Source organism: Scyliorhinus torazame, chromosome 10, assembly GCF_047496885.1.
Source record: "Scyliorhinus torazame isolate Kashiwa2021f chromosome 10, sScyTor2.1, whole genome shotgun sequence".
In the NCBI taxonomy this organism is placed as follows: Eukaryota; Metazoa; Chordata; class Chondrichthyes; order Carcharhiniformes; family Scyliorhinidae; genus Scyliorhinus; species Scyliorhinus torazame.
In genome coordinates, this window is record NC_092716.1 from 147,735,627 (window position 1) to 148,023,984 (window position 288,358).

The following is a 288,358-nucleotide window of genomic DNA, read 5'->3' on the forward strand; positions in this document are numbered from 1 at the left end:
AAATCGGAGAATCCAGCCCAAGGAGTCTCCCACTTATGATGGAGGTGAGGAAGGATTTCTCCTCTCACAGGATTATCAGTCTTTGGCATTCTCTCCTCTTGACAACAATGGAGGATGGATCACTGAATAGATTCAAGGCTGAGTTAGACAGGGCTTTGATTCACAAGGTCAAGGCTTATGGGGGACAGGCAGAAAGTAGAGATTAGGTCACACTCCAATCAGCCATCATCTTATCAGATAACAGAACAGGCCCGATGGACCAAATGGCCCACTCCTATTTCTTGAGATTTATGATTCTCTTAGTGAAAGTTCCCACGTACCAGAGGCTGAGCTGAAAAGACTGTGAGATTGTCACATTTGTGCAGGAAGTGACGTGAGTGCTTTTTCACAGAGATTCACAGAATCCTTACAGTGCAGAAAGAGGCCATTCTGCCCATCAAGTCTGCACCGACCCTCTGAAAGTGCACCCTACCTAGGCCCACTCCTCCCTCCCCACCTGTCCTGAAAATGTTTGGATACTAAGGGGCAAATTAGCATAGCCAATCCGTCTAACCTGCACAGTTTAGCACACTGGGCTAAATCGCTGGCTTTTAAAGCAGACCGAGGCAGGCCAGCAGCACGGTTCGATTCCCTTATCAGCCTCACCGAGCAGGCGCTGGCATGTGGCGACTAGGGGCTTTCCACAGGAACTTCATTTGAAGCCTACTTGTGACAAGAAGCAATTTTCATTTAATTTCATATTTGGACTGTGGGAGGAAACCTGGAGGAAACTGACGCAGACACAGGGAGAAAGTGCAAATTTCACACAGTGACCCAAACCGGGAATCAAACCCAGGTCCTGGCGCTGTGAGGCAGCAATGCCAACCACTGCGCCGCCACACCATGCTTGTAACTACATGAGGCCTATCTTTGTTGTATGGACCATTTAAAGTGAAATTTTCTGTTTTATTTGAAATATCCTTTGCTGTGAATTAATGTTTGAATAATGTTGATTTTAGTTGTTTTTTACAGTAATAGTTTTAAAAAGTGAAATCTTGTTCATCAGCTTTCTGGTGCCTTAGAGATTCCCTTCTTTGTCAGTAGTTGTCAGTCTCGATGGGGGTGGTGACGACACCCACACTAACTGCTTTGCTGACTGCAGCTTCGATGGTCAATCATTTCACACCAGAGGGCACATCACAAATTTATTGGTTATTCTTGAGGTAAGGAATCCAACATTGTCAAACTGCTGCTGCACATTCAGGGACAGGGATACAAAGAACGTCCCCTCAACACAACAGGTCTGGAAAGGCTCAAGTCCGACTGAGAGATACAGGACGTTAGAAGGTGGATTACAAAAAAAACACATTTCCAGAGGAGTCAGCCACCTTCCAATCTGAGATCTCCAGTGTGCAGTCCACTCCCAACAAAGAGACACCGCCTCTTCCACCAGCCCCTCAAAGCTTCTTCGGCTTCCTGCCAACTTGGTAATAGAAATAGACACTGATGAGGATGAACAGCCCCCTGCTCAGTTGCAGTAGCGTCGCCCCCTGCGGTAATGCTCCCTTTTCAAACAGCGGCATGGTTGTAACTAGAAGAAGATGGAAGATTTCATTGTGAGGCTTAGATCCTAGGAATTGCTGGGATCTTTAGGGAAGATTCAATTCATTAACCATGTTGCAGTGCAGAAGGAGAGCCTCTGACAATGAAAAGTGCAAGTAACTATGTCACTGACAATAGTTCAGTGTGAAACACGAGAGAATAGAATGACACTTTAAAAAATGATAGTTTGGGGCAGCACGGTGGAGCAATGGATAGCACTGCTGCCTCACAGCGCCGAGGTCCCAGGTTCGATCCCGGCTCTGGGTCACTGTCCGTGTGGAGTTTGCACATTCTCCCCGTGTCAGTGTGGGTTTCGCCCCCACAACCCAAAATATGTGCAGGCTAGGTGGATTGGCCACGCTAAATTGCCCCTTAATTGGAAAAAATTAATTGAGTACTCTAGATTTTTTTTTTTAAATGATCGTTTGTGTAATTGTGAGAGAGCAAGTGGGATTTTCTAAGCTGGTCACACAGTCATTAGCCCGAGGGGTCTCACACTGACAGTGATGAGGATGTTGTCACTGGGGTTGTGTTGTTTGGGAGGAGGGAAGGTGAGGCTGGGGGCGGGGGGTATGAAACAATGGTTTTCAATTTGAAAATAGTGTTTCCCGAACAAGGTATGGGATCGCATCATCTCCTGGACCAGACAAAGGGAGAAAGTACAAACTCCACACAGACAGTGACCTGTGGTTGGAATTGAACCTGGGTTCCTGGAACTCTGAGGCAGCAGTGCTAATCACCATGCCACCCTCCCAGAGAAAATGAAAATGAAATGAAAATCGCTTATTGTCACAAGTAGGCTTCATATGAAGTTACTGTGAAAAGCCCCTAGTCGCCACATTCTGGCGCCTGTTCGGGGAGGCTGGTACGGGAATTGAACCGTGCTGCTGGCCTGCCTTGGTCTGCTTTCAAAGCCAGCGATTTAGCAGGGCAGGAAGGTGTCATCTGAGACATCAGAGTTCCAGTACTGTGGGAGATGCTGTCTGCTCAGACAGCTAGTCTTGGACATTTGTGCTCGGGTCCAAAATGACCTTCATCGATGCTTCAGAGAGGAATGGGAAAACTATAGCACACCCTGTGGATGCTAATTATCACCTTTCTGCAACAGCACAGGGCCAATGAACACCACAATTAACCATGCCATAGCTGCTACAAAGGGCCCTCGCTGTCTATGTTCTGTCTTCAGTCCACTCCGAGCACCATGAACTGGGCCAGGTTTGTGCTTTGAATATGAAAATAGGGCTGGGTGCAGGGGGAGGGGGTGCAGAGGGAGGGGGGCTGGGTGCAGAGGGAGGGGGGTGGGTGCAGGGGGAGGGCAAGGGGGAGGGGGGTTGCAGGGGAGGGGGATTGCAGAGGGAGGGGGGTGCAGGGGGATGGGGGGTGCAGGGGGAGGGGGTGCAGGGGGAGGGGGTGCAGGGGGAGGGGGGCTGGGTGTAGGGGGAGGGGGGCTGGGTGCAGGGGGAGAGGGGCTGGGTGCAGGGGGAGGGGGGCTGGGTACAGGGGGAGGTGGGCTGGGTGCAGGGGGAGGGGGGCTGGGTGCAGGGGGAGGGGGTGTCTGGGTGCAGGGGGAGGGGGGGCTGGGTGCAGGGGGAGAGAGGCTGGGTGCAGGGGGAGGGGGGCTGGGTGCAGGGGGAGGGGGGCTGGGTACAGGGGGAGGGGGGCTGGGTGCAGGGGAGGGGGGCTGGGTGCAGGGGAAGGGGGTGTCTGGGTGCAGGGGGCTGGGTGCAGGGGGAGGGCGTGTCTAGGTGCAGGGGGAGGGGGGCTGGGCACAGGGGGAGGGGGGCTGGGTGCAGGGGGAGGGGGTGTCTGGGTGCAGGGGGCTGGGTGCAGGGGGAGGGGTTGTCTGGGCGCAGGGGAGGGGGGCTGGGTGCAGGGGGAGGGATGGCTGGGTGCAGGGGAGGGGGGCTGGGTGCAGGGGGAGGGAGGGCTGGGTGCAGGGGAGGGGGGCTGGGTGCAGGGGGAGGGAGGGATGGGTGCAGGGGAGGGAGGGATGGGTGCAGGGGAGGGGGTGTCTGGGAACAGGGGGAGGGGGGCTGGGTGCAGGGGGATGGGTGCTGGGGGAGGGGGGTCTGAGTGCAGGGGAGGGGGGGCTGGGTGCAGGGGGAGGGCGGGCTGGGTGCAGGGGGAGGGGTGAGGGGGTGGGGGTCTGGGTGCAGGGGAGGGGTGCTGGGTGCAGGGGGGCTGGGTGCAGGGGGAGGGGGGCTGGGTGCAGGGGGAGGGGGGCTGGGTGCAGGGGGAGGGGTGGCTGGGTGCAGGGGGAGGGGGGGCTGGGTGCAGGGGGAGAGAGGGCTGGGTGCAGGGGAGGGGAGGGGTGGAGGGGGGCTGCAGGGGTGGGGGTGGGGAGGGGCTTGGGCGCTGCAGGGGGAGGGGGGAGGGGGTGGGGGGTGCAGGGAGCCGATGAGCATGGCCTGAGAGATCCTGAGAAGCAGGGTCTGGGGGGAGCCGACCAGTGAGGCCTGAGAGGAGCCAATGAGCGAGGCCTGGGGGGACCCGAGGAGCGGGGCCAGCGGAGCAATACTTGGGGAGGGGCAGGGAGGGTCCGAGGAACATGGCCTTGGGGGAACCTAGGAGGATCGCTGGTTGAGGGGGGCTTGGGGGGGGGGGGAAGAGTTAAAGAGTGGGGCCTGAGGAGGGGAAGAGTGGGGCCTGGGGAACGATGCCTGGGGGATGAGGGAGGGGGAGCCTGGGAGGAGACTTGACGAGCGAGGCCTGAGAGGAGAGCAGAGGTGCGGGGCCTGGTGAGTAGGGCCTGGGGAGGATGGAGTTGAGGAGCGTGGCTTGGGGAGCGGCGCCTGGGGTGAGTGGGGAGAGAGTTGAAGAGCAGGCCTGTGGGGAGCTGAGGAGCAGTGCTTGGGGAGTGGGATCAGCAGGGGGGCTCAAGAGCAGAGCCTAGGGGAAGAGCAGAGGGGTGCGGCTTGGTAAGTGGGGCCTGGGAGGGGGGAGTTGAGCGGGGCCTGGTGTGCGGCGTCATGGGGTGGTGGGGGGGGGGGGAGTTGAGGTGCGGGGCACGGGGGAGCAGAGGAGCGGGGTCTGCGGGGGAGCTCAGAGCAGGGCCTGGGGAGAGCGGGGCCTGGGGGAGTGGAGCCTGCAAGGGAGCTCAGCACTGGGCCTGAGGGAGTTCAGGAGCAAGGCCTGGTGGGGAGCGGGACATAGGCGAGCCGAGGAGCAGAACCCAGAAAGCTGAGCGCAGGGAACAAGTCAGGGGCTGGTTTAGCTCAGTGGGCTAACCAGCTGGCTTGTAATGCAGAACAAGGCCAGCAGCGCGGGTTTAATTCCCGTACCGGCCTCCCCGAACAGGCACCGGAATGTGGTGACTCGGGGCTTTTCACTGAAGCCTACTTGTGACAATAAGCGATTATTATTATTAATTATTATGTCCCATGCAGCTGAGGTGTCAATGACTGGAGTCCAGGGAGCTGAGGTGTCAGCGACTGGAGTCCAGGGAGCAGAGGTGTCACTGACTGGGGTCCAGGGAGCAGAGGTGTCACTGACTGGGGTCCAGGGAGCAGAGGTGTCAATGACTGGAGTCCAGGGAGCAGAGGTGTCAATGACTGGGGTCCAGGGAGCAGAGGTGTCAATGACTGGGGTCCAGGGAGCAGAGGTGTCAATGACTGGAGTCCAGGGAGCAGAGGTGTCAATGACTGGAGTCCAGGGAGCAGAGGTGTCAATGACTGGAGTCCAGGGAGCAGAGGTGTCAATGACTGGGGTCCAGGGAGCAGAGGTGTCAATGACTGGAGTCCAGGGAGCAGAGGTGTCAATGACTGGGGTCCAGGGAGCAGAGGTGTCAATGACTGGAGTCCAGGGAGCAGAGGTGTCAATGACTGGGGTCCAGGGAGCAGAGGTGTCAATGACTGGAGTCCAGGGAGCAGAGGTGTCAATGACTGGGGTCCAGGGAGCAGAGGTGTCAATGACTGGAGTCCAGGGAGCAGAGGTGTCAATGACTGGGGTCCAGGGAGCAGAGGTGTCAATGACTGGGGTCCAGGGAGCAGAGGTGTCAATGACTGGAGTCCAGGGAGCAGAGGTGTCAATGACTGGAGTCCAGGGAGCAGAGGTGTCAATGACTGGGGTCCAGGGAGCAGAGGTGTCAATGACTGGGGTCCAGGGAGCAGAGGTGTCAATGACTGGGGTCCAGGGAGCAGAGGTGTCAATGACTGGAGTCCAGGGAGCAGAGGTGTCAATGACTGGGGTCCAGGGAGCAGAGGTGTCAATGACTGGGGTCCAGGGAGCAGAGGTGTCAATGACTGGGGTCCAGGGAGCAGAGGTGTCAATGACTGGAGTCCAGGGAGCAGAGGTGTCAATGACTGGAGTCCAGGGAGCAGAGGTGTCAATGACTGGGGTCCAGGGAGCAGAGGTGTCAATGACTGGGGTCCAGGAAGCAGAGGTGTCAATGACTGGAGTCCAGGGAGCAGAGGTGTCAATGACTGGGGTCCAGGGAGCAGAGGTGTCAATGACTGGGGTCCAGGGAGCAGAGGTGTCAATGACTGGGGTCCAGGGAGCAGAGGTGTCAATGACTGGGGTCCAGGGAGCAGAGGTGTCAATGACTGGGGTCCAGGGAGCAGAGGTGTCAATGACTGGGGTCCAGGGAGCAGAGGTGTCAATGACTGGGGTCCAGGGAGCAGAGATGTTGGGCAGCACAGGTTATAGGGAGCAGGACCCAGGTGCCACGTCGGGACCCAGGCATCCAGAGTGGGACTCAGACACAGAAGAGCCGAGCACGTGACTGGAGAGAGTGCGAGGAGGAGAAAGGAGGAGTGTGAGTGAGGGATAGTGTGAGGGGGTTGCATGAGTGAGGGGAATGCTTGTAAGAGACGGTGAGTGTGCGAGGTGGTGAGTGTGTGAGGGGGCAACGCCATGAGGAGAGTGAGTGTGTGAGGGTGTGTGTGAGGGTGTGAGTCTGTGAGGAAGTGCGTGTGCTAAGGGTTGTGTGTGAGGGAGTGAGTGTTGAATGAGTGAGTATCTGAGGGAGTGCATGTGTGGGAGGCTTGGATTTGTGGGAGGGTTGGATGTGTGTGAGAGCGTGAGTGTGTGATGGGAAGAGTGCGTGAGGGGGAAGAGTGCGTGAGGGGGTGAGTGTGTGATGGGGAAGAGTGTGAGGGGAAGAGTGTGTGAGGGGAAGAGTGTGTGAGGGGCTGAGAAGGATAAAGAGTGCACGCAGGAGTAGGATATTTCCATAAGTCTGGCTCAGTCTGAGTATCAAGGTTCTCATTCACCCCCCGCCCCCACACGCTAACATTGACACTTCCAGTGAGAGTGTGAGCTCCTGGTGAGTGAGAGTGTGAGCTCCCCGTGAGTGAGAGTGTGAGCGTCCAGTGAGTGAGAGTGGGAGCTCCCGGTGAGTGAGAGTGGGAGCTCCCAGTGAGAGTGGGAGCTCCCGGTGAGTGAGAGTGTGAGCTCCCAGTGAGGGTGTGAGCTCCCAGTGAGTGAGAGTGTGAGCTCCCAGTGAGGATGTGAGCTCCCAGTGAGTGAGAGTGTGAGATCCAAGTGAGTGAGAGTGTGAGATCCAAGTGAGTGAGAGTGTGAGCTCCCAGTGAGAGTGTGACCTCCCAGTGAGTGAGAGTGTGAGATCCAAGTGAGTGAGAGTGTGAGCTCCCAGTGAGAGTGTGAGCTCCCAGTGAGTGAGAGTGTGAGCTCCCAGTGAGTGAGAGTGTGAGCTCCCAGTGAGTGAGAGTGTGAGCTCCCGGTGAGTGAGAGTGTGAGCTCCCAGTGAGGGTGTGAGCTCCCAGTGAGAGTGTGAGCTCCCAGTGAGTGAGAGTGTGAGCTCCCGGTGAGTGAGAGTGTGAGCTCCCAGTGAGAGTGTGAGCTCCCAGTGAGTGAGAGTGTGAGCTCCCGGTGAGTGAGAGTGTGAGCTCCCAGTGAGAGTGTGAGCTCCCAGTGAGTGAGAGTGTGAGCTCCCGGTGAGTGAGAGTGTGAGCTCCCGGTGAGTGAGAGTGTGAGCTCCCAGTGAGAGTGTGAGCTCCCAGTGAGTGTGAGCTCCCAGTGAGTGAGAGTGTGAGCTCCCAGTGAGTGAAGGTGCGAGCTCCTAGTGAGAGTGTGAGCACCCAGTGAGAGTGTGAGCTCCCAGTGAGTGAGAGTGTGAGCTCCCAGTGAGTGAGAGTGTGAGCTTCCAGTAAGTGAGAGTGTGCGCTCCCAGTGGGTGAGAGTGTGAGCTCCCGGTGAGTGAGAGTGTGAGCTTCCAGTGGGTGAGAGTGTGAGCTCCCAGTGAGTGAGAGTGTGAGCTCCCAGTGGGTGAGAGTGTGAGCTCCCGGTGAGTGAGAGAGTGAGCTCCCAGTGAGAATGTGAGCTCCCAGTGAGTGTGAGCTCCCAGTGAGCGAGGGTGTGAGCTCCCAGTGAGAGTGTGACCTCCCAGTGAGTGAGAGTGTGAGATCCAAGTGAGTGAGAGTGTGAGCTCCCAGTGAGAGTGTGAGCTCCCAGTGAGTGAGAGTGTGAGCTCCCAGTGAGTGAGAGTGTGAGCTTCCAGTGAGTGAGAGTGTGAGCTCCCGGTGAGTGAGTGTGAGCTCCCAGTGAGGGTGTGAGCTCCCAGTGAGAGTGTGAGCTCCCAGTGAGTGAGAGTGTGAGCTCCCAGTGAGTGAGAGTGTGAGCTCCCAGTGAGAGTGTGAGCTCCCAGTGAGAGTGTGAGCTCCCGGTGAGTGAGAGTGTGAGCTCCCAGTGAGTGAGAGTGTGAGCTCCCAGTGAGTGTGAGCTCCCAGTGAGTGAGGGTGTGAGCTCCCGGTGAGTGAGAGTGTGAGCTCCCGGTGAGTGAGAGTGTGAGCTCCCAGTGAGAGTGTGAGCTCCCAGTGAGAGTGTGAGCTCCCAGTGAGTGTGAGCTCCCAGTGAGTGAGAGTGTGAGATCCAAGTGAGTGAGAGTGTGAGATCCAAGTGAGTGAGAGTGTGAGCTCCCAGTGAGAGTGTGAGCTCCCAGTGAGTGAGAGTGTGAGCTCCCAGTGAGGGTGTGAGCTCCCAGTGAGTGAGAGTGTGAGATCCAAGTGAGTGAGAGTGTGAGATCCAAGTGAGTGAGAGTGTGAGCTCCCAGTGAGAGTGTGAGCTCCCAGTGAGTGAGTGTGAGCTCCCAGTGAGTGAGAATGTGAGCTCCCAGTGAGTGAGAGTGTGAGCTCCCGGTGAGTGAGTGTGTGAGCTCCCGGTGAGTGAGTGTGAGAGCTCTCAGTGAGGGTGTGAGCTCCCAGTGAGAGTGTGAGCTCCTGGTGAGTGAGAGTGTGAGCTCCCAGTGAGGGTGTGAGCTCCCAGTGAGTGAGAGTGTGAGCTCCCAGTGAGGGTGTGAGCTCCCAGTGAGTGAGAGTGTGAGATCCAAGTGAGTGAGAGTGTGAGATCCAAGTGAGTGAGAGTGTGAGCTCCCAGTGAGAGTGTGAGCTCCCAGTGAGTGAGAGTGTGAGCTCCCAGTGAGTGAGAATGTGAGCTCCCAGTGAGTGAGAGTGTGAGCTCCCGGTGAGTGAGTGTGTGAGCTCCCGGTGAGTGAGAGTGTGAGCTCCCAGTGAGGGTGTGAGCTCCCAGTGAGTGAAAGTGTGAACTCCCAGTGAGGGTGTGAGCTCCCAGTGAGTGAGAGTGTGAGGTCCAAGTGAGTGAGAGTGTGAGATCCAAATGTAGTGAGAGTGTGAGCTCCCAGTGAGAGTGTGACCTCCCAGTGAGTGAGAGTGTGAGATCCAAGTGAGTGAGAGTGTGAGCTCCCAGTGAGTGAGAGTGTGAGCTCCCAGTGAGTGAGAGTGTGAGCTCCCAGTGAGTGAGGGTGTGGGCTCCCGGTGAGTGAGAGTGTGAGCTCCCGGTGAGTGAGAGTGTGAGCTCCCAGTGAGAGTGTGAGCTCCCAGTGAGAGTGTGAGCTCCCAGTGAGTGTGAGCTCCCAGTGAGTGAGAGTGTGAGATCCAAGTGAGTGAGAGTGTGAGATCCAAGTGAGTGAGAGTGTGAGCTCCCAGTGAGAGTGTGAGCTCCCAGTGAGTGAGAGTGTGAGCTCCCAGTGAGGGTGTGAGCTCCCAGTGAGTGAGAGTGTGAGATCCAAGTGAGTGAGAGTGTGAGATCCAAGTGAGTGAGAGTGTGAGCTCCCAGTGAGAGTGTGAGCTCCCAGTGAGTGAGTGTGAGCTCCCAGTGAGTGAGAATGTGAGCTCCCAGTGAGTGAGAGTGTGAGCTCCCGGTGAGTGAGTGTGTGAGCTCCCGGTGAGTGAGTGTGAGAGCTCTCAGTGAGGGTGTGAGCTCCCAGTGAGAGTGTGAGCTCCCGGTGAGTGAGAGTGTGAGCTCCCAGTGAGGGTGTGAGCTCCCAGTGAGTGAGAGTGTGAGCTCCCAGTGAGGGTGTGAGCTCCCAGTGAGTGAGAGTGTGAGATCCAAGTGAGTGAGAGTGTGAGATCCAAGTGAGTGAGAGTGTGAGCTCCCAGTGAGAGTGTGAGCTCCCAGTGAGTGAGAGTGTGAGCTCCCAGTGAGTGAGAATGTGAGCTCCCAGTGAGTGAGAGTGTGAGCTCCCGGTGAGTGAGTGTGTGAGCTCCCGGTGAGTGAGAGTGTGAGCTCCCAGTGAGGGTGTGAGCTCCCAGTGAGTGAAAGTGTGAACTCCCAGTGAGGGTGTGAGCTCCCAGTGAGTGAGAGTGTGAGATCCAAGTGAGTGAGAGTGTGAGATCCAAATGTAGTGAGAGTGTGAGCTCCCAGTGAGAGTGTGACCTCCCAGTGAGTGAGAGTGTGAGATCCAAGTGAGTGAGAGTGTGAGCTCCCAGTGAGTGAGAGTGTGAGCTCCCAGTGAGTGAGAGTGTGAGCTCCCAGTGAGTGAGAGTGTGAGCTCCCGGTGAGTGAGAGTGTGAGCTCCCAGTGAGGGTGTGAGCTCCCAGTGAGAGTGTGAGCTCCCAGTGAGTGAGAGTGTGAGCTCCCGGTGAGTGAGAGTGTGAGCTCCCAGTGAGGGTGTGAGCTCCCAGTGAGAGTGTGAGCTCCCAGTGAGAGTGTGAGCTCCCAGTGAGTGAGAGTGTGAGCTCCCAGTGAGTGAGAGTGTGAGCTTCCAGTGAGTGAGAGTGTGAGCTCCCGGTGAGTGAGTGTGAGCTCCCAGTGAGGGTGTGAGCTCCCAGTGAGTGTGAGCTCCCAGTGAGTGAGAGTGTGAGCTCCCAGTGAGTGAGAGTGTGAGCTCCCAGTGAGAGTGTGAGCTCCCAGTGAGAGTGTGAGCTCCCGGTGAGTGAGAGTGTGAGCTCCCAGTGAGTGAGAGTGTGAGCTCCCAGTGAGTGAGAGTGTGAGCTCCCAGAGAGTGTGAGCTCCAAGTGAGTGAGGGTGTGAGCTCCCGGTGAGTGAGAGTGTGAGCTCCCGGTGAGTGAGAGTGTGAGCTCCCAGTGAGAGTGTGAGCTCCCAGTGAGAGTGTGAGCTCCCAGTGAGTGTGAGCTCCCAGTGAGTGAGAGTGTGAGATCCAAGTGAGTGAGAGTGTGAGCTCCCAGTGAGAGTGTGAGCTCCCGGTGAGTGAGTGTGAGAGCTTCCAGTGAGGGTGTGAGCTCCCAGTGAGAGTGTGAGCTCCCGGTGAGTGAGAGTGTGAGCTCCCAGTGAGGGTGTGAGTTCCCAGTGAGTGAGAGTGTGAGCTCCCAGTGAGTGAGAGTGTGAGCTCCCAGTGAGTGAGAATGTGAGCTCCCAGTGAGTGAGAGTGTGAGCTCCCGGTGAGTGAGAGTGTGAGCTCCCGGTGAGTGAGAGTGTGAGCTCCCAGTCAGGGTGTGAGCTCCCAGTGAGTGAGAGTGTGAGCTCCCAGTGAGGGTGTGAGCTCCCAGTGAGTGAGAGTGTGAGATCCAAGTGAGTGAGAGTGTGAGATCCAAGTCAGTGAGAGTGTGAGCTCCCAGTGAGTGAGAGTGTGAGATCCAAGTGAGTGTGAGTGTGAGCTCCCAGTGAGAGTGTGAGCTCCCAGTGAGTGAGAGTGTGAGCTCCCAGTGAGTGAGAGTGTGAGCTCCCGGTGAGTGAGAGTGTGAGCTCCCAGTGAGGGTGTGAGCTCCCAGTGAGAGTGTGAGCTCCCAGTGAGTGAGAGTGTGAGCTCCCGGTGAGTGAGAGTGTGAGCTCCCAGTGAGGGTGTGAGCTCCCAGTGACAGTGTGAGCTCCCAGTGAGAGTGTGAGCTCCCAGTGAGTGAGAGTGTGAGCTCCCAGTGAGTGAGAGTGTGAGCTTCCAGTGAGTGAGAGTGTGAGCTCCCGGTGAGTGAGTGTGAGCTCCCAGTGAGGGTGTGAGCTCCCAGTGAGTGTGAGCTCCCAGTGAGTGAGAGTGTGAGCTCCCAGTGAGTGAGAGTGTGAGCTCCCAGTGAGAGTGTGAGCTCCCAGTGAGAGTGTGAGCTCCCGGTGAGTGAGAGTGTGAGCTCCCAGTGAGTGAGAGTGTGAGCTCCCAGTGAGTGAGAGTGTGAGCTCCCAGAGAGTGTGAGCTCCAAGTGAGTGAGGGTGTGAGCTCCCGGTGAGTGAGAGTGTGAGCTCCCGGTGAGTGAGAGTGTGAGCTCCCAGTGAGAGTGTGAGCTCCCAGTGAGAGTGTGAGCTCCCAGTGAGTGTGAGCTCCCAGTGAGTGAGAGTGTGAGCTCCCAGTGAGAGTGTGAGCTCCCGGTGAGTGAGTGTGAGAGCTTCCAGTGAGGGTGTGAGCTCCCAGTGAGAGTGTGAGCTCCCGGTGAGTGAGAGTGTGAGCTCCCAGTGAGGGTGTGAGCTCCCAGTGAGTGAGAGTGTGAGCTCCCAGTGAGTGAGAGTGTGAGCTCCCAGTGAGTGAGAATGTGAGCTCCCAGTGAGTGAGAGTGTGAGCTCCCGGTGAGTGAGAGTGTGAGCTCCCGGTGAGTGAGAGTGTGAGCTCCCAGTCAGGGTGTGAGCTCCCAGTGAGTGAGAGTGTGAGCTCCCAGTGAGGGTGTGAGCTCCCAGTGAGTGAGAGTGTGAGATCCAAGTGAGTGAGAGTGTGAGATCCAAGTCAGTGAGAGTGTGAGCTCCCAGTGAGTGAGAGTGTGAGATCCAAGTGAGTGTGAGTGTGAGCTCCCAGTGAGAGTGTGAGCTCCCAGTGAGTGAGAGTGTGAGCTCCCAGTGAGTGAGAGTGTGAGCTCCCGGTGAGTGAGAGTGTGAGCTCCCAGTGAGGGTGTGAGCTCCCAGTGAGAGTGTGAGCTCCCAGTGAGTGAGAGTGTGAGCTCCCGGTGAGTGAGAGTGTGAGCTCCCAGTGAGGGTGTGAGCTCCCAGTGAGAGTGTGAGCTCCCAGTGAGAGTGTGAGCTCCCAGTGAGTGAGAGTGTGAGCTCCCAGTGAGTGAGAGTGTGAGCTTCCAGTGAGTGAGAGTGTGAGCTCCCGGTGAGTGAGTGTGAGCTCCCAGTGAGGGTGTGAGCTCCCAGTGAGAGTGTGAGCTCCCAGTGAGGGTGTGAGCTCCCAGTGAGAGTGTGAGCTCCCGGTGAGTGAGAGTGTGAGCTCCCAGTGAGTGAGAGTGTGAGCTCCCAGTGAGTGAGAGTGTGAGCTCCCAGAGAGTGAGCTCCAAGTGAGTGAGGGTGTGAGCTCCCGGTGAGTGAGAGTGTGAGCTCCCGGTGAGTGAGAGTGTGAGCTCCCAGTGAGAGTGTGAGCTCCCAGTGAGAGTGTGAGCTCCCAGTGAGTGTGAGCTCCCAGTGAGTGAGAGTGTGAGATCCAAGTGAGTGAGAGTGTGAGCTCCCAGTGAGAGTGTGAGCTCCCGGTGAGTGAGTGTGAGAGCTCCCCGTGAGGGTGTGAGCTCCCAGTGAGAGTGTGAGCTCCCGGTGAGTGAGAGTGTGAGCTCCCAGTGAGGGTGTGAGCTCCCAGTGAGTGAGAGTGTGAGCTCCCAGTGAGTGAGAGTGTGAGCTCCCAGTGAGAGTGTGAGATCCCAGTGAGTGAGAGTGTGAGCTCCCAGTGAGTGAGAATGTGAGCTCCCAGTGAGTGAGAGTGTGAGCTCCCGGTGAGTGAGAGTGTGAGCTCCCGGTGAGTGAGAGTGTGAGCTCCCAGTGAGGGTGTGAGCTCCCAGTGAGTGAGAGTGTGAGCTCCCAGTGAGGGTGTGAGCTCCCAGTGAGTGAGAGTGTGAGATCCAAGTGAGTGAGAGTGTGAGATCCAAGTCAGTGAGAGTGTGAGCTCCCAGTGAGAGTGTGACCTCCCAGTGAGTGAGAGTGTGAGATCCAAGTGAGTGAGAGTGTGAGCTCCCAGTGAGAGTGTGAGCTCCCAGTGAGTGAGAGTGTGAGCTCCCAGTGAGTGAGAGTGTGAGCTCCCAGTGAGTGAGAGTGTGAGCTCCCGGTGAGTGAGAGTGTGAGCTCCCAGTGAGAGTGTGAGCTCCCAGTGAGTGAGAGTGTGTGCTCCCAGTGAGTGAGAGTGTGAGCTCCCGGTGAGTGAGAGTGTGAGCTCCCGGTGAGTGAGAGTGTAAGCTCCCAGTGAGAGTGTGAGCTCCCAGTGAGTGTGAGCTCCCAGTGAGTGAGGGTGTGAGCTCCCAGTGAGTGAAGGTGTGAGCTCCTAGTGAGAGTGTGAGCACCCAGTGAGAGTGTGAGCTCCCAGTGAGTGAGAGTGTGAGCTCCCAGTGAGTGACAGTGTGAGCATCCAGTAAGTGAGAGTGTGCGCTCCCAGTGGGTGAGAGTGTGAGCTCCCGGTGAGTGAGAGTGTGAGCTTCCAGTGGGTGAGCGTGTGAGCTCCCAGTGAGTGAGAGTGTGAGCTCCCAGTGGGTGAGAGTGTGAGCTCCCGGTGAGTGAGAGAGTGAGCTCCCAGTGAGAGTGTGAGCTCCCAGTGAGTGTGAGCTCCCAGTGAGTGAGGATGTGAGCTCCCAGTGAGTGAAGGTGTGAGCTCCCAGTGAGAGTGTGAGCTCCCAGTGAGTGAAGGTGTGAGCTCCCAGTGAGAGTGTGAGCTCCCAGTGAGTGAGAGTGTGAGCTCCCAGTGAGGGTGTGAGCTCCCAGTGAGTGAGCGTGTGAGCTCCCGGTGAGGGTGTGAGCTCCCAGTGAGTGAGAGTGTGAGCTCCTGACGAATGTGATATAAAATAGTTACTTTCGAGATACTAGTTAATGTAATGTAGAAATAAGCCACTTTGATTCTGGCAGTTAGGGACAAAGGGATTTGAGACCGCATGGAAAAAGCAGGAAGAGGTGTGTCTATGAGAGTGATGCTGCATTGATAGGGGCCAGAGAAAGGGATTGGAAGTGAGCCAATCAGAATAGATCAAACAGGTCAGGAGGGACATAGGCTGACCTATGTCCGTCGAGTATGTGAAACTTGATACCATTTGAATTGATTTTGCAGAGATCCCTTTGTCTTTTAGTTCAGTCGTTTTTCTGAAGCTTAAGAGGCTGGATGTCTCTTATGTTTCTGTAAGATGATTTAAGCTTGCAAGCTAAATAAATAACTTCTTTTTACGTGCAAATCCATCTCAACTTTTATTGAGGCCAGACTGACAGAGAAAGAAATTTGGGGATCTACACTCCCAGTGGGTGAGAGTGTGAGCTCCCGGTGAGTGAGAGTGTGAGCTCCCAGTGAGGGTGTGAGCTCCCAGTGAGTGAGAGTGTGAGCTCCCAGTGAGTGAGAGTGTGAGCTCCCAGTGAGTGAGAGTGTGAGCTCCCGGTGAGTGAGACTGTGAGCTCCCAGTGAGGGTGTGAGCTCCCAGTGAATGAGGGTGTGAGCTCCCGGTGAGTGAGTGTGTGCTCCCGGTGAGTGAGTGTGAGCTCCCAGTGAGTGAGTGTGAGCTCCCAGTAAGAGTGCGAGTGTGCCAGACATTCTCACACTGTCTCACTTTAATACTCTGTTTTGTTTCTTGCCCATTTTCCTCTGCTCAACACATTGTTACCTTTCATTCATTGTTTTTTGTCTGAAATTCATATTTCATGCACAACCTTTCTGGAAGGTGCTCATAATAATAATAATCACTTATTGTCACGAGTAGGCTTCAATGAAGTTACTGTGAAAAGCCCCTAGTCGCCACATTCCGGCACCTGTTCGGGGAGGCCGGTACAGGAATTGAACCTGTGTGGCCCCTCTGCACACACATGGACAGTTTGGACAATACTATATTGAATGGGAAAGGGAGTTTTTCCTGCTGAGTGGGTCTTAGGGCCGGGGAGGCGAGTGTCTAACTGAGCTGTACTGGCATATTTTAACATTCTCCTGAAGAGGAGAGAGTTCAAATCTTGAGGTCAAGATCCAGGAGTACTATATTCAATAAAAATCACAATAAATTCTATTTATATTTATAAAAGTACCTGATCAAACTGAACCACCTGAGGCTAGTCATATAATGAATTCCATCTGTAGTGTTGCCAATGACTTTTTTGTTATCACACATGGACACCAGGCAACACAGCCGCTGCCCAGGTTTTGTTGACAGCAGGCTGCCTGCTTAGGTGATAATACTGGACAGCACTGCCACCCTGTGGCCATCTCTCACTACTGCGACAACAGAATCTGTACCTCACTGAGGATGGATGCAGAGCACCTGGCTCACCCTCTGCCAGAACCAATGGTTCCGTCCATCACAACATCTTGTGAAATTCTTCAGAGCTTGTGTCTCCAGTATATAACTCCGAATTTCCTTCCAGGAATCAATCGCATTGACTCACACTCTGATCTTCGATCCCATATTTGCTCCCTCCCTATCGCACAAGATTCTCCTGTTTTATTCCTCTTGATAGCTCATTTCCCACAAACGGCTTTCTCCTTACTCCTCCCCTCACCACTGATTTCCCTCTACTGTCCTCATGGTCTTAACCCATTTTCAATGTTAGCTCCTGGGCACGGATGATTCCCTATTGCCGCAGGAGTGCGCAGTGAAGGTGTGTACCGGCTGCAGTGTGGCCTTGTTTTCACATTGACCCGTTCACTGAGTCGATATTTAGCCCGGTGCCCTGTAGACAACTGTTACTCTGTAATGCCAATCACTCTCCAAACCTGCTCAGCCTCTCCCCTCAACCCCAATACCTGGTCAAAGCTTTATTCTCAGTGATCAATATGTTAGTGAATGCTGCTCAGGACTGAGAACCAGCAATACCATCCTCCGCTCAGCTGGAGGAACAGGTCGGGTGACCAAGTGGCTGGCAGGAGGGCAGGATGCCCATGGCAGAATCAACTCTTGCCCCGGTTATGAAACCCTGACAAGAGAGTGAAGCTCACTCCTGCACTGCGATTCTTGAACACATCATCGACTTACTCAAGCAAAGATTCCAAAAGATCACAATGGCCCAACTTACTCTCACTGACAACATCTCCAATAACTGTATCTCCAGGGGAGGTACAGATGGGGCAGCAGGACCGGGGGAGGTACCGGTGGGCCAGCAGGACCCAGGGAACAGGAGGGGCAGCAGGATCTTGGACAGGAACGGGAGGGGCAGCAGAACCCTGGATAGGAACAGGAGGGGCAGCAGGACCTTAGATAGGAACGGGAGGGGCAGCAGGACCTTGGATAGGAACGGGAGGGGCAGCAGGACCCTGGGAACGGGAGGGGCAACAGGACCTTGGATAGGAACGGGAGGGGCAGCAGGACCTTGGATAGGAACGGGAGGGGCAGCAGGACCTTGGATAGGAATGGGAGGGGCAGCAGGACCCTGGGAATGGGAGGCGCAGCAGGATCTTGGATAGGAATGGGAGGAGCAGCAGAACCCTGGATAGGAACGGGAGAGGCAGCAGGACCCTGGATAGGAACGGGAGGGGCAGCAGGACCCTGGGAACAGGAGGGGCAGCAGGACCTTGGATAGGAATGGGAGGGGCAGCAGGACCTTGGATAGGAATGGGAGGGGCAGCAGAACCCTGGATAGGAACGGGAGAGGCAGCAGGACCCTGGATAGGAATGGGAGGGGCAGCAGGACCTTGATTGGAACGGGAGGGGCAGCAGGACCTTGGATAGGAACGGGAGGGGCAGCAGGACCTTGGATAGGAACGGGAGGGGCAGCAGGACCTTGGATAGGAACGGGAGGGGCAGCAGGACCCTGGGAACGGGAGGGGCAGCAGGATCTTGGATAGGAACGGGAGGGGCAGCAGGACCCTGGGAACGGGAGGGGCAGCAGGACCTTGGATAGGAACGGGAGGGGCAGCAGGACCTTGGATAGGAACGGGAGGGGCAGCAGAACCCTGGGAACGGGAGGGGCAGCAGGATCTTGGATAGGAACGGGAGGGGCAGCAGGACCCTGGGAACGGGAGGGGCAGCAGGATCTTGGATAGGAACGGGAGGGGCAGCAGGACCCTGGATAGGAACGGGAGGGGCAGCAGGACCCTGGATGGGAACGGGAGGGGCAGCAGGATCTTGGATAGGAACGGGAGGGGCAGCAGGACCCTGGATGGGAACGGGAGGGGCAGCAGGATCTTGGATAGGAACGGGAGGGGCAGCAGGACCTTGGATAGGAACGGGAGGGGCAGCAGGACCTTGAATAGGAACGGGAGGGGCAGCTGGATCTTGGATAGGAACGGGAGGGGCAGCAGGATCTTGGATAGGAACGGGAGGGGCAGCAGGACCCTGGGAACGGGAGGGGCAGCAGGACCTTGGATAGGAACGGGAGGGGCAGCAGGACCTTGGATAGGAACGGGAGGGGCAGCAGGACCTTGGATAGGAACGGGAGGGGCAGCAGGATCTTGGATAGGAACGGGAGGGGCAGCAGGACCTTGGATAGGAACGGGAGGGGCAGCAGGACCTTGAATAGGAACGGGAGGGGCAGCTGGATCTTGGATAGGAACGGGAGGGGCAGCAGGATCTTGGATAGGAACGGGAGGGGCAGCAGGACCCTGGGAACGGGAGGGGCAGCAGGACCTTGGATAGGAACGGGAGGGGCAGCAGGACCTTGGATAGGAACGGGAGAGGCAGCAGGACCTTGGATAGGAACGGGAGGGGCAGCAGGACCTTGGATAGGAACGGGACGGGCAGCAGGATCTTGGATAGGAATGGGAGGGGCAGCAGGACCCTGGGAACGGGAGGGGCAGCAGGACCTTGGACAGGAACGGGAGGGGCAGCAGGACCCTGGATAGGAACGGGAGGGGCAGCAGAACCTTGGATAGGAACGGGAGGGGCAGCAGGACCTTGGATAGGAACGGGAGGGGCAGCAGGACCTTGGATAGGAATGGGAGGGGCAGCAGGACCTTGGATAGGAACGGGACGGGCAGCAGAACCTTGGATAGGAACGGGAGGGGCAGCAGGACCCTGGATGGGAACGGGAGGGGCAGCAGGACCTTGGATAGGAACGGGAGGGGCAGCAGGACCTTGGATAGGAACGGGAGGGGCAGCTGGATCTTGGATAGGAATGGGAGGGGCAGCAGGACCCTGGGAACAGGAGGGGCAGCAGGACCCTGGGAACAGGAGGGGCAGCAGGACCCTGGGGAGTTATCAATGGAGGTGGGCACAGGCTCCAATTAATTGCTAACCCACCTAAAAATTGCACTGTGAAATAGCAGGCTTCTGTGAGGAGTGTCCATTGAATGATACTCTTTTCCGCTGTGTATAAAGCGTGCCACATTATCAGCGAAATACCTGGAGCAGAAAGGAGAACAGAGTCAAACATCAGAGTATTTCCCGGAGACAATGTGTTGTCCTGGCAGAGCAGTCAGACACTTCACACAATCTCTTCTCTCCCTGTACTCACCGACACAGGGAGCCCCGTGCGCGGGGCCTGCCCAGGGATGAGGGGGTTTAATCCAAAATCAGACAAAGGAAAGATGAATCCTATCGATGGAAAGAGAAATGTTGAGGCAGAGGTTCAGGACAAGGTCACTAATGGAGGACTGTCGGGAGCAGTGACTCACAGAAGGTTCAGCAGCAACTGAGTTGAGGAGGGTGTCATAATATACACCGGTACATCATGGTGCAGACACACACACACACACACACACTGATGGACATGCAGTGGGACCAATCAGCATACACAACACCGCAGCCAATCACCAGTGAGAGCACACGCACTATAAAGACAGGGGACAGGAGAGTTCCCGCTCATTCTAGTAGCAGCCAGCTTGGAGCACAGAGCTCACAGCCTGCAACACAGACATTCACCATGTGCTGAGTGCATCACCTAGTTAGGACTAGGCAAGTGTCAACAGTTAAAGCTGGTATTGCATTTACCCACAGTTCAAGTATGTTAATATAGTTAACCTTATAATAAAATAGAGTTGCACCACTTCAAGTGTTGGTGACCTGTTTGTGATCCAGAACACCCAACACATCATGGTACCAGGATTGGTTGCATACTCGCACTTCTGAGACCCACCTGCAACTAATCAGCATTCCGGCATCCTGCAGTATGGAGAACGTCAACCCGCCGCCACCGCTCCGCATCACCGGCACCTCAGTGTACAGTGACAATCAGCAACGATACCCAGGCAAGATGTTCAAGATCTGGGTTCCGCAGCAGATCCAGTGCCACGGCGATCGCCGCGAAAACTGGAGGGCATTCCGGAAAAAGTTTGAAATCTTCCTGCTGGCAGCCGAACTAGAAGACCTGACCGATACTGAAAAAACAGAGCTTCTCCTCACCATCGCCGGTGCCAGAGCAGAAGAAATCTTTTAAAAATTCAAGTTCTCCAAGGGACAAAACAGGAGCGACTTCCAGGCAGTCCTGGACAAATTCGGCAAATACTGTGAGGAAAACACACTCCAACCAGCAAGGGAAGGTAAGAGAAGCGGCAGTACTCACCACGAGGCCGAAATCCCGGAGCACAGAACAATTGTGGTCGGCGGCCATCTTTGTAAAGGAACTGCAGTTGCGAGACGCCGCGCATGCACAATCACGAAAACGGCCATCGGTAAAGGAACCGCGATCTGCGCATGTGAAAACGCCTCCTACGTGCTACGTCACGCGTGTCATGACGTCAGAGGCCCAGGACCACACCCATTTAAAGGGGAAACGTCCCAAATCAAAGAAAAAATCTTTTAAAGCTCTAAAACAACCTTCCTTCACCTGGAATGACAGCACAATGCCTTAAATTGAACCAGGAAATGAAACAAACCTCCAAAGAACCCTGCAACAAGCAGTTACCTACCCCCAAACCGAGTCCGATTCCGACTTCCCGCAGACCAGTGACACTGAGGACCCGAGGGAGCCTTTTCCAGTCGGTGTTATAACAAAGGACAGGCTGTCCCTGAATCAAAACCACCAGCCGCTGTCGGTGCACAGCATTGATCCAGACGACGAGTGGTGTGCCACCCTGACGGTCAACCGATCCCAGATACGATTCTGCCTGGACACTGGTGCTTCTGCTAATCTCCTAGCATGGTCAGCCTTTCAGACCCTTGGGGTTAAACCAACCACTCTTCCGTCGAACTGCCAACTAGTGGACTACAATGGCAACGTCATTCCTGCTACCGGTTCATGCCAACTCGAAGTGACGCACAACTCGCGAAAAGCCATCCTTCCCTTCGAGATCGTGGGCCCCTCGAAGGACTCTCTGCTAGGCGCACAGGCGTGCAAACTCCTAAACCTCGTTCAACGAGTACACTCTCTCTCTCCAGAGGACACGTCTGCCTTCCAGGATGCGGACTTCAGGGCGCAACTCAATGCCATCTATCGACCAGCACTGTGACGTTTTCGAAGGCATAGGCACGCTTCCATACACTTACAAAATCCTGCTCAAACAAGATGCCCCCGCCTGTGATTCATGCACCTCGCAGAGTCCCAGCACCCCTCAAGGACCGCCTCAAGCAGCAGCTGCAGGACCTCCAGGACAAAGGAGTGCTCTCCAGAGTGACGGAACCAACCGACTGGGTCAGTTCCATGGTGTGCGTAAAGAAACCCTCTGGCGAGCTCCGGATCTGCATTGACCCAAAGGATCTGAATCGCAACATAATGAGGGAGCATTACCCTAGGGGCAGCACGGTAGCACACGTGATTAGCACTGTGGCTTCACAGCGCCAGGGTCCCAGGTTCGATTCCCCGCTGGGTCACTGTCTGTGCGGAGTTTGCACGTTCTCCCCGTGTCCGCGTGGGTTTCCTCCGGGTGCTCCGGTTTCCTCCCACAGTCCAAAGACGTGCAGGTTAGGTGGATTGGCCATGCTAAATTACCCGTAGTGTCCATAAGGGTTGGGAGGGGTTATTGGGTTGCGGGGATAAGGTGGAAGTGAGGGATTAATGTGGGTCGGTGCAGACTCGATGGGCCGAATGGCCTCCTTCTGCACTGTATGTTCTATGTAATCCCCAAGCGCGAGGAGATCACGTGCGAGATGGCTCGGGCCAACATCTTCACCAAACTTGATGCCTCGAAAGGATTCTGGCAAATTCAACTAGACAGGTCCAGCAGAAAGCTGTGTACCTTTAATACCCCGTTTGGCAGATACTGCTACAACAGGATGCCGTTTGGGATTATATCGGCATCAGAAGTATTCCACCGGATCATGGAGCAAATGATGGAGGGCATTGAGGGTGTGCGCGTCTATGTTGACGACATTTGGTCCACCATCAGGAGCACATCAGTCGCCTCCAGCGCGTTTTCAAACGAATACGGGACCAAGGCCTTCGCCTCAACAGAGCCAAATGTTCCTTCGGCCAGACGGAACTCAAGTTCCGAGGGGACAACATCTCCCGGTTGGGTGTGAGGCCGGATGCGGACAAGGTGGTAGCCATCACGGCCATGCAGAAGCCAGCAGATAAGAAGGCGGTCCTCCAATTTTTGGGCATGGTCAACTTCCTGGGGAAGTTCATCCCCAACCTCGCCTCCCATACCACAGCTCTCCGGAACCTGGTTCGGAAGACGACAGACTTCCAATGGCTTCCCGCCCACGAGCGCGAATGGGAGGAGCTTAAGACCAAGCTTACCACGGCCCCGGTATTGGCATTTTTTGACCCCACGAAGGAAACAAAAATTTCAACGGATGCCAGCCAATCCGGCATTGGGGCGGTGCTCCTGCAATGCGATGAGGCCTCATCATGGGCCCCCGTTGCATATGCATCACGTGCCATGACCCCCACGGAACAGCGCTACGCGCAGATCAAAAAGGAGTGCCTGGGCCTGTTGACTGGCGTTGACAAATTTCATGATTACGTGTACGGCCTCCCCCAATTCACCGTCGAGACCGACCATCGCCCGTTGGTCAACATTATACAAAAAGACCTGAATGAGATGACCCCTCGCCTCCAGCGCATTCTGCTTAAACTCCGGCGGTACGATTTCCAGCTCCTATACACCCCGGGCAAGGACCTGATCATAGCCGACGCTCTGTCCAGGGCAGTCAACCCCCCGTGTGACCCAGAGGGGTTCGTCTGCCAGGTTGACACCCATGTGGCCTTCACGGCCTCCAATCTGCTGGCCACGGATGAACGTCTTATCCACATTCGCCGCGAGACTGCGGCTGACCCCCTACTACAACGTGTCATGCGCCACATGACGGACGGGTGGCTCAAGGGCCAATGCTCGCAGTTCTACAATATCAGAGACGATCTGGCAGGTCGATGGTGTCCTCCTGAAGCTGGACCGCATCGTGATCCCGCACAGCATGCGCCAGCTCGTTTTGGATCAGCTACACGAGGGCCATCTTGGCGTGGAGAAGTGCCGACGGAGGGCCCGAGAGGCTGTGTACTGGCAATGAGGACATCGCTAACACAGTGCTCAACTGTCCCACTTGTCAGCGGTTCCAGCCGGCCCAACCATGTGAGACCCTACAGCCTCATGAGTTGGTCACGTCCCCTTGGTCTAAGGTAGGCGTTGACCTGTTCCATGCGCTCGGCAGGGATTATGTTCTGATTGTAGACTATTTTTCGAACTACCCGGAAGTCGTACGCCTGCACGACATCACATCATCGGCGGTCATCCGTGCCTGCAAGGAGACCTTTGCTCGTCACAGCATCCCACTCACTGTGATGTTGGCTCCTGCTTCGCGAGCCAGGAATGGTCCAACTTTGCCAGGAGGTACAACTTTATGCATGTGACATCCAGTCCCCTGCACCTCCAATCCAATGGCAAAGAGGAAAAGGGCGTCCACATCGTCAAACGGCTCCTCTGCAAGGCTGCCGATGCAGGATCCGACTTCTACCTCGCCTTGCTGGCCTATCGTTCGGCCCCACTCTCCACGGGCCTGTCGCCAGCCCAGCTGCTCATGGGTCGCACCCTCAGGGCCACGGTGCCGTCCATTCACGTCCCAGACCTCAACCACGTTCCGGTCCTTCAGCGGATGCAACAGTCTCGTGCACAACACAAGGCGGCTCATGACGCTCGGGCGACTGATCTTCCTGCTCTGGCGCCGGATGACAACATCCGCATCCATCTTCTGGAGGGTGGCTGGTCTGCAACTGCTGTGGTTCTTCGGCAGGTGTCTCCCCGCTCGTTCCTGGTTCGTCTGCCAGATGGTTCCATTCGCCGCCGCAATCGGCGTGCCCTTCGTCTCTTTCCACGCTCGCTACGTGATCCCCCACCGGTGCCACGCCCTCCTGTTGTCCCCAACCTGGACTATGTGAAGATTCCGAATACTCTGCATCCTCCTCACTCTGCCATGGTCCAGCCCATTCCTCAGCCGGTGGCTCCTGACCCACCCTTGAGGCGGTCAACCAGAATTCATCGCCCACCTCAGAGACTTGACTTATGAGTTTTACAATGTTGGACTCTTTGATCTGTTCTGTTATCCTGTTTCATCGTTCCAGTAGTTTGTATATAATGTTCATTTCATTGCTGGTGTGACACCCTATTTCTCGGCACCAGGCACCTTCCCGTGTAAATAGATTAGCCTCATGTACATAGTCATGTAAATATCACGCACACACATAGTCAGGTACATTCACTACACGATATTTATTGTCACGCAGGCACATATTCTTTATATAAAAGGGGGGATGTCATAATATACACCAGTATATTATGGTGCAGACACACACACACTGATGGACATGCAGTGGGACCAATCAGCATACACAACACCGCAGCCAATCACCAGTGAGAGCACACGCACTATAAAGACAGGGGACAGGAGAGTTCCCACTCATTCTAGTAGCAGCCAGCTCGGAGCACAGAGCTCACAGCCTGCAACACAGACATTCACCATGTGCTGAGTGCATCACCTGGCTAGGACTAGGCAAGGGTCAACAGTTAAAGCTGGTATTGCATTTACCCACAGTTCAAGTATGTTAATATAGTTAACCTTATAATAAAATAGAGTTGCACCACTTCCAGTGTTGGTGACCTGTTTGTGATCCAGAACACCCAACACATCAGAGGGAGCAGACATGGGAGATGTTACAGAGACAGAGTTAGGGAGTCTTGCTGATAATAATATGGAGGTTCAGAAAGTCAGTGTGGCTGTGCCAACATCACTGTCTTTAACCTGTGTGCCTGGGGGAAGGGGACTGGGCCAGAAACAATAGCTGTGGACATTGGGAACAATGTTTAACTGGAGGACAGCAGCACTCATCCTCAGGACTGCACTCTGAACACAGAGCTGGGAGGGGTAAAGAAAGCTGGCACAGACGTGGAACTGTCTGTGTACATCAGAATGTATATAGTCCATCTGTGTATACCGGGGCAAGGTGGGTCGATCCTTGTAGAGTGGATAGCTCCCTGTACAGAGAGTGTGTAATGGTTTATTTAAAAATAACTTTAAAGCACCCATTTCTTTTTTTTCCAATTAAGGGGCAATTTACGTGTCCAATTCACCGACCCTGCACATCTTTGGGTTGTGGGGGTGAGACCCACACAAACATGGGAAGAATGTGCAAACTCCACACGGTCAGTGACCCAGAGCCAGGATCGAACCCGGGTCCTCAACGCTGTGAGGCAGCAGTGCTAACCACTGCGCCACGGGGTTGCCCGTGTGATGGGCTTAAGGAGGACTGATTCCGGTAGAAAGTGTGTGCAGCGAGTTTACGGTGGACTGCTCCCTGTAGAATGTGTGTAATGGGTTTAAGATGGAGTGATTCTTGGAAAGAGTATGTAATGGGTTTAAGGTAGACTGCTGCCTGTAGAAAGTGTGTGTAATGGATTTGAGGGGGACTGCTCCCTGTAGAAAATCTGTAATGGGTTTAAGGTGGACTGCACCCTGTAGAAAATGTGTGTAATGGGTTTGAAGGGGAAAGTGTGTGTAATGGATTTGAGGGGGACTGCTCCCTGTAGAAAGTGTGTGTAATGGATTTGAGGGGGACTGCTCCCTGTAGAAAATCTGTAATGGGTTTAAGGTGGACTGCACCCTGTAGAAAATGTGTGTAATGGGTTTGAAGGGGACTGCACCCTGTAGAAAATGTGTGTAATGGGTTTGAAGGGGACTGCTCCCTGTAGAAAGTAGGTAATGGGTTTAAGGTGGACTGCACCCTGTGGGAAGTGTGTGTAATGGGATAAAGGCAGACTGATCCCTGGAGAGTGTAATGGGTTTAAGGTGAACTGATCCCTTCAGAGAGTGTGTGCAATGGGTTTAAGGTGGATTGCTCCCTGCAGAGAGTGTGTAATGCTTTTAAGTTGGACTCATACTTATAGAGTGTGCTAGTGCGTGTAAGGTGAACTGATCCCTTTAATGAGTGTTTTTTAAAAATGAATTTACAGGATGCAGGTGTTGCTGGTTAAGCCAGCGTTGATTGCCCATCCCTAGTTGTCCTTCAGAAGGTGGTCATGAGTTACCTTCTTGAACCGCTGCAGCCCCTGAGGTGTAGATACGGGCAGCACGGTAGCACAGTGGTTAGCACAGTTGCTTCACAGCTCCAGGGTCCCAGGTTCAATTCCCGGCTGGGTCACTGTCTGTGTGGAGTCTGCACGTTCTCCCCGTGTCTGCGTGGTTTTCCTCCGGGTGCTCCGGTTTCCTCCCACAGTCCAAAGATGTCAGATTAGGTGGATTGGCCGTGCTAAATTGCCCTTAGTGTCCAAAAAGGTTAGGTGGGGTTACTGGGATATGGGGATAGGGTGGAGGTGTGGGCTTAGGTAGGGTGATCTTTCCAAGGACCGGTGCAGACTCGATGGGCTCAATGGCCTCCTTCCAGCACATCCATTGTGCTGTTAGGGAAGGAGTTCCAGAATTTTGGAGATTAATCATCTCAGCTCCAGGACATCACTGCAGGAGTTCCTCAGGGTAGTGTCCTAGGCCCACCATCTTCAGCTACTTCATCAATCTCCCTCCAGAATTTTGCCCCAGCGACAATGAAGGAATGGCTATATATTTACAAGTCAGGGTGGTGAGTGACTTGGAGGGGAACCTCCAGGTGGTGGGGTTCCCAGGTATCTACTGCTCTTGTCCTTCTAGATGGCAGTGGTCGTGGGTTTGTAAGGTGTTGTCTAAGGAACCTTGGCGCGTTCCTGCAGCGCATCGTGTAGATGGTACACACGGCTGACATTGTTCGTTAGTGGTGGAGCTACTTTTTCCTGGATGGTATCGATCTTGAGTGTTGGAGCTGCACTCATCCAGGCAAGTGGAGAGTATTCCATCACACTCCTGACTTATGCCTTGTAGATGGTGGACAGGCTTTGGGGGGTCAGGAGGGGAGTTACTCGCTGTAGGATTATAGTATTTGACCTGCCCTGGTAGCCACAGTATTAATGTGGGTAGTCCAGTGCAGTTTCTGATCAATGGTAACCCCCAGGATGTTGATTGTGGGGGATTCAGTGATGGTAATGTCATTGAAGGGGCGATGGTTAGATTCTCTCTTGTCGGAGATGATCATTGCCTGGCACTTGTATGGCATGAATGTAACTTGCCACTCGTCAGCCCAAGCCTGGATATTGTCCAGGTCTTGCTGCATTTGGACACGGACTGCTTCATTATCTGAGGAGTCGCGAATGGTGCTGAACATTGTGCAGTCATCAGCAAACATCCCACTTCTGATCTTATGATGGAAGGGAGGAGATTGATGAAGCAGCTGAAGATGGTTGGGCCTCGAACACTACCCTGAGGTACACCTGCAGTGATGTCCTGGAGTTGAGATGATTGATCTCTAAACACCACAACCATCTTCCTTTGTGCCAGGTATGACTCCAATCAGCGGAGAGTTTCCCCCCTGATTCCCATTGACTCTAGTTTAGCTAGGGCTCCTTGATGCCACACTGGGTTAAATGCTGCCTTGATGTCAAAGGCGGTCACTCTCACCTCTGGCATTAAGTTCTTTTGTCCATGTTTGAACCAAGGCTGTAATGAGGTCAGGAGCTGAGTGACCCTGGTGGAACCCAAACTGAGTGTCCGTGAACAGCTTATTGCTCAGCAAGTGTTGCTTGATAGCACTGTGATGACTCCTTCCATCATTTTGCTGATGATGGAGAGAAGATTGATAGGGCAGTAATTGGCTGGGTTGGATTTGTCCTGTTTCTTGAGTACAGCACACACCTGGGCAATTTTCCACATTGCCGGGTAGGTGCCAGTGTTATAGCTGAACTTGGAGAGCTTGGTTAGGGGTGCGGCAAGTTCTGGAGTACAAGTCTTCAGTACTATTGCCAGGATATTGTCAGGGTCCAAAGCCTTTGCAGTATCCTCATTCTTCCAACGAAGCGGGCAGAGAGGGGAGCGATTTTTGGAGGGGAGAGCTGGAAGATAAGCTGAGTTTTTGATTTTTAACTTACTTTTTTGGAGCAGTGTGGTAGTACCAGGTATTGCGGTACCTAAGAGGCTGATGACCATTGGTTAGACCCAGGAGTCTACCATTGGCTGTTACGTAGCTCCGCCCTGACAGGCGGAGTATAAGAGATGGTGCCGTCCCAGCAGCCTTCACTTTCTGTATCGAAGCTGCTGGGGAAAGAGTTCTAGTAGATTAAAGCCTTCAGTTATGAAATCACTTCGGCTTGAGTGTAATTGATCGCGCATCAAGCAGGAAACCGGAAGTCGGCCGTGGGGAGACTTGGGAAGGTTGTATTACCCAATAAATTTGAACGGTGAGGAAACCTGAGACACTACACGTGTAGTGTCTCCCCCCCCCTCCCTCCTCCTCTAACCTTAAAAAAAAGACTCAGTGCTGTGAGCAGGTAAGCTATTTACTTTTTTTTTTTCTTTTTTACTAGGAAACTAAGTAGAGGTGATGGCAGCTCGGGCAGTGGAATGTTCCTCCTGCAGAATGTTCGAGGTAAGGGAGACCACCGGTGTCCTTGCTGACTTCACCTGCGGGAAGTACAGCCATCTCCAGCTCCTCACAGACCGTGTTAGGGAACTGGAGCTGTAGCTGGATGAACTGAGGATCATTCGGGAAGCTGAGGGGGTGATAGATAGAAGCTACAGGGACAAAGTTACACCTGAGAACAAAGGTAGCTGGGTAACAGTTAGAGGTGGGAAGAGGAGGAAGTAGTCAGTGCAGGGATCCCCTGTGGTCGTTCCTGTCAACAATAAGTATACTGTTTTGGATACTGTTGGGGGGATTACCTAGCAGGGGTAGGCTGCAGTGACCGGGTCTCTGGCACGAGGTCCGGCTCTGGGGCTCAGAAGGGAAGGGGGGAGATTAGGAGAGCACTAGTTATAAGAGACTCAATAGTTCGAGGTACAGACAGGCGGTTCTGAGGGCACGGGTGAGACTCTCGGATGGTTTGTTGCCTCCCGGGTGCCAGGGTCCATGACGTCTCGGATCGTGTCTTCAGGATCCTAAAGGGGGAGGGGGAGCAGCCAGAAGTCGTGGTGCACATTGGTACCAACGACGTAGGTAGGAAAAGGGGTGTGGATGTAATAAACAAGTTCAGGGAGTTAGGCTGGAAATTAAAAGCCAGGACAGACAGAGTTATCATCTCTGGTTGTTGCCGGTGCCACGTGATAGCGAGGCTAGGAATAGGGAGAGAGTGCAGTTGAACACGTGGCTGCAGGAATGGTGTAGGAGGGAGGGCTTCAGATATTTGGATAATTGGATCACATTCTGGGGAAGGTGGGACCTGTACAAGCAGGGTGGGTTGCATCTGAGAGGGGCACCAATATCCTGGGAGGGAGGTTTTCTAGTACTCTTCGGGAGGGTTTAAACTAATTTGGCAGGAGAATGGGGGAGTGTTTAAACTAATTTGGCAGGAGAATGGGAACCAGATTTGTAGTCCAGCAACTAAGGTAGCCGATGTTCAGGACGCCAAAGCATGTAGTGAGGCAGTGGGAAAGGTAACACTCACAAAGGAGAGTACTTGCAGGCACGGAGATGGGTTGAAGTGTGTATACTTCAATGCAAGAAGCATCATGAATAAGGTGGGTGAACTTAAGGCATGGATCGGTACTTGGGACTACGATGTGGTGGCCATCACAGAAACTTGGATAGAAGAGGGGCAGAAATGGTTGTTGGAGGTCCCTGGTTATAGATGTTTCAAAAAGATTAGGGAGGGTGGTAAAAGAGGTGGGGGGGGGGGGGAGGGGTGGCATTGTTAATTTGGTATAACAGCTGCAGAAAGGCAGTTCGAGGAGGATCTGCCTGCTGAGGTAGTATGAGTTGAAGTCAGAAATAGGAAAGGAGCAGTCACCTTGTTGGGAGTTTTCTATAGGCCCCCCAATAGCAGCAGAGATGTGGAGGAACAGATTGGGAAACAGATTTGGGAAAGGTGCAGAAGTCACAGGGTAGTAGTCATGGGTGACTTCAACTTCCCAAATATTGAGTGGAAAGTCTTTAGATCAAATTGTTTGAATGGGGTGGTATTTGTGCACTGTGTCCAGGAAGCTTTTCTAACACAATATGTAGATTGTCTGACCAGAGGGGAGGCCATATTGGATTTGGTACTTGGTAATGAACCAGGGCAAGTGATAGATTTGTTAGTGGGGGAGCATTTTGGAGATAGTGACCACAATTCTGTGACTTTCACTTTAGTAATGGAGAGGGATAGGTATGTGCAACAGGGCAAGGTTTACAATTGGGGAAAGGGTAAATACGATGTTGTCCGACAAGAACTGAAGTGCATAACTTGGGAACATAGGCTGTCAGGGAAGGACACAAGTGAAATGTGGAACTTGTTCAAGGAACAGGTACTATGTGTCCTTGATATGTATGTCCCTGTCAGGCAGGGAAGAGATGGTCGAGTGAGGGAACCATGGTTGACAAGAGAGGTTGAATGTCTTGTTAAGAGAAAGAAGGATACTTATGTAAGGCTGAGGAAACAAGGTTCAGACAGGGCGCTGGAGAGATACAAGATAACCAGGAGCGAACTGAAGAATGGGATAAGGAGAGCTAAGAGAGGGCATGAAAAATCTTTGGCGGGTTTGATCAAGGAAAACCCCAAGGCCTTTTACACATATGTGAGAAATATGAGAATGAATAGAGCGAGGGTAGGTCCGATCAAGGACAGTAGCGGGAGATTGTGTATTGAGTCTGAAGAGATAGGAGAGGTCTTTAACGAGTACTTTTCTTCAGCATTTACAAATGAGAGGGGCCATATTGTTGGTGTGAAACAGACTGGTAGGCTCGAGGAGATACTTTTTAGGAAGGAAGATGTATTGGGCATTTTGAAAAACCTGAGGATAGACAAGTCCCCCGGGCCTGACGGGAATGTGGTAGTATGTATTGGGGGTCATGTGGGACTGGAAGCCCTAATGTCATTGGCTGACAGATCCCGGGTCCTGGTTGGCCGTTGACCTCTAGCTCCGCCCTGAAGGCGGAGTATAAGAAGCCGGAGTCTTCCCCCGCAGGCCAGTTTACTATCGAGCTGCGGGGGAACAGACACGCTTAATAAAGCCTCATCGACTTCACTCTATTCGTCTCACGGAGTCTTTGTGCGCTACAATTTATTAAGCGTGCCTAAAAAGGACTATGGAGCTCAGGATCATTCCGGAATGCCTGAGGATCAGCCCCCACGCAGTGAACGCGGCAGCAGCCTTCAAGCACTGGCAGACTTGCTTCGAGGCCTACCTCAGAACGACCACCGGCCGGGTCACAGAAGACCAAAAACTGCAGGTCCTGCACTCGAGGGTGAGCACGGAGATTTTCTCCCTCATCGAAGACTCGGAGGATTTCCAGACGGCGTTCGCAGCACTGAAAAGTCTCTATGTCCGCCCAGTTAACCAAATCTACGCTCGCTACCAGCTCGCGACGAGACGGCAAGCTCCCGGAGAATCGATGGACGAATTCTACGCCGCGCTGCTGATTTTGGGACGAGCCTGCAGCTGCCCGTCGGTGAATGCAAACGAACATACGGACATGTTAATGCGCGACGCTTTTGTGGCAGGTATGCAATCCTCCCAAATCCGCCAAAGACTTCTAGAAAAAGAGTCGCTAGGACTCTCAGAGGCACGGGCCCTAGCAGCCTCCCTAGACGTGGCCACGCGTAATACCCGCGCCTACGGCCCCGACCGCGCGGCATCCCATTGGGCCCCGTACGTACCCGTCGCGGCAAACCCCCTACCCACCCCCCCGGACACCCCACAGGCTTGCGCGGTCCAAACGCCGAGTCGCACCGGGGGCGCCCGCTGTTATTTCTGCGGCCAGGCGAAACACCCCCGACAGCGCTGCCCGGCCCGCGCAGCTATCTGCAAAAGCTGCGGGAAAAAGGGCCATTATGCGGTTGTGTGCCGGTCCCGTGAGGTCGCCGCTGTCCCGGGAGAACAGGGAGCCCTGCAAGCCGTTTACGCGCCCCAACCCCCCCAGCACGCCATGTACGACCCGCAGGCGCAGCCGCTCTGGGTCCCGACCACCGCGGTCCCGGGAGAACAGGGAGCCCTGCACGCCGCTTACGCTCTCCAACCCCCCTTCCCGCAGCCCATGTATGACCCGCCGCCGGCGCTACCGCTTTGGGTCCCGGCCAACACTCTCCACGGAGAGGAGGGAGTTTTGCGCGTCCCTAACGCCTCCCTAACCCCCACCCCGCACCCCACGCCTGACCCGCCGGCGCCACCTACTTGGGCCCCGACCACCGCTGTCCCCGGTGAGGGAGCTCCGCGCGGTCCTAGCGCGCGCGGTCCTAGCGCTCGCGGTCCTAGCGCTCGCGGTCCTAGCACCATGTGCGACCCACAGACGCCCCCATTTTGGGTCCCGGCCACCACGAGGGGAGGAGGGGCGCCGCCATCTTGGACCGCCCCAGACCTGTACAACGCGTGGCGGTGGCCATTTTGTCCACCCCCGCCGCCATCTTGTGACCCCCCAGCCACGTGCGATGTATGGGGGTGGCCATTTTGTCCATCCCCGACGCCATCTTGGACGGCAACAACGGACCCCACTCCACTACTACAACCACGTCTCGCTTCAATTACGCTCGATCAAGCTCGGCCCCGGACACTCCAGACGACGACGACAACGGTGCTAATAAACGGCCACGAGACGCCATGCCTAGTCGACTCCGGGAGCACGGAGAGCTTTATACACCCCGACACGGTAAGACGCAGTTTCTTGACCACCTATCCCAGCGCACAAAAGATTTCCCTAGCTGCAGGATCCCACTCCGTACAGATCCAGGGATTCTGCATAGTTACCCTAACGGTGCAGGGGAGGGAGTTCAAAAACTACAAACTGAACGTCCTTCCCCAACTCTGTGCCCCCACCTTGCTGGGATTAGATTTCCAATGCAATCTACAGAGCCTTACGTTCAAATTCGGCGGCCCAATACCCCCACTCACTATCTGCGGCCTCGCAACCCTCAAGGTGCAACCCCCGTCCTTGTTTGCAAACCTCACCCCGGATTGCAAACCCGTCGCCACTAGGAGCAGATGGTACAGCGCCCAGGACCGGACCTTCATTCGGTCCGAAGTCCAGCGGCTACTAAAGGAGGGCATAATCCAGGCCAGCAATAGTCCCTGGAGAGCGCAGGTGGTAGTAGTGAAGACAGGGGAGAATCAAAGGATGGTCATTGACTATAGCCAGACCATCAACAGGTACACACAACTAGACGCGTACCCTCTCCCCCGCATATCCGACATGGTCAACCGGATTGCCCAATATAAAGTCTTCTCCACCGTGGACCTCAAGTCCGCCTACCATCAGCTCCCCATCCGCCCAAGTGACCGCAAGTACACAGCCTTCGAGGCAGACGGGCGATTATACCATTTCCTACGGGTCCCTTTTGGCGTCACAAACGGGGTCTCGGTCTTCCAACGGGAGATGGACCGAATGGTTGATCAACATGGGTTGCGGGCCACGTTCCCGTATCTCGACAATGTAACCATCTGCGGCCACGATCAGCAGGACCACGACGCCAACCTCCAAAAATTCCTCCAGACCGCCAAAGCCTTGAACCTCACGTACAACGAGGACAAGTGCGTTTTTAGCACCGATCGGCTAGCCATTCTGGGCTACGTAGTGCGCAATGGGATAATAGGCCCCGACCGCGAACGTATGCGCGCACTCATGGAATTTCCCCTCCCGCACTGCCCAAAAGCCCTGAAACGCTGCCTGGGGTTCTTTTCGTACTACGCCCAGTGGGTCCCCCAGTACGCAGACAAGGCCCGCCCCCTAATACAGACCACGACCTTCCCTCTGTCGACAGAGGCTTGCCAGGCCTTCAGACGCATCAAAGCGGATATCGCAAAGGCCACGATACGCGCCATCGACGAGTCCCTCCCCTTCCAGGTCGAGAGCGACGCCTCCGACGTAGCTCTCGCGGCCACCCTTAACCAAGCGGGCAGACCCGTGGCCTTTTTCTCCCGGACCCTCCACGCCTCAGAAATCCGCCACTCTTCAGTAGGAAAGGAAGCCCAAGCCATAGTGGAAGCTGTGCGACATTGGAGGCATTACCTGGCCGGCAGGAGATTCACTCTCCTCACTGACCAACGCTCGGTAGCCTTCATGTTCGATAATGCACAGCGGGGCAAAATCAAAAACGACAAGATCTTAAGGTGGAGGATCGAGCTCTCCACCTTCAACTATGAGATTTTGTATCGTCCCGGAAAGCTGAATGAGCTGTCCGATGCCCTATCCCGCGGCACATGTGCCAACACACAAATTAACCGCCTCCAAACCCTCCACGAGGACCTCTGCCACCCGGGGGTCACTCGGTTTTACCACTTCATTAAGTCCCGCAATCTCCCATACTCTTTAGAGGAGGTCCGTACAGTCACAAGGGACTGCCACATCTGCGCGGAATGCAAGCCGCATTTTTTCAGGCCGGATGGAGCGCACCTGATTAAGGCTTCCCGCCCCTTTGAACGACTCAGTCTCGATTTCAAAGGGCCCCTCCCCTCCACCGACCGCAACGCATATTTTCTTAATGTGGTGGACGAATACTCCCGCTTCCCTTTTGCCATTCCCTGTTCTGACATGACCGCGGCCACAGTCATTAAAGCCCTGAACAGCATCTTCACACTGTTCGGTTACCCCGCATACGTCCACAGCGACAGGGGGTCCTCTTTCATGAGTGACGAGCTGCGCCAGTTCCTGCTCAGCAAGGGCATAGCCTCAAGCAGGACGACCAGCTACAACCCCCGGGGGAACGGGCAAGTAGAGAGGGAGAACGGCACGGTCTGGAAGGCCGTCCTACTGGCCCTACGGTCCAGGGACCTCCCAGTTTCACGGTGGGAGGAGGTCCTCCCGGACGCTCTCCACTCCATCCGGTCGTTATTATGTACGAGCACTAATCAAACGCCTCATGAGCGTCTCCTTGTTTTCCCTAGGAAGTCCTCCTCTGGGACGTCGCTGCCGACCTGGCTGGCGGCCCCAGGACCCATCCTGCTCCGAAAGCATGTGCGGGCACATAAGGCGGACCCGTTGGTCGAAAGGGTTCACCTCCTCCACGCGAACCCCCAGTACGCCTACGTGGAGTACCCCGATGGCCGACAGGACACGGTCTCCCTGCGGGATCTGGCGCCCGCCGGAAACACGCACACCCCCCCCGACACCATCAACCCAACCCCCCCCCTTCCTGCCACCGCCGCACCCCGCGACCGCCCCCTTCCCAGGAGGATCGGTTCCCCTCCCCTCAGCACCGACCAAGAATAAAGCCCAAGCTGAAACCGTAAGGCTCCTGGAGGCGACAACACCGGTACAAGCACCACCACCACCGGGGCCGAGGCGATCGACACGGACGACCAGACCACCCGATCGACTCGTGGCGTCGATCTAAAACTAAATATGGACTTTCACAAGAACATTTTGCTTTCTTCCTATACCCTCTGTAAATAGTTGCAACAGGACAAAATTGTACAATACTGTATTGCCATCTGAATGTTTTTTTTCCTCCCAGGACCAGCCCTGTAAACCCTTACCACCATACGAAGCATCACCCCGCCGGGTTCATTTTTGACAAGGGGTGAATGTGGTAGTATGTATTGGGGGTCATGTGGGACTGGAAGCCCTAATGTCATTGGCTGACAGATCCCGGGTCCTGGTTGGCCGTTGACCTCTAGCTCCGCCCTGAAGGCGGAGTATAAGAAGCCGGAGTCTTCCCCCGCAGGCCAGTTTACTATCGAGCTGCGGGGGAACAGACACGCTTAATAAAGCCTCATCGACTTCACTCTATTCGTCTCACGGAGTCTTTGTGCGCTACAGGGATATATCCAAGGATTCTATGGGAAGCAAGAGATGAAATTGCAGAGCCGTTGGCAATGATCTTTTCGTCCTCACTGTCAACAGGGGTGGTACCAGGGGATTGGAGAGTGACGGATGTTGTGCCCCTGTTCAAAAAAGGGAATAGGGATAACCCTGGGAATTACAGGCCAGTTAGTCTTACTTCGGTGGTACGCAAAGTAATGGAAAGTGTACTTAGGGATAGGATTTCTGAGCATCTGGAAAGACACTGCTTGATTAGGGATAGTCAGCACGGATTTGTGAGGGGTAGTTCTTGCCTCACAAGTCTGATTGAATTCTTTGAGGAGGTGACCAAGCACGTGGATGAAGGTAAAGCAGTGGATGCAGTGTACATGGATTTTAGTAAGGCATTGATAAGGTTCCCCATGGTAGGCTTATGCAGAAAGTAAGGAGGTATGGGATAGTGGGGAATTTGGCAGTTGGATAACAATCTGGCCAACCGATAGAAGTCAAGAGAGTGGTGGTGGATGGCAAATATTCAGCCTGGAGCCCAGTTACCAGTGGTGTACTGCAGGGATCAGTTCTGGGTCCTCTGCTGTTTGTGATTTTCATTAATGACTTGGATGAGGGAGTTGAAGGGTGGGTCAGTAAATTTGCAGACGATACGAAGATTGGTGGAGTTGCGGATATTGAGGAGGGTTGTTGTCGGCTGCAAAGAGACATAGATAGGATGCAGAGCTGGGCTGAGAAGTGGCAGATGGAGTTTAACCCTGAAAAGTGTGAGGCTGTCCATTTTGTAAGGACAAATATGAATCTGGATCATTGGGTTAATGGTAGGGTTCTTGGCAATGTGGAGGAGCAGAGAGATCTTGGGGTCTATGTTCATACATCTTTGAAAGTTGTCACTCAGGTGGATAGAGCTGTGCAGAAGGCCTATGGTGTGCTAGCGTTCATTAGCAGAGGGATTGAATTTAAGAGCCGTGAGGTGATGATGCAGCTGTACAAAACCTTGGTAAGGCCACATTTGGAGTACTGTGTACAGTTCTGGTCGCCTCATTTTAGGAAGGATGTGGAAGCTTTGGAAAAGGTGCAAAGGAGATTTACCAGAATGTTGCCTGGAATGGAGAGTAGGTCTTATAAGGAAAGGTTGAGGGTGCTAGGCCTTTTCTCATTAGAATGGAGAAGGATGAGGGGCGACTTGATCGAGGTTTATAAGATGATCAGGGGAATAGATAGAGTAGACAGTCAGAGACTTTTTCCTCGGGTGGAACAAACCATTACAAGGGGACATAAATTTAAGGTGAATGGTGGAAGATATAGGGAGGATGTCAGAGGTAGGTGCTTTACCCAGAGAGTAGTGGGGGCATGGAATGCACTGCCTGTGGAAGTAGTTGAGTCGGAAACATTAGGGACCTTCAAGCGGCTATTGGATAGGTACATGGATTACGGTAGAATGTAGATTGATTTGTTCTTAATCTCGGACAAAATTTCGTCACAACATCATGGGCCGAAAGGCCTGTTCTGTGCTGTATTTTCTGTGTTCTATGTTCTATCCAGTGCCTTCAGCCATTTCTCGATATCCTGTGGAATGAATCGTATTGGCTGAATACAGCCATCTGTGATGCTGGGGACCTCCGGAGGAGACCGAGATGGATTATCCACTCGGCACTTCTGGCTGAAGATTGTTACGAATGCCTCAGTCTTATCTTTGCAAATATGTGCTGAACTCCTCCATCATTGAGGATGGGGATATTTATGGAGCCTCCTCCTCCAGTGAGTTGTTTATTTGTCCACCACCATTCACGGCTGGATGTGGCAGGACTGCAGAGCTTAGATCTGATGCTTTTGCTGTGGAAACGCTTAGCTCTGTCTATTACTTGCTGCTTATGCTGTTTGGCTCACAAGCGGTCCTGTCCCATTTTTAGGTCTGCCTGATGTTGCTCCCGGCATGCTCACCTGCGCCCTTCATTGAACCAGGGTTGATCCCCTGGCTTGGTGGTAATGGTAGAGTGGGGGTTATGCCGGGCCATGGGATTGTGGTTGAATACAATTCTGCTGCTGCTGATGAACATTGAAGTCGCCCACCCAGAGCATATTCTGCACCCTTGCCACCCTCAGTGCTTCCTCCAAATGATTCAACATGAAGGAGTACTGATTCATCGGCTGATGGTGGCTGGTACGTGGTAATCAGCAGGAGGTTTCCTGGCCCATGTTTAACCTGAAGCCATGAGACTTCACGGGGTCCAGAGTCGATGTTGAGGACTCCCAGGCAACTCCCCCCTGACTGTATACCACTGTGCCACCACCTCTGCTGGGTCTGTCCCGCCGGTGAGTCAGGAATGGTGATAGTGGAGTCTGGGATATTGCCTGTAAGGTATGATTTGTGCGGACCAGTACCAAACAGCGCTCGTCTGAGGTTCCCGAGGTGGTGGGACTGAAGCCCAAAGCCTCAGGTACCTTGGAATCTGTACATTAGAGTACGGTTTACTGCCTCTGATATGCAGATTTGCCAAAAAGTGATTCCACCCATTGTGGGCAGGATTCCCCTTGAAACACGCGAGGCGTTGCGAGCCAGGTGAATCCCGGGAGCGGGGTCTCCCGGCTTTCACTGGCCACGCTCTGCCTCAGCGAACTGCTTTTCGGTGCATTGTGGCCGGAAGATCGCGCCCTCTGACTCTATCACTATCTCCCAGGATTTAATACTTACTGAGGAGGGCCCCTCCATACAGTCTGACAGACATTTTGCTGCTGGATCCATCTTCATCAAAGATAGCTTCATACAGGAGCTCAGGAAACGTGAGAGCCTGGAGACACACACAGACATATTTTCCATTAACATTTGGCACAATGCACCCTTTTCTGTACAATCTTCTCTGCAACATCAACTGTAAAATGGAAAGATCACAAAACTGAAGGAACCCATCTTGTCCCTACACACAGACTGGATCATTAGAAATGTGGAATCCCTGTTTCTCTTAAGAAACCATCTCCAATGGGCAGCACGATTCCAGCATAATCAGCTGTCGGACAAGTCTCAATTCTCAAATTAACCTATAAATGGAAAGTGGGAGGCAGCTGAATGGGTGAGGGAGGGACAATGGGAGTGAAATTGGAGAGTATGTGAGACACTGAGTACTAGATATGCCTGGATAAGGCAATTGAAATAGCCCAAGTAACCAAATGGCTGAGAAGGGCATCATCAGAGTTTTAATGCGCAAGAGGGTAAGGTAAATCACTGTGAAGTGTCACAGCGGCAAAGTGCACACCCAGGTCAGCAGTCCCAGTCCCAGGAGTAGGGCCGTAGTCAGAGGTCAGGACAAAGAATGGGCCGTCATCCCAGGAATTCTGATGAATGCTATAGACACGGAGGAGATCAGCTTCAAGAAGTGTCACTGCAGAAAATTAATCCATTTTGGTACAACAACCATGTGGGCCAGTGGTGTAATGGATAACTCGCCTGACTCCGGATCAGGAGATTCCAGGTCCGACTCCTGGCTGACTCGTGGTAAAACGTTTCGACATTTTGGTACAACAGAAAGGACCACATTCAGACACATTGCCACGCCAAGCAGCATGCGCCAAGTTTAAAAAAAACAACTCCAGTAAATAAAGTGGAGAAGAACACAGATGAAGAATTAGAAATTTAGACTGAATATGGTGAAAATGAGAAAAACAGCTCCAGTAGAAATAGTTCTCATGGTCAACGATGACATTAAGCATGGACGTCAACACGGGGGGGGGGTCGATCACGGTGGTTGTCGAGCAAACTTCCAAATACCTTTGAGGAGGAGCTCAACCTTTGGGCCTCAGCTGGTTTAGCACACTGGGGCAAATCGCTGGCTTTTAAAGCAGACCAAGGCAGGCCAGCAGCACAGTTCAATTCCTGTACCAGCCTCCCCGAACAGGCGGCGGAATGTGGCGACTAGGGGCTTTTCTCAGTAACTTCATTTGAAGCCTACTTGTGACAATAAGCGATTTCATTTTCATTTTCAGCAGCACGGCCACCGGCTTGGCTGCATATACAGGGGAGACCCTGAAGGTTTTGGGGAAAATGGTGACACCAGTGTCGTATCAACAATATATTGCCTAGTTACCTATCGTCCTAGAAGGTCAAAGGCCGAGTTTCATGGGGTGAAAATGGCTGCGCCAAATCAAGCTAAACTGGTTGGGGATTTTCAAGATACCAGATGGCATTTTCCAGGAAGTCTTATGCAATTATAAAGATGTGTTTCAGAATGAGCTACGCCAAATTCAAGGGTTAAAGACCAAGATTTATGTTTACCCTGAAACCACGCCTAAGTTCTTCAGGACGAGGCCTGTCCCTGGTGCCTTGCCCCAAAAAGTTGAGGCCTAGTTAAAATGCTTGGAAGAATTGTAGATCATAACACCCATGCAATTTTCTGAGTGGCTAGTCCCATTGTCCATGTTTTAAAACCAGACCACTCAGTTAGAATCTTTGGGGATTACAAGCTTATGATTAACCAAGCAGCTGAACTTGACAAATATCGATTCTCCGGATAGAAGATCTTTATGTATAGGTAGGGGGCCGCACGTACACAAAACGTGACTTAAGTACATTTCTTTAGTTGGAATTGGACAAGGACTCCTGGAGTATGTGACAATTAGTACGCACAAAGGCCTTTTTCAATACACCAGGTTACATTTTGGTGTCTCTCCTGCCTGTGCAATATTCCAACGCACAAGGGAAAATCTGCTCCAAGGCATCCCAAAGGTTGTGGTTTACCTTGATGACATTTTAGTGACAGGAATGTCAAATGAAGAGCAGCGAGCCAGTTTAGAAGCAATTCTAAAAGGTTTCAGAGAGGCTGGCATCAGATTGAAGTGAGAATGCACATTCCAGGCCAGCGAGATCACATACTTAGGATTTAAAGTAGACTCAAAAGGCCTGCACCCTCTTGAGGACAAGGTGAGGGCCATATCAGAAGTGCCTGTGCTGAAAAATATCACAGAACAAAAATTATTTTCAGAGATGGTAAACTACTGTGGTCGGTTCATCCCCAATTGGCATCTACATTGGCACCACTGCACCTCCTTTCAAAGAAACACCAGCACTGACATTGGAAAGAACCACAAGAACAGCCTTCCCCCATATTAAACAGACCCTACAGTTATCCAGCTTGTTGGCCCATTTCAATCCAAGCAAACAAATCATCTTGACCTGCAACACTTTGCCTTATCGGATGGAGGACGGCCCAGAGAGGCCCATTGCCTTCGCCTCCCAAATCTCACCAATGCAGAATGGAAGTATACACAGATTTAAAAAGAAGGCCTTGCTGTAATTTACAGGGACAAGAAGTTCCACCAGTACCTTTGCGGGCCACAGGCCACAAGCCCCGACTGGGACTGCTCCGTGAAGACAAACCAATCCTTCCGGTTGCTTCCACCAGGGTACAGTGTTGGCTTTGTTGTTGGCCGCCTATATCTACATTTTCCAGCATTGACCGGGGACACAGATCTCAAACACTGAAGCTGCGTTGTCTGCCGCCTCCTGAGAATCTGACACTGCCACCTGTCTCACAAGGGATTGTTCTGGCAACAGATGTTATAGAGGCCCTGCCAGACTCATCAGCCCACATCAAGAACTGGACTCAACTTAATCCAGTCTTTTTGAAGATGAAGCAAATTATTCTGACCGGGTAGCACCATGACCAGCTTGAGCCCTATCAGGGCGGCACGGTAGCACAGTGGGTAGCACTGTTACTTCACAGCTCCAGGGTCCCAGGTTCGATTCCCGGTTTGGGTCACTGTCTGTGTGGAGTCTGCACGTTCTCCCTGTCTGCGTAGATTTCCTCCGGGTGCTCCAGTTTCCTCCCACAAGTCCCGAAAGATGTGCTTGTTCGGTGAATTGGACATTCTGAAGTCTCCCTCCGTGTACCCGAACAGGCGCTGGAATGTGGCGACGAGGGGCTTTTCACAGTGACTTCATTGCAGTGTTAATGTAGGCCTACTTGTGACAATAATAAAGACTATTATTATTACATTATTATTACCTCATAAGAAAAGATGAACTCAGTTGGGAGGACAGGGTTTTGCTCTGGGGGTCCCGGGTGGTGGTACCACCCCCAGCAAGATCCACTACTGTAGGAGTTGTACAGTGCAGACCCTGGTCAGACAAAGGTTAAAATGTTGGCCAGGAGCTACATATGGTGGCCCGGCATTGATAACAATATTGAGCACCTAGTGCTGCAGCAGTGTGATTTCTGTCAGGCACAGCAAACATGGCCACCCACGGCCCATTTGCATCAATGGGAATAACCCGATCATCCGTGGAAGAAGTTACATATTGATTTTGCAGGCCTTTTCCTGGGAAAAATGTTCCTGATACTCTTGGATGCCCACACCAAGTTGTTGGATGTTCAAGAGACAGGGACACCAACCTCAGAGTCACCACTGGCATCCTGTGTCGCCCCTTCGCTGTGCACAACCTCTCCGAATAATTGGTGTTTGACAATGGTATTGCATTTACCGGAGAGGAATTTCAGCACTTTGTCAAAACAAACGGCATCCACCACATTCAAACAGCCCCTTACTCCCCAGCTTCAAACGGATTAGCAGAGAGAACAGTTCAAACGTTCAAGTTTGCAATGAGGAAACAACCTAACAAACCGTTATGCCTCAACTTGGCCAACTTCCTTCTTGCATATAACACTAACCCCTATACCACTACTGGGGTCACGCCAGCAGAGCCACTAATGGGCTGTCACCTCCAGGCTCATTTAGACCTCGTTTTCCCCAATTTTGCAGGGAGAGTGGAAAGCGTGGCAGGCCTCCCAAAAGAAGCAGCTTGAGCCATAAAAGGAAACAGGTCATTTAAAATTAGTGACCTGGTCTACATAAGATGCATCTGGCCCACTGTGACTACCGAAGAGAATTGTGGCGAAATCTCCACGGTCTCAAACACGGTGGACTTGCAAGGTCGACAAGTGCAGCAGCACGTAGACGTAAGGAGCACGTAAGGAGCCGAGAGGCCACAACCCCAAAGGCAGAACAGGTGGAACCAGCAGGCAGCTCCAGCGGCCCTCGGCGCAGCCCGAAAGGGAGGAATCGGGGAGTTCCATAGAGGCTCCACCAACCGACCCCTGAGGGAGCTGAAGAGGGGGGCACCCCAGAAGTACTGGTTGAGTCCTTGAGGCAGCCTCCTGCTGTTGGCAACAACACTAACTCACTGGTGGAGGAGTTGGCTGGGGACTTGAAGTGGTCCACCAGGCCCAAGAAGTCCCTTAACGCTATTAATGCTATTAAGGACTGTTATGGACTTCTTCTTTTTATTGCCTCAACCTTTCCTTGTACATAGTTTTTTTTAATATAACTTCAGAGTGCCCAATTATTTTTTTTCCAATTAAGGGGCAATTTAGCGTGGCCAATCCACTTAACCAGCACATCTTTGGGTTGTGGGGGTGAAACCCACGCGGACACGGGGAGAATCTGCCAACTCCACAGGGACAGTGACGTAGGGCCGGGATTCGAACCAGGGTCCCCAGTGCTAACCACTGTACCACCGTATTGCCCTCCTTGTACATAGTTGACTGTAAGTGACCCATGGTGTATATATGTTAATGAGCGACTTAAGGAGGGAGGGATGTGGTAGAGTGGCCCCTTTAAGGAGCGATCCTTCGCAGTCCACATGACCGGCTTGAGACCTATCATGTGTGAGCGCATGAAACCTGATCAATGGGGAGAAAGCGCAAGCCCCTGGGGGCAGGGACCCAGGCAGCATTGACCCAAAGTCGTAGGTGAAGACCTGTTTCAGTGACCACTATGCCTGTGTATACTTAACCTTCCTCTTGTTCTTAATAAACCCCTTTTGGTTATATGAGAAACTTCTGCAGTACTGTCTCAAGCTACCACAATCTTGTACACAAGAAACTGGACAAATCCAACCCGGCCAATTACTACCCTATCAGTCTACTCTCGACCATCAGCAAAGTGATGGAAGGAGTCATCAACAGGCTATCAAACGGTACCTACTCAACAATAACCTGCTCATGGATACTCAGTTTGGGTTCCTCCCGGGTCACTCAGCTCCTGACCTCATTACAGCCTTGGTTCAAACATGGACAAAAGAGCTGAATGCCAGAGGTGAGGTGAGAGCGACTGCCCTTGACATCACAACAGCAATTGACCGAGTATGGCATCAAGGAGCCTGAGCTAAACTGGAGTCAATGGGAATCGGGGGAAAACTCTCTGCTGGTTGGAGCCATACCTTGCACAAAGGAAGATGGTTGTGGTGGTTGGAGGTCAATCATCTCAGCTCCAGGACATCACAGCTGGAGTTCCTCAGGATAGTTTTCCAGGCCCAACCATCTTCAGCTGCTTCATCAATGACCTCCCTTCCATCATAAGGTCAGAAGTGGGGATATTCGCTGATGGCAGCATAATGTTCAAGATCAAAGGCAGCAAGACCTAGACCATATCCATGCTTGGGCTGATAAATGGCAAGTAACATTCGTGCCTGGGGGTCGGTTAGCTCAGTTGGCTGGATGGCTGATTCGTGAGCGACATCAGCAGAAAGGGTTCAATTCCTGTACTGGTTGAGGTTATCAATGAAGGCCCCATCTTCTCAATCTGGCCCCTTACCTGAAGTGTGGTAATACACCACTAGTCAGCCCTCAAAGGGGAGATCAGCCTATGGTCCTCTGGGACTATGGTGCCTTTCACTTTCACAACATTTGCGCCACACATGTGTCAGCTAATGCCCAACTCCTACAAGAGAAGACCAAACTGTCACCTCTTGACACTCAATGGCATTGCCATCGCTGAACCCCCACAATCAACATCCTGGGGGTTAATACTGTGGCTACCAGGGCAGGTCAAAGGCTAGGAATACTGCAGTGAGAAACTCACCTTCTGACCCACAAAGCCTGTCCAACATCTGCAAGGCAGAAGTCAGGACTGTAATAGAATACTCTACATGCCTGGATGAGTGCAACTCCATCAACATTCAAGAAGCTCAACACCATCAAGGACATAGCAGACCGCTTGATTGGCACCCCTTCCACAAACATTCCCCCCCCTGCACCACCAACACAACTGTGTGTACCATCTATAAGATGCAGGCTTCTGGATTGCTAGTGCAGTAACAATATCACTTTGCCACCGTCTCCCTCATAACCCCTTCAGTCACTCACTCCTGTGTCTTCATTTCACGTAGTAAATAATGTAAAACAAGTGTAAACTCACCATTATACCAACAACACTGAACATAATGGCTGACATCAGTTGCCATATCCTAGAGAGAGTTAAACAGAGTGATTAGTGCATTCAGAGATACAGATACAGGTGCAGTTCCACACATAGATGTGAAAAGTACATACACTCCATGGACATATACACAGGTAGTGACACATACAGTGATATACACAGACACGCAGTGACACACACACAGGTAGTGACACATACAGTGACATACACAGACAAGCAGTGACACACACACAGGTAGTGACATAGTGAGATACACAGACAGGCGTGACACACTGTTATGGGAGAGGCATTTTCAGAACCCCAAAATGTATCATGGAGTTCAACCAACCTCCCCCTTTAATATATTTGTTGCTTTTCCAGCACACGGCTTGTTCTCCACGGGTGGGATTACAATTATGGACACATGGGTTTTTAAACACAAAACAATGTTTATTCCATGAACTCAACTTAACCTTTTAAATAAACATTGGTTCACTTAACGCCCCTTCCTTCAAAGATAACCCCGAAAATATTACAACACTAAATAATCCTTCAGTTATTCCTTTCAACATCCAAGAGACTTAACACATTTAAACAGAAATACATCAGGTCAAAGGCATTGCTATTATGAGTTTAAATCACCCAAATGATCCAGAGATAGTCTTTCATGGCAGAGGTCACAGCAGATCCAGCTCACTGCAAACACAGACACCCCCAAGCTCTTTGAAACTGAAACTAAAAACTGCAAAATGGCTGATCTAAAGCCCAGCTCCACCCACACTCTGACATCACTGCATTTCTTAAAGGTACATTCCTTCAACATCCATTTCTTAAAGGCACTCTCACATGACACACGCACACAGGTAGTGACACATAGAGTGATATACACAGACAAGCAGTAACACACACACAGGTAGTGACACATACAGTGAGATACACAGACAAGCAGTCACACACACACAGGTAGTGATACATACAGTGAGATACACAGACAAGCAGTGACACACACACAGGTAGTGAGACATACAGTGAGATACACAGACAAGCAGTAACACACACACAGGTAGTGATACATACAGTGATATGCACAGACAAGCAGTGACGCACACAGAGGTAGTGACACATACAGTAATATACACAAACAAGCAGTGACACACACACAGGTAGTGACACCAACAGTGATATAAACAGACAAGCAGTGACACACACAGAGGTAGTGACACATACAGTGATATACACAGACAAGCAGTGACACACACACAGGTAGTGACACCAACAGTGATATAAACAGACAAGCAGTGACAGAAACACAGGTAGTGGCACATACAGTGATATACACAGACAAGCAGTGACACTCACAGAGGTAGTGACACATACAGTGATATACACAGACAAGCAGTGACACACACACAGGTAGTGACACCAACAGTGATATAAACAGACAAGCAGTGACACACACACAGGTAGTGATACATACAGTGAGATACACAGACAAGCAGTGACACACACAGGTAGTGACACATACAGTGAGATACACAGACAAGCAGTCACACACACACAGGTAGTGATACATACAGTGATATACACAGACAAGCAGTGACACACACATGTAGGGATATAAACAGACAAGCAGTGACACACACACAGGTAGTGACACATACAGTGAGATACACAGACAAGCAGTGATACACACACAGGTAGTGATACATACAGTGAGATACACAGACAAGCAGTGACACACACACAGGTAGTGATACATACAGTGAGATACACAGACAAGCAGTCACACACACAGGTAGTGACACATACAGTGAGATACACAGGCAAGCAGTGACACACACAGGTAGTGATACATACAGTGAGATACACAGACAAGCAGTAACACACACACAGGTAGTGACACATACAGTGATTATACACAGACAAGCAGTGACACACACATGTAGGGATATAAACAGACAAGCAGTGACACACACACAGGTAGTGACACATACAGTGAGATACACAGACAAGCAGTAGCACACACACAGGTAGTGACACATACAGTGATATACACAGACAAGCAGTGACACACACACAGGTAGTGACACATACAGTGATATACACAGACAAGCAGTGACACACACATGTAGGGATATAAACAGACAAGCAGTGACACACACACAGGTAGTGACACATACAGTGAGATACACAGACAAGCAGTGACACACACACAGGTAGTGATACATACAGTGAGATACACAGACAAGCAGTGACACACACACAGGTAGTGACACATACAGTGAGATACACAGACAAGCAGTGACACACACACAGGTAGTGATACATACAGTGAGATACACAGACAAGCAGTAACACACACACAGGTAGTGACACATACAGTGATATACACAGACAAGCAGTGACACACACATGTAGGGATATAAACAGACAAGCAGTGACACACACACAGGTAGTGACACATACAGTGAGATACACAGACAAGCAGTAGCACACACACAGGTAGTGACACATACAGTGATATACACAGACAAGCAGTGACACACACACAGGTAGTGACACATACAGTGATATACACAGACAAGCAGTGACACACACATGTAGGGATATAAACAGACAAGCAGTGACACACACACAGGTAGAGACACACCGTGAGATACACAGACAAGCAGTAACACACACACAGGTAGTGACACATACAGTGATATACACAGACAAGCAGGTATGACACATACCGTAATATACACAGTCGTTGGATATTTAACTCCCAGTCGTGACCAACCTTTAACCATGTTTCAATAATGGCCACTAAATCATATTCATTCACGATGATTTGCGCCATCAACTCATTTAACATATTGCGAATACTACGAGCATTCAGGTAAAGTACCCTTATGTTGGCTTTTATACCTCCGTTTTTAATCTTATTACCTCTATCAGGAACCTCTCCAAAGTTATTTTTCCGTTTACATTTTCTCCCGAACAGGCGCCGAGTGTGGCGACTAGGGGCTTTTCACAGTAACTTCATTGCAGTGTTAATGTAAGCCTACTTGTGACAATAAAGATTATTGTTATTGTTAAAAGTTGTACCTGAGACCCAGAGGTTCTCGCATAGCGAATTTCATTTCATTTCCCAAAACCTGACTGATCTGAAAAAGAAATGAGAATTAGACATTTCAGGGGTGTCCAAATCACACAATTGTTATGGTGCAGAAGGAGGCTGTTCAACCCACGGTGTCTGTACCGGCCCTCCAAATGAGTATTATGAATTAGTGCCATTCTCCTGCCTTTTCCCCATACCCCTGCACAAACAAAGTAATCATCTAATACCCTCGTGAATGCCTCGATCGAACCGGTCACCACCACACTTCCAGCCAACGCATTCCAGACTCAAATGACTCGCTGTGTGAAAACGCTTTTTTTCCCACTGATGCACTATCAATTACGACGAGACGAGAGTAGAGAGCAATCGAGGCTTTATTACACAGAGAAGTGTGGCCTCCTACAGCTGCTGCTGAAATGACTGCTGTTCGGAGAGCACACTCATTTATACTCCGCCCACTGGGCAGAGCCAGCAGGCAGGGATCTACCCCCGTACCTGTAGTACAGGGACCTTACCGTAATACCCTCGTATGCAGTGCAGTATATACAATATAATACAACAGTGGTGACTACCACATTCACCCCCTGTTAAAAATGAGTCCAGCGAGGGTGGTGGAAAACTATTTACATACAGGTTGTCATTACAATTTCCGAGAAGGTTACAAATTTAGACGGTCGGGCGCCTTGATCCGTTGTTAAGAGCGCCGCGGTGCTGGTGGCGAGTCAGGCGTCGGCTCGGTCGTCGGTGACTCCGGGAGCGTGTCGACAACTTCCTCATCCCCGGGTGGGACTAAGGGGAGGACGGATTGTCTGGAGCGGGGGCTGTGGTGGGGTGCGCTGGAGGAAGGGAGGGAGGCGCCGGGGCATTGGGGGTGTGTGGGGGGGGGTGTGGGGGGGGGAACCCAGCTGGTGGCAGATCCCAGAGGGAGACTGTGTCTTGGCGGCCGTTGGGGTACGCTCCGTAGGCATACTGCGGATATGCGTGGAGTAGCTGCACCCTCTCAACCAACGGGTCCGCCTTGTGGAGGAGAACGCGTCCTGGAGCTGCCAGTCACATTGGGAGCGAAACCCCGGAGGTGGACATCCGGGGGAATGCAAAGAGACGTTCATGGGGGGTTCCGTTAGTCGCCGTGCACAGGAGCGACCGAATGGAGTGAAGTGCGTCGGGGAGAGCCTCCTGCCAGAGGGAGGCCGGGAGATTTCTGGACCCTAGGGCCAGCTGGACGGCCCTCCAGACCGTCCCATTCTCCCGCTCCACCTGCCCATTTCCCCGGGAGGTTATAGCTGGTCATCCTGCTCAAGGCAATGCCCCTGTTGAGCAGGTACTGGCACAGCTCATCGCTCATAAATAAGGATCCCCGGTCGCTGTGGACGTAGGCGGGGAAACCGAACAGAGCAAAGATGGTGTTGAGGGCTTTGATGATGGTGGCAGACGTCATATCGGGGCATGGGATGGTGAAGGGGAATCTGGAATATTCGTCGACCACATTGAGAAAATACGTGTTGTGGTCGGTGGAGGGGAGGGGCCCTTTGAAGTCCACGCTGAGGCAGTCTCTGGTGACAGCCCTGACTTCCTCGATGGAGTAGGGCAGATTGCGGGCCGTAATGAAGTGATAAAAGCGGGTGACCCCTGGGTGACAGAGATCATCGTGCAGGGTCCGGAGTCGGTCCACTTGTGCGCCGGCACATGTACCTCGGGACAGGGCATCGGGGGGCTCATTGAGCTTACCGGGGCGATACAAAATCTCGTAATTAAAGGTGGAGAGCTCGAATCTCCACCGCAAGATCTTATCATTTTTGATCTTACCCCGCTGTGTGTTGTTAAACATGAAGACAACCGTCTGTGAGGAGAGTAAATCTCCTGCCGGCCAGGTAATACTTCCAGTGCCGCACAGCTTCAACGATAGCTTGGGCCTCCTTTTCGACGGAGGAGTGCCGAACATCAGAGGCATGGAGGGTGCAGGAAAATAATTCCACGGGCCTGCCTGCCTGGTTGAGGGTGGCGGCCAGAGCGACATCTGATGCATCGCTCTCGACTTGGAAGGGGAGCGTTTCGTCAACTGCGTGCATCGCGGCCTTGGTGATGTTAGCCTTGATACGGTTGAAGGCCTGGTGAGCCTCGGCCGTCAGTGAGAAACTGGTGGAGTGGATGAGTGGGCGGGCCTTGTCCGCATAGTTAGGGACCCACTGGGCATAGCACGAAAAGAACCCCAGACATCGTTTGAGGGCCTTGGGGATGTGGGGAAGGGGGAGATCCATGAGGGGGCGTATGCGATTGGGGTCAGGCCCTAGAACTCCGTTCTGAACTACATAGCCGAGGATGGCTAATCGGTCCATACTGAACACACACTTCTCCTTGTTGTAGGTGAGGTTGAGGAGATTGGCGGTGTGGAGAAATTTGGAACGGTTAGCGTCGTGGTCCTGCTGGTCTTGACCGCAGATGGTGACGTTATCCAGGTACGGGAAAGTAGCCCACGGGCCACAATGTTTCTGAGGCAGGCAAGATGGCAGCGTGCTTGGGCCGCATGTGTCCTGGGGCAGGCAAGATGACTCCGCCCATTGGTTGTGAGGCAAGCAAGATGGCGGCACCCACGGGCCGCATGTGGTCTGAGGCGAGGAAGATGGCGGCGCCCACTGGCCGCACGCGGGGGGTGCAGGGACAATTGCGGCGATTGAGCGGGCCTGGCACACTGCAGCGAAATGCCCTTTCTTGCCGCAGGCCTTGCAGAGCGCGCTCCGCGCCGGGCAGTGCTACCGGGGGTGTTTTGTCTGTCCGCAGAAGTAGCACTTGGGTCCCCCGGGGTTGGTTGGCCTGCCGAGCGGCGCAGGCGTGGGTTTGGCTGGGGGTGGTCACTGATGGGGTCCATGATGGGGTGGCCACTGACTGGATCCACGATGCCCAGGAGGGGTGGGCCGTGCAGTCGGGGGCATATGCCTGTACGTTGCACTGGAGGTTGCACTGGAAGTCAAGGCCGAGTAGCAAGGCGACTGTGAGCGAGAGCGCTAGTTTCTTGGTTGCTGCGAGGTCAAGCGTAGCCCCTTCTAAGAAGCACTGGTGGATGTAGGCCGACCCTATGCCCGTAATGAACACGTCTCTCATTAGCAGGTTAGAATGTTCAGCGGCCGTAATGGCCTGGCAATCACAGTCTCCCCCCAGGGCGAGCAGGGCATGCCAGAAATCTTCCACAGACTCACCGGGAAGTTGGTGCCGCATGGACAGGAGGTGCCTGGTGTAGATCTTGTCAGTCTGCTGAGTGTAGTTCTCCTTCAGTAGCGCCATGGCCTCTGTGTAGATAGGCGCGTCCTGGTTGAGGGGAAAGACATCGGAGCTCAGCCACGTGTACAGAATCTGGAACTTCTGTGCTCCTGGGATTGGGTCTGTCGCAGATCCGATGTATGCTTCAAAGCAAGCTAGCCAATGTGCAAAGTCCTTTTTGGCGGTGTCTGCTTGAGGATGCAGCTGCAGGCGATCCGGCTTGATGCGGAGATCCATCTTTGTAAAATCTCTGTGTAATAAATTGATGCACTATCAATTACGACGAGACGAGAGTAGAGAGTAATCGAGGCTTTATTACACAGAGAAGTGTGGCCTCCTACAGCTGCTGCCGAAATGGCTGCAGTTCGGAGAGCACACACATTTATACTCCGCCCACTGGGCGGAGCCAGCAGGCAGGGATCTACCCCAGTACCTGTCATACAGGGGTCTTACCGTAATACCCTCGTATGCAGTGCAGTATATACAATATAATACAACAGTGGTGACTACCACACCCATCACATTTGCTTCTTTGCCCTATGTGCCCTCTCATTCTCTCAAAACTTTTATGAGTGGGAACAATTTTCTCCCTCTCTACCCTGCCCAGAGCCCTCATGATTTTGAACATCTCTATCAAACCTCCTTTTAGCCTTCTTCTGTCCAAGGAGAACAATCCTAACCTACCCAATCTATCCTCATAACTGAAGTTTCTCATCCCTGGGACTATTCTTGTCAACCTCTTCTGTATGCTCTCCAATGTATTCACCTCCTTCCCATAGTGTGGTACCCAGAGCTATACACAATATTTCAGCTGAGGTCTAACTAGTGTCCTTAATACATTCAGCACATTCTTGCTCTTGTACTTTATGCCCCTGTTAATAAAGCCCAGGATACCATCTGTTTTATTCACTGCTCTCTCCACCTGTCCTGTCACCTTCAATGATCTACGCACATATGCACCCAGTCCCTCCGCTCCTGCACCCCTTTTACAATTTTATCCCCTATTTTATATTTTCTCTCCACATTCCCCTACCAAAATCCATCACCTTACACTTTTCCACGTTGAACTTTGTCTGCCACCTGTCTGCCCACTCCACCAATTTGTCTATGTCCTTTTGAAGTGTTACATTGAACTCTTCACAGTTTACAAGACTTCCAAGTTTGGTATCATCTGTAAATGATGGAACTGTCCCCTGCACACCAATATCTAGATCATGAATATATACCAGGAAAAGCAAGGGTCCCAATACTAACCCCTGGGAAACACTAGTACAAACCTTCCTCCAGCCCAAAGATTATCCATTGACCATTACTCTCTGCTTCCAATAACTCAGCCAATTTGTATCTATGTTGCAACTGCCTCTTTTATCCTTCCTATAATGTTTCCCACAAGTCTGTTGTGTGGCACTGTATCGAATGCCTTCTGAAAGTCCATGTACACCACATCAATAGCATTACCATCATCGACCCATTTCTGTTACCTCCTCAAAAAACTCCATTAAGTTAGTTAAACACAATTTCCCCTTTAGAAATCCACGCTGGCTCTTCCTAATCAACCCACATTTTTCCATGTGACTACTACTTCTATCCCAAATAATTGTTTCCCCACCACTGAAGTGAAACTGACAGGGCTGCAATTGCTGTAATTGTAATTCCTTACAATCTTTATTGAAGAATGGAATTTGCAATTCTCCAGTCCTCTGTGACCTCCCCCTAGAGTCTAGGGAAGACTGAAAGATTATGGCCAATGCCCCCGCAATTTCCATTCTCACTTCTTTCAATATCCTTTGATGCATCTCATCCGGTCCCAGCCCCTTGTCAACGTTCAGTACCGCTAGCGTATCCAACACTCCCTCCTTAACAATTGTCAACCTTTCTAGCGACTGAGTTTCCTCCTTTGTCACCATGTTGTGTTAGCACCAGCTCCTTGGTAAAGACAGATGCAATATATTTATTTAATACCTCAGCCATGCCCCCCCTCCATGTGTAGATTTCCTTCCAGGTCTTTTTACCACCCTTTATCTATTCACACACCTATAGAAGACTTTGGGATTCCTCTTTATGTCGGCTGCCAGTCTTTTCTCACAGTCCGTCTTTGCTTATTTAATATACTTTTTCACCTCCCCTCTGAACCTTCTGTATTCCTCTTGGTTCTCACTTGTATTTTCTGACACCTGTCACAATCACTGTTTTTCTTTTTTATCATAATTTCTCTCTCCTTTTTCATCCAGAGAGCTTGGATTTGTTTGTCCTGCCTTTCCCTTTTCAGGGAATATACCTTGCCCGTGCCTGAACCTTTTCTTTTTTGAAGGGAGCCCATTGTTCAAATACAGTTTTTCCCACCATCCTTTTGTTCCAGTCTAACTTGCCCTGCCCCATTTAAGTCGACTCTCTCTCAGTTAATTATTCCTGCTCTATCATCATCCTAAACCTTATGATACAATGATCCCGGTGTCCTAAATATTCCCCCATTGACACTTTATCTACTTGGCCCAACTCATTTCCCAAAGCCAGTTCCAACAGTGTATCCTTTCTTGGACTGGACATATACTGCTGTGGAAAATAATACTGAGCAAAATCTAGGAATGTTTGCCCTCTCCATCCTTTACACGATCTCTCTCCCAGTTTACATTCAGGTAAGTAAAGGTTCATTATAATTGTTCTATAATGTTTGCATCTCCCTGTAATTTCCCTGTAGATTTTTTCCCCCTCATCCTTTCCACTAGTTGGCAGTCTATAGACAACACCGAACAATGTAATTGCACCTTTTTTGTTCCTTCCCTCTAACCAAAATGATTCTGTCCTTGAACCCTCTGGGACATCCTCTTTCTCCACTACTTGCAATGCTGTCCAATACCTTTCCTTCCTATCTTTTATGAATAATTTGTACTCAGGAATATTTAACACCCAGCCTTGCCCTTCCTTTAACCATGTCTCTGTTATCACCACAGTATCATATTTTCACATGGCAATCTGTAACTGTATCTTCCCAATCTTATTCACTATCATCTGCGCATTCACATACATGCACAGTAACCCTGATTTAGGCTTTGTTGCCTTCTCCATTACTCCAACCTCACATGTTAAATTACTATTCTCTATACCCATGCTATCTGTCCCTCCCAGTGTTTTGTGCACTGGTAATCCTCTCTATTATTCACTCTTCATCCCCACATCCCTGCCAAGTCAGTTTAAACAAAACTAGCAAAAAGCCCAAGTAACTCAGTCCCAATTCTGCTCAGGTGCAATCCGCCCAGTTTGTACAGACATTATCTTCCCTACAGCCAGTCACAGTGCCCTAGGAATCTAAAGCCCTCTCTCCTGCACCATGTTTCCAGCCACACGTTAATCTGCCTTATCCTCCTATTTCTGGGGCGGGATTCTCCATTTCCCAGCCGCGTGTTTCTTGGTGGCGCGTTATTTCACTTGCGACGGGATTCTATCTTCCCGCCGCTTGTCAATGTGATTTCCCATTGAGACCACTCCATGCTGCTGGGAAACCTGCGGGTGGGGATACACTGCCAACGAGAATAGAGAATCCCAATGGCTGGAGAATTCCAGCCCTGTACTCGCATGCATGAGGAGTAATTTGGAGATGGCTTTATTTGAGGTGCAGCTTGATTTTCTACCAAGTTCATTAAATTCTGATTGCAGGACCATCTCCCCCTTTCTAACTAAATCACTGGCACCAATGTTGACCATGGCCTCTGGCTGTTCACTGTCCGCCAGAAGAACGTCCTGCAGTCGCTCAATGACATACTTGGCCCTGCCACCAGGGAAGCACAACAGTCCTGGAGTCATACCTGGATCAGTAATTAACTATTCCCAGTCCAGTTGTCATCTATTTTGATTTGGAAACTTTTTCCTCTTATTTCGAGCGATTTTCCCAAATAAAAGAACGGACAGCACACAGCTTCAGAATGGCAAATGCTTTTCAAATGCCTATTCAAGTGATGTTTGTACATTTTGACTGACTTCTGGTAGTTTCAACAACTTCTGAGTTTTCTTATAGGGCTTGTGAGTTCCATTTATAAAGTAGATGCTCGGTGACTGGGTGTGGGGATGAGGGGTAGCAGTGAGGGTGGATGGGGGTAATGCAGGAACATTGGGCTGGATTCTCCGGTTGGCGACGTCGAAATCGCATTCAGCGAACGACCGGAGACTCACATTTCCCGACTGAATCAGGGGCAGCGCCGCTTTCACGATGCTCCGTCACCTCCAAAGCGGCGTACTCTGCGTGTACATCGCACCACGTATTGACGGCCTCAGGCAATGCACCCAATGCTCCGCCCCCGACCGGCCGAGTTCCCAATGGCGCGGGACACGTGTGGCCTCATCCATCGGGAACTCAGCGTGGCAGCCGCCACAGTCGAGGGAGGGCCGATCCGCAAGCAGGGGGGGCATTATTCTGGACTGGGGGCACTGTGGTGGGGCAGTCCGGGGCGGGGGAGCTGGCCGAATGGGGGGGACTATGTTGCAGGCCGGGTCCGCGAGCGGCCTCCGCCATGAAGCACGGCACGACCGCTGCAGGCTGCCGCCGTGCGCATGCGCGGCCACGGACCCAGGACTTCCACAGGGCGTATCGGCAGCTAGAGCCGGGTGCTGTATGCTGCTGTCCTGCTAGCCCCCAGCAAAATGGGGAATCGGTGGCCGTTTTGCGCCGGTCTTTCTGGTGTAAAACCCCACTGTTCCCATGCCGCCTTGGGAGGGTAAGGAGCAAGGGACTGAAGGGTGCTTCCATTAATCTAGATATTTAAATTTATGTTGATGGGCTGTTGATTCCATTGAAGAACATAACCAATGTTTTTGGAAGCAAAGGCAGGCATTTCAATTGTTAGGATATTGTCTGTCTGTCCTGTGTTTCCTTTTAATCCCGTCCTGTTGCCTGTTTTGAGATACATTTCTGTACTTGTAGTCTTTAGCACTGGAAACCACGCCCCCCCCTTTTTAGATGGGCTGGTCCGAAACATCACCTTTAGGTTCTGTGGCAGAATCCGTGATGTCCTTTGATAGACTTGGCAAGCAGCGAATCAGTGCATAGAAGATTTCCAACTTTCTCCTATTGCGGCCTGTGGTTGGTGAAGCCAGTTAGTAACTTTCAGGGAAGAAGGCGAGTGCCATCTTTTGATCAGTTCTGTAAAGCAGTCAGCGAAGTAAGGACCCAGAAGTCTCCCTCTCTCCATGCTGAATGATTTTAAGAGCATTGTAACCAAATCTGTGAAGACTTTCCTGTGTTAAAGGAATACAGACACCAACAGATCTGGGAAAGAAATCTTGAGTGTGGAAGTACAAGTTTTCCCAAAGGTCAGTAGCCTTCAAACTGTTTGTGTCAGGGGCTGGCAGGAGCTGAAGAATTAAGGCTTAAAGTGGGAGCATTTGTGATAAAGCTGCCAGAGTCTTGCTGAATAATCAGGCAAGAAAAACAGTTGAATTCCAGGATCAGAGTTGTATTGTTCTCACAGGGAGGTGAAATCTCCATCTGATAGCATATAATAAAGAAAGCAAATGGAATATTGGCATTTATAGCAAAAGGAATTGAGTATAAAGGTAAGGAAGTGTTGTTCCAACTATACAAGGCATTGGGAAGAGCGACCTGGAGAATTGTGCACGGTTTTGGTCTCCTTATTTGAGGAAAGATGTAGCGGCATTGGAGGCAGTTCAGAGGAGGTTCACTAGAGTGATTCCAGAGATGAGGGGTTTGTCGTATGAGGAGTGATTGAGCAATTTAGGTGTGGTAAACCACTGTTGCACCTGTATTAGGTGATGCAAGGTAGGACCTGTACTAAAGGTTCGTTGGTAGTCCCTGCCTGCTGGCTCCGCCCAGTAAGCGGAGTATAAATATGCGTGTCCTCCATTCAGCAGCCATTTCGCCAGCTGCTGTGGGAGGCCACGCATCTTAGAGCAATAAAGCCTCAGTTGTATCCAACTCTAGTCTTTGTTCAATTGATCGTGCCTCAATTTATTGCTCTAAGATTTTCTAAAACATGGACCTCCGAATCAAACCAGATCGCCTGCAGCTGGATCCGCAATCAAGCGAACCAAAAAGGACTTTAATCACTGGCTAGCTTGCTTCGCGGCGTACATCAACTTAGCGACCATCCCTGTTCCGGAGGCTCAGAAGATACAGATCCTATACTCAAGGTAGAGCGCCAACGTGTTTCCGCTGATCCAGGATGCCCTGAACTACGCCGACGCCATGGCGCTTCTCAAAGAAAACTACGCAGAAAACGAACACGCTCTTCGCCACACACGTACTCGCCACTCGCTCTCAACTCCCTGCTGAGTCCATAGAAGACTTCTAGCGGGCCCTAATCCCACTCGTCCGGGACTGTGACTGTCAGGCCGTTATGGCCACCGAACATTCCAACCTTCTTATGCGGGACGCGTTCGTAACGGGGATTGGGTCAGACCTCATACGCCAAAGACTGTTAGAAGGGGCCACACTCGACCTAGCTGAAACAAAGAAGCTAGCGCTCTCCATGACGGTTGTCTCACGTAACATTCAGGCCTACGCCACCAGCCGTGCGGCCCACCCCTCCTACCCCTCGTGGGCCAGTACGCCTGAGACACACATTAGCCCACCTACCCCGGGGGTTCCCGATGTTACTTCTGCGGCCAGCAGAAGCACCCTCGCCAACGTTGCCCGGCCCGTGCTGCCCTTTCCAGGCTTGCGGCAAAAAGGGGCACTTCGCAGGCCTGCGCAGTCGCCGCTATCGTCCCCACCCCCCTAGCCTACACACAATGGGTGCCGCCATCTTCATCTCCCCGGACTACGCGCGGCCAGTCACCGAAGATCAGGCCAGCATCGACATCGCCACCACTGCTACATCGCTCCCAGCGGAACCATCAAGGCACCAGACCGGTTAAATCTCTAACTGGCCCCAGACTTCAAAAGACATTTTTTTCTGATCAAATACTGTAAATATAAATTCATTGCTGTCTTTAGTTCTCCACCACCACCCTCGCCAGACTCAATTTTAACAGGGGGTGAATGTGGTAAACCACTGGTGTACCTGTATTAGGTGATGTAAGGTAGGACCTGTACTACAGGTTCGCCGGTAGTCCCTGCCTGCTGGCTCCGCCCAGTAGGCGGAGTATAAATATGCGTCTCCTCCATTCAGCAGCCATTTTGCCAGCTGCTGTGGGAGGCCACACATCTTAGAGCAATAAAGCCTCAGTTGTATCCAACTCTAGTCTTTGTTCAATTGATCGTGCCTCAATAGGCCTATACTCCCTATAGTTGAGAAGAAGGAGGGAGATCTAATTGAGGTATCCAAGATGCGAAAAAGGCATGGATAAAGTAGACGTGGAGCTGATGCTTCCTCTTGTGGGGCATTCTAAATCGAGGGGTCATATTCTTAGAATACGAGGTAGCAAATTTAAAACAGCTTTGAGGAAAAACTACTTCTCCCAAAGGGTTGTGAATCTGTGGAATTCGCTACCCCAGATTGCGGTGGATGCAGGGACAGTGAGTAAATTGAAGGAGGGGTTAGACAGATTTTTAATTGGTAATGGGTTGAAGGGTTATGGAGAACGGGCAGGACGGTGAAGTTGAGGTCAAGATGGGATCAGCTATGATCACATTGAGGCTGTCAGCCTCAGAAGGCTAAATTGCCGACTCCTGCTCCCAGGTCATGTGTTGTAGGGAGGAGATGACCTGGCTGATTTTGCAATACAGCTCTTGGCGTGTAATATTGTTGGTAGCAGATGAGGAACATAGCAGCCATGATAGAATGGCAGAGCAGACTCGATGGGCCGAATGACCTACTTCTGCTCCTATATCTTATGGTGGGTGAAATGCAGAAGTGCACCGACCGGAGCATCCTGTGCACAACACTATCTGGTGGCCGGCGACGAGAACGTCACTGACCTAGAATTCTTAGGTGAAACACCATCTGGTGGTCAAAGAAATTACGTCAATCTGAATCTTTCTATTTCCCAGAAACTGTAACCACAGAGTGAAGACTCATCTCGGACCTACTCCTTTAATCCCTGTTTTATCTTATTCCCCACCGACCCTTACCTGGTGTCTGTCTTGTGTGTGTCTGCGCAGAGGGTGGGGCGGGATTGTGGGATTGGGTAGTCTGGTAAGACGGTTATCCTGTTATTTCCGTATGTCCATCTTCTCTCCTTTTTATTAACAAATAATTTGTTAATTTTTACTTATATATCTGGGGTGGGATTCTCCGATTCCCCCGGCGGGGGGTCTGGCGTGAATCCCACCCCCGCTGGTTGCCGAATTCTCCGGCACCGGATATTCGGCGGGGGCCTGGCTCGCGATCGGGGCCCACCGATCCGTGGGCGGGCCTGTGCCGTGGGGGCACTCTTTTCCTTCCGCCTTCGCCATGTTCTCCACCATGGCGGAGGCGGAAGAGACCCCCTCCACTGTGCATGCGCGGGGATGCCGTGAGCGGCAGCTAGCGCTCCCGTGCATGCGCCGCACGGCAAAGTCAGTTTCGCGCCAGCTGGCGGGGCACCAAAGGCCTTTCCAGCTGGCGGGGCGGAAATCAGTCCGGCGCGGGCCTAGCTCCTCAAGGTTAGGGCTCGGCCGCTCAAGATGCGGAGGATTCCGCACCTTTGGGGCGGCGCGATGCCGGACTGATTTGCGCCGTTTTTGGCGCCGGTTGGCGGACATCGCGCCGACTGCGGAGAATTCTGCCCCTGGTGTCTGTAACTCATTGGAGCAGTCAAGGTTTAAAGGTCTTCGGAAAATCCAAATTATTGGTTAATTGGCTTATGTCGGCACTCCGGGGTCTGTGGGGCTGGAATTGACCGCCCACCCGTCCAGGGTGTTGTAACATAATTGAGAAACGTGACAACGGCCTGTTCCCACTTGGGCCAATCGTTCCACAGTAAGCCTGTCCCAAAGCAGTCTCACTCTCCAGAACATGAAGATGCTACCTGACTGCACTGTGAGCATTCAGATGGGATTGGGATTCAATTATAATCCAAACACCTTGGCCGGGATTCTCGGTCAGAGAATCCCCGGGGGGGGGGGGGGGGGGAGGTGCAAATCCCGTCCCATCGCCCCGACGCCGGCTGCCGTATTCTCCGGCGTCGTTTTTCGGGCGGCGGTGGTATTTCCAGCAGGCCGGTCGGGGGCCGTTGACAGCGCCGCCCTCCAGCGATTCTCTGGGCCCCGATGGGCCGAGCTGCCGTCCGTTTTTGGCCAGTCCCGCCGGCGTGAATTACTCACCTCACGCACGGCGGGACCTGGCCGGTGAGTATGCGGGGGCGGTCCTCGGGGGGGGGGGGGGGCAGGGGGATCCAACCCCGGGGGGGGGGAGCAACCCCGGGGGGGGGTGGGAGGATCTGCCCCGGAGGGGTGCTCCCATGGTGGCCTGGCCCGCGATCGGGGCCCAGCGATCTGTGGGCGGGCTTGTTCCGTGGGAGCACTTCTTTCTTCTGCGCCGGGCCCCTGTAGGGCTCCACCATGTTGCCCCGGGGGCCGGCAGTGAGAAGAGAACCCACCACGCATGTGCGGAAATACGGTTGGTCTGCACATATGCGGAATCACAGCAGCCGTTCCGTGCGTGCGCGACATCACACCGGCTGTTCCACACATGCGCAAACTCGCGCCGGCCTTCGCCGCCAGCTGGAGCGGCACCAACCCCTCCGGTGTCCACCTAGCCCCCTTAAAAGGTGAGAACTCCTCACCTTGGGGAGGCGTTGGCGCCGGTTTTCCCGCCAGCGTGGGGTCTTAGTCCTCAGAAGAGAGATTCCCGGCCCTTGGGCGAGATTCTCCGACCCCCCCGCTGGGTCGGAGAATCGCCGGGGGCTGGCATGAATCCCGCCCCCGCCGGTTGGCGAAGTCTCCGGCACCAGAGATTCGGCGGGGGCGGGAATCGCGCCGCGCCGGTTGGCGGGCCCCCCCGCTCGATTCTCCGGCCCGGATGGGCCGAAGTCCAGCCGCTAAAATGCCTGTCCCGCCGGCGTAAATTAAACCACCTACCTTACCGGCAGGACAAGGCGGCGCGGGCGGGCTCCGGGGTCCTGGGGGGGGGGCGATCTGGCCCCGGGGGGTGTCCCCACGATGGCCTGGCCCGCGATAGGGGCCCACCGATCCGCGGGCGGGCCTGTGCCGCGGGGGCACTCTTTCCCTTCCGCCTCCACCACGGTCTCCACCATGGCGGAGGTGGAAGAGACTCCCTCCACTGTGCATGCGTGGGAAGCTGTCAGCGGCCGCTGACGCTCGCGCGCATGCGCCGCCCCGAGATGTCATTTCCACGCCAGCTGGCGGGGCACCAAAGGCCTTTTCCGCCAGCTGGCGGGGCAGAAATTCGTCCGGCGCCGACCTAGCCCCTCAAGGTTGGGGCTCGGCCCCCAAAGATGTAGAGCATTCCGAACCTTTGGGGCGGCGCGATGCCCATCTGATTTGCGCCGTTTTGGGTGCCAGCCGGCGGACATTTCGCCCAGTCGGAGAATTTTGCCCCTTATCTCTACTCCAATGAGAAATTCAGGCCACAGAGTTAACTAAATGTGTGTGTATGAAGTGCGTGTGAAGCAGTGTTAATTTTAATCTTTGTGTGTGACGGAGTCACAATGTTGGCTGAATGTGTGTGATGGTGTGTTAATGTTTACTGAGTGTGTGTGTGACGGAGTCACAGTGCTCACTGAATGTGTGTGACGGAGTGTCAGTGTTTACTGAATGTGTGCGTGACGGAGTGTCAATATTTACTGAATGTGTGTGTGACGGAGTGTCAATATTTACTGAATGAGTGTGTGACGGAGTGTCAGTGTTTACTGAATGTGTGTGTGATGGAGTGTCAGTGTTTACTGAATGTGTGTGTGACGGCGTGTCAGTGTTTACTGAATGTGTGTGTGACGTAGTGTCAGTGTTTACTGAATGTGTGTGTGATGGAGTGTCAGTGTTTACTGAATGTGTGTGTGACGGAGTGTCAGTGTTTACTGAATGTATGTGTGACGGAGTGTTAGTGTTTACTGAGTGCGTGTGTGTGTGATGGAGTGTCAGTGTTTACTGAGCGCGTGTGTGTGACGGAGTGTCAGTGCTTACTGAGCGCGTGTGTGTGACGGAGTGTCAGTGTTTACTGAGTGTGTGTGTGTGACGGAGTGTCAGTGTTTACTGAGTGTGTGTGTGTGTGTGTGACGGAGTGTCAGTATTTACTGAGTGTGTGTGACGGAGTGTCAGTGTTTACTGAGTGTGTGTGTGTGTGACAGTGTCTCAGTGTTTACTGAGTGTGTGTGTGTGACGGACTGTCAGTGTTTACTGAGTGTGTGTGTGTGACAGTGTCTCAGTGTTTACTGAGTGTGACGGAGTGACAGTGTTTACTGAGTGTGTGTGTGTGTGACAGTCTCAGTGTTTACTGAGTGTGTGACGGAGTGTCAGTGTTTACTGAGTGTGTGTGTGACAGAGTCTCAGTGTTTACTGAGTGTGTGACGGAGTGTCAGTGTTTCCTGAATGTTTGTGTGACGGAATGTCAGTGTTTACTGTGTGTGTGATGGAGGTCAGTGTTTCCTGTGTGTGTGTGACGGACTGTTAGTGTTTACTGAGAGTGTGTGTGACAGAGTGTCAGTGTTTACTGAGTGCGTGTGTGTGACGGAGTGTCAGTGTTTACTGAGTGCGTGTGTGTGACGGAGTGTCAGTGTTTACTGAGTGTGTGTGACGGACTGTTAGTGTTTACTGAGTGCGTGTGTGTGTGACGGAGTGTCAGTGTTTACTGAGCGCGTGTGTGTGACGGAGTGTCAGTGTTTACTGAGTGTGTGTGACAGTGTCTCAGTGTTTACTGAGTGTGACGGAGTGTCAGTGTTTACTGAGCGTGTGTGTGTGTGACAGTGTCTCAGTGTTTACTGAGTGTGACAGAGTGTCAGTGTTTACTGAGTGTGTGTGTGACAGTCTCAGTGTTTACTGAGTGTGTGACGGAGTGTCAGTGTTTACTGAGTGTGTGTGTGACAGAGTCTCAGTGTTTACTGAGTGTGTGACGGTGTGTCAGTGTTTACTGTGTATGTGTGTGTGTGACAGAGTCTCAGTGTTTACTGAGTGTGACGGAGTGTCAGTGTTTACTGAGTGTGACGGAGTCTCAGTGTTTAGTGAGATGATTTTTGCCATTCGTTTTAGTATATTCAATCATCTTTTTGACTTCCTATCACTGATTGAGTGAATGCAGTTGTTTTGAGAATGTGCTATTAGGGCTTATTTTTATTTAAATTCTGGGGCAAAATTCTCCGTAATTGGCGCGATGTTCGACCGCGAATCAGTCCGGCATCGCGCCGTCCCAAAGGTGCATCTTGAGTGGCCGAGCCCGGACCTTGAGGGGCTAGGCCCATGCCGGATTTATTTCTGCCCCGCCAGCTGGTGGGAAAGGCCTTTGTTGCCCCGCCAGCTGGCGCGGAAATGACATTGCCGGGCGGCGCATGCGCGGGAGCGGCATCCCCGTGCATGTGCAGTGGAAGGTGTCTCTTCCGCCTCCGCCATGGTGGAGACCGTGGCGAAGGCGGAAGGAAAAGAGTGCCCCCACGGCACAGGCCCGCCCGCGGATCGGTGGGGGGCCCCGATCGCGGGCCAGGCCACCTTGGGGGCACCCCGTAGGGCCAGATCGCCCCGTGCCCCCCCCAGGACCCTGGTCCTGCCCGCGCCGTCTTGTCCCGCCGGTGAGAGAGGTGGTTTAATCCACGCCGGCGGGACAAGCATTCTAGCAGCGGGACCTCGGCCCAACCGGGCCGGAGAATCGCCGGGAGGGGGCCCGCCAACTGGCGCGGCGCGATTCCCGCCCCCGCCGAATCTCCGGTGCCGGAGAATTCGGCAACCGGCGGGGGCGGGATTCACGCCAGCCCCCGGTGATTCTCCGACCCGGTGGGGGGTCGGAGAATCTCGCCCCTGTTCTATATTGTAGTTTATCATTTTGATTTGAGCAGGTGAAATTTATTTCTCTTGTAAGAATAATGCAATTGTTCTTTAGGAAGGGGGAATATGATTGTAATCACTCCATGTCCCTGCTGTGTGTAAAGTGCTTCTGTGTACATTCACTCTGTGAGCTATGCAGCATGATTCACCCTTTAATACGTGAAGTGTAACGCCTGCCGTCACTCAGTCCCAGAGTCCTGTAGGATTACCAGTCCTGAAAACCTATGGTTCAATTAAACTGTCAAGACTGGTGTTTAATTCCCAGCAATCCAAAAAGGAAAGCGTTGTGTTAAATTGCTGGTCAATACAAGTTATGTTCCACACTCAGTCTGCAGGAGAATGGGACCATTATATGAACATACTGAGCTTCATTCATTTACTGGCCTCTCTCTGCTGATTACAGTTGTTGGATAGTGAAGCGCTATTTTCACATTGCTGAAGTCAATTTTCATTTCATGGTATTAATTAGTTTATAATTGGTAGGGCATTAACAAAGATGGATTTCGAACAGGCAGTAATAGCCACAGGCTTTGTGGTGAATCAGATCAGGGATGATTCTCTTCAGGATGTAGGGATGTATACATGCGATCAGAACCACAATTCTGAAAAAGCTGTTTTCCTGACTTTGCGATGGGTGATTGGGTGGGCGGAGGCCTGTTACCTGGGAGCTGGGACTAATCTTTTCCCCCCTGAAGATAAACAGGAGCGGGATGTTAAAGGTCTCTGCAGATCAGATTGAGAATAGTCCAATTATTTTGAAGAGGGTTTTCAATTGTAGCTGCTTGCGTCATGGTTTTTCCAATTGCTCTCTAGGTTTGAGGGTTGTCTGGTTTCAGCTGACACCCTGTTATTTGAGGAGGGAGTGACCTGTTAGTTGCGTGGAAGTTATTAGAATCAGAATTTGAATTCCACGACATGCTGCGACTGGGAGAACGCTTGTTGCTCGTGGAAAATCCAGAACTAAGTGGCTTGTTAACCCCGCCATTGCTTTTGGGCAGGATTCCCAACCAATAAGTATGATGACAACCCACAGGAATCGATTTCAGCTTCAGTATTTAAAGTGACATTGCAAGCACAAACTATAATCGATTGTGGAGGTGGGAGTAGGAATGAGCAGGTTCGAGTCCATGCAGATATCCATCAATGGCTGTGCCCCATTTAACTGGGAGCACAAACTGGAGGATACCATTCCTAATGACAGAAGGTGGAAACCTCCCAGTGAAACCTAGAAGGTGTGGCTGGAGTTTCCCCCCTGAGATCAGCAGCAGGTGTGTGGCACTAGAGCCATAGATTCAATGTCAAAAGTTGTTGAATGGCCTACGCAGGGAAGGAAAGGTGAGTACAGTGGCACATCCACCTGTATCACAACACTCTGCCTTCTCAAACCTACTCCAGCACATCACTCCTCACACCAATCCATTACTCTCTGCTTCTACACTTCCTCACAAATCCGCCTGTCCATCCGCCACTGGCCCTCAACCACATCTTTTTGTAACATCATGGGATGATTCTTCGCTGCTGGTAGCGGAGTTCCCAATGTGGTGGAGAATCCAGCGTCAGCCAAAAAACAGGATAGGCACTGAACCCGTTCTGTTGCTCCAGACATTTTAAGAGCACTTGTCTTTGATGTAGTCCAAGAGCTGTCAATCATAGCTAGATGTTCATTAACATGTGGTTAGTTTTACAGCTGGCTGCTTGAAATCCACTCAAGCATGTAGGAAAATTAGAGTAAACAATCCAGAAAGCGGAGTATGTATGTAAACTGTCAATCACAGTGTAGTAAAAATTTCACAGTTATGTGAATGAAAGCCTTGCAGGTCAAAGATCTGAAGGGGTTTAAACCCAGCTGATGTGGTTTTCTTTTCTAGGAATTGACAGGTGCTGCTTCCTCTGCCTGATCCAGCCGTGAATTGCACAGGTGAGTTTTAAAGCAGTGATTTTTTTTTCACTGTCTCTATCTGGACTTCTCTCTAGTTTCCAGGCAGGGGTCTTTGTAATGGGGGGGTTACCAGACAAGAATTTCTGTAATGGGAGGTTTCCAGGCAGGGGTCTGTGTAATGGGCGAGGGGCGATTCTAGTAGGGGGCTCTTTTTTGGAGGGGTCTCTGGTGGGGAGGTCTCTGGTGGGTGGTCAATGGTGGAAGTCAGGTCACCCTTATACTGAGGGAGGGGTGACCCAGAAAATCCTGGGGGTGGGGGGGGGGGCAGAATTGCATTGTGGGGGGGGAAGAGGGGTGGAGGGGGCCCTGCGGGCAGACCTATCTGGTCGCCTGCTCATAGTAATGGCCTGATTGTAGGATTGACGAGATAACCGTTCACAATCCCCGCAATACAGAAATTTGCATCGCAAGGGATAGAATCACCTCTCAATTTATGTTCCCAGCATGACTGCAAATAAGTGGCGATTCATAGTTTCCCAAACGGAGAATTCCGGCACATATCACTCCCTCAGAGCCACTCTCAACTAATGAACGCATCCTATCCATTCAACAGATGTCATTGCTCTCACTCACAGGCCTCTTCATTTCTTCAATGCAGAGGAGATCACAGAACCCGAGAGAGAGGCAGAGTGACAGCTGTTCAGTCATCTTGCAACCTACAGATGCAAAGGAGGTGGCGGACTGGACAATGGCAGAGCCTCCGTGTGCTTGGCCACCGAAGATGAGGAGTTCAGGGCCTCACAGTCAGAAGGTGACAAATTAAAGAGGAGTGGGCGTAGGTCGAGTGCTCTTTTGGAGGGTCAGGGCAGACTCAATGGGCCAATTGGCCTCCTTCTACACTGCAGGGATTCTATGGATATGTGTGGTTGCAAATATTAGACAATGTCAGACTGTTCATTTTCAGTTTTACTCTTGAGCCACAAAATTATTATTTCTTTTCACCACTTTCTCCTGTTGCTGGTTGCTGCCTGCTCTCTACTCGAATGGTAAGACATGAACTGACACCGAGTAACAGCAGGGCTGTGAATCCGAGGCCTGGTTGTTTGCAGGACTGAAAGACTTCTCATTGTCATGGGGTGTATAATAACTTCTCACAATAACTCACCTTAATGAAGTAACAAAAAGGGCCATTGCCACATGTTGCACTTGCCTCCCAGCCCGAGGACCTACGGAGACACTGGCAGGGGTCGGAACTGCGGGTTTAAGCTCCCGCCACGCATCTCCTATCAGGCGAGCCTCTACCCTCTCAACAGGAGAATTTGTATTGCATGAAGCCCATGGGGACTATTGACGATCTCCCTTTGTCCTTCGTGGCCTTCCTTAAATCTATTTCCCCCTCGGTATTCGCGTGGCGAGCAGATCTCTTAGAAGCAAGTACCACTACAATGTAGAAGAAGGCCATTCAGCCCATTGAGTCTGCACAGACCTGTGAAAGAGTACCCTACCCAGGCCAATGAAAATGAAATGAAAATCGCTTATTGTCACAAGTAGGCTTCAAATGAAGTTACTGTGAAAAGCCCCTAGTCGTCACATTCCATGCCAATTCCTGCCCTTTCCCGTCACCCCATCTAACCTGCACACCTTTGGACTGTGGGAGGAAACCGGAAGGAACCATAGGAAACCCACACAGTCACGGGGAGAAAGTGCAAAGTCCACACAGGCAGTCACCCAAAATCAGAATTGAACCGGGTCCCTGGCGCTGTGAAACTGCAGTGCAAACCGCTGTGCTGCTGTGCCGTCTCTTTACGATCGGCCTGAGGCCTGTCAAGGGGGGAAACAGTGTCTGGAGGTGTGAACCGCACTGGCGATCTTTGTTTCCAGAGGGAACACCGAAGAGGCACCGATACCAATTCCTCCTCCTTGTCTGCTACAGTCGGAACACCTGATTCCTGTGATTCCATCTCCGAACCCGAGTCCTCATTATCAGTGGAAACAGATTCTGTAGGGTTCTCTACAGGCTGTAACCCAGCACCTGCGGGGAATGACTCCCTACTTCTGAGGTGGCCTTATCCTGGATCTTCACTGTGTATGGGCCCTGTTTTCTCCAATATGAATCCGAGGACCTAACTGGAGACGCCTCCGAAGTTCCTTACATGGACTAGGTCGCCTGTCTTGAATATTCTTTCAGATCTCACAAAATCAGAATTCCTGAGTCTCTTGTCACCCTCCCCTGGGAATAGTCGGCTTAATCTTATACAAAGCCGCTGCCCCATTAATAGATCCGCTGGGACGATCCTGTCTTAGTCTCAGTTGCCCTATAATCAAAATAAAAACCATGCCAACTTGAATGCTGTTAGTTGCTTTCTCATGCCAATTTTGAAGGGCTGCACAGCCCGTTTTGCCAGCTCATTGGATGATGGTGATGAGGTGCTGTTCTAATGTGTCGGATGTCATTTGATTTCATGGCGTCCTGGAACTCCCCACCAGTTAAGACCATGCCATTGTTAGAAACCAGGAATTCTGCTCTGCCATGTGTGCACAAACCCTGTCATAGTTTCTCGATTGCAGCGTGGGAGGTTGTGGAGCCCATGCAATGCATCTCTAGCCATTTTGACTGTGCATCCACCAGGATCAGGGACATAGAACCTAGAACAGGCCTGGGAAAGTCTATGTGCGCTCGCACCCATGGCCTGCCTGGCCACCCCCATGGGTGTAGGGAGGCTGAAGGAGGGAATTTCTGGTTTTCCTGGAATGAATTGCACTGCTTCACCCATGATGTCTGAATCGAGACCGGGACACCAGATTTAGCTCCTGGTGAGCATTTTCATTTTAGACACCTTAGGGTGGCTATGATGTAGCGCCAGTAGGATTGACCGCTGCCTAGAGTGGGGGATGACTACCCAGGACCCCCAAAGAGTGACACCGTCTACAACACTAAGTTCATCTTTATTGATCAGATAAGATGTGAAGATGCCGGCGTTGAACTGGGATGGGCGCAGTAAGAAGTCTTACAACACTGTGACAATGGATGAACGGATATCGCGCGGCAATCGCCAGGCAGGAATGTTCCCTTTCAGTCGAGGAACACTTCAGCAGTCAAGGGCATTTAGCCTCTGATCTTTGGTTAAGCGTTCTCCAAGGCGGCCTTTAGGATGCACGACAACGCAGAATCGCCGAGCAGAAACTGAAAGCCAAATTCCGCACGCATGAGTACGGCCTCAGATTCATGTCTCACTATATTCAATCCCCCACCATCTGGCCTGGGTTTGAGAAATCCTACCAACTCTCCTGGCTTGAGACAATTCACACCTCTCTCCAGTCGCTTGGCCTGGACCTGTAAAGACTTAATTACCTGCAAAGTCTTTCATTCAAAGTATTATCTTGCATCATTGGTTTTGTTTTTATATGCTGTGTTTGTGTAGCCTAACTCTTCACTCACCTGATGCAAGAGCTACGCTCCGAAAGCTAGTGATTCTCAATAAACCTGTTGGACTATAACCTGGTGTTGTAAGACTCCTTGATCAGATAAGGTTTCATGTCATCGGAGAATTGATCTCGGACTTCACTGTTCAGATCATGTGCTTCAATATTGACGGTTTTGGATCCTTTTGTGACCATGGGCGAAATTCTCCTACCCGCCCCGCCACATTTCTGCCCCGACCGGCCGGCGGGAGTCTCCGTAACACCGGCCGGTCAATGGGGTTTCCCATTGTGGGGCAGCCCCACGCCGTCGGGAAACCCCCGGGCGCTGGCAAAACGGAGACTCCCGCCGGCGGAGAATGATGCCCCATGTTTTGATTTGCTTTGCGGACACGAGTTATGTCTCCAAAATATTTAGGGTCATTGTGACTTCTACCAACGCTGCAAGGGAGCTGGACTGGTGGGCAGCAACTCGAGGCACCAGCGTTAGCTGTTCACGTTCCAGATCGTTGCTTTAAGAGATATTCATAAGCTGCAAGTAACAGGGTCCAACCCTGTATCCAGGCAGAGGCAATGGAGAGGTTGACTTATCTGTTTTAAAAGGTCCCAATGAGGGCTTGTGGTCAGTCACTATCACAAAATGCTTGCCTTAGGTGTACTGGTGAAATCTTTTACCAAACACAACCAACAAACCGTCCTCCTCTATTTGAGAGTACCTCCACTCAGCATCCGAGAGAGTCCTCCGTGCATAGGTGATGGGATTTTCTGCCCTGTTTTTCCAGCAGTGTGAAAGTACCGCCCAACCCCATATGGAGAGGCATTGCACTTCGAGATTAGTTCCTTTTTGATGTTGATGTGGGCCAATAAATTGGACGACAGCAGCTGCTGTTTTACTTTTTTGAAGGCCTCTAGCTGTGGTACCTCCCAAGACCATTTTTGCTACTTTCACAGTAGAGTGGGGAGCAGAGTCAGCAAGGAGGCCAAATTCTGGATAAACCTACCAGAATAATTGACTAATTCCAAGAAAGCTTTCAATTCCGTGGTGTTTCTTGGAGCTGGTGCTTCCTTAATAATTCTGACTTTATCCTTCACTGGGTGTAGCCCTTTTTTGTCCACCCAATTGCCCGTATAGGTCACTTTGCTCACTTGGAAAATGCATTTCTCCTTTTAAGATAAGAACATAAGAACTAGGAGCAGGAGTAGGCCATCTGGCCCCTCGAGCCTGCTCCGCCATTCAATGAGATAATGGCTGATCTTTTGTGAACTCAGCTCCACTTTCCGGCCCGAACACCATTTATTCCATTTATTCTTCAAAAAACTATCTATCTTTATCTTAAAAAAGATGTATCACTGTTATCAAAAATCACCGCAAGACCTCATCCAGGTTTGCCAGGTGCTCTTGTTCTGAAACCCCTTTGATCAGAATGTCATCCAAGTACACCGCCAATTTGGGTAATTCTCCATGATCCTTTGGAATATGGCACACGCTGATGAGACACTAAAGGGCAAGCGAGTACACCCATATGGGTCCTTATGTGTGTTAATCGTGACGTATTTGCGGGAACACTCAACTAATTCAAGTTGAAGATAGGCATGGCTCATTTGTAATTTAGTGAATCACCTGGCCACCTGCTTGTTTGATATATAGGCCTCCTATTCACAGCATGGGGTACCTATCCAATTTGGAAATCTGATTGGCTGGAAGCTTCTAATGGCTGCAAAGGCAGAACGATCTGTCCGGTTTAAGGACGGTGACGACAGGCGTCACCCACTCTGCGAATTGCATGGGTCTTTTATTCATGAACTTTCTGGGTGCCCAAACCCGGTCTCTACCTTCTGCAACAGGGAATATGCAACTGGTCTTGCTCTGAAGTATTTAAGCATAGCATCGGTGTCAACATAGATTTTGGCTCTGGCTCCTCCAGTTTTTCCTAGGTCCTCTTGGAAGACTTCAGGGTATTTGCTGATAACTTTGTACAGTCCACCAATGGCCAGTCTGAAACTTTCTAGCCAATCTGGCCTGATCCACTGGACCAATTACACCCCATTGGTCCCTGTCCTTGCACAATGATGAGTGGAAGCCAGACTGCTTGCTGCCTCGAGGTCAGTTGGGTTGTTGCAGTACCCATAATCTGCCAAGGTTCCCCCGTGTAGGTGGCTAATCTGAATCTAGTATCCTCCAAACTCAAGGATTGGATACCGAGGCAATTAAATATCTGTTCCCCAATGATGGAGACAGCAGTCTCCATATTCACCTCCATTTCCAATGGATGACTATTTACTTGCACCTTTATCATTTTTGAGGTGACCTTGGTCGTGGTGATACAATTTAATTGCATTGTCCTTCATCTGGAAGTGGGTCTACCTGCATGGTATGAGCCTGTGCTGACCTTGGCTTCTTTCCTGAGTCGCACACGTAATGCCGAATCCAAAGCTTTGCCTTGGTTGCATTTTTTTAGGTGCTTCCAATGGTCCCTCGTCAGACATCTGCATTCTTCCGAAGCGGGTTCCTTGGCATCCTTAGGATTGTCATGAAATTTCCGAGACTGTCTGTGGATACCAGCTGAGCTCCGATTTGGTGATGGGCGATTCACACCAACACCTTAAACTCTTACACAAGACCCCATTCCCCAACCAGAGGACATTACTGTCAGGTGCCCCTTATAACTCCTGAACCCCTTTTCCTGCGTTCTCCAGGGATTGGGCTCTCTCAATGGCTTCTTTTGGATCCAAATTGGCCTCTGCTAGTAACCTTTTTTGAGTTGTAACATTGTTTATGCCGCAACATCTCCGAGATGGGATGAATTCACCATGTACTACCAGTTACCGCAACCTGGCTAAAAATTCAGTCTCAGCTCCATAAGTTAAATCTGGGCAGGGTGGTCGAGCAAATGAAAGGAGGCTTCCGTAGGTGGACATGCTCCCGCTGTCATTGGCGGGGAGGGCACAGACTGTGAAGATGACAGTCCTCCCAAGGTTGCTGTTTGTTTTTCAATGTCTTTCAATTTTTAACCCCGAGGCTTTTTTCAGGAAGATGAACGCGGCGATCTCGGGTTTTGTATGGGCTGGTAAGACCCCGAGGGTGAAGAAGGTACTTTTGGAGCAGGGGAGGGAGGCTGGATCCTTCCAAATTTTATTAACTATTACTGGGCCGCCAACATATCGATGGTTAGGAAGTGGGCAGTGGGGGAGGGGTCAGTGTGGGAGCGAGTGGAGGCGGCATCTTGCAAGGGTACGAGTTTGGAGGCTTTACTAATGGCACCTCTGCCGTTCTCGCCGGCTCAGTACTCCACAAGCCCGGTGGTGGTGGCAGCCCTGAGGGTATGGGGACAATGGAGACAGCACATGGGATTGGAGGGGGGCGTCAGTGTGGTCACCGATCTGTGACAATCAACGTTTTGTTCCAGGGGGACTGGACGGGGGCTTTAGGAGGTGGCAGCGGGCAGGGATTGAGAGATTTGGGGATCCCTTCATTGAGGAGGGCTTCCCGAGCCTGGAGGCATTAGAGGAGGAGTTTGAGTTGCCGGGTGGGAACGGGTTTCAGTACCTGCAGATACGGGACTTTGTCCGGAGGCAGGTTCCAAGCTTTCCTTGCCTAAGGGGACTACAGGATAAGGTGATGTCATAAACAGGCGTTGGGGAGGGGAGGGTCTCAGAGATATACAAGGAGTTGATGGAGTGGGAAGGGGTCCCTACCGGGGAGGGGAAGAGGAAGTGGGAGGAGGAGTTGGTAGGGGAGTTGGAAGTCGGACTATGGGAAAAGGCCTTGCAGAGAGTCAATTCATCCTCGTGTGCCAGGCTTAGCCTGATCCAGTTCAAGGTGGTTCATAGGGTTCATATGACTGTGGCCCGATGAGTAGGTTTTTTGAGGAAGTGGAGGATAGGTGTGGGCGTCGTGGGGGTTCTGCTGTTCTGCTGGCTGGCCAGGCGGCCAGACGCCAGAGAAGGTGGTGGCAGCTGCGTCGACTGAGACCTGAGGTAGCAGCCCGTCCCACACCATGAGAACCTAGCCGCCCATCAGGCCAGGGAGGAACCTAGAGTGATCCAAGGTATACAGGCGTCGCTGGTCTTTGGAACTGATGATGAGGTGTCGCTGGTCTTTCGAACTGATGATGGACAGCGTGTGCTGCAGGAGGCTAGGAGATGGGGTGGCACCTGCGCCATGTCCTTACGGATTGGCACCATGTGGAGGAGGAGGATACCCGCTCCTGGTGGCCACCAAGGTCATCGCAGCCCTGAGCTTCTCTGCCTCGGGATCATTCTAGTGTTCGAGCGGGGATTTGTATGGCATATCCCAGCCAACGGCCACAAGTGCATCCATGAGGTCACGGATGACCTGTTAGTTCGGGAAACCGGCGACATGAACTTTGACCTCGAACAAGCCCAGCAATATGGGGCTTATAAGCAAAAACTGAAGCAGGACAATCCGTCACAGAAAGTCGTGCAATGTCGGTCTGGGGAATTCGGATGATCTCCTATGGGACTGCTTAGAGTCAGTTGACTTGTCAGTATTTAAAAACTCTGCGACCAGCCTGAATGAGCACGCCACTACAGTAACTGACTTTATTAGTAAGCGTGTAGAAGACCGTGTGCCAAAGAAGCAAATCCGCGTGTTTCCCAACCGGAAACCCGGGATGAACAGGGATATCCACTGCTTGCTGAAGTCTAGGTCTGAGGCGTTCAAGTCAGGCGACCCTGACCTTTACAAGAAAGCCAGATATGATCTAAGGAGATCCATCAAAGATGCCAAAAGACAGTACCGGACCAAGCTCGAGTCCCAGGCTAGCCACACGGATCCCCACCAACTATGGCAAGGTCTGCAAGACATAACGGGCTACAAGATGAAGGCATGTAAAATCGTCGGCTCCAACGCACCCCTCCCTGATGAGCTCAATGCATTCTATGCCCACTTTGAGCAAGAGGTCAGCGAGAGCGAGCCGTCCACTCCAGAAGCCGCGGATGAACTTGTATCTGAGGTCACCGCTGCAGACGTCAGAGCAGCCTTCTCGAAGGTCAATCTACGGAAAGGCACTGGCCCGGATGGGGTACCCGGACGAGCACTCAGGTCTTGCACGGATCAGCTGGCGGGGGTATTCGCAGACATTTTCAACCCCTCTTTACAACAATCTGAGGTCCCTATCTGCTTCAAGAAGACGACCACCATCACTGTACCAAAAAAAAGTCACGCAGCGTGCCTTAATGACTTTCGTCCAGTGGCTCTGACATAAATCATTATAAAGTGCTTCGAAAGGTTAGTCATGGCACAAATCAACTCCAGCCTCCCGGATTGCCTTGATCCACGACAGTTCGCCTACCGCTGCAACAGATCCACAGTAGACGCCATCTCCATGGTCCTGCACTCTACCCTGGAACACCTAGATAACAAAGACACCTATGTCAGACTCCTAGTTATCGACTACAGCTCAGCCTTCAACACCATCATTCCTACAAAACTTATCTCCAAACTCCATGGCCTTGGTCTCAGCTCCTCCCTCTGTGACTGGATCCTGAACTTTCTAACCCACAGGCCACAATCAGTAAAGATAGGCAACAACACCTCCTCCACGATCATTCTCAACACCGGTGCCCTACAAGGCTGTGTCCTCAGCCCCCCACTATACTTTTTATACACCTATGACTGTGTGGCCAAATTCCCCTCCAACTTGATTTTCAAATTTGCTGATGACATCACCGTAGTGGGTCAGATTTCAGACTATGACGAGACAGAATATAGGAATGAGATAGAGAATCTGGTGAACTGGTGCGATGACAATAATCTCTCCCTCAATGTCAACAAAACGAAGGAGATTGTCATCGACTTCAGGAAGCGTAGTGGAGAACATGCCCCGTTTACATCAATGGGAATGAAGTAGAAAGGGTCGAGAGCTTCAAGGTTTTAGGTGTACAGATCACCAACAGCCTGTCCTGGTCCCCCCATGCCGACACTATAGTTAAGAAAGCCCACCAACAACTCTACTTTCTCAGAAGACTAAGGAAATTTGGCATGTTAGCTACGACCCTCACCAACCTCTATAGATGCACCATAGAAAGCATTCTTTCTGGTTGTGTCACAGCTTGGTATGGATCCTGCTCTGCCCAAGACCGCAGGAAACTACAAAAGGTCGTGAATGTAGCCCAGTCCATCACGCAAACCAGCCTCCCATCCATTGACTCTATCTATAATTCCCACTGCCTCAGAAATGCAGCCAGAATAATTAAGGACCCCACGCACCCCGGACATACTCCCTTCCACCTTCTTCCATCAGGAAAAAGATACCAAAGTTTAAGGCCAAGTACCAACCGCCTCAAGAACAGCTTCTTCCCTACTGCCATCAGACTTTTGAATGGACCTACCTCGTAGTAAGTTGATCTTTTCTCTACACCTTGCTGTAACTGTAACATTATATTCTGCAGTCTCTCCTTCCTTCCCTATGTACGGTATGCGTCGTCTGTATAGCATGCAAGAAACAATACTTTTCACTGTATACTAGTACGTGTGACAATAATAAATCAAATCAAAGCAAGATGCCCGGGCAGCAGGATTCACCACCAACACTGGGGATAAATGATGGCATGTGTGTCACCTTTCGCACTCGAGTGGTCCAGGAGCACCTTTCATTAGCAGGAAGGAGTTCCACTCCCTGGAAAGTCCAGCTTGCGTCCAGCATGAAGGTCATGCACGCGTGTGCCCGCTTCCCCAGGCAGTGTTCATGACAGTTACATCCTGGGGCAGTCGGAGATCTCCGGCATCTTCGAAGGACAACTCAGGGTGGCCGGATGACTCTTGGGGGATAAGGAATACCTGCTTAGATCCTGGCTATGATGCGAGTACGGAGGCCGGTGACTGATGTGGAGACCCGATACAACGAGGCCCATGTGGCCACCTGGTCTGTCACTGATCACTGCATCGGACTGCTGAAAATGTTGTTCCAATGCCTTGAGGGCTCTGGTGGTGCATTGCAGTACACCCCCAGAGGGTTACTCTCTTTGTGGTGGGCTGCTGTGTCCTCCAAAAGCTGGCACAGCACTGGGGCGATGTGCCGGAGGTGGAGGGGGAGGAACGCGCGACCACCTCCGAGGAGGAGCGAGACCAAGAAGGGCTGGGGGACGAGCTCAGGGAGGACCCACGGGAGCAGTCAGAGGATGGAGGACAGGTGGCGGCAGTGAGGTTCTGACATGCCCAGCGGACCAGTGAGGCATCAGGGGTATGTCCTCAAGGACCTCGGATATGCTGACTAGGCATTCAGTCATTGCCATCACTGACTGAGCTACTCCTTGGACACCACCATTCATGGTGCTGACATCGTGCTCCAGGCTCTCCACTGTGGTCGCCACCCTAGCAGTGTTGGCTTCGGTGCCATGCATTGTGGCGCAATCTCCTGTGCCCTTAGCTGTTGGGACTCCTCCAATCGGCTATGAACCTCCTGGAGTGTCGCTGACATTTCCTTCTGAATCTCGATGCGGCACCCGATCAAGTGCATTAGCTCCGGTATAGCCTGGTCCAGCATCTGGCTGGGTCTCAGCTGGGTCCTGCGATCCAGCAGACCTCAGACTGCTGTCTCCACTTGATGTTCCTCACCTCTATGGCTTAGGCCAAGCTGGACGTTGGTGACTAATCTGTCCTCAGCCACTCCCGTGGCCTCTGGGGCCCATTCCTGGAATGGGGAGACGACTCTTGAGGCCTTCCAACCCGTCGCTGGTTTTGACCCTTTCCCACCGATTGTTTGTCAACTTCTCCTGTGATGGTCACAGAGGAGGGGAATTGTGTGCTGAAGGCTTCATGCGTTGTGGGTGGGGGGCAGGTGGGTACAGGTGTGAGCACCACTGCCAGGCATCGGAGGTGTGGCCTGGTGGGTGCCATGGGCCTTGGTGTGATGGGGCACGTTACAGTGTTGTGTGCTGGGGATGGGTGGTGCCCGGCGCAGGGTTGTCGGGGGTGTGGTGGGGTGTGTGTCCAGTGATGGCAGGTAGGACCCGTGCCAGGGGGCCGATGCCAACTCACACGTGTGGCCTGGTGGAGGTCGTTGAGCCTTTTGCGGCACTCGGTTGAAATCCTCCTGGTCACACTCCCCGCGCTGACGACTGCTGCTACTGCTTCCCATTGGCCGACCTGTGGCTGACTCTCCAAGCCCCTTGGGGAAACAGGGTATCCCGTCTGGCCAGCTCAGCATCCCCAAATCGTGGAGCTGGTCTGCATGGTGGCATGGTTGTGTGCTCTCTGGGGTTTGCTCTGCGGGATCGGTTTATGTGCTGTTTGTTACCCCTCATTCCCCCAAAAGGCGTGCTTGTTAGGTGAATTGGAAATTATGAATTCTCCCTCAGTGTACCCGAACAGGCGCCGGAGTGTGGCGACTAGGGGATGTAAGCCTACTTGTGACACTAATAAAGATTATTATTAACATTTGCAGGGAGCTGCCGAGCGCGGACCCGGTGATTCAGCTGGCGGACAGTCACTTGTGATGTGAAGTCCATGACGTGATGTCCGTGGGGTATCATTAAGTGCCCTAATTAACGTTAGATACTGGTGATGGCCTCGCCGGGTCAGCTGTCGGGGAAACATCCGGCATATCCCGCTTAGTGACACTATTAGAAACTTGTCCGTTAGATCACGCCCTCTATCATATTACAAATTATATTGTCAGCCGTTGAGAAGTCAATTGGAAGTCTTATTGCTTATCTTTCTTGATAATTTTTGGACCATAAGAACTCCAGTTTAAACTATTTAGAGGTGAATTACTGCACAGCAGCATAATTAAACAAGTTTTTGTCTTCTGTCCAGTGCTGAGTTTTTACCATGTCTGGTTTCCTGTCCACTGAAGATCGCAGATCGATCGCTCAATCTCAGACTCATTTTCTCACTCGCTGTCCTGGTTTCTTGGATTGCAATGAAAAATATTGGCAACATTTCTCCCAAGTCAATAGAAAATAAAAACTGATGTGAAGAAAAATATGCTACCAATTTGCTATCAGATCGTTTCACACCCCTGGTGTCTGCCAATTACACTCCTTCAACTCTGGTCTGATTCAATCTTTTGTGTTTTCTACACATCTCACAGCTTGTTTCTCTTTATTTTCAAATATCTCACCTGAAAATAAGGAGGTCAGTGGTTTTAGTCTGAAATAACAGCATTATTACATGACAGTGACCACCTTCTGTGTCCACTCGGCACCTCCAACACACTCAAGAGTTCTTACCAATTTAAAGTTTGAGAGCAGGTTAAGTTGAGCCCCAAGACTTCTAATTATTGGTTTTACTGGATACAACTGCAAGTGGACAATTATTCTGGGACAACTTCAGGGGGAATCAGATACTAGATGGTTTGATCAGTATTTCATCAACTGTAGGCAGGTTGGAGACCAAATTACACAGCAAGACTGCTATGAACCTCTACCAGATTTTACCCTGGCTTCGACCTGCCTGGATATTCATCATCATAATCTCTGGTGGTTATGACAACGCGGTGGAGGTTCCACATGGTCACCAGTGTGCACTGACATAGTCCTCAAAGGGTAACAGTGAACCCGTGGCTTCCTATCACACTCATAGCATGCAGACAAATGTAACTTTCATTTTATATCGGCCTCAGTCTCCTTGTAAAAACAGTCTTAGTGAGTGAATGTATGATAATAAAGTCCCAGCTGTAAGGCTGATATTGGATATACCTCAGTGTGCATTAGCATTAGCTGGTTACCACAACATTGTTGTTTGTGGGAACTTGCTGTGCAAAAATCGTCTTTCTTACATTATAACAGTATCAAGACTTCAAAAAAATACTGTAAAATCATGAAGTTGAGAAAGGTGCAATAAAAATATACGTTCTTGCTCTCTTTCACTGGGATCTTTGTTTGACAGATTAATGAAGTCCTGTATAATTTATGTATTAAAGAGATACAGGGAGCGATTCTCCGATATGGAGCCCAAGTTTTCGCGCCGTTGTAAACGCCGTCGCGTTTCACGACGGTGCGAACCGGGCCCTGGTACAACCGATTCTGGCCCCCGCTGGGGGCCAGCACAGCGCTGGAGCAGTTCACGCTTCTCCAGCCTCCTTTCCAACCCGTGTATGTGCAGTTGGGCCGCGCCAATCTGCGCATGCGCGGGGGACTTCTTTAGCGCGCCAGCCCCAACTCAACATGGAGTCAGTGTTCAGGGGCCGGCGTGCCAGAAAGTAGGCCCGGGGGGGGGAAGAGAGGCCGGCCTGCCGATCGGTGGGCCCCGATTGCGGGCCAGACCCCATCAGAGGCCCCCCCGGTGAAGGAGCCCCCCTCCCCACCCGCCCCCCCCCCCCCCCCGCCCCCACAGGCCGCCTCCCGACCTTTCCCGCAGAGTTCCCGCCGGCAGCGACCAGGGGTGAACGGCGCCGGCAGGACTTGTCATATCGGGCCGGAGAATCAGCAGCCTTGCCGATTCCAGCGGCCCGTGGCTGGCGCCGCGCTAAATGCGCCGGCGCAAATGGCGCCGATTCTCCACACTCGGAGAATCGCGCGCCAGCGTCGGGGCGTCATGGCGCGGTTGCGGCGAGTCTCCGGCCCGGCGCGGGGCTCGGAGAATCACCCCCACAGTCTCTGTATGAAGATCTTTGCTTATATTAAGGAGAGCCACTCAGTCTCTCTGTAAAACAGCACGTAACAAAGATGCGTTGTACAGCCATGTGGGCTTTGACATCGTCTCAATCTTGGCGTGTGCAAAAGGGCATTGTATAGACCTAAGACTGTGTGAAAAGGGCTTTGTGTGGATGCCGCTGTAATTTAAAATAGGCATTGTACAGACCCGTGCAGCATTAAAAAAGAGTTGTGTGAGTCTGGGCATATAATGAAGGGACACTTTACAGACTTGTGTATACATTCAATGTACAATACATGGACCTCAACCAACATTAAAAGGAACAGCGTCATACTGCAAACTCCAGGAAAAACCTGCTTCTGTAGCTCTGTGCCAGCATTGGTTGATTGTACATCAGCTGATGAATGATTAACTCTAGTCTGATGTTTGACTTTATTCTGCCCTTGAATTGAAATTAGTAGAAATGTGATCATAGACACCAATTAAGCCAGAAACAGGATCAATCTACTGCCTGGTTGAAAGGTTCACCAGTTTGGTCACCAGGCCAACAAGGTTCCTTTAATGGTGTGTAGTACCCTGAATAACGACATGAGGGTGTAGAATGGTAAATGAAGGCTTTAATAAGCAGAGAACTAGTCAGTGACCGAGACGTGTGCTTACTTAGTGCCACCTACAGGGCAACACCTTATATACGGCTCCCTGGTGGGCGGAGCCGGAGGCAGAGTCCCCCAGGGTTCCAAACCCGGTCTTAAAGGGGCATCACCTACATGGTGTTAAGGGTACAGTAACCATTCATCACATTCACCCCCTGTTTAAAACAAAAACACAAAGTCCGTTGGGGGTGAAGTGGAATCACATGTCTAGTCTTTTCGGCGGCCGGATCGTCCTCGTCGACCTTCTCAGCTCAGGCGGTGGTGTGGCGGACACAGACGTCTTTGGTGAGAGTACATCCGGGAGCACGGTGGTCGGAGCTTTGGTCGGGGTCGGGGGCAGGGGGAATAGCTGAGGCTGGGGGTAGCGATGCCGGCGCCGGTGAGGGGGAGGGGGGGGCAGCGCTGGGGGGGGGGGGGGGCGCGGTCGGTGTCTACTAACAGGGCAGGGGTCCCGGGGAGTGGGCATCAGTGGGGGAACCAGCGGGTGCCAGATCCCATGCGAAGGGGGGGGGTCAGTAGTGGGGAAACCAGCGGGTGCCAGATCCCGCAGGGAAACCGTGTCTTGCCTGCCGTCGGGGTGCTCGACGTAGGCGTATCGGGGGTTCGCATGTAGCAGTCGAACCCTCTCGACCAGGGGGTCCGTTTTATGGCTCATCGCGTGCCTCCGGAGAAGAACAGGTCCCGGAGTTGTCAGCCAAGGTAGAAGCGAAACCCCGGAGGTGGACTTCCTGGGGAAGACAAACAAGTGGTTGTGAGGGGTCTCATTCGTGGCCGTGCAGAGGAGCGGCTTAATGGAGTGGAGGGCATCGGGTAGAACCTCCTGCCAGCGGGTGGTTGGAAGACTTCTCGACCATAGGGCCAGAAGGTAGCCTTCCAAACGGTCGTGTTCTCCCTCTCCACCTGCCCATTTCCCCGCGGGTTATAACTGGTCTTTCTGCTCGAGGCGATGCCCTTGCTCAGCAGATACTGACGCAGTTCATCGCTTATGAACGATGTACCCCGGTCGCTGTGGGTATAAGTGGGGAAACCAAACAGGGTGAAGATGCTGTGCAGTGCCTTTATCATGGTGGCCAAGGTCATGTCGGGGCAGGGAACGGCGAATGGGAAGCAGGAGAACCCGTCGATGACTGTTAGGAAGTAGATATTGCGGTTGGTGGACGGGAGGGGGCCTTTGAAGTCCACGCTTAGTCACTCAAAGGGCCCCGAGGCCTTTACAAGGCGAGCCTTGTCCTTCGTCCGGTAGAAGTGCGGTTTGCACTCCGCACAGATCTGGCAAGCCCTGGTCATGGCCTTGACCTCCTTGGTGGAGTAAGGTAGGTTGCGGGACTTGATAAAGTGGACGAGCCGGATAACCCCCGGGTGACAGAGGTCATTGTGGATAGCCCGCAGGCGATCCTCCTGCGCGTTGGCGCACGTGCCGCGGGACAGGGCATCTGGGGGCTCATTGAGCTCCCCAGGACGATACTTGATATCGTACGTGTAGGTGGAGAGTTCGATCCTCCACCTCAAGATTTTATCATTTTTACTTTTGTCCCGTTGTGCGTTATCAAACATGAAGGCTACCGACCGTTGGTCGGTAACTAGGGTGAACCTCCTACCGGCTAGGTAGTGCCTCCAGTGCCGCACGGCCTCCACAATGGCTTGTGCCTCCTTTTCGACTGCAGAGTGCCGAATCTCGGAGGCGGTGAGTGTCCGGGAGAAGAATGCTACTGGCCTGCCTGCCTGGTTGAGGGTAGCAGCCAGGGCGATGTCTGACGCATCGCTCTCTACCTGGAAAGGGATGGTTTCGACCACCGCGTGCATAGCGGTCTTGATGATGTTGGCCTTGATGCGACTGAAGGCCGACCAGGCCTCAGCCGGCAGGGGAAATGTCGTGGTCTTTATGAGTGGGCGGGCTTTGTCCGCATATCTGGGGACCCACTGGGCGTAATAGGAGAAAAGCCCCAAGCACCGTTTGAGGGCCTTGAGGCTACGGGGAAGGGGAAGTTCCTTAAGGGGGCGCATGCGGTCGGGGTCGGGACCTAGGACCCCGTTTTCCACGACGTAGCCGAGGATGGCTAGTCGGGTTGTGTGGAAAACACATTTTTCCTCGTTGTAGGTCAGGTTGAGGGCCCGGGCGGTCTGGAGGAGCTTTTCAAGGTTCACGTCGTGGTCCTGCTGATCATGGCCGCAGATGGCGCAATTGTCCAAGTACGGGTAAGTAGCCCGAGGCCGTACTGGTCCACCATTTGGTCCATCGCCCTCTGGAAGACGGAGACCCCATTTGTGACGCCAAAGGGTACCCTGAGGAAGTGGAAGAGCCGGCCGGCTGCTTCGGAAGCAGTATAGGGGCGGTCTTTCGGTCGGATAGGGAGCTGGTGGTAGGCGGATTTGAGGTCAACAGTGGAGAATACATGATACTGAGCGATCTGATTGACCATCTCTGCTATGTGGGGAAAGAGGTACGCATCGAGCTGCGTGAAGCGGTTTATGGTCTGGCTGTAGTCCACGACCATCCGTTTCTTTTCCCCGGACCGTACTACCACCATTAGTGCTCTCCAGGGGCTGTTGCTAGCCTCGATGACCCCCACTGCCAGTAAACGCTGGACCTCTGACTTGATAAAATTCATATCTTGGGCACTGTACCGCCGGCTCTTGGTGGCGACGGGCTTATAGACGGGGGTGAGGTTCGTGAATAGTGAGGGGGGTGCAACTTTCAGTGTTGCAAGGCTGCATTCCGTGAGGGGGGCAAGGGTCCTCCGAACTTCAGGGTCAGGCTTCGGTGACTGCATTGGAAATCCAGACCAAGCAGCAGGGGGCGCAGAGGTAACGGAGGATATAGAGCTTGAAGCGAGCGTATTCGGCGTCCTGGATCGCGAGATCTGCAATACAATACCCCTTGATTTGGACCGAGTGGGACCCGGAGGCGAGGGCTATGGTTTGGGAGGCGGGATAGGTGCGCAAGGAGCAGCGCCTTACCGTTTCTGGGTGGATAAAGCTCTCCGTGCTCCCGGAGTCGAAGAGGCAGGGAGTGTTGTGCCCGTTGATCTAGACCTGCATTATGGAATTCTGCAGGTGCTTTGGCCGCGATTGGTCGAGGGTGATTACGGGTAGTCCGAGTTCTCAGCCGAGTCGGATTCACAAAATGGCGGCCGCCGTCGGTCACACGTGCCGGGCCTAGAAGATGGGCACCGCCAAGATGGCCGCTCCCATGACTTGCACGAGGCCGATGACGCGTCAGAAAGGGGCGTGTCTGGCCGGTGCGCAGCCGCGTTGCGGGGCCTGCGGGCCTGTGATTTTGATTTTCGGGCCTGGTGATTTTTTTTGTTTCTGGAACTTGGGCCTGGCCAGGCAGACCCTCGCGAAATGCCCCTTCTTCCCGCAGTCGCTGCAGATGGCGGAGCAGGCTGGGCAGCGTGGACGTGGGTGCTGGCCCTGCCCACAGAAATAGCACGGTGTGCCCCTGGTCTTGGCAGGTCGCCGCACGGTGCAGGCCTGTAGCGTGGCCAAATCTGGTGAAGTCCGAGGGGAGCTCGCAGGGTCTGCGGGGTACGTGCCTAGGTTGTGGCGGGCCACTTCCAGTGAGGTGGCGTTACCGTGTCCTGAAGGTCTTTTGCTCAGTTTTTGAGTCGTCGCTGGCTGATATAGGTGGAACGGATGCCGGACACGAACGCGTCTCGGATGTGCAGGGTCATGTGGACGTCCGCCGTCACGTCCTGATGATTACAGTTCCTGGTGAGTGCGGTAAGCTTTTCCACGTACTCGTCTAGCATTTCCCCTGAGCGCTGCCGGCAGGTAGAGAGCAGGTGCCTTGCATGTGCCTCGTTTATGGGTTTGACGAAACGCTTTCGCAGAATCTCAATTGCCTCGTCGTAAGTGGATGCTTTCTCGATCATGGCGGAGATCCTATGGCTCACCCGGGCGTGGAGTAGGCGCAGCTTGCGAGGCCCTAGGACGGGAGTTTCCGAGGATTCCAGGTAGGCCTCGAAGCAGCGGAGCCCGTACTTAAAAATGTCTTTGGCCTCCGGTGTCCGTGCTTCAGGTTGAGCTTTGCAGGCTTGAGACCATCCTAACGTAATATGCTTATTAAATTGTTGTACCCTCAATAACGACACAAGAGTGTAGAATGGTAAATGAAGGCTTTAATAAGCAGAGAACTAGTCAGTGACCGAGACGTGTGCTTACTGAGTGCCACCTACAGGGCGTCACCTTATATACCGCTCCCTGGTGGGCGGAGCCAGAGGCGGAGTCCCCCAGGGTTCCAAACCCGGTCTTAAAGGGGCATCACCTACATGGTGTTAAGGGTACAGTAATCATTCATCACTCCATATTTTTGTCTTTTACTTTGGAACAATCTAGAAAAAAGTTTGAATTATTTTCGCCATGTAGATCAGGGGAAACGTGTTGTCATTATATTGGTCCTTGAAGTTGCTGTTATGGAGAGTTAATTGAACGTGACATTAACGTACAAGGGATGTGAAGTTAACGGAATTTGAAGTTCCACAGAGGTAAAGGTATAAATACATTTTGGATTGTGATGAATATAAGTAATTGTCATATTTTATAGTTTGTATTTGTGCAGTAATGTGATTAAAACCTGGGTTAAAATGCATGCAAACAGTGAGGTATTGTATTTGGTCCTGGCTAAAGAAGTCAAGATACCACCTGTAACAGGAGGCAAAAGAATGCTGTGTGCTTTTGAGTGTTGCAAATTAGCTAATGGGAGGGGCCAAGTCTGTCTGAAAAGGCATTGCCTGCAGGGCTCAAAGCTGGCAGAAGTGTTTTCAGTTTGGTCCTAAAGTGCTTCTTTCTCCAAGGTCTCTGCACCAAGATGAGCAAGTAAAACCTAGTGGTTAAATTTAAACATAAGTTGTATTTGAAATATATGAGTTAACGTAATTGGAATGTAGAGGCAGGTTTCAGTCAGCAAGTTAAAATGTTGTACCTGTTAACTGTAAAGCTAATTATTTGTTGCTAATGTGCATAATTCTGTGTTAAAATTAACGTTTGTTAACATAAAAACAGTTTTTTTGGTCAGTGCTATCAGTCCTACGGTGCAGTAAACATTTCCTCATAGCCAGCCAATGGGGTTTCCCATTGTGACCACCTCATGCCGGCTGGAAACCCGCGGGCGTGGGTATGCTGCCGGAGGACTATCCTGCCGATGAGGAATTCTACTGAGCATCTTTAACAAAATGAAATATTCCAAAGTACTTAAAATTGTGTTCAGCAGAATTTGACACTGAGCCACATCAGGAGATATTAGGGAAGGTGATCAAAAGCTGAACGAAAGCAGTAAGTTTTAAGGAGTTCTTAATGCAGGAATGGGAAGTAGAAACACAGAGTGGTCTAAAGAGGGAATTCTCACCTTTAGCACCTTGGTAGCCGAAGGCTAATGGTGCAATTAAAATCAGCCAAAATTATAGGAGCACATTAATCTGGGGGTGGAGGAGATTACAGAGATCGGGATGTGCGAGGCTATAGAAGGCTTTGAAAACCAGAATGAGAATTTTAAAATTGAGCTGTTTCTCATTTGGGAGCCAATGTAACTCAACGAGCACGAGGGTCATAGATGAATGGGACTGGGCATGAGTAAAGACATAGGAGCAAAGTTTTAGATGACCTTAGCTTTCGGGATGTTAGAAGGGGGAGAGTGTTAGCTGGCCCAGAGTATTGAAAGAGCCAAACGATGAGATAACCAAGACAGGGGTGTGGGTTTCCACAGATGCGCAGAAGGAGAGGCGGAGTGCAGAGATGTTACAGAGGTGAGAACGGCAGTCTTAGTGATGCTAGGGGTGTGTGGTTGGAAGCTCATCTCGAGATCAGAGATGACACCAAGGTTGTAAACAGACTAATTCAGCGTCAGACAATTTCCAGGGAGAGCGAGGGAGCCTGCTAATGGTCGCATTCCAAGCATTGTCTGGCATCTTTGAATTTATCTATATATATGTTTCTGGAACAGACCTCTTCATTCAAAGCTTGTAACAGGAATTAGGATTCAGTTTCCCCAGTATTTAATTGAAGAACATTTCTGCTCCACCAATGCTGGATATTGGATAAGCAGTTTGATAAGTTACCAACAGTGGAGGAGTCAAGAGAGGCGGTGGGAAGGAGCAGCTGGGGCACTGAAGCTCTGTTTCACATTGTATTGCCAAAAGGCAGAAAGTGGATGAGAAAAAGGCGAGAACCAGGAATGGATCTGTGAGTGACACCAGAAATATAGGAGTGGGAGCAGGAAGTGAAGGCAGTATAGCCTGGCTATGATTAGACAGGATGTGGAGATGCCGGCGTTGGACTGGGGTGAGCACAGTACAAAGTCTTACAACACCAGGTTAAAGTCCAACAGGTTTGTTTCGATGTCACTAGCTTTCGGAGCGCTGCTCCTTCCTCAGGTGAATGAAGAGGTATGTGACCTGGGATTCATGTCGCATTATATTCATCCCCCACCATCTGGCCTGCAAAATCCTACCAACTGTCCTGGCTTGATACAATTAACGCCTCTTTAACCTGGGGTTACCCCATCTCTGGATCTGTAAAGATTTAATCAGTTTCCCGGCGCACGCGCGGGAGCGTCAGCGGCCGCCGACAGTTTCCCGCGCATGCGCAGTGGGGAGAGTCTCTTCCGCCTCCGCCATGGTGGAGACCGTGGCGGAGGCGGAAGGGAAAGAGTGCCCCCACGGCACAGGCCCGCCCGCGGATCGGTGGGCCCCGATCGCGGGCCAGGCCACCGTGGGGGCACCCCCCGGGGTCAGATCGCCCCGTGCCCCCCCCAGGACCCCGGAGCCCGCCCACGCCGCCTGGTCCCGCCGGTAAATACCAGCTTTGATTTACGCCGGCGGGACAGGCAATTTCTGGGCGGGACTTCGGCCCATCCGGGCCGGAGAATTGAACGGGTGGTCCCGCCAACCGGCGCGGCCCGATTCCCGCCCCCGCCCAATCTCCGGTACTGAAGACTTCGGCGGGGTCGGGGGCGGGATTCACGGCGGCCAACGGCCATTCTCCGACCCGGCGGGGGGTCGGAGAATGACGCCCAAGAAGTACAGTGTCACTCAGCAGGTGTGGTCAGTCTCGTTAACGGCTGCAGACAGATTGAGAAGAAAAGGAATAGAAAGTTTATCTTTGCCAGAGTCACAGAGGATGTCATTTTGTGACTTTGGTACTGAGATGTGGGAGAAATCTGATTAGAGGGATTCAAGCATGGTGAATATGGGTTGTGAAGTTTACATGGAGGGTGAGATGAAGGGAGAATAGCTGGTCGGTGAACTCCGAGGAGAGAGAATGATGAGTAAAGGCGGAGGTTGAAATCACTTGGGATGAAAAGCTGTTTGGTACAGAGGCTGAGGGGGGAAAGCAATGAAGATATCTCGGAGGAGAAGATATCTCGGAGCAGAAGGTGGGCGCAATTAATGGAAAGGCTTTTAAGTGTAGTAACGAGCAGGAATTGCCGCGAGCTTCCCGATGCTTGGCCGCTAGGCCGTCACCGCGAGCCCGAAGGGCTTCTCGCCACATATCATGGTCCCGCCGGCTGATTCACCAGGACCTCATTAACCAGCCCCCTGCGAGCCAGGCAGAGCAGCATTTAAACCGATCCTGCACAGCCAACCCCACTCAGCTCGCAGCCATGCCGCAGAGACGACCAGCACCACAAATTGGTGATGCTGACCTGGACAGACTACTGGCAGCGGTAGAGGCCAGACCGGATGCCCTGTTCCACCGAGTGTCTCGGGCGGTGAGCCACAAGGCATCCAGTGCTGCCTGGGAAAAGGGCAGTCAGGTCAGGGAGCATGACGAGGAGGACTAGCACCGAGTGCCGCAAGAAGGTCAACGACCTCCAGCGGGTCGCTCGGGTGAGTTTGTGCCCGACCCCCGACGCTCCCCCCCCCCCCCCCATACTCCCCATCCGCTCTCCCTCCCCTTATGGCCCATCTCCCCAAGTCTCCCTCCCCCAACCCCCAAGCACCACCCTCCCCGCCCTGCGATGAACCAACTGTGTGGCTAATGATGCCTTCTCTGTATCTTTACAGGGAAAGTTGACCCCCAAGCAGCGGGAAAGGGCCCAGAAGGGCGGCGGGCAGAGTCCTCACCCCCTATGAAGATCGGGCCATGGAGCACCATACAGCTGCTGATCAGGTGGAGGCAGGAACGCCCAGACGAGACAGCAATCGGAGGCCTGCTGGATCCCAGGACTCAGCTGGGTCCCAGTCTGATGCTCAGCCTCTGGAACGCGTTTACCTGGAGCTGATGGAGATGATAGGATACGGCTGTGAGTTTCAGAGGGGGATGTCAGCGACACTCCAGCAGGTTCGCAGCCAATTGGAGGAGTCCCAGAGACTACCTGTGCAGTAGATGGCACCGACAATGCATAGCACCGAGGTCAACACTCCCAGGGTGGCGACCGCAGTGGAGAGCCTGGTTGGTATCATGAGTGGAGGTGTCCAAGGCATCGCTCAGTCGGTGACGGCCATGGCATAGCGTCACGGCAGCATGTTCCAGCCGCTGGGGGATGTCACCCAATACTAGGCGGACCTTGATGAAGCATTGCAGAGCACGTCCCAGTCCCAGGTGGGCATAACCGAGGCGCTGCGGCATGCCCCAGTCTTGGGTGGGCATAGCCGAGATGCTGCAGAGCATGTCCCGGTTGCCAGGGGGCGCTTTATTTTCCGGGGCACTCCAGAGCATGTCCCAGTCACTGAGGACATGGGTATGGGAGTCAACACAATGCTGCAGACATTGGGGAGCCACCATGGCTGGCAGAGCCAGATAATGCAGAGGAATCCAGGGCTTGATCCAGCTGCCCCTCCTTCTCGTGATAAACCCCAGGGCCCTATAGGCACTGATTGGGAGGAAGGGGCACTGGGTGTGAACCTGGACCCGTTCCTTGGAGTGATGATGGTGGCCACCAGCTCCCCCGAGTTCTACCCCCCTAGCAATGACATGCCTCGCAGTCAGCACCCGGAACAGGGAAGGCATGGTGGGCATATGCCGCCGGCAAGTGTGCTGGGGCCCTTCGGCTTCAGATCTCCGGAGGCCACGGGATGCGGTAAACAGCAGGCTTCCTCCACCTCTGATATGAATCCTGGGGACACTTCCAACATTGTGATTTCACCCTTCTTACTCCTGGCCTCCACCCACAATGCCTCACTACAAGATCCCTCAACACAGCTGTGATCTGCTCCCTAATCAGCAATGCAACTCCCCCACTTCTTTTGTTTCCCTTTCTATCCCGTCTTAAACAACGATATCCCGGAATGTTAAGGTGCCAGTCCTGACCCTCCTTTAACCATGTCTCCATAATTGCAATTAATTATAGTTCATGCAGTATAATTCATGCCGCAATCCAGGCTATCAGTTCATCTGTTTTGCCTGTTACACTTCTTGCGTTGAAGTAAACGCAGTCCCGCTGTTTATCTCAGTCTCACCTTTTTTCCCCAGTCTCTACACTTACTGGCCTGCTGTTCCAGTTCCCATGCGCTTGCCACACGAGTTTAAACCCTCCCAAACATCACTAGCAAACCTCCCGCCCAGGATATTGGTGCCCCTCCAGTTCAGGTGCAACCCAACCTCCTTGTACAGGTCCTTGCTTCCCCAGAAGACATCCCAGTGATCCATATATATAAAGCCCTCCCTCCTGCATTAGCTTGTTCGTCACGTGTTCAACTGTTCTGAGCCTCACCACATGGCACGGGAAGTAATCCTGAGATTTGGCACGAGGAGTAATTCTGAGGTTACACAAACGTTGGGGGGGGGGGGGGGGGGGATTGGGGGAGTGGGTGGTGAAGCAAGGGGGAGGGGAAGGCAGAGGGATGGGGGAAGGGGCAGGAACGGGCGGTTGGGGAGAGTGAGAAATGACAGATGAGGCCATGTTGATATATGAAGCATGCGGGATGAGAGCCTCCATGATATTCGGAGCATGCCAGACCCTCACCACTCCCACTTGTATGCACCCTCCGGCTAGTGCTGTGGGTCCTCCCCGCGCTCGTCCTCCAGCCCCTCCTGGTCCGGCGCCTCCTCATCCTCCTCCTCGGATGTTGCCCTACTGCTGTACTAGGTTGTGGAGGATACAGCAGACCACCACAAAGCAGGCGGTCCTCTGGGGGTGTATTGTAGTGCAGCACCAGAGTGATTGAGGCATTGGAACCGCATTTTGAGCAGTCTGATGCACTGCATAATGTCAGCCCGGGTGGCCGCATGGGCCCCATTGATCAGGTCTCCGCATAGGTTAGCAGTCTCCATAATGGCATCATTATCCAGGTCCTCAATGGGTACCCCTTATCCCCCAAGATCCAAGGATCGTCCTTGAAGGGTCCGGGGATGTCTCCCTGCCCTAGGATGTTGCTGTCGTGCACACTCCAGGGAAGCGTCCGCACACGTGCATGATCTTCATGTTGTGGTCACACACGAGCTGTATGACGTAGGGCACTCTCAGACAACCCGGTGAGCGCAAGGTGACATGCCTTCTATTAGGCCCTGGACCTGTGGCATCCCGTCGATGGCGGAGAATCCTGCTGTCCAGGCATCTTGTTGGGGTTGGTCCATGTTAAACAGGGCATCCGGGACTTCATGGATGGACTTGTGGTTTGTAACTTGTGTGATGCCGCACAAGTCCCAACTCGAGCCCTGGAATAATCCTCAGGCAAAGCGATTCAGGGCAGCGGTGAACTTCATGGCCACTAGGAGTGGACATCCTCCTCTCCTCCACGTGGTGCCAAGTCCGTGAGAACATGGCATTGGTGCTGCACCATCTCCTTGTTCAGGCAGAGCCTTTTGCGGCACATTCTGTCCATCATCTGCTCGAAGGGCCGACACACCTGTACATCTTGAACTTCTCCTCGGTTCACTCCCTGGCCACATGGATGGGCGGGTCCTCAGGGTGTGGAGCTGGGCCCTCCACATGGGCTGCCTTCTTGAGCCTCTGGTGACACTGCTGCCGCTGCCTCCTCTGGCACCTGGCCTGCCAGCATCACCACTAAGGCAAATCCACGGAGTCCAATATACCATCCATCCCATGCAATATCTGTAAGGAATTGGTGAGGATGTCAGACTAACAACCAGTGGTGTCTTCCGCCTCGGGACCCTCCAATCTCCCCATTGCCCCACTTACCCCCCCCCTCCCCCCCCCACCATCCGACATGGCCTGCCCATGCACCCCCGGTCCCAGCAGGGACCTCTGCTCACCAGACCCCAGATCCCGTACCCCAGACACCTGCACCTTATGTTACCTGGATCCGGCGCTGCTTCCCTCCCCGGTGCGCACACCCACCCTCTGGTCGCAGATAGGTCCCTGGTGCTGAGGCCCAGTCCCTAGCTGTTCAGATGTTGGCCGCTGCATCCTAGGTATTGCCTTCCTTAGTGTTCAGGCATAGTATCCAGGTATCACGGTATGATTGGGATGCGAGGCAATAACTCCCACATGCTGCATGGCACGCCTATCCATGGGAATCCACTTGGGTTGTGTGAAGTGCTCACTTAACTATGATTGCCAATTCCCAATTAGCGAAAGCCTTCAGCCGCGCGACCAGAGGCGTCTGTGATCACTGGGAATTATGGGTGGTCGGTGGGGCAGACAGGCAGGGGCTGGGATTGCCCCCCGGATTGGGACCACCCACACGGTCCAAGGGTTGGTATGGTGGACCCCCGAGCGCTGAGACACCTTTCCCGGGTCTCGGCAATTGCCCTTCCACCAGCTTCACGTTTTAAAAAAGGAGTACTAATCGGCACCTGCTGGGGAGAGGGTTAGATCATGGAGGCCATTTGATAGGGAGTCACCCCTGTTATTTGTATGGAGGTTTGGATTTTCGTCATGCTCCAGTGGGATCCTGACTTCGCCAATGGGAGCGGCCAGTTAGATCACAAACAGATCGGCGGCGGCGCGGTTCTCGAGTTTGACCTCTCCCGCGACGGCCTCGTCGTGCTCTTGCTTAAGCACAACGCGACTATTAAATCACGCCTGGGAGAAGATTTCTATTGTATTCGGGTGGGAAGTAGAAAACAAATATCGTAAACGTGGGGGGCGTAGAAATGTGAGATGTTCAAAGGAGGAGAAAGTGCACTTGAAGCAGGAGGGTGTGCTGAGGTGTGATTTGGTGCGAAGAGTTGCAATCACTGTGATGGTGGTGAAGGTACAGAGAGGTAGGGAGGCTTCATTTCATGTCGTCCGCCCTCGGCCAGTGCTCTGTTGTAGCCATTTGTTGATGCAATCATCCACAATATGTTCATGGATGGCAAGGACCTTGTTGAAGAGTGGACATTCTGGAGAGATGGTGAGAGGTGAGTCTCCTGGCAGGGTCCAAAGGGTCAGCAAGGGATGGATGAGTTGGGCAGGAAAGAGATTGGTAAGATTAATTCAACCTCATAGAGGAAATTTGGTGAGAGAGCTGGAGGGGGCAAATGGAGTTGCTTCTCTGAATGAGCCAGCGTTTAGTCTTTCAATGAGCCCTTTGTGGAATGCAAAGACAGTTACAGAGGGAAGCTGTAGGTTTATCTAAGAGGGATCAAGGCTTATGTGAGAGGGGATCTCATAGAAACGTTAAAAATTCTAAGAGGATTAGACAGGGTAGATTCAGAAAGAATGTTCCTGATGGTGGGGGATTCTAGAACTAAGGGTCATTGTTTGAGGGTAAGGGGTAAATCTTTTTAGGACTAAGGTGAGGAGAAATTTCTTCACCCAGAGAGTGGTGAATCTGTGGAATTCAATACCACAGAAAGTAGTTGAGGCCAAAACGTTCAAGAAGGAATTTGATATAGCTCTTGGGGCCAAAAGAATCAAAGGATATGGGAGGAACGCGGGATCAGGGTATTGAACTCTATGATTAGCCATGATCATAATGAATAGCAGAGCAGGCGCAAAGGGCCGAATGGCCTCCTGCTGCTTCTATATTCAATGTATGTTCCCATGTAAGTCAAACCTGGAATAGCAAAAAGAGAGCAGGAAAGGTGAGGTAAGCGGTTAGTACATAGAACATACAGTGCAGAAGGAGGCCATTCGGCCCATTGAGTCTGCACCGACCCACTTAAGCCCTCACTTCCACCCTATCCCGGTAACCCAATAACCCCTCCTCACCATTTTTGGTCACTAAGGGCAATTTATCATGGCCAATCCACCTAACCTGCACGTCTTTGGACTGTGGGAGGAAACCGGAGCACCTGGAGGAAACCCACGCAGACACGGGGAGAATGTGTAGACTCCGCACAGACAGTGATCCAAGCCGGGAATCAAACCTGGAGCCCTGGCGCTGTGAAGCCACAGTGCTAATCACTTGGTGTAGCACGGTGAGTGGTGTCCCTGTCTCTCAACTGTAAACTCCGGTTTGGAGTGCCACTCCAGGATTTGAGCCAAGGAGAGCACTTTCATAACACAACAAAAACAGGTTGAGCATCGACATGCAAAATCCTTCCCATACTCGCCATCAGCAATCGGTAAGAGTGGGAAAGTACTAATCAGCCAAGTGATGAAAAGAAAGTTGGATCCTCCACCATCACTATCCATAGCTCTGGTTACAATCTCACTGTAAAAATACCTGTTCTACAGCAGCCTGGACTCCCTGGGGAGTCGATTGGCTCAGTTAGCCAGCGTGTGGATCAGATTGGTGCCAACAGCACATGGTTCGATCCCCTTTCCTATTGGGGTGGATGCAGGATTGGCCTCCCTGCCCTCGCAACATGGTGACCCTGCAGTTCGGACCTGCCTTCAGGCAGAGAACTGAAGAAGATAGATAAGGAATTGGGAGGATAAATGGTGAAGTCAATAAAATACTTGACTTGCACAAGTTTACCTCTCAGCAGACCAGTGCTGCCATCATTCTCACATTATATACACATTAGATGCGGATGTAGCAATCCTAGAGTACACAGAGAATGATACATCTTTGCTCAACTAGCTTCCGTGACAGGCACAGTAGTTTGATTTTATCTCCTCCCCTTCCTCTGGAAACCAGGCTGACACAGGGAAGGCAGTTAAAATAGAACGGGATATTTATCCATCCTTCCCCAGTCCCAATCTAGCCATTTGCACCCAAGATATGTGATAGGCCTCTTTCGCAAATGGAAGAATGTCTTAAAAGACATCTTTATCATTGTACAGTGCACAGCACAGAAGAAAGTCCTAATGCATCAAAGCGAATCCCTTTCCACCCTTTCCCACCCAAATAATTAATGCAGCAGTGACAAATTCCCGAGTAGCGTCATATAAATAATTCCAATCAAACATATTTCAAATGAATATAGCAAAGTAACTGCAACCAACGTCAAACACAACTACATCACAAATACAGTGACACCATTTGCGTAAATGTTCCTGCCTTACATGTCTGAAATGTTCCCTAACACAAATCTGGCTGGAAATAGTAATTTTATGTTTCTGCAATGACGTTTATTCAAATGAAGACCAGTTATAGAACGTACCAGATTTTACTAAGCAATGCACAGAGGAGTCTTGATGAGGGTGAAATAAAACTTGTTAAATGAAGGGTTTTTATCCCATTTTTTGTCGAAGTATTCCATCTCTTTATAGGATCAGTGTGGTCCCTTTGCTCAATAACTGTTATGTTGTGTGGGTGGATGGAATGGTTTAAATAACTACAGAGAACAGTGTGATCTGAAGTAATTCCCAACTCCGCATTTTAATCCAGTGTCGAAATGGCCATTCTGGAGGACGAGTTTAATCTTCTCTGACTCTCCTGAACTCAAACCTGGGTCCTAGAGATGACATGATAATGTCCAAACATGTTATTGCAAAGAGAGTTATGTCCACTCATACAAACCCAATCTACACTCCTGTCCTCAATAAATACAAAAGGATTAGCCTTGAAAAAGCTGGTGTTCAAGTTGTTAAAAATTGTGCCAGTATTACAGCAATAATAGTCTAAAAACTGAGCATCAAACAAATAGCAGCTGTGCTTCCGGACAAAGCGCTGAAATGAAAATCATGCCAATTAATCAGCAATCCAGCATGATTTGGGATCACTCAGTGGACAACGCAAGCCTATTATACTATCAGTCCAGCACTTAAACCAACATGAATGGTTTCAGCGAGTGTTTAAAGCATTGCTTGTGGCCAATATCTTGAAATGAATAGGCAGGAAAATAACTCAACCGCAAAAACTGTACAGTCTGTTATCTCACAGCCGAGAGTTAACAAAAAACATGTAGTATGAGAGGTTGAGAGGGAACATGGCTGGTTTTCCCTCAGACTGGTGGGTGAGTGGTCGGATCTTCTCTTACCCATGAGGCTCTGTCATTAAGCCACCCTGTGGTGGCTCCGTTGCGGTTGCAACCCAGTAAAACAATTGGTCATTGGATGACTCCCTATCTTGGAAGGGAGTGAAATGAAGTTGCTCTGAAGCATCTAAAGCTAATCTGCCTGAATGAACATTAGGTAAACCTGTTGGGTTTTACAATAAACCAGCACGCTTGATAAACATTTCACAGGAGCTGACCCAACAGTGGACTCATTTCTTTTATTCAGTTCCACAAATTGTCACGTTGTAATTTGAACCCATAAATTCTGGATAATTAGTTTAGGACCCTAACCACTACACACAACAAACGTCTGCTAAGGTATGACACAACTTATGCTTTATTATAATGATGACATAATGCAAGTAATGATGTGATGGAAGCAGTAACGTGTTGGATCTAACAGTGACAGACACTTTTCTGTGACTGACTCTAGTGACTGATACCAAGACATGATTGATACTATGGTATAATTGCTGTGATGACATGACTGATGCGCATGTGATTTTCTTGTCCCCGTCACATAACTGTAACCTCCTCCAATGAATTCTCCCTTTTCACAATCAGGCATCATCTCTATCTTAACCTCATTATAAAAGGCTGTGCCTTCAAGCGCTTTAAGCGTCACACCCTGTAATTCACTCCGCTGCTCCTTAAGGTCCACCTCTTCAACCAGACTTGGGCATCATTTCCTTATTTTGTTCCCTTTCAAGATTCCTTGGAATAATTTCCTGTGTTAAAAGCTGTATGGTAAATTTAAGTTGTTGGCATCACAAATTATGAAATTGTCTTTTGTAACAGATAGCTGACGTGAGTTGAGAGAGCTTCCTATCACGTTTGTGCACCCTGAACCGGCACGGTGGCACAGCTCCAGGGACAAAGGTTCAATTCCGGCCTTGGGAGACTGTCTGTGTGGAGTTTGCATTTTCTCCCCGTGTCTGCGTGAGTTTCCTCCGAGTGCTCCGGTTTCCTCCCACAGTCTAAAGATGTGCAGATTAGGTGGATTGGCCGTGCTAAATTGTCCAGTGTCCAAAGGTTAGATGGGGTGAGGGGGAGAAGGTGGAGGAGTGGACCTAGGTCAGGTGCTCTTTCAGAGGGTCGGTGTAGGCTCGATGGGCTGAATGGCCTCCTCTGCACTGTAGAGATTCTGTGATTCTATGAGCCTGTACAGCTAATGGATACTCCCAAAGTGCAGTCTCTGCATCAAAGCAAGAGACTTAAATGCTGCTTTCCCTCAATTTACAAGGATGAGATTTGATTTGTTTCCAATAACCCTGTAGAGATACTGGAGATTAGAGTCTGGAAGCTAGCTGATTAAACAATGAACTCTATCATTTTTAAATGGATCCTTTTCTAAAGATGGCATAAATCAGTCAAATTTCTAATATTTGGTGCACAGATTGCCTGGAATAAAAACAAAATACTGCAGTTGCTGGAGACCTGAAGTAAAAACAAAACAATCTGAAACAACCCAGCAGGTCTGGCAGTATCTGTGGAGAACAGGGGCGAAATTCTCCGGTATCGGCGCGATGTCCACTGACCGGTGCCCAAAACGGCGCAAATCAGTCGGGCATCGCGCCGCCCCAAAGGTGCAGAATCCTCCGCATCTTGGGGGGCCGAGCCCCAACCTTAAGGAGCTAGGCCCGCGCCGGACTAATTTCCGCCCCGCCAGCTGGCGGAAAAGGCCTTTGGTGCCCCGCCAGCTGGCGCGGAAATGACATCTCTGGGCGGCACATGTGCGGGAGCGTTAGCGGCCGCTCACGGCATCCCCGCGCATGCACTGTGGAGGAAGTCTCTTCCGCCTCCGCCATGGTGGAGACCGTGGCGAAGGCGGAAGGAAAAGAGTGCCCCCACGGCACAGGCCCACCCACGGATCGGTGGGCCCCGATCGCGGGCCAGGCCACCGTGGGGGCACCCCCAGGGGCCAGATCGCCCCGCGCCCCCCCCAAGACACCAGAGCCCGCCCGCGCCGCCTTGTCCTGCCGGTAAGGTAGGTGGTTTAATCTACGCCGGCGGGACAGGCATTCTAGCAGCGGGACTTCGGCCCATTCGGGCCGGAGAATCGCGGGGAGGGGGGGGGGGCCGCCAACCGGCGCGGCACGATTCCCGTCCCCGCCAAATATCCGGTGCCGGAGAATTCGGCAACCGGCGGGGGCGGGATTCACACCAGCCCCCGGTGATTCTCCGAACCGGCGGGGGGTCGGAGAATCTCGCCCCAGATCAGAGTTAATAGTCATGATTTAGTGACCCCGTTGATTGCAGGCGCAAATTCCGTAATGGCCGCTAAATCTTGTGAGCAGGAAAACACTGGGTTAGCACCAGTTTGAGATCTTCCCCGCCCCCTCACCACTGACGTAATCAGGTTCACGCCCAGAAAAGATGCAAACCAGATTTCCATACATTTTAATAAATGAACATCTACATACCGGCCATGACGCCGTAATGTCCACCTGTGCCTTATCCTCCCACCCAGTCGGCAAAACGTCACACACGCAGTGCAAACCACTACTAGGTTTCAAAAACAAAAGTCGCGATGATCACGCCGGGGACATGGAGGTTAATATATTGTTACGGAGGAGGTGTTTTCAGAACCCCAAAATGTATCATGGAGTTCAACCAACCCTTTAATGGATTGTTGCTTTTGAAGCACACGGCTTGTTCTCCAGGTGTGGGATTGCAATTATGGACACGTGGTTTTTAAAACAAAAGAATGTTTATTTCATGAACTCAACTTAACCTTTTAAATAAACATTGGATCTCTTAACACCCCTTACTTCGAAGATAACCCCGAAAATAATACACAACTAAATAATCCTTCAGTTATTCCTTTCAACATCCAAGAGACTTAACACCTTTAAACAGAAACACATCAGGTCAAAGACATTGCTATTATGAGTTTAAATCACCCAAATGATCCAGAGATAGTCTTTCATGGCAGAGATCACAGCAGATCCAGCTCACTGCAAACACAGACACACCCCAAGCTCTTTTCCTCAAAACTGAAACTAAAAACTGCAAAATGGCTGATCTAAAGCCCAGCTCCACCCACACTCCGACATCACTGCATCTCTTAAAGGTACATTGCTTAAACATCCATTTCTTAAAGGCACTCTCACATGACAATATCCCTCGGGTGATGAGGGGCATGGCTGAGCAGTGCCCTCACACTGCCCCTGGCAGTAGAGTGGCAGTGCCAAGTGCAGACCCTCCAGCGAGCCCCATAGGGTGGTTCTCTTTATGTGTGAGATGGGGAGGGGCCAAAGCTGGCTGGAGGGAGGGGGGGGTGCTTGTGTCTGCATTGGTGTGTGTGTGTGTGGAGGGGGGCGATGCCTGGGTATGGGCGGAGCCTGTGAGGGGAGGTGGGGTAGTGCCAGTGATGAAGAGGAAGGGCCGCCCCACTGCCTATGAGGTGGGGGGGGGGGGGGGGGGGGGAGGACACAATTCTTTAGAGTTCAGGTGAAGGATGCCAGGAGGGGAAAGCGGGGTCAGGTCACTCCAATGTTTGCATTGTCAGGGGGCGGGGTGTTCCCCTTCTGCAGGTGGAGATTGGAAACTGTTTCCCTTGCCCACCAGGGGTCTCAGTCTTCGTGGGGAAGTCCCAATGTCTGTGGGTGATATTACTTTGATACCCCAGAAGCGGCCGAGGGCTTCGTCAAGGAGCATAAATTGGGGGAGAACTGAGTTGAACAATGCTGGGGTTCTGGTGTTCTGGCACTTTGTAAGGGTTGGGAATATGGTTGAAGGGGGGTAGGGATTGGGGTTTTTTGTTCGCTCCGGTTTGGAGGGGGTTCCATTCTTAGTTTGTGTGGTGAATGTATTACTGCTACCATTCACCATTGCAATGGCATTACATTGTATTGTATTCTGTTGATGCCCTTGTGGGCTCCGCCTGTGGCTCCCCCGCCGCGGGGGAGGTATATAGAGCTGCAGCCTGTCGGCGGCACTCAGTACAGGGCTGTCGGAGGCAGGCACAGTTCTAGCTGATTAAAACCACTGTTCACTTCAACTCTTCGTCTCGTGTGAATTGATGGTCGCATCAATTTAATCAGCTACAATATCGCTATGGAAGCAGCCCTCAAACCTGATCGACTGGTTTGATCAGGCAGATGAAGCCAAAGGAATTTTTTCGCATTGGCTCCGCTGTTTTGAGGCCTACCTCGCCGCCTCCTCCTCGCACACCGTCACTGAGGAACAGAAACTGAGTCTCCTCCACGCCCGGGTGAGCCACAGTATCTCTGTGCAGATCGAGGAAGCGACCACATACGCAGACGCGGTCGCGATCCTGAAAAGGCAGTACGTGACGCCGGTGAACGAAGTGATCGCGCCGCATCTCCTCACCACCCATCGTCAACGCCCCGAGGAATCGCTGGAAGAATACCTACGCGATCTGAAGGTACTCGCACAAAACTGCAACTACAAGGAGCTCACGGCCTCGCAGCATATGGAACTTGCCATCCGGTACACCTATGTGGCTGGAGTCCGGTCCAACTATGTCAGACAGCGCTTGCGCAAAAACGGTGTCCTCGACCTAGAAAAATCGGTAAAACTATCCACCTCCTTAGAAGTAGCGTTTCAGAGCTTCAATGCTTTCCCCTCCGACCACGCGATCCCCTCGTGGACACCCGGCCAGAGGGTGTCCCAGACTTGTGCCGCGCGGCGGCCCGCCCAACCCGGGGGGCTGCCCTGCTATTTCTGCGGTCAGAACCAGCACCTCAGGCACGTTGACCGGCTCGGAACTCGACCTGTAACAACTGCAGCAAGAAAGGACACTTTGCCAAAGTCTGCCTGGCCAGATCCAAAGCTCCTAAATCACAGGCCCGACTTTCAGACTCACAAGCCCGCACACCCCGCAGTGTGGCTGCATGCCTGCCAGTACCGCCCCCTTCGCACGCGTCTTCAGCCTCGTGCTGTCCGTGGGGGCAGCCATCTTTAACCCTACCCAACACGTGCGACTCATGGGGGCCGCCATCCTGGCCGCCATCTCCAACGCCGCCCGACACGTGCGACCGATGGGGGCTGCCATCTTGGGACCACCCGCCCACCTCCGACCAGGCCGGCTACCCGCAGCTCAGCGCTGTCACCCTCGACCAGTCACGGCCCAAGCACCTCAGGAACTCGATGATGACCGTCTGGGTCAATGGGCACAAAACGCCCTGCCTGTTTGACTCTGGGAGCACGGACAGCTTCATACATCCAGACATGGTGAGGCGCTGTTCTCTCCAAATTTCCTCCGCATTCCAAACAATCTCCCTCTCTTCCGGATCACATTCAGTGCAGATCTGGGGGTGCTGTGCTGCGAGCCTCGCGATACAGGTCGCCGAGTACACCAATTTCAAACTATATGTCCTCCCCGACCTCTGCGCTCCTCTCCTGTTAGGACTGGACTTCCAGTGCAACCTCAGGAGCCTGACCCTGAAGTTCGGTGGGCCCCTACCCCCTCTCACTGTATGTAGCCTCGCGACCCTTAAGGTCGCCCCTCCCCCGCTCTTCGCGAACCTCACCGCCGACTGTAAACCCGTCGCCACCAGGAGCAGACGGTGCAGTGCCCAGACAGGACTTTTATCAAGTCAGAGGTCCAGCGGCTCTTGAAGGAGGGGATCATCGAGGCCAGTAATACCCCGTGGAGAGCCTAAGTGGTGGCCGTCAGGACTGGGGAAAAGAACCGAATGGTTGTAGACTACAGCCAAACCATAAACCGGTACACGCAACTCGATGCGTACCCCCTTCCCCGGATAGCGGACATGGTGAATCAGATCGCACACTCCCGTGTGTTCTCCACGGTGGATCTGAAGTCCACATACCACAAGCTCCCAATCCGCCCGGAAGATCGCCATGACACGGCCTTTGAGGCAGATGGCCGCCTCTTCCACTTCCTCCAGGTCCCCTTCGGCGTCACCAACAGGGTCTCGGTCTTCCAAAGAATGATGGGCCGAATGGTGGACCAGTACGGGCTGCGGGCCACATTTCCATACTTGGACAACTTCACCATCTGCGGCCATGATCAGCAGGACCATGACGCCAACCTTCAGAAGTTTCTCCAACCCGCCCAAGCCCTCAATCTCACCTATAACAAGGAGAAATGCGTTTTCCGCACAACCTCGGCTATGTCGTGGAAAACGGAGTCCTCAGGCCCGACCCCGACCGCATGCGCCCCCTCCTGCAACTCCCCCTCCCCCACTGCCCCAAGACCCTGAAAAGATGCCTCGGGTTCTTTTCATATTATGCCCAGTGGGTCCCCAACTATGCGGACAAAGCCAGCCCACTTATCAAAGCCACCATCTTCCCCTGACGACTGAGGCCTGGCCTTCAGCCGCATCAAGGCAGTTATTACCAAAGCCGCGATGCACGCGGTGGACGTGTCCAACCCCTTCGAGGTGGAGAGCGACGCATCAGATGTCGCCCTGGCCGCTACCCTTAACCAGGCAGGCAGGCCCGTTGCCTTTTTCTCCCGTACCCTCTGATGTGTTAGGCAGGTAGGTTCGATGTGGACTGCACTCGATGGAGGAAAGCTAGAAACAGACGTCTAACACTGGAGAAGATCCAACACTGTTTTATTCAACGATAGAACTGATATACATATTCAGCTGTGGGTCGGCACTATACTGAACTGACTGGAGACCTTGTAGTAGCCTGACCAGACTTACTAGCTACCGCATGGTGTTTGCACTTACTATCTCGTGGATTCTGACTGTCTCAGTGGCTGGGTCCCGAGAGAGCGGGAAACCTAGTGCCTTCTGGCTTTATAGTGGTAGTGTCCTGGCTGGTGATTGGCTGCACTGTGTTGTGTGCTTACTGGTCATCCTGTGTGTCAATCACTGCCTGTCTGCATCTCATTATATACATGAGTGGATATTATGACACCCTCAATGCCTCCGAGATTCAACACTCCTTAGTCGAAAAAGAAGCTCAAGCCATTGTGGAAGCTGTGCGGCATTGGAGGGACTACCTGGCTGGTGGGAGGTTCACCCTCGTCACCGACCAACGGTAGCCTTTATGTTCAACAATACACAGCGGGGCAAGATCAAGATTTGGATCGAACTGTCCACCTCTAATTCTGATATTGTGTATCGTCCCGGGAAGCTCAATGAGCCCCCAGATGCCCTGTCCCGCGGCACATGCACCAGCGCGCAAGATGACCGACTCCGGGCCATCCACAATGACCTCTATCACCCGGGGGGTCACCCGGCTTCTCCACTTCATCAAGGCCTGCAACCTGCCCTACTCCACCGAGGAGGTCAGGGCCATGACCAGGGACTGCCAAGTCTGCGCGGAGTGTAAGCTGCACTTCTATCGTCCAGGCAAGGCCCACCTGGTGAAGGCATCCCGGCCCTTTGAGCGCCTCCGCATCGATTTCAAAGGGCCTCTCCCTCCACTGACCGCAACGCGTATTTTCTGAATGTTGTTGACGAGTATTCCCGCTTCCCCTTTGCAATCCCATGCCCCGATATGACCTCGGCCACTGTCATTAAGGCCCTGCATAGTATCTTCACTCTGTTCGGTTTCCCCACTTACGTCCACAGTGGCCGGGGCTCCTAGTTTATGAGCGATGAGCTGCGTCAGTACCTGCTCGGTAAGGGCATTGCCTCGAGCAGGACTACCAGCTACAACCCCCGGGGAAACGGACAGGTGGAGAGGGAGAACGCGACGATATGGAAGGCCGTCCTTCTGGCCCTACGGTTTAGGAGTCTCCCAGTTTCCCACTGGCAGGAGGTCCTTCCCGACGCGCTCTACACCATTAGGTCCCTCCTTTGCACAGCCACGAACGAGATCCCTCATGGCCGCCGATTTGTTATCCCCAGAAAATCCACCTCCGGGGTCTCGCTTCCGTCCTGCCTGACAACACCGGGGCCTGTCCTCCTCCGAAAGCACGTGAGGAGCCATAAGTCCGATCCCTGGTCGAGAGGGTCCAGCTCCTTCACGCCAACCCCCAGTATGCCTACTTGGCGCACCACGACGGCCGACAAAATAAAGTATCCCTCCGGGATCTGGCACCCGCCGGACCCCCTGCGACCATCACCTACCCCCCCACCCTACACCGAACACCGCCCCAGCCCCTACATGGCCTATACCCCCCCTCACCCCATTGCCATCCTACAGTGATGAAGCTCCAGAAGAGACGCTCCCGGAGTCAACGAGCCCAACACCCGTGCCCGCAACGACGAGTTCAACACCCATGCCCGCAGCGAAACAAGAGCTCAGGCGATCACAGTGAACAATCAAGGCGTCAGACAGACTCGATCTGTGAGCCCACTTCACCCCCGCTGGGCTTCAATTTTTAACAGGGGGTGAATGTGGTGAATGTATTACTGCTACCATTCACCATTGAAATTGCATTACATTCTATTGTTTTATGTCGGCACTCAGTACAGAGCTGTCACAGGCAGGAACAGTTCTAGCTGATTAAAACCACTGTTCACTTCAACTTTTATCTCGTGTGAATTGATGGTCGCATTAGTTTGTTGTTCACTGTTGGATTCCCCACCTCTTGTTTCATGGGACTGTTTGTATTTATCGTTTGTTTATTTGCTCTCGGGGGAGTTGACCTGGAGTTCAGGCTGATTCTTTGTTTGTGTGGGGGAGGTAAGGTCAGCAGGGAATCTTCTTCTCTGAGCAGAGGAATGGGGGGAGGGGGAGGGAAGTTCATTCGGGGGTTGGCGGAGTGGCGGGGGATTATGAGGGGACAGAGGGAGCATCGAGTATCGTTCTATGCCGACAATCTACTGTTGTATGTTTCGGACCCACTGGGGAGTATGGGAAGGATCATGGGCCTGCTGGGGCGGTTTGGGGAGTTCTTGGGGTGTAGGTTGAACATAGGGAAAAGCAAAGTGTTTCCGGTTAATGGGTTGGGACGGCGAGCCAATTGAGGAGGGATGCCATTTAAGGTGAGATAGATTCACGTATTTGGGGATTCAAGTGGCGAGGTAATGGACGATGCTCCATAAGTAGAACTTAACAAAGCTGGTGGAAGAGGCCAGGGAAGACCTTAAGAGGTGGGAAACACTGCAATTGATTTGGAAGGGAGGGTTAAAGTGGTAAAGATGAATATTCTCTGAGGTTCCTGTTTATTTTTCAGACGCTTCCAATCTTTATACCAAAGGCTTTTTTTCGGACTTTGTATGTGCGGGAAAGGTGCCAAGGGTGAGGAGGACCCTGCTACAGAGGCAGAGGCAGCCGGGGGGGGGGGGGGTTGCCAAACCGGCTTCATTATTATTGGGCGGCGAATGTGGAAAAGGTGTGGCAATGGTGGGAAGGAGAGGGTGTAGAAGGGTTAGGATGGGGGAGGAATCTTGTAGGGGGTCCAGCTTAAGGGCTATGGTGACGGCAGCTTTGCCAGTGGCGCCGAGTAGTTATTCTGGGAGCCCGGTGGTGCAGTCAATGGTGAAGATTTGGAACCAGTTGAAGAGGCATTTTAGGATGGAGGGGATGTCGGTGTTAACGCCGCTGTGTGAGAATCACAGGTTTGACCTGGGGGAGGATGGATAGCATGTATCGGTGGAGGGAAGTGGGCTGGTCAAGTTGAAGGCTTTGTACCCGGTGGAAAGGTTTGCCTGTCTGGAGGAGCTGAAGGAGAGGGTGTGGTGATACACCGCTGTACTTCCCTAGCATTGTACATAGACGCTTAGTGCATCAGATGGTAGAGTTCCCGAGAGGTGAAGGACCTTGCGCGGAAAGTTTGGAAGGAGTTCCCTCGGTTGCGGGATACACCCTGCTGGAGCGACGGCTGCTTCCGGATTTGGAATGGGAGGGTAGAATTGGGGATATATACAGGTGGCTGGGAGAGCAGCAAGGTGAGCGTGTGGTGGAGATCCAGGAAAATTAGGGGGGGGAGATCAACTGGAGAGTATGGAGTGAGGCACTGCGCAGAGTAAACACGACCTCCTTATGTGCAAGGATGAGCCTGATGCAATTCAAGGTCGTACACATGGTACATATGACTCGGGCGAGAGTGAGTGGGTTCTTCCAGGGCCTGGCAGATGAGAGTGTGAGCAGCGGGTGTGGGCCACCGAATAATGCGCATATGTTTTGGGGCTGTGAAAAGTTGGAGAGATTCTGGGCGGGAGTGTTCGCAGCCCTAGCAAGGATAGTGGGAGAAGAGGTGGAGGGGAATAAAGTTGTACCAACTGTATAGTTGATTGTTGGCAAGCATGGTTCCCGGGATGTTTGTGTTGTAATTTTTTTGAGACTCGTTTGCAATAAAATACATTTTAAAAGAAATGTGCCGCTCACTGTGATCAATGCTGTGGAAATCTCTTAGTGAGTTAATTGGCTACAAACATCTTCTAACAGAAAACCAATAGGAGAGTACAAAGAAAGCTCACAAATGACAAAAGAGTTTCTGCTAATGCAAGTTCAGACTAAGGTGGCATTTATTTATTTATTAATATTTCCTACATTACAATGCCTGGAGAGGTAGTGGTGTTATGGTAAAGTCACTGGACGAGTAATGCAGAGACGCAGGTTAATGGGACACGTGTTCAAATCTGCATAGCAGCTGGTGGAATTTAAATTCAATCAATAAAACCTGGAATTGAAAACTAGTCTGTCATGGGCGAGGCTTTTCAAAACCCCAAAATGTATCATGGAGTTGAACCAACCCTTTAATGGATTTGTTGCTTTTCCGAGCACACGGCTTTTTCCCTAGGTGTGGGATTAAATAAACATTGGATCTCTTAACACCCCTTACTTCAAAGATAACTCAGAAAATATTGCAACAGTAAATAATTCCTTAAAATGTTCCTTCAAACTTCCAAGAGACTTAACACCTTTAAACAGTATCACATCAGGTTAAAGGATATATATATTTTCTGTAGAATAGCAGAGACTGTCGCAAAGTGGCTTTCTACTTTTAAACTGCTCTCAGCAAAACCAGCCAGGCACTTTGTAGTTGCTCTCAGCAAAACCAAACTGCAAACTTGCAGCTCTCTGGAAACAGACAGACACAGCTTTTAAAACTGAAACTAAAAACCTGCAAAATGGCTGACCTAAATCTGAGCTCCACCCACTCTATGACATCACTGTTTTCTTAAAGGTACATTGCTTAAACATCCAGTTCTTAAAGGCACTCTCGCATGATAAGTCTGAGGAAATGGTGACCTTGGTACTGTAATTGATTGTTGTAAAAACCCATCTGGTTCAATCATGGCCTTGAGGGAAGGAAATCTACTGTCTTTATCTGGTCTGACCTATTTGTAACTCCACACACACAGCAATGTGGTTGACTCCTAACTGCTTTCTGGAATGGCTGAGCAAGCCACTCAGTTCTAGGGCAATTAGGGACAGTCAATAAATGCCTGATTCACCAGCAACACCCACATCATATGAAAGAATAAATAATAAAAAAGAAACCGTAACTACACCTCAAAAATTAATTTGTTGGTTGCAATGTTCTCAGATGTCTGGCGGCCAAAAAAAGAGCTCTATAAATATTTCTTTTCATCTTTGTTGAGTGAATGAGAGGTGGCAGTGGAAATGGCCAATTAAAGTCTGCTTTCCGGTCACAGACTGCTCTACAGGGTTTCTGCAGGAAACCTCACAGCTGATTCCTTTACAGGAAGTCTGCTGTCAATGAGGGGAAATTGCATCATCAGCACCTCCAACTTGAGGAAGGTGGCAGCTGGGATAGCTTCATTAAATTCGAAAGTAGCCCAGTTTCTGGAGAAAGCTTAACTCCGACCCTTCCAGTTTTTCTGATGTCCTGTAAGAATTGTGTCCTCTTTAGTTAAACAGGAACGCTTTCAGATGAAACTGACAAATGTTATAGAAACAAAGGAAATATATTAAATGGAACAGCAGAATCTAGCTGGGGGTATGGAAGATAGGAGATTGGTTTGCTTTTAGACTTTGCATTTCTCATTCAGTTGGAAGTACAAAAATCACTCAACGCCATGGCATGGATACATCAAACTATCAAAAAAGGGCAGTCTCATGAGGACTGGAATATAAAGGACGGAAGCTCTGCTTCTGTTATGCAGAGTCTTGACCGTGCCCTCTCTGGCTACCACACCTCAGGCAGGATATTGTGGCTTTGGAAGGGGACGCAATACAGATTTACCAAAATTATACTGGGACTGGGACTGAAACGTTAAATTGAGAGGACAGGTTTTTTTTAGCAAGCGGTTTATTTCCTTGAGTTTAGAAGATTGCAGAGTTAGATAATAGAAGATAATAGAGATATTTTAAATGATTAATAGATGCAATAGGGCAAAGAGAAATAAACAATTTCCGGTGGTGGGCGAATACAGAATGAGGGGATAGAATAACAATTTATATTGCACCTTTACCATGGCGGAATGAGTGTGGGTGCTTTACAGAAGCATTATAAAGCAAAGGATGGCAACGAGCAGGCCAGATGACCAAAGGCTTGGTCAATGGAGAGGTTTGAAGGAGGTAGAGAGGTATAATAATCGCTTATTGTCACACGTAGGCTTCAATGAAGTTGCTGTGAAAAGCCCCTAGTCGCCACATTCCGCCGCCTGTTCGGGGAAGCTGGTACGGGAATTGAACCCACGCTGCTGGCATTGTTCTGCATTACAAGTCAGCTGTTTAGCCCACTGTGCTAAACCAGCCCCTTTGGAGAGTGTAGAGAGATGGTGAGGTAGAGAGATAGCGTGATGTAAGGAGGGTGTTCCAGAGCTCGGGGCCTTGATAACTGATGACACGGCCACCAATGGTGGAGCGATTAAAATTGGGGAAATATAAAAGACCAGAATGAAAGGAGCTCAGTTACCTCAAAGGGTTACCAGGCTGGAGGAGATTGGATATTGAGGGGCCAGGGCATGGAAGGATGTAATGATAAGCTTGAGAATTCAAATCCAAGATATTGTTTGACCAGGAGCCAATGCAGGTCAGAGAGTACAGGTAGGATAAGGGAACGGATCTTTATGCGACTTAAGGCATAGGCATTTAGGTTTGGATGATCTCTGGTTTACATAATAGGAAATAATAGTAATAATAGGAAACAAAGAAGTAGCAGACAAACTGAATAGTTACTTTGAATCAGTCTTCACGGTGGAAAACACCAGTGGGATGCCAGAGCTCCAGGAGAACCAGGGGGCAGAGGTGAGTGCGGTGACCATTACTAAGGAGAAGGCTCTGGGGAATCTGAAAGGTCTGAAGGCGGATAAGTCACCTGGACCGGATGGACTACACCCCAGGGTCCTAAACGAGATAGCTGAGGAAATTGTGGAGGCATTGGTGATGATCTTTGAGGAATCACTGGAGGCAGGAAGGGTCCGAGAGGACTGGAAAGTGGCTAATGTAACAACCCTGTTTAATAAGGGAGGGAGGCAGAAGATGGGAAATTATAGGCCGGTTAGCCTGACGTCTGTCATTGGTAAGATTTTAGAGTCTGTTATTAAAGATGAGATTGCAAAGTACTTGGAAGTGCATGGTAAAATAGGACTGAGTCAGCATGGCTTTGTCAAAGGGATGTCGTGTCTGACAAATCTGTTCGAGTCTTTGAGGAAGTTAGACAAAGCAGAACCAGTGAACGTGATTTATTTAGATTCACAGAAGGCCTTTGACAAGGTGCAGCATAGGAGACTGTTAAATAAGTTAAAAGCCTCAGGAGTCTGTGCTGGGACCACAACTTTTCACAATATACATAAATGATCTGGAAGAAGGAATTGAAAGCACTGTTGCTAAGTTTGCGGATGATACAAAGATCTGTAGAGGGACAGATAGTATTGAGGAAGCAGGTGGGCTGCAGAAGGACTTGGACAGGCTAGGAGAGTGAGCAATGAAGTGGCAAATGAAATACAATGGGGAAAAGTATGAGGTTATGCACTTTGGAAGGAGGAATTTAGGCATAGACTATTTTCTAAATGGGGAAATGCTTAGGAAATCAGAAGCACAAAGGGACTTGGGAGTCCTTGTTCACGGTTCCCTTAAGGTTAACGTGCAGGTTCAGTCGGCAGTTAAGAAGGCAAATGCAATGTTAGCATTCATGTCAAGAGGGCTAGAATACAAGACCAGGGATCTACTTCTGAGGCTGTATAAGGCTCTGGTCAGACCCCATTTGAAGGAATGAGAGCAGTTTTGGGCACCACATCTAAGGAAGGATGTGTTGGCCTTGGAAAGGGTCAGAGGAGGTTCCCAAGAATGATCCCGGGAATAGAGAGCTTGTCGTATGAGGAACGGTTGAGGACTCTGGGTCTGTACTCGTTGGAGTTTAGAAGAATGAGGGGGGATCTTATTGAAACTTACAGAATACTGAGAGGCCTGGATAGAGTGGACGTGGAGAGGATGTTTCCACTTGTAGGAAAAAACTAGAACCAGAGGACACCATCTCAGACTAAAGGGACATTTTTCCTTTGAAATTGAGATGAGGAGGAATTTCTTCAGCCAGAGGGTGGTGAATCTGTGGAACTCTTTGCAGCAGAATGTTGTGGAGGCCAAATCACTGAGTGTCTTTAAGAATGAGTTAGATAGGTTCTTGATTAATAAGCGGATTAGGGGTTATGGGGAGAAGGCAGGAGAATGGGGATGAGAAAATATCAGCCTTGATTGAATGGCGGAGCAGACTCGATGGCCTAATTCTGCTACTATGTCTTATGGTCTATGGAAAATAGAATGTGGGAGAGAGGCCAAGTGTGTATCGAATAGTCGAGTCGACAGGCAATGAAGAAATGAATGAGGATTCAGTAGGTGATGAGTAGAGACAGGAGCAAAGTCAGGCACTGTTACGGAGGTGGAACAAAATCTATTAACAAGGTCAGATGCTAATTTCAGGATCAGGGGCGAAATTCTCTGTTATCGGCGCGATGTCCGCCGACCGGCGCCAAAAACGGCGCAAATCCCACCTGCATCACACCGCCCCAAACGTCGCTAAGTCTCCGGCCCGGAATGGGCTAGCAGCGACGTGACGCTATCCGCCCTGGCTGACGTGGTTCACGCCGTGCGGCGTCATACACGCTGCATGGCGTGACGGCTCATAAGACGCGCTGCTTCCCCCACCCGACCAGAAGACCCGACCGGATGGCCGCCCGCCGCTCAGCCCCGAGGTTCCAGTCCCGCGATATTGAGGCGCCCCTGGTTGCAGTGGAGCAGAGGAGGGAGGCCCTGTATCCCGGGCACGGCCGCAGAGTCGCCCCACGCACAGCTGGCATCTGTGGAGGGAGGTGGCAGAGGCTGTCAGCGCTGTGGCCCTGACACCACGGACAGGCACCCAGTGCCACAAGAAGGTGAACGACCTCGTCAGAGCAGCCAGGGTGAGCCGCCCCCCCCCCTGCCCGATATCCATATCCCCCATATCCCCCCTCCCCATATCCCCCCTCCCCCATATCCCCCATATCCCCCTCCCCCATATCCCCCCCCCATATCCCCCATATCTCACCTCCCCCATATCCCTCCTCCCCCATACCCCCCATATCCCCTCTCCCCCATATCACCTGATCACTGCCTGCGTGTCTAACCAGGCATGCTTCATTGTGTATCGCAGGAGCAAATGTCGAAGCACCCATCCCCGCAGATGCAGACCGCCCGCACGATGCCCCTCGGAGACCACTGGAGACGGAGAGACCCGGACCCTCTGGCATGCGACGCCCGCAGGATGCCCCTCGGAGACCACTGGAGACGGAGACACCCGGACCCTCTGGCATGCGACGCCCGCACGATGCCCCTCGGAGACCACGGGAGACGGAGACACCCCCACCCTCTGGCATGCGATGCCCCTCGGAGACCACGGGAGACAGAGAGACCTGGAGCAACGGGGAGACGACGTGCGGGTGCGGGTCTCGTGCGGGTGCGGCGACGCAGGCGTGTGCCACCCAGCGACGAGAGGGGCAGCCACAGGCCCCCGTCACAACCGAGCCATGAAACCACAACCCAGGACACCCCTACCCAGGACACCCCTACCCAGGACACCACTACCCAGGAAACTGAAATACAGGACAGTGACACAGATTGGATGGGCGGAGACGAACCGCCACCCCAAAGTGCCATGGACTCAGAGTCGGACGATGCGCACGACACAACGCCACTGCTGTCACCAACACCCTCCACCATCGCAGAGACGCTTACCTCGGTTGGGCACTTTAGTGATGAGGCGTCTGGTACACTCACTGGTGCGCACAACACAGCCATCCCGGTACAGCAGGTGGAGGTAGGAGCAGCAGAGGGGCCGGGCGGTCGGAGGGCAGCCCGGCGCAAGTGAACATCTGACGGCCAGATGGATCCCGGGTTCCTGCAGTTACCACACCCACCCATTGGTCCGATGCAACCACTGAACCTGAGACGAGCGAAGAGGGTGACAGCCGGCTTGCGGCGGCTGCAGTCGCAGGTGGAGGAGTCCACCCGCGTCCAGGAGCTGGCAGTGGTGCCGGTCATGCGTGCCACCCAGGCCGACACCGCACGGGTGGCGTCCGCAGTGGAGGCAATGGGTGCGACGGTGTCAGACATGGGGAGCGGTTTGCGAGGCCTGGGGCTTTCCGTGCAGGCGGCGTCTGTGGCCCAGGACATGGCTGTCCTCTCACAGGAGGCCATGAGCCAGTGCCAGTGGCAGATGGCAGAGGCGCTCAACGCCATGGCCCAGTCTCAGCAGGCCATGGCCCAGACTTAGCAGGCCATGGCCCAGTCTCAGCAGGCCATGGCCCAGTCTCAGCAGGCCATCGCTGAGGGCATCGGCGCCATTGCCCATGTGCGAGCCGGCGTCGCACTGTCACAGACAGGGTTTGCCAACTCCCTGAGCTCCATGGCTGCAAACCTGCAGATCCTTGTCGATACCAGCACGGGCCTCCAGTACTGGCAGCGCCTCCAGGGGGGGCGTCGGATGGCCAATCCGTTCGCATCCCCCACCCATGTAGAGGCCTGGGGGCCATCGGGCACCCCGAGGGAGGAGGTGGTGCTGGGGCCTCTTCCAGGTCCCATTGTAGGGGAGGTCCCAGAACACCTCAACACCTCGGGCTCCCCCCTTCCGTCCCAGGTGCATCGGGTGGGCAAAGGGCAGGACAGGCTGGCAGCTCGCCATCCCAGTCGCCCGGGCCGCAGCCTGGCCCATCTAGGCCAGGACGCCCCAGGAAACGGCCGCCAAAGGGATCCCGTGTCAGAGGGCAGGAATCACAGGAGTCCACCTCCAGTTCTGCTGTACCGTCTGGGGAACCACCTAGGCGTAGTCAAAGGGCCTGTACGGCCAAACAATTAGACACTGAGTAAGTTGGCACAGGTGCAGGGCACAGATGAGTTTTAGGGGCTAGGGCACGTGCATGAAATCCTTTAGTTATTAAAGTCAATGTTACACCTACAGAAGCTGCCTTTGTGCTCTGTCCAAAGCGTGCGGGGGTGTCATGTACGTTGAGCGCAAGTGTGTGTGTGCGGGGTGGTCTTACCTCAGCCCCAGGTGAGTCTTCCCCCTTCCCCCTGGGCCGCCATCAACATTCCCCCGGGCAGAGGACGGGACCGTGCGCTACAGTGTCACAGCCGCATGCAGGGATGGTCCGGGTGGATGGTGGTACTGTGGCCCTGGGTCAGACATAGTCCAACGATGTGGAGCCAGGAGCTCATCGCAGGGTGGGTTGTCATCATCCTCCATGGCCTGCAATAGACACGCGTCCACCGGCAACTGTGTGAGCCCGGCCGTTGTGCCGCAGGTGGATCAGCAATGGGGGGGGTGGTGTGCATGCGGGTGGGGTGGGTGGGGTTGGGGAGGGGGGTGAGGGTGCTGGGTGGGTGGATCGGTGGGGGGTGTGGGTGGTCGGGTGTTGCCATGGTCTGCGGTCTGTGGCCATACTACTCGATTCCCACGCCCATCTAGTCAGTGAAGCGGGCGTCTATCAGCCTGTCCCGTGCCCGCTGGCCCAGCCGGTAACGGTGGACAGCCACCCGCCCGTGTCTAGTCCGTCTGCCCTGACCATTGCCCCCATCCCCCTCATCTGGGTAGGACTGCGCCTCTTCCTGCTGCTCCTCCACTCCGCCCTCCACTGCCTGCGGCACATTGCCCCTCTGCTGGGCTATATTGTGCAGGAGGCAGCACACCACAATGATGCGGCCGACCCTATCTGACCGATACTGGAGGGCCCCCAGAGAGGTCCAGGCACCTGAAACGCATCTTCAGCACGCCAAAGCACCTCTCGATCACTCCCCTTGTCGCTACATGGGCATCATTGTAGCGGTTCTCTGCCTCATTGCGTGGCCTCCGTATAGGCGTCATCAGCCACGATCGCAATGGGTAGGCCCTGTCGCCCAGCAACCAGCCCCTCAGCCGGGGTTGGCGTCCCTCGTACATGCCGGGGATGTATGACCGTGACAACACGTATGAGTCGTGTACACTGCCCGGGTAACGGGCGCAGACGTGCAGGATCATCATGCGGTGGTCGCAGACCACCTGTATGTTCATCGAATAGGTCCCCTTCCTATTGGTGAACACGGCCCTGTTATCCGCAGGTGGCCGCACGGCGACGTGCATCCCATCAATCACGCCCTGGACCATGGGGAACCCGGTCACGGCAGAGAAGCCCACGGACGGGCACCTTGGCTGGCCCGGTCCACAGGGAAGCGGATGGATGTAGCGGTGCGCAATGGCATATAGGGCGTCTGTCACTGCCCGGATGCACCGATGCACCGATGTCTGCGATATGCCAGACAGATCCCCACTCGGTGCCTGGAATGACCCCGTTGCATAAAGGTTCAGGGCCACCGTAACCTTGACGGACACGGGGAGAGGGTGTCCCCCGCCATTGCCACGCGGTGACAGATGTGCCAGCAGGTGGCAGATGTGTGCCACGGTTTCCCGGCTCATCTGGAGTCTCCTCCTGCATTCCCGGTCCGTGAGGTCGTGGTATGACTGCCGGGGCCGGTACACACGGGGCGTCCTCGGGTGCCTCCGTTGCCGTGGGGCCACGACGTCCTCCTCCCCCTCCTCGTCCTGTCGGTCAGGTGTCCCTCCAGCCTGGTCGGTTGCCGCCTGTCCCTCTGCGGCAGCCTGCGCCGCCTCTCTGGCACACTCCTCATCCTCCTCCTCATCCAGGGCAACATGGACATTAGCGGCTGCCGCCACGGCGGCCAACATCGCTGGCTGACTGGAAAACATGATGGCCTGTGGGTGGTGGTGGGGGGGGGTCATGTCATCATTGCCCATACCCCCTCCTTCCCCCAGCCAGGTGGCATGGACCGCATGGGTCCGACTGTTGGAGGCTGGCACCTGGCCAGGTGGACCAACTCACTTGCCCTCACACTCCGGCTCCCCGGCACGGACCCCACCCCCCTCCCTCCGTCCCCCTCCCCGGCACGGACCCTGTCCCCTGTCTCCCTCCCCGGCACGGACCCCGTCCCCCGTCCCCCTCCCCGGCACGGACCCCGTCCCCCGTCCCATTCCCCGGCACGGACCCCGTCCCCCGTCCCCCTCCCCGGCACAGACCCCGTCCCCCGTCCCCCATCCCCCTCTCCGGCACGGACCCCCCCCCCCCCCCCCCAGTCCGCCTCCCCGGCACGGACCCCGTCCCCCGTCCCCGGAATGGACCCCGTCCCCCTTCCCGGCACGGACCCCGTCCCCCGTCCCCCGTCCCCCTCCCCGGCACGGACCCCGTCCCCCGTTCCCCTCCCCGGCACGGACCCAGTCCCCCATCCCCCTCCCCGGCACGGCCCCCCCCCCTCCCCGGCACGGACCCCGTCCCCCTCCCCGGCACGGACCCCCCCCGTCCCCCTCCCCGGTACAGACCCGTCCCCCTCCCCGGCACAGACCCCCCCCCGTACCCCACCCCGGCACGGATCCCGTCCCCCGGCACGGACCCCCCCGTCCCCCTCCCCAGCACGGACCCCGTCCCCCGTCCCCCTCCCCGGCACGGACCCCATCCCCGGTCCCCCTCCCCGGCATGGACCCCCCCCCCTCCCCGGCATGGACCCCGTCCCCCTCCCCGGCACGGACCCCCCCCCCGTCCCCCTCCCCGGCACGGACCCCCCCATCCCCCTCCCTGGCACGGACCCCCCGTCACCCCGTCCCCCTCCCTGGCAGTCATCCTCCCGTCCCCGGCACTCACCCCCCTCCCGGCACTCCCCCGGAGCCCAGCCCACTCTAACCACCCCCCCTGTCGCGCACACACACACACACACAACCCTACACACACCTCTCCCCCACACATACAGACTGCGGCCACGCCATCGCCTCTCCAGCGGCCAACCCCCCAGGCCGTCACCCGCCTCCACGCTGGTCGGCGTCAACCTTGAGCACTGGTTGACGCCGATTGAAAGGTGTTTTGATTTGCGTCACGTCGGCGGGACTTCGGCCCATCCGGACGGGAGAATATCGGCAGCCCCGAAATCCATTGCCTCGCGCCCACCCGTGCTATTCTCCGAGGCGTGCAGCGCGATTGACGCCCCGCCGACTTTTCTCCCTTCGGAGAATTCGGCAGGCGGCGGGGGCGGAATTCATGACGGCCCACGGCGATTCTCCGACCCGCTGGGGGGTCGGAGAATCTCGCCCCAGATGTAACACCAAGGTTGTGAACAGACTGGTTTAATTGCAGACTGTTGTTAGGGAGAAGGATGGAGTCAGTACCAGGAAATGGAGTCTGGAGTGGGACTGAAAACAATGGCTTTAGTCCCAATATTTAATTGGAGTAGATTCCTACTCCTCCAGTACTGGGTGTCGGATAAACAGTCTGATAATTTAGCAACGGCGGAGGAGTGAAGAGGGGTGGTGCTGAGCTAGAGCTGGGTGGGTGTTGTCAGCGTACGTGTGAAAATCAACACCGTGCTTTCGGATGATCCCGCTGAGCAGCACATAGACAGGAAATGGAAAGGGTCAAGGATCAATTCTTGGGAGACACCAGAGTTAACAGTGTGAGAGCAGGAAAAGGAGCTGTTAGTGATTCTCTGGTTAGGCTTATGTGGATAAAAGTGGAACTAGCAGACAAAGTCCCACTCAGTTGGATGACAGTGAAGAGGCTTTGGAGGAAGATGGTGTGAGTGATCACGTCAGAGACTACAGACAGGTTAAGAACAAGGAGGGCAAATTTACCTTTATCAAACTCACATAAGTCACAAATTACATCTTACAATTTGAGTTTTGATACTGGGACAATAGGAGCATTTGAGAATGAGACTGATAGGTTATCAAGTAACAGATCAAGGAAATTGTTGCTAAGGTGAGTAAATGGGGTTGTGGTACCTTTCAGCCGCAATCTAATTGATACTAATTAGATCAGCCTGACCTGCTACCTGTAAATGAAACCAACCTAACAATTTGCACCTGGCCTTGACGTCGGAGTGTTTCAATGAGTCTTCAAGAAGTCAGAAAGCCTGATAACGATCAACGTTTAAACAATGAGAAGCCCATGTGGGGGCATGTGAAAGCCACAGGACGGAATTCACCATTCCCCGGCGCCGATTCTGTAATCGGCGATCGGGCGGAGAATCACTTATAACGCCGAAATCGGGGGCGCCGCCTATTTGACTGAGGTTTTGTTTGCTCTGCCCCCTCCGAAATGACATCATCGCGTCGCGCACCGCACGCAGTTGGGATGACCTTAACGCATCACCTGAAGGCCCTCCACGATGCTCTGACCCCGATGGGCCGAGTTGCTGACCGCACGGGAGACGTGTAGTCTCAGTGGTCGGGAACCCGGTGTGGCGGCTGCGGGCTGTGTCCGGCGCCGCCACAGTCGGGCAGAAGACATGCTGCTGGCCGGGGGGGGGGGGCTTCCGCGAGGGCTGGGGGGACTGATGGGGGGTGGCCAGGGAGAACTATCTGGCAGGTCGGGTCCGCGCACGGCTGCCGCCATGTTTTATGGTGCGACCGCTGTAATGGTCACCGAGCGTATGTGCGGCCACGGACCCGGCCATTCTCCAGGCATTTTTATCATGGAAGCCGGGAGTTTTACACAGCACGGGTGCTAGTCCTCACCAGTCGCAGGATCGGTGAGGGGGTGCCGCATGTGTTTTTGACGTAAAACGCCACAGATCCTCCACACTTAGGCTCAAAAATGGTGAATCCAGCCCACAATATACAATTCAAAACAAAAGCGGCGGCGTGGGCCGGTAGTGTTCCCACCGTTGCAACACTGGGATGTTCACTCATAGAATCGGATGTTGGCCAGAACAGGCATAACCAAAGAACTCCTCACCATTTAGACATCTCTGAATATGTCTCAGCTGCAGAATGGCGTTCAATTCTAGACACCACACAAGGCCCTGTTCAGGGTAAGATGTTTAACTGAATATTAATACTTCAGGAAATACAGTCCTTTGTATTTACTTTTACTGTTACTTCCCCAGTCTATAGGAGGATAATTGAAGTCCCCCAGCATCACTACTTGCACCTTGCATAACCGTTCTTTTGTTGTTCCATAATATAACCACATAAAACTTGCAAAACCTTTCTATTACCTTTCTATTACCACCATATCCCCATTTATTTATCCATTCCCAAGCTTTCCTAAACAAATTGTCACCAGGAACATGAATGGGATTCTCCGGTCCCCCAACCATGGGGGCGATTCACTGAGCCCGCACCGGGCCGCAGCCGCGCCATGATGCCCCGACGCCGGCACGAGTTTTTCCGAGGTGCGGAGAATCGGCACCATTTGCGCCGGCACGTTTGGCGCGACGCTGGCCGCGGGCCGCTGGAATTGGTGTGCCCACCGATTCTCCGGCCCGGATGGGCTGAGCGGCCGCTCCGATACGATAGAGTCCCGCCGGCGCCGTTCACCCCTGGTCTCTGCCGGCAGGAACTCTGCAGGAATGGTCGGGGGGTGGCCTGTGGGGGGGGGGGCTCCTTCACCGGGGGGGGTCCTCCGATGGGGTATGGCCCGTGATCGGGACCCACCGATCATCGGGCCGGCTTCTTCCCCCTCCGGGCCTACTTTCTGGCGTGGCCGGCCCCTGAACACCGACTCCATCTTGAATCGGGGCCGGCGCGCTAAAGAAGTCCCCCGTGCATGCGCAGGATGGCACGGCCCAACTGCGCATGCGCAGGATTGAGCTGACCCAGCTGCGCATACGCGGGTTGGCGCGGCACCCACTCACCGCCGCGAGAGGAGGCTGGAGCGGCGTGAACCGCTCCAGCGCCTTGCTGGCCCCCTGTGGGGGTCAGAATCGTACGTAACCGCGCCCGGTTCGCGCCATCGTGAAATGCGACGGCGTTCACGACGGTGGAAACTCTTGGGCCCAATATTGGAGAATCGCCCCCCATGTGTTTCTTCCCACCTCGTGTCAATGGAATTTCCCCATTGAAGCCACCCCACATCGCTGGGAAACCCACGGGAAAAAAGAATCGCAATGGCAGGAGAATTCCGGCCTAAGTGTCCAATCTACACTCATCCCTGGAGCATCTCGACAACAATGACTTCTACGTCAGACACTTATTCATTGACTACAGCTCTGCCTTCAACACCATAATCCCAGCCAAGCTCATAGCAAAACTCCAAAACCTAGCACTTGGCTCCTCACTCTGAAACTGGATCCTCGTCTTCCTGACCCGTAGACCACAATCAGTAAGAATAAACAACAACACCTCCTCCACGATTGTCCTCAATACCGGGGCCCCATAAGGCTGCGTACTTTGGTCCCTACTATACTCCCTATACATGTATGACTGTGGCAATATTTGGCTACAACTCCATCTATAAGTTTGCCGATGACATGGCCGTAGTGGGTTGGATCTCGAACAACGATGAGTCAGAGTACAGGAGGGAGATGGAGAACCTAGTGGTGTGGTGTAATGACACCAATCTTTCCCTCAACATCAGCAAAACTAAGGAGCTGGTTATTGACTTCAGGAAATAAAGTATCGTACACACCCCTGTCTGCATCAATGGTGTTGAGGTGGAGCTGGTTGACAGCTTCAAATTCTTAGGAGGACTCGACGATCAAGAAAGCACAACAGCGCCTATACTTCCTCAGGAAACTAAAGAAATTTGGCATGACCACATTGACCTTTATCAATTTTTACAGATGCACCACGGAAAGCATCCTATCAGGCTGCATCACAGCCTGGTATGGTAACAGCTCGGCCCAAGACCGTAGGAAACTATAGAGAATTGTGATCACAGCCCAGTCCTTCAGGCGATCCCTCCTCCCATCCATTGACTCTGCCTTGGGAAAGTCAAAGACCCCTCCCACCAGGGTTATTCTCTCTTCCAACCTCTTTCATCGGCCAGGAGATACAAAAGTCTGAGAACACACACTTAAGAGATTCAAAAACAGCTTCCTATCCATTGCAGGAAGGGTTGGTTTAGCTCAGTCGGCAGATAGCTGGTTTGTGATGCAGAACAAGGCCAGCAGCCCGAGTTCAATTCCCGTACCAGCTTACCCGAACAGGTGCCGGAATGTGGCGACTAGGGGCTTTTCACAGTAACTTCATACTTGTGACAATAAAAGGTTATTATAATAATAATTATTATTATTATGTTTCCAGACTCCTGAATGACCCTCTTATGGACTGAACTGATCTCTCCACATATCTTCTCTACTGAGTAGTACTACACTATGTATGGAACGATCTGTCTGGACTGTAGCAGAACAATACTTTTCACTGTACCTCGGTACACGTGACAATAAATCAAATCCAATCCAATCCTCCCTGATCTCTGTTATTGCCACCATATCAGAGTCCCATGTGGCTACTGTCATGTGAGAGTACCTTTAAGACATGGATGTTTAAGCAATGTACCTTTAAGAAAACAGTGATGTCAGAGAGTGGGTGGGGCTGAGCTCAGGTCAGCCATTTAGCAGTTTAGTTTTGCAGTTTGGAGAAAAAGAGCTTGGGGAGTGTCTGTGTTTGCAGTGAGCTGGATCTCTGCCATAAAAGACCATCTCTGGATCATTTGGGTGATTTAAATTCATAATAGTAAAACCGTTAACCTGATGTGATTTTGTTTAAAGGTGTTAAGTCTCTTGGAAGTTTGAAGGAACATTTTAAGGAATTATTTACTGTTGCAATATTTTCTAAGTTATCTTTGAAGTAAGGGGTGTTAAGAGATCCAATGTTTATTTAAGATGTTAAGTTGAGTTCATGGAATAAACATTGTTTTGTGTTTACAAACCCACGTGTCCATAATTGTAATACTACACCTAGGGAACAAGCCGTGTGCTAGGAAAAGCAACAAATCCATTAAAGGGCGAGGTTGGTTGAACTCCATGATACATTTTGGGGTTCTGAAAACGCCTCGCCCATAACAATTGGGGGCTCCAGGGGGATAAAAGTCTATCTATTGGATTGGCTTTTGTGAACTTAAAGACAGTGAAGGATTGTTGCTTTTCCGGTGTGGTATTTTAGTTTAAGTGGGGAGAGTGTTGTGAACAATGGCTCTTTCAGAGGCTCAGAAGTTTTTGGGGGTGGAGAATGTCACACGTAGTACCTTACAGACAGAAACAAAAAGCAGACTGTTAGATTTGGCAAGAACATTGCAGTTAACATTACCTGACAAAATGCGAAAAGATGAGGTAATTATGGCGGTGGTTAAGCATTTAAAGTTGCCTGAGATAGGCAACTCAGTGTAATTGACTGAGTGTAAATGGCAAAATTCAGTTGCAAATTAAACAAATGGACCATGAGAAAGAATTAAAGCGGCTTGAATACAAGAGTGAGAGACAGGAAAAAGAAAGAGAAAGAGAGAGAGAGGTTGAACTCCATGATACATTTTGGGGTTCTGAAAACGCCTCGCCCATAACACTACCTATACCTGCAGTTCACCAACTTCGCATGCACTGTAAACAAAAGTATTCACATTTTCTGAACTGAGTCTGGGGACACTATAGGATGTGAGTACAAAATGGTCAGGATGGAAAACATAGGTTGTGCCATTCGTGTGGCAAAGCTTTTAAGCAACTTATATTTTAAAAGTTGCATTTACGCCCTGCAAAAAAAACTAATGTGTATATAATAACCACGATACTGCATTCTAAACACATTCAGATATCCTTCACAAATAATGACAGTAACATTGTTCAAGAACATTCACACCCGCTGTCTATATAACCTAATCCGTGTTGGCTTAACTTTGTAGGACAAAATGGTGGACACAACCTGAACTAGCAGGTGCTGGAAGAGCTGTGTGATGTTTTGTGGTACCTTCATATTATTTTATAGACGTCCTGTAACTGCTATAAATGAAAAATACTGACTGGCACATTGAACATAATACCGGTGTTTCTTTTTTTTATTCTCAGTTGGTCATAAATATGAAACAATCTTCTTGACACTGGTCGTTAAAGCAGCAAATTACACTTTGGTGGCAGCACCGTTTTCACTTTACACCAAATCTTGTGTGTTCTCCAAATCATTCAGTTAATGTTGTCGTTTTGACAACCACAGTCGTGATATACCATCTGTTATAGTTCATGGTAATGATAAACACTCCAGATATTTCTCTCTGATACACTGATTATTGTTGTTATTCAGACATTTAGCAGAAAATTCTATCCAAGGCAACTGACATTGTATACTGGGTTCCACCTGATTTATCATAAAATCACAGATTGTTATGGCGCGGAAGGAAGCCAATCAGTCCATCGTGTCTGCACCAGCTCTCTGAATGAGCATTTCACAAAGTGCCATTCCCCCACCTTCTCCCCATAACCCTGCACATTCTTCCTTTTCAGATAACTAGCTATTCCTTTTTTGAATGTCTCATTTAAACCTGCCTCTCCCATACTCGGAGGCAGTGCATTCACATCTAAACTACTCGCTGTGTAAAAAAAAAAAAGGTTTCTCCCCACATCACTTTTGACAATTAACTTAAATTATGCTCTCTCATTCTCGATCCTTCCACCAATGGGAATAGTTTCTTTCTATCTGTATTTGTTTATCAGAAATATTCCAACATTTCAAACGCTAGGGCATTTGAGAATGAGCTTCCTGTACTGGGGACTTTTCTGGAGATTTCCTGACGACACAGTACCTGATCCAGGGATGTTCTTTGAAAATGGGGATATTTGGTCACCTCTACTCCAAACCTATATTGGTTTCCTTTGCCAATTGGCTACTTTCACCTTTCTTCCTCTCCCCAAAGCTGACTCCTTGCCAACATACAGTTCCACTAGCGCTGATCACCTTCGGCACTGAACCCGAGCATCCTTCACTAATCGTACTATGAACAGTGCTGGGCTCTTTGACTACAGAGGCATCACAGCTGAGTCTACTCCCGTTGTCACCCAACAGCGAGTGCTAGACAGATATCACAAGGTGGAACCTGCAGTTTCTCATTGGGCTATGGAGCAAGTTCCAGTACATCAGCTATTAAGAAATAAAAGATAGCAAAACCAGGATTAAGGTGAGATTTTCACCAGGGATAGAAGAGAGTCTACAGTGTTGTATTCTTCAGACAAGTAACTGCAAAGAGTTCCCACATCTGAACCTTCAATGAAGGAAAGTCCAAGAGGATCTAATTGATATTTACAGATTATGAAATGTTCATTGTAGTAAAGAGCTCCAATCCCAGCAGACAAAAGTTATAATGTGGAAATGAGTCTTGGCGAGGAACGTCCTCCAATAAGTCAATGAGTTATCAAGCAAGATAACAAGGAAAACCAGTGAAGCCAACCATGAAAAGACACCCGAGATATGAGGAGATGTGGTTCTCTGAAATAAAACCATCTTTAATGGCCTGTTACTGTACTAATTTTTATCATCTTATTGCTAAGCAGTGTCAATGGGGAAATAAGTTGAAATTCTCATGCTGAGACCTCCCTCCAACCCTGGCCTGATTCCAGGTAGACCTCCTGAAAACGGATGCAAACGTCATTACCTTTGATCTGTGAATCTCTCCATCATCATCCTTTCCACCTACGCCGAGGATTTTCCTGGTTTTCAGCCGGCTCACCAGGTCACTTTGACTGTGTTTCTTTATCAGCGGAGGTTGCTGTTTGGCAGCCATGTTCCCAGCGAGAGCCAGACCTGATCATACACTGAAACTGAGAAAAGGAAGAAGTCAGCAGATGGATTCGCACAGACTTGTCAGAGGTACATTATGAATCCTGCAATAACCGTGTACCAGGCCAACCAATCAAACACATGCTTAGTTATTAGGCATGGTTCAGTTGGTAGCACCCTTGCTTTTAAGTTCAAGGCACACTCCAGGGTCTGAGTACAAAATGAAGGGTGCGATTCACCCACAAAAGTGCCATTTTGGGCAAATTTGGCGGCATGTTTTCCATTGGCTTTTTGGGTGAGATCCACACCGGTATTCACCCATACATTTTTGGGGCTTGGGAAGATTCTCCCTGGTCTAGCTCACACTTAAGACGGGATTTAATGTGAAAAAAACAAAGCCCCGTTTTGGGCGCATTTAGTGGGGTATTTCTTGGCACTGCAGCGCCTAGAACGACCCCACTATCAAACGAGACTCTGGTTTTTTTGGGCCTTGGCGAGGAACGACCCGCCGAGGCTGCACTTAACTTCCTTTCCTCAGCTCATCAGAGATTGGGGCACAATTTTTAAATGCCTCCCCAATCTACCTAATATCTGGACCCCTCCACATCAGCCTCCAAACCTGCCCAATGCACCCCAGGCCCAATCCCTGGCAGTGTCAACCTGCCAGTCAGGCACCTTGGCACTGCCAGCCTGGAAGCCTGACAGTGCCTCTGCCAGCCTGGCAGTGTCACCTTCGCACCCTGGCAGTGCCAGCGTTGCACTGCCAGGGTGCTTGGTTGGCACTCCCGTGGTGCCTGAGTGGCAGTGTCAGGGTACCATCCTGTCCAGGGTCTGACCATTCGGAGGCTTCCGATGACCAGGGAGATCCCCACCCCCAGGTGTTATTATGCCTAGTCTACGTTTGTGTGGACCAGTGCTAAAGAGCGCCATGATGATTTACCTGGCATGGGTGTTCGATCCCAGGCCTTCGGAGAATCTGACTCCGACATATTTAAGTGAGCCTAACTGCTCATTTAAATATGCAAATCTGTATCAGTGAGGATGAGATTCAAGTCACGACATCTCGTAATCTCGTGAGGTCTCCCCAGCATTGCAAATCTTGCAAGAGGCCTCTCGTGAGACTTAAGGCCTCATCGCTTCTAAAGATGAGCGCGATGGACTGTTCGATCAGGCCCTTAGAAAAGTTTTCGGAAATATTTTCAACAGTGGGGAACTAAACTCGCTGGCCAGATTGGCTCCTCAGAGATCTTGGTATCGTTTTCAAGGGTGCCCGATTTCTAATTGAGCTTAAGGGTGCCTCACAACCCTCTCATGGACAATAACACCCCCAGCAGACATGGCCATCAATCCCTGCATCACCGCCTCCCCTCAAGTGGGCACACCCTGCTATGGGGAGGCTGAGGGCCCCTGAACTTTAGAATCCTTCCCCTTTCAGTTCGCTGCCTTTTAAGACACCCCTTTTACGACACCTTCCCCTTCACCTCCCAACCCTTCATACCCTTGCATTCCCCCCCTTGGGTTTGGCCCTCCTCAGGCCCTGACCCTTAGCAGTGTCAACCTGGCAATTTGGTACCCTGGCACTGCCAGACTGACACCTGGGCAGTGCCTGACACCTTAGTAGTGTCAATTTGGTACTGCCAGGGGGCCAGGGGCATGCCAGGATACTTCCCTGCCATGTCCCTGACCACCTGAAGGGCTCCAGTGGCCTCCGTGAGCCCCAGAGTGGCTATCACATCTGGTCTCCGCTTGTGGAAACCAGAACACACCGGCACCCAGATGAGGCCTCGGCGTAGTAGTCGGTGGCTTCCAGGAGCTGGGAGAATGCGGCCTCAAATAGGCTGCGCATATATAAATGAGCTGAATGGCCAATTTAAATATAATTATCTGGGCCATGCCCAGCGAGGGCATGATCCAGATCGCACTGGGCATCGCACGTCAAGGGACTTGCGCACTGTTTTACGCCTGGCAAAAAGCCCAAATTGGACCTCTCCTGCGATGCACCTGGCATAATGAGATTGTCGCGGTGGGAAAATCACGCCACAACGCTAACATCCTAGGACCATGCTGAGGGAGTGTTGCACTGTCAGGGGTGCCATTTCCGTATGAGATATTGAACCGAGGCCACATTTCCTTGCTCGCGTGTATGCAATGGATCCACTGTCCACTGGTGCATCCCATGGGGAAGAGCAGAGGAGTTATCCCTGGTGTCCTGGCTAATATTTACTCCTCAATCAACATCACAACAAACGGATTATCTGCTTGGTCACTATCACACTGCTGCTTGTGGAAGTTTGCTGCTGGGCTGTTGTGTTTCCTACATTACAATAGTGACTAGAATTCAGGAATGTATTTAATTGTCTGCAAAGTACTTTAAGACATCCAGTGATCCTGAAAAGTACTTTATAAATGCAAGCCTTTCCCCTTCTTCCATTAGATAACCAAGTCATTATCACATTACTATTTGCAGGGAGATGGTGCAATACTGGTACTGCCAGTAGACTAGTAATCTGGAGAGCCAGGCTAATACTCGAGGGGACATGAATTCAAATCCCAGCATGGCTGCTGGTGGAGTTGGAATTCAGTTAATAAATCTAGAATTGTAAGCTAGTCCCGATAATGTCCATGAAACCATAATTTGTTTTGTCATAAAAACCTATCTGGTTCACTAATGTCCTTCAGGGAAGGAAATCTGCTGTCCTTACTTGGTCTGGCCTACAAGGGACTCCAGGCTGACAGCAATGTGGCTGACTCTTAAACACTCTCATAAATGTTCTCGACAGCCACTCAGTTCAAGGGCAATTAGATTTGGGCAACAAATGTTGACCCATGAAAGAGTAAAGTTTGCTGTTCACAAATTGACTGATTCATTTCCGACATTACTACACTTCAAAAACACTTCCTTGGTTGGAGTTTGCTTTCTCTTTACAATGATGACTATTTTGAGCAAGATGTAGTACACTGTACTTTATCTCAACAACAATCCACAAAATTACCATTATACTGAGGAAGCAGATAATAATTATCATTTGAATACAGCAGTGGTGAGGAAATTCCCTTTTATTATTATGCTTGTTCTGAATATAGGACATTTTGTTTTAAAAATACACACTTCACAGAAGAACCTCAAGAGGTGATTAATAATATGTATAGTGCTGTATTGATTATTCAAATCATAGGCGTGGAGTACACCGTATTGCTACCAAGATGGAGAATGAGCGGGCTATTGGGCATTGGGAGGAGGCTTTCAAATGGTAATTGTTTCTTCAAGAGAGCCAGCAAGAACTCACTGGACAGAGCAATCTCATTTGGTGCTATACCGTTCTATGATTCTATAACAAAGAATAAGCAATACATGGATCAGACATTTGGATAGAAGTGGAAGCAAAAATCCTGGGATATGGGAGCTTTCAGAATGAATGGATGAAGATGGGCTGAATGGCCTCATCAGTAACTATCCTGAGGTGTATGATATTCCACCAGTGGGTGTCTCTTGCACAAGCAACAGGACATATCTCATTGCACATCTTTACAGCAAGGATGCCTGGAAACTAACTACTTTATTCACTCCACTGAAATTTGACCAAATGTCATATAGGAGGGGAGATGTTAGTGTTTGCAATCATGTAATTGTTAGTAGTCACAAGGCAGTGTGAGGAACAGGCAACACACTCCATTTACAAGGAACACAGCACCACAAAAATCAAAATACTGATGATTCCCCAGTTGGCCCAGTGTTCTGTTTTTTGTCATTTTATCTCCTGAATACGAGATCCTCACGGGGGAAATCGCTCCACAGGTGTCCGATCCAAATGTTTGAAATGTGTAAAAGCATCCAATCAGGCAACATTTCCTCTGGTGAGGGAATACAGACCAAGAGGGCACAAAAACTCGAGGTGAGCTAGGTCCGTGGGAGTAATGTGGAACTCGCTCTTTGGTTGCTAGGACAATTGAAGTATTCATATTGGTTGGGTAAGGGCATCAAACGATCTGGAGCAAAGGTGGGAAAATGGATTTGAAGTGCAGATTAGCATGAGGTAATTGGATGGCAGAGCCGACTTGAAGGGTTGAATGACCTCTTCTAATTATTATTTTACACCTCAAGGTTTATATGTGATATACATACTTTATATGTGATAATTGACCAGGTCCTCTGCAGCCCATTCGCTGACTGTGTGAGTAATCATAGTGCAGCCTGGCCTTCCCTCCAGTCCCCTCCAGTAGAGGCTGCTAGATTGTAATCCAAAATAGAAGGGCCGATGGGATATTTTTCCCTTCTATAGGCCAGAGCCCTGTGCTGAATTGCAACATATCATCAGATTCTCTGGTTCAGGCCAGTTAACACTGCACAGAAAGGGATTAAACCAGGATACTGCAAGCCTGTGCGATTCTATGACATTAAAAGCTGGCTCTGTGACCCATTCGGCCTCTCAAGGAGTCTGTCAAATTGGTTCACGAAATTTAACAGAAGCCACTTGAAAACAATGCAAAATATGGAAGGCATGTTATTGTGAAAAGCGACAAAGCCATAATTTGTCCACAGCCCAAATTGAGTCCATTTGTTTCAACACTGACACACTGCAAACTATCATTCTTGAAACTTTTGACTGTAGTAAGAGTTTATTTTTAAAAAATACGGCCCTCACTGTCCTCACATTCAGCGACCAAACAAAGAAATGGTCCCTTATGCTGTTTTGAGGCCAAGACTAATCACATGCTAATTGCAGAAGCCATTCCATACTGACTACTGTGATATATAAAGATCTGTCGGTAGCATGGGATTCGGGACTGTGGACATATTAATATCAGAATGGATTGAGGTGTTTCTCAATTTTTATTGATAACTTTCTGTCCTTTTCAACTTAATTGAAGATTTTATTTGAAGACTTCTACTCATTCAAAAGCCTGGCCTTTCACTAGATTTTTTTCTAGAACTGTGACTGTTGGTAGACGGCAATTTGACCACGTGATTTGTTCCATTTTCCCAGCTACATCAACAGCATTTCAGCTAGTTAAATATTTCTTCTATTTATCAGTAATTGAAATGTATCGTGAAAACTTTTCAAATGCTTTATTCTAAAAAAAAATAGTCGGGAGTTGATTTTCATATTGTTGAAAAGGAGAAACATTGAAAACTGATTAAATGCCTACGAGAGCTTTACGTGAATATAAATTATAAACTGCATGTGCTTTTGGAAAGTATATTAAATTGAAAGATTTAGTCCTCATAAATTTGAGTAAATAAATGAAGTTGAATGTTGATGCCTCACTTAACTGTAATTACCCATATTTTGCTGTAGTTATTAAATGTAAACATTGCAAATACTGACACCAGTGTAACATTAGGAAAGAAACCCACTTGTACATCCAACAATCTATCGAACTTACATTATGGAATAGGGAGAAAGGCAAACCTGAGCTACTTTATGTTCTTCTCATCTGTCCGGAAGCAGAAGTGTTTTGGTTTTTGTAATTGGCTGGGCAGAGTTTTCCCAAACCTTTGTTTTGCGAGGTCAATTCTAAAAGTGACTTGCAGCGAACTCTCTGTAGAGTTCAGTCTGAAGTACTGATTGGTCAGACCTTCTAACCCAGCACGTGGTACATGTACGCAGATATGCACACACACACACAACAGGAAAGATGAGTTTTTTTACAATTATGAATAATTTAAAAGAACCAGAAATATGGATATCAGTTCACATGATTGCCACAGTCCAGAAAGTGGCAGACTAAGTCCAGGCGGGCTCAGCTTGCCGAAGCAGGAGTTGCAGAATTATTTTAAAGTCAATGGTGACGCAGTGAGATGAGGTTGGCCTCCAGAAACTTGGCCTGTTCAGCGGGCAATGACAGGAAACCTGCAGAGAGTCAGGTTTTGAGGAGGCATAGACTTGGAAAAAGTTGTTAGACAGTCAGGAGTCCTGCTGTGGTGTTTGAGGCTGAAGGCTAAACAGCAGTCTTGCTGTGAGTCTAGAAATGTAATATTAAAATGCTCCAAAGGGCAGGAGCTGAGGACATGTGAAATTGCCCATTAATATTACATTGCCCATTAATATTCAGGGGCTGGTTTAGCACACTCGGCTAAATCGCTGGTTTTTAAAGCAGACCAAAGCAGGCCAGCAGCACGGTTCGATTCTCGTACCAGCCTCCCCGAACAGGCGCTGGAATGTGGCGACTAGGGGCTTTTCACAGTAACTTCATTGAAGCCTACTTGTGACAATAAGCGATTTTCATTTCATTTACATTTCATTTCATTCATTTTTCATAATATGTCAGTTCCAGGCTGACAAGCAATTTCTATGACTTAAAAATCCACACAACTTATTTCACCTGAGATCACTTGTGGCTATTGGTGCCTCTTTAGGTATAATGAGTTTTGATAGTCCTCCTTTGTTATAAGATCAGGCTGCAGAGACAGATCGCCTGTTGCTTGCTTCTTTCATTGATTTTAATGTGTCCTCACAATGAGAGGTGTGAGATCCCACAAGGATGAAGGTTGAGCTTTTGTCCCATAAGTCTGGTCAGAAATGTCCTGAAATTGTAGCTAACTTGTGAATCATGTGACCTGTAGCAGACATCTTTTGGTTCAGCAAATCCCACTTTTTAAATAAGCAAAATATAAGGTTTGATTTAAAAGCAAAATACTGTGGATGCTGGAAATCTGAAATAAAAACATAAAATACTGGGAAAACTCAGCAGGTCTGACAGCATCTGTGGTGAGAGAAACAGTTAACATTTTGAATCCATATGACTCTTCAAAGCGAAACAGAGTAAAAGGTTTGTGATGACTTCCGGTGGCGGCTATGAAGGAGTAAGTCGCACATTTGGTGGCTCCCGCTCGGGTCGGACTTTTGGACCTTTTCCTCCGATTTTGTGCCGGCCGTGATTTGAAAAATTGATGACAGAGGCAATTGTGAACTGAATTCCCACATCGGTGCACGGAGAGGAGGACTAGAAGTGCTCGTAAAGGCAGAAACAGAAAGACAGAGAAGGCTTGGGCTGAAGCTGCTGGGGGAGAAAGCATGGCGGAGGACCGGATATCTGGCTTGTCGACCCAGCGGTCAACGGAGCAGTTGATGCAAATTATCCAGCAGGGCTTCGCCAAGCAGAAGCAGGACTGCTTGGGCCCAATTAAAGAGACAATTTTGCAGCTGGAACTTAGATTGGGCGCTCCAGAAAGTAGAGAAGCCGCTGGCTGACTAGGAGGAACATCAAACAGCGGTGGAGTTGGAGGTGGGGATGTTAAGTGACCAGCAGAAAAGGCTTCTGGAGAAGGTGGAGGACCTAGAAAACAGGTCCCGCAGGCAGAGCCTGAGGATCGTTGAGCTCCCGGAGGGATCCAAAGGAGCGGTCGCTGGGGCATATATAGCGGCCATGTTTGAGAAGCTGCTGGGGATGGGGCATTCCCCCGACCCTTGGAGGTGGACAGGGCTCACAGAGCGCTTGCGAGGAAGCCGCGAATGGGGAGTTCTACAAAAAGCTTTCTGGGATATTGGGGCCGCTGTTGATTGTGTTCCGGACGTGATTGAGGAGGACCAGGCGGGGTTCGTTAAGGGAAGGCAGTTGGTGTCCATTGTAAGAAGGTTGCTAAATGCGATCCTGATGCCCCCAGAAGGTAGGGAGGTGGAGGTAGTGGCCGCAATGGACGCAGAGAAGGCTTTTGATCGAGTAGAACGGGAATATTTGTGGGAGGTGCTGGGACGGTTCGGATTTGGGCGGGGCTTTATTGACGGGATCAGGTTACTGTATTAGGCTCCTGTTGCTAGCGTACGGACGAACAGGTCAACATCGGACTATTTCAGGCTGCACCGGGGGACGAGGCAGGGGTGCCCCCTCTCCTCACTGTTGTTCGCGCCAGCTATAGAGCCGCTGGCAATTGCGCTGAGAGCCTCAAGGGGCTGGAAGGGGTTGGTCCGGGGGGGGGAACACAGTCCCACTTTACGCAGACGACCTGCTCCTGTATGTGTCGGACCCAGTTGGGGGGGGGGGGGGGGTTGGATGGAAATCATGAGGATTCTGGGGGAATTTGGCCGGTTCTCGGGGTACAAACTAAATATGGGGAAAAGCGAGATGTTTGTGATCCAGGCAAGGGGACAAGAGAGGCGATTGGGGGAGCTGCCGTTTAGAGTGGTAGGGGGAAGTTTTAGGTATCTAGGCATCCAAGCGGCGCGGGAATGGGAACGGCTACACAAACTTAATCTGGCCCGTCTGGTGGACCAAATGAAGGACGATTTTCGGAGGTGGGACGTGCTCCCGCTGTCACTGGCTGGGAGGGTCCAGACGGTGAAGATAACGGTCCTTCCGCGATTCCGGTGTGTGCTCCAGTGTCTCCCTATCTTTATTCCGCGCTCCTTCTTTAAACGGGTTAACAAAGTTATCACAGGCTTTGATTGGGCGGGCAAGACCCCGCGAGTAAAAAAGGGGATGATTGACCGGAGTCGGGAGGGGGGGGGGGGGGATCAGCATGGGAGCGTATGGAGGCAGCTTCATGTAAAGTCACCAGTTTGGGGGCGCTGATAACGGCGCCTCTGCCGTTCCCGCCGGCACGGTACTCCACCAGCCCCATGGTGGTGGCAGCCCTGAGAGTCTGGGGGCAATGGAGGAAGCATGTGAGACGGAGGGAGCATCGGTCTGGTCCCCAATCTGTAATAACCACCGGGGGTTTCGGAGATGGCAGAGGGCAGGAATTGAGAGGATGGGGGATATGTTTAGAGAAGTGAGCTTTCCTAACTTGAGGGAGCTGGAGAAGAAATTTGGATTGGCGAGGGGAAACAAATTTAGGTACCTGCAGTTGCGGGACTTCCTACGTAGACAGGTCTCAACCTTCCCGCTCCTACCACCAAAGGGGATTCAGGATAGGGTAGTTTCCAGAGTGAGGGTGGGAGAAGGGAAGGCCTGCAACATCTATAAGGAGCTCATGGGGGCAGAGGACACGCAGACCGAGGAGCTGAAGCGCAAATGGGAGGAGGAGAGATAGAGGATGGTCTCTGGGCGGATGCGTTGAGTAGAATCAACGCGTCCACAACATGTGCCAGGCTCAGACTGATACAGTTCAAGATCGTTCACCGGACTCACATGGCAGTGGCCCGGATGAGCAGGTTCTTTGTTGTAGAGGACCGGTGTGCAAGGTGTGCGGGGGGGCCAGCGAACCATGTCCATATGTTCTGGACATGCCCAAAGCTCAGGGGATTCTGGCAGGGGTTTGCAGACGTCATGTCCACGGTGTTAAAAACAAGGGTGGCGATTTTCGGGGTGTTGGAAGATCCGGGAATCCAGGAGGAGAAAGAGGCAGATGTTCTGCCGTTTGCTTCCCTGGTAGCCCGGAGACGGATTTGATTAGCTTGGAGGGATTCAAAGCCCCTGAAGTCAGAGACCTGGCTTACTGACATGGCTAGCTTTCTCTGTCTGGAGAAAATCAAGTTCGTCTTGAGAGGGTCAATGTTAGGGTTCGCCCGGAGGTGGCAACCGTTGGTCGACTTCTTTGCAGAAAATTAATCGTCAGCAGAAGGGGGCGGGGGAGGGGGATATTTTAGTTTAGAGTAGGGGTTTAATAAAGGTGGGACCTGCAAGGGAGGTAACAGGCTTTTTTTTCTGCACTATGTTTATAGACTTATGTATATTGTTTATTTTGTCGTTGTTGTAGAACCAAAAAATACCTCAATAAAATGTTGATTAAAAAAAAAGGTCAGTGATAGGTCAGAGCGAGAAGAGATTGCAATAAAGATGTGTACGTCACGAACAGAGAAAACATTATTGGCAGGCAGTGTGAAGTTCTATAGAAGATGCTGGTTGTGGCTTAAAGGTAAGATCGCAAGATGGGTTAGTCGGAGAACAAAGCTCAGTGATTAGTGAAAGCAAAACTTAAGAACAAGTGACAGATGGCCCAATGGAAGAGGGGGATGGGGGGGATTTGAATTGGGCCAAATATGTTTTGGATAATAAAAGGGTCAAGATGGAGGAGAACGGTCATAATCCAATGTTACCAAACTCACCGTTGAGTCCTGAAGGCTGTAATGTGCCTAATCAGAAGATGAGATGCTGCTCCTCCAGTTTGCATTCACTGGGTCATTACAGCAGGCCAAGGACGGGTATGTGGACGTGAGAGCAAGATGCTGAGTTGAAATGGAAAGTGACCGGAAGGTTGGGGTCATGCTTGTGAATGGAGCAAAGATGCTCCCCAAAGCAGCCACCCAGTCTGCGTTTAGTTTCCTCATAGTAGAGGAGACTGCATTGTGAGCAGCAAATGCAGTAAACCAAATTGAAAGAGATGCAAGTGAACACAGCTTATCCTGAAAGGAGTGTTTGAAGCGTGAATGGTGAGGAGGGAGGAGGTAAAGGAGTAGAGGTTACCCCTTCTATGATTGTCAGCGAAGGTGCTGTGGGAAGGAGATGAGGAGTTAGGGCCAAAGAAGAAGTGGACCAAGGTGTCACAGAGAGAGTAGTCCTCGCAGAATGCTGAGAAAGGGGGTAAGGGGAAGTTGTGTTTTGTATTGGCAGCATGCTGCAGTAGAGAGGATGATACTTTAAAAGCAGAGGTTGTTGAAGTGAAAAGTGAGAACAAGGGGGACTCTGTCATGGTTCTGGGAGGCAGGGGTGAGGGCAGAGATGCCGGAAATGGGTTGAACCCGGTTGAGGTTTTTTTCACTGTGTGTGGGCATCGTTGACTGGGCCAGCACTTATTACCCATCCTTAATTGTCCATTAACTGAGTGGCTTGCTAGGCCATTTCACAGAGCAATGATGTGGATCTGGAGTCACATGTGGGTCAGACCAGGTGAGAACAGCAGATTTCCTTCAAGGAAGTGAACCAGATGAGTTTTTATGACAATCGACCCAAATTTCACCATCTGCCATGGTGGGATTCGATCCTTGGCCCCCAGAACATTACCTTGGGTCTCTGGATCACTAGTCGACTGAAAATACCACTGTGCCATTGCCTTCCCCAGATCCACAAAGGGTTGGGGGAACACCGATTGAGGAAAAAGGCACACATGTCAGAACCATTTTCATCGGTGGCATCATCGGAACAAATGTGGCAGGGACAGAGGAACAGAGAGAATGAGATGGTGTCTTTCCAGGAAGCAGGATTTGAGGAGCTGTGTTTGAGGAAGCTGTAGCAGTCAGTGGGTTTGTAATGAATACTGGCTGTCAGTCTATCACTGGAAATGGAGGCAGAAAGGTCAAGGGGGGAAGGGAAGTGTCAGAGATGGACAAGGTGAAGGTGAGAGGAGTGGAAAGCCACAAGCCAAATCGATAATTTATTCCAAGTCCAGACGAGATCATGAAGCAGCACCAATACAGTTATTTATGTAACAGAGGTAGAGTTGTGGTAAAGGGCCTGAATAAAACTGGAACAAGGAACATTCCACATATCCCACAAAAGGACAGGCATAAATGGAGCCCATGGGGTACCAGAGCCACATCTTTTAATTGCAGGGAGACAAGTTGAAGGAAAAATTGTTGAGTACAAGAACAAGTTCAGCCAGACAGAGGAGAGTAGTGATGGATGGGGTTGTTCAGGCCTCTGTTCAAGGAAGAGCGGAAAGCCCCAGACTCTTTTGGTGGGGGAGTGAGGCGTAGAGGGATTGGACATCCATAGGTGAAGAGGAAGCTGTTGGGGGTTGGAAGCTGGAAATTGTTGAAATGACACAGAAGAAAGTGAACAAGAGGAGAGAGGGCGGAGTCAAGATAGGAAGAAATGAGTTCAGTGGGGCAGGAAAAGGCTGACACAATAGGTCTACCAGGGCTGTCCTGTTTGTGGATTCTGGGAAGGAGGTAGAGGCGGGAAGTCCAGGATTGGGGGACTATGAGAGTGGAAGCTATGGAGGGAAGATCTCCAGAGGCCTCAGTGACATCATATTGTTCTCATGGCCACATGTCTGTCCTTGGCCTGCTGTAATGCTCCAGTGAAGCCCAATGCAAACTGGAGGAGCAGCACCTCATCTTCCGATTAGGCATGTTACAGCCTTGGGGCTCAGCACATTGAGTTCAACAACTTTAAACTGTGACTTTTCTCTTCCATCTTTACCCCTTTTTGTTATCCAAAGCAATTTTTGTCCCAGTGCAATCCCCCTCTCTCCCTCCCGCATTGGGCCACCTGTCACTTGTTCTTTAGTTTTGCTTTCACTGAGTATTGATCTTTGTTCTCCCATTAACACATTCTGATATCTTCCCATTACACCACTACTAGCGTCTTATACTGTCGTGAACACTTCCTCGGTCTCATTCCCCACACATCTCTGTGCATTCTGTCCTATCTCCCACCAATCACTGATCTTCTAATCTGCTCCAGTTGCTCCATCCCCCTCCTATACACTATGTAGTCCACCACATTTCTCCCTCTCTTTAGCTCTAAAAGTGTCATATAGACTCAAAACGTTAACTGTTTCTCTCACCATTGATTCTGCCAGACCTGCTGAAGTTTTGTTGCATATTCTGTTTTTATTTAAGGTTTGATTTAAACAGTTTATTATCTTTTTCATGTCTTATGGACATGCCTCTGAACATTAAATTCATATTTGCCGACATCTCTTAGAAAGTTCTAAAGCTGTGTTGTTGAACCTGGTACACATTCTGCTGCACTTCCAGGCACTCCTTATTTCTAATTGATTCTTGGTGTTACGACACCCTGGGCGAGTGCACGGTCATTTCCAGCCCCACAGACCTCGGAGTCCCAACATAAGTGAATTAACCAATAATCTGTGTTTTCCTGAGATCTTTAACCCGTTTGCTCCAATGAGTTACAGACACCAGATTTACAAGTGAAACATTAACCAACTGTTTATTTATAGCAATGGCTAATAGTTGAACATATAAAGGAAATAATGGAATGATGATCTACTAGTTTACCTATTCCCAAAATATCATCCCACCCTCTACATAGACATACACAAGACAAACACACGGTAACGGGAGGGGAACAATTAAAACAACAGGAACTAAAGGAAAAGTTTTCCGATGAATCTTCACTGCTGCAGTTCAGGCCCCTGTAGGCACCAGGGTTCTTCAAATGTGATCCTCTGGGGAATGGATTTATACAAGAGCTTCAAGTCAGTGCAATTCTGACCTTCGACCACCAGGTGGAGCTTTTCACAGGCGATTCAGATTGATGCAATTCTGACCTCCGACCACCAGATGGAACATTACATAGGAGATTCAGGTTGGTGCAATTCTGACCTCCGACCACCAGATGGAACTTTACACAGGAGATTCAGGTTGGTGCAATTCTGACCTCCGACCACCAGATGTAGCCTCTGTCCCCTGAAATAGTCCTGGAACTTTAAACCTGGGAAATAACAGACCTTTTCCATTTGCCTGCTCTCGTGCAGAAACATCGGCTGAATTATAAAGAGAGCGCTCAGTTTGAGTCCTTCCCAGCCAGGGGTTTATAGTATTACAGACCTGGTGAGAAACTGATTGCAATATTTCACTCCAGAAGATTCCTTCACAGTTCTGACTGCTGTCTGTAATTTAAATAGGAGTGCCTTCACAGGTCAGACTAGCAGCCTTTTAAGTCGCCTAGCAGAGAGAGAGTGTCTTCTAGCTACTTCCAGGCATGTGTCTTCTCACAGATCTCAGGTCAAAAATGGAACTCTTCACATGACCTGCTTTTCTTCCGGAAGATTCTGAATGGCTCCACCAATCGCAGGCAAGAAACAGAAATGGCTTAGAATTTCAGACTCACTGATTGGCTGCTTATCAAGTCTATCAAACTGTCGTCACGGGCTATGCCACAGAACCTAAAGAGAAGTCCTAGCTAGTCCATTAGATCAGGGGTGTTTTCGGTTTGCAGCAGCCAGCAATATTGTAAATTAAAGACAGTCAGGACAGTAATTAAAAAGGAAACACAACAGACAAAAAAACATTGGCCCAGTGCTTCTGATATAATTAGAAGCTCAGCAATACACAACTGTCCTACTGACCACTTTAACTGCTGCTCCTCCGCTATATACTTTACAATAAGCCTGGGGCGTCATTCTCCACCGGCGGGAGTCTCCGTTTTGCCGGCGCCCGGGGGTTTCCCGACGACGTGGGGCTGCCCCACAATGGGAAACCCCATTGACCGGCCGGTGTAACGGAGCATCCCGCCGGCGGGTCGGGGCAGAAATGTGGCGCGGCGGGATGGAGAATTTCACCCCCGAACTCACAAGCCCCATTATAAAAGTTGGAAGCTATTGAATAGCTTGTTAAAAAAAACTCACTCAGTAAACGGTCTCTTCAAACCAGCTGTTTAAACAAAGTCAAATGCTTGCAAAATTATTTAACTGTTGGATTGCAACTAAGATCCCATAAAACTCCCCAAGCAAACAAACAGAGCTCTACTTCAACTGATTTCTAGAGTGAATACATAAAAGCCTCGTTATCATAATAGACTACCATTTCAATAGTGTGAAATGTATCCAACCTTTTTATGCATTGGATGAGCTATTTTTTTAATTCAACAGAAGACCTTTCCACAGTTACCGTGCTGATCTTTGACTTCATAGCTTGCCAGTTGGCAGGAGCACCAATGTGGCAACCCAATTGTTTAATGGATGGTGACATCTTCCAACTATAGTATTGTCGTGACTCACATTACTGAGCAGATACAATTTGTGCTACAGAACTTCAATTTCATGCTGAACTGCAGAGGAAGCAAAACCATTCTACTTAGCTTTCAAATGCTCTCTGCCTCCAATCCATGGTCCCTGCCTCTGTGTAGCTGGTGTAAAACCTGGCAGCTACTAAAATCCAGCCACATCCATGAAAATCAAAACACTTGCCAGAGATGAGCCCATTAGGTACCATGAAAATTCGGCCCACAGTCAGTCAAGCTCCACATTCCACCAAAGCCATTCTGCTAAACCTTAGCATCCCATCATTGCGCTGCAAACTAATTGACCAGCAATCAAGCTGGACCAATGATCAGGGCCATCCAGGATTTACTGATGATTTGAGACCACCCAGTGTAGAAAAATCCCAAACTTCCTACTGTTAAAAAGGAGAGAACCAAAACTAGAAATTCCTCAATGCACTGCCAGTGGTTATTGGGTGAGCTCATTAGAATTGAGCAGTCTGAATTGCCACATGCTCTGCAGAGACCAGGGGACTGGATTCTCCGTTTTTGGGACTATGTCCCCTCGCCGTCGTGAAAACTGTGGTCTTTTACTCCAGGAAAACTGGTGTCAAAAGGCCACAGATTCACCGTCTTGCAGGGGGCTAGCAGGCAGCTGTCATAGAGCTCGCAGCTCTAGCTGGCGATACGGCCCCCCACACTTCTGGGTTATAGGCTGTGCATGTGCTCCATGACGGATTCAGCCCGCGGACCTGGAACGCCGAAATAATCCTCCGCAATGGCCGCTCGCCTGCCCCAGACCGCCCTCACACACAGCCCCCAGACCTGAATGAAGCCCCCCCTGCCCTCTGATCGGCCCTCTCCTGACTGTGGTGGCCCCAAACTGAGTCCGCAGCCGCCATGCGAGGTTCCCGAACGGCAGGACCATGTTAGAACCACGCCGTCGAGAATCAAGCTTGTCGGGGTCGGAGGATAGCGGGGCAATGGCCTGAGGCGGTTGACACTTGGCGCGGTGTACTCCACGAGTACACCGCTTTTTGGTGGGCGGAGAATGGAGTAACTGGCACCGGTCCCAATTTCGTGTGGGAAAACAGATTCTCTGCCCCGTCGCCGAACGCGATTTCGGTGTCAGGGTGCAGAGAATCCATCCCCGAGTGTGGGCCAGAGGAAATAGCTGACGATGAAGCTGCAGCATTTAAAGTTCAACTGCTCTTAAAGGTATCACCACAATGTAGGAAGGCAAAAGAGGAATGAGTGGTAAACATAGCAATGCTTTAAATATTGGCCATAATTCTCCGGCCATTGCGATTCACTCTTCCTGCCATCAGCACATCCATGCCATGGGTTACCCAGCAGCGTGGGGTGGCTTCAATGGGAAATCCCATTGACCAGTGATGGGATTGTAGAATCCCCCTGCCAGCAAAAGGCGTGTAGCCGAGAGACACACGGCTGGGGAACCGGAAAATCCAGCCCATTCTTTTTACAAAACAGCAGTAATAAGGGAGCTACAGACTCGAGCCATGTAGAAGGTGCTGGTACAGGAAGTGAGTGATAAATCTTAAACTCCTTTCATCTCTTGCTGATGAGGAAGGAGATTTAATGATCTCACAAGATCAGCAAACGGGATCTTCCGATCCTGACTGAAGAAGAAATGGATCACACTGCACTTCCATAGCTGCTCAACCAGCCCAATAGTTCATAGTGTCATAAAGAGTTATAACACAGCAGAATGCCATTCTGTTCAATGTTCCTCTGCTAGATCTTTCAAAGAGTAGTTGTTTCAGTTGTTTCTCTATTTCTCTAATCAAACTATCACATCAACTTGAAACCTCCAAGAAGTCACCTCTTAATCTTCTCTGGTCCAAGGAGAACTATCCTAACTTTTCCAGTCGCTCATCAAACTGATATTTCTCTTCTGTGCCATAATAGTCCAGCTGAGGCCTAACCAGTGAGTTATGAAGTTTGAGCAAGATTTATTTGCTTTTATATTGTGCTGAATGTTGGAATCATAGAATCCCTACAGTGCAGAAGGAGGCCATTCAGCCCATCGGGGCTGCACAATCCCTCTGAAACAGCACCCCCACCTAGGCTCAATCCCCCACCCTATCCCCATAATCCCATCTGGTGGAAGTCTAGCATGGCCAATCCAAGCATCTATGGACTGTGGGAGGAATCCGGAGCACCCAGAGGAAACATATGCAGACACGGGAAAATTGTGCAAACTCCACACAGTCACCCGAGGTCGGAATCGAACCCGGGTCTCTGGCGCTGTGAGGCAGCAGTGCTAACCACTGTGCAACCGTGCTGCCCCTAGAAATTGTCATATTTTATACTTGTTGCAGTAATGCCATTCAAAAACGAGTTTAAGATGCATACAGCCAGTATATCTGCTAAAGCTGTGATTAATAGGTTGTAAAGGTGAGGTAAACATTGATTTTAACAATTTACTTGTTCACAGATAGTGGGCTATTGAATATTGTTTGGGATTTTGGAGAATCCCTGGGATACAGATAATTTGAGGGATTGTGATTTGGTCCTGACTAACCAGGTCATGGGTCATCTTGTAGGAGAAGACAGTAGAATTCCCTATGTTTAGGGTAGAGATGATGTAATTAAGGGGAGGAACGAGATCTGTCTGTAGTTGCAGTTTTGCTATAGGATTTTAGGTTGAACAGAAATGTCTTGAGTTGGATCCTGAAAGGTTCTCTCCTAGGTCCCTGCACAGAGAAAACCAAGTCAACCTGACAACTTTATTTATAAGTGGTCTTTGAATTATATTGGTTTGCATAATTGGAATATAAATATAGTTACACACATAGGGAGTAAAGATTTTTCCTTTTATTTAAGAACCATTTTGACTGTTAACTGTATAACTAATAATTTGGTGTTAATGTGGTTGATTCTGTGTTTAAATTAAAGTTTGTTTGAACATGTAAAAAACCTATTGGTCACTGCTATGACATCTGTGGTGCAGTCACCTTTCTGCAAAGTTTTACAAATTGCAAATAGTTGGCTCTCATCTGGAATCCTAACAATGTTTCATTCCTCGATTTATAAATCCAATAACATTTTGAACCATTTTATCACCTTGTCGTGCTGCAATTAGGCATTTGTGGATTTGGGCAGTATGCCGTCGGCTCATCTGCACTTTTTAAAATCATATATATTTATAGAATACTTGCACAGAATAATAGATCCACAACTGATCCTTGTGGAACAGTTCTTGTGGAGTATCACTGCACACCACCTTCTGATCTGAAAATCACCCATTCGCCATCACCCTTTGCATTTCAGCACTGACCAAATTTTGTGACCACTATTTTCGCCTCATATGAGCTGCCAAGTAATATCTCTCATCGAATGCCTTCCAAAAAGCCCAATATCATAACATTATGTTGACCAACGTTCTCTCTCATCTTGCCAAAGAATTTGATCAAGTTAGCTTAACAAATCTTTCCTGGCTTTCCTTGATTAACCCATATCTTTCCAAATGAAGTTTCTCTTGTCCCCAATAATTCTCTCCAATAACCTGTCCAGCACAGATGCCAGATTGACTGCCTAACAGATGGGGGTAGATCTTCTTCTCCCAATGGCAGTGCAAATCAGATTGCAAAATGCTGAACTGCTTTTTTGTTTGCTGGAGCATCTGTTTTCCTGTGCCTTCCAGATCCCACATCATTTTCCTGTGGCCTTTTCGTAAGTCGGGAAGAAGAGCAAAATGCACACGCACCTCTTCTGAGATTGAGGTCCCCATTATGAGGATCACAGGACAATTGTACTTCCTCCTATTCATTATTTTCTTGTAGTATTGCAGAATTTGGAAGCACACATTTTAAAACATACATTTTGAGAGTTTGTGACTACTGAGGGAAACCTGCTGAGGAATCAGGAACATTCTAAATGTTTGACACCTTCAATTGTCACTATTAGGTGCTGCATTGTAATGTAGATGTGTTTTTAAAACAGTGATTCATAATAGGGCTCTGTCCTGCAAACATTGACCAGTATAGGTAGAGTGAGTAGGAAGGAACTTTTTCCCTTAGTGGTGGGCTCAATAGCCAGTGGCACAGATTTAAGGTAAGGGGCAGGAGATTTAATTTTACTTGCCTTTACTTTTCTTTGTTCTTTGGGATACGGACCGAGTAAGGGCAGAAGGTTTTTTATTCAGTGAAGGCTTTATGATCGGCACAGGTTTGGAGAACAGAAGGACCTGCTCCTGTACTGTACTTTTCTTTGTTCTTTGTTCTGTTCTTTTGAGGGGATTTGAGGAAAAGCTATTTCACCCAGTGGGTAGTTGGAATCTGGAACTCACTGCCTGAAAGGGTGGTGGAGGCAGGAATCCTAACGACATAAGAAGTATTTAGATGAGCACTTGAAATGCCATAGCATGGGATTCGAGTAGATAGGTGCTTGATGGTCGGTGCAGATGCATTCGGCCAAAGGGTCTCTTTCCATGCTGTAAAATTTCCATAACTCATTGTGTAATTGTTGTCATGTACTTCAGCACTTTTCCAATAGTCAAATGCACCATAATGCATTTAAAAAAAATTAATAAAATACCCTGTCAGGCCCCGCTGTCATTTTTTGTGCTGTGATTTAAATCTACTGACAGCTTTGACTGTTAAAAAAAAATTGATGCACTTGGTGCTTTCCATTGATTGTTAGGCACTGCATTTTGAAAGTCACAAAGAAATGGCAATGAGACATCATTCTATTATGTCAGTTTCTGGCAATTTGGCTGCAGGTTGTTCTGACATGAAGAGAGGCAAGTTGTGAGGGAAGATCTAAGGTGATGTGGAGTGGCATGGGCAATTTGAGTGGTATGGAGTTGGGTGAGGGGCATAACCATCTGAAGGAGCATGAGATGATGGGGGAAAGGAATGAAGTTTCAGAGGCCTTTAAGCAATGCTGGGCTGTTGTGTCAGAGAAAGAGGTGGGCTTCGCCTATATGCAAACTGTGTGTGCACTCCATGAGCGCGGTTCACCAGAAAGATTTCTTAGTGTGGTAGCGAGCAGGAACTGCCACGAGTTTCCTGGTGCTTGGCCCAGCGAGGCCGACAATGCTATTCAATGTTAATTGGTCCATTTAGCAAGGCCCCACGGGCTTCTCGCTGCAAATGAAAACTCGGCAGCTGATTCGCCAGCACTGCACCCGCCAGCCCCCTGCTAACAAGGTCGAGCAGCACTTAAGCAGCACTTGCTCAGCCAATCCCAGCCAGCTCCCAACAATGGCACCCAGGAGACTGGCCCAAGATTCGGGGATGCAGACTTGGGGAGGCTCCTAGACGCAGTGAAGCCAGAAGAGTGTCCTGTTCCCTGGAAGGTCCTGGAGGGCCAGCCACAGGGCAGCCAGTGCTGCCTGGGGTGAGGTGGCGGCGGCTGTAAGCACTGGAAGTGTGATCAGGAGGACTGGCCTCCAGTGTCGGAAACAAGTCCACAACCTACACCAGGCAGCACGAGTGAGTAGACACCAATACCCCCAACTCCCCCCCCCCCCCCCCCACCCCCGGCCCTCGCTCCAAGGCCTTTCCGCCTAAACCCTCCCTCCAAACCCACCAATCGTTCCTTAACCCCGACCTCTCCATTCAACCCCCCCCCACCCTTCCTTCACACACCCCTCCCTCCACTGTGAACCATGTATGTGGCTAATGATGCCATCTCTGAGTCTCCTCAGGCGGTGGGGTGGCAGACTTAAGAATCCTCACCTCCTTCATGGAAGATGCTCTGGAGGTGACTGGGATGGCCGAGGACAGGGCGGTCACCAACGCGGAGGCTGGCAGACACCATGGAGGTGAGAAACACCAGGCGCCACTCGGAGGACCAGTCAAACATGAGTTGTTATTGCCATGCTGACTGACCCAACCCTCCCACTGACCACATGTCCATAAGGGCAACAGGGTAGCATAGTGGTTAGCACAGTTGCTTCACAGCTCCAGGGTCCCAGGTTCGATTCCCGGCTGGGTCACTGTCTGTGCGGAATTTGCACGGTCTTCCCGTTACAGCGTTGGTTTCCTCTGGGTGCCCCGGTTTCTTCCCACAGTCCAAAGATGTGCAGGTTGGGTGGATTGGCCATGATAAATTGCCCTTAGTGTTCAAAAAGGTTGGGTGGAGTTATTGGGTTATGGGAGGGTGGGGGTGTGGGCTTGGGTAGGGTGATCTTTCCAAGGGCCGGTGCAGACTCAATGGTCTCCTTCAGCACTAAATTGTATGATTCTCCTGCAGGTCCTCCAGCCAAAGGCGCCGGCCCATCCCGGGTGGCACCCTCTCCTGACTCCGAGGAGACCATCTTGGTGGGATGCTCTGAAGACACAATCGATGTGCCACAGCTGGGTGGGATGTCATGTGGGAGACATTGCCCAGCATCTCAATCAAACCGTGGTGCATGGGCACTGCGGGAGGTAACACCACTAGCAGCAGCCAACATCTGAACACCCAGGGGATAGGACACAGCTCCAAGGGACATGTCCACGACTGGAGGGTGGGTGAGTGCTTCGTGGAGGGGGGATGCCTCGAGAAATAGACCAAGGTCTCGGAGGTTGGCCCGCATAACGGAGGAAAGTGACAGTGGCATCATACTGGTTGTGCACAAGACTGGTTATTGTGTTTAACAATTCCCCAATCTCCCGATGGTGCCACCCCCCCCTGCCCCCCCCTCAAGCTCCCCCCCCCACTTCACCTCCCGATGCCCTCAGTGATCCTCGATGTACTTTGCCTTCCTAGCTCGACCGCTACATCAAGGTGTGTCCCAAGGATGCATATCTGAGGTGGAGGCACAGCTATTATTATTATTGGGATGTGCAAAGTGTTCACTTAACCACGATTGCCAATTCCCTATTAGCCTTCAGCTGCACGGCCAGAGACCTTGGCCGTAGTTGGGGGTTATAGGTGGTCTGTGGGGCAGATGTGCAGGACAAAGGGTTGCCCCCAGAACGGGTTCACACGATCCAGGGGTTAGCATGGTGGTGCCACATGCTATTGCCTCCCCGGTTGCCACCCAGCGCCTCCCCCAACCCTTCCATGGCAACCTACCCCTGCGGATGATCGCCCACCCCCAGCCGAGAGTCCCCCCACCGCCCGCAGAGCACTGGGGTGGCAAGCCCAGCACCCCGGGCTCTTTGCCTGTGAGCAAATATGGCTACTCACCTCCTCGGCTCCCCACAAAAGCCATTCCACTAGGTTCACATTTTTTAAAAAGGAGTACTAATCGGCCCCAGCGTAAACACTTGCTGGGGAGGCCGATGAATTACTGTAGGCGTTGGATATGGGGTGGCTCCCGTTAATTGTATGGAAATGGGGCTTAAGTGGTGCTAATTGGTTTCTAGCCACGCTACGGCGAGATCCCAATTTCACCACACCGAGTGGGCCACTTGCATCATAAACTGTTTGGCACCTGCCACGGTTCTCATTTTCGGTCTCTCCCGCTATTCACCAGCCTAATTTCGCTCGAGCGAGAGGGTAACGAGGCCAGAGAATCGCGCTTCATGTAGCCGATAAAATGAACTAGGAACTCAATCCCATGTAAAAAGACAAAAATCTAAGGTTGTGTATGTATTTTCAAAGTTTCAAAAGTGCATTGGCTCAATGTGAAGGCTTAGGAGAGGGAAACGATAAGTGAGTGGGGGGGGGGGGGGGTCAGAGGGCAAGAACGTCATGATGAAAGCAGCGAGTGGAAAGTCGGTGAGTGGGAGAGGCGAGGAACAGGATGGTGGAGGAGGAAAATGGCAAGCAGGTCAGGAAGAGAAGCAATGAGAGGAAGGGAAGCAGCAAGTGGAAGGCTCAGCGAGCAGGAGGGTCAGTGAGCATGAGGGTCGGCGAGCAGGAGGGTCGGCCAGCAGGAGGGTCGGCGAGCAGGAGGGTCAGATGCAGGAGGGTCGGCCAGCAGGAGGGTCGGCGAGCAGGAGGGTCGGCCAGCAGGAGGGTCGGCGAGCAGGAGGGTCGGCGAGCAGGAGGGTCAGATGCAGGAGTGTCAGCCAGCAGGAGGGTCAGCGAGCAGGAGGGTCAGTGGGCAGGAGTGTCGGCAAGCAGTGTGCCCAGGGAGCGGGAGAGTTGGCTCGGGCAGTGAATGTTTTGATCTTAATTGCTGACAATGGAAAACCTCAATGCTACTTTCAAAAGGTTATGCATCTGTTTTATTAATATTACATATATTTTGTGGCATGCATATACAGTGGCCTGATCGGCACATATATGGCAAGCATCAAAAATCTGCTGGACAACATTGAACAACAGAACTAAACGGCTATTAAAATTGGGGGAATCTTGTACATTCCAAATAACTAACATTTTTTCAAATTCTTTTTTTTTTAAATTTAGAGTACGCAATTAATTTTTTCCAATTTAGGGGCAATTTAGCGTGGCCAATCCACCTACCCTGCAAATCTTTGGGTTGCGGGGGCGAAACCGACGCAAACACGGGTAGAATGTGCAAACTCCACACGGACAGTGGCCCAGAGTCGAACCTGGGGCCTCGGCGCGTGAGGCAGCAGTGCTAACCACTGCACCACCGCGCTGCTCCTTTTGCAAAGTCTTTTATCGCACTTCAGGGAAAAGGAAATTGTGAAGAAACAGTTGGTATGTGAAGTGTGACAGGAAATATGTAAAGGACATAATGATGTTATATAATAGACAATGTCCTAAAAAGCAGAAACAAAACTTACTCTTTTTACATTTTATCGCTAAATGTTTCTTCACAGTGGCCTCAGATGGTGGGGTTCATTGTGTATGTAAGTTTAATACTGTCTGAATAATGTAAGCAAAACATATTTCACAGAAGATTTGCAAAGAAATATTCATACTCATAAAATGTGCTGTGAAGATCTGATTAGTGTGCAGCTCATGGGGAATTATAATACTTCTGCACAGTGGGTGGGGTAGCTTTTCTCAATTGATCATCTTAATTTTGGTTAGCGCAGTCAGAACTTCATTTAATGTCATGTTTCGCATGCACTGTGAGGTAATCCAGGCTTACCAAATTTGCTTTAAAGATGGCAGTTTGTGGTTGGGAAATGATTCAATTTTATATTTAGTACAACACTGATTTTATACGGACCATGTGGAAAATGATGAAGACATCAGCTATTACAATCCCAGTTGGTGTTATAACTGAACAGGAAGATTCCAGATTGGAACCCTGTCTCAAAAGACCGTACATTTTTAAAAATTTTATATAAAACATAAAGGAACAGAGTTACAGTACTGCTAATTAGCTTGAACAACAAGAAAAAAAACATTTATTAAACATGAAAAGTGAGATTATTATACAACACTCCCTCCTGAGTATAACAACTACACACAGGTTTTAGGATTAACACAGAATTCAAAGTACATCTTTAGTTACAATGGTCTCATTAGCACAAAAAGTCCCTTTTAAGCACACAAGATGACTGTGGTCAAAAACACACATTCCACTGTGAACCCAAGTTAGTGTCTGTGGATTTCTTCTTGAATCTTCCCAGATAATAGTCACGGGAGAGTTCCAAACTCCGTTACCAAAAACACGCTTTAAAATATTCTCTCATAGTAATGCTTTCCCTTAGTGGTTTGCATTCCAAAATGCAGTTCAGGTATACAAATGGCTCTTCTAAACAAAGCTTCTGCTCCACTTTTAACAGTGAATCCAATCCAGGATTTTTACATCAACACCTTCAGGATTTCTTTGGCTTGACTGCTGTGTAAACTGTTCACATTTGCTTTTAACTCTTGATTTCCAGACTGTTTTAAAATGGCATCAAATGCTCCATTTACCTCTGGAGTCCACTTTCCCACTCTAAATATGGGGCGGGATTCTTCGACCCCCCGCCAGGTCGGAGAATCGCCGGGGGGGGGTGCGGCGTGAATCCCGCCCCGACACCGGCTGCCGAATTCTCTGGCGCCAGGGTTTTGGCGGGGGCAGGAATCACACCGCGCCAGTTGGGGCCGTTGGCAGCCGCCCCCCTGGCGATTCTCCGGCCCGCGATGGGCCAAGCGGCTGCCCGTATTCGGCCGGTCCCGCCGGCGTAAATCAAACCAGGTCCGTACCGGCGGGACCTGGCTCTACGGGCGGCCGGCAGAGTCCTCGGGGGGGGGGGGGGGTGGCGGGGGATCTGGCCCCGGGGGGTGCCCCCAGGGTGGCCTGGCCCGCGATCGGGGCCCACCAATCTGCCGGCGAGCCTGTGCCGTGGGCACACTCTTTCCCTCCGCACCGCCTGCTGTCAACCTCCGCCATGGCCGGCACGGAGAAGAACCCCCCTGCGCCTGCGCTGGGATGACGCCAGCACACGCTGGGGCTCCTGCGCATGCGCCAACTTGCGCCGGCCGGCGGAGGCCCTTCGCCGCCGGTTGGCGCGACGCCAAGCCCTTCCGCACCGATTGGCGCGGCACCAACCCCGCCGGCACCGGCCTAGTCCCTGAAGGATTCCGCACCTTCCGGGCGGCCCAACGCCAGAGTGGTTCACGCCACTCCTCGGCGCCGGTACGGCCCGCCCTGCTTGGTAGGGGAGAATCCCGCTCATGGTTCCTGCAATTGTCTCTTTAACTCATTTTACTGTTCTTTGAATGCTTCTGAGTGACGATCTAGTCTCTGTTCTCTTAACTCCAGCCATATTAAACATACTTCCTGTCTCAATTCCCTTGTTATCTGGACTGCAACTTGTTCCTTAGGAAGCTTGTATCTTGCAGTACCCCTGTATTGCCTCGCTTCTCCTAGCAGAACTGACATCTATTCACTCCTCAGGGTCCTGCCTCCAACTGCTTTGGCTTCCAGTTAAAACTAAGAAAAAGGAAAGTCCCTCCCTCAGGAAACTGGGGTGTCATTCTCCGCCGGCGGGAGTCTCCGTTTTGCCGGTGCCCGGGGGTTTCCCGATGGCGTGGGGCTGCCCCACAATGGGAAACCCCATTGACCGGCCGGTGTTACGGAGACTCCCGCCGGCCGGTCGGGGCAGAAATGTGGCGGGGCGGGTAGGAGAATTTTGCCCCTGACCTCCTGTTGCTAAGCAATGACTTACTTCTATTTATTCTTCATGTGTAATGCTCACATACAAACATCTTTGTCCAGCATGAATCTAGCTATAGGTTTTTACCCTTCCAGGAACAGAAGGATTAAATTAAACCCACTTAAAATTCTACCTTATTTCTAATGTTTACCAATACAAATCCCTTTAAATGACCTTTGTTTTCCTAACACAGATACTGTAGTTTATTGATTTCAATTATAATCGTGGACATTTGAGTTGGTCATGGAAAATTGAGATGAAGTTTATGCAGTTATATGATTTAAAATATATATTTTTTGGAAAATATTTTATTGAGGCATAGATATATATAGAAATATATACACACACACTCACATCAAACACCACCATAATAAAAACAAGCAACAGGGCTGCAAATAATTAAAACACCTAAATATCTAACACCCCACCATCTTGCCTCCTGCTCCCCAACTCCCCTACTTCCTCCTTTAAACCTCCCCCCCCCCCACCACTGCTGACATCTTAACTATTTTCGAAGAAGTCGATGAACAGCTGTCATCTCTAGGCAAACCCCTCCACAGATCCTCTAAAGGTGAACTTCATCTTCTCCAGCCTAAGAAACTCTGCAGGGTCACTGACTCACACCCCTGGTTTTGGTGGCCCCGAGTCCCGTCATTCCAATAAACAAAAAGAACAAAGAACAAAGAAATGTACAGCACAGGAACAGGCCCTTCGGCCCTCCAAGCCCGTGCCGACCATACTGCCCGACTAAACTACAATCTTCTACACTTCCTGGGTCCGTATCCTTCTATTCCCATCCTATTCATATATTTGTCAAGATGCCCCTTAAATGTCCCTATCGTCCCTGCCTCCACTACCTCCTCCGGTAGTGAGTTCCAGGCACCCACTACCCTCTGCGTAAAAAACTTGCCTCGTACATCTACTCTAAACTTTGCCCCTCTCACCTTAAACCTATGCCCCCTAGTAATTGACCCCTCTACCCTGGGGAAAAGCCTCTGACTATCCACTCTGTCTATGCCCCTCATAATTTTGTATACCTCTATCAGGTCGCCCCTCAACCTCCTTCGTTCCAGTGAGAACAAACCGAGTTTATTCAATCGCTCCTCATAGCTTATGCCCTCCATACCAGGCAACATTCTGGTAAATCTCTTCTGCACCCTCTCTAAAGCCTCCACATCCTTCTGGTAGTGTGGCGACCAGAATTGAACACTATACTCCAAGTGTGGCCTAACTAAGGTTCTATACAGCTGCAACATGACTTGCCAATTCTTATACTCAATGCCCCGGCCAATGAAGGCAAGCATGCCGTATGCCTTCTTGACTACCTTCTCCACCTGTGTAGCCCCTTTCAGTGATCTGTGGACCTGTACTCCTAGATCTCTTTGACTTTCAATACTCTTGAGGGTTCTACCATTCACTGTATATTCCCTACCTGCATTAGCCCTTCCAAAATGCATTACCTCACATTTGTCCAGGTTAAACTCCATCTGCCATCTCTCCGCCCAAGTCTCCAGACAATCTAAATCCTGCTGTATCCTCAGACAGTCCTCATCGCTATCCGCAATTCCACCAACCTTTGTGTCGTCTGCAAACTTACTAATCAGACCAGTTACATTTTCCTCCAAATCATTTATATATACTACAAAGAGCAAAGGTCCCAGCACTGATCCCTGTGGAACACCACTGGTCACAGCCCTCCAATTAGAAAAGCATCCCTCCATTGCTACCCTCTGCCTTCTATGGCCTAGCCAGTTCTGTATCCACCTTGCCAGTTCACCCCTGATCCCGTGTGACTTCACCTTTTGTACTAGTCTACCATGAGGGACCTTGTCAAAGGCCTTACTGAAGTCCATATAGACAACATCTACTGCCCTACCTGCATCAATCATCTTAGTGACCTCCTCGAAAAACTCTATCAAGTTAGTGAGACACGACCTCCCCTTCACAAAACCGTGCTGCCTCTCACTAATACGTCCATTTGCTTCCCAATAAGATCAGTCTCCGAGGCTACCAGGGAGGCAAAGGCCAAGACACTGGCCTCTCTCGTTTCCCCACCCCCGCCCCGGACTCCCGGGTCTTCTGACACACCAAAGATCACCACTTCTGGACTCAGGACCACCTTCACCTTCAAGACCTCCAACCTAACATCGGCGAACCCCTGCCAGAATCCCCCAAGCTCCGGACAGGCCCAAAACATGTGGACATGATTCACGGGCCCACCCGCACAACGCTCACATCTATCCTCCACCCCTTCAAAAAAACCTGCTCATCCTGGCCACAGCCATATGTGCCCAGTGAACAATCTTGAACTGAATAAGGCTAAGCCTGGCACACAAAGAGGATGCGTTCACCCTCCTCAAAGCCTCCTCCCCACAACCAAGCTTCTGTCTCCCTCCCCAACTCTTCCTCCCACTTACACTTCACAACCCCAATTGGGACTCCTTCCCTCCCTCCATCAACTCCATCTAAATTTCTGACACTCTACCCTCACCTACCCCTGTTTTTGACAACACCTTCTCCTGTAGCCCCTGGGGCGGCAGGTGGGGAAAGGACGGTACCTGGGGCGAAATTCTTCCCCAACGGCGCGATGTCCGCCGACTGGCGCCAAATACGGCGTCAATCAGACGGGCATCGCGCCGGCCCAAAGGTGTGGATGGCTCCGCATCTTTGGGGGCCGAGCCCCAACGTTGAGGGGCTAGGCCGGCGCCGGAGGGATTTCCGCCCCGCCAGCTGGCGGAAATGGCGTTTGTTGCCCTGCCAGCTGGCGCGGAAATGCGGCGCATGCGCGGGAGCGTCAGCGGCTGCTGAAAGTTTCCCGCGCATGCGCAGTGGGGAGAGTCACTTCTGCCTCCGCCATTGTGGAGACCGTGGCGGAGGCGGAAGGGAAAGAGTGCCCCCACGGCACAGGCCCGCCCGCGGATCGGTGGGCCCCGATCGCGGGCCAGGCCACCATGGGGGCACCCCCCGGGGCCAGATCGCCCCGCGCCCCCCCAGGACCCCGGAGCCCGCTCACGCCGCCTGGTCCTGCCGGTAAATACCAGGTTTAATTTACGCCAGCGGGACAGGCAATTTCTGGGCGGGAATTGACCGGGGGGTCCCGCCAACCGGCGCGGCCTGATTCCCGCCCCCGCCCAATCTCAGGTTCCGGAGACTTCGGCGGGCGCGGGGGTGGGATTCACGGTGGCCAACGGCCATTCACCGACCCGGCGGGGGGTCGGAGAATGACGCCCCTGCTTCCTGACAAAATCCCTCACCTTGTAAATACCGGAACCCATTCCTGGCAGGCAACTCAAATTTCTCCACCAGCCCCTCCAAGCTCGAGAAGCATCCCCCAATGATGCTCAATCCCTGCCTGTTGACACCCCCAAAAACCCTCGTCCAGCAGCCCCCCCCCCCCCCCCCGCCCCCGGAGCTAACCTCAGGGGCGTCATTCTCCGACCCCCCGCCGGGTCGGAGAATGGCCGTTGGCCGCCATGAATCCCGCCCCCGCCGAAGTCTCCGGTACCGGAGATTGGGCGGGGGCGGGAATCGGGCCGCGCCGGTGGGCGGGACCCCCTGCTCAATTCTCCGGCCCGGATGGGCCGAAGTCCCGCCCAGAAATTGCCTGTCCCGCCGGCGTAAATTAAACCTGGTATTTACCGGCGGGACCAGGCGGCGTGGGCGGGCTCCGGGGTCCTGGGGGGTGCGCGGGGCGATCTGACCCCGGGGGGTGCCCACACGGTGGCCTGGCCCGCGATCGGGGCCCACCGATCCGCGGGCGGGCCTGTGCCGTGGGGGCACTCTTTCCCTTCCGCCTCCGCCACGGCCTCCACCATGGCGGAGGCGGAAGAGACTCTCCCCACTGCGCATGCGCGGGAAACTGTCGGCCGCCGCTGACGCTCCCGCGCATGCACCGGGAAACTGTCAGCGGCCGCTGACGCTATCGCGCAAGCGCCGCATTTCCGCGCCAGCTGGCAGGGCAACAAACGCCATTTCCGCCAGCTGGCGGGGCGGAAATCCCTCCGCCGCCAGCCTAGCCCCTCAATGTTGGGGCTCGGCCCCCAAAGATGCGGAGCATTCCGCACCTTTGGGCCGGCGCGATGCCCGTCTGATTGGCGCCGTTTTTGGCGCGAGTCAGCGGACATCGCGCCGTTGGGGGAGAATTTTGCCCATGATTCCCGAAGATCGGTGCCCAAATAAAGGCCCCCTCCAACCTCAGGTGCTGCCGCCACTGTCCCACACCCTCAGGGCCGCCACCACTACCTGGCCAGCGAGAACGGTAGAAGCGCTGTCAACTGTGCCCCCAAGATCTCCAGTGATGACGACGTACTGAGCAGTCGCATGTTAGGTGGCTCTCCTCCCGTGGACCCGAAAAACTTAATTTGGTAAAAAGTCGCAGCAATCCAGTCCCCAACCTTAATAGGACCGAGAAAGGAAGAAAGTGAGGGATTAGAAGCAAAAATGCCCAAAGGAAACCAAGCTAGAGGCAGAACAGACACCAGGAGCAGAAGGGGCCAGGGGTGACCACACTCAGATGAGGCAACCGCGCACGAGGCGGCAGAGCGGAGGTTTCGCCAAAACGAAAAGAGCAGGTCAGACAGGAGCAAATCCCTCCTGCATCAGGAGGAACTGGAAGGCATCCTTCACCGAGGCGCTGAGGGAGCACCAGCAGGAGATAAAAGTGGAGGCAAAAGCGGACATTGAGGCCACGGTGAAGGCAGTGTTGGCCAAGAATCTGGCTGAAATACAGCTCGCCCTGAGCAGACAAGAGACTGGAAGCCCAAGAGGCGACCATTAAAGAATTGAAAAAGGCCGCAATGGAGTGATCAGATCGTGGCGCTGGAAAAGGAGGTGGCGAGGCTGGCCATGACGCAGGGGAGTCTGAAGGGCAAAGTGGAAGATCAAGAGAACCGCTCGAGAAGGCAAAACGTACGGATTATGGGCCTACCGGAGGGTAGCGAAGGCAGAGACCCCACGGTAAACGTGGCGAGATGCTGGGCAACTTAGTGGGGAGGGAAACTTTCCCCAACCCGCCAGAAATGGATAGGGCACACCGGTCGCTGCACCCTAAACCCAAAGCAGGGGAACATCCGAGGGCAGTAATAGCCAAACTGCATCGGTACCAAGACCGAGAAAGAATCCTGTGCTGGGCCAGACAGACCAAGAACTGCCAATGGGAAGGATATACCAAGACATTGGGGTGGACTTGGCCAGGACATGGGCTGAGTTTAACAGGGCAAAAGCAGTCCTGTACAAGAATGGCGTACGTTTTGGTATGCTGTACTCAGCGAAGCTCTGGGTCACAAATCAAGGCAGAGAACAGTTCTTCACAGCCCCCGCAGAGGCAAAAAAGTTTGTCGAGGAATGCAGGCTGGACACTGACAGCAGGGGAAGATCTACATGGTGGACGCACTGCTGGTGGCCATGTTGGGTGTCCCCTGGACAAAGGGAATCCCGAGCGCAGGGAACCGACTGCATGGGGAGAGCAGTGACAGCAGCCATCTTGGATGGCCCCCTAGTAAAGGGAAACCCCGGAGTGCAGGGGCACGTCCACCAGGTAAGTATGGTTAATCCCACAGGAGCGGGGCACAGAAGTCCCCACCAGGATAGTCACCTGGACCGTAAGGGCATTCAACGGCCCAGTGAAAAGATCCAGAGTCTTCACCCACCTAAGAAACATGAAGGCCGACATAGTCTTCCTCCAAGTGACGCACCTGAGAGAGCAGGACCGACTGCGGGTAAGAAAGGGCTGGGTGGGACAGAACTACCATTCCTGCTATGGGAACGAGAGCCATGGGGTGGCAATACTGATCAGCAAGAGGACAATGTTTAAGGCGACGAAGACGGGTACGGACCCAGGGGGACGGTACGTCATGGTCAGTGGGGCCCTGGACAGGGCACCGGTAGTACTAGTTAACCTGTACACTCCCAACTGGGATGACAAGAAATTCATTAAAAAGACCATGGCAGAAATCCCCGACATAGCGACGCACCAACTAATCATGGGGGGGTGGGGTCGTTTTATGGAGCAGATGGGGGCGGTGGACCCCTGGAGGGTCACTCACCCAGGGGAGATGGAGTTCTCCTTCTTCTCCCCACTACACTTCGTGGGCAGCACGGTAGCACAAGTGGATAGCACTGTGGCTTCACAGCGCCAGGGTCCCAGGTTCGATTCCCCGCTGGGTCACTGTCTGTGCGGAGTCTGCACGTTCTCCCCGTGTCTGCGTGGGTTTCCTCCGGGTGCTCCGGTTTCCTCCCACAGTCCAAAGACGTGCAGGTTAGGTGGATTGGCCATGCTAAAAATTGCCCGTAGTGTCCATAAGGGTTGGGAGGGGTTATTGGGTTGCGGGGATAGGGTGGAAGTGAGGGATTAATGTGGGTCGGTGCAGACTCGATGGGCCGAATGGCCTCCTTCTGCACTGTATGTTCTATGTACACAACGTCTATACCAGGATTAACTTTGTGGTGGGGAAAACAAGTGGTTTCCAGGGCTGATCAAAATGGAATACTCGGCAATCGTAATCTCCAACCATGCTCCAGATTATATGGATGTGAGGTTGGAGACGGGCAGGGCCCAACGCCCCACATGGAGGTTGGACACTGTCCTACTAGCCGACAAGGCTTTTAGCGAAAGAGTATCACAGGCCAGAGTGGAGTATACGGAGAACAACCAAAACGGGGAGGTCTCACCCTCCACGTTCTGGAAGGTGCTAAAGGCCATGATTGGAGGCAAAATTACTTGGCCCCCAAGTCCCCCGAAAACGTTTTGTAAAATTCCACCGGGAACCCGTCTGGGCCCGGGGCCTTCACCGCCTGCATCGCTCTCACACCTCCACCAACCCTTTGGTGTCTCCGAATTGCTCCACCAGGTCCTCCTCCACCCTAGGGAACTCCAACGCCTCATTCCCTCCAACCCAGCCAGGAGTTCCACCTCATACAATACATTATAAAAGTCCCCAAATACCCCACTCACCCCCATCGGGTTCAAGACGGTGATCCCTACCCTATCCTTCACCTTTCCAATCTCCCTCACCGCCTCCTGTTTCCTCAGTTGATGTGTCAACATCCTATTCGCCTTTTACCCTTATTCATAAACTGCCCCTTCACCCTCCTCAACTGCCCCCACCGCCTCACCCGTGTATATCAGTCCAAACTCCATCTGAAGTTTCTGCCACTCCCTCAACAACCCCGCATCCGGTGCTTCCGAACACCTCCTATCCACCTGCAGAATCTCATCCACTAACCTCTCCATCTCCACCCACTCTGTCTCATCTATATACGCCCGTATTGAAATAAACCCTCCCCTCACTACTGCCTTCAGGCTCTCCACAACATGGCTGCCAAAACCTCACCGTGTCCTTCAGCTGCACATATCCCTGAATGGCAGCCTTCACCCGCTCACAAACCTCCTCATCTGCCAACAACCCCACATCCAACCTCCACTGCGGGTCACCTACAAGTCCACCTAATGCAGCGCATGGTTTGAATCCGCAATCGGTAAGTACTCCGAACCGACCACCCACGCCAACAACGTCTTGTCGAACACAAATAGTCGATCCAGGAGTAGACCCTATGTACATGAGAGAAAAACAAAACATCCTTCGCCCTTGGCCTCCCAAACCTCTACGGGTCCACTCCCCCCATACACTCCATAACCCCTCTCAATTCCCTCGCCACTGCCGATAATCTCACCGACCGATCCAATTTTGGCTCAAGAACCGTGTTAAAATCCCCCCCCCAATTAGGGTGGCACGTGGCACAGTGGTTAACACTGCAGCCTATGGTGCTGAGGACCCGGGACCCGTGGGAGTTTGCACATTCTCCCTGTGTCTGCATGGGTTTCAGCCCCACAACCCAAAGATGTGCAAGTTAGGTGGATTGGCCATGCTAAATTGCCCCTTAATTGGAGAAAAAAATAACTGGGTACTCTAAATTTATTTTTAAAAATAATCCCCCCCATTATTAACCAGTGCAAGTCCAGGTCCGGGATCTTCCCCGGCATCCATCTCATAAACTCTACATCATCCAGTTCGGGGCATAAACATTCACCAACACCACCGGCATCCATTCCAATTTCCCACTCACCATAACGAACCTCCCCCCAGAGTCTACCACTATGTCTCCCACTTCGAAAGCAACCCGTTTATTTATCAAGACCGCCACCTCCCTCGTCGGGTTCTCGGTCACTCACCTATCCTGTGAGTTAACTCATGTCCCCTAGAAACCAGGTTAACAATTGGCCAAGTGTTACTAGACCCAAGGAATTTTAAGAACCCTTAACTCAATCCTCGGTTATGGGAAACGATCACCTCCTTCTGGGTGATCTCCTCGTCTTTGGTAGACAGTGAATAGAAACTAGATCAGACTGAGATTCAGGCTCCAAACCACAGTGAGGACAATGGGTGTAAAACCAATTCTGTGCATCAGTCTGTGAAAGCATCCCATTTCCACTTGGATTGGTGCCAATGATAATCAGGCGTACTCAATGTTGATCGGCCTACTACAGGCATCACAAGGGTGTGGGTATGAAACAATGTTCATTCACAGCGAACTATTTCAGGCTGTCAAAGTGCATGCAACAGAGTGGAACCAAGCTGCCTGCAATCTGGGATCAGTCAGTGAATTCAACATGAACAGGCCTGGTTTACAGTGGAACATATTAACGCCTGCACAGTTGTCTGCCTTCTGCTTACACCACATTTATGCTTTTGGCCTACATTGACATCACAGGAGATGAGGATCATAACATAGAACATACAATGCAGAAGGAGGACATTCGGCCCATCGAGTCTGCACCAACCCACTAAGCCCTCACTTCCACCCTATCCCCGCAACCCAATAACCCCTCCTAACCTTTTTGGACATTAAGGGCAATTTAGCATGTCCAATCGACCTGTCCAATCGACCTAACCTGCATGTCTTTGGACTGTGGGAGGAAACTGGAGCACCCGGAGGAAACCTACACAGACAGAGGGAGAACGTACAGACACCGCACAGACAATGACCCAGCGGGAAATCGAACCTGGGACCTTGGTGCTGTGAAGCCACAGTGCTAACCACGGTGCTACCATGCTGCTAAATTTCTCAACTATTTCTCCAGAGTTCCCCAGTAATGCCCCATTTCAGTATAAAAAAATAATTTACATCAACAGCTAGTCACCACCCAATCCCGAGTCGTGGGGCATTAATGAGAATATCTGTAACTTCAGCTGTAAACATTATGGTTGTCGACTGATTCTCTAACTGACAACAGCAGGTTACTAGGCCCCGCACGTTCACTACCGACAAAAATAACTTACACAGCATTGTATGAGATTAAAAAATTATACTGAGCGACAGAAGGAGTATCTATCTATCACTAGACAAGTAGATAGAAGGAGGATTTAGAGTAAGTGAATAAACTGCTCATTTATTTGGTAGATTTTAGAGGTGAAGAGGCAGAGACAGAGATTTATAGACGGAATTCCAGCAGCGGTAGTGGCCACCTGTAGAGACTCCTATCCTGTGGCTCGATGGGTGTTAGTAAGAGGTGAGGGTGGGGGGGGCAGGGTGTTTGGCGATTCAGGCGATCACATGACCTGAGCTATGTCATGAAAGTAAGCCCAAGTATCCTCAGGCGGTGCGAAAAGGGGCCGTGTGACCAGGTATGTGGAGAAGAGGTTATGGTGCAGTTGAAAGAAGGTGATCATGAAGGCTGTAAGCGGAAGCTGAGATAAGGGAAATAACAAAGAAAAGTACAGCACAAGAACAGGCCCTTCAGCCCTCCAAGCCTGTGCCGATCATGATGTCCTTACTAAAAACAAAACCTTCTGCCCTTACTCGGTCCGTATCCCTCTATTTCCTTCCTATTCATGTACCCATCCAGAAGCCTCTTAATGTTGCTAATGTGCCTGCTTCCACCACATCCTCTGGCAGCGTGATCTAGGCACTCCCTGTGTGAAAAACCTCCCCCGCATATCTCCTTTAAACTTCCCCCTCTCACCTTGAACCTGTGCCCCCTTGTAATTGTAATTTCCACCCTTGGAAAAAACCTCTGACTATCCACCCTGTCTATGCCTCTCATAATTTTGTAGACCTCTATCAGGTCTCCCCTCAGCCTCCGTCTTTTCAGTGAAAACATCTTAATTTATTCAACCTCTCCTCATCGGCAACTCCCTCGCAACCAGGCAACATCCTGGTGAACATTCTTTGCACTCTCGCCAAAGCTTTCACATCCTTCTACTAATGTGGTGACCAGAACTGCAATGCCCTGGCTGATGAAAGCAAGCATGCCATGTGCCTTCTTAATCACCTTGGCCACCTGTTTGCCACTTTTCTGGAACTGTGAACTTGCACGCCCAGATCCCTCTGTATGTTAATGTTCCTAAGGGTTTTACCATTCACAGTATAATGCCTACCTAGATTTGATCCTCCAAAATTCATCACCTCGCATTTGTCGGGCGGCACGGTAGCACAGTGGTTAGCAATGTGGCTTCACAGCGCCAGGGACCCTGGTTCGATTCCAGGCTTGGGTCACTGTTCGTGCGAAGTCTGCACATTCTCCCTGTGCCTGCGTGGATTTCCTCCGGTTCCGGTTTCTTCCCACAAGTCCCAAAAGATGTGCTGTTAGATGATTTGGACCTTCTAAATTCTCCCTCAGTGTACCCAAACAGGTGCCAGAGTGTGGCAACTAGGGGCTTTTCACAGTAACTTCATTGCAACACTGATGTAATCCTACTAATAGGCTTAATAAAGACACAAATAAAGATTATTATTATAAACTCCATCTGCCATTTCTGTGTCCAAGTCTCCAATCTATACATTTCCTATTATATCCTCTGCCAATCCTCGGCACTATCAGAAACTCCACCAATCTTCGTGTCATCCGCAAACGTACTAATCAGACCACCCACATTTTCCTCCAGATCATTTATATATACTATAAACAACAGAGGTCCCAGCACTGATCCCTGCGGAACAGATCTCCATTCTGAAAAACACCCTTCCAGCGCCACTCTCTGTCTTCTATAACCAAGCCAGTTCTGTATCCACCTAGCCAGCCCACCCCGAATCCCAGTATGGTTACTGTTGCTGTTTCAATTATTTTAAAGTAACTGATTGACCAGCACCAAACAGTGCACACAGATGTCATCAAGGGTTCAGATAAAGGCAATTCCGGTGGCTCCGCGCCATCAAGGCTGTCGCAAGCAGAGCTGAGGAGGTTCTGTAGAACTGTACAGCACGGTGGCACAGTGGTTAGCTCTACTGCCCCACAGGGCCAGGGACCTGGGTTCAATTCCAACCTTGGGTGACTGTCTGCATGGAGTTTGCACGTTCTCCCCGTGTCTGCGTGTGTTTCCTCCGAGTGCTCCGGTTTCCTCCCACAGTCCAAAGATGTGCAGGTTAGGTGGATTGGCCATGATCAATGCGCAGGGTTACGGGGATAGGGTGGGGGAGTAGGCCTAGGTAGACTGCTCTCTTGAAGGGTCGATGGGCTGAACGGCCTCCTTCTGCACTGTAGGGATTCTATGGAATTCAGGGCTGGGGTTGTGGATAGTATAATCCCCAAGCTTTAAAATAAAGGATTGAAGTGAAGGCTCAGAGATAACTGAATCCCAATTCTGCCCTTGAGGCGCAATCTTCCGACCTTTCCAAGTGCAGCTTAATGGGTGCAAGAAACAAGGGTGTTAATCCGGTGTAACTTGGCCCGAAGCTTTGATGGAACTGTGTGGACAGAGAGAAGTTGGGTTGAATCTAACCCATTTTCTACATGTCATGACACCAAGTGACTTAGAGGGCGGCACAGTAGTACAGTGGTTAGCACTGTTCCTTCACAGCGCCAGGGACCCAGGTTTGATTCCCGACTTGGGTCACTGTCTGTGCGGAGTCTGCGTGGGCTTGTCTGTGTGGGCTTCCTTTGGTTTCCTCCCACAAGTCCCGAAAGACGTGCTTGTTAGGTGAATTGGACATTCTGAATTCTCCCTCTGTGTACCTGAATAGGCGCCGGAGTGTGGCGACTGGGGGCATTTCACAGTAACTTCATTGCAGTGTTAATGTAAGTCTACTTGTGACAATAAAGATTATTATTTGGGAAAGTCTTCCAATTCATCCCACACCAACAACCTTCACCTCAATCAGCAAAAAACCTACAAATACAAACGGTGACAGTCAAAAACAAAAAGTGAAGGATCCAATCCCTTCGCAATTCTCATCTGACACATAGTGTCCTTTAACACCGCCCTATGATATTTGCGCCCTGGTAGACTGAAAATTCAACGGAAAAACAAACACCCAGTGAGAACTTTGTATCTCATAATTAGTGTTTGTAATGAATAATTAATTTTGACAAGTGCCATGGCATTAAGGTGTCAATAATTCAAGACAATCTTACCCTGCTTCCTCCCGCACTCAGGGGGCTATTTTATAATTCAGTGATTCATCGAAACCGGCTCGTTATATACTTAGTCACAGATCTCCTGCCACTACAAGTCCTTCTCACAGATGATGGCTTGAGTAAGCTGAGAGCTCCCTGTGGTTCGTAAAAATGCTGCAAGTCCTAGATAACAAAGACCGCCACAATGAACTGACTCCAGAGTTCAGGGAAGACAAGAGATAGATACTCGGTGTTTTCCTGAACAGTTAACCATGGCATTTTTGTAAACAGGAATCCCATGCTAGACAACTTCCCCAGATATGTCCCACTTTCCTGCTGGAGAACTTGCCCATCATGCCAAAGTCCACAGCAATTCGCCAGCTCCTGCTGCTCTGTCAGCAAAATGGTGGTGCCTCTCAAATCCTGACCATGAACCAATATAGGTTTTGGTTCAAATCATTATCAGAAAAATCCTCTCAAAGTGACCAGTAGGTGTAAATATGCAGAGGAATGTGCAGTTAAGAAATGCTCCCCTCCCCCCACTAGCCATAACAATGTTAATTTAGAAGTCTGCTGCCCGTATCTCCACCCTTAACAAGCCATACCCATTTTGAAGACAGAGGCGATAGATTTCTGGATACTAATGGTATCGAGGGATCTGGAATTGTTGGGAAAAATGGCGTAGGAAGTAAATGATCAACCACTGATCGCATTAAATGGTTGAGCAAGCCAAATGGCCTACCGCTCCGATTTCTGTACTTCCTGGCTCATCCACGATCCTGACATTTAAAATCCCACTTCACTTGAGTCTGGAGATTTTTTTCCAGCTCTGTCTCATGAGCTGTACCAGATTCTGGATTATTGCTGGTCACCTTCATGCCAGCAACCCTTTCAGACACCAGCACCCAGTCTTTGGAGCTCCCACCTTGAATCACTGTGCCATATTACTGCTGTCTCTCAGCTGGGGATTTTCACAGTAACTTCATTGCACTGTTGATGTAAGCCTACTTGTAACACTAATAAAGATTATTATTAAGTTCCCCATAGACTTTGAAATCTCCTGCTACATATTGTCATAGTGAGGTACTGAGATGTGTCATACTCTCATACTCACCATGTTTTCAGGTCTAACAATGTTTGACTTTAAATGCAATACTCGCGGCCATCTTACATGTGGCCCACTGCAGGTTCTCAGTTACTTCTCTTGGATACCAGAGCCTTGACCTCGGGCCCTATTAATGAGCACCATCAGACAAAGAATGTGATTGGACTATCCACTACAATTGAAGCAATGGGAGCAGGGCCTATTTCCTGTCCTTCTGACACTGCAGAATCTCCCTGCTGTGGAGCCAGGAACCAGCCTGAGGGGGTGAGGGAACATCGCCATAGACAAACTCAGCAGGACAAACACTCCAACTCCTGAACTGAAGCAGAGTCAAATTAAAGTCTGTTTTTAAACAAAACATACACTGGATTGATCCCGTTACCATGGATTGATCCCGTTACCATGTTAACAGCTAATCTGGTTTGTTTTGGTTGTGTGAGAAGAAAATCAGAACTGCCAGTTGTTGAGAGTTTGCAGACTGTAGATGTTTATCTGGTCACCATTAATTACTAAACACACTCAATATAACATGTCTGACAGCATGGATAGAACTTTCCATTCTGAAGACTATTAGTAGGTTGAAATGAAATGAAAATCGCTTATTGTCACAAGTGGACTTCCATGAAGTCCGGCGCCTGTTTGGGGAGGCTCGTACGGGAATTGAACCCGTGCTGCTGGCTTTCGTCTGCTTTACAAGCCAGCTATTTAGCCCACTGTGCTAAACAAGCCAATTGGTAGGAAACTTCAAACCATGGGTATAGTTTCAAGATATGAGAACTTAATTAGAATGTCTTTACTCAAAGGACAAGACGTGGAAGAAAATTATCAGTGCAGCTGGCTGAGCAATAAGCTTGACAACATTCGGAAGAGGAAGTTCTCAACTTCTTTAAGGGAATCACAATTACTATTGTGCAGCAAAGCAGACAACAGCTGAATCAGACCTTTGGGCTTCTCTCTGAAATACTTCTGGAAGCTCAATTGAGTTACAAGTAACTGTATGAACTCATGCTATTGTCATGTGAGAGTACCTTTAAGAAATGGGTGTTTATTACTGCAGTGATGTCAGAGAGGGGGTGGAGCTGGTCTGTCTGTCAGCTTTTTACTTTTGTTTTAGGCTGTTTGCTGCAGGGTGTATTTTAGTTTTGTTTTCAGAGCTGGATAGCTGCAGTCACAGCCAGAAGGTGTATTAAGAGTCTTTCTCTGTAACCTAAAGAAAGTAAATCGATCGTTTGGTGATTTAAAACTAATAACTGCTCTTAGTAGTGACTTTAACCTGATGTGCTTCTGTTGAAAGTTTTTTTTAAAGTCTTCTGGATGTTAAAAGGACAGCTTAAGAATTACCTTGTGCTGTATTCTTTGGGGGTTGTATTTGAATTAATGGTTGCTAAGATGTTCACTGTATGTTTTAAAAAGATTAACTTGAGTTCATAGAATAAACATTATTTTGCTTTAAAAAATATTTTTCCATTTCTGCTGTACCACACCTGTAGAGTGGGCCGTGTGCTCCCCATACCACAATCTAGTAAAAGTTGTGGGTCAGGTGAACTCCATGATACACTTTGGGATTCTCTAAACCCTGGCTCATAACACTACCCTTTCCTCACTGCTGGAGGAATGTTGATACTCACCTACTAGGCACAAAATTGAATAAATAGTTGACTAAAATAGAAGAAAGGCAGTATTACTGTAAACCTTACCTCAGCTCAGCCACAGCCTTCAGGAATGTCAAAGTGGACAGTAGTCCAGATGTTGAAAGCATGAACAGCCAGTTTTACAGTGCCAAAAAGGGCCATTTGGTCCATCAGGCATGTACTGAGTTTTTCCCCCTCACACAAGCCAGCTAGTTTAATTCCACGTGCCCTCAAGTCTCCTAACCTCCCTCCCATTCTTTTGATGATTAACTTATTTATGAAGGGGAAGGAAAGAGGCCATAACAAATGCTACTGTAAGGGTTTGTTCAATAGCTCTGCCCAAGAGGTTTAGAGATTTGTACGGTTGAAAGCCGTTTGCTTTTAAGACATGACTTTACATATGTACAAATTATCACCAAACTCAGAGCTAACTTTATGCTGACTTCCCTCAACATTCTACATACAACTCTATCTCCTGTCATGTGTCTCTACTTCTTACTGTGATTGGTACAAGTCTCAAGTCTCACATTAACCCTTGCTATGCAGAGTACCTTTATACTACACCTCTCTCAAGCCTTTACTTCTGTGCTACTTCTGCTCCCTGCTACCCCCCTCAAGTCTCTGACTTTATAAATTCAGACAGTCTAGTGGCTTGATAATTCTTCCAGAACCCGTTCTGGTCACATTTGGAGGAGTAGTATAAGCTCAGGTGTTTTGGGAAAGCTTTGTTGCATTGGACTTGAAATTGCAATATTGTGTTTCCAACACTTGGTTGTCTCCATCTTATTCACTTCCAGCACTACTTGAAGTTGAACATTTCTTTCTCAACAGCTTATCTGCTTTGTTTGGACAACAGAGGCTGCTCCTGCCAGGAGTGTTCACTCTGTTCCTCCATAGTATGAACACCAGTTATCCTTTTCCGTTGTATCCACCGTGATCTTTCTGGGAATTGTCGGTGTATCTCCAGTCAGTTTGAATTTTCCTCAGCCATGAGCTCAGCCTGCAGTTCCGCTTTCATCACCATGAACATGGTGTTCTTAACTGTGTCCTTATACCTTTCTGAGGTGTACTCTGGTGGGTTGATGGTCACTCCTCTCCTGCTCCAGCATTGTCTTGTAGCTGTGTGCTTCTGTTGGAAGTTGCATCTTCATTGCTTTGATGTTCCCCGGTGTGTGACAGCAACTGTTTGACCTCATTGTTCTGTTGCTGGTCATTTTCATGTGCGTCTTCCACTCAAAGTATGCTGATACTTATCTGAAGGTTTGGCTGGTCTGACCAAAGAAGGCTCTCTGCTGCCTGTAAGGAAGTTGGACAAATCTACTCTGTAAAGACAGTTCCGAGTTGAAGTTCCATGGAAAGTCTCTTCTCGGGAACCTCAACATCCGTGTAGTTGATGGCAAAGATTGATTTGATGCCTTCCTCTACTTTGAAGATATTAAGGGCAACACAGAAATCGCTGCTTAAGGCAGAAAGGATTGGTTTTGTGCATTGTACAACATTTTGAATATTTCCTTGTCCCCATAGCGAGTGACTCGGGGATTGTGTCTATGATTGAGAGTAGGATTCCTACAGGACCATAGAGAGGTACATCTGTCGCTTGTAGCCAGAGGTCTTTCAGCCACAGTTCCTTATCCGAGAGGACTGGAACGCTGACTCTCATGTCTGATTTGAAATTGATGAGGTGACTGTTTACAGAAATGTCAGCATTCCAAAAGGAGAATCCAGGATCCTTGAACTCACTCAAGGAGCATGGTTGAACATTTTCTTGATCTGGTATCTCAATCTCATTGTGGTGGTATGTATTAGGGGTAATATGGTACCTATGAAGCCGAGAGGCTATTGGCTGACAGGTCCCGGGTCCTGGTTGGATATGCCGGCTTCTGGCTCCGCCCTGAAGGCGGAGTATAAGAGCTCGAGTTCTCCCAGCAGCCGCATTCTGTAACTGAGCTGCTGGGGAACAAGTCTTGCTTAATGAAGCCTCGATAGACTTCATCACTTCTCGACTTGTGTAAGTCATTGCGCGCTACACTCATGAACTGTTTTGGGATCTTCCACACATCTCAATGGCTTACACAGTTCACCAGTATCCCAGCAGGTTGCAATTGAAACACTGCACAGAGATTGCTCGACATTCCTCTCGCCTGTGAGGTCTTGTGGCTCCATAGCACTGATATGGTCTCCCAGCATTATGTTGTCTGTTTGAGTATTATTTTCCTTGGCCTGGAATTTCCCTACCCTTTTGTTGCTTTCTGAGTTGGTCAGTTGGGGTTGCTCTACACCGTGGCTTAACCTCACCAGCTAAAATAGCGTGGTGTTGTTGACAAATTTCAGACTGCCTGACTGTTTGAATGGCCTCTTCTAGAATCAGGGGCTGGTTTCTCCGGTCACCAACACCAAAATTGCCCCTCCAATGAGTACGCCGCGCAACGTATCGACGGCCTCAGGACATTGTCTGAGGCCCACCCACCCCCCCGATGCTCCGCCCCAGACTGCGCAGCCACAGACCCGGCAATTCTTTGGGGCGTATCGGCAGCTAGAGCCGGGTGCTCTCCGCTGCCATCCTGCTAGCCCCCAGCAAAACAGGGAATCGGTGGCCGTTTTGCCCCATTTTTTCTGGCGTAAAATGCCACCGTTCCCACTCATGCGTGGGGTCATAGCCCCAGAATCGGAGAATCCAGCCCCAGATCTATTTTGCCTCGAGCATTTCCGAAAGGGCATTATCAGCCACTCTGTCTACTATTCAGTCTCGTATGAGCTGACTTAAAGTTGCCACTGTTACAGTCTTCAGCCAGTCTGTATAATTCATTTATAAAAGAATAAATGGGTTTTCCAGGCTGTTGCACTCACTTGTTGAACTTTGTCCGCTCTTATTACTTCTTAAAGTAGGGATCGAAGCACTTCAGAACATCTTCAAACTTATCTGAAAATTCATTTATTCCATGCCTCATAATAAGAACATACGGTGCGCGATTTACCAGCTTCGCCCCGCCATGGGACACTGCCGGTAGATCCTCGAGAGGCCTTTTCTGGGATCCCTAACGGTTGTTACGCCTCACGAGTCCTCACGAGAAAGTGCTTGGTCCTCCTAGCTCTACCACTATGTCTTGGTGTTTCCCTATAATGCACATCTGAGGTGGAGGCAGCCAACTGCTTACCTTGTCTCGTTGCCATCGCTACCCCTGACGGGCGTCCTCTGGGGCCGGAGGACCCCGACTCACTTGGTGGCGGCACATGCACAGCCGTGCCGCCCTGTCCCGGGTCCTGGCTGCGAGATCAGGCCTCATCAAAGGGATGGAACCCGGGGGAGCTGGTGGCTACTATTGCCACTCCATGAGACGTGTCCAGCCTGGCACTCAGCTCCCCGTATTCCCGACCGGTGACTATAGGGCCCTGGGGTTCACCTTGGGATGGAGGGGCAGCTGGTTCGAGCCCCCTCAGCCATGGCCGTCACTAACTGCGCTCATGGTGCCGTCGTTGTGCATCAGGTTCTCTACTGCGGTCGCCACCCTAGCCATGTTGGCTTCGGTGCCACTCATTGCCTGCGCCATCCCCTGTACCCGTATCCTCTGAGACTTCTCCAAGCTGCTACGGATCTGCTGGAGCGACGCTGACATCTCCCTTTGAATATCTTGGCCGCACCCTTTCGCCTCCTGTGCCAGAGGCTCAGCATCAGGCTGGGACCAAGCTGGGTCCTGGGATCCAGCAGACCTCCGACGGCTGTCTGGCCTGGGGGTTCCTGCCCCCACCTGATGTGCATTGTCAGCAATGCAGTGTTCACCAGATTGTGCCCCAGAAGCCTGTCCACTGACATATCCCACCAAGATGTGTGTATCTGCGTTCGTGGCTGGTGGGATGACAACTGTGCCGCGACCACGGTGGCAGCGTCAGAACCCTCCTCCGAGGGGTTCTCCTCGGAGTCAGGAGAGGGTGCCACCCGGGATGGGCCAGTGCCTTCGGCTGGAGAACCTGCGGGAGAATGGACATGTGGTCAGTGAGAGGGTTGGGACAGTCTGTCAGGCAATCACTACTCACGTTTGACAGGTCCCTCAGGTGCAGCCCGATGGTTCCTCACCTCTGCGGTGAATGCAAGTCTCTGCGTGGGTGACCGCTCTGTTCTCGGCCACCCCTGTCACTTTCAGGGCCCGCACCTCAAAGAAGGTGCGGATTCTTATGTCTGGCACCCCTCCGCCAGTATGGCCCCTCTCCGTCAATTTTGGGAGAGCTTTTCCTGAGGAGATGCAGAGGGGGCAAGATTAGCCACATGTGTGGTTCAGTGGTGGGAGCGGGGGCGTGAAAGTGGGGTTGGGGAAGGGGGGAGGGGGTGCTGGGAGATGCTCTACAAAGGGTCTTCGGGGGGGTAGGGCATTAGTATCTACTCACTCATGCTGCCCGGTGTAGGTCGTTGACCTTCTTCCTGCACTGTTGGTCAGTCCTCTTGGTCACACCGTTCGAACGAACGGCTGTCGCCACCTCATCCCAGGTAGCACTGGCTGCCTTGTGGCTCACCCTCCTGGACCCCAGGGGAAACAGGACATTCATCCAAGTCTCCACCGTGTCCAGGAGCTTCCCCAGGTCAGCCTCCCCGAATCTTGGGGCCGGTCTCTTCAGCGCCATTGTTGCGAGCTGGCTGGGGTTGGCCGGGCAGGTGCAGCTTAAGTGCTGCTCGGCCTTGTTAATGGGGGGCTGGTCAGCGCGGTCCCGGCAAATCAGCTGGCGAGGCGTTATATGCGGCCAGAAACCCACGAGGCCTCGTTAAGTGGATCAATTAAGGGGGAATTGCGTTGCCGGTTTCGCTGGGCCCAGTGCCGGGAAGCTTGCGGCAATTCCAAATCACTACCACACTTAGAAATGTTTCCGGAAAATCACACTCTGTGGGATATTGCCCTCGCTCCAGTAAAAATCTGGCCTGTTTGAAATCAGCACTAAGCTCACATCGTCCTGCTAGCTTTGAGTTTTCCCCGATGAGTGAGACACTTCTCACCACCTCTCCCCTACAAGCAAAAATAAGGAGGGCAATTTAACTTAATAAATGAGACGTTCTGGGTGGAATCAAAGGGTCGCTTCCGGCGTTCTCCGCTATCTAATGGCACTTTTCTTTGGCCCCCAGCGGGGCCGTACTTGGCTGCATATCCTGGGCAGCTCTGACCAGCGGAGGTCCTCAGTGCAGGAAGAAATCAGGGTGCCATTCTTAAGTGGACACAATTGGGCTGCAGCCAGGGTAGGAAACAAGGATAGCACAGGTGCTAGCTCACTGGAGGATGAAGTCACACACGAGTTCCGCATCAGAGGACTCAGGTGAGGACTTCAATGGTGAAACCTACAAAGAATATTGTTGGAAATATACCACAGAATGTTGGCATTGGGATACCTGCCAGAAAGTCTGTGGTTCATGTGAAGGATCATGGAGGAATCCAACAATGTCTTGGCACAGGGCTCAGTGTACCCGACCAGGTGCCATAGTGTGGCGACTGGGGGATTTTAACAGTAACTTCATTGCAGTGTAATATAAGCCTACTTGTGACACTAATAAAGATTATTATTGCATAGAACCTGGAGTCCATCTTTTCCAGTACGCAAGCAGAGGCCAATTGTTGGTGAATGAGGAATTGGGACTGTGATTACTGGTAGCACATGTGAGTTCTTCCAATGCAGCATGGGATGTTGAGCTTGCCTCTTCCTCATTGTGCTGCTCCTCATCCTCCTCCTCCGTTGATTACCATTTGGTTGCTGGCAATGTCTGTATTGCCAAGGGCTGCACAACTCTTCCGGTGCAATCCCGCTAGCAGGAACACTGTCTCAGCACTCCAACGATCTGCTCCATGAAACCTCCATGAAACCTCGTGTGGCAATGTGGCTTTCATTGTAGGCCTACAGCACATGTGGGCATGGGTTATGCCCAGGAACCATCTGCCATATGGTCACCGGAAAGCCCTTCTCACCCAGTAGCCACACTTTGGTTTACTGGTGGTTCAAATGCAGTAGATTGGTGCAGACTGAAGGCAGTCTGACTGCCGCCAGGATGCTGAGAACTGACCTGTATGAGTACAGACCTACGCAGCTGCATATTGACTGAAATCCCCATCAGTTCCAATATAGGCACAGTTGGGATTCAACACCTGCCAAGTTACATGCACGCAGTCAGTGGCACCTTGCACAATTCTAGTGCAGCCACATGTTTATTCGGTCTGCCTGTCTCTACTTGGCCAGAGAGAATGAAAACTATTCTTTAGTCAGACCTCCCTTACACAAACTGTGCAACTGCAAACAGTGAAATATCTCCAGCTCCAAGCTGAAAGGAGTTAAATGCATTAAAGCTCAAAGTCACCTCCACAGCCACTGACAATGTCTGCTGTTTTCACCCGGCTGAGGTTACAGTTGTGGCTGCAGTAGGTGGCAGATTTCAGGGAGGATATCCTTACTGAAGTGGAGATGCCTGACACATTGCTCCCTTAACACAGTAAGCTGATATGGTCTCCTGCGAAGAGCCCTCACCTCTCTGCTCCTACTCCTCCCTATTCCAGCAGCTTGTCTTGCTTCACGTGGCTTCAGTTTGATCTCCAAGTCATGATGTATTACAAGGGGAATGTCTGTACAAGTGCACCCATACCCTGGACGAGTTCCCAGATGTCCTCATTATGAATCCTTGGCTGAGCACAAAAACTAAGGATTTTGTTCAGCAAAGGTCTATTTAGACAGGCAGAATCATCATAGAATCATCGAATTTACAGTGCAGAAGGGGTCCATTTGGCCCATTGAGTCTACACCGGCCCCTGAAAGATCACCCTACCTAAGCCCACACCTCCACCCTATCCCCGTAACCCAGCAATCCCACCAAACATTTGGACACTATGGGGCAATTTAGCGTGACCCAATCCACCTAACCTACACATATTTGGACTGTGGGAGGAAGCCGGAGCACCCGGAGGAAATCCACACAGACACGGAGAGACTCCGCACAGACCGTGGCCCAAGCCGGGGAATCGAACCCGGGTCCCTGGCGCTGTGAAGCAACAGTGCTAACCACTGTGCTACCGTGCCGCCTTGAAGTGAAGCATTTCTTTGACTGACTGATATCATTATGAGATTTATGTAAGTTATCTTTTCTTTGATTTTTTTTTCAACGTGTATTTTTATTTGGGCAAGATTAAGAGGTGTAACTTAAGGTAGAACTTCTATTATTGAAACCATAATGGTTCTGTTTGATTAACATTTTTATAGGGCTAAAAGAGCAGCAGTTCAAAGCGGGTTTCTGAATGGATTTTTTAATATCAAAATGTGAAGACCGGTCATTGTTATTATGTGGCTCTTGGTTCTATTCAGGGTGCACATTCGATGAGGTGGCATGGAGAGTATAGATGCAGTATGGAGGGCATGGGAGAGTGAGAGAGTGCGAAAGTGACGGCTGGGGTGCCTTATAACTTTTAATACAACTGGGGCAAAACTCCCAGAGAAGCAAAGCAGGCTTTCTAACCTCAGCACAAACATAAAAGCACAGAGACACACAAAACAGCCACCTCTCACCTAGCCCTCCATATTAATGGCATCAGGGTCTGTCCATGGAAGTATTGCTCTACATTCCTCTCCTCCAGATCGGTCTGGCCAGCAGACTGGGATTGTTCACTGCCTGGACCATTTCCAGCATTATGTATCCAGGTGTCTTTTTGGGAGGCCTGGCCTCACTCCCAGTGTTTACAGTCCCTGCTTACACCTTTCACACCACCCCCCCCTCCAAGTGTGAATTTAATGTCAGCTCCACAGCTGGATGCAGTAAGTAACCAATCAATTCCCAGACAGTTCCACCAAGGGAATTTTGGCATAGCGGTAATGCTACTGGTCTAGTAATCTAGCGGCTTAGATAATACCCCAGAGATTTGAGTTCAAATCCCGCTACAACAACTGGGGAGTGTCTATAATTCAACTGATAATAAATCGCACTAATAATCAAAATAAAGTTGATTTCAGAGGCAGCACAACCAGCACCTAGACAGGAGACTGTCAAACCTCAACTTCAGCAAACTGCTGTATTGACATCATCAAACCACCAACGACTCACCATCACCTACAACACATTGCCAACAAATTGCCATCAACAACGACAAACTGCCAATAAATTGCCAATACCAACTAGAAACCATCAACAAACCACCATCATCAATGACAAACCATCAACGAATCACCATTACAACACACTGCCAACAAATTGCCATCACCAATGACAGACTGCCAATAAATTGGCAATACCAACAATAAACTGCCAATAAATTGCCAACACCAATGACACACTGCCAATAAATTGCCATCAACATCGGTAAACCGCCAATAAATTGCCATCACTAATGCCACATTGCCAACAAATTGCCAATGACAAGCTGACAACAAACTGCCATCACCAATGAACCACCATCACCAACACAGTGCCAACAAATTGCCATCACTAATGACAAACCGCCAATAAATTGCCATCACCATTGACACTGCTCACAAATTGCCATCACCAACGACAAATTGCTAATAAATTGCCATCACCAACGACAAATTGCTAATAAATTGCCATCACCTAGAGCTGCCTACTCACCCTTGCCGCCCTGGGATTGTGCAGTTTTGTTCTTCACTGCTGGCTGATCCGGACTACATTGCCCATGTCGACCAGTGCCCAGGCGCGATGAACAGCAGTGGCTGGCAGCCTCCTTCCCAGGCCGGGGTACAGGGTCACCCTCCTCCCCACGGCATCCAGGAGCATCTCCAGCTTGGCGTCTGTGAAACGTGGGGCTGCACGTCTTACTGCCATCTTATTGGCTGGGATGGTGTGTGTGGGGACTGCAGTATGTATATGCGGCTGTCAGCCTCCTGAGTGTCAATCGCGAAATCGGTGAATCCGGCACCGGTTCCCATTGGAATCGATTGTGTTCCACGTGGCACCGGTGCTAAGAGTAGCAGTAGCAAAAACGGTCCAGGTGCGGCGCCAATGTTGCTGTCGTGAAAGTTCATGGATTCTGCGTTGGCATCAACACTTTGATTTACCAGTTAAACAATGCTTAATAATACAATGAAACAATCCTAACTTCTATCGTCATCTCCACCCAAACAAAACCCATCTTAAGTCACAATCCCCAGTTAGAAGATGAAGGAATACTTGCTGTGAAGAGATGTCTTGGATAAACCACTTTGAGAAAGCGATATCCTTCAGGACCCAGCTTGCAGATTCTTGCCCGTCTCAAAGTACAGTTTAAATTGCCAGCCTGTGACACTGCTTCTGTCTTGTACACAGGCAAATCTTTAATCACTTGTCTGGTCTGAACCCAGTTAATTCTTTAACTGAACTTTTTTCCCCAGAAACTGCTACATTGTCCACAGATCTAACCTCACTGTTTGAGAGCACAGCTTCTTCTCTGTTCACATCCCAATCAAAAATAAATTGAAAACCTCAATGCCTGACTACTTCAGCCCCCAGCTGAAGCTACATCAGCTTACCAAGCTGAACACAATGGGCGGGTTTCTCCGTCCCACCGCACCAGATTTCTGGTGCAGAACACCGTTGGGATTCTTTGTTTCGCCGGCTGGTCAGTGGGGTTTCCCATTGTGGGGCAACCCCACGCCGTCGGGAAACCTCCAGGCTGCCGGCAAAATGGAGAATCCCGACGGCAGAGAATTCAGCTCAATATCTCTAATTAGCTATTCCCCTGGGAACATTCTTTATATAAACAAAAGTCTATTAGCCCAACTACAGAAAACAATATCCATGGCTGGAATGAATTATGATCTTACTTTTACAATACTTTAATTGCACCTCTGTCTCCAAACATTCTAGCTGCCTTCCAAACCAGGATTTTTAAAACGTGACTGCAGCACTCACATATTAATCTATGCTTTTAAACATTACTGCATATAAATGCATATAATACAACAGGCGCGATTCAGCAGGCAAGAGTTAAAGTCCACTTTTGGGCGTGTGTAGCAGGGTGGCTGCAGAACCGAGAATCATCCTGCTATTCAACACCACTTTGCCTGGGTTTTTTTTGGCCTCAGGCGGTTCCTCCTCCCACCACCCCCCACTCAAAGGCCACACACTTAGGCAGCTGACCTGCACTGGGGAGCTGATCTCGCCAGCTGGACTGGTTCCTCACAGATTGGGGTGTCTGCCTCAATCTCTCGACGCCCCCTTTCAGAACCCTCTGGCTTTCAGGACCCCCCTTCACCCACCCCAACCTTGTTGATGCACCTGGGAACCCTCCTCACTTGACTCCAATTGGCAAGGCCCCCCGCCGGGGCCCAAATTGTGGCAGTGTCAACCTGGCATCTGAGCATCTTGGCACAGCCAGCCTGGCACCCTGGTAGTTCCATTGTGACAGTGCCAGAATGTCCAGGTGACCATGCTGGGAGTGCCAAAGTGCCTGGGTGCCAGGGAGAATGTCAGAGTACCACCTGTCCCCGACTACCCGGGGTTCTCTAATGGCCTGCAAACCCCCCCTCAAGGTGCCATTACGCCTGGTTCACATTTGTGGAAACCAGTGCTAAATCGTGCCCTGGCGAGGTCTCCCAAGTGTAGCCATTGGCTTCTCGATGCCAGGTTATTTAAATGAGCTTAATGGAGATCTCACCCAGCGAGGATGGGAGACTCGCTCCGCCTGGCACAAAACCTGATTTGGGGCTCACGCATGATTCCCTTTGAGCCTGCATCCCTGCCGGCCGCACATATCTGCAATTACTACATTCATCACACAAACACAAAACCACCAACCAATTGCCAACATCAACAACAAACCACGACCACCAACAAACGAACATCACCAACAAAATACCAGCAACAAACTATCATCACCATCGACAGTCACCAACAAACCACCATCAAACTGCCAAAAAAACGTCAACACCAACGATAAACCACTAAAAAACGCTTTTATGACCAACAGGCCACCAACACCAACAACTAGCGGCCAACAAATCACCATCACTGCCAACACCAACAACAAACTGCCATCACCAATATTTAAGGAAAGATGTAGGGGGCGATGCAGAGATCGCATTTTGCCCAATGCAGAGCTGGCACGCCACGTAAATCCTGGGCGAGCCTCAAATCAGGTTCCGCGCCAGGCTCCGGGCTGATCGTTGGTCACCGGACTCACTCCGCCCAGTGCGATCTGGATCTATTCGCACTGGGCAAGATCCAGATCTGCATATTTAAATTACCTACTAGACTTATTTAAATACCCAGGCAGCAGATTCACCCGGCACCCGGGGGTTCACGGCCATGCCTGCTAGATCTCACCAGGGTGCCATTTTGTACTGGTCCATACAAATAAGGACCAGGTGTAATGGCACCTTGGGAGGTCTTGCAGGCCTTGGAGACCCCCAGGTGGTCAGAGACAGGACAGGGTAGTAGCCTGGCACCCAGGCACCGTGGTACTGCCAGCTTGGCACCCTGGCAGTGTACCTGGGTACTGCCAGGGTGCCTGTGTGGCACTGCCAGTGGCAAGTCTCAGAGGCCTTGCCAATTGGAGGGGGGGGGGTGAGGGGGAGTTCTCAGTTGCCTTTAAAGTTTCACGGTGTGAAGGGAGGGCAAAAAGAGTAGGGTCCTGAAAGGTTGGGAGGTGGGGGAGATCGGCGAACATCTTTTCCTGCTGGTGAGTTCAGCTGGCAAGAGCTGACCTCAAGATGGGAGAGTGATTATCTTTGACATCAAGGCAACCTTTGACCAAGTACAACATCAAGGAGCATGAGAAAAACTGGAGTCAATAAAAAGGGGGATACTTCTCCACTGGTTGGAGTCATACCCAGCACAACGAAGATGGATGTGGTTGATGGAGGTCAATCATCTCAGACCAGCGGCAGCACGGTGGCGCAGTGGTTAGTGCTGCTGCCTCACGGCGCCGAGGTCCCAGGTTCGATCCCGGCTCTGGGTCACTATCCGTGTGCCGTTTGCACGTTCGCCCCCACAACCCAAAGATGTGCAGGGTAGGTGGATTGGCCACGCTAAATTGCCCCTTAATTGGAAAAATTAATTGGGTACACTAAATTTTTTTTTAAATCATCTCAGACCAAGGACATCACTGGAGCAGTTCCTCAGGGAACTTAGGACCAAACATCTCCAGCTGCTTTCTCGGTGACTTTCCTTCCAATGAGAAGGTCAGAGTTGGAGATATCCACAGGTGACTGCACAATGTTCAGCACCATTCACAACTCCTCAAATACTGAAGCAGTCTATATCCAAATGCAGCAAGACCTGGACCATTTCCAGGCTTGGACTGGAAGGTAGTAGAGGAAAGTGGAGTTGAGGCCTTGTTGAATGGCACAGCAGGCTTGAGGGGTTGTGTGGCCTAGTCCAGCTCCTCTTATATTCCAATGCTAATTACACAAATGCAGTATATAAACTCAAGATACTGCTGGTTTATATTGCCCAGTGATCATCACGATACAAACCGCAGCCCAATAGGCTTTTCCAGGCATCATCCTTGTTAATCATACAGTTTCACGCAGCCACAGCCAGAGATTTTAAGAAAACAACTTGGGCACCTTCACCTGTAGTCAACGTGTGCTGAAAGTGCTGTCTCTGCAATGATGTGGAGCCTAGGCCAAGATTACTCAGTCAGCCTATTGAGATTGTACCTTCTAACAGGCTTTGAAGTATGACAAAAAAAGAAAGAACACCCACTTAGATTTCATGATCTCAGGACATTCTAGCCAATACTTTTGAAGAGCGGCACAGTGGTTAGCACTGCTGTCTCATGGCACAGAGACCTGGGTTCAATTCTACTTTGGGTGTTTGTGCGGAGTGTGCACATTCTCCTCATGTCTGCGTGGGTTTCCTCCAGGAGGTCTGGTTTCCTCCCACAGTCCAAAGATGTGCAGGTTAGGTGGATTGTCCATGATAAATTGCCCCTTAGTATCTAAAAAGATTAGGTGGGGTTACTGGGTTACAGGGATAGGGTAGGGGAATGGGCCTTGGTAGGGTGCTCTTTCAGAGGGTCGCTACAGACTCGGTGGGCCGAATGGCCTCCTTCTGCACTGTAGGGATTCCATGATTCTATGATCAGTTTTGCAACATCAGAACAGTAACAGCTAATTTGCATACAGCACGATCACAACAACAGCAATGCGGTCATGGCCAGATCATAACCGGATAATGTAGTGATGTTGAGAGATAAATATTAGCCAGGGGGGAATTCCCCAACTCCTCTTCACATTGTAGAAGATCCCACTGCACTTTCACTCCAGGAAGCGGATGCAGCCTTACATTAACATCTCATTTAAAAGAAGCTGTGTTCCTTCATCACTGCATTGGAGGGTCAGCCAACATTCCTGACGAGATTCCAGGCTCTGAGAGAAATCAAAGTTAATGCAGTTGGAATTTCTCCTTATTTTGAAATACCAAATTGCTGTGATTGAGGAAATGAATGAAGGCACTCTTTGTAAAAGTTGCTGCTGTCCACCTTCAATTTCAAGCCCACCCATTCAACAGCTTCATTCCACATCAGGGAATGGGTGGGGGTGACTGAGACAGAAATGGGGGAAGACTCAAAGACTCTGAATGAAAGATACAAAACAGATTTTGAAACACTTGTTTTTCAGTCAGCTCAAATTCATGTGGAAGTTAAGCATCATGTTGCTGCTTGTTCCACAGAGTTTCTCTCATTGATACAATATGAGCACTGAACACACTCCAGGAAATGGCTAATCCTTCCTTTCAGTTTGTTAAGTAACTTCTGAGTGGTCGCCTCTGATAGATTATTGGGAAACGTTTCCCAATGAGCCATCTGTCCATCTCACGCAGGCTGAAGACATTTGTTAACAAGAGGGAGAGAGAGAATTAAAGTGCACTTCTGTTCTGTGAAGAGAAAAATCTTAAAAATAAATAAACAAGTGAAACTTTGGCAGAGTTCGCCTGTTTCTACATTACATGTTCACCACACCCCCTCCATTCCTTAGCATTGCCGGAGTGCCTGGCTGACTCTCCCTACTTTACCAGAGTGCCTGGCTGACTCCCCCATCATTACCGGAGTGTCTGGCTGACTCACCCCTTTTGCCAGAGTGTCTGGCTGACACACACCCTTTGCCAGAGGGGTGCTGTTACCTACAGGGCAACAGACCAAGAGCTGGATGGTGGAATGGTGGAATCAGACAGAATGGTTCTTTCTTAGAACATAAGAACCAGGAGCAGGAGGAGGCAATTTCGCTTTTAGAGCCTGTTCCACCATTCAATACAATCATGGCTGATCTCATCATGGCCTCAACTCCACCGTCCTGTTCTCCGTAACCCGTTCAACCCATAAATTATTAAAATTTTGTCTCACTCCTCCTCAAATTTACCTGCTGTCCCAGCATCCACCACACTCTGGAGGAGCGAATTCCACAGATTCACAACCCTTTGGGAGAAGTAGTTTCTCCTCAACTTGGTTTTAAATTTGCTACCCCTTATCCTGAGAGGTCTTGTTCTAGAATGCCCCACAAGAGGAAGCATCCGCTCCACGTCAACTTTACCAATACCTTTTATCATCTTATATAGCTCTATTTGATCTCCCCTCATTCTTCTAAACTCCAGAGAGCATAGGCCTAAACTACTCAATCTCCCTCCATAAGACAAACCTCTCATCTCTGGAATCAATCTAGTCAACCTCCTCTGAACTTCCTCCAATGTCACTGCACCTTTCCTCAAATAAGGGGACCAAAATTATGTACAATGCTTCAGGTGCAGTTTCACCAATGCTTTGTATAGTTGCAACAACACTTCTTTACCTTTCTACAATATTCTTTTAGCTATAAATGCCAACATTCCATTCGCTTTCTTTATTTCCTGCTGTACCTGCCTGCTAGTTTTCTGCAATTCCTGCACCCAGATTTCTCTGAGCACCCCGAAGCCGCTCCCCATTTAGATAATAAGTTGCCTTTCTATTTTTCCAACCAAAATAGATGACTTCACACTTAACCACGTTAAACTCCATCTGCCACCTTTTGGTCCACTCACCTAATCTATTTATATCTATATCCAGGGTTGATATTTCCTCATTGCAACTTACTGTTAGCTGCAAATTTGGCTATAGAACCTACTATCACTGTATCCAAGATGTTAATATAGATTGTAAATAGCTGGGGCCCAAAGACCAAACCCTGTGGCACCCCATTCGTTACATCTTGCCATCCAGAAAAAGATGCATTTATCCTGTCTCTGTGTCTTCTGTCCGTCAGTCAGTCTTCTATCCAAGCTAATAAATTACCCCGAACCCAGTGTGATCTAACCTTGTGTATTAACCTTCTGTGCGGCACCTTATCAAACGCCTTCCAGAAGTCCAGATATACTACATCTACAGGATCCCCATTATCCACTTTGCTTGTTTCATCTTCAAAGAACTCAAGCAAATTAATCAAACACGATTTACCCTCCATAAAACCATGCTGACATATGGGTTGCATTTTAACTTTCCAAATGTCCTGCTATTTCTTTGTTAATAATGGATTCTAACAATTTCCCAACCACAGATATTAAACTAACTGGTCTGTAATTTCCTACCTTCTGCCTCCTTCCCTTTATAAATAAGGGCGTTACATTAGTAATTTTCCAATCTACTGGAACCTTTCTCTTGTCCAGGGAATTTTGGAATATTATAACCAATGGATCCAGTGTCTCCGCTGCCACTTCCTTTAACACCCTAGGATGTAGGCCATCAGGCCAGGTGGACTTGTCTGCATTCAATCTCAATAGTTTGTTCAGTACTGGGCGCAGTGGTTAGCACTGCTGCCTACGACGCTGAGAATCCGGGTTCGATCCCAGCCCTGGATCACTGTCTGTGTGACGTTTGCACATTCTCTCCATGTCTGTGTGGGTTTCACCCCCGTAACCCAAAGATGTGCAGGTTAGGTGGATTCGCCATGCTAAATTGGAAAACAATAATTGGGTACTCTAAATTAATATTAAAAATAGGTTTGTTGAGTACTGTTTCCCTATTGATGCTGATTGTTCTAAGTTCCACCCTTTCTACTACCTCTGAATTACCTGTTCCTAAAGCAATGGTACTAGTGTCCTCCACTGTGAAAGCTGAGGCAAAATATGATTTAACATCTCTGCCATTTCGGTGCTCCCCACTATTAACTTTCCAGTTTCATCTTCCAAGGGACCAACATTCACCAGTGACTCTTCCCTTTTATATACTTCTAGAGGTTTTGTGCTGTCCTTTTTGATCTTTTATGCACGCTTTCTTTCATAATGTATCTTAGCGCTTTTTGTTACTTTTTTAGTATCCCTTTGTTTATGTTTGAAAGTTTCCCAATCTTCTAGCATGCCACCGGCCTTTGCAACATGGTATACCTTAGTTTTTGTCTTTATATTGTCCTTAACCTCCTTGCTTAGATATGGATGTTTTTTATCCCTCTTACCATCTTTCTCCCTGGAATATATTTCAGTTGTGGGGAATTGAGAATCTCCTTAAACAACTGCCACTGCTCATCAACTGTCCTACCTTTTAGCCTTCCTGCCACTCTATTCAGGCCAAATCGGTCCTCATTCCAATCTAATTACCTTTGTTTAATTCCAGAACGTAAGTGTGGGACTCCACTTTCTTGCCCCCAAACTGAATTTTAAATTCGTCCATACTATGGTCACTATTCCCGAGAGGGTCCTTAACTATGAGGTCATTAATTAATCCCTCCTCATTACACAATACCAAATCCAGACTAGCTCAGTGGCTTGAAAGGTGCACATCTCTTTATTGGGGTGAACTTCAGTGTCATGAAATCGCTTTAAACACCTCTTCTAAGTTTGCTAGCTACTCGGCCTCTGTCGCTCCAGTTATAAGGACATCATCAAGGTGCACTACAACATGCAGTAGCCCCAGTAGCAGGCTCTCCATTGTCCTTTGGAATACTTTGCACGCAGAAGACATGCAAAAAGGCAGGTGCATGTACTGAAATAGGCCTTTGTGTGTGTTAATCATGACATACCCTCAGGAAACGTCATCTAATTCAAATCGTTGGTATGTGTAACTCACATCCAGCTTTGTATAAGATTGACCTCCTGCCAGCTTTACATACAGGCCTTCAGTTCTCACGATTGGATATTTATTCAGCTTGGCGGTCTGATTAACTGTTAACTTATAATCATCATAAATGTAGATAGTCTTGGTCCGTTTTAACACTGACGATAGGTGCTGCCAATTCAGGGAACTGAACCCGTTGGATAATACTTCATTCTTCCAAACTTTTCAATATTCTCTCGGAAGGCATATGATGCCGGTCTTGCACGAAAGAATCAAGGCGTCGCCTCTGGATCTACATAAAGCTTAGCTTGTTGTTCTTTGATTTTGCCTAATTCATCACAGAAGGTGCTCTTGAATTTTATTATCATTTCCGGCAGTCCCCCTTCCCGCACTTAAAAAATCTTAGTCCAATTGCCATGATTTTGTTGAGCCAATTGCGGCCAAGAATTCTTTGTCCTTCACCTGTCACTATTATCACAGGGAGTTGGGTAGACTGTTGTCCATATGGCACAGGCACCACTGTCGTGCCTTTTATTTCTCCTGCATAAGTCTTCAACTTGGCAGAATTGCTCTTCAACATCAATGGTTAGACTCCCTCTCTTAGGTATTGAAATGTATGCTCGCCCATCACAGTGGCTGATGCCCCTGTATCCACTTCCATGTTAAGAATGTCATGGGAGGGACTTCCAGTGGCGGCGATGAGTGAGTGAGCCGCACATTCGGGGGCTCTCACTACGGGATTTGAGGACCTGGTTCCCCGGTTTTGCGGGACTGTGGAGCGCTGGAAAGACGGCCACAGAGGTGCTGAGGAACGGGCAGAGCTGCATGGAGCCGCGGGAGAGCAGAAAGCAGCGAAAATGGGAGAGGAAGCGACAAAGGCAAGGTGCAGGGGAAGCTGACCTGGGAGGAAAGATGGCGGACCTACAGACCCGGCGATCCAGCAAGTGCTGGAAAACATGCTGCAGGTGATATAAAGCAGTTTTGAGTCGTTGAAGTGGGATAACTTGGACCCACTTCAGAAGGCAGTGGATCAGTTGAACCAGAGATTGGATGCCCAGGACAAAAAAGTTAAGGAGCTGGGGGCGGCGGTGGAGGAGCAGGCGGACGCGCAGACGATTGCTGCGCTAGAAGTCGATGGGCTGAAGGGGAGACAGAGAAGACTGCTGGACAGAGTAGAGGAGCTGGAAAATAGAGCCTGCAGACAAAATCTGAGGATCATCGGCCTCCCGGAATGGGCTGAGGGAGCTAATGCCACAGCGTTTGTGGCTGACCTGTTGATGCAGCTGATGGGGGCTGAAGCCATTCCGCAACCGCCGGAGCTGGAGGGGGCACATAGAGTACAGGCGAGGCAGATGCTTCCGGGGGCCCCCCCCCCCGTCCGATGGTGATTAGGTTCCACAGGTTTGAGGAGAAGGAGCGGGTGCTGCAGTGGGCAAAGAGCGCTAAGAGCAGCACGTGGAATAACAGTGTTCTTCGCATTTATCAGGACCTAAACCAGGAGGTAGCCAGGCGTCGAGCAGCCTTTAAACAAGTTAAGGAGGTGCTATTTAAAAAGCACATGAAGTTCGGTCTGTTCTTCCCAGCTCGTCTTTGGGTCACGCATCAGGGCCAACACCACTACTTCTCCGAGCCCGAAGAAGCGATGGAGTTTGTGAGGGATCGGGGCTGGTCCCGAAAAAAGGACCCACGGAGTCAAGCTACGGTCCGAGAGTTACCCTTTGGGTGAATGCCTACTGTGCCTGGACTGTCGGTCGACTGTTTACTGCTTTAAAGGTGCCATGTGTTGTATCTTTTGGGCAGCCTTTGCCTACAAGGGGGCCGGTGAGGGGGGGGGGGGGGGGGGATCCCTCTCTTGTATGTTCTTTTCCTTTTTTGTTGCTTTTCTCGTTTTTCTGCTGTGGTGGGTGCCTTTTATCATGTTCTCCGGGGGTGCTGGAGCCTTCATTGTAACATAAGGGTGGCCGGTCAGCAATGGGGATTAAAGATGTTGGTTGAGGGTTTTAGTTTTTTATGTCTATGGTTTTTATGTTTGGTATTGGGTGGGTAATGTATGGGTGGTTATTGTATTAATGCTCAGAAAGGGACATGGGTTAACACTTATCTGTGTACACAGCTGGAACTGTATTGCACCTGGAGCAGCCTCACGGTGCTGTTTGATGTTTCCAGCTTGTTTGATCTTTCCCATCTTAGTGAGACTGCTCCAGTGGGTCGGAGTGGGGGATGGTGTGTTGATGAGTGGGGAGATGAGGCCGGGGAAACAATGGGAGTGAGACAAGTGGGCGCCGGAGGGATGAGACACCGGGCTAGCAGATTGGCTAGTCAAGGGAGTCAGGTGGGGGGGAGAATACAGCCAGTAGATGGCAGGGGTGGGAAGTTATTCTGCTGACGTGGGAGGGGTCTGAAGTAGGTAATGGAGAGGAGGTCGGGGGTGGAGGCGGCCAAGAGGTGAGCCAAGAGCGGCACGGCGCATGGGCTGGGGGCGGGCCCAAGAAAGGTTATGGCTGACCGGCGTTGGGGGGGGGGGGGGGGGGGGTGCGCCCCCCAACCAGGCTGATCACCTGGAATGTCAGAGGACTAAATGGGCGAGTTAAAAGGGCACGTGTGTTTGCGCACTTGCGGGCTCTAAAGGCGGATGTAATTATGTTGCAGGAGACACATTTGAAAGTGTCGGACCAGACTAGGCTAAGGAATGGCTGGATCAGCCAGGTCTTCCACTCGGGCTTGGATTCTAAGTCCAGGTGGGTAGCAATTATGATCAATTTGAGGCGGAGGACGTAATCGCAGACGGCGGGGGCAGATTCCTTATGGTAAGGGACAAGCTGGAGGAGAGGAGAGTGGTGCTGGTGAACATACATGCTCCGAACTGGGACGACGCTGACTTTATTAAAAGAGTGCTGGGGAAGATCCCCGACCTAGACTCATGCAAGTTGATGATGGGGGGGGACTTTAATACGGTCCTCAACCCGGTGCTAGTCCGGTCATGTCCCAGAACGAGTAGGCTGCCAGCAATGGCAAGAGAGCTGAAAGGGTTCATGGAGCAAATGGGGGCGGTGGACCCATGGAAAGCCGGACAGTCGACGGGAAGGGGCTACTCGTTCTACTCGCATGTTCATAAAGTATACTCTAGGATTGATTTCTTTATCTTGAGCAGGGACTGTGTGGGGGAAGTAAAGAATACGGAATACTCGGCAATCGCTATCTCGGACCATGCCCCACATTGGGTGGACCTGCAGGTCGGTGGGGCGAATTACCAACACCCGCAATGGAGGTTAGACGTAGGATTGCTATCGGAGGAGGGGAGATGTGAGAGACTGCGGAAGTGTATGCAAAATTACTTTCAGGTGAACGATAGGGGGAGGTTTCAGCAGTGACCCTGTGGGAGGCGCTGAAGGCAGTAGTGAGGGGGGAGCTGATCTCAATTCGGGCTCACAGGGATAGGACGGACAGAGCAGAAACGGATAGATTGGTTTAGGAGATTCACCGGATAGACGAGGAGCATGCGGGTTCCCCGGGGGAGGACCTACTCAGGGAGAGCTGGAGACTGCAGGCGGACCTGGGAGTGCTATCCACGAGTAGAGCCGTGGAACAGCTTAGGAAGGCAAGGGGTGTGGTGTATGAGCATGGGGAGAAGGCTAACAGATTGCTAGCGCAGCAACTCAAGAAGAGGGAGGCGGCCAGGGAAATAAGTAGGGTGGTGGACGGGGAGGGGAGCAGAGAGGAGGACCCGTCAGGACTGAATAAGGTGTTTTGGGACTTTTATAGTAAGCTCTACACTTCAGAACCCTCGGAGGAGCCGGAGGAGATGAAACTGTTCCTGGACGGACTAACTTTACCAAAAGTAGGCGGGGGACTAGTGGACGGGCTGGGGGCCCCGATTAGAGACTGGAGGGCCTAAAGGCCATGCAGTCGGGGGAAAGCCCCGGGGCCGGATGGATACCCAGTAGAGTTTTACAAGAAGTTCTCGGAAATAGTGGAACTGGTCCTGACTAGGGTTTTTAATGAGGCGAGGGACAGAAGGACCTTGCCGCCGCCGATGCCGCAGGCCACCACCTCGCTGATATTGAAGCGAGACAAGGACCCAGAATCCTGCGGGTCACACATGCCGATCTCCCTGATCAATGTAGATGCCAAGCTCCTGGCCACGTCCTGGCGATTGGAATGGAGGACTGCGTACGATCAGACAGGGTTTGTGAAAGGCAGGCAGCTGACAGCTAACTTGAGAAGATTGCTTAATGTGATCATGATGCTCCCGACAGGCAAGGAGGTGGAGGTGGTGGTGGCAATGGACGCTGAGAAGGCCTTCGACCGGGTGGAGTGGGGCTATTTGTGGGAGGTACTCAGACAGTTCGGATTCGGGGAGGGAATGGTTAATTGGGTCAGATTGTTGTACCAGGCCCCAAAAGCTAGCGCAAGGACGAACAGGATAATGTCAGATTATTTCAGGCTACATCGCGGGACCAGACAGGGATGCCCACTCTCCCTGTTGTTGTTTGCACGGATAATTGAACCGTTAGCGATTGCGCTGAGAGCTGCAAAGGGGTGGGGGGGGGGGGAGCACAGGGTCTCTCTCTTTGCGGATGACCTGCTCCTGTACGTGTCGGACCCACTGGCCGAGATGGAAAATATACTGGAAACATTGAGGAAGTTCGGCCGGTTCTCATGGTACAAATTAAATATGGCCAAGAGTGAGATATTTGTAGTGCAGGCAAGGGGCCAGGAGAATAGACTGAAGGGGCTGCCATTTAGGCTGGTTGGGGAAAGTTTTTGGTACTTGGGGTACAGGTGGCACAAGACTGGGGCAGGTTACATAGGTTAAATTTGACTAGAGTGGTGGAACAAATGAAGAGGGAGTTTCGGAGATGGGGTGCACTCCCGCTGTCACTTGCGGGGAGGATGCAGACGGTAAAAATGACAATCCTCCCTAGATTCCTGTTCATCTTCCAGTGCCTCCCGATCTTTATCCCACGGTCCTTCTTCAAAAGGACCGGCAAAATCATCATGATCTTTGTCTGGGCGGGAAAATCCCTGCGGATGAGGAAGGCGATACTTGAAAGGAGCCACAGCGAGGGGGGACTGGCTTTGTCGAGCCTGATCAACTACTACTGGGCGGCTAACAAAGCCATGATAAGGAAGTGGATGGTGGGTACAGGATCTATCTGGGAGCGAGTGGAGGCGGCTTCGTGCAGGGGCACCAGTTTAGCAGCCCTGGTCACGGCTCCCCTACCGCTTACGCCGGCCAGGTACTCCACCAGCCCGGTCGTGGGGGCGGCTAATTTGGGGCCAGTGGAGAAAGCATGCAGGGGAGGTGGGGGCGTCAGTCTGGGCTCCAATTTGTGATAACCATCGATTTGCCCCCGGGAACATGGATGGAGGGTTTCGAGCATGGCGGCGGGCGGGGGTGAGGAGGGTGGGCGATATGTTCCTGGAGGGGAACTTTGCAAGTTTGAGGGATTTGGAGGAGAAAGCTGGGTTGGAAAGAGGAAATGACTTTAGGTACTTACAGGTGCGGGACTTTGTACGCAGACAGGTCCCATCCTTCCCACGCCTCCCGCCAATGGGGATTCAGGCCAGAATAGTCTCTGGAGGAGGAGTAGAGGGTAGAATCTCGGATATTTACAAGGTGCTCATGAAGGGGGAAGAGTCCCAGACGGAGGAGCTGAAACTCAAATGGGAGGAGGAACTCGGCGGGGAGATGGAAGATGGGGTATGGGCGGAAGCCCTGAGTAGGGTAAACTCAACCGCAACGTGTGCCAGGCTCAGCCTGATTCAGTTTAAGGTCATTCACCAGGCTCACATGACGGTGGCTCGGATGAGCAAATTCTTTGGGGTAGAGGACAAGTGCGCGAGATGCGCGGGCGGACCCGCGAACCATGTCCACATGTTTTGGGCATGCCCTAAGCTTAGGGGGTACTGGGAGGGATTTGCGGATGTCATGAACCGGGTGCGGAGAACAAGGGTGATGATGAGTCCAGAGGTGGCAATCTTCGGGGTTTTGGAGGACCCGGGAGTCCAGGGGGAGAAAGAGGCCGATGTTCTGGCCTTTGCTTCCCTGATAGCCCGGCGGCGAATACTGCTGGCATGGAGGGACTCAAAACCCCCAAAGACCGGACTATGGCTTTCGGACATGGCAAGTTTTCTGGGTATGGAAAAAATCAAGTTCGCCTTGAGGGGATCTGTATTGGGGTTCGCCCGAAGGTGGCAACCATTCATCGACTTCTTCGCGGGAGAGTGAGCGTCAGCAGGGGGTGGGGGGTATTAGGGTAGAGTAGGAGGGATAAATAGGCGGGGAGTGTAGGTGGGAGAGGAGTGGGTATGTGCATTATGGTTGGGTTGAAATGTTGGTTTTCTGTTGATGTTTGCATATTTCTGTAATCTGTAACTGTTTACAATGCCAAAAAATAGCTCAATAAAATAGATTGTTTTTTAAAAAAATGTCATGGGAGTGTCCCTTTAAGAAATGTTTTTGTCTTATCACATGGCTTCAGTGATGTCATTGTGTGAGTGGAGCTGGGCTGTGGCTCTGTGAGTAGTTTTACTTTCGCTTTGAGTTTGAACTGGTTTTGTTCTGCATAGGTTGAAAGAAGTTTTTTTTATCTTTCTGCATTTCAAAAGCTGTTTCCAGACTGCTTGACAACTTGAGTGCTGTGTGCTGGACCACACCTTTGGAAAGGGTTTTCTGGTTTATGGGATCTTGTTATTAAATTGGAATAGCTAAAGGGGGACTTTATTAAGGGTTATACATAGAGTACTGTAGGTGTGTGGGGTATTTATGTTGGTAGTTGATAAAAATGCTCAGTGTGTGTGTTTATAAAAATGGTAACTAAATTTGTAGTATAATCTTTGTTTTTGATTAAAAGTACTTAAAGCCTCTGTTGAATAACACCTGAAAGGTAGGCCCTTGTACTCCCCGTAACCGAAATTAATAAACAGTTGTAGGTCAGGTGGACTCCATAATATATTTTAGAATTTTCCAAAACCTGGTCCATTTACCCAGAGTGTAACAGTAATAGGGTCTGACTTGCCTATTTTTATATTAAACAGAGAGTGAATGCTAGAATCATTGGTGCTAGGCTCTTCCACATTGTATACTTGTAACATCTTGGTTGATCGATTACTTGGCGATGTTGACTTACTTCTGCAGTGCTTTATCAAAGGTCCTCTTTTGTGACAATAAAAACACTCCGCCTCATTAAACTGACATGATTCAGGAGTGTTGTTACCTCCACATCGATAACATTTGCCTTTCAGCATCGCTGACTGATTGCCTTTTCTGGACCTTTATGTTTTGTTGGTGGCTGTAATTGTTTCCCGCTTCGCAGCTGCTTTGGCAATTTTGGTGGCATGACTGGGTGCCGGTTTCTGCCCTAACTGGTGAATGGCGCCATGTTGTGCGCTCTGCAGCTCATGTGCACCTTTTCAGCGCTTTCGATAGCCGAGGCTATCTCCATTGCAGATATTGCATTTATGAAAATGAATGAAAATCACTTATTGTCACGAGTAGGATTCAATGAAGTTACTGTGAAAAGCCCCTAGTCGCCACATTCCGGCGCCTGTTCGGGGAGGCTGGTACGGGAATTGAACCGTGCTGCTGGCCTGCCTTGGTCTGCTTTAAAAGCCAGCGATTTAGCCCAGTGAGCTAAACCAGCCCCTATGTCAACCTCTGCAAGAAATAGGCATTGATTGGCGTTGCTGTTCATGCTACAGACTAACCTATCCCATAACATGTCATTTAGGGTGGCTCCAATGTCATAATGCTCTGATAATTGCTTCAGTTTAAGAATGCAAGTTGCAATTGCTTCACCTGGGGCCCTTGCCCTCAAATAAAATTTGAATCTCTGAGGTATGACTATTGTAACTGAGCCTTCACTAAATCCACAAGCTCACTAAATGATTTACAGTCTGGCGCGCTTAAGATCGCGAATAAGATTATAGATCTGAATTCCACAAACATCAAGATGTGGGCATCGCTGGTTAGGCCAGGATTTATTGCCCATCCCTAGTTGCCCTTCAGAAGGTGATTGTGAGCTGCCTTCTTGAATGGTTGCAGCCCCCGAGGGGTATGTACACCCACAGTGCTGTTAGGGAGAGAGTTCTAGGATTTTGTCCCAACGACAGTGAAGGAACAGCGATATATTTCCAAGTCAGGGTGGTGAGTGACTTGGAGGGGAACCGCCAGGTGGTGGGGTTCTCAAATATCTGCTGTTCTTATCTTTTTAGATGGTAGTGGTTGTGGGTTTGGAAGGCGCTGTCTAAGGAACCTTGGTGAGTTACTGCATTGTATCTTGTAGATGGTGCACACGGCTGCCACTGTTCGTCGTGGTGGAGGGTTTGAATGTTTGTAGAAGGGGGAGCGATCAAGGGGGCTACTTTGTCCTGGATGGTGTCAAGCTTCTTGAGTGTTGTTGGAGCTGCACTCAACCAGGCAAGTGGAGAGTATTCCATTACAATCCTGACTTGTGCCTTGCAGATGAGGGACAGGCACTGGGGGGCCAGGAAGTGAGTTACTCGCCAAAGGATGCTGAGCCTTTGATCTGCCTTGGTAGTCACAGTATTAATATGACTAGTCCAATTCAGTTTCTGATCAATGCTAACCCCCAGGATATTGATTGTGGGGAATTCAGCGATGGTAATGTCATCGAGTGTCAAGCGGCGATGGTTAGATCCTCTATTTTAGGAGATGGTCATTGCCTGGCACTTGTGTGGCGCAAATGCAACTTGCCACTTGTCAGCCCAAGCCCGGATATTGTCCAGTTCTTGCTGCATTTGAAGCAGGCAATGGACTGCTTCATTATCTGAGGTGTTGCGAATGTTGCTGCACATTGTGCAGTCACCTGCGAACATCCCCACTTCTGACCTTGTGATGGAAGGAAGGTCATTGATGAAGCAGCTGAAGATGGTTGGGCCTAGGACACTACCCTGAGGAAATTCTGCAGTGATGTCCCAGAGCTGAGATGATTGACCTCCAACCACCACAAACGTCTTCCTTTTTGCCAGGTATGGCTCCAACCAGCAGAGAGTTTTCCCCCTGATTCCCATTGACTCCAGTTTAGCTAGTGCTCCTTGATGCCATACTCAGTCAAATACTGTGCTAATGTCAAGGTCAGTCACTTTCACCTCATCTCTGGCATTTAGCTCTTTTGTCCATGTTTGAACCAAGGCTGTAATGAGGTGCGGAGCTGAGTGACCCTGGCGGAACCCAAATGGAGCATCTGTGAGAAGGTCATTGCCAAGTAAGTGCTGCTTGATAGAACTGTTGATGGCTGCTTGCATCACTTTGCTGATGATATAGAGTAGACTGATAGGGCAGTAATTGGCTGGGTTGGATTTGTCCTCTCTCTTGTGTACAGGACACACCTGGGCAATTTTCCACATTGCCGGGTAGATGCCATGCTATAGCTTACCGGAACAGCTTGGCTAGGGGTGCGGCAAGTTCTGGAGCACAAGTCTTCAGTCTTCACTATTGTTGGGATATTGTCAGTGACTTCAGCCGTTTCTCGATATCAGGTAGAGTGAATTGTATTGGCTGAAAACTGACATCTGTGATGCTGGGGACCTCCAGAGAAGACCGGGACGGATCATCCACTCGGCACTTCTGGCTGAAGACTGTTGCCAACGCCTCAGCCTTGTCTTTTGCACATATGTGCTGGACTCCTCCATCATTGAGGATGGGGATAGTTGTGGAGCCTCCTACTCCAGTGAGTTGTTTAATTGTCCACCACCATTCACAGCTGGATGCAGAGCTTAGATCTGCTGTGTTTGTGGTGGAATCGCATAGCTCTGTCTGTTACTTGCTGCTTATGCTGTTTGGCACACAATTAGTCCTGTGTTGTAGCTTCACCAGGTCGATACCTCATTTTTCGGTATGCCTGATGTTGCTCCTGGCATGCTCTCTTGCATGCTTCATTGAACCAGGGTTGATCCGCTGACTTGGTGCCAATGGTGCAGTGGGGGATCTGCCGGGCCGTGAGGTTGTAGATTCTGGTTGAGTACAATTCTGCTGCTGATGACCCACAGCACATCATGAATGCCCAGTCTTGAGTTGCTGGATCTGTAAAGTCTATCCCATTTAGCACGGTGGTAGTGCCACACAACACGATGGAGGGTATGCTCAATGTGAAGTCAGGACTTCATCTCTAAGGTCTGTGCAGTGGTCACTTCTACTGATACTGTCATGGGCAGATGCATCTATCGCAAGCAGGTTTATGAGGATGAGGTCAAGTATGTTTTTCCCTCTTGGTGGTTCCCTCACCACCTGCTGCAGTACCAGTCTAGCAGTTATGCCCTTTAGGAGATGGCCAGCTCAGTCTATTGCGGTACTACCAAGTACTCTTGGTGAATTGTACAGCAGTCACCTGGATTGTAGCTAGCTCCCAAAATGTCTCTGGCTCGAATCCTTTCTCATCATGGGGTGATTCCACATACGTCCCGATTGGTCACCCAGGCCAAGTGACTCTTATTCTGCTGTGTTGCCCTTAAAGGGACCATCACCACAGGTGATGAATCACATTTTTTGCTGTAGCTGGGGTGAAGAGTACTATTTGGATGATATTCTTATTTCAGCTCCAAACAGGCAGACACTTTAGCTGTGGCCTGAATGCAAACAGGAGTAGAGTGAGAGAACTTAAACCAGAAGGTTGAGACAAAAGATCTTCATCATAAGCGGTTGGAGTGTCTACCAGGAAGAGTCATTAAAATATGTGGCTGTCGCACATATTTGGTCAAGATGGTTGATAATGGAAAGTTTGGGTTTGTACATTTAGATCATGTTTTACCTGGAAAAGGTTCATGAGGAAGAAGGGATTTGGGAAACATCTAAATGAATCCGATGACTTGGATGGTTGGGATACAAAAGTACAGTACTAATAGTTACTCCAGACAAGTTGTGCTCAAACCAGTTGGGATCCGAGTCAGACATATCCAGAGAGGTAGAAATTTCAAGGGCAAAAATCAGCCTTTGGAGAAAACCTCTGCTCTCACTCGGGCCAAGGTGGGTCAAATTTTTGAAAGTTTGGGTTAAGAAATAGGAATAGAAAACTAGTGACTGAGTTGGATTTGTAAATAAATGAAAAACAAGAAATGCATACAAGTTGTATGGAATTTGAATATTGTGTAACTTTTTCATTGAGGATGGAGTATTGTAATGGCACCCTCTTGTAGTCATTTGCATATGTATGGAGATAACCCAAAACCAGAATAAACCAGTTCAGTTGGGATCCAGAGCTCCATGTGTATGCACCAGTAATTTTGTCCTGCCAAGATATCATAGTGCCATATGTCTGCCCAGTCACCAGCCTGTCTGCATCTTCCTGAAGTCTATTACAATTATCTTCATTCCTAATTACATTTTCACGTAATCTGAAAAACTTTGAAATTATGCTCTGTATACATAAGTCCAGGCCATTAATATATATAAAAATGAAGAGAGGTCCCAATACTAGCCCCGAGGGAACAGCACTGCGTACTTCCCTTCAGTCAAAAACATAACTGTTCCCCATTAGTTCATGGTATCTGTATCTTAAATAGTCTCCACACAGCCTCTGCACCTTTAGTCACATGGGCTTTGATTTTGAAAACAAGTCGGTCAATCGCAGTTCCCTCATCAACCTTCTCTATTACTTCAAAGGACTCAATCAATTTAACCAACCATGAATTGCTTTTCTATATTACTAACTCAAATGAAGGGACTGGAAGCAATGTGTCTAGGTTTACTGACAATACAAAGCTAGTCGGGAATGTACACTGCGATAAGGACACAAATTGACTGAATAGGGATGTAGTTAAGTTGGAGGAGCAGGAGTATATCAGATAGAGCACACTGTGTGGAAATGTGAAGTTATTCACTTTGAAAAGAAGAATTCAAAAAACAGAATACTTTTAAAATGGTGAAAAACTATTAAATGTTGATGGTCAGAGGATTTTGACATAATTGTGCACAAAACACCAAGGTAACTTGCAGGTACAGCAAGATATCAGGAAGGCAAATGATTTGTTGATCTTTATGAAATGAAATGAAATGCGCTTATTGTCACAAGTAGGCTTCAAATGAAGTTACTGTGAAAAGCCCCTCGTCGCCACATTCCGGCGCCTGTTCGGGGAGGCTGGTACAGGAATTGAACCGTGCTGCTGGCCTGCCTTGGTGTGCTTTAAAAGCCAGCTATTTAGCCCTGTGCTAAACCAGCCCCCTTATTGCAAAGGGTTAACGATCCTTAATGTACCCAAGCTAAAGGGCACTTCCTACTTCACTCAAAAAATATTCTAAAAACCAGCTGCACTTGAATACCCACCATGAAAATTGCATTAAAAAAAACATCAATAAAAATAACTACATTTTATGTTCTTGGATCAGTCAAGGATGGAAACTTAAGTACCATTTCTCCATATTTCATTTTTAAATGTTTTTTTGCCCTCAAAACACCCTCAACTTTAGGGTGATTTACAACTTAGTTCCAATACATCAAGGTCTTTCTTGAGTATATAACCAATCCAACTGACCAATTAGGTTTCACGACAGCCCTGTTTATTCTTTCGATGTGACACTGACTTTCTGTGATGACCTACCAATTGCTTTATTATGTTCCATGACCAGTACATTTTATCCTTTTCACAGAAGGTTCACTTAGCAGCAAAGATGCCTCACCAGACTTTACGTCTAATAAGGTGGGGGCAATAGGACCATAGAATTCCAACAGCAGTACGAGGCCATTCGGCCCATCAAGTCTGCACCAACCCTCTGAAAGAACACCTCCTCCAGGCCCACTCCTGGTTAAAATGGTCAAAATGTTTCATAGATTATCATAGAATTTACAGTGCAGAAGGAGGCCTTTCGGCCCATCGAGTCTGCACCGGCTCTTGGAAAGAGCACCTTACCCAAGGTCAACATCTCCACCCCATCCCCATAACCCAGTAACCCCACCCAACACTAAGGGCAATTTTGGACACTAAGGGCAATTTAGCATGGCCAATCCACCTAACCTGCACATCTTTGGACTGTGGGAAGAAACCGGAGCACCCAGAGGAAACCCACGCACACACGGGGAGGATGTGCAGACTCCGCACAGACAGTGACCCAAGCCGGAATCGAACCTGGGACCCTGAAGCTGTGAAGCAATTGTGCTATCCACAATGCTACCGTGCTGCCCCTTAGCAAGATTCAATTTGTTCCGCACACTGTTGAGGTGCAACCACTATTTAACACTGCACAGTTAAATGGAAATTGCAATAAATACGCTCATCACAGGGCAAAAACTTTTGCTTCCTTCACAAAAACGTCTGCTGAACTTCAGAATGATCATCAACTTCAGCCTCAAGAATTCTCTGTATCACACATTACCCTGCTGTTCTGCTTTGGGCAGTACATCAAATAAATGATATTGTGAGTCACACCTCATCAGTGAACTATTGCCAGGACATTCCTGGAGTTCATTCCTGGGCTCCAATCTTGTCATCTGCTGTGGTACCTAAATCTGCAAAAAGTGCTTTCACCACCATTCCTTCCGTCTGTAACTCTTCCCTTGACTGGTGCTTGTTTCCATCTGGATGTTCTCGAAATGTCAGAAATATTGAGTCCTCTGTCCTTTGTGACACAGTGAAATGCCCATCTGTGCCATCAAGGCTGCTGAAAATGTTTGCTTAACCAGGAATTTGTTTAAGGCAGCAAACATGTACTCTGAGAACTGAACTCCAGGTAAGTCCATAAAACCACAGAAAAGTTAAAGCACAGAAGTAGGCCCATCTTTTGCTCCCTGTGCCTCTATTTATGTAGGCTGAGGCCCATTCTGTTTCATTAAGCCAAGAGAACAGTAATGGTAGACTCATCATTACTCACAAATCTCCAAGCTGTTTCTCCATCTTCATCATCTTCTGAGGCTCCTCTCATGACTGAAGTTTCCAATCGGAGGTCAGCATAAACATCCACAGAACTGGTAGTTCATGTTGTCATTGCTGGTGCTTGGAGGAGTTTCTACAGAAAATTGGATAATGGGAGTTTGGTGTAGATGGATTTCAAAGCATGCTGAATCAGATTTCAGTGCTTTGCTCCACGTGGGCAATCACTACAGTCTCCTAGTCTAAGAGACTTGGTCTGCAATGTGTAAGTTTGTAAGGCTTTTTTTGTACGATGGTATTGTATTATTTGTGCTGACCACTTTATTGTCGATTGCCCTGAGACTGTTCCCCTCGAAGATGTGCTTGGCAGTTCTGTCATCATCCATGCAGGAAACATGCACCGCGCATTCCCCCCTCAGACTCAGTTGAATTTTCTGGAGGATAGTCTCCAAGCCATTGAGTCCAGCACGGTGGACTATCTCATTGTTTGTGACTTTGACCTATCATTGTATTCTCATGACGGACCTCAGATGTCACTGGTTGAAGCATTCCAGAACTTTGATGTGGCACCGACAGCAGACCCAGGATTCTGTGCCATACAGAAGGGTGGCGAGAATAATGGCCTGGCAAAAGTTGATTTTAGTTTCCAGTTTAATGCTATGCTGCCTACAGACATGGTCACGGAGTTGGCTAATGGCAGAACTTACTTTCTATTTCATAGCCTGTGCCTGATGCTGGCTGAACCAGAACCTCAGACATGGAGACAACGATTTTGGCAGCAATGGAGAATTTGTTTGCCAGAGTCAGAATGTCTTCCTTCTGGTGTACAGGCAGAATACAGTCATCTGTGAACAGTCGCTCTTTAATAATTGCCTCTGTGGCTTTGGTGGGCACACAGTCTGGAGAGTTCAAAAGAGGGCAAAAGTAAGGAAGTCTTGCTGCAGTTGTATAGAACTTTGGTGAGATTATACCTGGAGAGCCGTGTACAGTTTCGGTATCGCTATCTAATCACGTATATGCTTACCTTCGGAGTGCAAGAAATTCATTGACTTTTTTTTAAAGTTTAGAGTGCCCAATTCATTTTTTTTCAATTAAGGGGTAATTTAGCGTGGCCAATCCACCTGGCCTGCACATCGCTTGGGTTGTGGCGGTGAAACCCACGCAAACACAGAGAGAATGTGCAAACTGTACACGGACAGTGACCCAGAGCCGGGATCGAACCTGGGACCTCGGCGCCATGAGGCAGCAGTGCTAACCACTGTACCACCATGCTGCCCCATGTTCATTGAATTGATTCCTGAAGGTTACCTTAGGTTAGGAGATGGGTAAATTGGGCCTAGAGTTTAGAAGAATGAAAGGTGATGTAATTGAAAAATATGAGATTCTGAGAGGGCTTAATGGTATTGACAAAGGTTGTTTCCCCTGGCTGGAGAGTCTAGATCTAAGGAGCATGGTCTCAGGATAAGGGAAAAATCATTTAGGCCTGAGACAAAGAGAAATTTCTTCATCCAGAAGGTTGTAAATCTTTGGAATTTTCTACGCCTCCCAGGGATCAGAGACCCCCCCCCCCCACAGAGCTTTGCAGAGGGCCTGTCCCTGGCACTGTCAGGGTGACAGAGGGCAGTGTCTTGGCATGTCCCTCTCCCCCTGGGCGCTATACTTACCTTAGCACTCCTGCTGGGTTCCCCTCGACTGCTTGTTTTTATTTTATTCTTTTAAAAATAAATTTAGAGTACCCAATTCATTTATTTACAATTAAGGGGCAATTTAGCGTGGCCAATCCACCTACCCGGCACATCTTTGGGCTGTGGGGCCGAAAGCCACGCAAACACGGAGAGAATGTGCAAACTGCACACGGACAGTGACCCAGAGCCGGGATCAAACCTGGGACCTCGGCGCCGTGAGGCAGCAGTGCTATCCACTGCGCCACCGTGCTGCCCACTGCTTCAATTTTTTTAATACATGTTTTAAACCTGATGTGACGTCATGTTGGTAAGGGGTGGATTCTTTATGTGGCAGGAACATGTGTCAGGGAAGCCCTTTAAATATATGTAAATTGATTCAAATTGATTTAAATGGGGTTTCCACCCATTCTGGGCGAGAACTTCATTGTGTCACCGGCGAGGGTGGGAAAAAAAATCAGAGGACGAGATTGCGCCGCCAAGATTCACGTTCCCACGGTCAGGCGAGATATTCCACTGGTGTTGCCGTTTTTGCTCGCAGCAAATGCCAACAGACCCCTACAGACTTTTAGCTGTCCTCTGAAATTGTCTAACAAGCTATGTAGTTGCATTCAAGGCATCAGCTCACCACTACCGTCACAAGGTTTATTAGGGATGGGTAATAATTTTCAGAAGGCAGCATGGTGGCACTGCTGCCTCACAGTGCCAAGGACTCGGGTTCAATTCCAACCTTGGGTCACTGTTTGTGTGGCATTTGGACGTTCCCCCCTTGTCTGCATGGGTTTCCTCCAGGTGCTCCGGTTTCCTCCCACAGTCCAAAGATGTGCAGGTTAGGTGGATTGGCCGTGATAAATTGCCCCTCAGTGTCACACGGTTAGGTGGGGTTATGGGGATAGAGTGGAGGAGTGGTCCTGGGGAGGGTGCTCTTTCAGAGGGTTGGTGCAGACCCGATGGGCCAAATGGCCTCCTTCTGCACTGTACGGATTCTCGTGGTTCTATAAATGCTGACCTGAAAGCAATGTCCACGTTTGTGAATGAATACAAATGCTTGATTTCTGTTCCTATGGAATATACCCAGTGATCAATTCCTGAGCACATGGAATATATCCAATTGAAACTAGTTCAAGGACATCGCTCAGGGGTCGGACTAACAATCTTGATTCAAGGATCAATTGTTTGAGACCTGCTGGCTGACATTTAAATCAGCAGGTTCCAGTGCTAGCAATGGTAAACATAGTACAAGTTAGTAATGAGAGCCTTATGAAAAGAAACCTACAGCTGTTAAGTGTAGAAAGACAGTGTATTGCATTGTATGTTACAGGTACAGGTGGCAAGGGCCCTGGTGATCAGCTGAAACTACTCTGACCAGGCTGTTAGAGTGGAGCTGCTCAGCTCAAACCTCCACTGTGTTGACAAAGAGGCTTGTCTCTTTAAAATTACCAGCTCCCCTGGTGTGATGCTACTGGCTATAAACTGGTTGTTGATGTTCTGGTGCTGTTTGTGATTAACTGTTCACACCACTGATCCGGGTCTGCAGCACGAGGGGGAAGAGTGATGTTCGGAGGACTGAAACCAACGGTGAAGTGACTACACCTGTGAGGCAAGCAGGATCTTGGCTCTAAGGGCCAGCTCGTGCAGGTCTACACCAAGAGAGCTGTTCTCTCTCTTTCTTTCCCTCACAATCTCACTCGTTGTCATTACATTTCACTGTGGGTCGTCATTTTTTACATTGCCCTGGTTTGAGGGATATACCACTGGCTAATGCATTTCCCAATTACTCCCCTGCCATTAGTATGTTGGGAATCATTAAATCACTCATTTTAAATAATCTTCCAGCGGGAATTAAAGCAAAATTATCAACAGACATCTTTCTTACGCATTCAAAACATAATATAATTTGAAACCCCACATCCTCCCCCACCCACAAGGATATGTCTGATAATAGATACGACCGTAATACATGTGTGAATATATGGATACATACACACAGGCAAACTAAAATCACAGGTAATCTCAGGCATCTTCATTGCAAAGCAGTACTGCAGTACCAGATTCCTGGCACTAGAAGACACTAAAGTATTTAGGCACACATCATAACTTGAGGCACTTTAACCAATGAAGTTAGCAAAAACAGAAAGACAATTTTAACACCTCAAAGAGAAAGTCAAATCAAATTATGATTCAAATTTAGTCAAACATTTGCCTTCTCACCATTTGGTTAAAGATGCTAATCCATTCACATCACTGACTGTCGCCATACATTTGAAGTGTGCAGACAGATCAGCATCCAGATTGAATTGATGAGAAAGAACTTACATTCATTTATCATTGTTTACAACATCAAGGAGTCACAGTTTATAGTCTATGAAATACTCTTGAATTGCATTCACTGCTGCTACAATTCATCCTTCTCCAGTCATCTCCTGGAGCTCCTAGCTCTTTGAAACTGCTGAATATCTGATGAAGAACCCCCAGAAACAAGGAGATGACATCAGTATGGCAATGGATATCAGGAGAAACTGTGTTTGCTTGAAAGTAGGTAATACCAGCAGAGATCCACACAATTTGCAGTCAAATTAGTATACTTGCTCAATTCCATTATCTCATCCATGCCTCCAATGCCATCCCTCCTTTCAATGCCATGCCCATCCAATGGCATTCCATCCTTCCCATGCCATACCATCTGTGACAAACTTTGACCTGGAAGGAGTACACTAAGGAAAACTGGTAATTTCTTTATAATATGTGTGGAATCTGTAATTGGATTTTAGAATGTTTGCATGTTTTAGGAGTTTGCACCTATTGTAAAGGAATCAATTGTAATCTTGAATAATAGGAAATGCTGGTCATGTGACCTGCTGACCCTTGATCTAGAAGCAGTAGCAACAGGAAGGAAGTTACCATACAAAAGCCATGTGGCCAGAGTCAAAGGAGAGCCGCATCAGAGGGGAGAACAGAGAAGGCACATTGATAAGGAGCTATGTGTGTGATGCAGCTAAACTGGACAGAAAGCAGAAAACAGGGTGAGAGTTGGCATTGTGAATTGGATAATTTTTGTGCTGCTGCGGCAGATTCATCAGAGTCAACCAGATCGTTCAACAGTTTATTAAAGGGAGAGACAAAGGAATCTCTGGGGAATCTATGCCATCAATCTTGTGTGAACTTGGCTAAGGAGGTTCTTCAGGCACATGCCTGAAGGTTCATGTGATAACTTACTCCTGGGACCTTAGATGGAATACCAGTGAATGCAGCGCAAGAGCCAAGTATATTGTAGGAAAGATCAGACGCCGAGTTTGAAAACTTTGGAACGGCATATATGTTTCTGGGGAATGTTGAGAATGCTTATGGTTGGAAAGACAACTATTTAAAGTGGAATTGACCTTTTTGCATGTTTAACGTGTGTTAATTCTGATATGCATGAAATTAAAAGTTACAAAAATAAATTCTCGTTGGTAATTTCATTTGGGCACTGTTTGGTAAATTTGGTTATTTTTCTTTGTTTCCCCCACAGGGATCATTACAAATGTGAGGGCTTGAGCACAGTGGCTGGAATGGATTCACTGGAATTTTCTGATATTTAAACAAACAAGGTTTCACATTTGCTTTTGCTACATTTTATTTGAAAATCAACATGGGTACCTTTGAAGTTCAGGCTTTTACCGAGAAAGATGATCCAACTTTAAAACGTCTCAAACAAAAACAATTTTCAGGCTGTAGTCAAGCATACGAGGATGAATATAAACTCAGAAGCGAAGAGGGAATGGATCCTTTTGGTTCCTGGGTCTCGAGGTTCAAGTACAACTGGCCAGAATTGAAAAAGAAATGGAACTAAGAAATATCGACTGAGAAAGAGACATTAGCAGGGCAGGAAGGACGTAAAGAGAGAAAGATGAAAAACTCAATGGATTTTTTTGGTTCGGATTCTGCAAATTTGAGTTGATGAGCAAACACGAGGCTGACTCAGGGATAACTCCGCTTCATCTTGATTTGGCGGGCACATTTTGCTTCGTACCGAAACTTGAATGAGGGGGAAGTTCAGATGTACCTTTGTGTCCTTCGAGAAAATTGCCATGAATGAAATTGGAGAAACCTCCAGCGCGATTCTCCGTCCCAGCAGCTCCTTTATCCAGAACGGTACGGCCCCACTGGCAGCCGGATTTCCTGTTTCCCCAGCCGGCCAAAGGAGTTTCCCCATTGTGGCCACCCCAATTCCATCAGGAAACCATAGGCCAGCGAAGCGGAGGATCCCGCCAATAGAGAATTCCATAGCTCATTAAGCTGTGCCCCTGGTTCTAGACTTTCCCAAAAAGGGCAACACACTCTCTTCTCAACCCTGTCCAACTGCCCATAGGTTTCATTAAGATCACTTGTCAATCCATGAAAAAAAGGCACCAGCCCAACCTGGTCAACATTTCCTTATCAGATAATGTCATCATCCCAGATATCACTCGAGTGAAACTTCTCTGAACTGCTTCTCATGTGATTATATCTTTTCATAAGTAAGGAGGCAAAAACCGTACACCGTTTTCCAGATGTGGTCTTACAGAGACCCTGAACAGAATGCAGTAAAACTTTCCCTACTTTAATATCTGACTCCCCCACCCCGTTTCAATAAACACCAAAATGTCACTTGTCTTCCTAATCACTTGCAGTACCTGCATGCTAACATTTTGCAACCAAAAGAGAAAATGCCGGAAAATCTCAGCAGGTCTGGCAGCATCTGAAGGGAGAGAAAAGAGCTAACTTTTCGAGTCCAGATGACCCTTTGTGAAAGCTGGGTCATCTGGACTCGAAACGTGAGCTCTTTTCTCTCCCTTTAGATGCTGCCAGACCAGCTGAGATTTTCCAGCATTTTCTCTTTTGGTTTCAGACTCCAGCATCCACAGTAATTTGCTTTTAGCCAGTATTAACTTTTTTTGATTCATGTACCAGGACACCCAGATCCCCCTGTCTACCAGGACACCCAGATCCCCCTGTCTACCAGGACACCCAGATCCCCCTGTCTACCAGGACACCCAGATCCCCCTGTCTACCAGGACATCCAGAACCCCCTGTCTACCAGGACACCCAGATCCCCCTGTCTACCAGTACACCCAGATCCCTCTGTCTATCAGGACACCCAGATCCCCCTGTCCACCAGGGCACCCAGATCCCCCTGTCTACCAGGACACCCAGATCCCCCTGCCTACCAGCACACCCAGATCCCCCTGTATACCAGGACACCCAGATCCCCCTGTCTACCAGGACACCCAGATCCCCCTGTCTACCAGGACACCCAGATCCCCCCGTCTACCAGGACACCCAGATCCCCCTGTCTACCAGGACACCCAGATCCCCCTGTCTACCAGGACACCCAGATCCCCCTGCCTACCAGGACACCCAGATCCCCCTGTCTACCAGGGCACCCAGATCCCCCTGTCTACCAGGACACCCAGATCCCCCTGTCTACCAGGACATCCAGATCCCCCTGCCTACCAGGACACCCAGATCCCCCTGTCTACCAGGGCACCCAGATCCCCCTGTCTACCAGGGCACCCAGATCCCCCTGTCTACCAGGACACCCAGATCCCCCTGTCTACCAGGACACCCAGATCCTCCTGTAGACCAGGACACCCAGATCCCCTGTCTACCAGCACACCCAGATCCCCCTGTATACCAGGACACCCAGATCCCCCTGTAGACTAGGACACCCAGATCCCCCTGTCTACCAGGGCACCCAGATCCCCCTGTCTACCAGGATGCCCAGATCCCCCTGTATACCAGGACACCCAGATCCCCCTGTCTACCAGGACACCCAGATCCCCCTGTCTACCAGGATACCCAGATCTCTCTGTATACCAGGACACCCAGATCCCCCTGTCTACCAGGACACCCAGATCCCCCTGTATACCAGGACACCCAGTTCCCCCTGCCTACCAGGACACCCAGATTCCCCTGTCTACCAGGGCACCCAGATCCCCCTGTAGACTAGGACACCCAGATCTACCAGGGCACCCAGATCCCCCTGTCTACCAGGATACCCAGATCCCCCTGTATACCAGGACACCCAGATCCCCCTGTCTACCAGGACACCCAGATCCCCCTGTCTACCAGGATACCCAGATTTCTCTGTATACCAGGACACCCAGATCCCCCTGTCTACCAGGACACCCAGAACCCCCTGTCTACCAGGACACCCAGATCCCCCTGTATACCAGGACACCCAGATCCCTCTGTATACCAGGACACACTGATCCCCCTGTCTACCAGGACACACAGATCCCCCTGTCTACCAGGACACCCAGGACCCCCTGTATACCAGGACACCCCGATCCCCCTGGCTACCAGGGCACCCAGATCGCCCTGTCTACCAGGACGCCCAGATCCCCCTGTCTACCTGGACACCCAGATCCCCCTCTCTACCAGGACACCCAGATCCCCCTGCCTACCAGCACACCCAGATCCTCCTGTATACCAGGACACCCAGATCCCCCTGTCTACCAGGACACCCAGATCCCCCTGTCTACCAGGCCACCCAGATCCCCCTGTCTACCAGGACACCCAGATCCCCCTGTCTACCAGGACACCCAGATCCCCCTGTCGACCAGGACACCCAGATCCCCCTGTATACCAGGACACCCAGTTCCCCCTGCCTACCAGGACACCCAGATCCCCCTGTCTACCAGGGCACCCAGATCCCCCTGTAGACTAGGACACCCAGATCTACCAGGGCACCCAGATCCCCCTGTCTACCAGGATACCCAGATCCCCCTGTATACCAGGACACCCAGATCCCCCTGTCTACCAGGACACCCAGATCCCCCTGTCTACCAGGATACCCAGATTTCTCTGTATACCAGGACACCCAGATCCCCCTGTCTACCAGGACACCCAGAACCCCCTGTCTACCAGGACACCCAGATCCCCCTGTATACCAGGACACCCAGATCCCTCTGTATACCAGGACACACAGATCCCCCTCTCTACCAGGACACACTGATCCCCCTGTCTACCAGGACACACAGATCACCCTGTCTACCAGGACACCCAGGTCCCCCTGTATACCAGGACACCCCGATCCCCCTGGCTACCAGGGCACCCAGATCCCCCTGTCTACCAGGACGCCCAGATCCCCCTGTCTACCAGGACACCCAGATCCCCCTGTCTACCAGGACATCCAGATCCCCCTGTCTACCAGGACACCCAGATCCCCCTGTCTACGAGGACACCCAGATCCCCCTGTCTACCAGGGCACAAAGATCCCCCTGTCTACCAGTACGCCCAGATCCCCCTGTCTACCAGGACACCCAGATCCCCCTGTATACCAGGACACCCAGATCCCGCTGTCTACCAGGACACCCAGATCCCCCTGTCTACCAGGACACCCAGATCCCCTTGTCTACCAGGACACCCAGATCCTACTGTCTACCAGGACACCCAGATCCCCCTGTCTACCAGGACGCCCAGATCCCCCTGTAGACCAGGACACCCAGATCCCCCTGTCTACCAGGAAACCCAGATCCTCCTATAGACCAGGGCACCCAGATCCCCCTGTCTACCAGGGCACCCAGATCCCCCTGTCTACCAGGACACACTGATCCCCCTGTCTACCTGGACACACAGATCCCCCTGTCTACCAGGACACCCAGGTCCCCCTGTATACCAGGACACCCCGATCACCCTGGCTACCAGGGCACCAAGATCCCCCTGTCTACCAGGACGTCCAGATCCCCCTTCTACCTGGACACCCAGATCCCCCTGTCTACCAGGACACCCAGATCCCCCTGTCTACCAGGACGCCCAGATCCCCCTGTAGACCAGGACACCCAGATCCCCCTGTCTACCAGGAAACCCAGATCCTCCTACAGACCAGGGCACCCAGATCCCCCTGTCTACCAGGGCACCCAGATCCCCCCGTCTACCAGGATACCCAGATCGCCCTGTATACCAGGACACCCAGATCCCCCTGTCTACCAGGACACCCAGATCCCCCTGTCTACCAGGACACCCAGATCCCCCTGTCTACCAGGATACCCAGATCTCTCTGTATACCAGGACACCCAGATCCCCCTGTCTACCAGGACACCCAGATCCCCCTGTCTACCAGGACACCCAGATCCCCATGTCTACCAGGACACCCAGATGCCCCTGTCTACAAGGACACCCAGATCCCACTGTCTACCAGGATACCCAGATCTCTCTGTATACCAGGACACCCAGATCCCCCTGTCTACCAGGACACCCAGATCCCCCTGTCTACCAGGACACCCAGATCCCCCTGTCTACCAGGACAACCAGATCCCCCTGTATACCAGGACACCCAGATACCCCTGTATACCAGGACACCCAGATCCCCCTGTATACCAGGACACACAGATCCCCCTCTCTACCAGGACACGCTGATCCCCCTGTCTACCAGGACACGCTGATCCCCCTGTCTACCAGGACACCCAGGTCCCCCTGTATACTAGGACACCCCGATCCCCCTGGCTACCAGGGCATCCAGATCCCCCTGTCTACCAGGACATCCAGATCCCCCTGTCTACCTGGACACCCAGATCCCCCTGTCTACCAGGACATCCAGATCCCCCTGTCTACCAGGACACCCAGATCCCCCTGTCTACGAGGACACCCAGATCCCCCTGTCTACCAGGGCACACAGATCCCCCTGTCTACCAGTACGCCCAGATCCCCCTGTCTACCAGTACACCCAGATCCCCCTGTATACCAGGACACCCAGTTCCCCCTGTCTACCAGGACACCCAGATCCCCCTGTCTACCAGGACACCCAGATCCCCTTGTCTACCAGGACACCCAGATCCTACTGTCTACCAGGACACCCAGATCCCCCTGTCTACCAGGACACCCAGATCCCCCTGTAGACCAGGACACCCAGATCCCCCTGTAGACCAGGACACCCAGATCCCCCCGTCTACCAGGAAACCCAGATCCTCCTGTAGACCAGGGCACCCAGATCCACCTGTCTACCAGGACACACAGATCCCCCTGTCTACCAGGACACCCAGATCCCCCTGTCTACCAGGATACCCAGATCTCTCTGTATACCAGGACACCCAGATCCCCCTGTCTACCAGGACACCCAGATCCCCCTGTCTACCAGGACACCCAGATCCACATGTCTACCAGGACACCCAGATGCCCCTGTCTACAAGGACACCCAGATCCCACTGTCTACCAGGATACCCAGATCTCTCTGTATACCAGGACACCCAGATCCCCCTGTCTACCAGGACACCCAGATCCCCCTGTCTACCAGGACACCCAGATCCCCCTGTCTACCAGGACAACCAGATCCCCCTGTATACCAGGACACCCAGATACCCCTGTATACCAGGACACCCAGATCCCCCTGTATACCAGGACACACAGATCCCCCTCTCTACCAGGACACGCTGATCCCCCTGTCTACCAGGACACGCTGATCGCCCTGTCTACCAGGACACCCAGGTCCCCCTGTATACTCGGACACCCCGATCCCCCTGGCTACCAGGGCATCCAGATCCCCCTGTCTACCAGGACATCCAGATCCCCCTGTCTACCTGGACACCCAGATCCCCCTGTCTACCAGGACATCCAGATCCCCCTGTCTACCAGGACACCCAGATCCCCCTGTCTACCAGGGCACACAGATCCCCCTGTCTACCAGTACGCCCAGATCCCCCTGTCTACCAGGACACCCAGATCCCCCTGTATACCAGGACACCCAGTTCCCCCTGTCTACCAGGACACCCAGATCCCCCTGTCTACCAGGACACCCAGATCCCCTTGTCTACCAGGACACCCAGATCCTACTGTCTACCAGGACACCCAGATCCCCCTGTCTACCAGGACACCCAGATCCCCCTGTAGACCAGGACACCCAGATCCCCCTGTAGACCAGGACACCCAGATCCCCCTGTGTACCAGGAAACCCAGATCCTCCTGTCGACCAGGGCACCCAGATCCACCTGTCTACCAGGACACACAGATCCCCCTGTCTCCCAGGACACCCAGATCCCCCTGTAGACCAGGACACTCAGATCCCCCTGTCTGCCAGGACACCCAGATCCCCCTGTCTGCCAGGACACCCAGATCCCCCTGTCTAGCAGGGCACCCAGATCCCCCTGCCTACCAGTACACACAGATCCCCCTGTCTACCAGGACACCCAGATCCCCCTGTAGACCAGGACATCCAGATCCCCTGTAGACCAGGACACCCAGATCCCTCTGTCTACCAGGATACCCAGATCTCTCTGTCTACCAGGACACCCAGTTCCCCCTGTATACCAGGACACCCAGATCCCCCTGTAGACTAGGACACCCAGATCCCCCTGTCTACCAGGAAACCCAGATCCTCCTGTAGACCAGGGCACCCAGATCCCCCTGTCTACCAGGGCACCCAGATCCCACTGTCTACCAGGATACCCAGAACCCCCTGTATACCAGGACACCCAGATCCCCCTGTCTACCAGGACACCCAGATCCCCCTGTCGACCAGGATACCCAGATCTCTCTGTATACCAGGACACCCAGATCCCCCTGTCTGCCAGGACACCCAGATCCCCCTGTCTCCCAGGACACCCAGATCCCCCTGTCTACCAAGACACCCAGATCCCCCTGTATACCACGACACCCAGATCCCCCTGTCTACCAGGACATCCAGAGGCCCCCGTCTGCCAGGACACCCAGATCCCCCTGTCTACGAGGACACCCAAATCCCCCTGTCTTCCAGGGCACACAGATCCCCCTGTCTACCAGTACGCCCAGATCCCCCTGTCTACCAGGACACCCAGATCCCCCTGTCTACCAGGACACCCAGATCCCCCTGTATACCAGGACACCCAGATCCCCTTGTCTACCAGGACACCCAGATCCTACTGTCTACCAGGACACCCAGATCCCCCTGTCTACCAGGACACCCAGATCCCCCTGTAGACCAGGACACCCAGATCCCCCTGTCTACCAGGAAACCCAGATCCTCCTGTAGACCAGGCACCCAGATCCCCCAGTCTACCAGGACACACAGATCCCCCTGTCTCCCAGGACACCCAGATCCCCCTGTAGACCAGGACACTCAGATCCCCCTGTCTACCAGGACACCCCGATCCCCCTGTCTAGCAGGGCACACAGATCCCCCTGCCTACCAGGACACCCAGATCCCCCTGTCTACCAGGACACCCAGATCCCCCTGTAGACCAGGACATCCAGATCCCCCTGTAGACCAGGACACCCAGATCCCTCTGTCTTCCAGGATACCCAGATCTCTCTGTCTACCAGGACACCCAGTTCCCCCTGTCTACCTGGACACCAAGATCCCCCTGTCTACCAGGACACCCAGCTCCCCCTGTCTACCAGGACACCCAGATCCCCCTGTCTACCAGGACACCCAGATCCCCCGGTCTACCAGGACAGCCAGATCCCCCTGTCTCCCAGGACACCCAGATCCCCCTGTCTACCAGGGCATACAGATCCCCCTGTCTACCAGTACGCCCAGATCCCCCTGTCTACCAGGACACCCAGATCCCCCAGTATACCAGGACACCCAGATGCCCCTGTCTACCAGGACACCCAGATCCCCCTGTCTACCAGGACACCCAGATCCCCTTCTCTACCAGGACACCCAGATCCTCCTGTCTACCAGGACACCCAGATCCCCCTGTCGACCAGGACACCCAGATCCCCCTGTAGACCAGGACACCCAGATCCCACCATCTACCAGCAAACCCAGATGCTCCTGTAGACCAGGGCACCCAGATCCCCCTGTCTACCAGGACACACAGATCCCCCTGTCTCCCAGGACACCCAGATCCCCCTGTAGACCAGGACACTCAGATCCCCCTGTCTACCAGGACACCCAGATCCCACTGTCTAGCAGGGCACCCAGATCCCCCTGCCTACCAGGACACCCAGATCCCCCTGTCTACCAGGACACCCAGATCCCTCTGTAGACCAGGACACCCAGATCCCCCTGTAGACCAGGACACCCAGATCCCTCTGTCTACCAGGATACCCAGATCTCTCTGTCTACCAGGACACCCAGTTCCCCCTGTCTACCTAGACACCCAGATCCCCTGTCTACCAGGACACCCAGCTCCCCCTGTCTACCAGGAAACCCAGATCCCCCTGTCAACCAGGACACCCAGATCCCCCTGTCTACCAGGACACCCAGATCTCCCTGTCTACCAGGACACCCAGATCCCCCTGGCTACCAGGACACCCAGATCCCCCTGTATACCACGACACCCAGATCCTCCTGTATACCAGGCCACCCAGATCCACCTGTCTACCAGGACACCCAGATCCCCCTGTCTACCAGGACACCCAGGTCCTCCTGTATACCAGGACACCCCGATCCCCCTTGCTACCAGGATGCCCAGATCCCCCTGTCTACCTGGACACCCAGATCCCCCTGTCTACCAGGACACCCAGATCCCCCTGTCTACCAGGACACCCAGATCCCCCTGTCTACCAGGGCACCCAGATCCCCCTGTCTACCAGGACACCCAGATCCCCCTGTCTACCAGGACATCCAGAGCCCCCTGTCTGCCAGGACACCCAGATCCCCCTTTCTACGAGGACACCCAGATCCCCCTGTCTTCCAGGGCACACAGATCCCCCTGTCTACCAGAACACCCAGATCCCCCTGTCTACCAGGACACCCAGATCCCCCTGTATACCAGGACACCCAGATCCCCCTGTCTACCAGAACACCCAGATCCCCTTGTCTACCAGGACACCCAGATCCTACTGTCTACCAGGACACCCAGATCCCCCTGTCTACCAGGACACCCAGATCCCCCTGTAGACCAGGACACCCAGATCCCCCTGTCTACCAGGAAACCCAGATCCTCCTGTAGACCAGGCACCCAGATCCCCCTGTCTACCAGGACACCCAGATCCCCCTGTAGACCAGGACACTCAGATCCCACCGTCTACCAGGACACCCAGATCCCCCTGTCTAGCAGGGCACACAGATCCCCCTGCCTACCAGGACACCCAGATCCCCCTGTCTACCAGGACACCCAGATCCCCCTGTAGACCAGGACATCCAGATCCCCCTGTAGACCAGGACACCCAGATCCCTCTGTCTTCCAGGATACCCAGATCTCTCTGTCTACCAGGACACCCAGTTCCCCCTGCCTAACTGGACACCCAGATCCCCCTGTCTACCAGGACACCCAGCTCCCCCTGTCTACCAGGACACCCAGATCCCCCTGTCTACCAGGACACCCAGATCCCCCTGTCTACCAGGACACCCTGATCCCCCTGTCTACCAGGACATCCAGATCGCCCTGTCTACCAGGACAGCCAGATCCCCCTGTCTCCCAGGACACCCAGATCCCCCTGTCTACCAGGGCATACAGATCCCCCTGTCTACCAGTATGCCCAGATCCCCCTGTCTACCAGGACGCCCAGATCCCCCAGTATACCAGGACACCCAGATGCCCCTGTCTACCAGGACACCCAGATCCCCCTGTCTACCAGGATACCCAGATCCCCTTGTCTACCAGGAAACCCAGATCCTCCTGTCTACCAGGACACCCAGATCCCCCTGTCGACCAGGACACCCAGATCCCCCTGTAGACCAGGATACCCAGATCCCCCCATCTACCAGCAAACCCAGATGCTCCTGTAGACCAGGGCACCCAGATCCCCCTGTCTACCAGGACACACAGATCCCCCTGTCTCCCAGGACACCCAGATCCCCCTGTAGACCAGGACACTCAGATCCCCCTGTCTACCAGGACACCCAGATCCCCCTGCCTACCAGGACACCCAGATCCCCCTGTCAACCAGGACACCCAGATCCCCCTGTCTACCAGGAAACCCAGATCCCCCTGTCAACCAGGACACCCAGATCCCCCTGTCTACCAGGACACCCAGATCTCCCTGTCTACCAGGACACCCAGATCCCCCTGGCTACCAGGACACCCAGATCCCCCTGTATACCAGGACACCCAGATCCTCCTGTATACCAGGCCACCCAGATCCACCTGTCTACCAGGACACCCAGATCCCCCTGTCTACCAGGACACCCAGATCCCCCTGTCTACCAGGACACCCAGATCCCCCCGTCTACCAGGACACCCAGATCCCCCTGTCTACCAGGACACCCAGATCCCCCTGTCTACCAGGACACCCAGATCCCCCTGTCTACCAGGACACCCAGATCCCCCTGTCTACCAGGACACCCAGATCCCCCGGTTTACCAGGGCACCCAGATCCCCCTGTCTACCAGGACACCCAGATCCCCCTGTCCACCAGGACACCCAGATCCCCCTGTCTACCAGGACACCCAGATCCCCCTGTCTACCAGGACACCCAGATCCCCCTGTCTATCAGGACATCCAGATCCCCCTGTCTACCAGGACACCCAGATCCCCCTGTCTACCAGGACACCCAGATCCCCCTGTCCACCAGGACACCCAGATCCCCCTGTATACCAGGACACCCAGATCCCCCTGTCTACCAGGACACCCAGATCCCCCTGTCTACCAGGACACCCAGATCCCCTTGTCTACCAGGACACCCAGATCCTACTGTCTACCAGGACACCCAGATCCCCCTGTCTACCAGGACACCCAGATCCCCCTGTCTACCAGGACACCCAGATCCCCCTGTAGACCAGGACACCCAGATCCCCCTGTCTACCAGGAAACCCAGATCCTCCTGTAGACCAGGGCACCCAGATCCACCTGTCTACCAGGACACACAGATCCCCCTGTCTCCCAGGACACACAGATCCCCCTGTAGACCAGGACACTCAGATCTCACTGTCTACCAGGACACCCAGATCCCCCTGTCTAGCAGGGCACCCAGATCCCCCTGCCTACCAGGACACACAGATCCCCCTGTCTACCAGGACACCCAGATCCCCCTGTAGACCAGGACATCCAGATCCCCCTGTAGACCAGGACACCCAGATCCCTCTGTCTACCAGGATACCCAGATCTCTCTGTCTACCAGGACACCCAGTTCCCCCTGTATACCAGGACACCCAGATCCCCCTGTAGACTAGGATACCCAGATCCCCCTGTCTACCAGGAAACCCAGATCCTCCTGTAGACCAGGGCACCCAGATCCCCCTGTCTACAAGGGCACCCAGATCCCCCTGTCTACCAGGATACCCAGATCCCCCTGTATACCAGGACACCCAGATCTCTCTGTATACCAGGACACCCAGATCCCCCTGTCTACCAGGACACCCAGATCCCCCTGTCTACCAGGACACCCAGATCCCCCTGTATACCAGGACACCAAGATCCCCCTGTATACCAGGACACCCAGATCCCCCTGTATACCAGGACACACAGATCCCCCTGTCTACCAGGACACCAAAGTCCCCCTGTATACCAGGACACCCCGATCCCCCTTGCTACCAGGATGCCCAGATCCCCCTGTCTACCTGGACACCCAGATCCCGCTGTCTACCAGGACACCCAGATCCCCCTGTCTACCAGGACACCCAGATCCCCCTGTCTACCAGGACACCCAGATCCCCCTGTCTACCAGGACACCCAGATCCCCCTGTCTACCAGGACACCCAGATCCCCCTGTCTACCAGGACACCCAGATCCCACTGTCTACCAGGACATCCAGATCCCCCTGTCTACCAGGACACCCAGATCCACCTGTCTACGAAGACACCCAGATCCCCCTGTCTTCCAGGGCACACAGATCCCCCTGTCTACCAGTACGCCCAGATCCCCCGTCTACCAGGACACCCAGATCCCCCTGTATTCCGGGACACCCAGATCCCCCTGTCTCCCAGGACACCCAGATCCCCCTGTCTACCAGGACACCCAGATCCCCCTGTCTACCAGGACATCCAGATCCCCCTGTCTACCAGGACACCCAGATCCACCTGTCTACGAGGACACCCAGATCCCCCTGTCTTCCAGGGTACACAGATCCCCCTGTCTACCAGTACGCCCAGATCCCCCTGTCTACCAGGACACCCAGATCCCCCTGTCTACCAGGACACCCAGATCCCCCTGTCTACCAGGACACCCAGATCCCCTTGTCTACCAGGACACCCAGATCCTACTGTCTACCAGGACACCCAGATCCCCCTGTCTACCAGGACACCCAGATCCCCCTGTAGACCAGGACACCCAGATCCCCCTGTCTACCAGGAAACCCAATTCCTCCTGTTGACCAGGGCACCCAGATCCCCCTGTCTACCAGGACACACAGATCCCCCTGTCTCCCAGGACCCCCAGATCCCCCTGTAGACCAGGACACTCAGATCCCCCTGTCTACCAGGACACCCAGATCCCCCTGTCTAGCAGGGCACACAGATCCCCCTGCCTACCAGGACACCCAGATCCCCCTGTCTACCAGGGCACCCAGATCCCCCTGTAGACCAGGACATCCAGATCCCCCTGTAGACCAGGACACCCAGATCCCTCTGTCTTCCAGGATACCCAGATCTCTCTGTCTACCAGGACACCCAGTTCCCCCTGTCTACCTGGACACCCAGATCCCCCTGTCTACCAGGACACCCAGCTCCCCCTGTCTACCAGGACACCCAGATCCCCCTGTCTACCAGGACACCCAGATCCCCCTGTCTACCAGGACACCCAGATCCCCCTGTCTACCAGGACATCCAGATCCCCCTGTCTACCAGGACACCCAGATCCCCCTGTCTACCAGTACGCCCAGATCCCCCTGTCTACCAGGACACCCAGATCCCCCTGTATACCAGGACACCCAGATGCCCCTGTCTACCAGGACACCCAGATCCCCCTGTCTATCAGGACATCCAGATCCCCCTGTCTACCAGGACACCCAGATCCCCCTGTCTACCAGGACACCCAGATCCCCCTGTCCACCAGGACACCCAGATCCCCCTGTATACCAGGACACCCAGATCCCCCTGTCTACCAGGACACCCAGATCCCCCTGTCTACCAGGACACCCAGATCCCCTTGTCTACCAGGACACCCAGATCCTACTGTCTACCAGGACACCCAGATCCCCCTGTCTACCAGGACACCCAGATCCCCCTGTCTACCAGGACACCCAGATCCCCCTGTAGACCAGGACACCCAGATCCCCCTGTCTACCAGGAAACCCAGATCCTCCTGTAGACCAGGGCACCCAGATCCACCTGTCTACCAGGACACACAGATCCCCCTGTCTCCCAGGACACACAGATCCCCCTGTAGACCAGGACACTCAGATCTCCCTGTCTACCAGGACACCCAGATCCCCCTGTCTAGCAGGGCACCCAGATCCCCCTGCCTACCAGGACACACAGATCCCCCTGTCTACCAGGACACCCAGATCCCCCTGTAGACCAGGACATCCAGATCCCCCTGTAGACCAGGACACCCAGATCCCTCTGTCTACCAGGATACCCAGATCTCTCTGTCTACCAGGACACCCAGTTCCCCCTGTATACCAGGACACCCAGATCCCCCTGTAGACTAGGATACCCAGATCCCCCTGTCTACCAGGAAACCCAGATCCTCCTGTAGACCAGGGCACCCAGATCCCCCTGTCTACAAGGGCACCCAGATCCCCCTGTCTACCAGGATACCCAGATCCCCCTGTATACCAGGACACCCAGATCTCTCTGTATACCAGGACACCCAGATCCCCCTGTCTACCAGGACACCCAGATCCCCCCTGTCTACCAGGACACCCAGATCCCCCTGTATACCAGGACACCAAGATCCCCCTGTATACCAGGACACCCAGATCCCCCTGTATACCAGGACACACAGATCCCCCTGTCTACCAGGACACCAAGGTCCCCCTGTATACCAGGACACCCCGATCCCCCTTGCTACCAGGATGCCCAGATCCCCCTGTCTACCTGGACACCCAGATCCCGCTGTCTACCAGGACACCCAGATCCCCCTGTCTACCAGGACACCCAGATCCCCCTGTCTACCAGGACACCCAGATCCCCCTGTCTACCAGGACACCCAGATCCCCCTGTCTACCAGGACACCCAGATCCCCCTGTCTACCAGGACACCCAGATCCCACTGTCTACCAGGACATCCAGATCCCCCTGTCTACCAGGACACCCAGATCCACCTGTCTACGAAGACACCCAGATCCCCCTGTCTTCCAGGGCACACAGATCCCCCTGTCTACCAGTACGCCCAGATCCCCCGTCTACCAGGACACCCAGATCCCCCTGTATTCCAGGACACCCAGATCCCCCTGTCTCCCAGGACACCCAGATCCCCCTGTCTACCAGGACACCCAGATCCCCCTGTCTACCAGGACATCCAGATCCCCCTGTCTACCAGGACACCCAGATCCACCTGTCTACGAGGACACCCAGATCCCCCTGTCTTCCAGGGTACACAGATCCCCCTGTCTACCAGTACGCCCAGATCCCCCTGTCTACCAGGACACCCAGATCCCCCTGTCTACCAGGACACCCAGATCACCCTGTCTACCAGGACACCCAGATCCCCTTGTCTACCAGGACACCCAGATCCTACTGTCTACCAGGACACCCAGATCCCCCTGTCTACCAGGACACCCAGATCCCCCTGTAGACCAGGACACCCAGATCCCCCTGTCTACCAGGAAACCCAATTCCTCCTGTTGACCAGGGCACCCAGATCCCCCTGTCTACCAGGACACACAGATCCCCCTGTCTCCCAGGACCCCCAGATCCCCCTGTAGACCAGGACACTCAGATCCCCCTGTCTACCAGGACACCCAGATCCCCCTGTCTAGCAGGGCACACAGATCCCCCTGCCTACCAGGACACCCAGATCCCCCTGTCTACCAGGGCACCCAGATCCCCCTGTAGACCAGGACATCCAGATCCCCCTGTAGACCAGGACACCCAGATCCCTCTGTCTTCCAGGATACCCAGATCTCTCTGTCTACCAGGACACCCAGTTCCCCCTGTCTACCTGGACACCCAGATCCCCCTGTCTACCAGGACACCCAGCTCCCCCTGTCTACCAGGACACCCAGATCCCCCTGTCTACCAGGACACCCAGATCCCCCTGTCTACCAGGACACCCAGATCCCCCTGTCTACCAGGACATCCAGATCCCCCTGTCTACCAGGACACCCAGATCCCCCTGTCTACCAGTACGCCCAGATCCCCCTGTCTACCAGGACACCCAGATCCCCCTGTATACCAGGACACCCAGATGCCCCTGTCTACCAGGACAACCAGATCCCCCTGTCTACCAGGACACCCAGATCCCCTTGTCTACCAGGACACCCAGATCCTCCTGTCTACCAGGACACCCAGATCCCCCTGTCGACCAGGACACATAGATCCCCCTGTAGACCAGGACACCCAGATCCCCCCCATCTACCAGCAAACCCAGATGCTCCTGTAGACCAGGGCACCCAGATTCCCCTGTCCACCAGGACACACAGATCCCCCTGTCTACCAGGACACCCAGATCCCCCTGTCTACCGGGACACCCAGATCCCCCTGTATACCAGGACACCCAGATACTCCTGTATACCAGGCCACCCCGATCCACCTGTCTACCAGGACATCCAGATCCCCCTGTCTACCAGGACACCCAGATCCCCCTGTCTACCAGGACACCCAGATCCCCCTGTCTACCAGGACACCCAGATCCCCCTGTCTACCAGGACACCCAGATCCCCCTGTCTACCAGGACACCCAGATCCCCCGGTCTACCAGGGCACCCAGATCCCCCTGTCTACCAGGATACCCAGATCCCCCTGTCTACCAGGACACCCAGATCCCCCTGTCTACCAGGACACCCAGATCCCCCTGTCTATCAGGACATCCAGATCCCCCTGTCTACCAGGACACCCAGATCCCCCTGTCTACCAGGACACCCAGATCCCCCTGTCTACCAGGGCACACAGATCCCCCTGTCTACCAGTACGCCCAGATTGCCCTGTCTACCAGGACACCCAGATCCCCCTGTATACCAGGACACCCAGATCCCCCTGTCTACCAGGACACCCAGATCCCCCTGTCTACCAGGACACCCAGATCCCCCTGTGTACCAGGACACCCAGATCCCCCTGTCTACCAGGACACCCAGATCCCCATGTCTACCAGGACACCCGGATCCCCCTGTCTACCAGGACATCCAGATCCCCCTGTCTACCAGGACACCCAGATCCCCCTGTCTACCAGGACACCCAGATCCCCCTGTCTACCAGGGCACACAGATCCCCCTGTCTCCCAGTACGCCCAGATCCCCCTGTCTACCAGGACACCCAGATCCCCCTGTCTACCAGGACACCCAGATCCCCCTGTCTACCAGGACACCCAGATCCCCCTGTCTACCAGGACACCCAGATCCCCCTGTAGACTAAGACACCCAGATCCCCCTATCTACCAGGAAACCCAGATCCTCCTGTAGACCAGACACTCAGATCCCCCTGTCTACCAGGACACCCAGATCCCCCTGTCTACCAGGACACCCAGATTCCCCTGTATACCAGGACACCCAGATCCCCCTGTATACCAGGGCACCCAGATCCCCCTGTATACCAGGGCACCCAGATCCCCCTGGCTACCAGGGCACCCAGATCCCCCTGGCTACCAGGGCACCCAAATCCCCCTGTCTACCAGGACGCCCAGATCCCCCGTCTACCAGGACGCCCAGATCCCCCTGTCTACCAGGACACCCAGATCCTCCTGTCTACCAGGACACCCAGATCCCCCTGTCTACCAGGACACCCAGATCCCCCTGTCTACCAGGACACCCAGATCCCCCTGTCTACCAGGACACCCAGATCCCCCTGTCTACCAGGACACCCAGATCCCCCTGTCTACCAGGACACCCAGATCCCCCTGTCTACCAGGACACCCAGATCCCCCTGTCTACCAGGACACCCAGATCCCCCTGTCTACCAGGACACCCAGATCCCCCTGTCTACCAGGACACCCAGATCCTCCTGTCTACCAGGGCACACAGATCCCCCTGTCTCCCAGTACGCCCATATCCCCCTGTCTACCAGGACACCCAGATCCCCCTGTATACCAGGACACCCAGATCCCCCTGTCTACCAGGACACCCAGATCCCCCTGTCTACCAGGACACCCAGATCCCCTTGTCTACCAGGACACCCAGATCCTCCTGTCTACCAGGACAGCCAGATCCCCCTGTCTAGCAGGGCACCCAGATCCCCCTGCCTACCAGGACACCCAGATCCCCCTGTCTACCAGGACACCCAGATCCCCCTGTAGACCAGGACACCCAGATCCCCCTTTCTACCAGGACACCCAGATCCCCCTGTAGACCAGGACACCCAGATCCCTCTGTCTACCAGGATACCCAGATCTCTCTGTCTACCAGGACACCCAGTTCCCCCTGTCTACCTGGACACCCAGATCCCCCTGTCTACCAGGACACCCAGATCCCCCTGTCTACCAGGACACCCAGATCCCCCTGTCTACCAGGACACCCAGATCCCCCTGTCTACCAGGACACCCAGATTCTCCTGTAGACCAGGACACCCAGATCCCCCTGTCTAGCAGGAAACCCAGATCCTCCTGTAGACCAGGGCACCCAGTTCCCCCTGTCTACCAGGACACACAGATCCCCCTGTCTCCCAGGACACCCAGTTCCCCCTGTCTACCTGGACACCCAGATCCCCCTGTCTACCAGGACACCCAGATCCCCCTGTCTACCAGGACACCCAGATCCCCCTGCCTACCAGGACACCCAGATCCCCCTGTCTACCAGGACACCCAGATCCCCCTGTCTACCAGGACACCCAGATCCCCCTGTAGACCAGGACACCCAGATCCCCCTTTCTACCAGGACACCCAGATCCCCCTGTCTACCAGGACACCCAGATCCCCCTGTCTACCAGGACACCCAGATCCCCCTGTCTACCAGGACACCCAGATCCCCCTGTCTACCAGGACACCCAGATCCCCCTGTCTACCAGGACACCCAGATCCCCCTGTCTACCAGGACACCCAGATCCCCCTGTAGACCAGGACACCCAGATCCCCCTGTCTACCAGGACACCCAGATCCCCCTGTCTACCAGGACACCCAGATCCCCTTGTCTACCAGGACACCCAGATCTCTCTGTCTACCAGGACACCCAGTTCCCCCTGTCTACCAGGACACCCAGTTCCCCCTGTCTACCTGGACACCCAGATCCCCCTGTCTACCAGGACACCCAGATCCCCTTGTCTACCAGGACATCCAGATCCCCCTGTCTACCAGGACACCCAGATCCACCTGTCTACGAGGACACCCAGATCCCCCTGTCTTCCAGGGTACACAGATCCCCCTGTCTACCAGTACGCCCAGATCCCCCTGTCTACCAGGACACCCAGATCCCCCTGTCTACCAGGACACCCAGATCCCCCTGTCTACCAGGACACCCAGATCCCCTTGTCTACCAGGACACCCAGATCCTACTGTCTACCAGGACACCCAGATCCCCCTGTCTACCAGGACACCCAGATCCCCCTGTAGACCAGGACACCCAGATCCCCCTGTCTACCAGGAAACCCAATTCCTCCTGTTGACCAGGGCACCCAGATCCCCCTGTCTACCAGGACACACAGATCCCCCTGTCTCCCAGGACCCCCAGATCCCCCTGTAGACTAGGACACTCAGATCCCCCTGTCTACCAGGACACCCAGATCCCCCTGTCTAGCAGGGCACACAGATCCCCCTGCCTACCAGGACACCCAGATCCCCCTGTCTACCAGGACACCCAGATCCCCCTGTCTACCAGGACACCCAGATCCCCTTGTCTACCAGGACACCCAGATCCTACTGTCTACCAGGACACCCAGATCCCCCTGTCTACCAGGACACCCAGATCCCCCTGTAGACCAGGACACCCAGATCCCCCTGTCTACCAGGAAACCCAATTCCTCCTGTTGACCAGGGCACCCAGATCCCCCTGTCTACCAGGACACACAGATCCCCCTGTCTCCCAGGACCCCCAGATCCCCCTGTAGACTAGGACACTCAGATCCCCCTGTCTACCAGGACACCCAGATCCCCCTGTCTAGCAGGGCACACAGATCCCCCTGCCTACCAGGACACCCAGATCCCCCTGTCTACCAGGGCACCCAGATCCCCCTGTAGACCAGGACATCCAGATCCCCCTGTAGACCAGGACACCCAGATCCCTCTGTCTTCCAGGATACCCAGATCTCTCTGTCTACCAGGACACCCAGTTCCCCCTGTCTACCTGGACACCCAGATCCCCCTGTCTACCAGGACACCCAGCTCCCCCTGTCTACCAGGACACCCAGATCCCCCTGTCTACCAGGACACCCAGATCCCCCTGTCTACCAGGACACCCAGATCCCCCTGTCTACCAGGACACCCAGATCCCCCTGTCTACCAGGACATCCAGATCCCCCTGTCTACCAGGACACCCAGATCCCCCTGTCTACCAGTACGCCCAGATCCCCCTGTCTACCAGGACACCCAGATCCCCCTGTATACCAGGACACCCAGATGCCCCTGTCTACCAGGACAACCAGATCCCCCTGTCTACCAGGACACCCAGATCCCCTTGTCTACCAGGACACCCAGATCCTCCTGTCTACCAGGACACCCAGATCCCCCTGTCGACCAGGACACATAGATCCCCCTGTAGACCAGGACACCCAGATCCCCCCCATCTACCAGCAAACCCAGATGCTCCTGTAGACCAGGGCACCCAGATTCCCCTGTCCACCAGGACACACAGATCCCCCTGTCTCCCAGGACACCCAGATCCCCCTGTAGACCAGGACACTCAGATCCCCCTGTCTACCAGGACACCCAGATCCCACTGTCTAGCAGGGCACCCAGATCCCCCTGCCTACCAGGACACCCAGATCCCCCTGTCTACCGGGACACCCAGGTCCCCCTGTAGACCAGGACACCCAGATTCCCCTGTAGACCAGGACACCCAGGTCCCTCTGTCTACCAGCATACCCAGATCTCTCTGTCTACCAGGACACCCAGATCCCCCTGTCTACCAGGACACCCAGATCCCCCTGTCTACCAGGACACCCAGATCCCCCTGTCTACCAGGACACCCAGATCTCCCTGTCTACCAGGACACCCAGATCCCCCTGGCTACCAGGACACCCAGATCCCCCTGTATACCAGGACACCCAGATACTCCTGTATACCAGGCCACCCAGATCCACCTGTCTACCAGGACATCCAGATCCCCCTGTCTACCAGGACACCCAGATCCCCCTGTCTACCAGGACACCCAGATCCCCCTGTCTACCAGGACACCCAGATCCCCCTGTCTACCAGGACACCCAGATCCCCCTGTCTACCAGGACACCGAGATCCCCCGGTCTACCAGGGCACCCAGATCCCCCTGTCTACCAGGATACCCAGATCCCCCTGTCTACCAGGACACCCAGATCCCCCTGTCTACCAGGACACCCAGATCCCCCTGTCTATCAGGACATCCAGATCCCCCTGTCTACCAGGACACCCAGATCCCCCTGTCTACCAGGACACCCAGATCCCCCTGTCTACCAGGGCACACAGATCCCCCTGTCTACCAGTACGCCCAGATTGCCCTGTCTACCAGGACACCCAGATCCCCCTGTATACCAGGACACCCAGATCCCCCTGTCTACCAGGACACCCAGATCCCCCTGTCTACCAGGACACCCAGATCCCCCTGTGTACCAGGACACCCAGATCCCCCTGTCTACCAGGACACCCTGATCCCCATGTCTACCAGGACACCCGGATCCCCCTGTCTACCAGGACATCCAGATCCCCCTGTCTACCAGGACACCCAGATCCCCCTGTCTACCAGGACACCCAGATCCCCCTGTCTACCAGGGCACACAGATCCCCCTGTCTCCCAGTACGCCCAGATCCCCCTGTCTACCAGGACACTCAGATCCCCCTGTCTACCAGGACACCCAGATCCCCCTGTCTACCAGGACACCCAGATTCCCCTGTATACCAGGACACCCAGATCCCCCTGTATACCAGGGCACCCAGATCCCCCTGTATACCAGGGCACCCAGATCCCCCTGGCTACCAGGGCACCCAAATCCCCCTGTCTACCAGGACGCCCAGATCCCCCTGTCTACCAGGACGCCCAGATCCCCCGTCAACCAGGACGCCCTGATCCCCCTGTCTACCAGGACACCCAGATCCTCCTGTCTACCAGGACACCCAGATCCCCCTGTCTACCAGGACACCCAGATCCCCCTGTCTACCAGGACACCCAGATCCCCCTGTCTACCAGGACACCCAGATCCCCCTGTCTACCAGGACACCCAGATCCCCCTGTCTACCAGGACACCCAGATCCCCCTGTCTACCAGGACACCCAGATCCCCCTGTCTACCAGGACACCCAGATCCCCCTGTCTACCAGGACACCCAGATCCTCCTGTCTACCAGGGCACACAGATACCCCTGTCTCCCAGTACGCCCATATCCCCCTGTCTACCAGGACACCCAGATCCCCCTGTATACCAGGACACCCAGATCCCCCTGTCTACCAGGACACCCAGATCCCCCTGTCTACCAGGACACCCAGATCCCCTTGTCTACCAGGACACCCAGATCCTCCTGTCTACCAGGACAGCCAGATCCCCCTGTCTAGCAGGGCACCCAGATCCCCCTGCCTACCAGGACACCCAGATCCCCCTGTCTACCAGGACACCCAGATCCCCCTGTAGACCAGGACACCCAGATCCCCCTGTCTACCAGGACACCCAGATCCCCCTGTAGACCAGGACACCCAGATCCCTCTGTCTACCAGGATACCCAGATCTCTCTGTCTACCAGGACACCCAGTTCCCCCTGTCTACCTGGACACCCAGATCCCCCTGTCTACCAGGACACCCAGATCCCCCTGTCTACCAGGACACCCAGATCCCCCTGTCTACCAGGACACCCAGATCCCCCTGTCTACCAGGACACCCAGATTCCCCTGTCTACCAGGACACCCAGATCCCCCTGTAGACCAGGACACCAGATCCCCCTTTCTACCAGGACACCCTGATCCCCCTGTAGACCAAGACACCCAGATCCCCTGTCTACCAGGACACCCAGATCCCCCTGTCTACCAGGAAACCCAGATCCTCCTGTAGACCAGGGCACCCAGATCCCCCTGTCTACCAGGACACACAGATCCCCCTGTCTCCCAGGACACCCAGATCCCCCTGTAGACCAGGACACTCAGATCCCCCTGTCTACCAGGACACCCAGATCCCCCTGTCTAGCAGGGCACCCAGATCCCCCTGTAGACCAGGACACTCAGATCCCCCTGTATACCAGGACACCTAGATCCCTCTGTACTGTTGAGTTCTGCAATCAGTCTCCTTTCAAATAATACACTGCTTTTTTATTCTTCCTGGGCAAGCCCACATTTTGCCAAATGATTCTTGATCTACTAAATCTTTGCCCACATGTTAAATCTTTCTAAATCCATCCGCAGGCTTCAGCTGTCCTTTTAACAACTGACTTTCCTACCTTGCTTTGTCTCATCAGCAAATTTAGCGCACATTTGTTCCTTTCATCCAAGTCATTGATACACATTACAAATCGTTGCAGTCCCAGCACCTTGGCACTCCACTAGGTATGGCTTGCCATCCCAAAAATAACCCATTTATCTCTACTCTCTTAGTTTACTGTTACATAACCAATCCTCTAACCATACTAGTATGTTACGCCCTACAAAAGAACTCTTACTTTGTGTAATAACTTTTGACATGGCATTTTAGCAAATGCCTTTTGGAAATCCAAGGCACACCACATCCACAGGTTCCTCTGTGTACTGTGTTTGTTACTTCCTCAAAGAACTCTGATAAATTAGTCAAATACAATTTCCCTTTCACAAAACCATGTTGGCTCTGCCTCATTGTATTACAATTTTCTAAATGTCCTGTTATTATCTCCTTGTTTAGGTTTACGGCACAAATCTTAGACCCACACTTCTCATCCTCAATCTGAATGTGAAAATTCTGTCATTTTATGATCACTCTTAGCTAGAAGTTCTTTCACTAAGGTCATAACCCTATCTCATTACATATTATCTGTTCTAAAATAGCTTACTCCCTGGTTAGTACATACTGCTCTGAGAAATTGTCCCAAATACACAATGCACTCATCTTCCAGGATACATTTGCCAATCTGATTCAGCTAATCTTTATGAAGATTAAACTCATCTATGATTATTGGAGTGCCTTCTTACAAGCTCTCATTATTTTTTCCGTACATCTATCCTACAATGTAGCTAGTGTTAGGGCTATTACTCCCGCAAGTGACTTCTTACCTTTGCTATTTCTTACCTCTACCCAAGCTGATCCTCCATCTTCATCTTTAGAACTAAGAAGTCCCTCACTACCTGAATACAGAGCAACTGCACCACTTTCTTCTAGCTCCCTGTCCTTCAAAAATGCCAAAAACCATTGCATATTTAGCTCCTAACCTTGGCCACCTTGCAACCACTTATCTGAAATGGCTATCAGTCCCTTCCTGCCACAATCTGGTTATCATTACCCATATCATTACTCCATTTTGTCGTCTTGTCCTTTCTCTTTAATGTTCCATATCTGCTGCACGTCACATGTTCCAGTCCTCCGTACACCCTGCATGTCTCTGTATGCATGAGGCTCTGACCACAACATCAATCCACCTTCCAATCAAAAATGTACAGACTGACAAGAACGGTGCACTCTGATAATTATTGCAGATGTCGAGATCAGTCTCTTCTGGGGATGGCTATTACAGCTCCATTCACCAAATTAACCCACCGATCAATCAGAAAAGGTGTTGATAGGTAATAACTGCATCATTCATATTGATAAATCCGCACGGTTGGTGAGGGGATGTGATCACAGGCATGGTGCTGCCATGGGAACTTGGTGATGTCCCAGGCGATGTGAAATCTTCTAAAAAAAAAAACTGCTTTTTCGCTGTCCTTCACCAGTTTTCTTTCCTGCTCCTGAATCATTGAATCTAAGGATATTGTTCCTCTCCGTACCCGGGTGAGGCAAGCAGGACAGTTAAAGCACAGGGAATGTTACTGCATATCCCCAGCTGATATCCACTCCTATCAGGTTTAGGGTGGTCACTGGATCAGTTTTATCCTCCCTAACTCACTTGTAGCACCTATAATTATTGCCTCTGATGCTGGGGGAAAGGCAATTATGATGCGATGAGGCAAGACTTAGGATGCATCGGATGGAGAGGAAAACTGCAGGGGATGGGCACAATGGAAATGTGGAGCTTGTTCAAGGAATAGCTACTGCGTGTCCTTGATATGTATGTACCTGTCAGGCAGGGAGGAAGTGGTCGAGCAAGGGAACCGTGGTTTACTAAAGCAGTCGAAACACTTGTCAAGAGGAAGAAGGAGGCTTATGTAAAGATGAGACATGAAGGTTTAGTTAGGGCGCTCGAGAGTTACAAGTTAGCTAGGAAGGACCTAAAGAGAGAGCTAAGAAGAGCCAGGAGGGGACATGAGAAGTCTTTGGCAGGTAGGATCAAGGATAACCCTAAAGTTTTCTATAGATATGTTAGGAATAAACAAATGACTAGGGTAAGAGTAGGGCCAGTCAAGGACAGTAGTGGGAAGTTGTGCTTGGAGTCCGAGGAGATAGGAGAGGTGCTAAATGAATATTTTTCGTCAGTATTCATACAGGAAAAAGACAATGTTGTCGATGAGAATACTGAGATTCAGGCTACTAGGCTGGAAGGACTTGAGGTTCATAAGGAGGAGGTGTCAGCAATTCTGGAAAGTGTGAAAATAGATAAGTCCCCTAGGCCGGATGGGATTTATCCAAGGATTCTCTGGGAAGCTAGGGAGGAGATTGCTGAGCCTTTGGCTTTGATCTTTAAGTCATCTTTGTCTACAAGAATAGTGCCAGAAGACTGGAGGATAGCAAATGTTGTCCCCTTGTTCAAGAAGGGGAGTAGAGACAATCCCGGTAGCTATAGACCAGTGAGCCTTACTTCGGTTGTGGGCAAAATCTTGGAAAGGTTTATAAGAGATAGGATGTATAATCATCTGGAAAGGAATAATTTGATTATAGATACTCAACATGGTTCTGTGAAGGGTAGGTCGTGCCTCACAAACTTTATTGAGTTCTTTGAGAAGGTGACCAAACAGGTGGATGAGGGTAAAGCAGTTGATGTGGTGTATATGGATTTCAGTAAAGCGTTTGATAAGGTTCTCCACGGTAGGCTACTGCAGAAAATACGGAGGCATGGGATTCAGGGTGATTTAGCAGTTTGGATCAGAAATTGGCTAGCTGGAAGAACACAAAGGGTGGTGGTTGATGGGAAATGTTCAGACTGGAGTCCAGTTACTAGTGGTGTACCACAAGGATCTGTTTTGGGGCCACTGCTGTTTGTCATTTTTATAAATGACCTGGAGGAGGGCGTAGAAGGATGGGTGAGTAAATTTGCAGATGACACTAAAGTCGGTGGAGTTGTGGACAGTGCGGAAGGATGTTACAAGTTACAGAGGGACATAGATAAGCTGCAGCGCTGGGCTGAGAGGTGGCAAATGGAGTTTAATGCAGAAAAGTGTGAGGTGATTCATTTTGGAAGGAACAACAGGAAGACAGAGTACTGGGCTAATGGTAAGATTCTTGGCAGTGTGGATGAACAGAGAGATCTCGGTGTCCATGTACATAGATCCCTGAAAGTTACCACCCAGGTTGAGAGGGTTGTTAAGAAGGCGTACGGTGTGTTAGCTTTTATTGGTAGAGGGATTGAGTTTCAGAACCATGAGGTCACGTTGCAGCTGTACAAAACTCTGGTGCGGCCGCATTTGGAGTATTGCGTGCAATTCTGGTCGCCGCATTATAGGAAGGATGTGGAAGCATTGGAAAGGGTGCAGAGGAGATTTACCAGAATGTTGCCTGGTATGAGGGAAGATCTTATGAGGAAAGGCTGAGGGACTTGAGGTTGTTTTTGTTGGAGAGAAGAAGGTTAAGAGGTGACTTAATTGAGGCATATAAGATGATCAGAGGATTGGATAGGGTGGACAGTGAGAGCCTTTTTCCTCGGATGGTGATGTCTAGCACGAGGGGACATAGCTTTAACTTGAGGGGAGATAGATATAAGACAGATGTCAGAGGTAGGTTCTTTACTCAGAGAGTAGTAAGGGAGTGGAATGCCCTACCTGCAACAGTAGTGGACTCGCCAACACTAAGGGCATTCAAATGGTCATTGGATAGACATATGGACGATAAGGGAATAGTGTAGATGGGCTTTAGAGTGGTTTCACAGGTCGGCGCAACATCGAGGGCCGAAGGGCCTGTACTGCACTGTAATGTTCTATGTTCTAAAAAAGCTCAAGAGTCTGGGATCTCTGTTCCAAGGGGGATTTTTCCCATGGTATTCAGTGCCACACAAACCCTCCCAGCCATCATTTGACTAAAAACTATATATTGCAACATTGCCCACTGCTGTTGTTTTGAGATCAGTCTCTCCCAGGGGCTCAGTGCGGGTCCTCCCTTCCATAGGCATCAGTCAGGCTATTTTGGCACAGTGTGACCCTGCCAGAGATCCCAGAACAGGGCAAGTGAATCCACTCTCAGCAAACAGCCCCTCACTTCCTCCTTCATTTCCAACAATAAAGAAACAATTTGAACATTTACCCAAAAGATTCTGGCATGCAGAGAAACAAGAGAGTTCTGAAAAGTGTTAGCTGGCTCTATATCTGTCTGGCATCAATTGGTGAGAGATTGAACAGGCTATTATTGAAAAATAAAAACAGAAGGGAGGTAATTCACCTTTCTGGAAGCCAATTTTGGCCACAGGTCCAGATCCAAATTGTTGGATTCCTCGCTCTAGACACGAGTGAATCCGCTGTGTGATAAAGTTTTTCATGCAAATTCGAAGCACCTGCATTTGTAATAATAATAGCCGATTGTCACGAGTAGGCTTCAATGAAGTTACTGTGAAAAGTCCCTCGTCGCCACATTCCGGCGCCTGTTAATCTTTGAAGACAATGGTGACAGGAAATAGTTATTTTTTAAAGATAACATTCAGCACATCACTTGGTTACCAGTCCCAGCACCACACAGGTAGAAACAGTGACAAGACAGAAAACACTGTTCAACCTCACATTCAAAACACTTCAACCGCACACCATTCTAGTATAGGTTACACTAGGGAACTTGGCAGCAGGTAATCCAATATCATAGGCCGGTTTCCCAAACTCCAACTACAAACAACCCACTTTCCAGCTGCTGGGCTAAAGTCCAAGTTCTGAAGGAAAACAACTTTGATTTCTTCGCATTCCAGCAACTCAGTTCTCTGCCTTAGTTCCTTTAATACATACTGCACACAGCCGGTTTAGATACACACGCCATCAGTCACACCCCACAGACTGTATAAACACACACCCACCATCAGTCACACCCCACAGACTGTGTAGACAAACACACCCACCATCAGTCACACCCTACAGACTGTATAGACACACACACACCCTCACACCCCATAGACTGTATAGGCACACACACACACACTCACACCCCACAGACTATTTAGATGCATACACACCATCAGTCACACACCACAGATTGTATAGCCACACACCATCAGTCACACCCCACAGATTGTATAGCCACACATCATCAGTCACACCCCACAGATTGTATAGCCACACATCATCAGTCACACCCCACAGACTATAGACACACACACCATCAATCACACCCCACAGACTGTATAGACACACACACATAATCCGTCACACCCCACAGACTGTATAGAAACACACACACAAACACCCTCACACCTCACAGACTGTATAGACACACATAATCAGTCACACCCCACAGACTGTGTAGACAGATACACCATCAGTCACACCCCACAGACTATATAGACACACACACCATCAGTCACACCCCACAGACTGTATAGACACACCCCACAGACTGTATAGGCACACATACCATCAGTCACACCCCACAGACTGTATAGACACACATCATCAGTCACACCCGACAGACTGTAGACACACACACACCATCTGTCACACCCCACAGACTGTATAGACACACACACCATCAGTCACACCCCAGACTATATAGACACACACCATCAGTCACACCCCACAGACTGTATAGACACACATACCATCAGTCACACCCCACATACTGTATAGACACACACACCATCAGTCACACCCCACAGAGTGTATAGACACACACCATCGGTCACACCCCACAGACTGTATAGACACACACCATCAGTCACACCCCACAGACTATATAGACACACACACCATCAGTCACACCCCACAGACTGTATAGACACACCCCACAGGCTGTATAGGCACACATACCATCAGTCACACCCCACAGACTGTATAGACACACAACATCAGTCACACCCGACAGACTGTAGACACACACACCATCTGTCACACCCCACAGACTGTATAGACACACACACCATCAGTCACACCCTACAGACTGTATAGACACACACACACCCTCACACCCCATAGACTGTATAGGCACACACACACACACTCACACCCCACAGACTATTTAGATGCATACACACCATCAGTCACACCCCACAGATTGTATAGCCACACACCATCAGTCACACCCCACAGATTGTATAGCCACACATCATTAGTCACACCCCACAGACTATAGACACACACACCATCAATCACACCCCACAGACTGTATAGACACACACACATAATCCGTCACACCCCACAGACTGTATAGAAACACACACACAAACACCCTCACACCTCACAGACTGTATAGACACACATAATCAGTCACACCCCACAGACTGTGTAGACAGATACACCATCAGTCACACCCCACAGACTATATAGACACACACACCATCAGTCACACCCCACAGACTGTATAGACACACCACACAGACTGTATAGGCACACATATCATCAGTCACACCCCACAGACTGTATAGACACACATCATCAGTCACACCCGACAGACTGTAGACACACACACCATCTGTCACACCCCACAGACTGTATAGACACACACACCATCAGTCACACCCCAGACTATATAGACACACACCATCAGTCACACCCCACAGACTGTATAGACACACATACCATCAGTCACACCCCACATACTGTATAGACACACACACCATCAGTCACACCCCACAGAGTGTATAGACACACACCATCGGTCACACCCCACAGACTGTATAGACACACACCATCAGTCACACCCCACATACTGTATAGACACACACCATCAGTCACACCCCACAGGCTGTATAGACACACACCATCAGTCACACCCCACAGACTGTATAGACACACACACCTTCAGTCACACCCCACATACTGTATAGACACACACATACGATCAGTCACACCCCACAGATTGTATAGACGTACACACCATCAGTCACACCCCACAGACTGTATAGACACACATATCATCAGTCACACCCTACATACTGTATAGACACACACACACCATCAGTCACACCCCAGACTGTATAGACACACACATCATCAGTCACAGCCCACAGACTGCATAGACACACACCATCAGTCACACCCCACGGACTGTACAGACACACACACATCATCTATCACACCCCACAGACTGTATAGACACACACCATCAGTCACACCCCACAGACTGTATAAACACACACCATCAGTCACACCCCACAGACTGTATAGACACACACCATCAGTCACACCCCACAGACTGTATAGACACACACCATCCGTCACAGCCCAGACTGCATAGACACACACCATCAGTCACACCCCACAGACTGTACAGACACACACACATCATCTGTCACACCCCACAGACTGTATAGAAAGTCAGTCACACCCCACAGACTGTATAGACACACACCATCAGTCACAGCCCACAGACTGCATAGACACACACCATCAGTCACACCCCACAGATTGTATAGCCACACATCATTAGTCACACCCCACAGACTATAGACACACACACCATCAATCACACCCCACAGACTGTATAGACACACACACATAATCCGTCACACCCCACAGACTGTATAGAAACACACACACAAACACCCTCACACCTCACAGACTGTATAGACACACATAATCAGTCACACCCCACAGACTGTGTAGACAGATACACCATCAGTCACACCCCACAGACTATATAGACACACACACCATCAGTCACACCCCACAGACTGTATAGACACACCCCACAGACTGTATAGGCACACATACCATCAGTCACACCCCACAGACTGTATAGACACACATCATCAGTCACACCCGACAGACTGTAGACACACACACCATCTGTCACACCCCACAGACTGTATAGACACACACACCATCAGTCACACCCCAGACTATATAGACACACACCATCAGTCACACCCCACAGACTGTATAGACACACATACCATCAGTCACACCCCACATACTGTATAGACACACACACCATCAGTCACACCCCACAGAGTGTATAGACACACACCATCGGTCACACCCCACAGACTGTATAGACACACACCATCAGTCACACCCCACATACTGTATAGACACACACCATCAGTCACACCCCACAGGCTGTATAGACACACACCATCAGTCACACCCCACAGACTGTATAGACACACACACCTTCAGTCACACCCCACATACTGTATAGACACACACATACCATCAGTCACACCCCACAGATTGTAGACGTACACACCATCAGTCACACCCCACAGACTGTATAGACACACATATCATCAGTCACACCCTACATACTGTATAGACACACACACACACACCATCAGTCACACCCCAGACTGTATAGACACACACATCATCTGTCACACCCCACAGACTGTATAGACACACACCATCAGTCACAGCCCACAGACTGCATAGACACACACCATCAGTCACACCCCACGGACTGTACAGACACACACACACATCATCTGTCACACCCCACAGACTGTATAGACACACACCGTCAGTCACACCCCACAGACGGTATAAACACACACCATCAGTCACACCCCACAGACTGTATAGACACACACCATCAGTCACACCCCACAGACTGTATAGACACACACCATCCGTCACAGCCCAGACTGCATAGACACACACCATCAGTCACACCCCACAGACTGTACAGACACACACACATCATCTGTCACACCCCACAGACTGTATAGAAAGTCAGTCACACCCCACAGACTGTATACACACCATCAGTCACAGCCCACAGACTGCATAGACACACACCATCAGTCACACCCCACAGATTGTATAGCCACACATCATTAGTCACACCCCACAGACTATAGACACACACACCATCAATCACACCCCACAGACTGTATAGACACACACACATAATCCGTCACACCCCACAGACTGTATAGAAACACACACACAAACACCCTCACACCTCACAGACTGTATAGACACACATAATCAGTCACACCCCACAGACTGTGTAGACAGATACACCATCAGTCACACCCCACAGACTATATAGACACACACACCATCAGTCACACCCCACAGACTGTATAGACACACCCCACAGACTGTATAGGCACACATACCATCAGTCACACCCCACAGACTGTATAGACACACATCATCAGTCACACCCGACAGACTGTAGACACACACACCATCTGTCACACCCCACAGACTGTATAGACACACACACCATCAGTCACACCCCAGACTATATAGACACACACCATCAGTCACACCCCACAGACTGTATAGACACACATACCATCAGTCACACCCCACATACTGTATAGACACACACACCATCAGTCACACCCCACAGAGTGTATAGACACACACCATCGGTCACACCCCACAGACTGTATAGACACACACCATCAGTCACACCCCACATACTGTATAGACACACACCATCAGTCACACCCCACAGGCTGTATAGACACACACCATCAGTCACACCCCACAGACTGTATAGACACACACACCTTCAGTCACACCCCACATACTGTATAGACACACACATACCATCAGTCACACCCCACAGATTGTATAGACGTACACACCATCAGTCACACCCCACAGACTGTATAGACACACATATCATCAGTCACACCCTACATACTGTATACACACACACACACACACCATCAGTCACACCCCAGACTGTATAGACACACACATCATCTGTCACACCCCACAGACTGTATAGACACACACCATCAGTCACAGCCCACAGACTGCATAGACACACACCATCAGTCACACCCCACGGACTGTACAGACACACACACACATCATCTGTCACACCCCACAGACTTTAGAGACACACACCGTCAGTCACACCCCACAGACTGTATAAACACACACCATCAGTCACACCCCACAGACTGTATAGACACACACCATCAGTCACACCCCACAGACTGTATAGACACACACCATCCGTCACAGCCCAGACTGCATAGACACACACATCATCTGTCACACCCCACAGACTGTATAGAAAGTCAGTCACACCCCACAGACTGTATAGACACACACCATCAGTCACAGCCCACAGACTGCATAGACACACACCATCAGTCACACCCCACGGACTGTACAGACACACACACATCATCTGTCACACCCCACAGACTGTATAGACACACACCATCAGTCACACCCCACAGACTGTATAAACACACACCATCAGTCACACCCCACAGACTGTATAGACACACACCATCAGTCACACCCCACAGACTGTATAGACACACACCATCCGTCACAGCCCAGACTGCATAGACACACACCATCAGTCACACCCCACAGACTGTACAGACACACACACATCATCTGTCACACCCCACAGACTGTATAGAAAGTCAGTCACACCCCACAGACTGTATACACACCATCAGTCACAGCCCACAGACTGCATAGACACACACCATCAGTCACACCCCACAGATTGTATAGCCACACATCATTAGTCACACCCCACAGACTATAGACACACACACCATCAATCACACCCCACAGACTGTATAGACACACACACATAATCCGTCACACCCCACAGACTGTATAGAAACACACACACAAACACCCTCACACCTCACAGACTGTATAGACACACATAATCAGTCACACCCCACAGACTGTGTAGACAGATACACCATCAGTCACACCCCACAGACTATATAGACACACACACCATCAGTCACACCCCACAGACTGTATAGACACACCCCACAGACTGTATAGGCACACATACCATCAGTCACACCCCACAGACTGTATAGACACACATCATCAGTCACACCCGACAGACTGTAGACACACACACCATCTGTCACACCCCACAGACTGTATAGACACACACACCATCAGTCACACCCCAGACTATATAGACACACACCATCAGTCACACCCCACAGACTGTATAGACACACATACCATCAGTCACACCCCACATACTGTATAGGCACACACACCATCAGTCACACCCCACAGAGTGTATAGACACACACCATCGGTCACACCCCACAGACTGTATAGACACACACCATCAGTCACACCCCACATACTGTATAGACACACACCATCAGTCACACCCCACAGGCTGTATAGACACACACCATCAGTCACACCCCACAGACTGTATAGACACACACACCTTCAGTCACACCCCACATACTGTATAGACACACACATACCATCAGTCACACCCCACAGATTGTATAGACGTACACACCATCAGTCACACCCCACAGACTGTATAGACACACATATCATCAGTCACACCCTACATACTGTATACACACACACACACACACCATCAGTCACACCCCAGACTGTATAGACACACACATCATCTGTCACACCCCACAGACTGTATAGACACACACCATCAGTCACAGCCCACAGACTGCATAGACACACACCATCAGTCACACCCCACGGACTGTACAGACACACACACACATCATCTGTCACACCCCACAGACTTTAGAGACACACACCGTCAGTCACACCCCACAGACTGTATAAACACACACCATCAGTCACACCCCACAGACTGTATAGACACACACCATCAGTCACACCCCACAGACTGTATAGACACACACCATCCGTCACAGCCCAGACTGCATAGACACACACATCATCTGTCACACCCCACAGACTGTATAGAAAGTCAGTCACACCCCACAGACTGTATAGACACACACCATCAGTCACAGCCCACAGACTGCATAGACACACACCATCAGTCACACCCCACGGACTGTACAGACACACACACATCATCTGTCACACCCCACAGACTGTATAGACACACACCATCAGTCACACCCCACAGACTGTATAAACACACACCATCAGTCACACCCCACAGACTGTATAGACACACACCATCAGTCACACCCCACAGACTGTATAGACACACACCATCCGTCACAGCCCAGACTGCAAAGACACACACCATCAGTCACACCCCACAGACTGTACAGACACACACACATCATGTCACACCCCACAGACTTTATAGAAAGTCAGTCACACCCCACAGACTGTATAGACACACACCATCAGTCACAGCCCACAGACTGCATAGACACACACCATCAGTCACACCCCACGGACTGTACAGACACACACACACATCATCTGTCACACCCCACAGACTTTAGAGACACACACCGTCAGTCACACCCCACAGACTGTATAAACACACACCATCAGTCACACCCCACAGACTGTATAGACACACACCATCAGTCACACCCCACAGACTGTATAGACACACACCATCCGTCACAGCCCAGACTGCATAGACACACACATCATCTGTCACACCCCACAGACTGTATAGAAAGTCAGTCACACCCCACAGACTGTATAGACACACACCATCAGTCACAGCCCACAGACTGCATAGACACACACCATCAGTCACACCCCACGGACTGTACAGACACACACACATCATCTGTCACACCCCACAGACTGTATAGACACACACCATCAGTCACACCCCACAGACTGTATAAACACACACCATCAGTCACACCCCACAGACTGTATAGACACACACCATCAGTCACACCCCACAGACTGTATAGACACACACCATCCGTCACAGCCCAGACTGCAAAGACACACACCATCAGTCACACCCCACAGACTGTACAGACACACACACATCATGTCACACCCCACAGACTTTATAGAAAGTCAGTCACACCCCACAGACTGTATAGACACACACATACCATCAGTCACACCCCACAGACTGTATAGACGTACACACCATCAGTCACACCCCGCAGACTGTATAGACACCCTCTATCCAGGATTCAGTCTCATACCGCGTCCAGTGGCAGTCACACTCTATCCTCCAGTCTCACCCTGTGTCCAGGACCAGTCTCATTGAATCAAGGAGTCAGTCACGCTCTGCCCCAGTGTCGGACACACTTTATCCGAGAGCCTGTCTCACTCAGTGTTTGGTGTCAACCACGTTGATTCATGGATCAGTCACACTTTATCCTGGTGTCAGTAACTCGGAATCTTCAGCAAGAAAGTTACCAGCAGTTTGTTTCATGAAACACGGCAGTTAGAATTAGGCTTACAGCCACCACCCCGGGATGCTCAAAGTTTGCAGCGGACTCACCTCAAGACGCTTGACACTGATATGCACTCGGAGGCTGCTCCTCTATTTGGTGCCACCCCACTAACCCGTTCCTCAACTGCGCTCCCACAAACTGGAGCAGATCACAGAGTGAATTGAGAGAGCGCGAATTGAGAGAGAGCAAGAGAGTAATATATCTAATAGAGACGCACTCCACTAACATAACCCAGTAACAGACAGAGCTAGCGAAGAGACTGTAATACATCTAATATAGCCGCACTCCAATACCATAATACACCCAGTAGCAGTGAGAGCTAGAGAGGAGAGTGTAATACATCTAAATGAGCCGCACTCCACTATCATAAAACACCCTGTAACAGAGAGAGCTCAAGAGAAGAATGTAATACATCTAATAGAGCCACACTCTACTACCATAATACATCCAGTTGCAGAGAGTGAGCGAGGAGAGTGTAATGCATCTAAAAGAGCCACACTCCATTACCGTAATACACCCTGTTACAGAAGGAGAGCTAAAGAGAAGAATGTAATACATCTAATAGATCTGCAATCCACTACCATAATACACCCAGTTACAAAGAAAGTGAGGGGAGGGTAATAAATCTAATAGAGCCGCACTCCATTATTGTAATACATCCCAGACAGGGTAGATGCGGGGAAGATGTTACCAATGATGGGTGTGTCCAGAACCAGGGCTCACAGGCTGAGGATTCAGGGTAAACCATTTCGGACAGAGATAAGGAGAAACTTCTTCACACAAAGAGTGGTGAGCCTGTGGAATTCATTACCACAGGAAGTAGTTGATGCTAAAACTTTGAATATATCCAAGAGGCAGCTGGATATAGCACTTGGGGAGAATGGGATCAAAGGCTATGGGGAGAAAGCAGGATTAGGCTATTGAGTTGGATGATCAGCCATGGTCGTGATGAATGGCGGAGCAGGCTTGAAGGGCCAAAAGGCCTCCTCCTGCTCCTATCTTCTATGTATGTATCTATGTACCCTGTAACAGAGAGAGCTAGAAAGTATTACACCTAATAGAACTGCACTCCACTACCATAATGCACCCTATAATAGAGAAAGTTAAAGAGGAGAGAGTAATACCTTGTTATGACCCCTTGGGCTAGTGCACAGTCAATTCCAGACCCACTTGACCTGCAGTCACAACACAATTGAAATCAACAACTAATTCTTAGAAAACACCCAAGTCTTTGGCCCTTGGCTGCCCAATAACTAGTCACTAGGTTTGCAAATTTAAACACAATTAATTTTATTAATAACAATAACTATAATTAAATATGCAGCATATGCAACTGGTTAACTATTCTCTAATTCCTAACCCCTCCCCCTCTTTAACTCACCCCAGCTTCTACACACATACACAAGACAGACAAACAAACACAGAGGGGGAAACAGGGATGTCAAAATAATGCTGAAAGTGAAAAGGATAGGAGTCTTTGTTTCAGGTGGTTGCCTTCCAGCACACTTACATGCAGCTTGAGGTTTCTGCTTTCAGTCTGTAATGGTTTTCACTGTAGACTCATTCAGGTTCTCTATAGGTTCAGAAATACAACAGCTATGCAGCTTTTGTGGGGAAAGAGAGAGTGACTCACACGGTTTCTTTTTAAAGTGTCCAAGACCCAACTGTCCTTTTCTTGGTTCTCTGAAAACTATAACCCTTGGGTAGGACCCAATCACCAGGCAGGCAGAATATGACCTTTTGACCAATTCGTTGACCACAAACTAACCGATCGAACCGAGTCCCTCCGATTTCTGGGTGCCAAAACATCTGACTTCCGCTGTTCGAAAGCTAACACAGTGTACTAATTTGTAACTCATGAGTTCCTCACTTCCTCTGCTCAACTTAAAAGTATATGTCCATTAAACATCCATGGATCAAAAATGATAACGGTAAAATAAATGAAATGGGAAGTAAGAGAATCAACAGGATGGGCCCTTACAACATCGAATAGAGTCACACTCTACTACTCTAATACACCCAGTAACAAAGAGAGCTAGAGAGGAGAGTCTAATACATCTAATAGAGCAGCACTCCACTACCTTAATACACCCAGTAACAAAGAGAGCTAGAGAGGAGAGTGTGATCCATCTAATAGAGCAGCACTCCACTACCGTAATACACCCAGTAACAGAGAGAGCTAGAGAGGAGAGTCTAATCCATCTAATAGAGCAGCACTCCACTACCCTAATACACCCAGTAACAGAGAGAGCTAGAGAGGAGAGTGTGATACATCTAATAGAGACACACTCTACTATCGTAATATGCCCAGTAACAAAGAGAGCTAGAGAGGAGAGTGTGATCCATCTAATAGAGCAGCACTCCACTACCGTAATACACCCAGTAACAGAGAGAGCTAGAGAGGAGAGTCTAATCCATCTAATAGAGCAGCACTCCTCTACCCTAATACACCCAGTAACAGAGAGAGCTAGAGAGGAGAGTGTAATACATCTAATAGAGACACACTCTACTATCGTAATACACCCAGCAACAGAGAGAGCTAGAGAGAAGAATGTAATATATCTAATAGTGCTGCACTCCACTACCGCAATGCACCCAGCAACAAAGAGAACTAGAGAGCCTTACTTCACAACCTGTCAAAGGTTGTGCCTCTTTACTTTTCAAAAACATGATTGTTCAACTTACAACTGACTGCACAATTTACATTGAAACAGAGCAAACTGTTTAAAAATGCAAACCCACATTTCAAAGTAAAGATGAGAAACAAACAACTCAGTCTCGGGGGAATGTAAAGAGAGAGATATTTACTATAATCCAGACATCTATCAAAACATATAACTATTGAAGGAAGAGACATTAAAAATGCAAAGTACTGGATATTGAAACAATGGTCTGTTTTCCCCGCCATTCATATCAATGGGGTACATAGAATGGGAAACCCGATTGACTGCAGCGGGATCTTCTGAAAGGAAGGACAGTGGACGGGCAATGGCAGGCATTCAAGGAACGAATAGGTGAACTTCAAAGCTGCTTATTCCTAGTTGGCGTAAGAGTAGAAAGGGAATTGTGGACAAACCATGGCTTACATGGGAAATTAGAGATAGTATTAGAGTTAAAGAAGAGGCATCCAAATTAGCAAGTAATAGCAAAGACCTGCGAATTGTGAACAGTTTAAAATTCAGCAAATACAGACCATGGAAATACAATTTGAAAGTAAGCTAGTGGGGAACATAAAAACTGACTGGAAAAGTGTCTACAGATATGTAAAGAGAAAAAGATTGATTAAAAACTAATGTAGGCCCCTTACAGTCTGAAACAGTGAATTCATAACAGGGAACAAAGAAATGGCCGAGGAAATAAATTTATGCTCTGCTTTCATCTTCCCAAAGGAAGACATAAATAATGGACCGAAGTTCTGAGAAACACAAGTTTTAGTGAGGGGTTGAAGGAAATTAGTATTAGTAAAGGAATGGTTTGGGGGAAATTAATGGGATTGAAGATGGACAAATCTCTAAGGCCTGATAATCTTCATCCCAGAGTACTTAAGGGAGTGGCCCTCGAAATAGTAGATCCAATGGTGGTCATTTTCCAAAATTCTTTGGACTCTGGATGGTTCCTACAGATTGGAGGGTAGCTAATATAACCCCGCTATTCAAAAAGGAAGGTAGAGAGAAAACAGGGAACTATAGACCAGTGAGCCTAACATCGGTAGGAGTGAAGTTGTTAGCGTTCATTATCAAGGATTTCATAGCACTGCATTTGGAAAGTAATGGTGTAATCAGACAAAGTTAGCATGGATTTAAGAAGGGAAAATTATATTTGACAAATTGACTGGAAATCTTTGAAGATATAACTAGTAGAGTTGGCCAGGGAGAACTGGTGGATGTAGTTTATTTAGACTTTCAGAAGGCTTTCAACAAAGTCTCACAGAGCAGATTACTATGTAAAGTTAAAGTGCATTCGATTATGGGTGGTGTCTTGAGATGGATAGAAAGCTGGTTAGAAACCAGGAAGGAAAAAGTTGGAATAAATAGATCTTTTTCTGATTGGCAGGGAGTAACTAGTGGGGTACCACAGGGATCTGTACTAGGACCCTAACTGTTCACATTACATATTAATGATTTGGATGAGGAAACTATATATAGTATTTCCAATTTGGAGATGATAACAAAGTTGGGTGGGAGGGTGAACTGTGAGGAGAATGCAGAGATTCTTCAACAGGATTTGGACAGACTGAGTGAGTAGGCGTATGCATGGCAGATGCAGTATAACATGGATAAATGTGAGGTTATCCACTTTGGTAGCAAAAATAGGAAGGCAGATTATTATTTGAATGGGTGTAAATTGAGCGAGGTGGATACTGAGTGAGTATCCTCATGGTGTCTTCATGCATCAGTCGCTGAAAGTAAGCGCGCAGGTACAGCAGGCAGTAAAGAAGACGAATGGTATGTTGGCCTTCATAGCAAGAGGAATTGAGTCCAGGAATAGAGATGTTTTGCTGCAATTGCATAGGGCATTGGTGAGACCACACCTGGAGTATTGTGTACAGTTTTGGTGACCTTATCTCAGGAAGGATGTTCTTGCTATGGAGGGAGTGCAGCAAAGCTTTACCAGGCTGATTCTTGGGATGGCAGAACTGTCAAATGAAGAGAGACTAAATTGGTTAGGATTAAAGTCTACAACCCATTAACATCACAGCGGAGGCCACCTCAGTTACTGCGAGCAGTATGGTCCTATTCAAAATAAAGATCTTGCCAGTCATGTGTCTATCAAGTCGGATGTCTGTTTCTGGACCTCCTGTTTAACCATCTGCACGGCCCTTTCTGCCAAACCATTTGATGATGGATGGTATGCAGCGGTGCGGACGTGGCGAATTCTGTTGCTCTTCATAAAACCGACAAACGCTTTACGCATGAAAGAGCCCTGTTATCGGTCATGAGTACCCCCGGGATATACACCCCCAGTATAAAAGAAACATGCAATCGCTCGATGGTTGCCCGGGAGGGGACAAATCTTATGGACCTCCAGCCACTTTGAATGGGCGTCCACCAGGACAATAATCATCGAACCCAAGAAAGGGCCAGCGAAATCGACATGAACTTCGGATTATCCGGGAGGCAGAAGGGTGATAGAGAAGAGTTACAGGGAGGTAGCCACACCCAAAGTACAGGACACGTGTAGCTGGGTTACAGTCAGGGGAAGGAAAACAAACGGGCAGACAGTGCAGGGATCCCTCGTGGCCGTTCCCCTTCAAAATAAGGATACCATTTTGGATGCTATTGAGGGGGATGGCCTACAGGGGGAAGGCCCTAGTGGCCAGGTCTCTGGCACTGAGCCTGGCTCTGTGGCTCAGAAGGGAAGGGGTGGGAATAGAAAAGCAATAGTGACAGGAGATTCAATGGTTAGGGGAATGGATAGGAGATTCTGTGGTCGCGAACAAGACTCCCGGAAGGTATGTTGCCTCCCGGGTGCCAGGGCCAGCGATGTCTCGGATTAAGTCTACAGGATTCTTAAGGGGGAGGGGGAGCAACCAGAAGTCGTGGTGCACATAGGCACCAACGACATAGCTAAGAAAAGGGATGAGGATCTGAAAAGTGATTTTAGGGAGTTAGGTTGGAAGCTAAAGAGCAGGACAAGCAGAGTAGTAATCTCAGGATTGCTACCAGTATCGTGTGCAAGTGAGGCAATGAACAGACAGCGAGTGCAGCTGAACATGTGGCTACAGGGCTGGTGCAGGAGGGAAGGCTTCAGATATGTGGATCACTAGGATATCTTCTGGGGAAGGTGGAACCTGTACATGAAGGACGGATTGCACCTAAACTGGAGGGGCACCAATATCCTGGGTGGAATGTTTGCACTTCGGGAGGGTTTAAACTAGTTTGGCAGGGGGATGGGAACCAGAGCTATGGATCAGAGAATAGGGTAGCTGTTGAACAGGCAGAAATAGTATGCAGCAAGTCTGTGAGGAAGGATAGACAGTTAATAGGACAAAGTTGCACTCAGTTGAATTGGTTAAAGTGTGTCTGTTTCAATGCAAGGAGTGTCAGGAATAAGGGAGATGAACTTAGAGCATGGATCAGTACTTGGAACTACGATGTTGTGGCCATTACGGAGACATGGATTTCACAGGGGCAGGAATGGTTGTTAGATGTTCCGGGATTTAGCTGTTTTCAGAAGAATAGGGAGGGATGTAAAAGAGGAGGGGGAGTGGCACTGTTAATTAGGGAGTACACCACAGCTGCAGAAAAGGAGGTAGTTGAGGAAGGTTTGTCTACTGAGTCAGTATGGGTGAAAGTCAGAAACAAGAAAGGAGCAATAACTTTATTGGGAGTTTTCTACAGACCCCCAATAGCAGCAGAGAATTAGAGGAACAGATTGGGCGGCAGATCTTGGAAAAGTGCAGAAGTAACAGAGTTGTTGTCATGGGTGACTTCAACTTCCCTAATATTGACTGGAACCTCCTTAGTGCAAATGGTTTGGATGGAGCAGATTTTGCCAGGTGTGTACAGGAAGGATTCCTGACTCAATATGTAGCTAGGCCGACAATGGGGGGAGGCCATATTGGACTTGGTGCTCGGCAACGAACCAGGCCAGGTGTCAGATGTCTCAGTGGAAGAGTATTTTGGTGACAGTGACCACAACTCCTTGACCTTCACCATGGTTATGGAGAGGGATCGGGGCAGATAGTATGGCAAAGTATTTACTTGGGGGAGGGGAAATTATACTGCTATTAGACAGGAGCTGATTAGCATAAAGTGGGAACAGTTGTTCTTGGGGAAATGCACAACAGTAATTTCGGGGTTGTTTAAGGAGCACTTGCTGCGAGTGCTCGATAGTTTTGTCCCACTGAGACAAGGAAGGAATGGTAAGGTGAAGGATCCTTGGATGGCAAGAGAAGTGGAGCTTCTCGTCAAGAGGAAGAAGGAAGCTTACGTAAGGTTGAGGAAGCAAGGATCTGACTCGGCTCTAGAGGGTTACAAGGTAGCCAGGAAGGAACTCAAAACTGGACTGAGGAGAGCTAGAAGGGGGCATGAAAAAGCCCTGGCAGGAAGGATTAGTTGAAAACCCCAAGGTGTTCTCCACTTATGTGAGAAATAAGAGGATGATCAGAGTGAGAGTAGGGCCAATCAGGGATAGTGGAGGGAACTTGTGCCGAGAGTCTGAGGAGATGAGGGAGGCCCTAAATGATTATTTTGCTTCAGTATTCATGAGAGAGAGGGACCTTGTTGCTCATGAGAACAGCGTGAACCAGGTTAATAGGCTCAAACAGGTTGTTTTTAAGAAGGAGGATGTGCTGGAAATTTTGAAAAGCATCAGGATAGATAAGTCCCCTGGGCCTGACGGGATATAACCAAGATTACTACAGGAAGTAAGGGGGGAGATTGCCGCGTCGTTGCCGATGATCTTTGCGTCCTCACTCTCCACTGGAGTAGTACTGGATGATTGGAGGGAGGCGAAAGTTGTTCCCCAGTTCAAGAAAGGGAATAGGGAAATCCCTGGGAATACAGTTCCATCAGTCTTACATCTGTGGTGAGCAAAATATTGGAAAGGATTCTGGGAGATAGGATTTACGATTATTTTGAAAAATATAGTTTGATTAAAGATAGTCAGCATGGCTTTGTGAGGGGCAGGTCATGCCTCACAAGCCCCATTGAATTCTTTGAGGATGTGACGAGACACATTGATGAAGGTCGGGTAGTGGATGTGGTGTATATGGATTTCAGTAAGGCATTTGATAAGGTTTCCCATGGTAGGTTCATTCAAAAAGTTAGGGGACATGGGATACAGGGAAATTTGGCTGTCTGGATATAGAATTGACTGGCCAAAAGAAGACAGCTAGTGGTAGTGGATGGAAAGTATTCCGCCTGGAGGTCGGTGACCCGCAAGGATCTGTTCTGGGACCTCTGCTTTTTGTGGTTTTGACAAATGACTTGGATGAGGAAGTGGAAGGGTGGGTTAGTACGTTTGCCGATGACATGATGGTTGGGGAAGTTGTAGATAGTGTTGAGGGTTGTTGCAGGTTACAACAGGACATTGACAGGATGGAGTTCAACCTTGATAAATGTGAAGTGATTCATTTTGGAAAGTCGAATTTGAATGCTGAATACAGGTTTAAAGGCAGGATTCTTGGAAGATTCTTTGGGCCCACGTACATAGATCCCTCAAAGTTGCCACCCAGGTTGATAGGGTCGTTAAGAAGGCGCATGGTGTGTTGCCTTTCATTGACAGGGGGATTGAATTTAAGAGCCGCGAGGTTCTGCTGCAGCTTTATAAAACCCTAGTTAGACCACACTTGGAATATTGTGTCCAGTTCTGGTTGCCTCATTATCGGAAAGATGTGAATGCTTTGGAGAGGGTACAGAGGAGATTTATCAGGATGCTGCCTGGACTGGAGGGCATGTCATGTTATGGGCCAGGGTTTGCAGAACCCCAAAGTGTATCATGGAGTTCACCTGACCCACAACTTTTAAAAGATTGTGATATGTGGAGCACACGGCCCACTCTACAGGTGTGGTACAGCAGAAATGGAAAAGTATTTTTTAAAGCAAAACAATGTTTATTCTATGAACTTAAGTTAACCTTTTTAAAACATACAGTGAACATCTTAGCAACCATCAATTCAAATACAATCCCCAAAGAATACAACACTAAGTAATCCTTAATAACTTCCCAAACAACATCCAGAAGACAAAAGAAACACCTTTCAGCAGAAGCACATTAGGCTAACATTCACTACTGAGAACATTTATAATTCTGAATTTGCCAAATGATCAAGAGTTAGTCTTTTCATGGCAGGGAAACAGCAGTACACCTGTTTTGTCTGGCTTCAGCTCCAACACTGAAAACGAAACTAAAACACACCCTGCAGCAAACAGCCTAAAACAAAGTAAAAAGCTGACAGACAGCCCAGCTCCACCCACACTCTGACATCACTGATAAACACCCATTTCTTAAAGGTACATTTCTTAAACACCCATTTCTTAAAGGTACTCTCACATGACAGTCTTATGAAGAAAGGTTGAGGGAGCTAGGGCTTTTCTCACTGGAGCGAAGAAGGCAGAGAGGTGACTTGATAGTGGTGTACAAGGTGATGAGAGGCATGGATAGAGTTGATAGCCAGAGATTTTTCCCCAGGGTGCAATTGGCTGTCACGAGGGGACAAAATTTTAAGGTGATTGGAGGAAGGTATAGGGGAGATGTCAGAGGCAGTTTCTTTAAACAGAGAGTGGTGGGTGTGTGGAATGCACTTCCAGCAGAGGTGGTGGAGTCAGAGTCATTAGGGGCATTTATGCGACTCTTAGACAGGCACATGGACAGCAGTAAATTGAAGGGGTGTAGGTTAGGTTGATCTTAGATTAGGATAAATGGTCGGCACAACATCGTGGGCTGAAGGGCCTGTACTGTGCTGTGCTGTTCTATGTTCTAACGTGGGCCCAATGGTGCTTTGGTGACTCCTAAGGGTGCAGGCATGCCACCGTGGGGAGCTTCTGGTGCTCTTGACTGATGGAGCACTGCTAGGCCAACATCTCGATATATGCTTCCGAAGCTGGCTGCTTTTAACCTACAAACTTTTGAAACCCCTTCCACTGCGAGCTGCTCGTTTGAACTGGCTCAGACACCCCCCTTGACCCAGTGTGCTATGTGGCAGGATCCCGTGATGTCATTTTGATGGACCTGGCTAGCAGCCAATCAGCTCTTTTGAAATCTGGGTCTTTGATGGGCTCTCGATTGTGATTGGTGTGGGCTGTTCCAGAATGTGCTGCAAAGAAATGCAGGCTGTCTGTCAGGTTTTAGTTTAATTTTTGGGACCAAGCGATCACGGGGAATATCAGGCAAAACAGATCCATACTCACAAAGTTTGCCTATCTTCCGTAGCCGCAACACAAGCTTGGTGATGGATGCTCCGGTGGACCTCTCCACCATATTAAACCGATACCGTTGAACGATTATCGATGGAGTTAGATTAAAGTGTTGGGCCACAGTGTTACGAGCTGGTCAAATATTTGCGTATCTAGTGTTGCTGGGTAGGTGAGACTCCGGATCACCCCAAACGTAAGCGGTGCACATGCCATCAATAGTATGACCGTCTGGTGCTCGTTCTCCGTGATATTGTTGGCCCGGAAAAAATAACGCACTCGTTCAGCGTATTGGTTTAAGTCTTCAACCCAGGCGTCAAATGCATCTAACCACCCAAACACAGGCATGGTGAATCAAAGTAATTCAAACCTGGGTCCAGAAAATTGGGCAGCTGGCTCACCTGAGTAGGTCACGGCAAACCAGTTTATTCCTTGTCGCCAGTTTAATAAGGACACGGGTAGTCCACACCAAGTAAAAATAAGAACAAAGTTTTATTTACAAACAATATATATATATATATATATATATACACTTCCCGGTGGACCCCTACCAGGTTCCTGCTGGTCGTTCCCTTACTGGCTGACTTTTTGTTGGTACCCCATTTTATTGGTACCCCACCCCTAGCGGGGAGAGGGGGCAGGGAGAATGGGGGAGCTCGTACTCCACAAGGAGCATGGGGAAGCCAAACATTCACACCCTGAATTACAGAGGGCCTCCTCAGGCCAGAAAGGGTGATGCTGAGAAGAGGAGTGAGGATGAGAAGCCTGTGTGTGTTTTAACTGCCACAAGTCAGGACAGCCCTGTGCTGATAGTTAGAGAACAGGAAAAAGCATGGGATTTGTTGGGGGGACGGGACACCCTGCTCAGTAAATGGGAGTCGGGCTCCCTGGTATGGGATCTTCTTCTTTGTTTGGGACCTTCTCCCAGCACCCACCCACCCCCCCCCCTCCGTGGGACACCTTCTGTCGAATGGTGTTCCGCTTCAGGTTACCTGACCTGTACTTTTGCGGTATTTCACTTTTTTTTCTTCTGTGCACATGTTCCCGGCCTCAAGATGGTGAAATCAGGGCAGCACGGTGGCACAGTGGTTAGCACTACTGCCTCACGTCGCCGAGGTCCCAGGTTCGATCCCGGCTCTGGGTCACTGGCCATGTGGAGTTTGCACATTCTCCCTGTGTTTGCGTGGGTTTCGCCCCCACAACCCAAAGATGTGCAGGGCAGGTGGATTGGCCACGCTAAATTGCTCCTTAATTGGAAAAAATGAATTGGGTACTCTAAATGTTTTAAAAAGATGGTGAAATCAGAAAATTCAAACTGTGCATGTGCTGCCAACTCCCAACAAGCGCATAAACAGGAGTCCCAAGGCCCAACTGGGAACTCCTGATTTAGATAAGTATTTTGGGGTTTCCTAATGCTTGTAATGAAATGAGAGTCAATCTCATTAAATATTTTGTGGTGGGGAGGATTCAGGAAGTTTGCCACTTTGTTCAATTTTCACCTGACTGGGAATTTTGCAATCTGAACTGAGGCAGAAACTTCTGCTTAAAAATGCAAGGCCCTATTCCAAGGTGAAGCCATGAAATAACCATAGCAACCTCAGGGAGGTGTGAAGGGAGAGACATTTCCTATCATCTATATACCAATCAAAACCTATCACTATCTAAGGAAGAGACATGAAAAATGTAAAGTACTGGATTTTGAAACAATGGCTGCCACAAACAGACTCAACCAAAACCCTTGGAAATACACAATGGGTGATGTATTTCAAGACAAAGCTGCCGGCCATTAGAGGTAGATTGCAAGTAACTCAGGCAATAAAAAATTTAGCAATGGAAACAGGGTGAATATCTTTTGTCCCCACTCTCTCTTTTGGAATATGTGTGTCGTCCAGTTCAAAACGTCAACTCTACCAGAAACCAACCAGTAGACCAGGATGTAATATTGATCTTGTAATATTTGCAACATCTTCTACGTCTGACCGCATCCAAAGAAATAGCCATCCTAAATTGGCTAGCTCCTCAGGATTGAGAAGCAACTTGAATGAAGATAGCTGACAACTGAATGACAAAAGATTATGATCTGGGACTGCAGGTTGCAATATATTAATTATTTTGTATTGTCTTACTGCATAAAGGAAGCAGCTTGGATTCAACTGAAGAAAATTGAAAATGCTGGAAACAAGCAGGCGGTATGTGTGGAGAAAGGAACAGAGTTAACATTTCAGATCAGTAACCTTACTCCCCACAGATGTTGCCTGATCTGCTGAGCATTTTTACCATTTTTCTCTTTTAGATTTAAATTTACAGCACACACAATAGTTTACATTTGAAATTACCCAGGGAGGCCCGAATGAAAGAAACAGTTGTCCAATTATCATACGACACCCACTAGAAGTGTAACTAAACTAAGTGCATGTAAGTGCAGCACGGTAGCACAAGTGGATAGCACTGTGGCTTCACAGTGCTAGGGTCCCAGGTTCAATTCCCCGCCGGGTCACTGTGCGGAGTCTGCACGTTCTCCCCGTGTCTGCGTGGGTTTCCACCGGGTGCTCCGGTTTCCTCCCACAGTCCAAAGACATGCAGGTTAGGTGGATTGGCTATGATAAATTACCCTTAGTGTCCAAAAAGGTTAGGAGGAGTTATTGGGTTACAGGGATAGGGCGGAAGTGAGGGCTTAAATGGGTCGGTGCAGACTCAATGGGCCGAATGGCCTCCTTCTGCACTGTATGTTCTATGAGACTATGTATACTCTCAAGTGAGTGCAATGTTATCCCAATCACCTATCAGTTCTGTGTTCACAGATTTACATTTGCTCTTGCTCATTTTGATTTTAAAATTCTCATCCTGGGTTTCCAGGCCCTTCAATCTCTCAACCTGTCTACCTCTGTAAGCTCCTCCACCTGCCACGTATGTTGGCACTCTTCCATCTGCACCAAACAATCCATTTAGGTCAGCGTCTTCATTTGGTCTACCTTTGTTGATGGCTCTGTTGGCCAATCTTGAGAGGCAGATCCTGCCACACAGGAAGTCACCAAGTGATTTTGAGGCTTGTTTTTGGTGGCCACTGCAAAGCTTTTAGCCGCTAGTCGCCGTGATGGTGCATACCAGCCCTGAGGATGGGTGACGTCTAGTGACTCCCAGGTGAGATAATGAAGTTCTGGGTTCTCATGTCATGTTTGCAAGCATCCTGGAAACGGAGCCTACGACTCCCATTTGGCTCTGGCTATCCTGTCATGCAACCCTCTGAGATATGCTCTTTTAATGAAACAAATAATCAAGCCCATTAATAATAATAATCGGGGAGGGGGGTTAACAGGCCCTGGTTGGGTCACAGTAACTGAACCAAAATGGTAAAGGAAACTTAACTAACTAAACCGTAATGTTATTCCCAAGGATGATGATGCACCCCGCCCCTGCATTGCCCATGGGCCATGGAAGGCCTCAACCATACCAATGCTGCCTTCCGAAATAGGTGTGCTTCTCTAATTCTGGCCTCTTAGGTATTGATGATTTTAATTGAACCAACACTAGTGGTCATGCCTTCAGCTGCCAACGCCCTAAGCTCTGTAATTCTCTCCCTAAGTCTTTCACCTCTCCACCTCTCTCCTTTGAGATCCTGTTTAAAACCTACCTCTTTGATGAGGCATGAGGTCCCCTGTACTATTATTGCCTTTCAATATGTTAGGTTACCAGATCCCAACTATTGTTAGGTTACTGGACCCCAACATATGTTAAGTTAACAGACCTGAAATTCTGTTAGGTTACCGGACCCATAATTTCCTTAGGTTACCGAACCAGACCCCAAATTTTGTTAGGTTACCAGACCAGAACCCAAGTTCTGTTAATTTACCCGATCCCAACTTTTGTTAGGTTACCAAACCAGACCCCAACTTTTGTGAGATTACCAGACCTGGCCTGAACTTGTGTTAGGTTACCAAACCAGACCCAACCTTTGTAGGTTACCAGACTCCAACTTTTGTTAGGTTACCGGACCCTAGGTTTTGTTAGGTTACCGGACCAGACCTCAACTTTTCTCAGTTTACTGGACCAGACCCCAACTTTTGTTAGGTTACCGAACCAGACCCCAACTTTTGTTAGGATCCCGGACCAGACCGCGATCTTTGTTAGGTTACCGGACCAGACCCCAACTTTGTTGGGTTACCGGACCAGACCCCAACTTTTGTTAGGTTACCGGACCAGACCCCAACTTTTGTTAGATTACCGATCAAACCCCAACTTTTGTTAGGCTACCTGACCAGACCCCAACTTTTGTTAGGTTACCGGATCAGACCACGATCTTTGTAAGGTTACCAGACCAGACCCCAACTTTGTTGGGTTACCGGACCAGACCCCAACTTTTGTTAGATTACCGGACCAGACCCCAACTTTTGTTAGGCTACCGATCAAACCCCAACTTTTGTTAGGTTACCGGACCAGACCCCAACTTTTGTTAGGTTACCGGACCAGACCCCAACTTTTGTTAGGCTACCGATCAAACCCCAACTTTTGTTAGGTTACCGGACCAAACCCCAACTTTTGTTAGATTACCAATCAAACCCCAACTTTTGTTAGGCTACCGGACCAGACCCCAACTTTTGTTAGGTTACCGGACCAGACCGCGATCTTTGTTAGGTTACCGGACCAGACCCCAACTTTGTTGGGTTACCGGACCAGACCCCAACTTTTGTTAGGTTACCGGACCAGAACCCAACTTTTGATAGGTTACCGATCAAACCCCAACTTTTGTTAGGTTACAGGACCAGACCCCAACTTTTGTTAGATTACCGATCAAACCCCAATTTTGTTAGGCTACCTGACCAGACCCCAACTTTTGTTAGGTTACCGGACCAGACCGCGATCTTTGTAAGGTTACCAGACCAGACCCCAACTTTGTTGGGTTACCGGACCAGACCCCAACTTTTGTTAGGTTACCGGACCAGACCCCAACTTTTGTTAGGTTACCGATCAAACCCCAACTTTTGTTAGGGTACCGGACCAGACCCCAACTTTTGTTAGGTTACCGATCAAACCCAACTTTTGTTTGGTTACCGGACCAGACCCCAACTTTTGTTAGGTTACTGATCAAACCCCAACTTTTGTTAGGTTACCGGACCAGACCCCAACTTTTGTTAGGTTACCGGATCAGACCGCAACGTTTGTTGCGTTACTGGAGCAGAACCCGACCTGTGTTAGGTTACTAGACCAGACCCCAACTTTTGTTAGGTTACTAGACAACGCCACATCTATTGTTAGGTTACCGGGTCGAACCATTCTTTTGTTAGGTTACTGGACCAGACCGCAGCTTTTGTTAGGTTACCAGATCACAGCTTTTGTTAGGTTACCAACATTTCTTCGGTTACCGGATCTCACCTAAACTTTTGTTTGGTTAGTGGACCAGACCCTATCTTTTGTTCTGTTACCAGACCAGAGCCCAACATTTGTTAGGTTACCAGACAAGGCACAAACATACGACCATAGTGGGCCGGATGTCGAATAACGATGAGTCCGAATACAGGAGGGAGATAGAGAACCTAGTGGAGTAGTGTAGCGACAACAATCTCTCCCTCAATGCCAGCAAAACTAAAGAGCTGGTCATTGACTTCAGGAAGCAAAGTACTGTACACACCCATGTCAGCATCAACGTGGCCGAGGTGGAGATGGTTAGCAGTTTCAAATTCCTAGGGGTACACATTTCCAAAAATCTGTCCTGGTCCACCCACGTTGACGCCACCACCAAGAAAGCACAACAGCGCCTATACTTCCTCAGGAAACTAAGGTAATTCGGCATGTCCACATTAACCCTTACCAACTTTTACAGATGCACCATAGAAAGCATCCTATCTGGCTGCATTACAGCCTGGTATGGCAACTGCTCAGCCCAGGACCGCCAGAAACATTAGAGAGTCGTGAACACCGCCCAGTCCATCACACAAACCTGCCTCCCATCCAGTGACTCCATTTACACCTCCCGCTGCCTTGGGAAAGCGGGCAGCATAATCAAAGACCCCTCCCACCCGGCTTACTCACTCTTCCAACTTCTTCCATCAAGCAGGAGATACAGAAGTCTGAGAACACGCACAAACAGACTCAAAAACAGCTTCTTCCCCGCTGTTACCAGACTCCTAAATGGCCCTCTTATGGACTGACCTCATTAACACTACACCCTGTATGCTTCATCCGATGCTGGTGCTTATGTAGTTACATTGTATACCTTGTGTTGCCCTATTATGTATTTTCTTTTCTTCCCTTTTCTTCCCATGTACTTAATGATCTGTTGAGCTGCTCGCAGAAAAATACTTTTCACTGTACCTCGGTACACGTGACAATAAACAAATCCAATCCAATCCAATCCAACCAGGTTACCGAACCAGACCCCAACTTTTCTCAGGTTTCTGGACAGACCCCAACTTTTGTTAGTTACCTTGCCAGACTCCAGCATTTGATAGGTTACTGGACCAGACACCAAAATCTGTTAAGTTACCCGACCCCAACTTTTGTCAGGTTACCAGACCAGAACCCAACTTTTGTTAGGTTACCAGACCCAAATTTTTGTTAGGTTACCAAACCAAACCAGAACTGTTGTTAGCTTACCAGACCAGAACCCAACTTTTGTGAAGTTACTAGATCCGAACGTTTGTTAGGTTACCAGACCAGAACCCAACTTTTGTTAGGTTACTGGGCCAGACCACACCCCAACCTTTGTTAGGTTACCAGACCATACCCCAACTTTTGTTAGGTTGCCAGACCAGGCCCCGACTTAGGTTACCAGACTCCAACTTTTGAAAGGTTGCCAATCCAAACCCAACTTTTGTTAGGTTACTGGACCAGACCCCAACTTTTGTTAGATTATGAGACCAGACCCCAATTTTTGATCGGATACCGGACAAGACCTTTGGAGAGAGACCCTTTCAGGAATAACCTGAAAATCCGTATGTTGTGTCAGACTCAAATCCTACAGCCAAACTACCAAAACCACAGACAGACTTGGCGCCTCCCATTGATTATCATCTGTATCCCAATAAGATGTCCGTGACCTGCTTAGATACGACTGGACACCATGCCTCATTAATTATCTGCAGCCCAGGGAACCTCTAAAAACCTAAATAATATGCCATTGGACAATTCTCTGTAAACAAGTAAATGGGTAAAATCAATGATTGCCTTCAGATATGGTTCCGTAATCACAGCTTTAGCAGACCAGTCTGTACGTATTTTATCCCAAAGATTTTAATAACATTATTCCAACAAAATAGAAAATATAATATATAATAGATAACAATTTCCTCCATTCATCACACCCCTTTGGGAGAGAGCTGATTGGTGATGACTTAACCTGAGGATCACCAGACCTCAGGCGAGGGGCAAGGATATGCCTTCATGAATAACCTTTTAGGGCAGCACGGTAGCATTTTGGATTGTGTAGCATTTAGGGCAGCACGGTAGCATTGTGAACAGCACAATTGCTTCACAGCTCCAGGGTCCCAGGTTCGATTCCGGCTTGGGTCACTGTCTGTGCGGAGTCTGCACATCCTCCCCGTGTGTGGTTTTCTCCCACAGTCCAAAGGTGTGCAGGTTAGGTGGATTGGCCATGATAAATTGCCATTAGTGTCCAAAATTGCCCTTAGTGTTGGGTGGGGTTACTGGGTTATGGGGATGGGGTGGAGGTATTGACCTTGGGTGGGGTGCTCTTTCCAAGAGCCGATGCGGACTCGATGGGCTGAATGGCCTCCTTCTGCACTGTAAATTCTATGATAATCTATGAACCTCAATCGGTACGAGAATTGAACCCATGCATTTAGCATCGCTCCTCATCCTGTCCAGCCAATTGAGCTAAGTGACCCCCAATGGCACTATATAAATACAAGTTGTTGTTCTTACTAATCATTATGCCTCCTGTTAGCTGGCGAGTCCCATGATTGAAATCACTGCAATACAACAAATTAAATCCAGCAAAAATGAGTCAAGGCTTGAAAGTAAGGCAATTCATATTCGATTATGAAAATGGGAACATTTAAATCATGAAGTTCCCCAGGTAACTCAAATGAGTTTTCCAGTGAATGGTAGGCCAAGAAATGTCTCAGATATAATCTGAATTTGAGTTAGGTGGGGCAGGAGCAAGAGGATGCCAGTTGGCCACAAATAAATGCCAAACTTCTTCGCCTCGTGACACTGAAAACGCAAACCGCGATCGGGCGGAGAATCAGGCCTCCGTGCAAAATTGAGGTCCCCACCCAATGCAAATTTGAGCGCCATGCTCCGGTCCTTCCTAGGTGGCAATAGCGAGGTTAACAAAACCGGCATTTGCATGCACTTAAAAGTGATTTGCGGGTTGGTCGCAGTGTGCTCCGCCCTTCCGTGATGCTCCGCTCCTCTCAGGTGGAGGTCTCGCTGGCGTGAATCACTACACGTATTTACAAACGGGGACTTGGCACCATGGCTGCAGAGAGGGAGTGGGAAAACTGTCAGACTTGGCCCCTGTGGTCTGGCGACCCACAGCTCCATGCCAGTGTGGAGTGAAGGGTCATAATTTTCCCCACAGTGGGCTGCAGAAAGCCTGCAGCACTCACCCCAACCAGAAAACACCTGCAATGCAGTATTTTGAATCCTCCCCTGTTCTCTGCCCTCTCAGGTCAGCGGCCTCACCAGTGACCCCACCCCTCCAGATCACCAGCTGTCTCCTCTTGGTGAGACTGGCAGCACTGACTGCTTGTGCCATCATCTTCCAGGCACTGCTCAATGGGGGCAGGCTTGAGTCTGCAGCCCACTCTGGGGAAAAGCATGACCCTCCGCTCTTCACTGGCATGATAATAATAATAATCTTTTATTGTCACAAGTAGGCTTATATTAACACTGCAATGAAGTGACTGTGAAAATCCCCTAGTCGCCACATTCCGGTGCCTGTTTGGGTACACTGAGGGAGAATTCAGAATGGTCCACCAAGGACTCCAGACCACAGTGGGCAGGTATTCTCTGAGCTATCTTGGTGGCTGCAGTGAGCGCGTGGTAAGTGGAGCATCCAGCTGCCAGGCTCTTCGCACTAACTCCGACCCAGGTGGTTAGAGCGCTTGCTGGGCCGGGAATTTCTCGGAATTTGTGGCAGCAGAGTGCTGGATCATTAACATGTCCTGCAATGCTCCACGAATAGCGCCCGCAATGGGAACATAAACCATATGCAAACCAGTTCAGTCCCGTGTCAACATTGAGGGCTGGATTTTCCGTTCCCCGAAGCCGATTTCGTAATCGGCGATCGAACGGAGAATCCCTTCTTATGATACAATCGTGAGGGCGCCTGTTTTCGGATGCTATGCCCCCTCCAAAATGCCGTCATCGAGGAGTGCGCCGCACACCGTTGGGACGGCCTCAGAACGTCATCTTCGGCCCTCCCCGATGCTCCGCCCCCGATGGGCCGAGTTCCCGACCGCTTGGGGGAACGTGTGGTCTCAACAACCGGGAACCCGGCATGGCGGCTGCGGACTATGCCCAGCGTCGCCAACAGTCAGGCAGGAGCCCTGCTGCTGGCCGGGGGGCTTTGGCGATGGCTGAGGGACTGGTGTGGGGTGGCCCAGGGGTGACGAGGGGGTGTTCTGGGAGGCACTATCTGGCAGGTCGGGTCTGGGCACGACCGGCGCTATGCTGTACAATGCGGCTGCTGCAGGTTGTCGCCGTTCGCATGCGTGGCCACGGACCCGGCAATTCTCTGGCCATTTATATCGGGAAGGCCGTGCGTTTTAAGTGGTGCGGCTGTCAGCCCCTCACCGGTCGGAAGATTGGTGCTGGGGCCGCGCCGATTTTTCCCACATAAAACGCCACGGCTCCTCCGGACATAACCCCCAAATCGGAGAATCCAGCCCTTAGTCGCCCCAACGGAGAATTTCCCTCAAGGTTTCTGATCCTATTCAGCAGCCAGTGACCCCAGTAAAAGTTTTCATTTGCGTACATTAGCTTGATGGAACTGTTTCAGTGATTAAATGAACCTCTCGTACTCCCTGTTAAGGCTCGCACATTGAGGAAGCAAGATCCTGTGAGGTGACCGGTGCCAGCCAGAACCGATATCAAACTGAATCAACATGTTGGGGAAAGGAACAGACATATGTAGTGTGGTAAACCACTGTATTGTATTGTACTGTACTGTTGCATTGTTACATGCCTGGGCTTGCCCCTGCTGGCTCCGCCTGTGGCTCCTCCTCTCGGGCCCATGTATAAAGATGGCTAGTCTCCGCCTCTGATCCAGTTCGGGATCAGAGACCAGGAAGCTTTCTGGTTAGTGTATTAAAACCTCAGTTACGTTCACCACTCGTCGTGTGTTCATTGATGGCATATCATGTAGATCAATTGGTCTGCACCATAGTTGGTGAAAGAGGTGAAGTTGAGATATTTTTCACAGTGGGTTGCTGTGCTCCAAAATGAATTGTCTGATGGGAAGGTGGAAGCAAATTGATGCTGATGTGCAAAAGGTCCTTGGAAAGGTAATAATTTCTGGACCAACCCTTTTCAGCTGCTTCATCAATGACCTGCCCTCCATCACAATTTCAGAAGTGGAGATATACACTGGTGACTGGACAATGTTCAGCATCTTTCGCAACTCCTCAGATAATGAAGCAGTTTATGCCAAAATGCAGTAAGATCTGGACAATATTCAGGTTTTGACTGACAAGTGGCAAATAACATGAAACACAAGTGCCAAACAATAACACATCCAACAATAGAGAATCTAACCATCCCCCCTTGACATTAAACATTACCATTACTGAGTCTTCCACCATCAACTCTGGATTGCCATTGACCAGAAACTTAGCTTGGCTAGCCATTTTAACGAAGATCAAGTAATCGTCTAGGAATTCTGTGGCGAGTAACTCACCTTCTGGCTCACCAAAATCTGTTTGTGTCACGCCACATTCACTTGTGACTCCTACTACATCATTGACAACAGTAAGAAGTCTCACAGCACCAGGTTAAAGTCCAACACTTTGTTTCGAATCACTAGCTTTTGGAGCACTGCTCCTTCCTCAGGTGAATGAAGAGGTGGGTTCCAGAAACATATATTTAGACAAAGTCAAAGATGCAATACGATAATTTGAATGCGAGTCTTTGCAGGTAATTAAGTCGACAGGTCCAGACGGAGCAACTGGAGAGAGGGATAATCACGGGTTAAAGAGGTGTGAATTGTCTCAAGCCAGGACAGTTGGTAGGATTTTGCAAGCCCAGGCCAGATGGTGGGGGGTGAATGTAATGCGACATGAATCCAAGGTCCCGGTTGAGGCCGCACTCATGTGTGCGGAACTTGGCTATAAGTTTCTGCTCGGCGATTCTGCGTTGTCGCGGGTCCTGAAGGCCGCCTTGGAGAACGCTTACCCGAAGATTAGAGGCTGAATGCCCTTGACTGCTGAAGTGTTCCCCGACTGGAAGGGAACATTCCTGCCTGGCGAGTGTCGCGCGATGTCCGTTCATCCGTTGTCGCAGCATCTGCATGGTCTCGCCAAGTACCGTGCTTCGGGACATCCTTTCCTGCAGCGTATGAGGTAGACAACGTTGGCAGAGTCGCACGAGTGTGTACCACATACTGGTGGGTGGTGTTCTCATGTGTAATGGTGGTACCTATGTACAACATGGTCTGATCTTCAGATAAGTGTTTTCCAAGGAGGCCTTCAGGACGCGCGACAACGCAGAATCACCAAGCAGAAACTTATAGCCAAGTTCCGCACACGTGAGTATGGCCTCAACCGAGACCTTGGATTCATGTCGCATTACATTCATCCCCCACCATCTGGCATGGGCTTGCGAAATCCTACCAACTGTCCTGGCTTGAGACAATTCACACCTCTTTAACCCGTGATTATCCCTCTCTCCAGTTGCTCCTTCTGGACCTGTCGACTTAATTACCTGCAAAGACTCGCATTCAAAGTGCCATATTGCACCTTTGACTTTGTCTATATATATGTTTCAAAACCCATCTCTTCATTCACCTGAGGAAGGAGCAGTGCCCCGAAAGCTAGTGATTCTGAACAAACCTGTTGGACTGGTGTTGTAAGACTTCTTACAGTGCTCACCCCAGTCCAACGCTGGCATCTCCACATCATCATTGACAAGGCACAAGTTAGGAGTGTGATGGAATACTCCCCACTTGTCTGGATGAATGCAGCTCCAGCAACACTCTAGAAGCTCGACACTATCCCAGACAAAGCAGCCCACTGGCTTGACACCCCATTCACAAACATTCACTTCCTCCAACTCCAAGGCACAGTAGCGGCCATGCGTACCATCTACAAAATGCACTGCAGCAACTCACCAAGGTTTTTTCGAGAGCATCTTCCAAAACTGCGACCCTAACCATATAGAGGAATGAGGAACGCCACCAACAGCAAGTTCCTCTCCAAGCCACTCACCAACCATGAAATATATCATGGTTCCTTCACTGTCGCTGGATCAAAATCCTGGAACTCCCTCCCCAACAGCAATGTGGATGCACATACACCACATGGACCAGCAGTTCTAGCACCATCTTCTCAAGGGCAATGAAGGATGGGCAATAAATGTCAGCTTATCCAGTGGCCCACGCATGCTGTGAATAACTAAAAGAAAGTTGCAGAGCTATGGGCTAAAAGCAATGGAGTCAGGTTGTACAATTTTATGATTCTATATATTAGGCATCCATAGATTTTTCATAGAATTTACAGTGCAGAAGGAGGGCATTCGGCCCATCGAGTCTGCACCGGCTCTTTGAAAGAGCAACCTACCCAAGCCCACACCTCCACCCTATCCCCATAACCCAGTAACCCCACCTAACACTAAGGGCAATTTTGGACAGTAAAGGCAATTTAGCATGGCCAATCCGCCTAACCTGCACATCTTTGGATGGTGGGAGGAAACCGGAGCACCCGGAGGAAACCCACGCACACACAGGGAGAACGTGCAGACTCCGCACAAGCCGGGAATCGAACCTGGGACCCTGGAGCTGTGACGCAATTGTGCTAACCACCATGCTACCGTGCTGCCCTTATCCAGGATCTCATACTTACAGATAATTGAATACACAGGGGGAAACATTTTTTTTTGCATTGCCCCAGATCTAGCCAGGAGCACGGAACATGATCTGAGGCATTCTTCTGCGCTACCATTGAAGAACGTCATGCAGAAAGCAACCTTCCCCCCCACCAAGCAATCAATGTAAATCTGTGCACCCAGTGTGAAGGCTGCATCATGGACAGATCTCTCCCCTTCAGATTATTGGACATGTGATACGGTGCCTGGATGATACAAATGGAGCAAAACAGCTGGCGTGATCTGCCGACCATGCCAACCCCCCAACATGGGCACGGCACGGCCAGTAGATGTTGGGAGATCTGTCGTATGGGATCTATCCGGCTCACCACGCCTTGCTTGTCGCAATCTCAATCCCGCCCATTGTGGGTGGGATCAGTATTTTGCAAATCTGCATATTAAAGTGAGAAAGCTAGTCCAACTCTAATATGCACTCGCATGATCTACTGAGGCCCTGGGATCTAACCCCTTTGCCTTGGAGACTTCAGTCAAGTGCCATCCACTGCTCGTCCTGACAAATGGGGACCAGATGGAATAGCACTTGGGGGGTCTTCCATGGAATCGGAGGCCCGCAAGTGGTTGCCCTCTGGGCAGGGTGGCATCCTGGCACTGCTGGTGCCACCTTGACACTGTCAGCCTGGCAGTGTTACCTGTGCTGGAGATTGGGCCTGGAGATGCCCTGCCCATGTGACGTGGGGTATGGGGGCCTGAGGACACCCTTATAGGTGAGGTGGGGCTTGTCCAGGGACTCGAGGGATTGTGACGGCATTTAAAAATGGTGTTCCGATCTCCTCCTGCACTGAGGAGTTTTGGCAAGTGGAGTTCCTCAGTGAGGAAACAGCACAAGTGCAGCCTCATGGGGCGTTCTCCCCCTGAGGCCCCAGATTGCAACAAAGTCCAGAAAGATAGCATGGTATTTCTCACCGCTGCGAACGCTGGGAAACACCCGGTTAAACGTTCTTGACACGGGACTTTGTGGCAATTTGGCTAGATCGGGCCCAACATCTGAAGTATATTAATAGCTGCATGTGGACGTACAGATATAACATACAAATAATCCATAAACTATGTTAAACAATTAAGATTATTAAACTCACAGATAAAACACAAGAGGCGTTTTATTACCATCATGATAACGTAGTTGTCCATAGGGAGAGAATAAAAGCTGAAGATTAAACTATGGGATGTTGATTATCTCAACTTTAGTTTAATAAATATAAAAGCTGTGTTTGAACCTCCTTGTTTTAAACAGGTTTATTGCCCATATGTGGTTCAGTTTGTTACCTGGCTGCCACTGAGAGCCACTAACCAGGATTTTATCACCAGAGATTCAGTTTCACTTTTTCCTAAAGCAGACCATAGAGCAAATCTCATCTAAATAACATGTTGTACTCAACATGTTACAATTATATTTTAACAGAGGCCTTTGGAGAGGGCATTGTTGCAGAGTCCCCTTGCTTTGTCGATCTTTCCGAAACATTAGGAGGGAGAAGTTGCTATGGATACTTGACTTTGTTCTTTGTAATTTGCATTATGTCACATTCATCTGTGACTTCTACTCCAGCCCTTGACCGACCCCTAGGGAGAGGCAGCTACCACATTTGGGGGAAAGTGGCCTCAGTATCTGACGCCTTCCTTTGTACTGATTTTTTACAAGAATTGTGCATGTTAACCAGACTGTGCCCCTTATCCCTGCAATCCGTCCGCTTCAGCTGCTGTTAGTCTGCATTATAGTTGTGATTTGAATTGTTAACATAAGAACATAATAATTAAAAGAACAAAACAAAGAACAAAGAAATGTACAGCACAGGAACAGGCCCTTCGGCCCTCCAAGCCCGTGCCGACCATACTGCCCGACTAAACTACAATCTTCTACACTTCCTGGGTCCGTATCCTTCTATTCCCATCCTATTCATATATTTGTCAAGATGCCCCTTAAATGTCCCTATCGTCCCTGCCTCCACTACCTCCTCCGGTAGTGAGTTCCAGGCACCCACTACCCTCTGCGTAAAAAACTTGCCTCGTACATCTACTCTAAACTTTGCCCCTCTCACCTTAAACCTATGCCCCCTAGTAATTGACCCCTCTACCCTGGGGAAAAGCCTCTGACTATCCACTCTGTCTATGCCCCTCATAATTTTGTATACCTCTATCAGGTCGCCCCTCAACCTCCTTCGTTCCAGTGAGAACAAACCGAGTTTATTCAATCGCTCCTCATAGCTTATGCCCTCCATACCAGGCAACATTCTGGTAAATCTCTTCTGCACCCTCTCTAAAGCCTCCACATCCTTCTGGTAGTGTGGCGACCAGAATTGAACACTATACTCCAAGTGTGGCCTAACTAAGGTTCTATACAGCTGCAACATGACTTGCCAATTCTTATACTCAATGCCCCGGCCAATGAAGGCAAGCATGCCGTATGCCTTCTTGACTACCTTCTCCACCTGTGTAGCCCCTTTCAGTGATCTGTGGACCTGTACTCCTAGATCTCTTTGACTTTCAATACTCTTGAGGGTTCTACCATTCACTGTATATTCCCTACCTGCATTAGCCCTTCCAAAATGCATCACCTCACATTTGTCCAGGTTAAACTCCATCTGCCATCTCTCCGCCCAAGTCTCCAGACAATCTAAATCCTGCTGTATCCTCAGACAGTCCTCATCGCTATCCGCAATTCCACCAACCTTTGTGTCGTCTGCAAACTTACTAATCAGACCAGTTACATTTTCCTCCAAATCATTTATATAATTAGGAGCAGGAGTAGGCCATTTGGCCCCTCAAGCCTGCTCCGCCATTCAATAAGATCATGGCTGCTCTTTTTGTGGATTCAGTTCCACTTACCCGCCCGCTCACCATAACTCTTAATTGCTTTACTGTTCAAAAATCAATCTTTGCCTTAAAAACATTCAACGAGGTAGCCTGAGATGCCATCAATTAAGACAGAAAACGCAGAGTGAAATAACTATGGCTTTAAATGACTTACAACAGAGCTGGCAGCGTGCCCAGAATGAGGCAGTGTGAGAGGTCGGCAGCTTATATACCCAGGCCCTAGGGGGAGGAACCACGGGCAGAGCCAAAACCGTACAACATCTAATATAGTGGCAATACTGTACAGAACAGGTCATGAAAAATGTAAAAACGCAATGCAAAGGAAATACGAAGGGAACATTGCAGTGATTCACCTCACCGCTTCCAAAATACCTGACCCCACCTGAATATAGTTGTTGCTCTATGTTTTACACCAGCCAGAATCAATGCAAGAGACATCTGCAAATACAGACCCAGGTGTGGTATTATAGGTATTACGGTACCTGAGAGGCTGAAGCACCATTGGTAGAACCTATATGCTTGCTATTGGCTAGAGAGTATAATAGCTCCGCCCTGGTAGGCGGGGTATAAGAACCCGTGCCATCCCAGCAGCCCTCATTCTGTACCTGAGCTGCTGGGGGAAATATCTGGCTTATTAAACCCTTCAGTTGTACTACAACTTCGTTTTAGTGGTCATTGATCGTGCATCAATTTAATAAGCTAGATTTTAAGAAACGATGGAGCTCAGAATCAAGCCGGAGTGTCTGAAACTTAGCCCCCACGCGGCGAACTCAGCGGTGATCTTTAAGCACTGGCTGGTGTGTTTTAAAGGGTATCTCGAGACGGCAGAAAACGCACCCATGGGAGAACAGAAACTGCATGTCCTGCACTCAAGGGTGAGCCTGGAGATCTACACCCTCATCGAGGAAGCGGAAGACTTCGATGCAGCAATCAAGCTGCTAAAAGGACACTATATTCGCCCGCTAAACCAGGTCTATGCCCGGCATCTGCTTGCAACAAGGCGGCAAACCCCTGGGGAATCGTTGGAGGAATTCTACCGCGCACTCCTGGTGCTGGGCAGAAGCTGCAGCTGCCCGCATGTTTCGGCGAGCGAACACACGGAGCTCTTAGTCCGGGACGCTTTCGTGGCAGGTATGCTTTCATCTCAAATCCGCCAGCGCCTGTTAGAGAAAGACACCCTGGGTCTTAGGGAGGCACGGGCCCTGGCAGGCTCCCTGGATGTGGCCTCCAGGGACGCCCGCGCCTACGTTCCCGACCGCGCTGCAGCCCCCTTGGCAGCATGGAACCCCACAGCGGCCGACCCAGAGACTTCCCCCGTTCCCCCGCAGGCCTGTGCTGCAAGGCGGCCTGCCAACCCCGAGGGATCCCGCTGCTACTTTTGCGGGCCGGCCAAGCACACCCACCAGCGCTGCCTGGCCCGCGCATCCACCTGCAGGGGATGCGGCAAAAAAGGCCATTTCGTGGGGGTATGTCAGGCCCGAGCGGTGGCCGCAGTCTCCAGCGGCGAATACGGACCGCCACCACAAACGTCTCCACGGGCCCCGTGTGGCCAGTGGTCACCGCCATCCCCATACCACAGGGCCACGTGCGGACCCCGGGCGCCGCCATCTTGTTCCACGGACGCCACGTTTGAGGGATGGGCGCCGCCATTTTGTGCACCCCCGGCCATGTGCGACCAATGGGAGACGCCATCTTGGATGGGTCCCCAGGACCCCAGCTCGGCCGACCACACACTGCCTGAACAGAATTCTCAACTACTGCGATTGGCCTCAGTGGCTCTGGATCAATCTCGACCTCGAACACTCTCAACCGCTACGACGACCGTTTTCATCAACGGGCACACGACGTCCTGCCTAATTGACTCTGGGAGCACAGGGAGCTTCATACACCCCGACACGGTAAGGCCCTGTTCCCTCCTCCACCACCCTGTTAATCAAAAAATCTCCCTGGCCTCCGGTTCCCACTCACTGGAGATAAAAGGGTTTTGTTTAGCAAACCTCACAGTCCAGGGAAGGGAGTTCAAAAATTTCCGTCTCTACGTCCTTCCCCACCTCTGCGCGGCTACACTCCTGGGTTTAGACTTCCAGTGTAACCTTCAAAGTCTGACCTTCCAATTCGGCAGCCCTATACCCCCCTCATTGTCTGCGGCCTCGCGACCCTTAAGGTCGACCCGCCTTCCCTGTTTGCGAACCTCACCCCGCATTGTAAACCCGTCGCCACCAGGAGCAGACGCTACAGTGCCCAGGACCGGATCTTTATTAGATCAGAGGTCCAAAGGCTACTGAGGGAAGGGGTCATTGAAGCCAGGAACAGCCCCTGGAAAGCTCAAGTAGTGGTGGTAAAGACCGGGGAGAAGGATAGGATGGTCATCGACTACAGTCAGACCATCAACAGGTTTACGCAGCTGGACGCGTGCCCCCTCCCCCGCATATCCGACCTGGTAAACAGGATCGTGCATTATAAGGTCTTCGCCACGGTGGATCTCAAGTCCGCCTACCACCAGCTCCCCATCCGCACTAGTGACCGCAAATACACTGCCTTCGAGGCAGACGGGCGGCTCTATCACTTCTTAAGTGTTCCCTTTGGTGTCACTAACGGGGTCTCGGTCTTCCAGCGCGAGATGGACCGCATGGTTGACCGGTATGGTTGATGGGCAACATTCCCGTATCTCAATAATGTCACCATCTGCGGCCACGACCGGCAGGACCACGACACCAACCTCTGAAAATTCCTCCAGACCGCAAAGATCCTTAACCTAATGTATAACAAGGATAAATGCGTGTTTAGCACCAACTGTCCAGCCATTCTCGGCTACGTAGTGCGAAATGAAGTTATAGGCCCCGACCCTGAACGCATGCGCCCCCTTATGGAGTTTCCCCTCCCTCACTGCTCTAAGGCCCTGAAGCGCTGCCTCGGGTTTTTTAGCTACTACGCCCAGTGGGTCTCCAACTACGCGGACAAGGCCCGTCCCCTGATCCAAACCACAGTTTTTCCCCTGCCGATAGAGGCCCGCCAGGCCTTCAGCCGCATCAAGGCAGACATTGCAAAGGCCACGATGCACGCCACCGACGAGTCCCTCCCCTTCCAGGTCGAGAGCGATGCGTCCGACATAGGTCTGCCGGCAACCCTCAACCAAGCGGGCAGACCCGTGGCCTTCTTCTCCCGTACCCTCCATGCTTCCGAAATCCGCCACTCCTCAGTCGAAAAGGAGGCCCAGGCCATAGAAGAAGCTGTGCGATATTGGAGGCATTACCTGGCCGGCAGGAGATTCACTCTCCTCACGGACCAACGGTCGGTGGCTTTCATGTTCGATAATGCACAGCGGGGCAAGCTAAAAAACGACAAGATCTTGAGGTGGAGGATTGAACTCTCCACCTCCAACTACGAGATCTTGTATCGTCCCGGGAAGCTAAATGAGCCTCCTGATGCCCTGTCCCGTGGCACATGTGCCACCGCACAGGAGGGCCGCCTCCGAGCCCTCCACGAGGAACTCTGCCACCCGGGGTTCACTCGCTTTTTCCATTTCGTCAAGACCCGCAACCTGCCCTACTCCATCGAGGAGGTCAGGACAGCCACCAGGAATTGCCAAATCTGCACGGAGTGCAAACCGCACTTCTACCGACCAGAGAAAGCGCATCTGATAAAGGCTTCCCGTCCCTTTGAACGCCTCAGAATGGACTTCAAAGGCCCCCTCCCCTCCACCGACCGCAACACGTACTTCCTGAACGTGATTGACGAGTACTCCCGGTTCCCATTCGCCATCCCCTGCCCCGACATGACCGCCTCCACCGTCATCAAGGCCCTCCATAGCATCTTTGCACTGTTCGGGTTCCCCGCTTACATAAACAGTGATAGGGGGTCCTCCTTTTTGAGCAACAAACTGCGTCAATTCCTGCTCAGCAAGGGCATCGCCTCGAGCAGGACGACCCGTTACAACCCCTGGGGTAACGGACAGGTAGAGAGGGAGAACGGAACGGTCTGGAAGACCGCCCTACTGGCCCTATGGTCCAGGACCTTCCCAGTCACCCGCTGGCAAGAAGTCCTCCCGGATGCCCTCCACTCCATCCGATCACTACTTTGTACAACCACCAATCAGACACCTCACGAACGTCTCTTTGTCTTCCCTCGGACGTCCTCCTCCGGGACCTCGCTCCCGACCTGGCTGGTAGCACCCGGATCCATCTTGCTTCGAAAACACGTGCGGGCGCACAAGTCGGACCCGTTGGTCGAGAGGGTCCATCTGCTCCATGCTAACCCCCAGTACGCCTACGTGGCGTACCCCGACGGCCGACAATATACGGTCTCCCTACGGGACCTGGCGCCCACCGGAACTCAACGCACATTCCAGCCACCAGTCCCACCCTCCCCTCCACCGCAGCACCTTACAGGAGGTTTGGTCCTTCGGTCGCCCCTGCATAGGCCCCCCCCACCCACCGACGCCCCCGCAGGCGCTCCCTCCCCAGGTCAGCCGTTTGCCCCACCAGCGCCGTCTAGGGGTGACGAAGCTGCCATGGAGATCGAAGCCACGCTCCCGGAGTCACAGACGCCCGAGCCTCCACCAGAGTCACCACTGAGGCTCCGACAATCACAGAGGATGACCAGGGCCCCCGATCGACTGATTGCTTAATTTTAACCGTAATCTGTAAATATAAAACACCGAATGTACATAGCTACCAGACTTGTAAATAGTTACTAAACACTGTGCGGAGGTATTACGGTACCTCCATAACTAATTATACCATGTTGTTATGTTTTGTAGTTGCTGGCCACCCCCCCCGCTGGACTTTTTTTTTAACAGGGGGTGAATGAGGTATTATAGGTATTACGGTACCTGAGAGGCTGAAGTACCATTGGTAGAACCTGTATGCTTGCTATTGGCTAGAGAGTATAATAGCTCCGCCCTGGTAGGCGGGGTATAAGAACCCGTGCCGTCTCAGCAGCCCTCATTCTGTACCTGAGCTGCTGGGGGAATCGTCTAGCTTATTAAAGCCTTCAGTTGTACTACAACTTCGTTTTAGTGGTCATTGATCGTGCATCACCAGGCTAAACTGGGAACGGCAACAAAGATACGTTGTTCAAAGGCGTGGGGGGGGGGGGGGGGGGGCGTGCGCACAGCCACAGCAGGAGGGAAAGCAACTGTATAGAAATAATTGTACTGACAGCCTGTCTTTTTACCTCCTTTTGTTTGTTGCTCATTTTTGTTGTTATTTTGTATGTTTTTTTCCTCTGGTCATGTAAAGTGTAACATATAATGTATGAGTTGTGAAATACTCGATGTGAAAACCCAGTAAAAACACTTTAAAAAAAAAAGAATCAATGGAAGACGATCTTTGTGACTTGTCTCTTTATCTGTGGCCTGCTAACTGCATTTTCTCTTTAACGAGTTGATTTCAGAATGTCTTTGTTTATTTTTAATAATCTTGCCAGGAGTGATGGTCTTATCATCACCACCTCCATCTTGTGTTGCTCTCTGTGCACTGTCTAACAGTAGTTGCAATTGTCTGCAGGAGTTTAATGCCTAGTTTGGAAAACAAAATGTGCACCATTTTACAATGAAATGCTCTGACCCTGTCAATTGCTCCTTGCACCAAATTCCTACGAAAGAAAAGCCTTTCCTCAGCCACATGGGCTAAGAACTCCCTGTTGTCTGCTGTCACTTGGAAGAGCATGACTTTTAACAGCTCAGGTCACAGCAGTGAGTTCCCTGTACACACCATCTGGAGCTTGGCATAAAGCATGGGTGTCAGAGTTTGATATTACCAAAAGAGGAGGAGTGACAAACTGCCAGTTAGAAGGCAGATGGCAGATGTAAATGGGGTGAGAAAATTAACAGACGAAAGAATTAAAATGTAGAAAGATGGGGAGGAAGGAAGGATACTTTCAAGTTTAAAGGTGCCAAGCTGTATTCAGTTGTAGCACCCTTACTTCTGAGTTTGAAGGTGAGGGGTTCAAGCCCCATTCCAGAGATCTGGACACGTACATTTGGCTAATACTTCAGAACAGTACTCAAAGCACAACTATACTTTCAGAGATAATCCATTCGCTGCCACTGCGATCGGAAATCCCGATTGGGCGGAGAATGGAGTGTTGCCCGAAAAATGGGATTGGCGCCAGATGCCAGACCTGTTGCCATTCTCCGCTGCCCACCACTGGCTGTAGCGCACTACCCTCCCCGCCCCCCGGCTACAGCGCACTACCACCCCCGGCTATAGTGCACTACCCCCCCTCCTCCCCCTCTGCCAAGCTACAGCACACCGCCACAACTCTCGCCCCCCTTCGCATGGCTGTAGCACACGAGCAGCCCCCCCCCCCCCCCCCGCCTCCCCTCCAGCGGCAGTGGAAAAATGCAAATTAATAATTTACATACCAATGCATGTGATTAACAGGCTGGAAGCTTGAATCCCCCACCCCCACCAGGATGCTCTCATCCCACAGTGGGAAATCCACTGGGCGGACCTTGGTGCGAGGTTCGCCCAGAGTCTCCTTGGCAGGGTGGGGCCTGAGGGGAGGTAAAAGGGTCAGGGTATTGATAATGTGCCCTTCGTCCAGGCTCCGGGGCGGGGGGGGGGGGGGTGTGGCTCCAAGGGTCCTGGGTGTTGGGTGGGCTCAGGCTATGGGTGAGGGGTTGATCCCGGGACCTCCCTCCCACCCCAGATGTGGGTCCTGTATTCTGGTTTGCCCCTTCCAGCCCTGGGAAACCTGAAGTTCGCCCTTGGCATAGTGATCTCAAACTGCCCTCTGTTCAATGGCATTTTCCTGGTCTGTTTTTTAAAATTCCAGTGGGGCCTCCTCAGCCGAACTACTCTGCTGACGAGCAGTCCAGGCAATCCCTGAAGAATCAATGCAGGAATACATTCCCTTTCCTCACATCTGGTCCCCCAGCCTTGAAAACAGCAGATGTTACAAATGACAGAGGTTTTGTTGAAAGTCCACAACATTTCAAAAATCTTTAAATCAGTGAAATGCAAAATATCCATTCAATTTCACAGAGCAATAAGTCTGTGATTGACAGTTTCATGGTTCAGAAACAGGTGTTTGGTGGATTGTTTATTTATCTTTGCCTTCATGCTTGATTGCATCTCAAGTATCCTGCTTTGATGCTAACCACAATGTTTCTAAAGACCCTTGTTATGATTGATGGCTCCTCACCACATCAAAGCAGCTAAGTGGTTTCACCTCTTTTCTCACAGCAGGAAACATGAAACGTGTCACAGCTGCTGTTTTAAAAGCTTTTGTTTGAGGAACAGATATGAGGAAAGGGAAAATGCTTGGGCATTGATTCTTAACTTGACTGCCTGGACTGCTCTTCAGCTGTCAGGCAAGGTGAGGAGACCACATCAGAATTACAAAGTCAGACCAGGAGGATGCTGTTGAGCAGAGGGCTGCAAAAGTAAAGTGGTCCTGATAAATGTTCGTTAGTCACCGTCTGGAACACTACTTCCAATTTTGGCTTTCTTATTATCAGGATGGATCTAATAGCCAGAGGGAAAAAAGTCCAGTGCTGATTTCCCACGGGTCGTGACAGGTCTGAGCTCTGAAAAAAGACCAGGGCAACTAGAGCTGTAAATCCTTGAGCTGAAAGGCCTGTTGTGTAAGAGTTATTCATAGCAATAAAACAAATAGACAGACAAGATTCTAGACTTACTATTTCCAGCTAGTTTTTTATTAGCTCAATTGAAATTCTTAAATTTAGAATAAATACAACAGATGGTGACTTTCAAGTGAAACACCAGAATCAGCAAAGCAGCCACAGAGTCAGTAGCTCACAGCAAGGTCAGAATTCTCCAGCCTTCGCTGGCGGTGGGAATCTCTGGTCCCACCGGCAGTGCACCCTCACCCAAAGCCTTCCCGGCGGCGTGGGGTGGCTTCATTGAGAAATCCCATTACCATTCTCGACTCCCGCAGCCAGCGAACGACACGCCAACATCTCCGTTAGCCAGCAGCGATAGCGGGGCAGAGTCGTGACGGAAAATCCATCCCCAAATCTCCACCATTTGAGGCAAGAGAGTTGATGAATGATCAGATCACTAATGCCAGAAAGTTGCAACCATGGCAGAGCCAGACAGGTGAGTGGTTTGGTTTGGTTTATTGTCACGTATACCGAGATACAGTGAAAAGTATTGTTCTGTGTGCAGGTCAAACAGATCACTCCGTACATTTTTATTTTTATTTTTTATATTGAGAGTACCCAATTCATTTTTTCCAATTAAGGGGCAATTTAGCATGGCCAATCCACCTAGCTTGCACATCTTTGGGTTGTGGGGGTGAAACCCACGCAAACACAGAGAGAATGTGCAAACTCCACACGGACAGTGACCCAGGGTCGGGATCAAACCAGGGACCTCGGCGCCGTGAGGCAGCAGTGCTAACCACTGCACCACCGTGCTGCTCCCGATGATTCCGTACATGAAAAGAAAATACAGATAGGGCAAACATAAAATACACAATGTAAATACATAGGCATAGGCATCGGGTAAAGATGTGCAAAGAGATCAGATCAGTCCATCAGTGCACAAGAGGGTCGTTTAGGAGTCTGGTAACACTGAGAAAGAAGCTGCTTTTGAATCTGTTTGTGCATGTTCTCAGACTTCTGTATCTCCTGCCCGATGGAAGAAGTTGAAAGAGTGAGTAAACCGGGTGGGAGGGATCTTTGATTATGCTGCCCGCTTTCCCCAGGCAGCGGGAGGTGTAGATGGAGTCAATGGATGGGAGGCGGGTTTGTGTGATGCACTGGGCTGTGTTCACGACTCTCTGTAATTTCTTATGGTCTTGAGCCGAGCAGTTGCCGTACCAGGCTGTGATGCAGCCAGATAGGATGCTTTCTATGGTGCATCTGTAAAAGTTGATAAGAGTCAATGTGGACATGCCGAATTTCCTTAGCTTCCTGAGGTAGTATAGGCGCTGTTGTGCTTTCTTGGTGGTAGCGTCGACGTGGGTGGACCAAGACAGATTTTTGGTGATGTGCACACCTCGGAATTTGAAGCTGTCAACCATCTCCACCTCGGCCCTGTTGATGCAGACAGGGGTGTGTACAATGCTGTGATTCCTGAAGTCAATGACCAACCCCTTAGTTTTTCTGACATTGAGGGGGGGATTGTTGTTGTTACACCATGCCACTACATTCCCTATCTCCCGCCTGTATTTTGACTTGTCATTGGTTGAGATCCGACCACTACGGTCGTGTCACCAGCAAACGTGTAGATGGAGTTGGAGCCAAATGTTGCCACGCAGTCATGTGTGTATAGAGAGTATAATAGGGGGCTAAGTATGCAGCCTTGTGGGACCCCGGTATATTGAGGACTATTGTGGAGGAGGTGCTGTTGTTTATCCTTACTGATTGTGGTCTATGGATCAGGAAGTCGAGGATCCAGTTGCAGAATGAGGAGCCAAGTCCTAGGTTTTGGAGCTTTGATATGAGTTTGGCTGGGATTATGGTTTTGAAGGCGGAGCTATAGTCAATGAATAGGAGTCTGATGTAGGAGTCCTTGTTGTCGAGATGCTCTCGGGATGAGTGTAGGTCCAGATGATGGCGTTTGCTGTAGACCGGTTGCGGTGTTATGCAAATTGCAGTGGATCAAGGCATTCTGCAAGAATGGAGTTGATGTGCCTCATGACCAACCTCGAAACACTTCATTACAGTCAATGTCAGGGCCACCGGATGATAGTCATTGAGACAAGTTGCTTGGTTCTTCTTTGATAATGGTATGATAGTGGTCTTCTTGAAGCAGGTGGGTATCTCGGAACGAAGTAGAGTGAGGTTGAAGATGTCCCCCAACACATCTGTCAGTTGGTCCATGCAGGATCTGAGTGCATGACCAGGGATCCCGTCTGGACCCGTCGCCTTCCGAGGGTTCACGTTCAAGAAGGCTGATCTGACTTTGAAAACTGCGATGGTGGGTGTGGGTATGTCCAGTGCTGCAGGGGCAGTCAACAAAGGTTTGATGGTTTCCTGCTCAAACCGAGCATAGAATGCATTGAGTTCATCAAGGAGAGGTGCACTGCTGCCGGAGATTCTGCTCAGCTTCGCTTTGTAGCCCGTTATGTTGTTTAAGCCTTGCCACAGCCGCTGACAGTCAGTAACGCTAGTCTGTGACTCTAGCTTGGTCTGATATTCTCTCTTTGCATCCCGGATGATTTTGTGGAGGTTGTACCTGGATTTCTTGTGTAGGTCAGGGCAGCCTGACTTGAACGCCTCAGACCTGGCCTTCAGTAGGGCGTCAATCTCCCGATTAAGCCATGGTCCCTGGTTGGGGAACATATGTACTACTTTCTTTGGCATGCAGTTGTCTACACATTTGCTGATAAAGTCTGTGACGGTGGTGGCATACTCGTTTCGGTTGACCGCTGAGTGCTTAAATATGGACCAGTCCAAGCAGTCACGTAGGAGCTCTTCTGTTGCCTCAGACCAGCACTGCACGACCTTCTTAACTGGATTCTCCCTGTTCAGTTTCTGCTTGTATGCCGGGAAAAGGAACACCATCTTATGGTCTGATTTTCCAAAGCGCGGTCGGGGGATGGATCGGTAGACGCCCTTGAATTTTGTGCAGCAGTGGTCGAGAGTTGTCTCCCCTGGTGAACGGGAGATGTTTTGGTGGAATTTTGGCAGTACGCTCTTGAGGTTGATCTTGTTGAAGTCCCCGGCCATGATGAACAAGGCCTCCAGATGTTCTGATTCATCGTTATTTCTAACTGTGTACAATTCGTCCAGCACCTTCTTCACTTCTGCCAGGGGTGGGATGTAGACCGCTGTGATAATGGCTGAAGTGAACTCACGTGGAAGGTAGTACGGGCAGTACTTCACGGTCAGGTATTCCAGGTCTTGGGAGCAGTAGGTCGCCAGGGTCACCACATCCGAGCACCAAGAGGAGTTGATGAGGAGGCAAACCCTTCCACCCTTTACTTTGCCTGATGGTGCTGTGTGGTCCTTCTGGTGAATTGAGAAGCCTTCAGGTTGTATGGCACAGTGCACTGAGGCAGGGGTGAGCCATGTCTCTGTGAAACAGAGCACACAGCAGTCTCTTACTTCCCTCTGAGAGGTAAGTCTAGCATTAAGTTCGTCCAGCTTGTTTTCGATCGCTTGGACGTTTGCCAGGAGTATGCTGCGGAGATGAGTCTTGAAACTGCATTGCTTCAGTTTCACTTGCAGGCCGCCGCGTTTCCCTCACTTCCTTGGTCGGTGGTTGCGTCTGGGTGGTCCCAGGAACTGATGGAGAAACGTCTGACCTTGTGGATGATAGGTGGTTGCGTCTGGCTGGGGCCAGGGCACTGGTTTCGTTTTCGGGATCACATCTGGCAGGGTCTCGGCCACTGCTTGCAATTTTGGTGTTGCGGTCCAGACGGGCCCCGGGGTTCCATGGGTACGGGTGTACCCTCTGCCGTGTTGTGGTCCTCGCGTGGGGTCTCTGCCATTTCAGATTTGGGTCGCAGGCAGGAGCCTCCTGGGTCAGGTTGGGACGGGTCCTGTGTTCTGTTCCAGCGTTGCTGGTATGGTCTGGCACTCCTGGAGTGGGGCCTTGGAGTAGGACTGGTCGGGCCTCCATGTGGATTCTTCGTCCATCCTTCGGTAAGTCAGGTCACTGAGTGGGCCTCTCCGGGTCGCGTCGGCCCATGTTTCGAGGTCGGGGGCCGGGTCGGGTACTCAGGCGGCTGGATCGGGTGGTCCGGGGGCTGCCAACAGTTCCTAGGCCGGGTCGGGTCAAAATCGAGGTCAGGGTCTAACTTCCGGTTTGGGTCTCTTCAATTTCCGGGTCGGGTCATTCGAGGAGTTCTGCCGGGTTGGGTCGGGTCAGATCATCTGATCCAGTCCACGGGCCTCTGAGATTCTTCAAACCTGCAAGAGAGCATAAAAGCGAAAGGTTAATGATAGTGTTAGTGTTAGAATTAAGTTTAAAGAGATTAGTAGTACAATTATAGGAGATGTAAGAAGAAGATCTGTGTGAGAGAGCTCGCAGAGAGTCGGCATGCTTCGGTGCCATCTTGGGTGCAATGTTTCATGGCAGCAATGTTTCGGAGCACTTGCTTCCGCCAAAGTACCAAGTGGTCTGTCCCATGTGACTTCTTCCAGAGCTCCTCATCATCATGGTAGATGATGGGCAGCACGGTAGCCTTGTGGATAGCACAATTGCTTCACAGCTCCAGGGTCCCAGATTCGATTCCAGCTTGGGTCACTGTCTGTGCGGAGTCTGCACATCCTCCCCGTGTGTGCGTGGGTTTCCTCCGGGTGCTCCGGTTTCCTCCCACAGTCCAAAGATGTGCAGGTTAGGTGGATTGGCCATGATAAATTGCCCTTAAGTGTCCAAAATTGCCCTTAGTGTTGGGTGGGGTTACTGGGTTATGGGGATAGGGTGGCGGTGTTGACCTTGGGTAGGGTGCTCTTTCCAAGAGCCGGTGCAGACTCGATGGGCCGAATGGCTTCCTTCTGCACTGTAAATTCTATGATCATAGATACCACTGCCCAGAATTTCAGGTCACTTTCTGTGACTTTAAGATGCCCCTGAGTACATCAGATACAACAATTGTTATGGGCCCTGGTAACATTCTGGTGAAGAGCTGTGCACCAGAATTAGCCAATCCCCTTGTCAGGTCATGGTTTGATGCTGTTGTCCATAGATGTTTGTTGAGTTTTGAATGTTGAATTAAATCAACCTCGCATGTGTATGTGTTTTCTACTGTTCTACTTGGTTGGTTCCCACCGGCCAGTTTTAAATTGAGCATCTGTCATCTCATCAGGCCTAGACATTGCTCCTGATTATAAAATGTCACATAGACTGCAGTCGAACAATTCAAAACGCAGAAGCTGTTCATTTACTCGTATCATTTAAGCATCAGTTTCAGGCCAGCACAGTACATGGAGATGACACAGAAGCTTCACTTAAATTCTAATTAAAATACTTCATCAAGTAATTCATTTTTAATTAAGAATTCAAAACTTGACATTTTTCATTATGCTGCCCAGCTGGTTTCTTCCTTTCTCCGTCCACTTCCTCTTGCTTTTGTGAGGCACCGGAGCCACAAATTTAGGTTTTATGGTGTTCGTATTTACAGTGCTGTGAGAGCCAGTTCAGAATAAAAATGGCTGGGGGTTGATCTGCTGCAGGCCACACCCAGTGTGCTTCACACTGATCACCGTGTGTTGAAGCACGATGGAACCGCTGCCCTGTGCATGTGCCAGAAGCATGTAGTGTGGGAGGATTGTGACATCAATCCAATGTAGTGCTGACTTGGTGCCTGACTTGCCATTTTGGGTCTGGTGGCTCCTGTTAAAGTGCTCTCTTAAACACACACAGCTGAACATGGTGTGTTCCTCCTCCCTGTCACACCAGTGCAATTGAAAGGAATCACCATGCAACTTTCAGGTGTTGCTCTTATTAGCCTTAGTTTTATTATCTCTAATTCTGTCACCTTTGCTCACGAGTCGCCAGGTATCTTTCTGATACCGCCACGTGGTTCAAGCTCTAGTTATGATTAATAAGACAGCACACCGCTTAGTAAGATTAAAATCAACGGTCATTTATTATGTACAGCAATAAATACTTACACAATAATCCTACTTTCTATATCACTACCTACCACTACTGGCCAATACTTAACTTTTGGGAATGACCCACCAGGTCAGGGAAACAAATGGTTTATCGAATTGGGTTTGGCCTGCGGGATTCAAAGGCTGACACAGGTTGATGGCTAGGAGTCTCTATCGGGTAGCGATCGCTGGAGTCAAACTTACGGTTGCTGGTCGATGGTTCTTGCGAAGATTGCGAGCAGGAGAAGAAGGGGGAGAAGGGTCGATCTGAACTTGGCCCCTATCTTTTATAGGTCCCAGGGGCTTCCCGCCAATCGGGGCGGACCTTGACCCTGATCCCAAGCGATTGGACTTGTTCCCAATCACTGGGTTCGATATGCTCCAATAATGGGGCGATTCCTTGATCGGGGGGTGGTCGTTCACCTTTCTTTGTCTCGGCCACTGCTGGCGCCGAGAGGTCTGGATCGGCATTCAATTGCTAATATGTTGCAATTGTTCCCGGGGATAGCCGATTAAACTGCAGATGTCTGTGTTGATGTGCTGCTAATGGTCGCGGGTATCGATCTGGGCCGACTTCCCCAGAGCCGAATACGGTATTCTGTCTGCAGCTGTCCGTTTGTGCCCTGTTGGCTGCTTTTCCAATCAGCCTTTTCAGTGAGCCATTTTACATCGGGTTTTGGCCAAATTAATCGGGAATCAGCCATTTTAGGTGGCTACACAGGTGAAGTGTCTTTTGACTATTTACCAGCACAGAAGAATCATTCCAAAAAACCTTGTCCAACAACACGTCCAATAAAGCCTAATCACCCATGTCCATTCTTTGATTGTTTTGTAGATATCTTTGCCTGGCCTGGTACTCCTATGTAATGCTGTCATAGTGACTGCAGCACTGTTGCTGGGAAGCTGCTGACTTTCCAGACACCCTCGAGCAGCTCTGGGTCATGAGGACCCAGATTTGGACTGCACCACATCAGTATGGACTGGCTGGCTGAGAGGCAACAACAAGACTACAGGCAGTGGTGGGAGAACGACTATTGTCACCCTAAGAGAGGAGGGCAGGTTCACAGTCCATGAAGCCTCTGCCACTCCCCCAGGCAGGGTGGCCTTGTAATCTACTACATCACAGATCTCCGGACTGCTGTGAAAGCCTGCATGCCCATTTGACCACTGGTGTCTGTAACCATATTGGCAACAACAGCCTGAGCCTGCACGGTACCAGGCATGCATCTCAAGGCCCCACCGTTTGAGCTACTGTGATGATGAGTGATTTCTGCCTGTGTAGCTGAGGAATCTGAGACAAGAGTCACCAGGCAATGCATCATTATTGGATTCACATGTGTTCCCATGGAGTTGGGAACTACTTCCCCGCTGGAAACAATAAACTCCAAGCTCCGCCTGAAGCTGAAGTCCTCCATTCTCCTTGACAGTGCTAGCTATTTCTCTGGCAGACCGACCAATGAACTAAGCATTTCAGTTCTTGTATGGCACCCTGTCAAAGTCATCATCTGAGTTCTCCACAGCAACCTTCCCCTTTGGCCTGGTAGCACTCTACTCAGGTCCAGGGACTTATAACGGTTGGAATTTTCCAATCCCCACCTCCCTCCATCGTGGAAGGTTTTCCAGCGGCAGAGACAGCTCACCACTGGCTGCTGGCAGACCTTACAGACCCGCTGAAATCAATGGCTATTTGCTTTGCTCTCTGGCCACGGTGTCAGGGAACCCACCATGGGGTGTCACGTTCAGCATGATCAGAAGATCCTGCTGGTGGAAGGGCCTGGAAATTGCATCCTATGTATTGTTGCTGCCTCTATTCTATGCTCTATAATATATTCAGTACGTGTCTGGCCCTGAATGTCAAATCGAGGCCTGAATTTTCACTTAGATAGAGAGGCTCTGTGTGTGCGCGAAAAGTCCTGCAATTCCCAAAGCCAGCCTCTGCCATTTTCACAGGGGGAGCGGGTGAATAGGGGTGGGTTATAAATAGCACATTCCTGCTTCGCAGAGACAGCTGCCCATAAGAATCAGCAACTACCTGCACTCATGTGATTTTAGTGAAGTCGGTGTCTGAAACCTGAGTGTACAGCTTAGACCTGGTTAGAGAAGATCTGAATCTTGTGAATGCAGTTGGATAGCCATGATATCCCTTTGGAGAGGTAAGGCTACCTTGCCTGTGGTCCTGGTATTCCTTTCAGAAAGGTAAGGCATCTTTTTTGGAGCGATAAGGCACTCTATGAGCTTGGGTCAAGTGCCCTTTGGGATTGTTAAAAGTAGACATTATTGTGCGTAAAAAAAGTGCATAAACACATTGGAATGGTCCAAACCGTGAAACAACTGTCAAAACTGTCAAGGATCTGTCAAAGTTGTCAAAGAGTCAAAACTCATTGGAACTGCCAAAACCCATTGGAACTGTCAAAGTTGAAAATGGATTGAACTTCTGGGCTTTGAATTAAAAGCAGTGTCGAGGTAACACTTGCTATTTCACTCTGCCTGTTGGCATAAGCCTGAGGGCTTTCATTATAGAATTTGAACGACATGACTGATTTTACAACCTAACATTATCAGAGTGGGGTACTTATTAAGTGACCAGTTTAATTGACAGCACCAAATGGTTGTAGATGAGAAATGTTTGGCTTCAGAAAACATTAGCTGAAGGAATTTCAATGAATGTAATTTTTTTATTAGTGTTGTTGTTTTAAACATAATCAATGAGCACATAAATTGGTTTTATGTCAGCATAGCTCTGAGGTTTATCCATGGTGAATACTGGTTGGAGACGGTAAGGGCAAAAGGTGGTGACATGGGTTGGTTAAACTTGGCAGTTGATAGCCATGGGAGTGGATGGGAGCATGAGGTGGCATGGGGACATGAGGGCTTATAAGGGATGAGCAGAGATGCATCAGGTGACATTGGGAGAATGCAGGGCCATGGGTGTGGGTAGCAGGGCAGAGAGTGGCATTGGGGGTATGAGAGGTTATGGGGTGAGATGGCATGACAATTCCAACTTCCAACTTCCGGGCTTCTTTTTCCTGAATCTGGCAGAGCTGGGAAATGTCTGAAGACCACGAGTGAACCACGGCATCGGGAACTTAGCCCATCGGAGGTGGTGAATCTCGGAGGGCCCGGAGAATAGGCTGTCAGGCCCGCTAATGATATGCCTACTGTACTTTAACCCCCTGTGGTGAGCAAGAAATTACCCCATTTTTGGAGTGTTGGAGCATCCTGATTTGGCGCCAAACCGGCGCCTACCCCGATTTTGGCATCGGAAGCTATTCTCCGCTCAATTGTGTTTCGCGATTTCGCCGTCGGCAAACGGAGAATCCCGCCCATCATTTTTTATAATGAATAGATCATTTTTAATCGCTCGTTCTCTTTATTTTGGTTGCATATTTCGGTTAAATGAAATCTCTCCTGAAAGCTTTTTGTGGTTTCAAGAATTTTTGAACCTCATAAATTATATTTTGATTGTTTTATGAGGCAATATTTGTTTGTTAATGGAAATGTATATTTATACAGACTAGTAATTGGCTTCTGCCCCGGAATCCTTCTCCCAATGATCATAGATTCCAGTGTTTCTGGAACATCCATCTGCATTGTTTCTGGAAATCCTGAGCACTCCTTTCCAGTTCTCACAAACCAGTGACTTTTCCCGAATTACTGTCCGACTATGAGACACAAATCCTTGTAGTGCCAGAGCCTGCCAAGCACGCTCATACCTCCAGATTGTTGGGATGTTCCCAGTGCTGTAGGAATAATAATACTGCTTGACAAAATATTATAAAATATTACAAGATTATTACATGCTATACAAACCAGAAATTAATGATGTAACCAGTTATTGAATTGTTTGAATGTGAAATGATAAATATGCAGTATATTCCCTGTCAGCTGGTTATTTCCAAATGGTACATATTATTGTTTGCTATAGTCACGAATCACCTCATTAAAATCCATGCATTTGTGTCTGAATATGGAGTTGCTGTGCATTGCACTGCATGATGGGTCAGGATAATTAAGATTAACATTTTGACAATAATGAATGAAGTGAGTTATCAAATGTAATAGTCTCTCACTTTATTGATTTATTTAGTGGATAAAGGGCTTATCCAATAGTTTGGAGAGCAAATCAGGAGCTGAGGTTGCTTGAACATTAAAATGGCTGGGTGTGGGGGGGGGGGTCAATTCTGATTTGATGTGTCCCATCTGACAATAGCATCGCTCCTCTCCAGTATTTGAACAATGAGTTAATTAGAGAAGCGTATAGCTGAGTATCTCGCAAGGTTTGGTGGAGCCTCCCTGAACCATTAGAAATCTTGTGGGTGAAATAAAATCTCTCTGAGAGTTATTGCAAAACATGCTCAAGAAGAATTTTTAAGAGCAATCACAAATAGTACAGCATGAGGTCTGCCACAATTATTAGAATTATTTTTGCTTGAGCCGAAACCCTGTCTGAAACAAATAAAGGTTTAATGAAAGAGTGTAAACAGTCGACAAATGCTTTCCAGGGGGCAAGCATGCGACTCCTGTCATAAAAGACGTCTTTACTGTGGCCAAAGACTTGTCCCACAGGATTGAATGTTCAATCAATGAGCCACAGGAAAATAAAATTCAGAAAAGCTGTTCAAAATAGAAATTGAAGAACTGGAAATCCAACGATTTAAAGATAAGATTGTTGACCAACAAGAAGTAGTAACTTGTTCAGAAGCCATTACGATGTCAATGGAATTGGGCCGTCTCAAAATTGAGATTGTAAAGGAGGCATTGAAGGTGCTACAGTGCCAACCGGGGCCGCCGTATAGCCCAAGGAACCTGGTTCGCACAGGAATATGCGCCATGCTAACATGTTGGCCTTCCACCCCCTGCAGACAATGGAATTTGGCATTCAAGCAGCAGTGCTGGCTGCCATGGCGATGGTCGCAGCTCTGCGAGATACCCTGAGGCCGTGTGTGCGGGAGCCGCTCGGAGAAAAGGGGGAAGCTGCAGAAGCAGAGTGGGCAGCAGCAGAGCGGGCAGCAGCAGAGTGGGCAGCAGCAGAGCGGGCAGCAGCAGAGCGGTCAGCAGAGGACCGGGCTGCAGAGGAACAGGCTGCAGTGGGGCAGGCGGCGGCCGCACAGGCTGGAGGGCTGGCCGCCCAACAGGCCGAGGAGGAGGTGCCATGAATACGCCGCATGATGCCCCATGTGTACCGGCAGTGCCTGTCATTCGGGGTCATCCGTCAGAGACTCCAGCTCAGCATAGAGACAGTGCGACACATCTGCCAGATAATGGAACACCTGGCACCGCAGGGGTATCGGGGAGGACACCCGCTCCCGGTGACCGTCAAGGTGATCGTCGTCCTGAACTTCTACGCAACGTGTCTTTCCAGTCGCCGAGTGAGGACCTGTCCGGGATCTCACAGACCTCGGCGCACAGGTGTATCTGCGCTGTCGCAGAGGCCCTATATGCCCAGGTGGATCATTACATCCATTTTCATGTGGATCGAGTCCACCAGGATGCCCGGGCAGCGAGGTTCGCTGCCATCGCCGGGATGCCCCGTATCCACGGGCCGATAGATGGGATGCATGTCACCCTACGGGCGCCTGCGGATAACAGGCCACTATACACTAACCGACGAACCGAAGGGGGTACCACTCAATGAACATCCAGGTGTTCTGTGACAATCAGATGCACATCATGCACGTCTGCGCCCGATACCCAGGTAGTGTGCACAACCCCTTCATCCTGGCATACTCGGTGATTCCTGACATGTTCGAGGGGCACCCCCCCCACCGGCTGAGGGGTTGACTCCTGGGCGACTGGGGTTACCCGCTTCGGCCGGGGCTGCTGACACCTGTCTGGAGGCCACAGACCAACGCGGAGACCCGCTACAACGACACACATATAGCGACCAGGAGTGTGATCGAATGTTGCTTCAGCATCCTGAAGACGTGCTTCTGGTGCCTGGACCGCTCAGGAGGTGCCCCTCCAGTACAAGGCTGAGAGGGTCGCCTGCATCATGGTGGCCTGCTGCATCTGCCACAACAACGTGCAGCAGAGGGGCGATGTTCTGGAGGAGGAAGATGAGGAGGAAGGACAGACCTCGCCCGATGAGGAGGATGTGGGGTTGTGGGGCGATGAGCAGGACATGGGGCTCGGGCAGGCAGGGAAGGCTGCGCGACGTTATCACCAGGGCCAACATGCACGGGACGCTCTGATCGCCTCCAGGTTCACCGACTAGGAGGGAAGAGGTGGAGGGGGGCTGCTGGTTGCTTGCCAGGGGCACATTCCAAACCCACACTCCTCACCTCCCACACCGCCAAACCACCCGTTTTCACACCGCTCCGTTATACATACTGCGGTGCTACGAGCTGGGGGCCCTGGGTTGACAGTGATCGCGGGTCTGGTCCATGGGATAGAGGATGATGATAACCCGCTCTGCGATGAGCTCCGTACTCCACATCATATAACAATGTCTGACTTATGCACACAGAAGCACCTTCCGCCTGGTGATCCCTGCATGCGAGAAGCACCTTCCGCCTGGTGATCCCTGCATGCGAGAAGCACCTTCCGCCTGGTGATCCCTGCATGCGAGCTGGCCAGTCCATCACACAGTCCCTTCGGATCTCTGGGGTGGGGGTGCTGGGGACAGTTGGGACACGGGGGGGGGGGGGGGGGGGGGGGGGGGGGGGGGCAGATGGCAACAGAGCAAGCGACTGCAGGACAGTGTGTGAAACACCGATACCGGTCGAGGTAACACGGACAATACAAAATTCACGCATAATGTCACCAATGGCAGGAAGATCAGGAGTGGAAAGTTCCAACATGGTACATTGTTTGGAAAGAAACAACATTCCACCGTCTAGAGAGTTGGTCCTTTCTAAAAAAACAGATACCAAACATTTTTTTACGGCAAAGGAAACACTAAAGCAACATCACAGGCACAGAAAGAAACCACGTCAGATAACGAACATTTGATGGCTTGGACTGATGACTTGTTGGTACTGGAACAGACCACCACAGTGAAGACTGAGTATAGACTCAAATTGTGGACTGTAAAAAGTTGTTTAAATTGGTAACTACGATACACTATCATTACTCAATTACATGTAAAGAACATACAATGCTCTGACTATATACATGTTTGTGGAAATCTCTAAACATCATTGAAAAAAGGGGGATGTAATGATATGTATATTGACTGGGATATAAAGAGTTAACAAGTTATTGAAAATGCTTCTTACCACTAGAGGGAACCACAGAACAGTCCAGTCATATATATATCATGTGACATGGGGATTCTGGGAGTTAAGAGTTAGGAGTTAGAAGAGTCAGGCATAGAGTGCAGTTATATACTTGAGAAGTTATGTTAGTTAGAGATAGTATAGTTTAACATAGTAACCTTCTACTTTAGGAATGAGAATGGATCTGAGTTAGTAGTGTAACAAATTTATAGTTTTTTTTGTTAAAGCTTTGTGTTCTTTATGCAACACTACGCATCCAAGCCATCCAGGTAAAGTAACATAGAGAAAACAAAATACTCCGAGGAATGGACAGCTTTAAATAGTAAGGAGCGCAACAGCGTGGTGCCGCCCTGTTCTGCCCGTTGCCTACCAGAAGCATCAGTGATAAGGGGGAGGGGGGGTGTCCGAGGTGCTGCAGTGTTTCTGCACCTCTCCTGAGGGAATCATTGGCACGGGCCCCAGCACCTCCTCCTCCCTCGGGGTGCCCGACGGCCCCCGGGCTACTCCATTGGATGGGTGTGCGAGCGGAGCCATCCCCTGAGGCCCCGCCGCCACATGGCACTGCCAGTCCTGGAGGCCCTCTCTGGTCTCGCAGCCATGGAACATGGGGAGTGGACCATCGCCGTCTGGGACTGCACCACATCATATTCCGACTGTGCCACATCAGCAAGTGACTGTGCCACCTCCCTCTGGGACTGGGCCACCTCCCTCTGGGACTGGGCCACCCCGACCAGTGTCTGCACCATGCCGACCAACGCCTGGGCAATGGTGCCGACGTTCCCAGCCATGCTGTAACTACACTATGCTGAGGTGGCTCTGGCACATGGCTGCCTGTGAGAGGGCAGCCCTGTCCTGGGTCTCGGCCACTGCCTGCACAGAATGCCCCAGGCCTTGGACACGCTGATCCGTAGCCGAAACCATCGTCCCAGTGCCTCCACCGTGGACACCTGTGCGGTGTCGGCCTGGGTGGCAAGCATGACTGGCGCCATCCATTGTTCATGCACGCGGATGGACTCCACCACTTGCACCTGCAGGTGCTGGAAGCCACTGTCATTCACTCCCATAGTCCCTGGGTCTCTGACTGCATCTGCACTGTGGCTGGGATTGGATGTCCCAGATGCCCGGGACCCGTCTGGCGGCAGCTGGTTCCTGGGGCCAGACGGCCCTCGACCGTCCGGCCCCTCGGCCCCCGGTGGTGCGCACCAGATAGTGTCCCAGGAGCCTCTTCACTGATGTGCCCAACTGAGGTGATAGTGTCCGTGATGGTGGAGGGTGTAGGAGACGGTTGTGACGGAACGTCAGTGCCATCTTCCGACCCGAGCTCTAGGGTTTCCTGAGTCTTGGGTGGAGGGCTTGTGTTCGGGCTGCTCTCCCCGTCAGTGCTCAGCTGTCTGGGGGAAACCAGGCTCTCGCACTGGCTGGGGGCGGGCGACTCCAGATGGACCGGCCCCATCTCCGGCAGGTCCAGTAAGACACAAGACGACATGTATGATTAGACAGCGGGCCAGGGGGGCGTGGGGGGGGAGCAGGTTGAGGGGGCGAGGGGATGTGGGCTGAGGGGGTGAGGTGGCTGAGGGGGGTGGGGGGGGTGCAGATTGAGGGGTGGGTGGCGGTGGGTGAGGCGGGTGTAGGGGGGGTGTCAACACATGTGTCATGGGGATCCGCAACTAAGCAGGGTCTCAGTTCCTTGCCCCCCGCCGAACTCCACCTCGGTGACCTCCCTTTCCGCCGGGCTGCCGAGCACATCCAGTGCCATCTGCTCGGGCATGATGAGGGGCAGCAGTTCTGGTGGTCTCCCTCCGATGTTCTGCCACTCCTGGCGGTTGTGCGCGGCCTTCTCCTGGGGGGAGTGGGGAAACATATACAACAACACTGTCAGACGGTCCGACACATGCAGCCCAGGGGTTGGGTAGACCACTGTACCACCAACACCAGTGGGCAACAACACCAGTGACCACCGACACCAGTCACTCGCAGTACCAGTGACCAACAACATCAGTGGCCAGGACACCCGGCCATGGTGGCTGTCAGGGGTGCTGGGATGTGGGGCAGGGTGGTGGTTTGGCTGTCCCATGAGGGGGAGAGGCTGGGCTATGGGTGTGTGTGGGGGGGGGGGGGGGGGGGTTAGTGCCAGGGGCATGGAGCAGTCAACTCACCCTGGCTGCCCTGAGGAGTCGTGGAGTTTCTTTTGGCACTGCATGCCTGTCCGGACGACGTTGCCCACGGCGCTGACCGCCTCTGCCACCTGCGCCCAGGCATGGAGAACAGCGGCACCTGGCGGCCTTCCTCCCAGGCCGGGGTACAGGGTCATCCATCTCTCCTCCAGGGTGGCATGTGGCACAGTGGATAGCACTGGGACTGCGGCGCTGAAGACCCGGGTTCGAATCCCGGCCCTGGGTCACTCTCCGTGCGGAGTTTGCACATTCTCCCCATGTCTGTGTGGGTTTCACCCCCACAACCCAAAGATATGCAGGATTGGCCATGCTAAATTGCCGCTTAATTGGAAAAAAAAATTAATTGGGTACTCCAAATGTATTTTTTTTAAAAATCCTTCTCTCCTCACGTGCGGCAATCATGGACCCGGCGAATCCGGCACCGTTTTCCATGGAATTGATTGTGTTCCATGTGGCAATGGTGCTAACCCATTTAAAGTAGCTGAATCGGTGCAGCTGTTGTGCCGTTTCTTCTGTCGTACAACATCACGGTTCCCACACTGGCGTCGGCACTTAGCCACAAAACCGGAGAATTCAGCTCTATAATCCTCCCTTTCTAATCATTAGCATTGAAGCCAGCATCTTCCGTGTTCTCATCACAGGTGCTCCGGCCACTGATGTTGTTGGTCACTGGTCCTGCGAGTGACTGGTGTCGGTGGTCTCTGGTGTTGTTGCCCACTCGTGTTGTTGGTACTGGAGTTACTGGTCATTAGGGATAGTGATCTCTGGTGATACTGGTCACTAATTTTGCTGGTCACTGGTGTTACTGACCCTGGTACTGCTGGTAACTAGTTTTATGGTCAGAGGTGATATTGGACACTGTTGTTGCTGGTCACTGGTGTTACTGGTCACTGTGTTCCATTTTAATACTGGCATTGTCGATAATGCTTTTTCCACTTGTGCAAAGTAGTAGATGGGCAGGATCCTCCGTCTGCCGACGCTGGAATTGGGAAACATGATTGGGTGAAGAATTGGTTCTGATGGCAAAATCATGGCGGGTGCCGGTTTCACGCCAAATCGCAATTCTCCATTGCCTCAACAGCAGTGCCAATGCGTTCTGGACTACACGCACAGTAAACACCAGTGGTATATCATTAGCGGGCCTGATCCGGGGCCTCTGCGATTCTCTGCTTCCAAGGGGATGAATTCCCGACGGCGAGGTTCGCTTGGGCTTTTGAAAATGCTGAAACTGGCGCCATGGCTGATGAGGAAGAGGAGGTCGGACACACAAGGGTGTGACCATGGACTGCCCCTACAGTGGCCGGGCTGGCTGGGGTGGGGCTGACCCTGCCAGCGTGGGTGGAGGGAGGGTGGTGATGGACGAATGGCCGTGCGGCCGCTGTGACCTCCCACAGGACTGGGGCGGTGTCCAGGCATGGACGGTCGTTGCTGCAGCCTGCAAGGCAGCCATCTTGCTGCCCATCCCACTGACCACCCACCTTGGCCCCTGGTTCTGCAAAGGCACACCGGCTGTATCGCTGACCCCACCCCACCACCCCCTCACCGCAGGCGCCGGAATCGGGAAACGCGATTGAGCGGAGAATCGCAGCAGGAGCCGATTTCACACCAAATTGCAATTCTCCGTCGCCTCGACAGCGGCGTCAATGCGTTTCAGAGCGCACGTACAGTAAATACCGTTTGGATATTACTAGCGGGCCCGATCAGGTATTCTCCGGGACCTCCGTGATTTTCCGTCTCCGATGGGCCGAATTCTCGATGGCGAGACACTTCCATATCTTGTCACTGGCAGGTAGTTTACAGACTACTAAGTAATACTGGAGAGCCAAGCACCTTGTCTGGTCCCAGATGCTGTGTATAAGGAAAAGCTTAAAGATTTTCCCTTGACACATACACAAATCATTCTGAAAACCTATCCGGGGAATCAGTACCTCTGATGGACAGAATGGAAGTGAAAGTGGATCTAAATGGTCAGGCTTCTCAGCTCCCACTGTTTGTGCTGGTAGTTTAATGGTCATGGCTGGAGAAGGTTCAGTTAAACTGGTCAGATGTACACAGCATTGCAAAGGAAGAAATTGGTCTGACAGTTGTTATAAAAAAAACAGGGGGCTGGATTCTCCGTTTCTGAGACTAAGTGTGGACGCCGGGGCAGGACTCAAGGACTTTCACGACAGCAAAACTGGCGCCGAACCTGGGCTGATTCAGCGACTGTGGAAGGGCTAGCACCAGTGCCGCATTGAACACAATCAATTCCAATGAAAAGGGGTGCGGGTTTCGCCAGGTCCGCGATTGATACTCGGAAGGCTGACAAGCTGCAGCTGCATATACACACTTCACTCCCCGCACACACCACCCCAGCCAACAAGGTGGCACTGGTTGTGCTGGAGCTTGTCCATCCCACTGATGGGTTGGCTGGGGCCAGAGTGTCCCTCGGGGAGTATCCTGGGGGGGCACCCATAAGACCTCTGGCCCTAGGTTCACAGTGGGCAGTCAGCGGCGTGCGCAGCTGCACGGCTGCCTTGCCGGCTGCACCAATGGTGTTCTGTGCCCGTCCACCCCGATCCCACAGCCCACCTCCTGGCCACCCCCACTACTCCCCACGTCCATGGCAGAAGCCCCCTGGCCAGTGGCACAACTGTCAGCAAACTGTGGCGATGTTGGACACCTTCCGTAACTCCTCTCTCTCCCTCAGCAGAAGCACCCTACCCAAGGTCAACACCTCCACCCTATCCCCATAACCCAGTAACCCCAACCAACACTAAGGGCAATTTTGGACACTAAGGGCAATTTATCATCGCCAATCCACCTAACCTGCACATCTTTGGACTGTGGGAGGAAACCGGAGCACCCGGAGGAAACCCACGCACACATGGGGATATGGTGGGGCAGTGGGTCAAGGTAGGATGTGTCATAATATACACCAGTATATTATGGTGCAGACACACACACACACACACACACTGATGGACATGCAGTGGGACCAATCAGCATACACAACACCGCAGCCAACCACCAGTGAGAGCACGCGCACTATAAAGACAGGGGACAGGAGAGTTCCCGCTCATTCTAGTAGCAGCCAGCTCGGAGCACAGAGCTCACAGCCTGCAACACAGACACTCTCCATGTGCTGAGTGCATCACCTGGTTAGGACTAGGCAAGGGTCAACAGTTAAAGCTGGTATTGCATTTACCCACAGTTCAAGTATGTCAATATAGTTAACCTTATAATAAAATAGAGTTGCACCACTTCTAGTGTTGGTGACCTGTTGTGATCCAGAGCACCCAACACATCATGGTACAAGGAGTGGTTGCATACTCGCACTTCTGAGACCCACCTCCAATTAATCAGCATTCCGGCATCCTGAAGTATGGAGAACATCAACCCGCTGCCGCCGCTCCGCATTGCCGGCAATCTCGGGGTCAATTGGAAGATTTTTAAACAGCGCTTCCAGCTCTTCCTCGAAGCCACGGACAGGGAGAACGCCTCGGACACCAGGAAGATTGCTCTGCTCCTCTCCACAGCCGGGCAACACGC

The 288,358-nt window shown here is 50.8% G+C and overlaps 1 protein-coding gene across 3 annotated transcripts; it reads right to left on the minus strand.

Annotated features, from left to right (window-relative positions):
* Positions 1 to 1,171: 1,171 nt before the first annotated feature.
* LOC140430963 (tumor protein p53-inducible protein 11-like) lies at positions 1,172 to 236,422 on the minus strand. Of its 3 annotated transcripts, none has more exons than XM_072518811.1 (7): positions 236,241 to 236,422; positions 123,501 to 123,666; positions 47,968 to 48,026; positions 44,878 to 44,926; positions 38,384 to 38,480; positions 18,828 to 18,929; positions 1,172 to 1,570 (listed from the first exon to the last, which is right to left on the minus strand). In XM_072518811.1, exons 2-7 carry the CDS (start codon positions 123,627 to 123,629, stop codon positions 1,437 to 1,439), a joined length of 570 nt encoding a protein of 189 aa, XP_072374912.1. In that variant the 5' UTR covers positions 123,630 to 123,666; positions 236,241 to 236,422; the 3' UTR covers positions 1,172 to 1,436. The 3 variants fall into 3 exon arrangements, with proteins under 3 accessions (XP_072374912.1, XP_072374913.1, XP_072374910.1); XM_072518812.1 differs by lacking the exon at positions 236,241 to 236,422 and adding an exon at positions 227,346 to 227,455; XM_072518809.1 differs by lacking the exons at positions 18,828 to 18,929; positions 236,241 to 236,422 and having other exon boundaries at positions 123,501 to 123,646.
* Between the last annotated feature and the right edge of the window lie 51,936 nt (positions 236,423 to 288,358).

Excerpts from the sequence above, each read along its gene's own strand:
- LOC140430963 (XM_072518811.1), bottom strand. The coding sequence starts at position 123,629 with ATGGCTGCCAAACAGCAACCTCCGCTGATAAAGAAACACAGTCAAAGT. Across the intron at positions 48,027-123,500 it reads GAGAGATTCACAGATCAAAG|ATCAGTCAGGTTTTGGGAAA; the intron begins GTAATGACGTTT and ends TTTCTTTTTCAG. Across the intron at positions 38,481-44,877 it reads TCAGTGTTGTTGGTATAATG|GCTCTCACGTTTCCTGAGCT; the intron begins GTGAGTTTACAC and ends GTGTGTCTCCAG.